This window comes from Anser anser (genome assembly GCF_964211835.1).
Source record: "Anser anser genome assembly, chromosome: 2".
Classification (NCBI taxonomy): Eukaryota; Metazoa; Chordata; class Aves; order Anseriformes; family Anatidae; genus Anser; species Anser anser.
Genome location: NC_139721.1, coordinates 146,534,499 through 146,822,856, shown reverse-complemented (window position 1 = coordinate 146,822,856; position 288,358 = coordinate 146,534,499). Strand labels below are relative to the sequence as shown.

General features: G+C 45.3%; 4 protein-coding genes and 4 long non-coding RNA genes across 31 annotated transcripts in view; 3 read left to right on the top strand and 5 right to left on the bottom strand.

Moving 5' to 3' along the window:
- SVIL (supervillin) overlaps positions 1–97,687 on the bottom strand; it is a 137,458-nt gene extending 39,771 nt beyond the window's left edge. Inside the window, exons 1-14 of one of the 11 annotated variants that reach the window (XM_083823226.1) lie at positions 97,551–97,687; positions 68,296–68,384; positions 28,248–28,314; positions 22,985–23,076; positions 17,292–17,349; positions 17,014–17,165; positions 15,928–16,609; positions 7,449–8,336; positions 6,941–7,111; positions 6,263–6,297; positions 5,079–5,140; positions 4,575–4,714; positions 3,728–3,823; positions 2,251–2,503 (exon numbers count right to left, since the gene is read on the bottom strand). In XM_083823226.1, coding sequence (XP_083679352.1) covers positions 2,251–2,503; positions 3,728–3,823; positions 4,575–4,714; positions 5,079–5,140; positions 6,263–6,297; positions 6,941–7,111; positions 7,449–8,336; positions 15,928–16,609; positions 17,014–17,165; positions 17,292–17,299 — 2,487 coding nt within the window. In that variant the 5' untranslated portion in view covers positions 17,300–17,349; positions 22,985–23,076; positions 28,248–28,314; positions 68,296–68,384; positions 97,551–97,687. Of the gene's footprint in view, positions 1–2,250; positions 2,504–3,727; positions 3,824–4,574; positions 4,715–5,078; positions 5,141–6,262; positions 6,298–6,940; positions 7,112–7,448; positions 8,337–15,927; positions 16,610–17,013; positions 17,166–17,291; positions 17,350–22,984; positions 23,077–28,247; positions 28,315–31,304; positions 31,461–60,942; positions 61,507–64,135; positions 64,272–68,295; positions 68,385–97,392; positions 97,446–97,550 lie in introns of those variants that run through there. The other 10 variants (XM_083823227.1, XM_083823229.1, XM_083823221.1 and 7 more) reach the window with 10 other exon arrangements.
- Positions 97,688–110,379: 12,692 nt separating this feature from the next.
- Positions 110,380–119,806, bottom strand: LOC310893652. Of its 2 annotated transcripts, none has more exons than XR_014579181.1 (3): positions 117,922–119,806; positions 114,423–114,685; positions 110,380–111,239 (listed from the first exon to the last, which is right to left on the bottom strand). It is a non-coding gene; the product is annotated as an uncharacterized lncRNA (long non-coding RNA). The 2 variants fall into 2 exon arrangements; XR_014579182.1 differs by lacking the exon at positions 110,380–111,239 and adding an exon at positions 112,378–113,899.
- Positions 119,807–124,621: 4,815 nt separating this feature from the next.
- LOC310894013 (uncharacterized protein) lies at positions 124,622–166,530 on the bottom strand. Of its 2 annotated transcripts, XM_083823674.1 has the most exons (6): positions 165,805–166,530; positions 144,147–144,388; positions 137,895–137,981; positions 133,472–133,512; positions 130,676–130,800; positions 124,622–127,237 (listed from the first exon to the last, which is right to left on the bottom strand). In XM_083823674.1, exons 2-6 carry the CDS (start codon positions 144,150–144,152, stop codon positions 127,191–127,193), a joined length of 306 nt encoding a protein of 101 aa, XP_083679800.1. In that variant the 5' UTR covers positions 144,153–144,388; positions 165,805–166,530; the 3' UTR covers positions 124,622–127,190. The 2 variants fall into 2 exon arrangements, 1 of the variants encoding a protein (XP_083679800.1); XR_014579490.1 differs by lacking the exon at positions 137,895–137,981.
- LOC310894014 lies at positions 162,343–168,781 on the top strand. Its single transcript, XR_014579491.1, has 2 exons — positions 162,343–162,824; positions 166,530–168,781. It is a non-coding gene; the product is annotated as an uncharacterized lncRNA (long non-coding RNA).
- A 19,052-nt stretch (positions 168,782–187,833) lies between these two features.
- Positions 187,834–196,148, top strand: LOC310894840. Of its 5 annotated transcripts, XR_014580227.1 has the most exons (6): positions 187,834–188,182; positions 188,420–188,486; positions 188,618–188,708; positions 189,508–189,587; positions 191,749–191,808; positions 192,408–196,148. It is a non-coding gene; the product is annotated as an uncharacterized lncRNA (long non-coding RNA). The 5 variants fall into 5 exon arrangements; XR_014580228.1 differs by having other exon boundaries at positions 188,420–188,708; XR_014580229.1 differs by lacking the exon at positions 188,618–188,708 and having other exon boundaries at positions 187,834–188,551.
- Positions 196,010–252,939, bottom strand: JCAD (junctional cadherin 5 associated). Of its 8 annotated transcripts, none has more exons than XM_083825431.1 (5): positions 252,768–252,939; positions 211,731–211,770; positions 211,418–211,638; positions 201,765–205,405; positions 196,010–197,855 (listed from the first exon to the last, which is right to left on the bottom strand). In XM_083825431.1, exons 1-5 carry the CDS (start codon positions 252,803–252,805, stop codon positions 197,821–197,823), a joined length of 3,975 nt encoding a protein of 1,324 aa, XP_083681557.1. In that variant the 5' UTR covers positions 252,806–252,939; the 3' UTR covers positions 196,010–197,820. The 8 variants fall into 8 exon arrangements, with proteins under 8 accessions (XP_083681557.1, XP_083681559.1, XP_083681552.1 ...); XM_083825433.1 differs by lacking the exon at positions 252,768–252,939 and adding an exon at positions 223,143–223,262 and having other exon boundaries at positions 211,449–211,638; XM_083825426.1 differs by lacking the exon at positions 252,768–252,939 and adding an exon at positions 222,130–222,158.
- On the top strand, positions 223,373–248,651 carry LOC310894839 (uncharacterized protein). Its single transcript, XM_083825435.1, has 5 exons — positions 223,373–223,836; positions 224,255–224,340; positions 232,541–232,604; positions 241,260–241,478; positions 245,439–248,651. Exons 1-4 carry the CDS (start codon positions 223,599–223,601, stop codon positions 241,460–241,462), a joined length of 591 nt encoding a protein of 196 aa, XP_083681561.1. The 5' UTR covers positions 223,373–223,598; the 3' UTR covers positions 241,463–241,478; positions 245,439–248,651.
- A 25,626-nt stretch (positions 252,940–278,565) lies between the features above and the next one.
- On the bottom strand, positions 278,566–287,279 carry LOC310894728. The gene is made up of 3 exons (XR_014580119.1): positions 286,496–287,279; positions 286,171–286,293; positions 278,566–279,369 (listed from the first exon to the last, which is right to left on the bottom strand). It is a non-coding gene; the product is annotated as an uncharacterized lncRNA (long non-coding RNA).
- Between the last annotated feature and the right edge of the window lie 1,079 nt (positions 287,280–288,358).

Below are 288,358 nucleotides of genomic sequence, written 5' to 3'. Positions count from 1 at the left end.
ACTGACATGGTACTGCACAGCACCGGGAGAAGGAATTAGTTCAGGTTCCAGATGCCGGATGACATGCCATGTGCTCAGGCTAATCAACAGGACTAATTAGCTTTGGCACAGCTCTGCTCTGATATGGTTATGCAGCTTGCAGCTCCAGAGCAAGCTCAGCACCAGGAGAACGCTCCGTGCTGTCTTACATGGGGCACACATTCCTGCCACTTTCGCCACATAAATCACCTTCACACAGGACTGTTACTCTTAACAGTTTTTCAAATATCAAACATTTGCTGTCTCTGAGAAAAGTATTTGTATCTAAGAATTACATATATATTTTTTAAGTCCAAATTTGCTTTGCCAGCCTCTACAGAGGAACAATTAACTTTCATTACTCGAACGTAATAATTTTATACAGTTTACTTAGAGACAGTTAAGATGCAAAATTTCCCTGAAATGGACAGCCTGGGTTTGTCTTCTCCAAAGGGGATAAAAGCCATGAAATAGTGACAAATATGCCTTTATACAAATCAGGAGATGTTTTTTGTTTGACTTTTTTGTTGTTTTCTTTAACTGCAGGGCTAGTGAACAGCATGCAAAAGGAATAGGCAAACTCACACCAGTAGGAGTAAGTCAACTAAAAACTTAAAAAGCACATGCAAATTCCATAAAGCACGGACAACACACTCATATATTAAACAAATCAGAAAGCTGAGCAAAGACTACTACACTAGCTCAAAGATTCCAAAGAAACATTAATAACATAGTTACCGGTTTACTCTTTTTCCATTGCATCTATTAGAATTAGAAATTTAGAGGAGATCAGCAAAGGGATTTCAGCTTCAATTACAAGATATTTACATTTGCAATTATGTATTTTGGTAATCAAACCTCTAGTTGTCTGTTTTCTTACCTTTCTTTTGTTTCTTTCTACAACAACCACAACTACATCTCAAAACTCCAAATGCACAGCTCACTATGTAAGGTCTTTTTGACAATACATTCCCACTGTACTCTTTTCAGAGGCAACTCTGGTTTCTTTTGCTAGGTTCAAAAGGATATGACAAAACATGCTTCCTCTGCATTTTCTTGCTTGAAGTGTAAGTTCATCTTGTAAAAGTCTGACAAATTAATGTGACTGTCACTGGCTTCTTTCCCATCTGCTTCAGCCCATTTCTGTTGATCACCTTCCTGGCTCCCAAACAAGTTAGTGACATGATCATTAAAGAGTTCGAACTGTGACAGAGGTTGGCATGTGCAAAATGAATGGAAATTGTACTCTGTAACGTCTGGAAATCTTGTTAAGATAAATATGCCAAATATTTACTACTACTATAAGCCTAAGTAAAGTAAGCATAAGGCACAGTTATGTATTCATGCAGATTTGCACCAATATACTTAAAGAAATCCTACCTTCCCACAATTCTATTATTATATGGAAAATGTAGAAAGATGAATGAGGCATTATAGAAAGAGTACGTAGGGCAGGAACCTTCTAACACTCAGATCAATCCAAACCCTTAGAAATATAACATGCAAAGGAGTGATCCTTCACTGTTAAAGTGATTTCTTCTAAAGCTGTAGTGCTAAGGGACTGATGTTTCTGTTGTTGCAAACATCAGATCTGAAAGATTACTGCTTGGCCATCCTGTTCTCAAGCTTCACTAAAAAGGCATTCCTTTCCAGTTCCAATTATATGAAGGATTCCAGACTGAGAAGCCCAATTCCACTGCACAGTTTAAATCACTTCATTTTGACTGTGAATTTCTGAATTTCAGAAGTATTCTGTTTTGGTGAAACAAAAGAAAAATTAAAATCAATGCCCCCTCCCAGTGGAAAACAACAGAACAATGTCGTAATACTGGAATAAATAGTGCCTTCAGGAACAGATTGAAAGATGCACATGACAAAGCTCCAAAACGAGATGCACCAGTTTTCACCCTTTTGGTCAGGAATTTACTTTTAGAAGTTGAAAAAGACACCGGAAAAGACAGAGACTGTGAAACGTACAGCGTGCACTCATCAGGAAGGTGGTATACTCTTAAATTACTTAAAAAAGGAAAACACATCAATGAGCTTGAGCATTTTGGAGGATGTTGTTTCTCAGTGTCAGAAGACTGCTTCCTGAAGCTTTTTCCTGTGAATATGTCATGACCCCACTGTGTAGCTCAGAGCAAAGAAAAGGGCAACTGTCATGGCATCTCACACTAAAGCTCTTTTTTCCAATAAAATAAACAAATGAAAAAGAGCTAAGATTGCGCTTACCTGCTCAACTTCTCCAAGAGTGACAGGCTGGGTCTGGTAACGAGCGTTCATCCTCCTGTGCCTAATATCTCCTCGACTCCTCGTGGAGATGGCCCTGGATACTGGTTGAGACAGTTTGTTAAACAAAGCCATCTTTTCTGCCAAACTTAATGTGGAAGAATCTGGTTCATCAGATTGATCTTGCCCCATCGCCTCTTTGGCTGCTCTTATCTCCTCTTTAGCTAAAATTTTTTGGTGTGCTGATGCCTGCAAGCTGAAGAAACAGAACTGGAAATGAGTTTTAAAGATGCTGTTATAAAGTTTTAGAATCTTAACCTGATAGAAGCAGAAGAACTGCGTATGAAGCACAATAGCCAATGTAATATAGCAGCCTAAGTGGTTATGCAGTGGTTCAACATTGGCATGATGGGTTCTAATTTAACAGCTGAAGATTTAAAAAAAAAAGTTAAATTTTTTCATTCGCAAATTCATTTGATTATGACATAACAATTTTTTGAAAGGAGAACTCAAGATTGAAGACAGACTTTTCAGACCAATCGCTTTATACAGAATACAGAGTTAGAGATATTTACAATGCTGCTGTAGAACAAACACTTGTCCTACAATGCAATTTATGTAAAATTCAGTTTTATTAGAAATAATTTGTGGATCATATATGATAAAAACATGTAGAAGATGGATTTAAATGCCAAGTTAGGGCTTCTTTTAGGTTACCATAAATTGTAATGCCTCTGATAATTTGAAGGAGAATAGAGTTCAGTTTTGTTTTTTGTTTAGAGTTATTGGGGGTGACTCAAGAACAAAAAATAGTTTTGCAATATACTCCATTAATTTTGAAGATTGTTTGACCAATGCTGAAGGCAGACACATTCATTCATAAAAGCTGTAACTGCATTTGTCTCTACAATAACATTTTATTCACCTCTAGCTATATTCAGCCACATTTATGGAATTAGTATTTTTTTTCTGTCGTGCTCTCTTTGCTAAAATTCTCTTGTTCAGAACGTAATAGTATTCTGCAACTTTACCTATAGGTGGTGCAATTTCTTATCTTTCCTTCAATTTTGCAAACTAGAAAAAAAATATATGTAGAGACAGACAAAGAGGATATGTACTGCTTGTGAAATCAAGCACCCAGCTTTGGTATTTTCACGTCAAGACGACATCGCTATATATAAAAGTACAAGAGCAAAGAGGGTTCTGCCAGGTTTGCTCACATGCATATTCATTTCTTTCACATATAATACACTTCTAGAATAGGTGAGTGTGGTTAGAGAGGTCCTAAAAACAGATGCTTGACCAAAAAAAGCTGCGATGTTTTATCATGCAAACGTAAATGAAGTTGACAAATGTTTTAAATATTCTTGAAACAAGTATTGACTTGACACATTGAAAAGGCATTCAAGATTTTAAAGATGCATCTGCTATTGAGGAATCTTGTGCTCCATGTAACATGCATGTTTATCCCCCCCAGTACCTGATAGGTTGTACAGTGCTCTTAACTACAGTGGGACTAGGTACTCTTGTCACTACTGTGTGGGTATTCACAGAACGTGAAGCAGGGGTAGGTTCACTTTAAAGAATTGCCAAGGAGGGAAAATTCACAGGGAGAGAGAAGAAAAAAGCATTAAGAAAAGCAATACATTAAGTGTTAACTACAGAAAAGACCAAAAACAAAACAAAACAGAAAAAAACAAACAGCAATGATTTTTAATTAACTGCTGTGAACTTTGCAAAATAACATCAAATACTTTGAAAGAACTAAAAGCCTAGAGGAGCAAACAGGTTGTCTCTTGAAGATGCTGTTACCCATAACATAAGCCATATTTTAGCAGATCATTAGATGAACATCCATTCATCTTTTTCTCCATTTTCCCCCCAAAACATATTTTTTTTTTTAGGAAAATTTTATGATGTATGACCAAAGTGCAAGAAATGTTTTCAGGAAGTACATTTGAGATTTCAGAGTTTAAAAGGCTTTTCCCAATACAAACACATTCCATAAGAAATAGTGCAGATTTCCCTCAGTGCGAAGTATCCTTTTTGTTTGAGTTACAAACCAATGCTATGATTAATCCCGTTTACCTAATCTATGGCTTCATAAACCTTCGGCCAAATTACAGTTCATGCAATTTATGCTTTACTATTCCCTCTACTTCTAATAAGGAATTTCAATATAGCTTCCCTTGTGGTTCTCAAGGAAGTTGGCCCTTAATAATAAACATTTTCCTTGCTACAAAGTTGTAAACACCACATATATGGTACTTATTCCCAGATTTAAAAGCAGGAACCAAAGTTAGAGCCAACACATGAACAAGACTTACGAAGCTGCAATGACCACTTCCTCACTGGTAATTGGTTGTGTGTGCGATCTATCCTGCAAACGCCGCAGCCTTCTCTCTACTGCTGAACTTCTTGTTGGAGGTTTAGGAATGTTCTTCATTTCGAATGATTTTTCCATTTCCTAAGTGGACATATGTCAATTAAAACCATGAAAAAAAAGTTCTAAAACACTACTTTCTTTTCAGCTTTCCTGGATGCAAAGTATTAATTTTCCTGATTGTCTACCTCTGAATTAGAAGCAGGATATAATCACACAGTAGCCATTATGGAGTTAAAATTAACTGCACGTTTCTTTAAACGTTGTTCTCAAAGATGGCTTTAAAGCAACAGGTCTGCTGTGTAGGTAGATGAGATGAAGTAAAAAAAAGTATGTGCTTGGACTTGGTTAACTGCATTACACTTCATTCTAATGAACCTAATGATCTTCAGCATCTTGAATATGCAACGTTTAGCTCTGTTTTCTATTAAGAAAATGTAATACTTACTCTAAAAAGCAGCCTCTTTGCAGCTACACTTAGTTTGGCTCGGTCATCTAATTTTTCTTCATCTACAGAAAGAAAAAAAAAAGCTGAATGTAATGAATGTAATGAATCAAGCTCATAGCTTGTAGTAAGTGAAAGTTTTTCTGACTAAATGATTTCCAAACTCCCCCAAAATAACATTTTATTAATAAAAGAAGCATTTGCAGCAAATAAATTGGCTGTACTCGCTTTTAATGAAAGATATATCATGAACCAAATTGCATGAACTTTTACTTATATTTACATGTACTGCATCAGAGAAAAATTCTGAACAGGACTTTGAGAGCAAAAGATTTTTCTTCAGGACAGTTCATGTGATTTCAGGTTAAGTAAAGAAACTTTTATTTATAATCATATATGTATTAGTCTATGACAACACATTGACTAAGAAAATACTTTAGACTGAGAGATCAACCACTGTCTTAAGCTCAACATTCATCCTGCTGAATAGGACACCTATTTTCTCTCAGTTGACCAGACAAGAGAGTCTCTCCTGGCAGCTGGTCATTCTGATTACCATCTTGTATCCCCATATTTTAAAAGTTCAACTGGTATGGTTAGGAGCTGAAATCAGCATCCTCCAGATCCAAGAGCCAGCATCTCAAAGCTGCAGAGTATCAGCTTTCAAATAGCATAAGGCATTAAAGTCTAAATTTAGCTACTCATGAGATTAGCTTCTTAATTTGTGCCAGAGTTGCCAAGAGTGACATGAAGAAAAGAGAAGCAAGATGGCAGACAATTATATAATTTAATAACCAGCATCTTGCAACATCCTTAGCTGGAAAATACTTTGCTAATGTCAGTTTCCCACTATAGTGAAAGCTTTTTAGTCACTAGTCCTAAACTACTGATTTAAATGTGTATTTTTTTCCAGCTAGCAGTCAGATAAAAGCAATTAAATTAAAAAAGCATGCCACTCCACCCTCTACTCCCCGTATATAGTTAGGAGTCCACAGATAGACTTCTGGACTTAAATTAATCTGAAATTAAGTCTGTAGCAGACACGGCCCAAGGAAAAGTGGTACTTCAAACATATTATAGGAATTGATGCTTATATTCAGGTGGACTTTGCATTATCAAACACCACTTCAGTTAAAAAAAATACATTTGTTCCCATTTCTTCCTTAGAAAATTGTATAGTGACATACCATCAGCAGTTGGTATTTCTGCACTCAAAAATGACCTAGTGAAAAATAATCAAACAGGAAGAAGTTAGCTTGAAATGAGATATCAAAAATGAGATTCAAACTCCAACTGAAGCAGCAAGACATAAAAAATTCTTAAGAATACGAAACTTGTCTGTTTTTCAAGTTTCAACAGTTTCCACTTGTAACATCCTTCAATAAAGCAGAAAGGCAAGCAATCACAGCCACACTTACATAAAGTAAAGGAAAATGATTTCCAGTTCATCTTGCAGAAGATCTAAGATTTGATGCCAGGTCTTTTAACACAAAATCTGTAGTTTTTTTAATAGTAAATGATAAAGCAGGGTAGATGGGCTCTTTATTTTATATAACTCTTTATATAAAACCAGACAAAAGCTTTTATCATTAGACAGAACCAGACAGCTGTAATACTTTATGATTCACTGTTTACCATTTTATGCAGGGGGATTTGCAGCAAATTGGTTTTTGTTGGTTTTTATTTTATAAGAAACTGCATACTCAAGTCAATTGGAATTTATCCTATAACCAATACTTGATTATTTTTAAAGAGAAATGATAACCTTGTAAAATATTTATGCTAACAAATGAACGCATTTTCTTCACAAGCTTGTTCATGCCTACCTGCACCAGAACGCTACACAGAACCACATACATGCCTACCTATCCGTCTCCTTTCGTTCTGCTGACGTTATAGGTTGAGTTTTAAATCTCTCAGAAGTCTTTCTATTTTCACCAGGAGTAAAATAGCGCCTCGGCCTTCGTGGCCCTCTTTCGCGATCACCATTGGCAGGCAAAGCGCTACCTGACGTTGACATCTCAAACCGAGATTCGCTTTTAAACCACATGATAGAAAGTGCATAGAAAAGAAAATAGAAGAGAGAAGTAAAGCATAGATGTAAGCATCTCTACAATCCACTAGAGATCACTCTGCATGCTCCTCCGGTACCATGCATGGACGTACACATCCCAGCTACCCCCATCACAACTTGGGCTAGCAAGCAGAAGCACAGAAGCGGCCTTCAGACCATCTCAGCCTCCAATACACACTGGTGAGAGCTAAGCTGTGTGCTTTAAGTGCCCAACACAACTGACAACTGATGTTGAGTGTGTGTAATTTTGCCAAGGACGTGCAAGTTTCACACGAAAATATGTCTGAAATGTCACCTACAGGTCTGTTTTCTTGTTGGCATTAGCAGTTTCCAGAAAGACATTACGGAGCTGGGCAACAGAGACTTTTGTGTCAACCATGCCAATCTCACCATTTGCTGCATTTGCTTCCGTGCTCTCCTTACTATGAAAAGATGCTAGCTTAGGAGCCACCGTATAGTCAGACATTGAGCGAGTCAGGACTTTATGCTTTGCTGTTGACACTTTCCAGATGGGACCTTTTGCCTTGGCAGGCTGCGATACGGACCCGCTCTGTATGTACATAACAGCTTCGCTCCTTTCTATGTTCTCCGGGGCCTTCAGGGGCTGCTCAGGACCCTGTCTCCTATTGCACTCTAGCTCTCTCTGAACTTCCGAGTTAACCTTCGGCTTGCTTGCTGAAGTGGAGCTCCCCATGGTGGTATCCAGTTCTCCTCCTCCAAAGAGGCCTTCGTGGCTCTTCCCTTGCTTGCGAATCTCAGATGGCAAAATCGGCCTTCTGCCTTTGGAAGCCTGCTCACCCTCCAAGGACTCCTCTTCATCAGGCTTTGCTCCATAACCGGGCGCCTCTTTCTTGTCACTCTCCGATGCAGGGGCTGCTGCTGATTTTGTTAGCAGGCTGACGCTGTCTGCCAGGAGGCGGCTGCCAACAGGGAGATTTTCTGGTTCTTCTGTTGCCATCAGCTGAGCCGTGTGAGCAATGCCAGCAGGCTGGATATAGCCATGTATTGGTTGGCGGACCGCGCTGACGGGCTGATTTATAACCCTATCAAAGGCAGACGTTTCTGTCTGAAGAGGCATGTAGTGGGCTGGCACTGGATGGGATTTTCTCTGAGGGACACTGTCTGTGACAGGTTCGGGGCTTCCACGCGCGCTTTCCTCTTTCACCAGTTTCTCTCTAACTTTTACTCTTTAAGAAAGAAAAAGGATCAAAGCTGTGAACAGCAATACCTGATCTGGGAAGGAACACAGACCGAGGGTACAGACAGCAATGTCATATTGAAATAAAAAGCAATCTATATAAAAAAGAGGGCAATATTACGATGCTACCCCTTCTTACCCCCCAGTATTAGCAGTAATATTGCTCAAAAACATTCAGGTGATTCACAGGCCCTTGAACATGCATGGCTCCTGAGAGGTAACCGAGCAAGCCCTGAAAACGGCCAGCATCTTCCCATTAGGTCACAACTGCATTTAACCAACAGCACATACCCATAGTCTCAAACAAATAAAAAAACTAGATAATCAAACTCATTTTTATGTTATTAAGGTGTTGGGTTCAGCCTGAAATTGCATATTCTATTGACAATCCTGCATTTATCAAGATTTGGAAAGGTTTCTAAACATTGGGCAGCTTACTTCATACTGAGATCCTGTTGTATACTGGAGGAGAGGACGAAAACATTGATATCTCCACCTAAACCTTCTGATGTTGTCTGAGATTTTATTTATTTTTGTGTATCAGGTAACATTTTAGATGTCTTAAATGTAGTATAACTTAGTACAATAAGTGAGGAAAAACATTGAAAGTGCAAGCCTTGAATCCCCAGGTGAAACTATGGCATGGCTGTTGTTGTTTAGAGGGCTTGCAGGGGATCAACAGATACAAAAGAAAACCAGAATCAGGCATTCTGCTTTAAAATGTCTCACTACATTCCAACATGCAAAACCTACAGGAATGTTCCCAAAGGTTACCTTACTCCAGTGTATTTTCTAGAAACACTTCTAGACTTGTGGAGCACACATGCAAAACACAGAGCCATGTTCTACCTGTAGACACTTAATGCAACTCCACTAACAAAAAAAACAAGCACGCGCGCCTGGAGGCAGCCTTTGCTTTACAGCTATACAAAATTATATACATATTATAACATATTATTAATATATTATATTATATACAAAGTTATTTTATACAAAATAGCTGCAGCTCCACTCTCTAGCAGTTTTACAGCCACACCAGGTGGTCATACAGCTTACAGGGTGAGTATTAGTAAATATCACATACACATTGCAAATGGGTATCAAGAATGATTTTAACTCTGAGCAAGGTTAGAAACCCTTTGGTCAAAAGTAATCCAGCTCAAAGTACGTACAATTCCAGGTTTGCTGCTATGGGACTTTTTGAAGTTTATATTATTAAAAAAGCACCACTTACATAAAATGAAAATTAATGTCTGAGAGGATTAATTCAGGATATCCAAATTTATCTGAAATGCTGACCTTTCTAATATTTTGGTGTTTCTTATCTCTTAGTATTGGTGCACTTACCAAGGAACCTTCTCAAGTTTACTTAAACACAGAAAGTTTATTCACTGTTAAAAAGTGATTCTGTAAACTATTATGCATGTACCAAGCATGCTCCAGAACATCCACAATGATGTTAGTAACTGGGTTATAAGAATTATTTTAACCAGGAACATGGGAAAGAGTCTTCCTGCAATGCTTCGCATGGTGGGCTAACAGCATGTGTTACCAAACTGGGAGGAAGCAGCTGCTTGTTGCTCTGATCAAGATCTTACTTTATCTTCCAATATTAAATTTTTACTTTTCTTGCACCATTGCCTTTGGAATTCAAGGATTTTATTGTAAGGAATGCTAATGCAGATTGGGTTGTGGTAGAAAAATCTGTTGGTTTGCAGAGTGCAAAACGAGATAAAATAAGGAGTTATAAAAAGTAGTGGAAGCCAGTATGATAATAGCAGTGGAAGAAGTGAGGGGTATTTGTACTCTTCCATCAAAATATCAGTTGGTTGCAAGTCACAATAAAAGCAGATGCTTCAAAAAAGTTTCAACAGCTGTTTATCCGCAAGAAATGATGCTTTCTAACTCACTGCTGTTAAGGGAAAATAAAGGGCAAATGTTAAATGACGCCAGGGTAAAGGGGAGGAAAAGGGAGGTGTTCAGTCTGATTGTTAGCCACACAGCTACATTTTATGATACCTGGAGGGCCAGCTGATAAGTGAAGGTGTGTCCCCTTCCGAATCTTTCTGAAGAAACCACTCAGGTTTTGATTTCCCTGCACTACTACAGAAAACAGAACTTCAGGTAGTTTTGGAGAAAATCTCAACATTTGCTCACTCTCATCTCCCACTCTTCCCTCCCCCGGTTTGAGCTCAAAACCCTTTCATTTTTAAACAAAGATGCAATTACGTAGTTACAGAGAACTGTTCAGGAAAATAAAAGTACAGCACATTAATCAAATTACAAGGTGACAAACTGTGAAGCAGACTATCGTGTTATTTCCACAAACAGCTAAATGGTGTTCTGAACATTAATTTGTTGTTGTTGTTGTTTTCAAAGGTAAGTGTGCCAAGTGTACGCTGTCCAGAATTTGAGAAGTGAAAGCAACTCTACAATGTCACATTTGCCATTTGCCACTGCAGGTCAGTTTGGAGGACAGATGTAAGGACAGCTCTAAAAGTTGCTCATATCACTCCTTTAACTTGTGATTTACAGTGGTAAAAACCTTTCACTACCCAGTGGGTCCAAAACACAGAAGTAACATGAATTTAATGAAATTAGAAATTTAAATGGCTCTATCACACTTCCTAAGAAATTCTCTGGAACAGCTGGAATCCCTCCCTCTTTTTATGACACCGTAACACGGCAACTTCAGCAATGCAAACCCCGTGAGCTCCGAGACCCATCAGGTAAGACGTGCTGTGTCACTGCACGACTGGGGAAACAAAAAGCTTAAGAAACAGGCAAAATAATCCCCAACCTTGACCTGGTCTTCATTTCATCCTGTTTCCTCACTGGATTTAAAGGCACAAAAGAAACAAAGGCACTGCAGACTCAACAGCCCTGCAGGAAACAGCGGTTGCGGGCTCCCTACCCACAGTGTCTCGAATGCTTTCCTCCTGCCCGCTTTAGTTCCCAGCCCTTAGCAACAGCAGGTCCTGGCGAATGCTTTTAACCTTCCAACCACAGCCTGCCCGGCCACACTCGTGTTCACAAACAAACCCCTGGAGGTGACAACAGGGCAGGCTGCTTCCCATTACATGTAGCTAACTCTGAAGGAACTCCTCACGTTACACTAGCGCCGTGTGGCATCAAAAATCCCACCAATTGTCGAATTGAGCTGAGGGTACTCTACTTCGGTTTTTATTAGCTGGTCATTTAATAAGAACGGTTGGAAAAGATCAAATCAGAGATTCTTAAGATAAATTGATTTGCAACAAATTCTCTGTTGAATCTGAGGACTCACCCACAGCTGTCACCAAATCCAAATCAAGCTCAGAACAAAGCCAACCACTGACTTTAGAAACAACTTTCATTTTCTTTCCCCAAATGTTTTTGAATTCTTCAAGGAGCTGACCAAACAGGAGGTGTTCACAGGAGCTTTACCAGGAGCTGTCCCAGTAGCTGAAATTGCTCAGTAGAAAGCAAACTTCCCATTTGCTTCTTAACGTGTACTTTGGCACATTTTATAGTGGGCAGGGCGCAAGCAGGAATTATTTGTATTTGATCATTCATCCTTTGAAGAGAGCAGTCAGAAGAATGCAAGCCATGTTTTGAATTTAATCAGCCGCTTTATTCAGCAGCAAACTGTACAAAATGTCAACTGCTACTTCCTCAGCACTTTGTCGTCTTCTCAATGACGGACAATAGGATTGATTATTGATACATAGAAAACTGAAGTCATAGGAAGACCAAAGGCATAAAGCTCCTGTGCTTACTAAGCTGCATTTATTTTCCAGTTTGAATTCAGCACACTAAAATTTAACAAAAACAAGTTTTCCATACACATAATGGGAAGCTGCTGTCAAATTGGCACCCATCTGGAAATTGAGCTTTACTGTGCTTGTGCAAATGGCCTTGTAAGAGACATTAACTTCAAACAGACCACGTGGAAACAGGCGATGACTTCTTTACCATTCGGAAACAGGAACAAGTGTTTCCGAGGGTTATCTGTAAATCTCTGAGCATCACACAGTGGATACACACTAGCACAGGAAGTTGTCAGGGCATTAAAACAAAGAATGGACTTTTGGCAACTTGGCCTTTAAAATACCACCTAACGTCTACACGTGTATCCAAACAAGAAACCAAATCCTAAATTCAAGCTTTCGGCTGCTGTAAGAGCTACACCATGTCTTTGCAGGTGCAGATGGTTTCCTTTAAAAGATATGAAAGACACTAGTTGAGGGAAACCTGTTTTACACTAATACTGACCCAAGCCTTATCTAGAAAGAATCTGATACTCTTTTGCAGCCAGCATTGTAGTAAGCTTCACTTTCTTTCTACCACTTTTGCCCCTGTCTCTCACTTGTTAGTACAGAACTTCTGCAGAGTAGCTTAAGTGAAAACCAACCACACTACAAATGGGATGGAGCTGTTCAGTTTAATCTCAGGAACTGTGCTAACAGCAGGACCCACCTGAAAATGGATTTTACCACTTTATTACCTGGAAGGGGAAAACAACTAAGTCCCCCCAAAAAGAAAAACCTTGCAGATGGGGCCTGTCTCCAGTTCTTGCCAAGCACAACTGATCCCATAGTGCTTCACACAGCACTAGATCTCACGGGGACATATAACTTCTAACAAAGGAAAAAGTATATCCCCATTAAACAGACTGCTTCCTTAGTTATTTCTCTTCAGCCCAACTTTTGCAATACCTTTTGTCATAGAAAGAGGTAATTATTGAGGTGGCAGCTTTAATAAGAAGCAGCTGGAATTAGTGAATGATGTGATAATGCTTTTGCCCTGCTCAGTCTGAATTTGTAACTGGTTTATAGAGCTGCATTAGAAAAGCACACTGGGCTAGCTCTGATTCCCTTAAGGCACAAATTTTGGTAAACTGCTTCATGAGAACAAATCCTTGCTCTTCAAAAAGCAGAACTTAAAAGTTAAAAGATCTTTTTAAAGATACCTGACTTCTCCATTCTGAAAGTTCATCTCTGAATGAGCTCATTGAGGTGGTTCTCTACAGCCAGTATGATGTTTTGCCAGGACAACTGCCACCCACCAATGCTGCTAGCAGCCTAACTTCTCTTGAGCTGGAAGAGAAAATTATCTACAACGCATTTCATTGTTCTGTGTCTCACTGGTTTCCATTTACAGAAAAGGAGACTAGGGTTGCTTTATGAAAGTAAAGAAAATGAAACTCCCTTTTACACTGCAGCAGACACATTCTCTGCTATAAAGTTTGATAGGCTACTCTCTTTGATTTCCTGAGGATAAATATTTGGTCCCTTCCTTCACCTTACAAAACAAAGAAAACAACTTATAAAACTAAGAAGGAACCAGCCAAAACACTTCCTTCCAACTGTTCAATATCCCTTCCTATCAGTAATTGGATTACTCAAGAGGTTTATCTCAAATTGACCGTCTGAACCTAAGGAACAGTATTTTGTAGTATTTGAGCTGAGGCTGCTTCAGAGACAAGTTTTTGCAGCCTGGAATAACCCAGTCAGCTCAACGAGTTTCAGTACAACTCTGTTCTCAGTTCTGTGGATGATATTGTGATGATTATTTTCCTTACTATAGTAACAGAATTGTAAGATTACAATATAAACTACATAAAATATAGTACTTCCTAAGTATGCTGGCTTTCCTCTGAGGGCTTTTTTTTTTTTCCTTCAAATAATTATATTCCTTTAAAACTTCAGTTGAATTGTGGAATTCCAGTGACATCTCATACACACATCTATCCATGCAAAAGAAGGTGAACAGATTACAAATCACCTGAATAATGAAACGATATGAAAAAAAATATTAGAAGACTCTCAACAGTGTGTCCTATTCAATAAAGTGAAATTAAAAAAAAAAAAGAAAGCGAAAGTACCTTTCAGCAGTTTACAAGCACTGTAAATAGGTGATTTGATCAATCGACCAGGTTGTTAACCTTTGACGTGGAAGATTGCTTCCTCATTCAAACTTTAAGGGAGTTAATAAGAAAAGTTGCAACCATTTAATGACTTTTAAATAAGAATCAGGTTTTATGATTTTGATGGAAAGGATAAAGAAGTCCAGTCAAGGTAGCTTGCTTCTGAACTCACTGCTTCTGTGGTTAAGAGGGAAAAAAGTCTAAACTTTTCAGCTTACGCCAGTTCATCTTAGCTTAGAAACACTTCTGTTTAGAAACCGTCAGCAGGTCTCTGCATGATGGAGATGTGTTTGCAGTGGAATTCCTACTACAATTGGTATCCTTTTTGACTGCAACACTCCAACATATCTTCTTTTTACACCTGTTATTTTTCGTATATGTGATCTAGAAATTGAAGAATCAGACTTAAAGAAAAACATAAGATTTAAAAACTCTTAGTCAAGTGTTGTTTTTCAGTTACTATAACACCTTGATAGCCTGTTTTTGCATTACCATGTGGAACCACAATGTAAAATTAATGAAAGCTTTTCTTTTCCTCTTGGAAAAATCTGGCTGCCCTATTGCTGGTTTAAATTAGTCGAATCGGAAGTAATTCAGCATACCATGAGGGAGACTATGTTTTCCTATTTCACACCATGGAATTTTAACTCCCCCTTCTGCCCCTTCACACATGTACCCTGATACAATCTGAGGGATCAACTATCACAGTTCAAAAGGGTTTTTACATTTCACAGCAGGAAAACAAGTTGTATATTCTTTCAACTAACCCAAGACACTTTTCAGTTTTTAACTCTGAGACCTGATTTATCTTGGCAGAAACTGTCATAAAGCTATTCAAATCTTCATTGACAAACAACTTGCCTTTACTTGGAAACCCTGACCAATTACAGGATACACGGGAGAAAAGTTAAAGGCTTGCTATAACAATTAATGAAAAAAAGCAGATTTAGAACCGTACCTGCTTCAATTTCTAGTTTGTATAAATATCTTAAACATCAGTTATTCCACTCTCCCAAGAGGACTTAATCTTAGCATAAATTCTGTAAGTATAAAGGTAAGTCAAGCGCATAACTGATCACAGAAATACAGATACCCACTTCCTTCTATCAGAAATTCAGTAAATCCAACCAAACCAGCCTGAGACTGTATTGCTGAGGGCTGGTGCACCTCTGCCAGGAAGAGAGGCTGAGGGAGTTGGGGTTGTTCAGCCTGGAGAAGAGAAGGCCCCGGGGAGACCTTACAGTGGCCTTCCAGTACCTAAAGGGGGCTACAGGAAAGCTGGGGAGGGACTCTGTCAGGGAGTGTAGTGATGGGACGAGGGGGAATGGCTTTAGACTAAAAGAGGGTAGATTTAGATTGGACATTAGGAAGAAATTATTTACTCAGAGGGTGGTGAGGCACTGGGACAGGTTGCCCAGAGAAGCTGTGGATGCCCCATCCCAGGCTGAATGCTTTGGAAAGCCTGGTCTAGTAGAAGTGGGGTTGGAGTTAGATATCATTAAGGTCCCTTCCAATTCAAACCATTCTATGATTCTATTAGATATTCAAAACCCAATAAATGCATTCTTCAAGGGCAATAAATATATTATCATAAATAGTATAGACACTGCTGCAGAAGGTGAATAAGTTAAACAAGCAAATTGTATAACCAAGCAAAAAAAATCATGCTTACCTTTGTCTGATGTTACTGTGCAAGGGCTGGTCATTCTGCAAATGGATTGGTGAGGCTGCCCGCTTTGGTGAAGAAAGGGACTCTATGGGGGTTTGCTTTGGTGATATTGGCACTTCGTTATAAGAGGAAGATTCTCGTCCAGAAAGGGTATGAGAGACAGAACTATCCAAGATTGCTGATGGGTCAGAAGCCTGTCTAATGGCACTATCATCATCTGCCTTTTTATCACTCTTTTCATTTGAGAGCTCTTCTTTAGCTGGGATACCATCTTTTTCACGGCTGGAGTACTCCTTGGATTCAGAAATCACACTCTTTGACTCCTTCGCCTCAGTCCTAGATGAATACAAGGAGCTAGAGTCCTTACTTTCGTCATCTTGCCTTTCACTTTTCACTCCCTTTCTTTCCAAACTGTCGGGATCTTTCCTTGCCCGTGTATATCTAGACGAGTAGTCAGAATCCAAATCAGAATCAAGAGATAATCCATATTTTTCTGCCAGCTGGCGCCGCCTCTCTGCCTTGTACCTAGCTATTCTTTCTGCTTTAGACTCTAGTTCGTGGGTATCCATGTTTCCTGTATACAAGGGCTCTGTATTTCCTCCTGTGATTTCTGCTCGGTATCTGGATGACCTGGGTTGTTTTTCTACAGAAGAATCTGAAGTTTCCTCCTCTTCATTTGATCTTCCTGTCAAAAGTACAACATATATGGGCCAATCCATCCCCAAACTCCACCGCGTACCATACCCACCCTTCACATTAAGTGGACTAAGTGCTTTCCATTTTCTTACAAATCAAAACGTACTAGTGACTGCACAGATATATTACACTTTTGCACTAGTCTCCAAAAACACATAAAAATGATTAAGTGTGTATTAGTCACAATCCTCTAAAAGCCTCACATCAAATTATTCTCGTAAAGCAATATATATAATTGACCTTTTTCAAATAAGACAACCATAGAATTAAAAGACATTAAAAAAAGTCTGATCACAGCTGTTCTATAAAACTCTTCTCTGTGTACTGAACGTATGATAGGGGTAGAAAATAAGTAATTTAGCAACAGAAGATTGACTTATATATACTACTTACCTAAGTGGTGACTGTATGGATCAGTTGCACGCATATATCTTGGTGTATCTTCTTCTAGTAAACGGTGTGTGACTGACCCTGGGCAGTTTTGTAGAAGCATAGGTTGTGTATCATTTTCAATTCCTTCTAAGCGTCTAGCTATTCTCTCTTTTCTGAAAAAGATTTGAAAAATGTGAAGTCAAATATCTTTGAAGATTTGAGGGGGGAGTTTCTAAGAGGAGGAAACAAAACAAGCTGTGTGTTTTGTTTTATGGGCCAAAGACTTTTTTCTTTTTTACCTTTTCATTTCCAAAAAATCTTGGTTGTTTGGTTCAAACAGTTTTCTTAATTCTGAAACTGAGACAACAAAAGATTATACAGTTTATAAGCCACTAAGTTTCAGAAACTCAAAGAAACTTGCTAAAATACTTCAGAATAAGAAGGAACAGTCAAAAAAGTTAAGAGGTTTCTCATCGTTTTTGTCTGGTAACAAGTATTTACCTCTTGTTTTGCTACTTTACTAAGCTTGCTGTCACAAGTGCATTAAGCACATGGGCACCGAGAAGTCCTCCAAGTACTTCAAGGCTATGCTAGAATCTGCTATGCCACCTGAGCATTTTTTGAGATCTAGTGTAAACCGGACAAGTTATATTTTGATTAGGTAACACCAAGCTTACATGCTATAGTAACTGCTTCCAAACCAGGCAGTATGGAGTTATTGCTTACCCTGTCTACACAAAGATTGGTGACCATGTTTAAAGAGAAAAATGGTGTCCCTTATTCCTTACTTTCGCCCCCCGCAAGTGGCTCACGACTGGAGAAAACCTGTGCAAACTACCATGTACTCTCATGATATTTCTGCATGGCTAATCACTTTCTACTTTGCTAGTTTTCCCATTCAGTTTTAGTTGGTCATACTTTCCCTCTCTTGACCTAAACTGTTAGGTGGTGTTATGTGCTAGTAGACAGCTGTCACAGTTCACAAAACAGTAGTGAACCAGCAGAAGGCATGATAGATGAGGTAATCCCTATATATATACATATGTGCATGGTTATCAGTGATGTTCGCAAACCACACTGGAGCAGTGAGTGCTACGTAAACAAGTGTGGTGTGATCTCTTACCACCAGGAAGAGAAACCATCCAAGCTGTCAAGGGATGCAGTGGATTGGAGTGGGGCTGGGAATGTCAGAAGTCCCCTGAATGTCATTGCCTTAGCAAAGACATGGTGCCAAAAGGTGTGCTTATGTTTGTTTGTTTTTTTAAGCCAAAAGCTAAAGCTATTTTAATGCAATGCATCTCTAGATTTCTGATCCTGTTTACCCAGGGATCAAAAATGAAAGCAAACTATAGTCGACAGCCTGATAAATCAGTCCAAGACTGCCATCAGAAACACTTGATAACTCAGGAGAGTCTAGAAGACCACACCAGTGTAAAAATAATTCTATCAGCTCTATTCCCTACTGGACTTCATAGCTCTAGCTACTTGTTAAACATTATTGAAACACCACCCTTTTAAAGGTCAGGTACAGTTTCTCTCCCTATCTTCTTAACTGTTAGAGTTTATGGGCAAATCTAAGTCAGGTTTTCAGCTGAGCTGCCACATACCCAGGCGGTTTTCTGTAGTCAATATCAGTGCTTGTACATCATAGTGCTAGATACAGACAGATGCCATTAACATTGGCTGTTATATTACCCTTATGTGCTGAAAAGCCACTAGGACTCCAGGTAAAATGCCTTTGACCAGCAAGACTGAATGGATTCTTATCATGACTACTCAGGGAAGCAAATGAGTGAAGTATTAATACAGCACCTGAGGCTACAGATGGGTGCCTACAGGGAATACAGGATACACGGGGGAAAAAATCATCTAGGGCACTCTGAAAAAATCCCAGTCTACAGTTTTACAGAACAGTCTAAAACTATCCACTTGAATTTTTCAAGCCAGGTTAGTCAAACCAATTGTCATCATGCAATGAAAAATCTAAGATGTACACATTTGATGTGACTAGAAGCACAGAGTAGCTAGACATAACACAGCTAACCCATGGGGTTACCTCTTCCATACCTAGCTTAAGCACCTGCAGCAAAGCAGATTGAAGCCTACACTGTTAACCAAGCTGACCTGCAAGTGAAGATAGTCACTGAAAGCCAACAAGCTCCAGGTAGAGATCGCTGGAGACAGATGGGGACTAGACTTGGCCAATGGAAAATTTGCATGCTGAACCAAGATTAAAGCAAAGATGAGCCCTTACACTGGGTTTTCATAGACTTTTCTCCCAATAAACGGTTCGTTCCCACTGCTGCCCTGCCTACTCAGCTGTGCTAGCAGTGGAACTGTATTCAACAAAGACTTTATCCATGTGAAACCAGCCGTCTCACGTTCACACTGAAGGAAATGATTTCTCATAAATACTTTGCTTTCACCTCTGCCAAACCTACTTCTGTTTGTCTTCTGGATATTAGAGTTTTTTTATTCCATCTGTTGCCTGTACATACATAAAATGGTTAAAACAAAACCCATAATTGTTCTGCCACTTCAGACAGGTCAAAGACCTCCATAGCTCACAGTTAATAAAAACACATTCCATCCAAATCCTGATCATTTCTCTTCCCTAGTCACCAATTTATATGGTCCTTAAAACCATCAGAGAACAGGCCTTTTACACAGTTTTAGTCGAGCTCTGAAACTGAGCTTCATGTAATCAATCTTTTTTTTTTTTTTTCCCCTCATAAAAAAGGAAATTTGCCTATAAGTCATTCTCATACAAGATATTCGGAATTTCCGAAGAGCTCCCAGCAGCATTAGTTCAACACCCTCCCACTACGTGTTAGCTGAAGTTCCAGAGATTCTACTACGGCTCTGCAGTCCTAAAAAGAGCACTGGACTCATGAAGCATCTCTCCAACACCTTCCCAAACAAGATGGGACAAAAATAGCATGGGACTACTCTAGGCTGCCTTACACTTTTTCCACACTTGAGATTCCAGACAGTAATTTCAGCTGGGTTGGCCAATATCTACAGAGCTTTTGTTGTGAAAACAGTTTCAGTAATATTTTTCATCTATACAATGAAAAAAAAAAAAGCCAAAACCCACATACAAAAAAAGAAGAAAAATGCAAGATGTCTTCTACTACTTTAGTGATTTCTTTTTGCTAAATAAAATATAGGACTTCAAATCATGAAAGCTAGTTGGAAGAGTTTCTGTCCCAAGGACTTTGGTTGGCACTTGCATGCTAAGGTGATCAGGTTTCTCTTTTTCGGTTTGCAGTTTGAATATGCTGGTGCCAGCTTCCAATCTGTTCATGAATGGTATTCCACGTTACCATCAGAAACCATAGCATCTCAAAGACATCCATGACAACGTAAAGAATAATAACACCACTACCTAAAAGGTAGCACAAAGATCTGATTCAGCAAACATGATTCTGATATAGCACACAAGAAAAGACTAAAAAGCTTAAAATAATTTGTTTCACAGTAAAAGCTCCTTATCGAAGATACTTCACGCCAACACTTCATAAGCATTATTGGTCAGTATAGTAAAGGGAAAGAGGAAGAACCACAACAGTTTAGGAACAGCCCTGGGCTTCAAGCTTTATTTCAGAATGTTGAGCGGGTTGCTGTGGTAGGATATCCTCTAATGCAGATAGTCAAGAGGCATCTTAATTTCGGTAACTGTAGACCTTCAGAGGTCTACAGTAACTGAGTAGAAGGTCTACAATTACCTTGTCAGACCAGATACTTAGCAAAAGCAGCATTGTTCCATGTCTCATCCCATAATAATAATGAAAAGTACATTTGGAGTGCACTTTATAAGAATTTTATGAAAAAAAATCTTTAAAGTGATAGTTTTCTTACTGAATTCAGAAGTCTCTCAGAATATATGTTTTTGCTGAAAGCCCTCTTTGATAATAGCAGAGCAGACGTGCTGATAAAGTTGCAAACATGTTCCAACACATGCAAATTTTATTTTTAAATACACAAGCTGTAAAACCTGAGTCAAGCTTTACAAAAGTCTCTAGCAGACGGTGGAGATATACGTTTATAAAGCTTGCACACAGGTATAGGTTTATAAAGTTTGTATAAAGGTGGTTCAAAATGTACCTGTCACAGGCATGCTTCCTCACAGGTATAAACATTCCATCACAGGTATAAACATTTTAATTTTGAGGAAAACGTAACGCACTAGTAAAGCCAACCAATCTTGTTCCTTCCTTCTCCTCTCCCCACCTGAAGAGGTGATAGTCTACAAACCAGCCTGGGGAAGCTTTTACCTTCTGTTTATGCTAGCAGAGGAATGCTAATACGCTTAATGCTTAATTGCAGGCAGTGATGTGCTAGACTCTTTGAACATTAGTTCTGTCCCTGTCAGTTGAAAATTAAATATACTCCTCTCATTTTCCAGCACATGCAAATGTGGACCAAAGTTAACCCCTAGATGGGGCAAATAGCCTAGATTTTCACAAAGTGCTTGGACTCAAGTAACATAACCATCAGCTCCCATTACTAACTTTTGTTGGGAGTCTAGTCTGATGCCTTTATCTGATGCCTTTATTACAAGAATAGCATCTTAGGAAAAGAAGAGACATCCTGAAATAGAAACTAGTTCACTGAGAAGCAACTTAGAGAGAAAAGTTTCTCAAGTGAAGGCTCTCACAATTAATTTACTGCCCATCTTGGCCAGCATGATTGTGAAGCTAAGTACACGGGGTAACGAGGGACTATTTATTCTTACTGGCTGGTGCTCTCATGTAGTCTGTACTGTATAAATGCATATAATTTTATTCCAACACTATGCCAACGAAATCTCTTTCTAAACATTTGTAATGATTACACTACAAGAGCAAGCATATTACTTAAATGTTATGTTGGAAGAAGTAAGCTGCAACAAATGACACAAAAGAGAAAGCCAGTTAGTTCTATTTCACTGGGATTAGTGCATCCAGCCCTGTATTTTGTGTGAAAAGGGTAAATACCACCAGTTTCAAAAGAACATAAACACAGTTTTAATCAAAGTTCCAACAACACAGTTTTAATCAAAGTTCTAAGATCTACAACATGCCTGAGTGAATGGAATATGCCATTTACATGGAACTCCTCCTTCAAATGCCATCCTTTATTGGTCAATAACTACTTCCAAAAAGATTGTGATTTCCTCTAAATAATTAAAGAGAATTTCAATTCTCTCCAATACCTCAACTGTATCAAAAGATAAAGATGGCAGCAATGTTTTCTTCGTAAGTTATTCAAGGTAAGATAGAAATTTGAAAACAAAAGCAACAGTTTTATTTCTTCAGTAGTTTAAGGAGAAAAAAAAATCTAATGAGAGACAGGATATTTGAGCTACTTTTCTTGCTTATAAACAATGTTATGACAGAGCTGCTATTTCTAGAATAATTGGGCTATTGTGAGATTTACTACCTACTGTAAACAAAAGTTCTTGGATGGCTCAAGTCACAAAGCTAGCCACAACCCACCTGCTGAATTGTTTAACAGAGTTAGTGGTAAGAGTGTTGGGAATACTGCTGGTCTACTTTTCTCCAAAATGGTCTCATTAACAACAAAATGTACCTTATGTAGTACATGCAAGATTAAAATTCTGTGTGTAGTCAGTTACTCATGTAAACAGTGATTCTACCAACCACTGAGGGTGACTGGAAAGAGCTACAACTACAAGCCAAATTAATGCCTTTGAATTCAGTACTAATCTACTTAGATTAATTCTCTGAAGTTTTGAATTTCAACCACTTTTTAACCTATTTAAAACTAGCTAAACAAAACTGAGCCTTATGAAGCAGGGACATAACAAAGCCTTGTAAAAGAGCATTGCGATTCATCCCATTTCATCCCCTATCATACCTCACAAGGAAAACCCATTTACAAAACAGCTGTGCTTAAGTGATTTTAACTGTGCTGTGCACTTGAATAGACTAAATTTCATATGCTGTTAAATTATCACTTGTGTTCATAACATGTCTCCCTTACCTACCTTTTGGAAGTACTGCTAAGAGATTAGCATCAATATCCTTTGTGCTGTTTGCAAGTTCTTCTTTATCTTCAAATGAGAACTCCTTCTGAAAACTGAAAGCAACATCTGGTTTACAGAACTGTGGCTGTTTCTGCTACAAATCAAACAAAGCCAAGATGTAACCAATTTACTGCAAGATATTTTAGCAGAGATACTGAAGAAAATACTTTCCATAAGAGCGAAATAAGAAACAACCCCAAGAAACTCACAAAGCCAAACCTAACATAATTTGAAACTTATTTGGAACTGACTATGACACATTTTTGCATTAAATTACTGACCAGAGACTGCTTTCAAAATGCTCTACTAGTAATTACATTTGAAATAATCTACATAGAATGATTCTCCATAAATACTAAAACATATTTCATCAGATGCAGTACTGTAAGTACACTACACCTAGAAGCCTTCTGCATGACTGCCCTGTTGTTGTTACCGCTCTGATCTCTGGATATTATTTGGCTCATAATACACTAATATGAGCAGGTCATTCAGTTTTATACCTTGTCACTTCAAAACAGAAAAAATGCCTATTTAGGTAAGATAAAAATCTCTTTAAATATGTTCATTAAACATACAAATTCAAACTCTAAAATGGAAGTATTGTAATGCTCTACAGCAGATGCTAATTGTCTACAATGACTTTTTTTTTGGAAAGAGTATTTCTCCTTGTGGGTAAACAAAATGAGATCTATTCTCCATTTATTAAAAATGGATGAAGACCTGCTGTATTCTGCCATTACGACTTCTAATCTATCCCAACCAGGCATAGAAAAAATATACTAGTCTTAAGACCTTTAGTAAATTATGTAGACAGGTATAAGATATAAAACCCCACAGTGATTCTAGGCTCTTCATTTTATCATGGAAGTGATGCACTATACAAGTTGCTGTCATTCTGACATGATAAATTACAGAGCTTTACTACTGGAAAATCCTTTCTTAGGACAGTTTTTAAATTTTTTGTTTTGAAACAGCTGAATACCCTTTCATCAAGGATATTTGGTAGAAAAGAAGAAATTGTCTTTTTTTTTTTTTTACTCATTATTCCAGATGAAAATTTCTCATTGAAAAGTCTTAAATATAATGACCAATAATATTTTACATTAACTCCAAGAAGTATTTGCTTCTTAATCATTTACAAATAATCTTCCCTTGTAAGAAGACATTGTGGAGAGAATTAAACTCTTGAAGTGTCTTTAAGGAAACTGGGCTGTGTCACATCCAGGCACCATGCCACCTGCTGCAAATTGTCTCCAATAACTGCACTTAAAGAAATTATTCCAGGTGCTGCCAAGAGAAGCAATGCTAGCCCCCACAGAAAAGCAATATCAAATAGAAGATTAATAGCGGCAATAAGCTGTCCAGTACAGAAGACTGTGCATCCATCCGGGGTGAAAACACTTTAATGGAACTTAAAAAATATATATCATGTAGTGGCCACAAGCAAATGGGTGCATGTGTCATCTGAGACTGGGCAGAGACTAAGACAATTAACTGCAAGTTTCCACGTGCCTAACCCCACACTGCAAGCACTCATGGCTTTTATCAGCCTCACAGTATGTTATTTTCTTACTGAGAACCCCAAGGTTGAGGTACGACCAGCTTCCATTTGAAACCAGTTTCTACTCCTTTTGGCTGAGGATGACTTTGAAAAATGTGAGTAAGACTGCACTACAGCCATAAATCAGAATCAAAATCTATGTTGTCAAAACATTTTTTTATTACTTAAGACTTGTCTCCAAGTGTTGAGGGACCCAACTTATAACTTTTGAATACCTGGGGTTTATTTGGCAGCATCTCCGGTTGCTTCTGTAATGCTTGTGACAACAGTGCAATACCTCAAGTTTCCATTAACACAGGACTTCTAACATTCACTCATGCAGCAAAATCCCTGTTTAAGTTAACTGTGCACTAATATCCACCACTGTGCCTGTGTCACACATGAATTTCCAAGGAAAAAAACATACAGAATCAGGACTGTTACTAGCCCATTGGTTGTAAAAAAGAATAACATTATTGGATTGCCTGTGGATCTTCAACAAAATTTCAAATATTGTAAACTAGTTTGGTTTCCCCTCACCCTTCATTCAAATTCTTCCAGGGACTCTGAAGATAGAGAGCTTTTAATCGTAGCCTAAAAATCTTTCACTGGGTTTACATGCATTTTTTCTCCTGCCAGTATAGTTGGTTACTTTACTTTTTTTTTTAACAGAAGTTTTCCACATCTACTCAGTTTCCTCAAGACAGGCTCTCCATTTGATTGATCGTTTTAAAAAATATTCTCTACTTATTCTCAATTTCAAGTCTTTTTTTTTTTTTAATATGGTGACCAGAATTGGAAAGTCTTGATTCCAGAGCTGGGTCTCACTAGTGTCTTGCAAAATCATGACTTCTAATGGAGAAAGCACTATTGTAGGACCAGCCAGACAAGTGCTGGGGTCTACAACATGTTAGCCTTTTTATAACTACACTGTACGGATTGCTCAATCCTGCATGAGAAACTAATATGCCAAGGCTTTGCTTTCATCAGTTGCAAGTGACAGAAAAATTTATCAGCCCCCAATGTACAACTGTGCACTTAGTATTATTACATTACATCCCTTTTCTATTACTCAAGGTCATCCAGTTCTTCCTGCATGTGAGCTCCCTCCTCCTTTGTACTGAGGGTGGCTTCCAACCTCTGCTCACTGGCAGATTTCGTTCAAGTTCTTTTAATAATTACAGACTTCTTAAGCTTAACCCTTGCTGGGCTACATGACATCACAGGTTACTTGCTTTTTGAAAGTCCCTTCAGTTTCCCTTATGCCCTCCTTTCTCCTTCCCCTCAGGACAGACTTTCAACAGTTATTCATTTATTTTAATGATTAGCTGTTTTCACATAGTGACCATTTTATCCACAGAATTTTTGCTTTTTCTCTTCAGAGGCATTTTTGCACACCCACTTGCTCACGCTGGCACAAGTGACATTGCTTGTTTTAAAAACTGACACATTAGAAAAAAATGTCTTCAACTGATGCATCAATTACATTGCTTTCACTTGCACAGAGAATTCAGGGACAGAGCACTGTTCTGAAGATGATACAGTCGATCCAAGCAATTGCCTATTTATAGATACATATATAAAATTAGTTCTAAAAATGAAAGTAGGTGTATTTAGGACATGTCACATATTCAAAAAGAACGTTCATTAGGAATCTAAATTGAGTCAAAATGATGTTGGAGTAATTCCAAGTAGTTTTAAAAGAAATAATTTCAGGAAATTATTCAAAAGGGTTTTTTAAATATATCCGCTCATAAGTAATTCCTCAGCAAGACTTCCCTTTTTCCCTCAAAGAGAGCTAGCTAGATATCTCCTTGTTTTATTAGTTTATTTGATAAAGGAACAGTTTCATCATCAATATAGTTGCTTGTACCAAGTCAGTCAGACTTACACTGCCAGGTATACTGTACCTTCAAACTCATCAACAGCTCTGTTTTACAAGTATCTCAACTGTATCTACTCAACTTCATTTTCCTTAATTTCTCACGTCATGTTACAAATGTAGGTGCAGATTCTGACCAGCAGCATCAGGAGCTTCTGCGCTCCACAGCTAGGCTATGAGCATTCTTTACAAAAATAATTTAAGGCATACTTGGGTTTCTCTAAATCAAAAAAACAAACAAACCAGGTTTTAGAAACATGAAAGAACGCCCTCTTCTTAAAGTCCCTGCTAAAACTGGCTACTGAAAGGGCAACTCCTCCTCCTTTGCTTGCCTGGACTATAGCCCATGAGTATGGTTCCTGAAATACAATCAACAGCATGAGGTCCCACAAGCTTGTTTCACATGGGATTTGCGTGTGGTTCGGCCTGAGGTTGCCAAGGAACTCATACTCCTCAATTTTCAGGAATTCATATGATTCCTGTTAAAACACAGACAACAGCATTTCACAACTTCAATAGTTTTTCTTTAAAAACAATATATAATTTGGCATCAGTAGATTATCTACTAGTTAACTGCTCCTGCAGGTTCCCAAGTGCAGGCTCCTTCCATACATCTGGGATTCCAGTCTGAAAACTCCATCTGCTGCAGTAGCAGCATACAGTTTCTAAATAGCTGTCCCACTAACCTAGTTACATGCCCAGAAGCAAGCAAGAGTTTGATCCAAATGCCACTAGTAACGCCGCTCTGCCATCTGGGTTAAAGCTATGGGATATAGTGAGATTTTGTGATTGAAAGACATGCATGACAATCCACTTGTGCACCTGCCAGATAGGTGCTTGGCATGCATTGTTCTTCTCTTGCTCTACCTCCAGAATTTCCTTCTCTAGATTCTTAAATAACAGATCTGCTCCATGGTTGCATCCTTCTCCCCTGGTCTTATTTTGACTTTCCCCTACCTGCCTTTTGTAAGATGATGTGTCTCCTACACCTGTTCCCTATCTTTCTCTCCAGTGCCTAAGAGACACAGCACGGCAGAGAATCAGAAACGCTGAGGAAGAAAGTGTGTGCTGATGGGGAGTCCCACCGTGAGGATGCTTGCGAATGTGAGTCTGGGTGAGCCAGCAAACGGCTGGTTTCTAGGACAAGGGGCAGTTCCCAGCTCCCTGACCTCCCCTCTGCCCTGCAGTGCATGAGTCCAGCAAGCATCAAGGTGGAAACCAGAGAACAATCGGAGTAAGGATGGGAAAAGAGAGGGAACACGACCTGTCACCTTGCTTAACTGTGAACTGTGTCACCTTACCCAGCCTCGTGGAACCATGCCCTGAGCCTGCAGGCATGAGGCAGCACTGCCCTGCATGGAAGCGGACACATCACCCCCCCCCATTCATCTCCGTGAGGTCCCCTCCCATGTGCTGACAAAGCTGTCTGCACAGCTGGAGAAGTAATTCCCCCCACCTCGACCACCTTATTTGTTAGGCAGATCGGTTTTCCAAGCTGGTTCACTAAATGTCTGTACTGTGTCCGTGCCTTTTAAGAAAAGAGGGGCACTGCAGTGGCAGGAGGCTGAGTGCAGAGCAGGACTCTTCCCTTGGCAGTACCTGTTGTAAATTTTCACACGATTATTTAGAAGGCAGCTGGTGTTTTCAATAACTGTTCAGAGCATCCACCAAAGCTTGGTCTTATGAGAGGACCAAGAATCATCTTTCCTGACAAACGAGTAAGTATAGATTCAAGCAATGACTGCAAGATACAGTTATGCAAGTGGTCATCTTCACTAGGAAGACAAACTTGACCTTACCTTAACGCTCTCTTCCTTTGGAGCAATCGTGAAGGTTTAAATCTAACCGAGTTTCCTTTGCTAAAATCTGTGAAAGAAAAAAAAACAACATAGTGGAGATGCTTTAATAAATGGGGAACTTTTAGGAAACTAGCCTCTAATTTCCAATAACAGTCTTTTTCCCCTGGCAAAGGCTGTACAAAGGCCTTGCCTCTAGTCAAAGGAGCATAGGCTGGCATGCCCAAGGTGGGGGTAAGCCAAACCTTTGCAAAAATAAGTACAGGCAGTAAAACATACGGCAGTTCCATAAAGCGGTGAAGCTTCTGCTGTCCTAATCCTAGTATTCAGTGAAGCACTGCAGCCTGAGGCTATCATTTAAACCGCTTGACTCAGTTTCCCTGCTTATAAAATGGACAGTAAATACGTTTATAAAGCACTCTGATAATGAAAAATGCAGCAAGCAGCAAGAGCCTTTTTGGCTGCAGCCTAGCAGTACTATCAAAATTGCATATTCACTGCAGAAATCAGAGATGCCCAGCTGAAGATTTGTTGCAACATTATCACACCATCCATGACAAAAATATTTCTGAAGGTTGTCCACTGTTTGCAAGCTCCCATTTATTTATTTTTTCTGAATAACCTTAGGACTTGTTTGTTATCAGAGTGGAACACATTACATATTATGCTGAGAGCAGAATCACATGAGATACAACCTGAAATTCAAGAAGGATGCAGTGTATCACAAAACCACCAGTTCCCAAACCTTGCCTGTTGCTTGCTTTGATTCAGAAATCTCCCATCTCCCTCCCCAGATTTGACTTCTACAATTTTTCAGTCAAGGGCATCATCATAGGGTCTATAAATGATGACCAGCAGCAAGGGGGACCAGTGCTCCAAGTACCAGGCGCCTCCATTCAGCAACGCTGATGCTATTAAGAGACCTTACACAACTGCTAGGCAGGAAGCAGGGCAGCCTGGTCTGTAACTGCTGCTGAAAAACACATGAAGCTACTAAAAATGTACTCCCAATGGGAAAATGGCTTTGGGTCTCCATCTGCATTAAGTCAGCTACTCTAAGACCCAAAATTAATAAACAACTGTTCGCTGACATAGTGATCACCTTATTTTTCAGTCAAAAACTTCTAAACAATTCAAAAGCAGCAACATTCCTTTTACTCTAATGCAGAATTCAGATTTAACTATTTAAAGGAAGAGTTAACTGGGCAACAACATTTTGTAATATAGTCTTGTGTTATTAAAAAAAATTAAATTTACTTTGCAAGCAAAAAGCATTTTAAAATCTAGGTAGGATGTTTATTATTTTTGCAAAAAAGGTTTTATGAAGCTTATTATAGCAAACAACATGAGCCTTAATTTAAAAAATGTATCTTTTCTCTATGCCTTTCAAAACTTTACTCCCTCCTTTGCTCTTCCACTTCTTTCCCCCTGCCACCTCACCAGGTACACAGATTAAAAAAGAAAAGGAAAAAGAAAAAAGATAATTTTAACAGCTTTTATAAAGCTCTTTATAAGAGACTAAAATATGCAAAAGGGCATTTTTTAGGCATTTGCTACAAGTCACTGAAAAATTTCAAGCGATTTTGCTAATAGCTTTCTTCAGCTTTAATAAGCAACTTTTTCCTGTTTTTGTTAACAGTTTCTCTTTCCAAGTAAATGGCGAATAAAACACACAGATTACACAGAAACATCTTGTCAGACTAAAACAGAGTATTTTAAGAAAAACAGTATGAATGGTATATAAATCACTGTGTTTTACACTAGAGCAGTAAAAAGCAAAGAGTACTCCATACTGTAAGTATCTCTAAAAATGCCAGCTTTACATTACTGTAGGAACAGTATGCAATAATTTAAAAAGCCCAGCTCAATATCAGTTTAGCTAATCAGAACCAGGCAAATTTTAAATTTATAGCCATTCTAACGGGATAACCACCCATCGTATAGTTTTTGGCACTGGAACAGCTGTCCACCATGAAAACCACAAGTAGACCACAGAGAAATTCTCCCTACCCTGGCCAAAAATAAAGAGGGGATGCGAGAGGGGAAGAAAGTAGCTTTCATTGCTCCAGGGGAAGAAGGGAGGGAGAAGGGCTGCTAAGACGGGGCAGACAAGCTGCTCTGACTTTTGCTACCCATTAAACACATTTTGCAATATTCATACACACCACATTTATAATGCCTCCAAAACCTATTAAAACTCTGTCGTATTTCATAGAGCAAGCTGCTCTCTTCCCACACACAAATAAACAGAAAATCCGACCAGAGAACTGTGTTCCACTACACAGTTTTGATATTTTATGCATTTCCTCCTGTTCTAATTAAACCCCATGTGGGAGGATTAAAGCCCAATAAAATTTACTCACTATAATATGGAAGCGTTAAAATCAAATACAAACACAGGAGAAAAAGTAAAACAATTCTACTTCAAAAGAAAATAAATAAGCCCACAAAAGGAACATCAGTTTAACAGTCTCATTTCAATGGTTAATTTAAAAAACCCTCATAGTACCTCAGACACAGAAGGAAAATGATTGCAACAGCATTTTGTCCTCTCTTTCACTGAAGAAATATAAACGTACACGTAACCCCATTAAAATAATTTTAAATACTTGTATTTAAGAGTATATTTACTAAATCAAACTTGCTCATAAGTTTAACCATTTGGTTGGTCTAGCCCCCCCCACTCCCTCCCAGGTACAAACTATCAGATAAAACCACTGTCTATATCCAGATTAATACATAGGAAATTAAAAATGCTGAATTTAAATATATACATATATATATCAGATACAACCTTCCACTGTTATTTAGTATATTTAAAGGCCCTAAATCGGTAGCAAGCTAAGCTAATTAGAAGATCCATCTAATCGGATCTTTCAAAAGTGTCCTTTAGGAAATAATGAAATAGCCTCGGTGACTAACTGAATACTGATCAGTAAAGTAGCTAATGTAGCTGTAGGAGATCCAGCCAAACAATATTTACACATACAAGCACACAAGAGAGATTAAAAGCACGCAAATGAACTACATTTTCTCCTATCTACTTTGAACTCTTCTTACCTTGCTCTTCAGAGTATTTAACATTTCCCAAATAGCTGGAGATCCAAGGATTTCTGAACATGGTTGCACAAACAAAGGATTCAGCAAAGAGAAACTACAATAGCAGCTAATTCTCCACCAGCCACAGCCCTTGGGCCTGTCTTAGCAATATCGTGTAGAGATTTTTCATAGCACAGGACTGGAGCTGTCAGGCTATCGCGTCCCAGGGAGTACAGTAAATGCATAGCAATAGGCTGCAAGCTGGAGCAGCTCAAGCCAGTAATCAGATTACAAACAGAAATTAGGCACATGAATGCTAAAACAGATTGGGCAACGGTGATTGGAAGATTTATAATATTACCACTTCAAAGATCCAGCCAAATCACACATTATATTCCTGCAAAATGAATGCAGAACCCCTAAATCCTCATATTTAAAAAAAAAAAAAAATCCTCCAAAAAGAAGAATAATTTCTTCCTATCTCTGACCAGGATAAACTGCAATGCTTGCTGAAGAAAAACAGTATCCAGGCTGCCAAAAAATGGACTCTGTTAATCATATCATTATGCTAAACGTTTGCCCAACTATTAGTTGGAACGTTTAAAATAGACAAGATTTATGGATAACATATGAGCAAAATTACTGGTGGGGGTGGGAACTTAAGAACAGACACCGCAACTCAAAATATTTTAATTTGAGACAGAAGGTGTAAAATTGCACAAATACTGTCTGTCTAGCTACCATTTTTTTTTATTAAACGGAGTCGATGGATTTTGGATCCAAGCGAGGAGTCAGATTCCTTTTGGAAAGTCTGGAAGCGGTTGCTCAAAATGGTGCAATAACCCTGGCTCGATCTTCCCCACCAAACTACCTGATCACCCACAAAGCACGTTAAATACCTAACTGCAACAGATCCGCACGCTGAACCCCAGCCAGCCAACCAAAGGCAGTGACTGCCTGCTAGCTTCCCTGCCCCAAACACACTTCTTCCCTTCAGAAGGATTTCAGCCAGCATCAGTGGAAAACTCAATGCAAAGCTGGGGGTGTTAGGACAGTGACGAGATGGTCTACAAACACAGGACTGAAGTTCTTGACTTTGCTTACCCATTTTTATGATATTTGGTATAACAGGACCCCAATCCATGCTTGGAACAGACAAAATATAAGCAATAATGCTGTGAAAGAGACTGGTGAACCACAAGTGAAAACCATAATCTCTCAGAAAACTACTGATTTTTTGTTGGCTCACCATGAAGTTGTATTTAGCCTGTCTAGGCCATCAAAACTACAGCTTTTTGCGCAAACAAGTTTTTGCAATGGATGTAAGAATATGCACTCCGTATTGTCTAATGTCACTGCTATTTTTATTTATTTTTAAATGTGAATAATCTTAGCGTGGCCTTAACAGAAGCACAAATATTGGCTGTGAGCCTTTCAACCACACAGAACTTCTTAAAGCAAGGGTAGCCCAAGACTTGGGATCTGTCACTGAAGCTCCCAGTTCCCCAGGTAGTAACTCTGATCAAAAGTATCTGAAACTACACGCTGCGTGTTGTCCTTTGCCTGTAACCTTACTGGCTCTTGCATCTAATTCTAACCACTTCACCACACTATCGCACAGGACAAGGGGCCCAAACACTTTTATGCCCTCTGCACCAGCTGTACTCAGGCCTGGAAAATATAAAAGCAGGAACAAAACATGTCATTTGTCGACACTTGTCCAAATTTGCCACTAACCTGAAAATCCACTTTATAGTCTAGACCTAAATGCTGACATGCTTAAAACACACAAACGAGACAGCGAGTGCAGAGATAACAAAGAACCTGCAGGTAACACCTACTCTGGACACTGTGGACCAGTATCTTTGCAGGTGAACCAATAAAAGATATGCCCAGGTCCAAAAAGGTCCCTTCTTTCTCAACCCTGCTCATATGAATACTTCTTGCTTGATCTGGTGAGTGGATGCATTACTACCTGTAGCATTTTTAAGCACCTGTAACTCATTTGGTACACAGTAAGGGAACTGGTTTTCATAAAGCACAGATGAATAACACTCATTTGATAAATCTCATGGCTGCGATCTTCAGAAGGGTTGGAGAAGAGCTTAGACCTGACAGCTGAGCTGGTGCGATAGCTCACGGCTGCCCAGACAGAAAGCCCTACCTGCAGGACCTCTGCTAGGCCTTCACCTGTCTGGTGAAGGAGGTACAGAAGGTAAATCACACAGAGCTGTGGAAAGACAGAAAAGCTCCTGATACTGTGCACAACCTGTGACCCCAGAGTTACTTCTGCTTCACCTCAGGACAAAGTGTATGTGCCAATACTGCTTCCAACATTAAGTCTTAAAGTCATGAGGGTCAAAGGGGTCTGCTGTTGCAGGAGAGGTCTCTGTACTGACCCTTAACCAGCTTTGGGAGGGGAGAAGATACCTTGGTAAGAACAGTAAGTCAGCAATGTCAAACAATGGTATAAAGAAAGGAAGCCTTGGATTCAGTTTTTTTGCTGCTTGTTTGGAAACAGCGGGTTTGAGAGAAAGTCTTTTCCAGAAGAGCAGAAATCCATCTCCAAGCACTTGATGAAGGAAGGACGAAGAGTATTTTCTCCTTTAAAGCGATCCAGTCTGCAGGACCCAGAAGGATGCTGAGCCAAACGACGTTATCAAGGCTGAGTTACAAATCAGTAGTAATGTTCTTGTCCTCCCTGCCATCATTAATTCTTGAGCATTTGTGGCCTCCAACATAAGCAAACAAAAAAGAGAACAACAGTTCGGCTGTTGGAAAGGGGGGCAAACCCAGCTGGAAGCTAAGTTTGCAGTCATCTGGGCAAAGAGCTAGAGGTTAAGCATGCATACATTTCCAATCTGAGACCGCTCACGAAAGACCAGCTGGCAGCTAAATGTTGTTCCGAAGCTTCCCACAGGAAGAGAAGGAAAATATCTTCCTTTTGTCTGGCAAAACTAATCATTGTAATCAAAGCTGGAGTTTAAACGGCTTGCAAAGCTGTTCCCAACTTACAGGGCTGCCAACCCCAAAGCACTGAGGAGTTATGAATCAGGTCCCACTAAGATCAAGTCTTTTTTCTTTCTAAATTTTGATCACTTAGGAATTTATATTTAGATATGTTCCTGTGTGATAAGGAGAACCAGATACTTTGTTATGACTTGCAGTTATCATAAAAACAAAAATCAAAGAAGCCCATGACAGCTGTTTGAAGGAAGTCTAAAAATAAAAAAGTAAAAAAAAAAATCAAGAACACTGAGGGGGGAAAAAACACTACAGTGATTGCAAAGAAACTTTCAGCAAATGTGCTAGTTAGGTAAACAGGACTCTGAGCAGCATGGAAAACTGAGATGATCTATATAAACAAGATGATGAAATAATATTTGCATCCACACTTCATGCGTAGAGGTCTAAAGGAGCTCATGAATTTTATTCCACTGCTCTGCTCTGCTCCTGGACAAGGAGAGAGTGCACTTGGAATAGCAATACCCTGAGAGCTGTGTTGAGATCTGAGATGCTGTGGAAGATCTCAGGAATGAGGGTTAAAAAAGAGGGCTAGACCAGCCCACTCTTTTCCATCACTCCACCTGACCTTTCCCAGACTCCAGGCCACACACCCACCCCGAGCATACCCTGCCACTTTTTAGCATGCAGACTTGGGTTTCCAAAGGTAAGTGAGGAGGTACTGGAAGAGCCTCTCCTATTTCCTCTTTCCCCCACCTTCCGGCAACTTCTGCCAAGGCAGAAGTAATTACAAGAAGTAATTTAACCCAAAGTTAAAATACATGTCAAAAGTCTAACAGAAGATTTCTTAAGTAGCATAATCACTTAACAGCAAGTTATTGTCTCAAGACATGTGCAAGCATCATTGGCATCCTTGCTTGCAAATACAGGACGTATCTGGGATTAGCAACGCCAGTCAATTTTGTCCTCTCTACCCAAAGCCCACGTACACAGGCAAGCAATATTCTCATTTCCTAAAGGGAGGCCATTTGTACAGATTTTTAAACCAAGATAAAGTTTCCTGACATGTTACCATCCCTCCAACAGGAATCAAGTTTAATCCTTTTCACTTTGCTTTTTCTCATTTTCACTGTGCAAAAGTTTTTGAAAAATGATTCTGTCAAGATGATGCCTGCTGCTTGACTACTGATTATGTTTTGGACAAGTCTGCAGGTAAACTTCAGCATTGTAGCACCTGCGTGACAATTTAAAACAGGTCACATGCACAGAGCAAAAAAGCTGATTAGTTAGAGTCATAAAGAGGACTAAATTTTTTGAGTATAACGTGACAGATGTGTTTAAAAAGAATATGGATTTTTTTGGTACTGAGCATTTACTTTTGTACTGGGAAATGGGAGAACAACAGGTATTTTCTATACAAACTAAAAAAAAACACAAACCTTTCAGTCTCTGATTACTATTTCAGGTTTAACAAAATCTCACTCAAACCATTAATTTTAGCAGTGAATTGCTCCTAAAGGGAGATGTTAGTACCTCGTAACACATTTTCAGAATAAGAAACATGAAGGTAATTTCCCCTGATATTCCCACATCTTGTATCACTGTTCATGGAACCGTACGTCAAGACTAGCAAATTTAAAGATCTTCAAGGTCTTCCTGTCTAACAGTAGGATAAGCCTACACTAGCTCCTTAAATGAAGTTGAAAGGCCACACGCTGCTTACACTTCTGTAATCAGGTAGACCAGTGAGGCACACAGCTTATCCAAATTGAGTCAGACCTGTCTGTGCGCCTGAAACTGTAAAAGAACCCTTGAGATGTGTACCATGCCAGGGGCAGGGACGGACTTAGCAAATGGCTGGAAATGAGGGATAAGGCAGGATCTTCTGTCCCAGCAGTATGGACAATTTATGTGACAAAGCAGCCCAAGGACTTTGAGGAAGAAGCGTTTTTACCTAGCCAAATAATGACTGAGAGCATTTCACATCATGGCCCACTGTAAAGGAGCTGCGGTTCAGATTGTGGAGGCATGGGGTCAGCTTCAGTGAGCACTCTGCAATGAAGTCTTGCCACAAGCAGCAGCTTCTTATTTACTAACGTGGTGGAAGCTGTTGTAATGACCAAGGGTGCAAGCTTCTGTTGGGAGAGACTGCCTGCAGGACTCCTGTCCTCCTAACAAGTCATCAGGGTTTTAGTACAGGTTTCCCCATCTTCTGACACTTCCAGTCTCTTCAGTCTCCTGAAAACCTTCCAGCAGAGTGCAACCCTCCTAGCACAAGGCTGTCTCCTTCCCTGCAGTGGCGAGTGTCCCTGGGCAGTTCAGTAACACTAAAAGCACAGCTACGCTATGGAGCTTCCTCCCGGCTGCTCTTGAACTGCATCTCTGCTCGCAAGTAAAAGCCCAATAAGGGAGCAGAGAGCAGTGCATACCACAAGAAAGAATTTATAACAAAGCTCTTTGGCTGTTCTCAATAGTCATCTAAGGAAAGCGTCAATTTTGTTTACCACAATGATGTGACATTTCACAGGCCACTTAACACTCCTGCATATTTACCTTGAAATATAACCATCATTTTTAAGCCTCAGGCAGACAGCAACCTTGCAGACACCAAACCTATGACCCCAGCTCCCATCCTGCTTATAGCATGTTGCAATACTTTCTCAGAAAATTAAATATTCAATAAAGAAAAAAAAAAGAGCATAAAATGTGCTTTGCTCTAGTGCTGACGGTCAAGGTGGGCTAGCTTCGCTACAAGCTCTGTCACTGGAAATAATGTCACAGTGAGTAAGCACACATACAAGGCTTGATTTGCATCCAGCACAGCTAAGCAAAAAATGATGAGGAAAGAAAACCTGGTTAGCAGTGATGCTGCAGTTCTGGAGCAACTTGTCTAGGGAGCAGGTTTAAATTCGTAGCAGCTAGGACCTTTTCTCTTTATTTCTTTATTGTCCTCACATGCTCTCAAGCCCCCTACAAAAACCACAAGTGTGTGCAGTGCTCGGCAGGGCACCGATCACTAATAGCGAGGTAATCACCAGTCGGATCTGAGGAGCTTTACCAGAGCTGCACAGGAAGCCCGTGCAGCACCTGGCTGTACTGTACTTGACAAGGTCTGGGGGGATTTCACTAAGGGCATAACACACAGCCTTTTTTTTTTTTTTAAAGCCTTCTTCCACATAAAAGTCAGTTTTTATGAGGTGGGTATGATGAAACCTAGTCAAGCCCTGGTCTGTGTGCAGGCAACGGGTGCCAATATTCCCCTTCTCCAGGGAACAGGACCGTTCCTTTAGCCAATAAAATACAGTCTTCCAATAAAGGGCATAAAATTGCACGAGAAGAGTGGAGAAACAGTCCTGAAGTCACACAAAAAAACCTTATTCCTCTTTGTTCAGGTGTCTCTCTAAAAGCACACAGCACAATAAAGAACGAAAACAGACTTCTTAGAAAGGGCACTGCAAAGCGCTCGGTATACGGAATAACAACGTGAATCTCAGGGTTACAGCCAAGCCTGTGAAAAAAAACACTTCAGGAAAGCGAGCTACAGCTATGAACGTTTAACACAGCAGGGTTTTTTAAGCCGCCTCTCGCACGATTCCCGGTATCTGCCACACGCAGCTCGGCCTCCTCCGGGCGCGGCGGTACTGGGTCGCATCTCCCGGGGTCTGGGCTGGATCGGATCGGGGCTGCGCGCTCCTCGCCGCCATCCAGCACGTTCTGTCCCCAGACACCACCACCGCAGCTTGCCTAATAAGGCCACACGCGAGTTGAGTGGCTGCCTTGTAGGTCACCCCGCGTTCACTCGCCGCCCCAGCCCTCCTCCGCCACCCTTGGGTGCCCAGGGCGAGGGCCGCACCTCAGCGCGGGGTGGGAGAGGAGGCCATAGCCGGCGGCGGGGGGGAGGCAGCACGGGCGGCACAAAGCCGCTGGCAGCTCGCCATGCGGCCCGTTTGAGGATCGCTGGGCCGGAGAAATAATGGGGTTTCTCGTTACGTGAACTGCTCGGAAGTAGGCCAGCAGCGTGGGTATAAACAGCCACCTTCACGGCTCCTGACAGCAGACAGGTACTTGTCGAGCACGAGAAGCAAATGAACTAGATGAAAGGAAGGAGCAGACAGGCGTTTGAACAGTGCTATTTAATTATTTAGCACTGTTGATCAGTTACAGTGAGATTTGCTGCAATTCAGACAGATGGCTTCAAAAGTAACGATCTACTCTCCCCAAAATAACTACCTGGCAAAAAATCTGCTCCTGCTGCTTGCTGCCTCGCTTGTAATTCTGACTAGCTTTTCCTTCGCACCTCTCCCAGGGTAATTTCATAGAATGGCTCGGGTCAGAAGGGACGTTAGAGATCATCTTGTTAACCATCATTAAGCATCACTTAATGCTAGATTTGGACACCATCCTATCCTCTTTCACAGCGCAGGGTCTGCAAGGAAAGCAAAGAGCCTGCTCCGAGGCTGGAGCCAGCAGGCAGAGCGCGGTCACCTCCGCCGTGCTGCTGCCAGCCCCCTCCGGGGCGCCCAGAGCTGCACGTCAGAGCAGACAGTGTACTTCAGGCCAGACAGGGCACTTCAGTCCCTGTCTGGCACTGTACAGTAAAATATCAAGGCAATTCAACTGCTGCTTGTACCTTGTTATTTCTAAAATCAGCATCCAATCTTCTAAGTGCTTTGCGGCCTTGAATGAAACAGCCCCGCTGAGTGCACTGCCCGAGGGCTGCAGGGGCTGGCTGTCCCCTTTCAGCAGAGGGCACAAAGTCTCCAGAGGACATGGGAGGCACCGATGCAACGGGATGCTGCCCGTTGTTCTGGAAACTTTTAGTCCTCAAAATTTGGAAACTCAGTACAACAGCTTTGAAGTACTGAAGAAGCACCGCCCTGTAAGGGTTTAATACCTGCCTAGGACAGCTAGTGGTAATGATGAACTTACCAAATGTTTCTCACAGCTAGAAAGATCTCCAACACACAGTGATTAAATGAAGCCATGATTATCACTCCACCAAAAGAAACCGAACTGCCACAGGTATGCCCTATTCCTGCAATGAACCCTAGGCTCATAATATTCAGAGGCAAAGTGACAGCATATATGGCCAGCTCTGTAGATACTCTGTAGATACTGCACGGTGAACAATACAGCTGCAAATCACGCTGGCAGTTTGTAAGCTTAGCCATTAGCATCTCAGGTTGAAGCTGTGCCCAGATGCACTCACAGATCCTGGCTCAGAACTGCTGATTTTCTGCTAAAAGTGCTTTCTCACCCAATAAGCTTCAATAATACAAAGAAATGGGACACATTCAAAAAAGGGTCAGAAATGATTACACACAAGTAGTCCTAAAATAAGCTAACTCGCTTTGTGTCCAATTTGCTTAGATCAGCAGCACAGTATGTTCTCATTACTATTTAATATTTATAACGAAAGCTGTATAAAACTAAATAACACAATAGAAATGAGATGGATTGGTGCATGCATGCATTAGACAGATCTGTCAGCAAAGTCTTATGAAGAAGAATAGCACCATGGACTATGCAAGTCAGTCACACTGCACAGACATCCAGGCTGGGCTGAGAGAAAACCTACCAGGCTTGCACTACTTTATAAAGGAAATGCATTTCAAAACATCAACATTTTTCTAGTCTCTCAGAATACACACTGACAAACCCAAAGTACCAGGGGGAAATCTGTCTTTCTTTTTGGTTAAAAAGGAGAATAAAGTCAGACACATCCAAAAAGCTACTCACAGGTAATTATTTGGCATCTGTTAATTTAGGGCCGTTCGTGCAACTGCACACTAGATGCTATTATACTTTTGCAGTTCTAATTTCAAATGGAGGTAAAGTAACAGTTGACATTTTTCCATTCTAACACTCCCATTTTCCCATCTCAGCTCACAGACATTAAGAATTTATTTATCTAAACTGTCCTGTTTTGGGGACAGTTCAGAAATACCGCAGTATTTTCTCCACAGTTATTAAGAAAAAAGATGAAGAAAAAAAACCAAGAATTAACATTTTTGTATCTATATACGAAATATCTTAACTGCAAAAGGATACTTGGTTGGTACAGAAGTCACCCTCACTAGGAAGCATGGTATTCTCACTGTTCACAACAAAGCAGAGCTGTTTGTCAGCTATACCTGATCAGTGCAGATCTAGGGAGTAAAGATCTTGTTGAATTCTTCAAGAAGAGGGTTGGAAGGTACTTTCAGCAAAATCTATGCACATCAAAGGTGACTCTTAAGGAACAGGCTAATGGCTCACACAAGTCCTCTGCTTTAAATCAAGGCTGAAGAGTTTGTTTTTTTCACACACTCCCCCGAGCAGGCCACTTCCTCCAGTGACCTTACAACAGCCGACTCCCACCTCAGACCTCAGTCATATGAGAGGAAATACATCTACCACAATCAACAGTTACATGCTGCAGGCACACATTTGGTCAGACGAGGGATGGGGTTTCAGTGAGATAATGGGGGAGGTTCTTCCCCCTGGTTTAAAGACAGTCCCTTCAAGCTGGAAAGCAAAGTAGCGGTGCTACTTTGGTCAACTGAAATGTAGCAAGCAGAGAAAACAGAGATCCTACAAATCTCTGAGTGGATGCAGATGTATAGGAAGCTGAGAGGTTCATTATGCTCTCTCCCAAATGCCCCCCTGAGAATGTAGAGGGTACAGCCACCAAGGCTGGTGCAACCTGGATGCCTGCGTGCTGGCAGAAAGGGGAGTGCTCTGCCACGCTGCAGCTCGTCCCACGTGGGAGCACTCGCCCCAGATTTCACCCGTCTTGGTCTTCCCAGGACGAAAATTGCCTTTCCCAGCTCCACTCCTTTTCCTCTCCTAGTTCTCATCATTGCCAATCCTTCTCTTCTGGTTCTATTCCTGCTGCCCTCTGCATACCTCCACCTTCCTCCTGCACCCCATCCTCGGGGTAATCCCACCACACTTGCGTTCTTCAGTGCTTCCCAACCTATTTCCACTTCTCCCCTGCCTCTTCTCCAGGTCCCACTGCAGACTCTCCCATCACACCCAGTCCCACTCTCGTGGCTCCCTTCACCCACTCCACCCCTGCCCCAAACCAGGCCGCCTTCTTGAGCAGGGTTTTGTTTTCCTTCTCCAGAAGGTTTCAGCACAAGACTGTCCAGTCCAGTAGTCTTGCTGCTTGATATTTACCCTTCCTTCATTAGGAGAGATCTGCACATTGTGAGAGCTGTACCAACCCAGAGCGCACAAAGCTCAACTTCAGCAGCACGCCACAGAGCACACCACCAACTAGAGGGCCATGATGTGAGCATGCTGATGGTGGTCTTGGACACTTTTCTTCTGCAGGTGAATTCCCTTCATCAGTCAACTTGTTTGTCCCATGAATAGCAGCGAAGGAACACTGTGCTGTTTGAAGAGAAGCACTGAGTGTGTGTAATGGAAAAAAGAGACATCCCTTAGAAGAAAGGCAAGACGGACAGCTTAAACAAATTAGATTTGGAAAGAATGAAGGACTCCATGGATGTCTTGATGGTCAGCAGGTAATACAGTCACAACTAGTTACAGGAAGGATTCCACATTGCTGGGTGCTGGACTAGGCCTTTGCAAGGCAGGCTGTGCCACCCAAGTTCTGAAAATATACCTACAGCAGCATTTGTCTTGAAGCGAGGAAAAACACCGCTGAGGAATAGCACATTACCACCTAAATCACAGACAGGCACAGTACAGAGCTTCTTAGCCAGCAGGCACAGTGGTACGTAGCCCTGTGCCAGGTGATGCTACAAAACCCTCCGTCACGTCTGGATGCAGTCTGCTGCTGAGCGAGATATTCAAGGCTTGGCCAAGGCAGCAAAAACACGCTTAGCTGCAGCAGGACAGAGCTCAGCGTGGGCTGCAGAACCCAGCAGGGAAATGGGGCCCACGCTGCAGCAAGACTTCTCCTCCCACCCACGCCGCCTTCTCCAAATCCAGGTCCTTGCAGTTCTGCAGAGCGACGAGAGGTGGAGAATTTGGGGGTACATGGACCTTGAGAAGCCTTGCTGTTAAAACACCTCATCATCCTTCACAGGCATCACAGCAACCGCTAAGGCTGTACCCTCAGCTCCTGATCCAAGCACCAAAGTGAGATTTTATACGAGCTTCAGCACTTTAACAGCATGTGTGGGGCAGTTGCACAAGAAATTCACTGAAACACATCTAGTTTATTGTTAGAACAATGCCCCGCTCACAGAATCTGCGGAAGGCAATCTTACGGCACAAGAATAGCCCTCCTTCCTGCAGCAGGGAGCCTCCGGGAGCCATTTGGGAACTTTATTTCAGCACACCAGCAGTACTGGCACATTTGCTATTAAATTGATATATCAGCACTCCATGCAAAGCATTTTGAAGTCCAAGCAAGATGCTTGTTTTCCTCACTGCCTTTCTACACCTGGCCTGATCTATATATGTGCTATATGTGCTGATGAAAAAACTGAGTAAAAGAAAGCAGTAGAAAATCTAGGTAATCATCAGTTTCTCCAAATAAATGATTTAACAATTTGTATCACACTTCGGCATAAACATATCTTGCTTTGACTTCAAAATCAAGTTCTCAAACAGTCAAGTAAACAGAAAAGAGCTCAGTCAAGGCTACAATTCAAGACATTTAGACTATCTTGTAAGTGTATTGCCTGCCAATGGCTTTAAGTCAAACTACAGTAGTAGTTTAAACTCCCATGGAAAGTATGCCTGCATTAAAACCCAGTACAAGAAACTTAAACATCCTGACAGCATGTGGCCATGCATGAGGTCACTATGAAAAGCTGCAGCATTTTCTTCAGGTCTTTATTTTTGTTTCCTGGGAAGTCTGAAACCATAATCAGCAGCTTATACCCGAAGTCTGTATTTCAGACAGCACAGACTGGAGCAAGTCCAGGAGTTGCATTAGCTCACAATATGCAGTAAAATAACAAAACCCTATCCAAGAAGATCTGGAGCACCAGAATGCTATTTAATAAAGGCTGACCAAAACTAGACGACCGCTCCTAGAGAGGACACTATATAGGGATTTCACTTGGAAAGCAGTTTCATTTTTATAGTCAAATTCACACTTCTCTCCCTCAAGGGAGGAAAAAAACATTCTATTAAAGACTTTGGCATATGTAAGTTCTCAGCTAGTTGATTTTTTGAGCTTTTTTGATTGCCAAGATTATCTTTATTTCTTGCAAGTCATTATGAGGAACAGTATGAGAGTGTCCACAGTTTCTGATATTTCAAGGGTCTGAGGGTATGTAAAAACCATCCACACAGAAACTGTTTTCTACAGAGGGCCCACAGAAAAAAAAAAAGATAGAGTTATGTTGTGTTTTTGTTTGTTTATTTCTTCTTTTCCACTTCTTAGATTTGTTTCAGCTACAGACTAAGAAAATTTTCTGTTAGAATAAACACAAAGCCTTTGATGGAAAGGGTCTTATTTACCCATACAATCTTCCCATTCTGTAATCAGGAAGCAAAGAGAAACAGGAGGCAGGCAGCTTGGTAAGGAAACTTGAAAAATGACTTCCAAACATAGAAAGGCAGGGAAAAGAATCGAGGAGACTAAACGATGCCAAGGTGAATCAGCAGCAGGAATGCCAGAAATCTGCATCAGTGTACACCACTGCCTGCTTTATTTAAAAAGTCAAGCAGTTGTTTCTTTGTGTTAGTGATAAATTGGTAGTCGAGGTACTTTTCTTCCTAAAGGGTGAAAGCATGGCACTGAGGGCATTTCACATTCACTACTTTGTGGCAAGTACCTTAAAAGGAACATCCAGTAACTTGAGTTGTTAAATAACGTGACAAATTTACTGCCGCCACCTCAAAATAAAGCTTACATTTTACTTCTGTTGCCTTACCTGAAGGCTTAACTTCTCCTGTTCTGAGACACACTTTTTTTTTTTCCCCTTAATAACTTACATTGCGAAGAAGATAAACAAGTACAGACTCCATACAGGATACTTCAGTTTCCAAATTTAGAGACTGTAGCAGAGCCTTGACTTCTTTTCAGTGACCCTTGCTAGGAAGCAGGGTTTAGAAAATAATATAGCAAGAACGAGACCTCAGAACGCATTTGGGGTTCCATTATGTAAAACCAGTGCATAGTTATACCCATCACAGTCTAATGGAATTGGGAATTATTATTTTTCTTCCCTGCTCCCATTTAGAATTCCTCTTATTCCAGCTTTACAGAGCATGCTGCCTACGTTTGCCACAAAGGAAAGCCACTTGGGTGATGCACGACCAGCACGCAGACAAAGCCCTTACCTTTGTTAGAACCAAGCCGCCACTCTCCAGTAAGCTCCAACTAGATGTCAGTTTTTCCTGTAACTTGTTCCATATCAGTAATTGTTTGAATGTGTAGTGCTGCTACTTCTTTTTGGTCAAATTTTAAAATGACGTATTAGTGTAAGCTTTTAATATTAGTTTCTCTGTGTGATTGTTACACAGAGGCCATACTCCAGCTATCTAATGCCTCGAGACCAGTTGCAGGGTAGCTTGGTGTTCAGTTTAGGTTTTCAGGAAATCTCCTGAGATCCATAAGCCAGGTTACAAAAGTAGACAGTGGTAGAAGGGATTTACAAGTAGTTACTAGTCTTAAAGGAATTTGAGAGCAAAACACAAAAATGCCGGCTCCAATTCTAGCCACCATGGCTGAAGTGCCACGCGAAAGGGATATTTAAGCATACCTCAGTATGGGGAGTTTCTGAAGAACTGCCTTCAAGGAAGCTGAGACACAGATGTGCCTTACCCTACAACATCAAGGATCACAGAGGATGATGTATCTGATGTATCCGATACATGTCAAGCTGTTCCCAATACATGACACTTTTTTTTTTTTTCCACTGTTGGGTCACCAGGTTGGAGGAAGCTGGCTTCCAGCAGAGCAAGACAAATGCTAGCACAACTACACCCCTTTCCTGACACACAATTTATCTAAATTAGATTAAGCCTTTCTGACCTCCTCCACCTACCCAGAGCTCGGGTTAAATGCGAGGGTTACCTCTGCAGCCCCTGCAGTACCGACAGGACACAGCTGAGCAAACAGCTCTGCCCTCTTAGCACGCAGCAGTGGGACTCAGGAAAGAGAACAGGCTGCTTTCCGGACCACTCAAATGGCATCAATCGTTTTGAACATTATAATTGCGATGCAAAGTCAGGTTTGCATGATGAAGCCAGATATCATAACTTTAAAAGCAACTGTTAACATATACAAGGGTTAACTTAGAGGGCATTTGTACAGACAGCCCATTAAAACGAACTAAGAAGTCAGAAGATAATGACTGCTCCTTTAACATGTTTAATCTGACGCTGCTTAAACTATACCATTAATCATTTTAGGGTACAGCACTACAGAAAAAAAAGTGAAAAGCTTCAGAAAGAGCACTGAATAGTTTTCCTCTGCTCTCCTCCACAGCACACAGTCTAATATACATTGACAGTGCACTGCCAGACGTGTATTGAAACAACCACCTTGATAAAACATCCTAATTCTAAGCCTAAAAAAACACGTTGTCAGCTCTATTAGAGCAAGCAAAGAATCTGTCATTTTGCAAAGCCTTGAAATTGTTTCTTAGTGTTTCAACTCTGAATTTTGTTGCTATTGAGGAAAATTATAGATTAAAAGGAACAAACAACCCACTAACATTCAGGGGTTCTGTTAGAATAGATTTGATCTGATTTTGGAAGCAAGTACTTTGGTCTTTAATAAATAAATAAATAAATAAATAAATAAACAAACAGTAGAGTTGTTTTTTTTTTTTCCATTTTGCTATTAACTTTACAACAATTGACCACTAGGTAACCTCGTACTTTAATAATGGTAGGCTAATAACAGAAACCTGTTGACAAAGAAGGCTTGAAACTACATTTGTCTGATAAAGTTCCTTTAAATAAACCAGACTCCACTTATCTAAAAATGAATCTGATCTTGCAATCTCAATTCTCAAAAACAAAACAAAACTAATAAAAATAAAACCTTCCAAAGAGACGACGAAGAACTGAACTTTCCTAACTCCCGTAGACACGAAGAAAAGCTGTGTGCTCACCAGGTAATAGGTTTATAGCCTCTCCAGACCGTAAACTCCTTCTTTCTTTCTCCAGTAAATCAATTATCTTCCCCACCCCGCTGAAGGAATACCATACCAGCAAGCTCCTCTTTGACAGTTCAACCCATATCTTATTAAATGGAGTAGTTTTTTGTAACTTCTGTTTAACCTTGAAATCTTCTGTTTCTATTTCAGACGCGACGAAGTGCTGGTGTGCCTGAAAGCTTGTCTCATTTTTTCCCCCCTATACCAGCTGGTCTAATAAATTACCTCTTCCTAACAACCTTATGTTAGCTATGCCCTTAGAACATACAGCAAAAACACTATTATGCCACTTCAACTTGGAATTAAACCCTGATTAAAAGCACTTCTGTCATAGAAAGAAAAAGAAAAAAAAAAGCCTCCCAAACTACTGCCTTGTCTTGTAAAGGTACCTGTTCAACTTCCCACTTATCATGCAGATGAGAGTTTATATACAAGGAAAAACTCACTTATTAAACACCTTTCAGGAGCAGAAACATTTTTGATCTAAACTGCTCTTTTTTTTCCTTTTCTTTTCTTTTTTTTTTTTTTTTTAATGTTTGGACATTTCGGTAAGCTTGAGGTGACTTCAGGGCTGATGGTTAGGTGCTTAAACTATTTGCTACAGAGCAGGAACATATAACCAGCTTGCACTATTTAAGTTTAAAAACAACTTCTTTTATTTAATTTGAGAAAGAGAAGAGAGCTGGGGAAGGCACAGTTTGTTGCAGATAAATCACCTCTTTTCAGTCCGTGGGTAAAGGTCCTTTTTTTTCCCCGAGGTCCGGCAGCTGGAGGCTCAGCTCCCGGTGCAGACATGCCTTTATTTGGGAACAATGCACGAGCAGGCAGGGCAGGGCTTTTTCATACACGGTGCCCAGCCACATGCAAAATAACAACTTGGCAAAACGAGGGGCAGCCCTGCACCAGCGATACAGCCATATGCTCCTCTAAACAACCCTGGACAAAAAAACAAACGCGGGATTTAGTCTGACAAAGCAATCAGACAAAACCCCTTTGTAATTGCTTATTAATCATTAAAGGGAAGAGGAGAAATCTACTCTCCGCTTTTAGGCAGAGACAAGAGCACCACAGAAATCCTATAAAGCTTCAAGTTCACCCAGCTGTAACTCCTTAGGATACTTGTTGCCTGCATCATGGTGCTATCTTCAGCACTGCGACGTATTTGCTTGAGAGCAGGGGCTGGATCCAGATTACGCAGCCACACGTAACGCACAAGCAGCACTGGCTATGAATGGGGTAGGGACAAACAGCTAACTGAAATGCTGCCAAATGACTGCGAATAAAGCTTCAAACTGGGCACCATCGATGTACCGAAATGCAGGAATCACCTCAAATGTTGGCATTAGGGCTCATGGGCTCGCTGTAATACCTACACGATGACTGCTTGGGATCACATCCCCGTCTTCCCACAGACAGGGAAGAGATACTATTTTTACACACCTCCTGACCAGCCCACTTTGACAAAAATAAACAGAACTAAGACTCGAGGCCAGCCATATTCCTTACAGTCCCATCTTCCAAGCACCTCAGAAACATAAGCAGCAGAGGAAACCAGAGAGACCCTATGAATTTTAAGTTGCTCACCTCGGATGCTCACCCTACCTCACAGGCCACATGAGATCTGTTTGCATTTCCTTTCTTCACTCTGCTTTCTCTCACATCAAGGAATGCTCTCAGCTAGGAGAGTTATCATATCTTCAGCAAGTTTTATTTTATTCAAAAAGACATGATTAAGTCCCATCCAGGCACCCTCACCCCCAATCTCCTTCATCTCAGATCTTGCCAAGGTCATATAAAAGAACCTTAAAAAAAGGCACTGAAGCAAAATAGAAATCAAAGGTATCTATTTAAAGGCACTTTCATCTTCCTCAGAAAAAGAGTATTTGTTCCAGAAGCTGAAGTTCACGTTCTGTACAGTCTTTAGCTTGGATTATCCCCTGTGCTCCTTCGGGAGCACTGGCTCAGCGTTGCTGAGGTAAGGAAAAAATGTTCACTTTCACGTTGCTATCCAGTCACTGCAGATACCTCCAGCACTTGCACCGGGTGCACCATCACCACCAAGCCGGCCGCTCACTTCCAGCCTTTCCAGACCACGCTGTTCACAGAAATACCTGGCTGCCACGGCAGACCCATAATGTCCCAAGAAATATCCCACCTGCGTCCATCCTTTGATGGACAGCAGGTTTGATTACATCAGTCGCTATGCCTGTGGATACTGCTCACCTTGGGAGGGCATCCAAAGAACCTCCTGAGCCCAACCTGCTCAGCATCTACCTAAAAATGCCAATTCCCCATCTGAAAAGTCCAAACAATTCAGACAAGAAAACCAAGTACAACGGCAACATAATAATAAGGCTGTGGGAGAAAGGAGGGGAAATAACTAATAAAAAACTCAATTTGCTAAGGAGAAACCTGGACTTCAAACAAAGTGGATTTTCTTCCCAGGGGACAGGCTAGTGATGGAGGCTCAGCATCTGGTCAGTCCTTCCTCCCTGACAAGCAGCCTCGCTGTCTCCTGCACAGATGCAATCAACACAATTTTGCCTGACTGCAAGTTACAGTCAAAAGGCTCTTGTCCAGAACAGCTGAAGTTTGTTTTCCGTCATCAAACACATCTTGCAAATATGTATTTCTTATTTTACCCAACTGATCTCCAATAGAGAGGCCACACAGCTAGTGTCTTTGGTGAGCCTAGAGCAGGAAGGGCGAGAGCAGAAGGGTCGGGGAGAGACGGAGTCTGCAGCGTGAGTCACCTCGTAACAGGGGATCCAAGGCCGAGGAATAAGCACGGAAGACTTCGTACTTAGTGATGCAAACTGTGACATTGTATACATGACAAACATATTTTCCTCCTCCTCTGAAGGCAACTGTAAAAAGGCAGCCCAACTTTACATGCAAAAGCTGACATTGCCTCTTTAGTCACCCTACAACAAGGGCTGCTGAAGGCTGAGGTAAGAAGTGATTTTCCTTTTCTCAAAATTGAAGCAAGTCTCACTGGACACTAGCGATTTCCTGCTGCCCTCCCCCAGCTTGTGAGAGCTCTTACAAGCATTATTTCTGATATGTCAAACTTCAGGGCTTCTTGCAACTTTACGGCTATACAGCATCTCTACCACTTACTCACAGCTGAAAGTTGCCTCTTTCAAAGTAAGATTTCAACTTCTTAACAAGTCAGAACTCTTTCTGAAGTCCTCCCAAACCTTCAGAATCCTACTCAGCATGTTTTGAGATTCGCAGTTGTTCTCAGACTTTTTGCTGGTATTCACGAACCGCTCCATCCATGCTTACAGCATTTGCTGTTCCTTGCTCTGGCAGAAGACAGGGGATAATCAGCTGTTTCATTTAATTCCTTGACCCAAGCAAATGACTAGTTTAGTTTGGTTTAGATTTTAGCTTTACACCACATACAAAAAAAAAAATCCAAGTATTATTTTTATTCCTCTTCCTCCTACCAGTTGTGCTGTTAAAAGGGTCCTATGTTACAGATCTTGATTCAGGAAACACAATAGCATGTTCTTTCCTAGCACCCTCTCTATTTAAGGAAGGAAATGTGTGGGTTTTTTTTTTTTGTTGTTGTTGCTTTATTTTGTTTTGTTTGTTTGTTTGTTTTTTAAAGTGGAACATTATTAGTTACATTATAAGTAACATTAATTAACATTAATTTCAGTAAGGTCCTAAAATTTAGGACTTGACTACCTTGATTCCAAATAGTTCATCATTTTTGCCCATTGTACCTCAATAGAGTCACATATGAGGGATTTGCTTTGGCAGTTCGAAAGTTTCAATCAATACCGTGGAAAATTAAGAATACAGCGACCACCAGCAAAAACTAGAGATTTTTTAAATTCGTTTCTGCCAAATGAGACCAGAACCGTGACCTCTGGAGGTCTCTCCAACCCTCAGCAATTCTAAGAGCATTATAAATTACTTCTGTCCTACAAAACAGAAACCATATTTTTCATAGCTCTTTCAAGAGGCATAGAGTCTCTTAAAAGAAAGCAACAATCATTAAAACTGATCACTACCAGGAGTGAGTACAGTTACTGTGGTATTGGTGTCCCCCATAACAAGTCTAGTGAATGACACAGATAAAACATCACATCTACCGACAACTGGCAAGTTTTGAGAGCCACCACAAGCTTCCCAACCCAGCAGGGTACTTTATGGCAAGCAAGCCAGAAATCGTGAACAACTCAGTAACAAAAATAATCACAAAAGACACAATCAGCTACTCAACTACTTGAAGCCAATTTATTTACACAGTAGCGGGATGTAAATACTTCCCCTCCTCTAACCACTAGACTTTGAGCTCAGGGAATATATCGAGAGATTCAGAGCCTACATCCAATACTGTAGCTCCCTCTGATTGCCGTATTGTGTAAAAACTATTGTGAGCGTATGCTCAGCCTAGTTAGCCAAGAACTTTACCATCTCTATAATTAACTCCACAGTCTGACATCATCACCCCCTCAAGGTTCTCTTAAAGTTTTAATAGCCTGGTTTATGAATATTCATTTGCCAGCGTTACACTTCCTGGGATTTATGAAAACCCAATGGCACGTCAGTTCCCAAATAGGTTCCATTATTCCTGCTGCTTCCTCAGCATATTTATTACAAACCAATTTTATGCTGACAGAAAGTGTATCGAGCCTGCAGTTGGTCCAGCCATCTAGGTCATTTTGGAGAGATTAATAGGCACAGCAGACATCTGAGTGCTACTTCTAAGGATGCCTATTCATCCCCCCGCCGGACAGGATGCTTCTTCACAGGCCTCGTTGGTTCTAGCCTTTACACCCTCTTTCTCCCTTATCTCCTCCCGTTTCTCTCCTCCCGCATGGCGCAGGAATTAGACGCCAGGCATGCAACAACCAGCCCTTCAAAGTCTGCCACCATGTCAGAAAGCAGTCGCGTATTACCAAAGCCCAAACCACAAGGGGTTTATGAGTTTTGTAGAGACAACTATTGCGTGCAGTCAGCTTGCTTCAGCAAATGCTGCAAGTCGGACGACACTGGCACACTGCAACAGCTATGTAAAGTTTGTGACACATTATTCCATTACCAAGAGGCATAAACACTTCTTCTGTACCGAAATATGTAATTCGCTTGACAGTCGCGTCCCCCCACATCACCCCCTGAACCGTGACAGTGCTTGAAGCCACTGGCTTGGGCATTATTGTGTTTCACACATGTGGTGACCCAACCTTCCTCAGATGTTAAAGCATCTCCTTATTTTAAAAAGGGAGCTCAATGGAAGTTCACAGTACAAGTAAATCAAAAGCTCTTATGAATTGAATCGTGCGACAAATGTTTAGAGCACAGTTTGTAAAGGCATGTGGAATTTAAGGCCACGTTAAATGTAGTAAGCCAGGTGTATTTTTACTCAATTATTCAGAAGCTTCCTCCTAATATTCATGCAAGCTGGTAAGCAAAACTAGAAAGCCAAATAGTATGTGCCACTTCTCTCATCTCTTCCCTGACCGGGCTCCTCCTTTGTCAGCAAAGCAGAAGCTCAAGAAGTCTCAGAACTACTTTTGTCATTTCCTAACAGAACGAATTTCAATAGACCTTTCTGAAGGCACCATCAAGCCTTACCGTAGAACAATTTATGCAATTATGTGATTTTCCCCTCACCATCCCCACTACAGAACAAACACGCAAAGAGTTTTGATCTGCCGTAAACAAGCATTCAAAGTTTCTGCTTTGTTTGAGTTTCTGCTCCAAATATTTAAAAAGCAAAGGAAAGATTTCAACTTCAAGGAGTCGTTTCCAGTAGTACTGTCTGGCAAATGATTACATTTAAAACAGAACCTGCAGACTATTCAAAGTTAGCAAGGGAAGAGGGGGACAGAAACACAGATAAAGGATAACTTAAGTAATAAAAAAAGGATTTAATCCCTGGAGGGTAAGGAAGGGGAAATTAGAGACCAGCAACTCAAAGGCAGTCAGGAAGAAAGGTCAGAAGTCTTGAGGGATGTAATCATGATCCTGTTTTAAAAAGGGAAAGGCTATAATTGTGACTGATACAATGGCCTATTGGCCAGTCCTTAAAGTGTGAAGTACAACAAATAAAATGCTTCACAGAGCATCACTTGAGCTTTTTCAGTCAATGCTTCCTTTAGCTCCCAGGCCACAGCTTTGGGAATTGGGATAAAACTGTAAATTCTTACCAAAACCTAGAGAAAAACTCTGGTACTACAGGCAGTCCCTGACACCAGTCAGACTACAGCAGGCACAGCATCACTGTGGTTAAACTACACTATTTTTGTTTTCCTTCTCTGGAGAAACCAGGCTATTTGGCCTCATTTTTTTCTCTCCCAGACCTCTTTGGGGAGGGGAGGGAATAATTTATGTTATGTCTTCAGAACACAAAACCCTATTGTCGATCACAAGCAGCCTGTTTGCCCCAACAGGGATAGATTCTTTGTGGTGGAGGGGGAAGGGGAACCTTTCCTTTCTAAGCAATCTCCTTGAGAAAGAGAATGCTTTTATTAAAACAACAACAGAAGGTTAAAATAAATTACTTCAAGAATCCCTGAGCTAAAAGCTAGATTTTTGCTTTTCTAAGAGCTCCAATTGGAGGGGGAAAAAAAAAAAAAGACACAAACAAATCTGTGCTGCAAAACTACACCACCACCACCCATTTATTTGTTTATTTTTATGGACTTGCAAGCTAAATCCCCAGTCTGCAACAAAACTATGTTTGGGTAGGCAGCAATCTTTAGAGCTAAACAGCTACAGCACTTGGCAGGTGGTTGTAGGAAGGACGTTTAGCTACATGGAAAAGAACAGTAGGCTCGGTAAAGCTGAATGCCCAGGTTTTTTTGGCATCCAATGCTCTCATAGGATATAGAGCCACATTGGCCAGGGTCAGGGTCCTGCGTTATGTACATATTTCCTAACTTTACAGCTCAACTGCCTTGCTAGACCACCCACAAAGAGTACAGCTTGATGCCCACGGGAACAGTACTACCAACTCCGTTGTTTTTTACTGTGCTCTACTTAACCCCAGTGAACTTACAGAATGGCTCCTCTGCCGCGGGAAGTTTCACGTCTCTGCCCAGCGTGATACCCCAGAGCATCACTTGGTGGGCAGAAGGATGCAGCTCAGCTCCATCACCATGCACGTTTAGGTTTCAGCCTACCAGTCCTGTAATGTGCAAGGGCCACTCTTAAATTTTGCTCCCCTGCTAATGGGAAGTGGTGTTCAACACAAAAACCTAGGTCTGCTGAAGCAACGCAAACGCCAGAAGACTACTTTGTAATGCAAGTAATTACCACGTGCTGCAAAAGAAGAGCAATTTGGAAGTGTTAATCAACCTGGAGCCAACTTAAACTCGAGCTACCCAGTACGTTCTGCAGTCAGGTTGCGTTTCACAGCCACTGAATAAAAGATGAATAAAGATCAAAATATCTGAGGTACTGAACATTGTCAGGGTGCACGACATATGAGTGAAGTCATGTCGAGCACCAGCCATTTACGCCTCCTAGGGTGTAATCCCATGACGCAATACCCAGATTAAATCTCAGACTATTATCCCAGCATATCAACCCTGTCTGTTCCCAGCAGAGAGGTGACCCAAAGATCCTGTTTAAACTAGTCCATTTATCCAGTCAAGACAATGAAAACAAAAGCATGGGAGAACTTATCTAATAAATTCCCTTGGTTTTCCTTGAAACCAGCTCTAGGTTTCAGTCTCAAAGCCCGGTCTCTAACCCTTGATCTGTCTCAACCCCTGCGTTCACTCCTCTCTGTGCCTCTGTCTCCCTGAAATCTTGCATAGGGACCAAGCGGCCTGCAGTGGCAGGCTGCTTGCTAAGCCAGGAAGACAAGCCAGGGCAACCAAGCCTAATAGTCCTCGCTTTATCTTATGTGTCTGCTGGGAGGAATGTGCATAGAGTCACTTTCTTTCCTGACAATTACTTCCACAGAATCGTGCTGTCATGATATTTCACTGTCTGCATACAGTCTCACATCATCATGGGCAATTGCAAGTCACTCATAAAAGTCTACTCAATTACTGGCCCTAGGTTTAACTTGGAAATACTCATCCATTTAATATTTCAGTATGAAACTAGCAATTTCTATGCTGGCTTCAATCAAGTTGTGAAGTTTCTGAGATATCAAACAGAAGTCTTTGGTATCTGCACTTCAAAACTATGTCCTAGCTTTACTTTTACACCTCTTTTTACTTAAGTCCAAAGAAACCAGCACAGGCAGCATCTACGCCTCTGTAATTCAAGACAAAAGTTTATTTAAATCTCAAATGAAAGGTGCAGAACTGGCTAATTTCAAGTAGAAGGCTGTTCAGACCTAAGTCTCCACGATGCTCTTTCAGAAGCACGGAGCAGAGGCAAGTAGATAACAGGGCAATTTGAGCACTGGGCTAGGAGAAACAGCAGTAGGCTTGGCTCAAGAATCAACACTGTGTCTTAGATTAAGAGAGAAGTTCTCTTTGGCACAAGACATAACGTGTTGTCCTATCTGCCTTACTGTGGTCTGTTTAGGCCTCTGAATTCAGCAGACTGAGGCTGAAGAGAACACAGTATAATAGTGCCTGAGCTGTACACGTTTAGTGCTGACATTTCACCCGATGTGAAAGCAATGCAAGTCACTGAGGCATCTCGCAGTTCATAGGGCCCACGGTTTTTGTCCCTGCTCCTGCCTTCCAGCCTAAGCGGTGTTCCCTACTCGCTTGTCCTTCACTCTCACTTCCACATGGAGCACCTCTTTTCTCACCCCCACGTAACTCAGCACAGGCACTGGCAGAGCCATGGTGAGCAGGGCTGGGGAACCCATAGGGCTAGAGAGAAGAGAACAAAAAGCCTTCAGACAGAAGTTCCCTGACCTGTGTGGCCAGGGGGGCAAACTGCGGCAGGTGGAGAGAATGGGTCAGGAGCAAGCTGGGGGATGACAATGGCCTGGAGGGATTCCTGAAGCAGTATTTTAAATCAGGGTTGTCACTTTCACTGTTCTCATCTGTAAGTCCAAGCCTTCAGCTGCCTAAAGCAGTCAGAAAACAACCTTGGTAAGCCTAGCCTTTAATATTTGCAAGGACATGACCCAGTAGGTGTGCTTGGGTATACCTAACATAGCCGGGCTTTTACTCATTGCTTTTACTAATGCAGCTGACAGTAGGAAAGAATGTTGCTGGCCTCACCAAATGGTGTTTGAACTGTCTAGGCATTTCTACAAGAAATGGAGAGACCTGAATTTCAAACTTCCCAGCCAGAAACCTGCACTCCTACTTCAAGTGACAGTCCTGAACAGCAGTCTACAAACACAGGAACTGCATGGCAACTCTTGAACTCCCTTGTCTCAAGCTGGGCAGCTATGACGAACACAGGAAGTCTTACTGATGATTTTGTTTTTCTGCAATTAGCAATTGCTATAAATCCTCCTAGTTAACGTTTGACACATTACTAGCTCAGAGAACAAAATGTTGGACTGAAGTGTGCTGAGCAACCTCATGTCATATTTTCTCCTTTGACTCAGCCATTACAAATCATTATATCCAGCATATACTTATATGTATATATGTATACAATGCTAATATCCCAGTACATGATTAACACTGGAAAAACCTTACGGCTTTGAGTAAGTGCCAGGACAGATCATTTTTTTTCCTGCGCCCACCTAAACGGAACGCTTACATGTTAAGAGTTGTGACTTCATCTGATGACTGATCAGCAAAGACTTCCAGCCTCTGGTCAGAAGAGAAATGACAACGGCTTGCACATATGGGAGTTTTCTAAAATTCACAACTATTCAAATTACCAGAGCTCCTCTTAGCTGAACGCTTCTCTTTCTTACCTGGCACTCAGCATGCCACACATGAGTTTATGACCAACGCTCTTCTGTTGAGCTCTGAGATACTTTGAGACAAGCAATTCTTTACTGCTGCTTCAAAGAACCTAACCTAACCCAGTGCTCCACAGATCTAGTATCTTGCTCCATGTCTGTGAGATCTTCGGCTGGACAGGTCGCTTCAAATGCACAGGGCAGGAGGTAGCGAGATGAAGACTTGGCATAGATTCCTACGTTTGATCCTCCTCTACCTTAGCTGGCACCAGCACTGTTAGCCTGCCTGGCTCTTCACTGCATCAACTTGCATCTGCTGAAAGCATCAATACATTCACATCAGTCTATTTACCCCTTTACAGACATGCCTTTTCCATACATATGTACACTTAAGGCTGCCTGATCCACACTCCCCAAAAATCTCGAGGAGATGTCGGTGATAGACTTACATATCATTTCAAAAAATTAAATTGCCTACATAAGTACATGTGGTTAGTTCAGTTAGTCATTCTTGCTCTGAAGGAAACAAGCCAAAGACCCTACTGCTTCCTAGAAACTTCAGCAAGGAAAAAAATACCAAAAGTTGTCCACACAGCAAATTTTTGCAAATAGAATACATTTCTCCTAGGAGCGTTGTCATTCACTACTGCTTCCATTACAAAATAACGGCAACCAGCTGAAGCACTATTCTAGATGATTGCTATATAAGCAAAATTGACAAAAAAAAAAGCTACTAATGGGTTTGTTCATTCTCAATACAATTGGTTAAGGATTACTGAAAGTACGATGTTCTTGAAGCTCTGCAGAGGTACAGAAACATTTTCCGTAACTGCTCAGTTCAGTTTTAAATGGCTGAGTAGCAGGACTCACCCAAGCCCAGAGACTAACGCACTAATTGTCAAAACATCAGTATCTCCACTATTTGCGCATATAAACTGACAAATGCATTTTGACAATATTGAAATTGAAACACGACCTCCAGCTATTCATGTCTGCTTGCCGAGAGGACCCTTCCTATCTCATTGTTGCAATTCAGCAATTTTCCACAGGGCTCAAGTTCCCACTGAAAACAACGTAACATTTGCATATTTCCTTACACTTTCGACTGTCCTTGTTCACTGCACAGTTTCTTCAGTTTCTTACCTGCACGCTTCAGTGGTATGCAACCTTAAAACCTTTGAAAATAAAAATAAAGAATAGCTACTTGTATTCACAAGGAATAGGAGAAAAAAGTGAAACCCAGTGGAGCTGGAACCTTGTGGCTGCAGGATTACCATTACTAACTCCTGGTTACCAATGGAGTGCCAATAGAGGACTGAGAAACTGCTTCCAGCAAGACCTCATCTTGTTTCCAGTTGGTACTTAGTGGAAGATGACATTGAAATACTGTCCTTTTGTCTCTCTCATATAAGCAGCTGGGGCAATTACCTTTATAGCAGAGTTATTCTAGCTGTCTCAGAGGCTTAGTTCCACGTCTTCTCAGAAACAGCAAGACTGAAAAAGTCACATGTAAACCACATACCACCTGAGTACATCCTAGACCATTTTGTGCAGTTGTTTTGATTGCACGCTCCTTCCTTCTTGCCCAGCAAGCTCTCAGGAGACAGTGCTAGCTTTGTTTTATGCTGGGGAATATACAGCAATTTTGACCAAATCGAACACCGATATGATGGAGGAAGAATGAAATCCTGAAGGTCTTTGCTGACTGCCAACATTTTTATGGGTATAAGCCCCGAGGAACACGCTTGGCAGCCATTAACTCCATGGAAGCATTACTCCCTTCGCACAGGGCTTCAGCACGCAAGCTCAGTTCTGTGGGGAAATTACATATCTGCCTAATGGTCTGATGTAGCCTCGTGCTTTTTTGTGTGTTTGCTGTTGTTTGTTTATAAAAGTACAGGGCCTTAGTTATTAATACACATGATGCTTTATGTCCAAGTTCATCGTGACGTTTGTTGTTTACCTGAAGAGAGACAACCGTGGAAATCCGAGTTAATTTTATCTGGTTATTTGAAGTCTGATTTTACTTTTTTTTTTAATTTTATTTTTTTAAACTCTGTAAACTGGCATCATTACAGCAAACAGGGACCATTTCATCAACTACATCCAGAGAAATCAGCAAATACTTAATGCATAATTGTTCTACCCTCTCTGCTGAAAGGCTCCCTTGAACATAACACCATGTGAGCAAGTGACATCAGAAGCATTTTTATCACCACTTACCCAATGCATTCTTATCTGCTTAAGGCAGATTCCAACTAGGACATGCTTTGCTCATTAAAAACCAGAGACCTTCCAATGCATCGGTTAACTCTAAACTGCCTAGCTGGGAAAGTAGTAAAACCAGGGAATTCATAAGGGAAGAGAACTTTGCCTACTGCTTCTCTTAAGAGCATACTATTCCCTTCCATTATGTCAAACGGAGGCTTCTGAATGGAGAAAAAGAAGCCTGTGTCTTGTGCAAGAAAACAGAGCAGGAACAGCGATGCCTCTGGAAAGTCAACAATCTCAGCCACCCTGTTCCTGCAAACTATTCCAGAGATTTTTGCCTCTTTAAAGTTGTAAGGAGATTGCCATGCACAAGAGCCAACAACTTGGAGAGAAAAAATGCACTCCAGCAGTGGCAATTTAAACTAAATGTGCTTGTGCAATTTTTAGTTATATTCATTACATGAAAGGCTTCATAGATAAGAGCCTGTCTCGTGAATCCATTCTAAGCATGGAAAATGACAATGTTGCATTTAAACAAACAAGAAAACAAATAAATTCTACACACTGTGGTGAACAGTTTGCTTAAACAAGTGTACTAAGACTATAAAAAGCTTTCAAACCACTTCATCAACAAAAATCTAAACAAGACAGAAACCTCAGCTCATAATGCATTATGACGCATGCATTATAACACACATACCCTTTCCACACAGCAAACTGGCAAAAGACACCTCCAGCCTCTGCCTGAAAATGTCTCGGTCACAAATGGCTCAACACCACCCCCTCTGACTCTGCCTTGACTCACTGTGAAGGAGAAGTGTGTAGTCTGCAATTTCATTATTCCTTACCCTCTCTGGGGCTCTACGTACAATTAAATTTATGCTGTAATCTGTTTTCTTCATATAAAAAGCAAAGATGGAATAGCCAGATTAAAACTCCTTGCCTGCTCCCCACTACCTTTATTCCATTAACACTAACAAATATAAGGAATTTGGGAAAGAAATACCAAATATAAAGCTGTAATCGTTCTGAGTAAAGCTCCTAGAGATCTGAAAATCTCCCTCACACTGAAAACTTCTGCCAAGAATGTCATTTAGCAATGCAGTCAAGACAAAACTGCATTAGAAGAGGTAGAACTAATGCTTAAATTGACTAACTAATCCCCCCGAGATACCAAGGAAGAATGTGTACCTGTTCCAAATATTTAAGCATCTGCTGCACAAAGAGAAGCTGATATTAGTACCTCTCATCAATCAAAATGTTTCCTGCATTACACCCGTTGTGCATTTCAGCCTGAAACCCAAGTTGAGGACTCCTGCTCTTGTGCAGACCCAGGGGTAGCCAACTTCTGGTATCTGATGTCTTTGTGGTCTGTTTCAAGGCCTTTAAGGCACTGACCTCTTCTAACAGGCTCACAGGAGCACAACACAGACATGCTAAAATGGTGGAGGAATTTATGTCAACTTGCTTTCAAAGTGCAAACAGCAAAGAAAAAAATCTGATCATACAAAAAAGGATGGCAAGTAAAAATACTAATTTTACTGGAAGCAATATAAAAATATTTTAAGTCAGGAGCAAATCGAAGTTCAGGTCTGTTATTCCAGACAAAAATTAACAGATAATCTGAAGGAGAATACTGATCCTGCAGGCTTCCCCCACCCCCCTGCTCGGAGGATTTGATCTCCTATAAAATCTACAAATAGAAATAAGTATTAAAATGGGTGTCTGCCAAGGCTCACTTAAGGAAGATTAAAAATATATATCTATTTTTTCAATAAACACTCCTTACACTAAAATGCAGAATAGAATAACGAACATGGAATTCCGAACAAAAATTCTAGAGCCATTTGTCAGACAAATACAGATTTGCAATCCAAAGAAAATGGATGATGGCCTTCCATTGCTAGCTCCTGAAAGGGGAATAGAGACAATGAGTAGAGCTATTTTTAAAATAGCAAAATTATTGGCAAGGACACTCTGCTTGCATTTCTGGAGATTAAAACACAACATCTGGAACACCCTTGAAGCAAGAAGCCTCTTCTTTCCCCCCCGTCCCTCACTGCGCGCCCCCCTTTTAGCAGCTGATCCTGCTGCAGAAGCGGACGGTAAAGCAGTGCCAGTGACTTTCACCTGTTGTGTCCTGGTCATGTTTAAAAATAAGAAAATGTAAAGTTGGAGGAAGCTTTCTTCAGAACACCCCAAGAGTCAAACTATAACAGAGTTCTCTCATGTAACAGTATTCACGTATGTTTATAGTACTTCTTTAACAGGAGAAAATTACTACTGAAAAATTTTGTTTTTGTGGGTGTTCTTATAGCTGCCTGTAGTGCTGTGGCTAAGGTTAACGTATTAAAACTAAAAAAGAAAAAAGAGTCACCTTACACACAAACCAACCAGCAACAGCACCTTCCATTCATAGCAGAATGAACTCATCCTCTAAGCAAAACCACAAGAATAAAAACACAAAATGCCTTAAGGAAGGCCGAATGACTGGCATGCACAGGCTGGAATAAACCCACTCACATTTCAACCTGACAGAGCCTCAAATATTCTCAAACAACTGGCTCCAACGACTGCGTGCGCGCTCTCCGAAGGACATGCTACTTACTGCTGAATCCTGCAAAAAATCCACTTGTCTGCCTTTACACAAAGGAAGAGAAATTGAAGGTACAGATGTGGCAGCAGGGGGCAAAGTCTTCTCAGAATAGTTAGTAACAACTCCTGAAGCGCTCTTTAGCCAAAATTTTCATAATTCTTGTTTTAGAGAAGTTTCTTACTTCAGCTAAGGCTCCTTCCCAAAGGACTTAACACTCACCGCTAAGAAAACAGAAAAGTGACTTCACAAAGTTACCAAATATCAACACACAAGGCTGGCAAGTGCATGTGCAGTCAAGATGATTCAGATAAGTCAGATAAATTTAGAACAGCGCTTTCCTAAAAGCATGCGTTCACCAAATGCAGCAAATATGCAGGAGCTATATTCCAAGGGCTGATTCCAGACATTAGAGCAAAAAATTTATTAGGGAAAATCTCCTTTTAAGAGTTCGCTGCGATCTGAAGTCCCCAACAACGTTACTCCTCGATCTGCCTTTAGTACTTCCATCCATCCCTGGATTTATCCACAGAAAAAGCTATAGGCTCTCCAAGCTCAGAGGACTAAGCCAAATGCAGTGTGGCAACTTCACATAGGACCAACCTTTTATGGTTGGAACAGTAGAGCTTTGATACAGCTAATCTACCATAAATAGCTCTTGAAACTCAGAAGGATCAAATCAGCTGTTTGCAACAGTCCCAGCCTGTAGCTGCTTCCAATCCAATTAGATTGTCAACTCTACCTTCCAGCTTTCCTTTTTATTCCCCCCTCCCGTCCACGACTTTTCAAGTCCTGCTCCTGCAAGAAATTAAACGCTGCACAGACAAATGCAGCCGAATAAAACGTGTTTAATAAAAACTGAAACAAATGAGTAAGTATTCTTGCAATTATCTCAAGGAGCAGAAGTTTTAAAACGGCTTGAGCATTTGATGTCTTTTTTTTTTTTTTTTTTTTTTTTAAATCAGCCCTGACTTGTAACGCAAACACGTGATTCAAAATAAGCAAACAGCTCTGAGAACAGTAAGCCCAGCTTTAAAAGGTTGGTAAAAAAACAAAGAAGATAAAACTTCATGGAGCACTATCCGTGTCCCAGATTAAGGCACTGAATTGCTTGCTTATTTTTTCTGTAACTTAGACACAATTGTGAAACACTAGAACTCACTGTTATGAATTTTTATATTACAGTGTTTCCTTTCTGGTATTTAGAACCATTTTCCCATAAAGAAACCCTAACTTCAGAATACTTAAATAACTGGGAGCGTCCAAAATGCACGTTTGCTACCAATACAAGCCAACAGATCTCCAAAAACCACCACAGGGACTACTAGAGCACAGTGACTGCCGAGAAATTAGTGCAGGGCCACTGCTGTGAAAGAGGACACCCGTTTGGATCCCGCGAAGCACAGATGAGCAGCATTATCTTTACGGTTCACTTCGCAGTGCAAAGGAACAGCACACAAGCATGTAAGCGTACATAAACAAAAGATGTATTTTTAACTACATATCATTGATGTCTCCCCATTAACTCTTTCCAAAACAAAGAGTTAAATTACTCCAGTACAGTGCAGGAACTCCAGCACTTCAAAGGGAGATGTGTCTTGGCTGTACAGCCTGAATCCATACCTCCTGGGACCAATGACACCCTGAACACTGCCAGAGCATCCTCCTATAATACTGGGCATAACATCTAGCATTTAAACATCGGTTCTTCTTGCACAAGACAGGAAGAAGAGGATTTCTAATTCCCAGTATTCAAACTGCTTCAAGAAGGGCCTGGAATTTGGCTCCTCTGGAAGCTAATCTAATGAAAAGGACAAAAAAAAAAAATCCATCATGGAAAATTCTGTATCCCTTTGTCAACTATCTGCCACCCTGCTCCTCTCTGAGCTTGTGTTAAATGTTATCACCTCAATTAAAGGACCTGGGTTTTAACTGCTGTGCAGAGTACGCAACACACACTGAACACAGGAGGAGTCGCTGGTTTCCATCTTGCCTGCAAAGACGATGGATGACGAAGTAACTTCAATTAAGTGTGGGTGGGTTAAATGAAGAGGCTTGTGTTTTGCTCTAACTGTGCATGAAGAACCCAGCTGTGTCACTTTCTGGAAGTGTCAGAAAAGTCAAAGAGTTGGAACTGGGCACAGAGGGCTGCCCTTTAGGCCCTGCTAAATGCCCAGCCAAATTAATTCAGATGCACAGGGGACAGCGAGCTTTTCATTAGCGTGGAGTAAACCGAGCATGTGACAAGTAGATTAAACAGACCTGCAAGATCTGCCTGAATAAGTTTATCACTTTGAACACTGTTTGTAGAACTCGTCACATTATGCTGCTTCTGCACAGTGGTGAAAAAAGTAGCCGAACCCATTGCTGACAAAAGTTCAGTGGAGCTCTTAGAATGCAGCAAGCATGCCTGCAAGTGCTGAAGAGAAAGAGCAGTCGTGAGCACGCTGCCAGAGCACAAGTGCTGGCGCTTCGTGCCCTATCCATAACCATTTCAAATCTTAGGTCTTTTATTACTGAGGAATTTGAAGGATGTGAGTTATGACATGGGAACACACCCCCTCTCAAGGAGCAGGACTGGGATTCCTTGTTTCTTTCATACAAACCACTCCACATCTAACTGCTCGCATCCATTCTCCCTATCACACAGGGCACTACAGTAAAGATTTCACTTTTGCAGCTAATTTAAAAAAAAAAAAAACAAAAACAACTGCATGTGCTCTTTTCACACACACTTCCTTGGCTACAAACTCACAAAACAGAACTGACTGTCATGGCAATGCAGCATTTTCTTCCTCTCCACCACAAAATTTCTCTAAGCAGAGCACAGGAAGCCACATGCAATATATTAAATCACCTCTAGCTCTTTAGAGCAAGTGTGAGATCTGGCTTGTACTGTACAAAGAGTATCACATCCCTTATCAAAAGAAAAAAAAAATGCCGTGCCCTTTTCAGGCCCCAGGTTCTGTCTCGGTGAACACAGAAGTGCACATGAACAGACACAACTTTGGTACCATGGTCTTGCTTTGCAAGATGAGTAACAGTCAAGACAAAACGCACAGTTTGAAAAGTCTGAAGTGAGCAAGCATGCATTCATTTAACATTTCAGCTTCCCAGTTTACAGATATCTTCTTCTTTTCAGCTGGGGATGGGAGGGAAGGGCAAGACTTCCCAGAAAAATCAAAGGCAGATTTAATGAGTGACTTACCAGCATCCATTGTCAGAATCATGACCCCACTTCTGCGTCCCAGGAAGCAGGAAGCCTTACCCATCCAGTGCGTGCGAATGACTCAGAAGGACAGCATGGCTTTGTTTCAGCTTATATCTTCCAGCTCATTCACCCCTCCTCCCTCTTGTGGGATAAAAGTGTTGCCTGTGCCTGACCACCCCCATTGGCTCAGTTCGGGAGCCACTCATTCAGCACACTCAAGTTGCTGTGAGAGCCTAAAATCAGCCATAGAGAAATTCTTACTGATTTTTTTTTTTAAACCCAGCCCCCTTTTTGTACTTCTGGGAGAACAAACAGTTCATTGTTTCGCTATCAGACACACGCTACAGCTGGTGGTGTTGTCACGGGGCCAAGCAATTGCCTGTGCTCGGAATCGATGAGGAGGTGGCCAGCCGGGGAGGGCTAGCATCAGCCATCCCCAACGCCAGGCACTGCCTGCCCGTGGAGGTAACGCCATGTGCCTTGTGTCAAAGCCTACGCCCTCCAGCTTCTCTTCAGCGCATCTATATACACCCCACAAACTGAGGATCTCATGGTTCGCCAGGGAGGATTTACCCTTCCATTTTATTTTTAAATAGGCAGAATGGTAAAGGGCCGCTGTCGCACACCTCAACTCCGCACGTTAAACTGCAGTGAGGAAAGTCTTCTTTTTTTTTCTTTTCTTTCGTTTAAATCTGAAGGGTTTTTTGAATGTAATAGCTAGGCTCTGCCCAAGGAATTTGGAAAGCTGCTACGATCTATTTGTGAACCACCACCCCAGTCAGATAATACAGCGTCAAAAAAAACCTCGCCACAATGCAAGTGAAACTCTATCTGATCAAGAGACATCTCAATCCTTTGTTAATTTCAATCAAACAATAAGACAGCCTAAAAAGTATGCACTTGGCAGGAGAGAAGGTAGAGGGCATTTGTTCCTTTCTGTACAATGCAATCCTCAAGAACTTCCAGTGCGACTTCGGGAGGCGAGTGCCTGTATCTCACAGGGCGAACTGCTGACAGACGTGGTATCTGTGCTTGGAGGTTCAACACACACAGTGAATGAAACGCTGGCCCTCTTCATCTTTTGATAAGAACTACCTTTTCTAAATAAAGCATGGATATATTAGGCTGCCATCTCGCCACGTTAGTCACCGCTAGATAACCTAAGATTCATAACTCCGCGATACGGCCACGAGTGTATTTTGGAAGTGTTGCTTGTGCTTGTTGAAATAAACAGAGCTTCCTCTCCTCCCATCCTCCATTTTTAGAAAAGGTATCAGTTGCAAGTCTCATACGCTAACGTTTGCAAAGGCACTAAAGAAGTTAGAATCCACAATTCAAAGAAATTAGCAGAAGCAGTATAATTACATCATCACTTCTCAGATTTCTTGACCTTCTCTTGCAGCGCATGACTTCACATCAACAGTCCTGAGTCACTGCAGTTTGAGGGAAACAAAATATTCCTAAAACCAAAAGTTTCTGACATTTTCAGTAGGACGCTGCAACAAAAACATTGGAAAGAGGCAGGGGTAATTCAGATTCTAGAAACAAAAGCAAAAGTTTTCAGCGAATGCAGATCAGGAAGCAGCTTCCTAGGTGAACAGACTGCTCCTCAAATACTTCCTACAAGGCTTTTGCTTTCAGAAGGGCTGTTAAACAAAATCAACTAGTGGTTTCATCTAAAGTTTACAACTCTCGAATTGCCAAGATGCTATTTTGTTGACCATAATCAGTAGCTAAGGGCATTTGTCACCAACCCAAGCCATGTGCAGAGATGCACATTAAATTTCTGGGAATGACACGGGGCATAGCTCACTTCCTCACCAGCAGTCATCCATTTGAAGAGGGATGCAGCAGTATGGAAGATGCTTTTGCACTCTCTACCTACCCCATACTTTTTCACTTGGCATCATCTTTATTAAAAATTCACGACAATCTGGACAAACAAACAACAACAAAAAGGATTTAAAAAATAAATAAATCAAAGTTTTGAGTATTCTACTTCAAGCTGTGCAATCCCAAAGCCCGAGAGGATCTAGGTAGAAGATAACCGAAGACCAGTCCTTACCAACAAGGTAGAAAACAAACAGCGAGAACCCCACAGCCTGCACTAGGTACCAAGCTAACCCAACACTAACACGTTCATCCTCAGGCAAACTGAGTGTGAGTAATACTCACTGTCAGAAAATGCCAGAAAACTCTCCAGTCACCAAACACACATTTCAAGAAAACACTAGCGTATACTGTACAAGAGCAAACCACTCTCAAGAGGATGATCTTCCTTGTATGCTTGGCTTTTGCAAGAAGTCCAATACTACTGCTCTGCAGCAGTAAATCACAGAAGTTCAGACAAAGTATTCTCAAATCGGAAAGAAGATTAAAAAAAACTTCTAGGTCAGTAGGAGATTGTGAGCTACAGCCCGGCATTACTGCTTAAACAGGCTACTTCTGCTCACTTTCGGAAAGCATACAGCTAATAGCAGATGTGAATATGCTCGTTCTAAACATTTCTGGAAGACACTTTACACAAATGCTTTTATTCGAGATTGTCAAGATTCAATACATTTTTTCATGACCATGCAAACCAGTTGTTTTTTTCCTTCAAATCTTGGTCAAGTTTCATTTTTCTACTTCAACTCCTTCCAACTTTTCAAGCTGCCTAGCATGTGTGAGAGGATAGTGACCACTGTCCCTACTCCTCCACTTGTTTTTAACATCTTAAAAAACCAAAAATGACAACAACAAAAAAAACACCATAGCTTTTGTTCAAATTTCCACTCTTTACGGCATGCTCTCCCAAGCCTTCAGAAGCTAGGAAAGGACCTTCTATCCCTTATTTTGCAGACACAAAATAGTGAGATCCTGATCATCTCCAAGAAATCACAACGCACAGAAACTACATAATTCTCAGAGCAAGATTAATCCCATGCACTACACAAGTAGTGGGAGTTGTCTTTATGGGAGGGACAGAACCTGATAGACACACACACACACAAAAAAATAGAAATAAAAATAAAATAAAAAAGGTCCCTTTTGTTCTTGGTTTGTGTGGGAAAATGCTTTACCACTTTCTGTGGGGAAAACAAGTGTAGTATATGTGAAAGATATGGCTGGATTAAACAGTACTTCAAGCTTTCAAATAACAGAAGGAGTTGAAATGTTCTTAAAATGATTTGTCCCAACAATGTTATACTTCCAGGGTGAGGTGAAAACAAAATGCATTGCATTTATATTCTGCATTGGTTTTGAGTTCCCCGAATAGCTGTCCTTTATAAAGGAAAGAATAGGTGCTACTGGTGAAGAAACATTTCTCTCCAGTAAGGGGGAAACAACAGCTGAAGGTGGAGGAGAAAAATTCTCTCATTGTGTCACCCCACTATTTGTTTCCAAATACAATGACAGCATGGGCCTATTTATAATTTTACCTTTCAAAAAGAATCAATTCCTCAGTGTCACAAAGCAGGAAGGACTCGAAAGCATAGCTCTGAGCATGACAAGGACACTAAATGAGGCTGGCATCAAAGTGCTCTACTGGTCACCTTCATAGAGCAGATCTTTGATGTCTAACACTATACACTCAGGTCACACAGCTGCAGCCTGCTCTGTATGGCTGGACAACGTGTACTAGACAATCTTGCTCATTACAGAAGAATCTAGAAAGTTATTTAGATCAGAGTACATGACATAGAGCCATAAGGCCACATGTGGTAAGGGCGAGATTCAAGCACCCTAAGAGGCAAGAACAAAAATAACTGAATTAAGTCTAAGTTGCAAATATATCCTCAAAAATCTGAAAAATGAAGACCGTACAGCCTAGAGGGCAGGCTATAGACCTGCAATTAATTAACATGTTACATTTCAAAGAATTGCCATTAGAATGGCTACTTATTTTAACATGCAACAACTGGAAGAGGGAGTGACAGAAGGTCTGGAAGAAGGGATCCATCCCAGTTGCCTGCTGGCTCTCAGTGCATGCTGAGGTGAAGTTTGGGGAACACCTCTTGTCACTTTCACATTGAATAACATTTCTTCTACACATACACAAGGAGGTACAGATGGATTCTGCTTTAAATGTTTTGTACAAACTCCAGAAAAAAAAAAATGACTACAAAAAATAGTTCATGGTTCAGATCTACACATATTCTTCAGCACACACTCACCTTAAATCCCAGTCATCCAGGTCTGACTCTCAAGGTGCATCTGCATTACCATGTCCAAGTGGCTCACAATCCAAAAGGCAGTCCTCCTCCTACAAGAAATAAACACAGAAAAGTATGGGTAAGAACCACAAATGCACATCCCAGGATATGAAAACAACTTTAGAAATACTAGGCAGTTGGACAAAGGGTTAACTACATGGAAGAGAGCAGTTTAGAGTATACAGCTACTTCATCCATTCATATAGACAAGATTGCCACCACAAGCAACAGCACTTTTCAGAGCCTATCTATTGATGTGCTGTAGCTACATTCACATGGAAAGAGAGGTTTTGCAAGTTTAGTAGGAACCTCAAGGAACCTGACACTTCAGTTACTAAAGTCAGAGCCTTTAACGAGACACATTCTTGAGCTACCAATTTCTTGAAAAACTGAGCTTTTACTTAACAATCTCACAGAAAATAGTCTGTATTACACCTTTCTATAAGGTCATGCAGCACTGAAGATGACAGGACCACCGCACCATCTACCAGAAGACTACTGTCTTCAAAGTCCAGTCTTAAACACCAATGGATACAACTGGAAGAGCCATAATAAACCATCTCCAGGTCTGCCTGTAACACAAACTGCTTTCCCACAGGGTGACCTAGCCCAGGTGTGGTGACTCATGTTGATGAAATGTTCAATTCAGGTTGTTTCAACCTAGATTCACTATCCTGGCACTACATTGTCCTTAAAGATGCCAACCCCTTGAACTCACAAACCCACAGTAATCAACTACTCAAGGCTTGCTACTGTATTCTCTACCACTGATGAGGCTGTTTCTTCCCACAGGGAAACAAACAGAGCTCCAATGCAGACGGAAAATAGTCCATGAAATATTATAATATTATATATTACATAATATGAATAGTCCACAAAATAGTACCTGCTGTTAAAGAGATTATTGTCTCCCCCTTGCAACAACCAGCTGCAAAAAACGTATTTTTACTCTTGCAGGGTGAGGGTTCAGCTCACCTGCGTGGTATTTTTAGGTGGCAAATATACCGCTCAGGTCTTTCACTTTCACAGCTGCTTCACTAAACTTCCTTTTTTAATCTAATAAGAGGCACCAAATGACATCATGATATCCTGAGCAACCAGAGCAACAACTGCTAAGAGCAGCCAGATCGCTGCTCTGCCTCCACTGCAGCTGCTGAACATGTCAGACGCTAAGAACAGCATCTAGAGAAGAGGTCACAGCGTAAATAATTCATTGAAAAGACAAAAAGACACACAACACGAGCTTTGCTCGAGCTTGGAAAATATCTGAGTTTAGGAGGCAAACAAAACCCCAGATGTAGACTACCTTAGAGCCTATGGGAACATTTAAGGGAGCAATTCAGCCCGCTCCGTAATGTCATGCAGCTGTTCATACATGTTAACCAACTGAGTTTTTATGGCCTACCCACATTTATCTTTGTATTTCAGATAGGAAACTGATCTAAAGTTCCTTGAATACGGTAAACCACAACCTATTGTTTGCCCATCTCCATCTTTCTGAGGAACGTTCCTCTGAGGTGAATGAATGGCAGAGGCTTGCTGTCCTCAAATAGACAAGCCAAGGGTTTGAAAAGCAATAATAGTTTCGCTCAACTACTTCAAGGGTTTCCTGGAAGTCATCGTGAGGTAGGAAGAGATGACATTTATAATGCACAGAATGTATTAAACCTAGTCTGTGCTACCACTGTTCCCCTGGTGTATTTCATTATTTCTTCTGATTTGGCAAATGCTACGTTTGTGTATTGGCACAAAACTGAGAAAATAGCACTGCAGTTTCGAAGGCCTGTATCTCTGAGGCCTGATAAAGTCTGTCCTTGCAACGGGACCTTGAATATCCAGTGTGAGTTGAACTATCTTGACAGATTTGGGGTGGGTGTTTTTATTTATTTATTATTTTTTTATATTTGCCTATGTCACTATATTCTGTGAATCCTTCTTAGCGTCTGAAGCCTTACAAGAAGTTTTGGCAAGAACAGACAATGAGGCTAGCACAAGGCCCAAGAAACAGAGCAACTAGCAGTGAACATTTGAGATTGCAATCAAAATGTGAGAGCTGGAAATTGAATTCCAACCTTTTAAAGCCTGACCTTGGCTGCGATTTTCTGCACTCTGTCCAGTTCATCTGAGAAGTGTCTGGCGGGTCACTCGAACCACGTAGCTGACAACTTCTGCATTGTGAGAGCTTAGAACAAAAGCAGGAAAAGGCACTCCAAATACTAATTTTCCCTTTCTGATAGACTCCACTTTGTTACATACTTCATGGCTCCTGGGATTCGACAGCATATTATGAAGAAAAGACAGACACCAACTCATTATTTGGATGCTGGATATTGGGACTTAGGAAGACAGGCTAGTGGGTAACTGCTTCCACTTAGCCACAAAGACACATCATTTTTGACCAAGAAAAAGAGCCAAACTTCCAGTTTTTCTAAACAAAGATTATCCCGGATGTAGATAACAACAGTATTTGCTTGGATTTATCACCCAAAAGCCAAACCAGGAAACGGTGCCACTTTGTACACAGCAGACAGAGCTATACCTGCTCTGTAAGAATGCACAGTGACCCATCGGGTTATCTATAGGGTGGCCGCATGACAGATACGACAGCTTCTCGTCTTTAAAGAGCCTCCTAGTTCTGGAGTTCATACATGCAAAATGGACTTTAAAGAGTTTTCCTGAAACAAGGTTAGAAATTTCAAGTGAGCTTCTGAAGCACAAGAATTAATTCCAACGCAGCCTTTAATACCAGGTTTAAATAATGTCTCACTGTGTCTGTACTTCATGAACAACAAAAAAATGGGCTTGGTCTGGTGGGAGGTGTCCCTGCCCATGGCAGGGCGGTTGGAACTGGGTGGGCTTTAAGGTCCCTTCCAACCCAAACCATTCCATGATTATATATATATATATATATAAATATATATATATATATATAAGCATATATACTATATATATAATATATTGTATTATATTTAGGGCTATTATATTATATATATAATAGCCCTAAATACATTTTCATTAAAAAGGTGAGAATTTTTCTAATCAATTGCTTATAATCAGGTCTGCTCCGTTCCTCAAAAGGACTTTGAAGGGCTTGTGGAGTTTATGCAGTGTGTTTTCACCAGATAAACTTTTTCTCTGCATCCCTCCAATGTCAAAAAGGACAGGAAAAGGAAAGAATTTTTAAGGGTGTTTTATTTATCGACTTGTATCACATTGTTCTGCAAAGCCTTCCTCTTCTCAGGCTCTTCAAACGCCATCCAATTAAGTCTGAGCACACAAAACTTCTTAAAGATATTTTGATAAGTCACCATTCTGCAAAGCCTTGGTACAGCTTCATTTCTCACAGAGAATAAGAAAATCCAGACTGGAAAAACCCGGCGGAGAGGCAGGGGACCCAGCAAGTTTCCCGTAAAGCAAGAAATCCTCAGAGGGAGCCCAATTAAAGCAATGCCTAACACCTCTTTCACACTGTCTGAGCTTAGGTGCCATCCTTCTTCGTGCTTCAGAAGCACGCAACAAAACATACCGGGCAGCAGCCAAGTGCAAAGGAGATTTTCAGCCTGACGGTTATGCTTTTACAGCATCCCCTTTGCTCCCCCACCACACCAAAAAGAAAGATCACAAAGATGTTCATGGGTCTGGGTCTCTCAAACACTGGAAAAATCTCTTAAGAACAGCAAAATTCAGCTCTGTCTGCACTCAGCCCCTACATTGGTCCTTGCCCATTTTTTCTTGCTCTCCAGTCATTCTGGAAGAACCCAATGCAAGAACAGGATACAGACGCTTCTGTTTGTACCCAATTCTCTTAGAAAACACACTCAAGAGCTCAAATCCACCCTACTGTTATTTCTTCCATTCTGTCCTCTCACTTAAATCACCATTTATGCACACGAAGGGATCTGCTCCAACCAGGACTCTCCTTCAGCAAGTTTCTCTTCCGTCTGACCTTACTTAACACCGTTGTACTTGACCATCTGGTTTAGTCCCCCTGGCCAATGATGTTTTCAGAAACAATCTGCTTTTGCACATTCCAGATGTTGAAAGAAATCCCTTTTCTGCATTACTGAGGAAGACCTGCTAAGGAGCCAGTCTCTGCAAGTCTTGTGGTAGAAACATGCAGGACTCTCAACTTCCCTCAGCACCCAAATGAGAAACCACTCGCCCAAAAGTTACCCATTTATCCCGTTGAGAGCTACCCAAAGCATAACAGATACAGACACAATTCTCTTACCACACCAGCAGTAGGTTTACACAAGTGCAAGTGTGACAGATGACTCCTAAAACTAGCATAGCTTCTGGAAATATATTATCCGAACCAAAAAGTCACGTTACTGCAAAGCAACATAAATGTTTGAGGTGCATGTTGGAACAATCAAGCGTCCACATTCATCCTTACCACATTAAAGCGCTATTATTGATACATGCCAAATACTTCTCAAGCAAGAAGAAATAAAAGCAGGAAGCTCAAAAAAGCCCTTTAGCCAAGAAAGTCACAAGACATGTTAATGTGAAGTTTTTTCCATAGTTGTAGGCTACAGTTTCTCTTCGAATCTGGTTTCAAATTTGATGAAATAGGATTCTGCAAGAAACTCTACACCATCTCACAAGCTGCCGTCATACACTGACCTCTAGTGTAATAAAGACTCAAAACATCAGAAGTCTCTTCAAAGCCTTACGAAACATTATCAAGTTATTTTCCCAACACTCTGAAGGACGCTTCTGTGAAATAAAACACACTTCAGTCAGACGGTGCCAGCAGGATTATTCTCAATTGTTTAAGAAAACTGTAGGACTGGTACAAAAAGCTACAAAACTTGAATTCTTTTAAGGAATGTGAGGCTCGTGCTGTGTTTACATAAAGTACTTTACAACAAAGCTGTATTTAGGTACTTTGAACACCAGCTTAATTTAACATCTAAATATTCTGGATGTACAGAATTGTTTCCTAACTAAACTTTTACAAAACTCAGTTAAAAGCATCTCAAATATAAACACTCAGCTTGGGCAAGCTCTGTACCTGAGAAACATGATTAGATCAGCCCAGGTTCTGTATCAGACTCTCAGATGGCACGTGGAAAGAGCTGTTGGCTCAGAGGTACTCACTGTAGCCAGCACTCAGGACAAGAAGTCTGCTGGAAGTAGAGGATACAAAAATCCACGTGGGTCCTCATTCACTAAGGACCAGCCAGAGCCACCCCAGGCAGACCAAGGTGAGAGAGTGGCTGGTTGGTTTTGCATGACAGCTTTTGAAAAAACATTGTTAGTTTTCAAATTGTCATCTTAAAACCTGAACAGAAACACTTCCCCCCGACAGCTTTAACAATCGAAATGTCAGCATTTCTTTATGAGCTAACTATAGTTTTATTATAAAAACTACTTAACAAAGGTGGAACCAATTTTAAGACAGCATTGCTGAACAGGACAATTAAAATGGATGCCCAAATAATTTAGGGCCTTTATGCCATTTCTGGTATAAGCCCTAAGCACCTGTCCAGAAGACTTTGCACAACAAGTCCCAGTGATATTCAGTTTAACTCAGCCTCCCGTAAAAGCAGGGTGTCATTCAGAAACAGCTTCTGAGAGAAGTGTCATTTTCAAAGTGTCCAAGCGTTCCCATTCCTGTACACACGGCCTCTGAAATTCAGGCATATACGGCTACGTTGGAACAAAAGCTTTCATATGCGCTCTAGAGGGCAAGCTCTTATACACTGAAATCTCTTTAGAACAAGACACTAAAAGCTTAGGAAATATCAAGTTCAAAAAGATTTCAGCACAGCATGAAAACAGCCATCGCAATTTCAATGTATGAAGGAAGTATTTGGAAATCATCTCCAAGACGGTTGTTTGAAACTAAGTTCAGATCAACTAGAGGAGGTCCTTCTTCTTTGTGTTTCCCTATCTGAGTCTGTGAAGGCAACCTAGAAAGTAAAGATTGATTTTTTTTAAGGCTGGTTTTTAGCTGTGAGTACAATAAATCCTTATCTGCAATGACAACACCTAAAAGAACAGTTTTGCGTTAAAAACAAACAAACAAAACACAACACAATTATTCAGTTATATGTTTAAACCTAAACATCTAAGGTTAAAAGCTACTTCTGAAATACATGTACGCAACTAGGAGGACAACTGTTGGCATCTACGACACTTGCCTTGTACACCACAGCGAGCTCCCTGCTGCCCCAGCAATGAACGCAGCACCCAAAGCAGCCCCTCTGCAGCCATCCTAGATTGGGTTTGGATGGGCTGTATCCTGCAGTCTAACCTGGCAGCCTCTCGTCAGACCTAACACCAAGTACACAAACCATAATGAAGCACTGCACCCTTCATGCAATCCACCAAACAGTCCGGAAGAAATGGGATTCCTGGCCACCGGTCCAGAACTGCAAAGGACGAATTTTACCTACAAGAACATGCTTTGCTTTTCTATGCCACAGCCCTTTTACAGCCAAACACTCATACCCCAATTATAGCATGGAGTCAAAACAGTAGGACTCAGGATTTCCAAGGATCTTGGCCACCAAGTAAGGTCATTTCGGGCTGAGTTATGTATAAGATGATATTTCAATATGAGAGATCCTGGTCTAAGCCACACACTTCGTCTCCAATTCAAGTATGCCAGCCTGGCCAGCTACTTACCTCCCATACAGCCAATGCATCGCTCAGAAAAGGAGCTGTAACAAGAAGTCACTTACGCTGAACTGCAATTTCTGCCCACCAAATGCTTTGCCAGTGACCAGGAAAGCACAGCACCGCTCCTCCCAGTCCAAAGGGGGCAATGGCTAATACACCGAGCACATCAGGCAGATCCCTGAACAAAAAGTGCATGGAGAAGTGCATAATTGAGTTCTGATGGCTTGCGCAACAGATCCTTGCCATTGTATTTGACAGAATGTGTTCTTCCAACTATTTCTGCCCTAAATTCTTGTATTTAATTCAACGCATGTGGCGATGGAATGACTTTTAGAACAGTGGTGTGCATCAGTACACAGATGTTCCACATTTGTCATGTCACATGAACCTCGTGGCTGACACCCAACCATTACAGGCTAAAAATCCTCCTACATAAAAATCCACATATGATGCATTTGTTCCTAGACAAACATCGGACAATATGTTGGGTTGCTAAAGACATTATTGGAGAAGCTGGACTTTCTTTTTTCTTTTTTTTTTTTTTTTCTGAACTGGCACAAGCATTCTTTGGTTTCCAGAAATAGAATTAAATACATATTGACACACTCTACAATATACTAATCATGTCCAGAATTATTTTATTTTTTTTATGGATAGCCATTTTTCTAAAGAAACTAAAAACACGGGAGTGAAGCAGACGACATCATAGCCAGCAGAGATCTCTACAGTCTTCACTCAAGTTTCCTAGTTTGTTCCTTCCTAAACAAACCCAAACAAAAGGACGGCACAGAAACTGATGCCACAACACACTACCCAAGCTCTGCCCTCAGATCCTTACATTCAGCACTGTGATCATCACAAGGAACACAACTCAAGCTGTGGTACCTGCTAAGACACTTGTGCATCCCGGGCTAGTGAAATATGCCATGCTAGATGTTATATCAGGCAACTGGTAAAGTGCCACGCTGCAGGTTGCGTGAGTTATCAGGCAATTGTGTGCGTGACTCAGTTTTTCCCAAACTGGCAATATAACACCACGCGCTAATTCCCGGGCTATCGAGGCAGTAGCCCTGAAACACAACGGGGCTGTAGCTGGCAGATCACTGTCTATCCAACCACCACATTTCTAAGGGAAAGTGACCTGAAGTTAACTCCGCGTTCCTCATCAAATGCACACAGCCTACATGCAGAAATCTACATGACCAGTACATTTGGATTTTGGCATACACTAGAAAGCCCCTATTAATTCATACCATACATCAGTACCTGCGAGCAAACAATACATTCAAGTCAATCTAAAGCCACTTTCTACCAGTTACTGCATGTCACAGATCAGCAGCCAGCACCCTACGACACGAGAGAGATGGTTTCAGTTTCTTGCTGGCAGAAGCTCGTGTGACCTTGGAGAACTTGGAGAAGCCCCTGGGGTCAATCCGTGGCTCTGCAGCAATCTCAGCTGGCTGCTGGCTGCCAGATCCTCCGTCCTCTCCCTGGCTGCTGAGCCTGTCCCTTCCCTGCTCCACGACTTGTTTGGCCCTGCGCTGACTCATTTCAGACCAGCAACCATAAAAATAATTCAATTCCTTCCTCACATGTTAAACACATAAATGACTCACTGCAAGGTCAGAAAAGCAGAGCTGATGCAGAGAGGAGAGTTGGTACATGGGGCACGGTACCATATTCCAGCTTCTGGTTCATCATCTGAGATTCAGAGACCTGCCCAATTTCAGAGAGGTGAGGTTGAAAAAACAGAGGTTAAAATGTAACTGTCTGGAGCAAATTTTTAGATGCCGCCCCTAGGGAAGGGAATTGTTTCACAAAATACCTATATGGGAGGAGCCTTTGGCTCCCATCACCTAGATGTCAAGGTTCTCCAAGGACTCAGAGTCAGACAACTACAGAAATAAAATAAAGTTTTCAGAGGAACCCTTGCTGTGGCAGGAGGCTCCAGGCCAAGCCTCTGTTTTGCAGGAAGCTGCAGTACAAGGGAGGTAGGAAGGAACAGGCACAGAATTGGTCTTCTCCTGTTCTGGGAAGCATTTCTTCCTCAGCCTGTTGCAAATGTCATGTATTTCCCAGTTCTTCTATTGACACAACTGTCTTAGGCAAAATAGTAAGACAGGATGTGTGGGATTAGAACAGACGCACACTAATAGTACCAAAGCAGAACCAGAAACGTCATAGCAAACGTTCAATTTATTAGCACAATTTGAACGCAGCAGACAGAATGTATTTAGCAACATATATTATCCAGCAGAGTAAGCAGTGAAAACCTGACTCAACATTTAGAGGTTATGGTAGACAGAAAATGAGAAAGGTGACCTGTTGGAAACAGCTACGTCGGTAAAGAAATTCAGCACATATCTAATAACGAGTTTCTTTATTAAGCATTCTTTCTATAACTGCAGCGCATCTCCTCATACGTGCTTTAACCAATTAAGTAGCAGCCATCAGCCCATCTGCAAAACATTAAGTAGCCTCTGGAGCCTTTAGCCTCCTTGTTTGTTTTAAGGAATCACATCACAAATCACAGAACAAACCATCGTCTTATTTATGAGCTAAGCTTTGGAAATTTTACTCACTTGGTGGACTGCATAATTATGGCAGAGACTGTCTAGTCCTGCGGGATTTGCTTAGTTCCTTGCTAACTGACTCTGCTATTAAAAAGCTTATGCTGCTTATAGTTTATTTATGGACTTTGGTTCTTATGTTTTAAGGTACTTGTCTCAAGTTAAAGCTCAAGTCTAATATCGGAGAAATCTTACAGCATACTTCATTGTAGCGAACAGCAGCCTCGTTAGTCAGTAATACAGTCACGAATGCTGTATGTGGAAGACAATAACCTGAATTTCGTGGAAACAATGCCATTACCACTCAATTTGCCTGTTTTGCATAAATCTGTTCAGAAGGTATCTTTGCTGTTAGGCAGTCTATTGAATAAACAATAAGAAAAAAAAGACACCAGATATGCAGCTTTTGTTGGAAAGGAAAGTTACGCGTGTTTATTACAACACAACAAGCTCCTGTGATAAGATTTACATTTCCAGAGCGAAGTAGTCTGTCTCTGCTGACAAATTCTGTTTTGAAAACAGAAGCAAGTACCATAAGCCAAAACACCAGCAGCACTGGAAGAGCCGCACTTGGATTACTCTGCATGTCATTTAGCTGCTAGAGGCAAGAAGCTCCCAGCCGTACAAGCGACAGAAGCACATCCTTGCTTGCCTCACATAACGCCTGGGAAAGCAGGGCTGAGATTCTCACTGCGTGTTTACCGTGATCACCACCTGGAGGCCTTATCATTCCTGGCAAGCGCTCCTCTCCTCCCACCGCACTGCTGGGTAAGGCATCTGAAGGAGAGCAGACCTCCCTGTTTCAGGCTCTTGAGAAACTGCAGCTCAGTCTGGCCCTGCACAGAGGTGTGCACGCTTGCTTTTCCCCATCTTCATGCAAATTCATAACCTACACACTTCGGGCAGATGATCAGTTCGTTAGCTAGTCAACAGTGGAGAAGTGCATTTTCTGAAACATACACAAAGGGCTACAACATACAGGGTAAATTCAACTTCTGTTTTTGCTTTATTTTAATTAAATTTTAGATGGCCTTGTTTCACTTGAAATGATAAGGATGAGGTTATTTGTAGATTGGTAACAACCTTCTGAGGAGCTGGCCACGCTGCAGCAAGGCAATTCCCTCTCAGATAGGTAACCCACTAGGCTGGATGAAGAAGGGCAAGAACCTCAACGAATGCAAAAGTTAACTACATTATCTTTGAATTTCATTCAAGTTCAAGGGAATTTTCCTACCTACAGGCTTAAAAAAAAAAAAAGGCAGGAAAAACACAATAGTGCAACACAAACAAGCAAGCTTAAAATTAGGTTTACAGCAAGCCCAGGAATCATCTGCTGTTTTCACTCTGAACTGCAAGGATGAGATTCTGTGCTGTAAAACACTCACCTCATGTACTGGCCAACTGGCAGGCCCAAGAGCTCTGAATTTATGCTATCTGAGCATAAATCAGTCAGTGCTATCCAACCTGCACTTGGGTAGCTCTGCTCAGCCAGAGCTCGGTTATAAATCAGAGCCGCGCACACTTGCGGTGTGCACTCGTACCAAGAGTTACCTCTGACACGTGTGGGTCCACAACTAACAGGGGCGGGAACCTCTTCTGGCAGAGTGCTGTGGGACAGACACAGTGGCCAGAAACATACACTGGAGTTAGAACTTCAGTCACCAGGTCAGGGGGCAAATCATAGTGCTCAAACCCTCCTTGGCACACCTACTCCTTAATCTTCAGCTTGAATTCCTTCCTTATCAATACGTACAATACCAACACCTATCAAATAGACACACCAAAATAAAAGCCAAGTGCTAGTTGCATAAACTAGTTCATCCCCAAAATCCAATTTTAAAAAAAAAAAGCGAAGCACTTTAACTGCCACATGTTGTAGGCAGTCTGAGCGTGTGATGAAGAAGTCTGAAGTCTTCACACGGCAGCCCGTGCGCAGGGTTCACTGACTGCATGTTCAAACATCCTCAGCAGCTTTGCCCAAGATACACCTGGCAAACAGAAGCTTTCTTTTACGTCCGTAAATTAGCTGCCAGTGATTCCAGTCACACAGCAGCCCATCTTGACCTCATATCCTAACAAAGGCAAACTCCTACGCCTAATGGCAATTGCCATGCACAGCTGCGTATTTGAGCAAGAACATGTTCAGCTTTCAAAAATTCCTCAAGAAAGACCTAGAACTAGAGCACGGCTGTAATTAAATAAACGCCAGTGTTAGCCAACACAAAATACAATCTTAATTTAAAGGCCCCTTCGTTATTTAATAAGCTTCTATACAACTGAAATGGGACATCAGAAGTGGCTCCATTACAGTCTCTCTTTTAGCTCCCTAAGCAGGGACATCAGTTTTTCTGGACACCTTCTGAAAGGGCTGCAAAACCGAACTACAATGTTCCTAGACTTGTTGAATAGTAACACTTACAGATATTTTATCAGCATGTAATCCAGTGACTTCTGTCAACCGGTGGAACAGATTTCCACACATGCTCATCAGATTGTCCTCCAGGATCTCAGAGTAAGTTTTTAGAAACATTCTTTCAGGCTCATTGACATTTGCATGTTTTGATTTCATAAGAGCTTTCTTTTTCTCCTTCAAAAGACAAATTTCCTTATGCTGGAGGTTACAGTGCTTACACTCTTAAGAAAAAACATAAAACCCAACTGCCCACTCATTCCCACTATAAATATATTTTCAAGATTTTGTTTCAAATCAAACTTTAGTTTGATTTGTGTACTTTCTCTTATTCTTCCAACTCATTTTGCAGCCATGTTACCTCCCTGTTGTAACCTCATTCTATGGTAGTCAAACTACCCTGAAGTTCCAGTGTTAATACCTAGTACTAAGGTCAAGAGTATCTGTTCCCCCAAGCCGGAACGCATTCCCTTTCTCCCTCCAACACAAATAAACTTTTACCAGTGTTCATACTCCACGTCTCCCTCAGCAGTTGAGCACAGGAGAAACGAGTACAGGAGAAATGCTGAAAAACAGGTGCATAATTGATTTCTAACAGGGTTTACAAACAAGATCTTGAGCAAAATTTAAACAAAATCTTGAGCAAAACTTAAGTGAGGAACTGCTCGGTTTCCATTTAATCTAGTCAGTCAAAAGGCATTTGCAGAATAATGTTTACTGCCAAATACAAAGAATTCGCCGTCTTAAGTACGTTGAGCTTACCGTATGCTGAGGAATGGCAGTTGTCAGAGCTGCTTACCACGGGACTGCAGAGGGACAGATTTGCTGCATCAGGCACAGAGAGCAGCAGGTAGCAAGGCAGCCGATGGCAGTTTCACCAGGGGAAGCCCACCTTATCACAAGCAGTGCCTACAGCTTGAACATGCTAGCACGAACAAAACAGGCAACAGAAACAGCTGTCCATTGCCAGACCTCAAGAATTAAGAGACCCAGGCAGTGCTAGCGGTAGTAATTGCACAGTTCTGACCATCAAGTTTTTCAAATTAGTCTGGAAGAGCCTTTTTTTTTTTTTTTTTTTTGACTCTCCTTGGGCCTTACCTATGGAAAACAAACCTGCGAGGCAGTATCATTCATATAACTTCTGCCAACTTCTGAACTCGGAAATTTTTGTGCTATTGGTTTCAAACAGGTAAGCAAAGGCTTTTAAATGGTTATATTCTCCTCCCAACCCACCCCCAAAAAACCTCAGTGGAATTGGACAACTGTGTATAGGTGATCCCAACAACAAGTACTGCATGAATTTATCTATTCATCTTCTCAGACAACAAGATCACCCCATCCTGCAAAAAGGGGAATTTTCTGCTTCAGCTCCAAAACCCCCTGGAGAGCTCCTGCGTTGCTGGACATTAGGCAGACAGGCAGCTGCAGGAGCTCCAGGACAAAGCAGAAGGAAAGCAAGGCGGTGTTGGGTCCAGTACTCCCAGAACATCTTGTTTAGCTGGCAGCAGGAAGGAAGATGCTATTCTGCCAGGGAACACAGCATTTCCGCGCACACCACCGCCCCGGTCTAGCACAATCATCGAGCGGAGCACAAACCAACCAAAACACCCGTGCTTACTCTTGGCCAGGAATGAAGACATTGCAAACACGGCTAAAGGAGAGGGTTTGGTGGAAGGCAAGAAAAAGCAGAGAAGTGCTAGAATGGCTGGCAACTCCAGGTGCCTGGCCAGCCAAAGTGGAAGTAGGAAGTACAGGATTGTCGTATTTGAATGAAAAGTGGAAAGGGAGGGAAGTACAAACTGTGTTTAAAGTCGCTGCTGAATAAAAGCCTTCTCACTTGAATTGGGCAGTCAGTATCAAACTTGTAGAGTAAGAACAGTAAATTCTCAGTAGACTTCCATTAAACTGTGTGACATATGATAGATCACATGGAGAACACTATAAAATCTGGAAGGTGGCTGTGATCTTCAGTTACATTCAGCTATACTGTAAGACCTGCTTTGTGCAGAAGCCTTAGCACATGCTCCTTCTGCATCTCTACCAAAAAGGAATCAAATCTAGGTTTGGCAGAGATGGACTGGCATTTCCTGCCCCAGCTAGATTAGCAATCGCTACAGCTCTGCACCAAAGCAGCATCATTCATCTGGTAAGCACAGCAAAGGCAAAATTGCTTCGTGTATCTGGACAAAACCAGGAACAGCCAAGTAATCCAAAAAGTTTTAAATGAGAATTAAAGCTGTGCAGTTCTTGAGAGAGAGGCCCGTAATACAAAAGCAGCTCTTTAGAAGTGTATCTGCTTTCAAGCAGCTCTTCTGAAGCTAGCAAGAGGCCACCTAATTCAGAAAGCATTTCTCCTCCTCTTCCCCCTCTCCCCCCTCCAAGACAATCTCTCCTGATCAGGTTAGTATGAATCATCCTGAAACGCAGACGCACATTATCCAAACGCCAGAGAATAGCTTGGCTGCTGGGAACACCTGGATCAACTGGACGCAGGCTGAGTGTCTAGTGATGAGGTCTTCATTGCAAGCTAGGGAGGAACACACGGCCAAAGAGAACTAAAAACAAACAACCGAGAACAGACTAATGACAGAAACAGACCATAAAATCCAAAATAAAAAGTTGAATGTCTTACAAAAGACAACAGTAACAAGTGGCTACAGTTTCTAGAAAGGCCAGTTTCAGAAATGGAAGGAATATGAAACATTTAGCTCTCTCAGACAAGGCAGAAGGACACAATTAATGCCATATGGTCATTAATCAGTAGGTCGTGCCCTGGCCTACTCAGATCATCTCTTGACAATGTATTCCAGGACATTTCCTTAGCGTTTAGATTTACTTCCTGAGTTTAAGCATCTTGTGATAGAATGACTAAAAACTCCACGCTAATTACTGAAATTAAATGTAAGAATTCCTTAGTGAAATTACTGAATTTATATTTAAGAAAAAAATACATTTAAAAAACTAACAAAATAACTTATTTAGGGGCACACTGGATCCACGAAGCCTACTGCACTCCTGTTCACCCAAGCGAAGACTCTCGATCTGTCAGCGACGGTGACGTTACGCCACGCCGGAGAGCAGAACTCTTACGGAGATGTGATCGTCTTCTGATCTGCAGCTCCTCAAAGCATCTCAGCTCCCTCGGCGACGCCTCAGACAGCTCTCTTCACTGAGCAATTACAGAACAAGGCTGAAGGCTTACTTATAACACCAGTGCCATAGCCGTAGTTGAAAGCCCCTCCCCCCCAAAGTCTTGGAGATGGGTAGTGCCAAACGAGAAAGAAAGAGGAATGAGGCAAAATGAAGCAAGGGCAACAGACAAGATGAAGCAAGCCTCTCAAGTGCCTAAAAACACTGGAACATCACAGTGATTCTTGGGAATCAGGTGCACCAAAAAATGCATGCTTAATCTGAACAACGATTAGAACCTGATTTATTTATTTATTTATTTTTATAACCTGAAACCACAGCACTCAACACAGAAGCTATTAGGAGGATTTAAAAAACAAAACACAGTACTCAGGTTGCCGTGAAATAATATCAGATCTTGTGCTCAAAGATCAAAGAAAGCTTGCTTTCTTCCCCTTCCATCCATTAGGATGATCTATTTAAGTAGAATGAATCAAATAGATGCTGTAATTAAATCTGGAGAAAACGGCCAGTAACATTTGCGAGCATAATCCAATCCCAAGTAAATTCTAGCAGCAGATTTCTGGATAAGGGTCTTCCACGTCACATCTCTTAAGTCAAATACATCAGTGCAGTGAGACACCAGAAACTGCACCTGAACAACGAGCACAGCTCAGCAGCGAGGGCACTCCTGTTAACAATTAACGCTGGAACATCTCTGAACAACACGGACTTTGATATGAAGATATTGCCTTTACTTTCAGCCTAAATCTCAGAGCTGAGTTATGTAATAATCCAGAATTATGCACAAATTTCCATAAGGCCACCAGATAATAATGTAAAAAAAAGAACTAATGAGAATCTTTTCAGGACAGCGCTATAACCAATTCAAAATGAAAGCTGTGATCGAGGTTTGTTTATACAAGTGATGTTCAGTGCAGTCAAGCAGTCGAGCTCTGCTCATTGCCAGATGGCTCTGAAATTGATTTTATCCACCTGTAATGCAGAACACTCTCCTGCATCTGGAGCTTAACACAACCATCAGTCTTCCCTCTGCACAGCAGCAGTGCATCTACTACCAGAATACGGAGAATTCAAGTATATATATAATTAAAAAAAAAAAATCTATTTATTCTAAAAAGAGTAAATGTTTTGCTAAGATGTGAAAAAAGATAGCGTCTTTTTTTATTTTGGTCAAAAATGCATACCTGAATTACCCTGGAGAATGTATGGGCAGCACAGCACGGCCTTCTCTACAACACTTGGGCAATGCAACACCTTCAGCAGCCAGCCCAGGCGTCCTTTGCAAACGAAGCCTCACGTTAATCTGGAGATCGTGGTCTGGAAGATGATGTCTTGGGAGACAAGACCCCTTGCCGTGCAGTAGGTGCGCACTGCCAAACAACTTACCAAGCTGCACTTGTAGTGCTGCAAGCTCAGCATACGCAAGCAATCGTTGAAACAGCTGGCAGCTTCTAGCAAGTCAGGATCACTTGGGACTTACAATCCACCCAGATGTCCCATTAAGTGTAACTCTTTTGTTTCAAATTAGTATTTTAAAAGAACAGCTTTCACCCTGTGTTTAATTGTTTCTGAGATGTTTAAAAATCCAAATTCGCGTGAGTTGTCCTAACTCCCTCATTGCCAAACACGCACTGGTGCCACCACCGGGCAGCTGCAGAAAAGGCTGGGCACCGACCGCTGCTAGGATCGTGTCCGGCCAGGTGCTTGCATTATGTAGCTCAAACAATATGCTCACCTCCTCTGTGCCAAAGCAAATCCCCATTTGCAAAACTAGGTGAAAAAGCGGGCCTTTGCTGATGGTCACAAGCCAAAGCCGGCAGGTTAGCAGCACATATTGCTCTCTAGTAAACTTTAAAGCACTTGGAGTTGAACAAAGCTGCCCAAAACCTCTGATCTTGTAGGTAGAGCAGAACTGCAGAATGAATAACTTCTAGCCAGTCTGAATCTCCTTCCTCGCCTACCATTTCCCCCCCTTAATTTACCCCACCAAGTACAGAAGAGAGAGACTGTCACCACGACTATCCTAACTCCAAAACCCAACTCCTGCTGTCTTTAAAAAATGTTCTCATAACATCTTTACAGTCTGGTGAACAAGTAAAGGATCTGCAGTTTCCCATCGAGAACAGTTCTGGTAGCCATACACAGTCACAGTCCAACAGAGCCAAACCACGCAACACGACTGCAATAGCTTCTGGCCTCTCCCAGCTGCGATCTTCCCTGATCGAAGCACAAAGCTTCCTTTAAACAAACAACTGTAAAAAGTAGTCTGCGGTGAAGGAGCCACAAAAATAGAAAAAAGGGGAAAAAAAAAAATCAGATTCCAGCATTTTAAGCATCAAATAAATACTACTTCAGAATCCGTTTGAAAGCTTGTAATTTGTCAAATCACAGCGAAGGTGTGATGGGAAAATCCACTACTGATGGGAAAATGCACTACAGTTAAATGAAAAAAAAAATGTGGAGAGCATGTGTTTTGTACATTTCCACACCCCTTGCACCACCAGCGTGAAGACCAAGGCTGATGCCTCTGGCACTGGTCCCTGTTCCCCACCAGAGCTCCCAGGGCTTCCTTGGCTCAGTAGCACAGCAAACACCGACCTGCTGCCGACACCAGAAATGGAGATGTGGCAGCTTGCAAAGGCCCAAAGACAAGAGCCAGCCCAGAAGGAGCAGCACAGGCATGCTGCCGGGAGCAGGAAGGAAGGATGGGAGCGGGAGGAGCAGAGCTGTTAGGCTCATCCCCAAAGCGGTGTTATTGCAAAGCCACACGCGCACATAAAGAGCTGGCCTCAGAACTGTGATGTGGGTTTCAAAGCTCATTAAAATCGCCTCTGAAACAAAGTTTTCAGAGTAAGGTTTCAATGGGGAAGGGAAATAATTTCTCTGGATCACTCTGTGAAGTCTGCCCCTTCCAGAAACAAGCTCTGAGGCTCCACAGAGTAACCTCCCTCTGCTGTGCAGGGAATATTCAGCAATACTAGGACCTACGATGAAAGCGTGCAAACCGAGCAGCTGCCGGGACGCAAACCACGACCGAGAGGGCCGCCAGCACCGAGGCAAGGAAGAGTCCCGAAGCCCGAGGCGGTTGGCATGCAGGCCGTGACTTCCAGAAGCAGGAGAGGGTAGCACACCAGCAGGGTGCTGCGGGGGCGCATCCCAGCGCCCCTTGTGCCTGCAGCACGAGAGAGAACACAGCGTGAGTTTATTTTGTGCACGCCCTCCCAGCACAGAAAGTTATGCCTGACCAGAGGGGAAAGTTAATTTGGTCTGGTTGTGCAAATTCTTAACGCTAAAACTCTGCCAAGGTATTGTCCAGGCAACACAAGAAATAGCTACTGGCAAGTTCCTGCTCCCCGAAATCACAGCCTTTCCAAGAGCCTTGTAACCTCTTTGTAGCTTTATTTATTTGCAGTATTTTTAGTCTGTAGAAAGAGCAACAGCTACATAGGTAGAGCATAAAGGCAAGAATTGTTCTGGCTTGGGGAAATCAGACTCTAGACACATCATGACAGATGTCCTGCCTTAAATAGCAGCAGTAACGTTCCAGTGCTTGACAGCCCAGCTAACACTCCAAAATAGTAGAAAGTATAAAACATTAATGAAGATGATGTGATAAATCAGTTTCAAACAGTAGCCTGCTCTGCAAAGCAAAAAATCATTTTTATCACCACTAGCTTAAGCAATTTGCTACACCCACATCCATTGTTCTTTCATTAAAAAGGAAAAAAAAAAAAAAAAGAATGGGCTGTGTAATTTGAGTTATACTTTTGACAGTGGAACAAAAAGCAGGGTGGAACAGAAAGGAACAAAATTAGGGTCCGGTTCTCAGGTAACAAAGAGAGGTTTAAATTAGATGAAGTCTGAAAAAACGGTCATTGGAAATCCAGAACAAGGATTAAAACAGACCAACAACAACAAAAAAAAACACGAGGAGATTGAGAAGACCAGGTCATACTTCAGGATGAGAAAAACAGCGGTGAACACCCAGAATTGATCAGTAGAAAGCATAAAGAAGAAGAGGGAAGCTCGGTATAGCTTCAGGGAACTGACCGAGCACATAATTTTTCAAGCCACCAGAATTTGAAGCTCCCAGCCGGCACTATACACACCACTCATGCAAGCCCTGGTGATATTGCACACACATGTTGGCCAAGTGTTGCCAAAGAGTGTGCACAAGCACGTGTGTGTGTGTGTGTGTGTGAGCACACGTGCGCATGCATCCATGTGCACACTGAGCCGCCCCGACCCAGAAGCCACCCAACCACAACGGGCAATTTCCAAGTACGCCAGTCTCAGAAACCCTAACAAAGCAACTCGAACACAATGCTCTATGTAAGACACGTTCACTTGCCACAACCGCCATCTGTAGAGACTTCAGGGGGTAAAAATAATTGAGCAATAAAGATGGTCTCAAGCTCGTAGGTATTTGACAGGCATCCAAGCCACAGCAACGTGCGCAGTGAACACGAGACTGCAAACATCTGAGCAAGTGATCTTGTGTTTATCAAAACAGCAGAGTTTCTTACAGCAGCTCTAGGGGCTGTACCGAGAACACCGGAACATTCTGCACAGCTTTCGTACACAAAACTAATGCCTGTTTTACAAGAGCTAGAAGTTTTCCACAATAAGAACTTGTGGTTTCCTGCGCAAGGAAGAATGCCAATTCATACCAACTTGTTCATGGAAAAAGTTTTTTTGGGGGGCTTCCTTGAGCAACCAGCTTCTGTAACACCAAGATCACTTGCTTTGTTTCAGCAGACCGGCACGATTATAAGCGCTCATGTCAGTCGTTGCATAAAGGAGACTGAATGGGGTAGCATTTGTTTGATTGGGAGGATACAGCCTTCTATTACACCGTGACAGCACACATGTATGTTGCTCCAGGAATTTCACAAGAAATCACAATTCCTGAAGACAGTATGTAAGGTGTTGCTTCTCTATATTGCATTTGGAGAGATTTTTTGGCCAGGTTGAGGTTCAGCAGAAAAGCACTCAGATGCAGAGCTCCCTTATGTCACATACACATACCTGCCTTTTGGTTTCAGCAGCTCATTCCCAGCAAGCACCTCCTGGCAGCCCAGAAAGAGCAAGTCCAACTCTGCCTTAAAGATTTCTTTTAAAAGGCTACTAGGTCAAGTTTTCAGCAGTAGGACACGTGAAACAAAATCCCAGCTTGCTAATCGGAAGGCAGATTGGGTTCCCAAACTACGGAATGGCAATTTATAACTCACCTGTAACGTTTCACCTGCCACCTCCCTGCCCACACAAATCCCTTCAAGTTATCTGTGCCTGAACTATCCCAGCAGGGCACAACGCATTGTGCATTTCAGACGTGAAGTTTATTACAGAAGTAATGTCCAGGCATCACCCTCAAACTGCAAGTTTTAAGAACGTGCAAGGCATACCTAGCAGCAGTTAGTTATGCTACAGTTAGCTTTTATTAGCACCAGCCCTAGGAAGTTGTTTATCTGGGTTCAATGCCATTTAAATTCAAAGTTAATTTTATTCACAGCAATTTTATTTCAACCTGGAAGAATTAGGCTTGCATTCCATACCAGGAATCCATATAAACAACTTTCCATACTCCAGGCTTTTGCTTGGAGTGGGAAGCCAGAACAACTTTACTGCCAACCCACAAAAACAATACAAAATAGGCAATTGCATGCGAGTTGTAAAGTCAAACAAGCACCAAATATTATGGAGACAGGATAAACAAGCGTAATTAAGAATAACCAAACCCTTTGTCTGTCAATTCTCGGCGCTCTGCTACACGACAGGAAGAGGACAGACACAACACACTCCGCATCCGAGTCTGTGCTGGGGTTCCCCCAGGTCTGGGGCACTGGGGCGAGGCGCACGGGGTGAGCAGGACTTGAGCTCGCATGCAACGCCACGGTCGGGGTGTTTACAGAGTTCTGGGGAATCTTTACTCTGTGAGCTTTGCAAGGATCAGGCTTTGTACAAACTCCTTTGAAGTACTATTTGTCACAGTACATACTTTAAGCCACAAATGACAGAATACCCTAATGTAATTTAAGCCCAAAGCCAACAGTGTAATCTAATCAGGAATACATAAATTAAGTAGCCTTCTGGAGTGAGGTGGGAGAAGCAGCAGCAGTCACTTTTTAGCATGTAACACCTCGATGCAAAAGATTACAAAGAAGGGCGCAGTCTCACAAGCGGCTCACAAACAATGCAAAGCATCTAGAACATGCAAAGCTATAACAGGAAACCCTAAAAAGATGAGAGAATTATGCCAGATCCTTACTGATAGCTATTACCTCAGGAAACATATTCTGTTTTCTTTTGGCAATTTTGTCCATTATTGCAACTTTTGCTTTAAGTAAACTTCCAAACTCTGAAATCCTCCAGTGATGGAGAAAATTGTAACTGGATCTGTGGTGCCTTACCCAGGGCTGCTCAGCTATTACGGGGCAGACCCACGAGCTGTGAGATAACAGGCACCCAAGCTCGCCACTGTGCACATCAAACCATGGTAAGAGCTGCAATAACCTGCCTGGAGAGAAACAAATTGCCGAAGTTGGAGATGACAGCTCCCAGCAAACATCAGCCCGAGGCCTGGGGAAGCAGCTCTACCTGCCACTGGTCTGTTGCTGATTTTAAGTTAATACATTCTGTATTTTTTTTTTTTTTTAGTTTCAGAGAGCAGTGGAAGAAGCAGCAAAGTGAGGCAGGCAAAGCAGCACTTACCACTAGCTGTGCAAAGGAAATTATTAACAACAGCAAAAGGAAGCAAAGGTTGAAGGGATGAACTCAAGTTACATTTTCAGAACAGCAATTTCCGGGCTGCTGGAAATGCTGCTCTCCTGTGCAGTCCACAAGGTCTCCTCCTCTGCTAAGCCTCACAGTTGCCAGCTTTCCTAGAGTTGGAAGGCATTGCATGGACAGACATGCCTTTAAACTGCCTGGGAAGCCAATTTAAATGTAGAGGAAACTTTAAAATAAATATTTTCCCCTTTAGGGGATGGAGCAAATTTAAGCCAATTTAACAACACTGGCAGAACCTTTCATTTAAAAGGAAAATAAGAGAGACAACAACATGCTTTCAGCAATGCTCTTTTTTTTTTTTTAATGTGTCTCCAGAACTTCCACCAATTTTTGCAGTTAAGAACTATTTTTGGAGGTGGGTGAGGGAGTAATGCCTTCTTTTTGCCCCATTCCTTTGAACATGTTTAGCAAGTTAGTGCCATTAAAAAAGTCTCATCACTTGGCTTCCCACCACCTTCCAAGAAAAATAAATAATTGTTTCTCTTAGAGCCTTTAATAATTTAATACCTCTTATCAATCAGATATTCTCTTCCTTCTCTGCTCAACTGAGGATAAACCCTCTTATACTTCTCAAGTTCCACTCCTCCATGTCCATTCCCTAGACTCACTCTGAAGATGTTTATGAATTAATCAAAAGCACTTTAAAAAAAAAAAAAAGACGTGTAGTGTCTTATTCTATACACGTAGTGTAAAAGTTAGTATCAATGACTTAGCTCAGCCTACCTAACTATGTAATTAATACAATAATTTTAAACTATTGGTCTGTACTTCTGCTACGATTTCAGACAAATACTGGTTTAGTATTCCAACACAGAGTGTGAAAGAGTAATTTTCCAGAAGACAAGAGCAAGCATTTCGCCAAAGACAGCCAGTGTTTTAACTTCTTTTAAGACACTAGCATTTGAATGGCAAAGTTCAAAATCTCAGCAATTTGGAAATACAAAATGGATCCTGAAATTCGTTACCTTAAACCACAAGACTCGTGGTTTTTTTGTTTGTTTTGTTTTTACAGGGCAATGCTCTATTATTAAGCCAGTCACCCTCCTATTAAACACGAATATTACTTTAATGATGTTAACATGAACACAAAAGCTATGACCATCTAGGACAGAATATGCCTGGAGAAAGAAAAAAACAGTTAGGAAGAAAAAGAAATCTATCTGCAGCCACCTCAAAATTTCCTCTCTGAATAATAGGGTTTTCAGACCAGTTAAAACAGGTAACTAAGAACCTGGGGCAGAGGCAGCTTTTTCTGCTATCCCCAGCAAGAGCGCACAAGTCACTCCCTTCCACTTCCCTTCACCATTCCACGATTCACACAGCCAGGAAAATTCAAATTTACATTCTTAAACTACAAACTGTATTCAGTATGTTTTCACTAAAATGCCTGATTTATACCTTTGTAGGGAATACTAGTTAATGAAACCATCTCTAGCTTCTGAAAAGTTAGCTTTATCGCACCTTTAACAGTCTCTTGCAGCAACCAAGGATATGCTCCTTACCCAAAGTTTCAAACTGACATTGTAGAACAGGTTAAGTGGTTAGAACAACAACTCTGGGCATTAAATGTATTATCTCCCTTCTCCAAGGGTGCTGGAACTTACTCTGTTCAAAACTTTTGGTGAAGTTCACCACATGAAGATAGCCTGCCTTTTGGCTTTTCCCTGCCTCCAGGGACATAGCCGTGGACTCACTGGTGGAGGAAAGAGCACAAACAGCTTTCCTGGATGTTTCCTATCCCTTCCACGGCAGCGGCAGCAGGCTGGGTGGAAAGATCCAGCAGGCAGGATGCAGATGAGGGTCCCTCACCCGCAGGTACCAGGCATTTCAGAGCCTGCTTCCTCCTCGCCATCCGATCCCAGCAGTGCCGCCACTGAAACAAAACTCCTTTCAAGAATAGGTAAGCAAAAGCCTTGGCTGACAACTGATCGCAAGATGCCTTGGTAAACTGAACATTGTTCAGAGAAGTGGGGAAACAAAAGAGCTGTTGACATAGCTGTAAGGGGAGCCTTTTCATACCCTGCTTCTTTTAGATTAGTTACTACCACAGACATGGGATCTACATCTCTAGGTAAATACTGCCTTATATCGTATTTGTGCCAAATCTATAGGAAAAGACTTGTAAGCAATCAGTGCACCTAGTGGCAAAGAAAACTTCTGGTGACAACCTTGGTGTAGCAAGAACAGTCTACTGCTTTAAGTCCATTAGATGTAGTAAAGGGGCTCACGGCACCTAGCACGCAAGAAGAAGTCAATTTTATCTCCACTAATACTTAACACCAGAAAAGCAAATGCAGCTACAGTTGCCTGTGCTAAGCAGCTGGCAAGCTCAGAGATGGAAAAGTTGCGGAACAGCTGGGGAATGCGAGACCCTTTTGAACAGGCTGCTATGTGATCCAAAATAATGGTACATGTTTACACACAACACAATGGCAGCAACAGCCAAATGCAGGTCTGGCGAATGCACTACAGCTGCTCCTTCCTTCAGACGAGGCACAGCCAGCAGATACAAAAGAGTTCATATTCACAAAAATATGGCTTTCATCTTAAAAAGCAGCAGCTTGGTTTCCAAAATAGACAGCTGGCCCTCCAACTGGACTAAACGGTACGGTATTCTCTATTAGAAGTTGCCCTTTAAAACAGGTCTGGATTAGGGTCATAGAGCTTTCCAAACTTCTGCTTTACCACCAACACTTACCAAAAATGCTTTATTCAGACTAACAGGCTGCCATCTAACATTTAAAAGTTTCTCCCATTACAGTATTTTCCAGCTAGTGCCAGGAAGACAGCAACATGCAAACTCTTAATACAGACACTGACTGCTAAAGTTAGCTATTCACTTGAGAGAAAGAAACGTTTGGTGTGCTAGAAAGCAATGTTTAAATAAAATAGACCATTTCACAGCTTTTTTACGCTGGTTTTGCACATTAGTGTAAAAGTAAGTTGGTACCTGAAGACAACACGTCCCCCTGCCTGCACTAGAGGGCCAGTCCTTGTTTACTGCTGGCTGTGCAATAAGAGATAACGTGTTGCAAGGAGTGCTGCCTGGTTTCACAACTGCCATCCGAGTACATGATTTTGTACGTGACCTTGCACAAAAATTGCATCACCTCAGTTCAAGTGATCTTCCCAGTTTTCAAGTCTCAGAAGCAAAGTATCAGTGGTACCATCTTTCTTGCTCAAGACAAGCCATGATTAACTGGTGCTAACAAACTGGCTGCTATTTTATACCGTAACTGTAGCACTTCTAATTACGCTAGGCACCAAAACAGTTAGCAGTGGATTGAGACATTCCATTAGGTCTTGATTAAAAACAGTACAACTCAAAGGGAAGATTTTTTGAGCAAGAGAAGGAGACAGCATCAAAAGATTTCCTCTTCGACTTCCTCTGCACATAACTATTAAGTTAAAATCCCAGTTAAGAGCTATCCAGAGTATGATAGTTAAAACTGGACCAAGACAGCTGTCATAGCAACAAAAACAGATGCAAGCACAATTTTTAACCTCCTTCCCTTTTATATAGAAAAGTGCTACTAATAGCCAACGCAGAAAGGATTTGGAAATAGGGGTTGCAAGACCCTTTTAATTGCCACTCTGTCAATGGCAAGTGTGTATCTCTGCACACTTACCCAACAAAATGCCACATCCATACACTTCAGTTTCAGACTTTCTAGTGAAATCCTTTTGTGAATTAAGCCATATTTCTAAGAATTTCCTCACATAAATAGGACCTATGTGCTCAATAAGGGAGGAAAATAGAGTAGAGCCTTGAATCACAGTTCCAGAGAAGATATTTCTGGTACCAAAATATGGTATATACCAATGTCGTGCTACAGCATGGTACTCTTCCTGGAGGTAAAGCAGTAACAGGCATGCTACCCTCACCCTAACACGTGTAGAGGTAAAAAGACAGATTTTCTCTTCCAGCTGCACTTGGTGCTAGCTGCACAGCTGCTAGTAGTGCCACGTTGTGGAAGAGGGAGTGATGTCTCCTATCTCCAAGGGACTAACATTGTTGTCAGTTATGGACAACGAGATCAAGTGCACCCTCAGCAAGTTTGCCGATGACACCAAGCTGTGTGGAGCAGTTAGCTGACACGCAGGAGGGAAGGGATGCCATCCAGAGGGACCTGGACAGGCCTGAGAGGCGGGCCTGTGTGAACCTCATGGGGTTCAACAAGGCCAAGTGCAAGGTCCTGCACCTGGGCCAGGGCAATGACAAGCATAAATATAGGCTTGGCAGAAAATTGACGAAGAGCAGCCCCAAGGAGGAGGACCTGGGGGTGTTGGTTGACGAGAAGCTCGACATGAGTGGCAATGTGTGCTCGCAGCCCAGAAAGCCAGCCGGATCCTGGGCTGCACCAAGAGCAGCATGGGCAGCAGGGTGAGGGAGGGGATTGTCCCCCCTCTGCTCTGCTCTCGTGAGACCCCATCTGGAGTGCTGCATTCAGCTCTGGGGCTGTAAGAAGGCCATGAACATATTGCAGCAAGTCCAGATGAGGGCCACAAAGATGATGAGAGGGCTGGAGCACCTCTCCTATGAAGACAGGCTCAGGGAGTTGGGGATGTTCAGCCTGGAGAAGAGAAGGCCCCAGGGAGACCTTACAGCAGCCTTCTAGTACATAAAGGGGGCCTACAGAAAAGCTGGGGAGGGACTCTGTCAGGGAAAGGTTTTAAACTGAAAGAGAGTAGATTTAGATTAGATATTAGGAAGAAATTCTTTATTGGTGCTAAGGCACTGGCACAGGTTGCCCAGAGAAGTTGCGAATTCCCCATCCCTGGAGTTGTTCCAGGCCAGGCTGGATGGGGCTTTGAGCAACCTAGTCTAGGGGGTGGCATACCTGCCCATGGCATTGGGGTCAGAACTGGATGGACTTCAAGGTCCCTTCCAACCCAAACCATTCTATGGTTCTAGGACCTCAGAATGAGCTCTAGAGCACCATCTTTTTCTTCAGTTTTGAGCCAGGTCTGCTATCCAGACTTGTCCAGCTTTGAGCCCACCCCACTACTCCAGTGTCTCTGAAGTCTTGTTCTGAAAATAAAAAAGTAAAAACGAAAGCAAGAACAGGATATTGGAATGAGTTAAGACATTCGTGAAGCTTAGCACAGTTTGGCAAACAGCTGATTTTTAACAGTTACAAGTAATGCACTGAGTCAACCAGCATGAGCAAGTGATACGTAAATGATCCGGACCATCCATAAATTGCACTGAACCTCTCCCAACTTACTCTCCACGCTTACCATTAGGGATTACTCTTTCGACCAAGACAGATCACAATCAAGAAAAAAACCACAACACCACTCCAGTCTCTAAGATTTTCTGTCAGTTAGTCTCCTGTAAACTACTTGCTGCTTTAAAAGAGAAGGTATTTATCTTAAAATTCCAGTGCTGTACTTGCCAGGTACAGACAAAATAAGTGTACTTGGAAATCATTCTTTGCTACCACTGCTCCCCTTCTTTGTAGTCAAGTCATATACCACAGTTTATTTCCACTGAAAGACTGATCGGGGTGTGCTTATGTCTATCAACAGAGGGGTGAGTTTCCATCTTTCGAAAAGTTCTCTTTAACAAGCATTTTACACATGGATGTAAATTCAGCTCTTTCACAAAGCAATTACTGTCATTATTTACTATGGAGGAACTAGGCAAACAAATCATTTAATACAACTACACAAAGGTATTATTTAAAAATTATTAGGAGGTACATCCACACCAAAGTTTACTTGCCATAACAAAGATTTCCCTACCATGTAGATCTCCTGACAGCCATGTCCCAACAGGCTCTAAATCGCTTATACACATACCAAGTATTGTTCAAAGCAGACTTGCTTTCAGCAAGATTAAATACCTGTTCAGTTTGAACTGTCCCAGTGCCAGGATAAACTACATTCGACCAGTTCAGACAGTTATCCCACCAGGCACCAGTGGCCTTCGAAACTCCCAGTACCCCAGAATCTGCTGCTTCTGGGAATTTTGCCAGGAGCTGTGGGATAGCTCTCCACTGAAGACATTACAAATTAAATATTTTAGAAGTGTGCTTGTGTTTACATGGAGCAAGGCTGCAACAGTTCAGAATATGAGTCAGCATGGTTTGCATCCACACAGAACTGAGCAGCGCGGTTAGAAAACTATACGTTTTCAATAGAAACAAAGAGTGTGAAACGATTCCCCCAGCGGAATACACTCAGGCTGCACCTAGCAGAAGCTAACAATCACGTGAAGACAGGAATTTTGTTCAGAACCTCACTGCTCGAAGGCACGCGATTTTCCTGTAGTAATTTCAAAAGTTTCTGTGCGGAACAGACGCTTCGGTCCTGCCTGCATCAGTGAGGTTAAAAATGGTATCGCGGCCAGATAAACTGACAGGCACGCACATCCACACTACGATACAGCTTTTTAACTCTTATTTGCCTCATTTAAAGTGAAAGCTGAAACACATTTCCTGTCGGGACAGTACAGAAAATAATTGAATGCATCTCGTTTCATTAATACAACAGCACCAACAAAGTCTCCAGGCAGATAAACAAAGAACTGAAACAGAGCAAACTACTCCTGTGCATCCCACGCCGTTACCTACGGCAGATGCATGGAAGGGCCAGGCCAACACCCTCTTACTGAAGCCTCAAGGGGCACAGGAGCCTCAAGAGGCACAGGAAAACAGCATGCCATACCAGGCAAGAATTTCTGGCGGCGGGAACAGCTGTCAGGGCTGCGTTGCAGGAGCTGAGCTGAACCACTGCCCCTTCCTCCCGTCTCCACAACGGGCCCCTCCGTCTCTCGGAGGCGTGGTGCACACCAGGACCGCTTCTCCGCGAACACAAGAGGAAAGCGTGGACCACGCTTCCAGGCACAGGCTGGCGGACCCCTGGGACTGCAGGTCGCACAGGGCAGCACCCAGCCTGAGGACGGCACCTCCTCAGCTGGAGGTAACGCTGAAGCGTGCTGCGTCCGGCTCCGCTGTCACAAACCCCACCGGCTTCGTGAGCCTGTCAAGGGAGGCTTCCACTCCGAAGCGGCTTTTGTTTTCATTCTGAACGCGAGAGATTGAGACAACTGCAGGCTGAGAACATTTCTCAGCACGGTATAGTTCGGTTTGCTCCTAAAGAAACACGCAATAAAAATAACCGGGCCGGCTGGGAACGCTTTCCGTACGCTACCGGACGGCTCGCAGCGGGCCGGCCGTGCCCACCCGAAGGAGAGCGCTACCCCTCGGGTCACGGGATGCTACCTGGGCTAAGAGCGGTCAGCGACGCCACCGCCAGCTGTCGAGGACCTACAAAAGCATCAAAACGAAGCGGGTAACTCGCACTTCCTACTCGCACCCAGCCTGCCAAGCGATCCACTCGAGCACGCCCGAGCTTTGCGGGGACCGCTTCCACCTCCCCCAGGAGCGCCCCAACCCCCGGCCACGTGCGGGCACTAAGCGGCACCGGTCGCACAAGAGGCGGCCAGCAAGCGGCACGGGGCGCCCGTGCCCCGCGGGAGCCTCCGCACCGCGCTGCTACCTGCCCGTCCTGCCGAGCGCAACACTTGTTCCTCCCCAAAGCACGCCCAGCGGGGTCGCGGCAGGCGGGGGGGTCCCGCTGCAGCTCGGGCACAGCCTCGGGGGGCTTCGGGGGGCAGCCCCCGGGTGCAGCCCGTCCCCGGTGCCGCCGCCACTCACCTCGCAGCCCGCGGCTCGGGGGCGGCAGCAGCCTCCGGCGTCCGCGCCTCCGTCCGGCGGGGCGGGGACCCCTCCGCAGGGGGCGGCCTTCCTCCTCCTCCCCCTCCTCCTCCTCCTCCCCTTCCTCCCCCTTCTCCTCCTCCTCCTCCCCTTCCTCCCCCTTCTCCTCCTCCTCCTCCCCCTCCCCACGCGGGACGAGGGGCGGGGCTAGGCGGAGAGGGGGCGTGGCCAGCGCGGGGTAGGACACGCCCCTCCCCGCCTTGGCCCCGCCCCCTCCCCGCCTTGGCCCCGCCCCCTCCCCTGCGCGCCCCCCGCCCGGCTCGCCCCGCTTCCGCGCGCCTCCCGGAGGCGCTGCCCCGCTCCTTAAAGGGGCCGCGCCCCTCAGAGCCCCCCCTCGTGTTCCCCTCATGTTTCGTTAACGCGCACACAGCCCCTGTGGGTGGTGCAGACGGTGTTACGGAGTGCTGCTGGGGAGTGCGGTGGGGTGAAGCCCCCCAGGAGCCCCACAGAGGGACACCTCAGAGAGCCCCGTGCCCACACTGCTGCTGGGACCCCTGTGGGGCCAGGAGCAGGGGGTGCAGAAAGTCATCGCCCCTCCTGAAGTAAATTCAGACCATTTTCCTTCCTGGCTGTGCTGGTTCAAAGTCAAGGCATTGTTACGAAGGTGCAGGAAACGTCTATGATGTTGTAGACCTTACCAAAGTAGCGCGTCAAAGGTGTTTGTCCATTCAGTACAGGGTGAGCAGAGCATCCAAGTTCTCTGAGGCTAAGCAGTCCAGAAGGTATCATCCCTAGTACCATTTTAGTGCCATCCCTAGTATCATTTTAGTATCATCCCTAGTGTCGCATTTTAGTATCGTCCTTAGTGTCATTTTAGTGTCATTCTTTTTATTTTAATCCTCTACTCGCTCTAATCTTTCAGTTTAGGCAAACATTTCCCGAAGTGTGTTACGTGGAGAATGAGTCCTGCTTCACTTGTTCTCATAAAGCAACCCAAATCGTGACCACAAAAAGAATTACCAAAAGGAGAATTGTTTGTAGGGTGTGTTAAACCTGAGAGCTCAGGCAGAGAGCACATGGGACGAGGCAGAATAGCTCATTCTCTCCTGTCAGTTGCATATGCACGAGCAGAGCTATCTTCTCCTCATCCGCACGAAGTCTGTGCAGAGAAGCAGAAGGGAAATCTCCAGGTGTGGAAACACGCTAAAGCGAGGCAAACCAAGGAAATTTCACGTCAACACCCCAAGTGTATCTCACAAGGCACGCTACAAAATATCTGCAGCACTCCAGCAGCTCCCTGCCCTTGGATGAGTTCTGAACTGAATACTGAGGGCTTAGCTCGAAACACTGCTGGGCTTTATAGCTCTGTGGCAGGGAGAATTTTCTTAATTGCAGGATAACGATGTGGTGTGGGCACATGCCTTTTGCCTAGTGGTTATGAATTATTTTGTGCAGCAGATACATGAAACCCACATCAAATAGAAAGCGTAGACATGTCATTCCAGTCTGGTTGAGGGAGAGGAGAAGGAAGGCTAGCACAGAAAGGAGGACAGACCAAAACAGTAGCAAGGCTCAAAATCCTGGACTGAAAAGTGACCTTAAAAGTATAACTTATCCTGCTGCCTTTCAACACAAGTCATGTCGTCCTATTTGAAACCATGAAAGGTCTTCACTTTCCCTAAGGATAAAAAGAGGCAGCAGCTTCTCACTAAAATCGTCAAGGTTTAGAGAAGGAATTTTGATCCTGTAAAAAATGCCCTGTAAAACAGGCCTGAGAGAATTGTCAGAGTGGGAAAAAAGAAAAAAAAAAAAAAAAAAGGAATTGAATATTAAGTTTGCTTCTGTTGTGATTGACACAACACTGTCCTTATTTATTTTCAAATATCAGAATGGTTTCTTGATGGAACTTTTACAACCAAAAACCTGCAATCCATTTACCAAGAGCTCTGTTTTTACCCCAGTTCAGATCTGATTCGTCTGGATTTAGCTTTAGGCACAGTCCCTGCCATCCTCTGCCAGAGGTTTTTCTCCTGCAGACTTAATCCATGATCCAGATACATGATTATTTAAAATTTACATTTAAAAAGGAGTAAAAGATTGATTGGAATTCCAGGGGAGGAGAGGGAGGCACAATGATATAGTGGAATCTTTTGTTCCCAGCAGAACCAGGAAAGAATTAAGTTTATTAAAGAAACGTAATTTGGGTCAGACCAAGCGTCTTAATCCATGTCAGTTTAAAAGATGATTTTCCCTACTTTTTTAATGTTAGACACAAGCATTTTTGATTTATGATGGGAGTCAAAAACATCTGTACTTTGGGGCACAAGCAAATGCTTATTTAAACAATGGGGCTGCCTGGGGGGTTGATATAGGGAAGAAATGACATTCTTCTGCAAAGAATTCAGTGTATTTCACTCCATGAAGTATCTGCTTTGTTTTGAAAAGTACCCTGCAGAAGACACAGTGACTCAATCTATTTTAAAGGAGTCAGGCAACTTTTACCTTTATGTGATTGGTATGACAACGAACAAGGTTGTCACTGATGAAATACTATTATTGTTTGCTTGCCTTTGAGTGAGCCATGTGAAAAGAATTGGTCATCTCAGTCACACTGGCAGCATATAAGCATTCACATCTTAAAAACATTTGGAACTGGTTGGTAGTCTGAAGTCTTGTCTGCACTCAGGATTAGCTCTGATTTCAGGAATTATTGTAGCTTCTGGTACAAACCCACTGTAGATAAAGCAAGCTGTGATGTGCACTGACGTCTGCGCCGTTCAATGGCTGATACAGGGCTAGTTTTAACTGCAGATGAGGTCGGTGCAAAGGAACCGGTTTCTGAACGTTTTCCTGTCCCAAATCAGCTCTCATCATGTGCTGAAGTAGTTTATTTGAAATTTTTTGGGGGGAAAAGGTGTTGAGGGCTATCAGAAGATGACATCTGTAGCATTGTTTTAAGTTCTACCCTACACTGGGTGGAGATTCCATCTGTAACCAGATGCTGTGCTCCATATGGACCGATATGATTAGAAACAGGCTTGAAAATAACATTTAGCTTTACTAGTCAACTTACCAGACTTCAGTAAGCCAGATCTGTGAATGAATGTTGTGCCCGCTGCTTCTTTTCAGTCCATAAACTCAAATCCAGGCGTCTCTACGCTTAAGGGACTTTCTTGCGAAGCTGTGGGACTGACCTCTGTAGCTCAACACAGTCGATGTGCTATGACAAAGATGTGCCTCAGTGTAGAGCCCAGCATAAACTGTTAATGTCAGCAAAGAGGCCAGAGGGGAGAGGCAGAAATATGTCTATTCCTGCAAGGTTTCCACATGTGGAGAAAGCAGAAAAAAAGTAACAATCTGCATTTCAACTGCTTTTCTAAATGAGTGCATTCAACAATGTGGCAGGCTAGTAGCTTTCTCTTCCTGCCTAAGGCTATGCCAAACTGGAGCGAGGAAGCCTAGGGTCGTTTAAAAGAAGGTGTGAAAAACTCAAGGGCAAGTGTAGAATTTTAGAAAACAGCCAAAGCCTCTGTCCACCCTCGGAAGAGCAGAATGACAGAGCTCTGGCAGCCATTGCAGCCACCACCGATTTATTTACGAGTTCCTGGAGTCAGTCCAGTGTAATTATGGGCCTGAACTCCAGATCAGATTCACTTGACATTTGAGAAAGTCTGTGGAAAAACAGTAATAATAAACTGATAATAACCGTCCGTCTCATAAGCAACAGAAAATAAAGGGAAGGGAAAGGGCAGGTGGGGAGAGGGGAGGGCAATATAATCCCGAAAAGATCTCCTGCTTGTCAGGAGATACTTTCAGTGTATAACCCCCATATATTTTCTGAAAGGAGCTACAGAGAATTTTGGAGTAAGTCCTGAATCATGTCAGTGCTATTGCAATTACTGCACTGGAAAAAATGAAAATGGTGGGTGCGAAGGAAGCTGGGATAGGTTGGGGCAGCAGTTTCTTTCGGTGGAGCAGATAGTTTGTGGCCCACGTGGCATTTATCCAAGCATGCTCATCACCTAAATTACGTTACCATGAAGCCATTGGCTTTGGAAAAAGATGTTCGAAGAAAACTATGCTGTAGCATATGATTTATTTTCAAATTCATGCACTGAATTGAAATAGACTTTTTGTTCTTTACTACAAGTCTGATTCTGCTAGTTCATATCATTGGTATAACATCGATGAAAATCAGGGTTAAAAATCTTAGTATTTAAAACATCTGCAGTCTTACATCAAGATTTATATCCCACTGTTCGATCCTTTCCATCTGAATCACCCCATATTATTTTCTATTGAATTTCTATAAGACAGCTTTAAAAAGCTAACTCGCTGGGAGTTTTCCAGAAAAAAATACTTTTCAAGTAAGATAAGTTGATTAATTCTGCTGAATGGAAAAGGCATCTTCTCTGACAAGAAAGAGGCCTGACATTTAGTTTACAGTTGTCTCGAGTATTTTATTTCAGGTGATGGAATTGAATTGCAAGTTATGAGTGAATGTTTAATGAAGCAAGAGCAGTTACGTTTGTGCTACACCTAAACGGCATATTGTGGGTTTCCCTTATGTAGGCTTTCAGGACGTATTAACTACATGTGCAGAGGTACGCAGATACATATATATAAATGGATTTTCTCAGGGGGAGCATTCCAGTGAGTCGTTCTCCTCAGACAACCAAAAGTCAAGTGCCCTGGCAATCAATACCGAGCGCAGTAACACTAGACAGTAGCTGAAGGAAAAGGAATCCTGGAGGAATGAATGGGGTTAGTGGCCCAGAACATGTCATCTTCAGGTGACCTGCTTCGCCGCACTCACCCAGCTTCTCGGGAACTTCTCACTCACAGCGTGGGGTGTGCGACTCCAACTGTGAAGGAGAAAGACTGGTGAGAAAGGAATGGCCACTGCAGAGCACATTCAGTCCTCAGGTGGCTGCTGAGTGTGCACTTCTTCAAGCTGAGTCCCTGGGAACTGCACACACTGAAGTGGGTTAGCCCAGGCTGTCCAGCCCGTACTCCCTGATCTGACAATGGTATCGGGTTTTTCTGCTCAGGAACGACGTGTGGAATTGGAGTTCTGTGTTATTTAAAGCTTTTTTTTTTATTATTTATTTAACTTTTTATTTGACATTTATTTAACACTTCAGGTTATTATTCTGCATGCTTTTATACTTTCCTCTATAAATATATGTCTCACAGGTCTTAAGGAGATGACTTAGCAGTCTGGGGCTCTGGTGTAAGGTCAACAACAAATGTGTAATATACAGGAATGGATATTTTTTTTTCCTTCTTACCTACCATACATCTGGTTTTCACCAGATCTGTCCTTTTTCTTTTATTGTTGTTGTTCTTGGTAATTTAGTTGAGGCAGAATTTGAGAATACTGACAATTGTCTGGTACAGCCTGACCAAAATAGCAACTCTGCCTGAGCTGCTGGATATCTAGAAATCCTAGACACATCACTGTGCACTGCAGATCAGCTCCACAAAGTATGCAGTACTTCCACAGAGGTAGACCTTCTGAGCATATGTTGCCCAGATGAGCTGCACAGCTCGTAGTAAACCCACTTACTGTGAGAAGTCAGATTAACTATATAATTTACGCTCTGTACATCTGATACTTTAACATGCTGGGCTCACAGTTATTTTCTATTCTGCACATGCTCATAGCCTTCCGACGGGTATTTCTTGGGCTCGGAACGACTGACTTTTTATTTACTTGTTTGCATGTCTCTCTACGGTGAGACAGGGCTGCTTGGAAATAACCAATTTTTGTTTGGGATCCATTCATAACATTCTGCAAGACTTGGTTGTAGGTGGTCAGCTCTGCTGGTATCCAAACCACTGAGCTCAGTGGAATGTTGGAGCACGGGAATTTTGGAGGCACACTGAACAAACCTTTCAGCTACCGACAGCATCTGAAGAACATCAAGAAAATGTTGAAAGGAGCCTAGGTAAATATCTGTCAGAAACTAGCTGGCATTGCCATATGGATTTCAGCACAGGCTGTGGCCTGTCTGCCACAGAGTTTTCTTCACATTATTTGGTGTAACGGTCCTCACACGGAGCTCACAGTTATTAAAATAAATAGTGCTTTTAGAATAATATTTGGGATTTTGAACTCCATTCTTCTTTGGCTTCCAGTGCCATTTAACAATCTCATGGCATAATTCCACGATGACAAGAAACATCACCTCATATTAACAATCCCAGTTTGCTGTTCATAGCAATTGCATGAGTTATTGGCATCAAATATGGGCTGTCTGTAGAGTCTAAAAGGAACTGAATGATGATCTTCCAGTTCCAGAAGTTCCACTGGCAATACTGGTCTGCACTCAAGTGCATCCCAGAGACTCCAGGAAGGTACAGATCCTCCTTGCAGAGTGATGCAGTCATTCACCAACCTATGATTGTGGCAAAATGAAGACTGTGATCTGTAATGTTAATGGCTTTGAAACACAGGTTTATGCAAGGAGCATAGGAAGAATTTCCCAGGCTTCAGCTGGCCATGTAGATGCACCATGAGTCTGTAGGCTGTTGCTGCTTTCAGGACTGACACATTTGGAAAAGAGATGGAGCAAAATCTGCACCAGTCCACTTAAATGCAGGACTCTTCCCACAAGGAAAACCCTGCAGGTTCCAGTCCTTGGTTTAAGTCCTTGCATTTTGTAATTGGGCTTACCAGGTTATCTTTTTGTCTGAAAGCACATCCGAATTCTGCTTCCACAGAGGTCTCATTCTGCACGGCTGTGTTTGTGTTCCAAGCACTGCAGCGGAGTATTCAACTTATAAGCAATGGTGCAAATAAAAACAAAATATTAAAGCAAGGTGTTTACTTGAAAACACCTACAATTAGAACTTTAAATGCTTTCAGTATGTGCAACATTTCATTGTTTGTATGGGATAGTATGAGAGCAGACTGCCACCGGGAGCCCTTTTGGCTCTCAGTTTTGCAGAACTTGTTGGTTGTAGAGAAAGGATTGCTTTGCACTACTTTAGAGTAACAATTTTATTATCTTAAATAGAAAATTCTCTGAACAAGTTGCAATCAACAGAGCAAGAGTATTTGGAAAGTTCAAATTATTTTTCTTAATCGTTTCACACGGAAAAATAGGAGGGAAAGAATCTGAAATATTAAAAGTTTAATTTTGATATTTTTAAGTGAAATGTTTTGACTTTTGATTTGGAAGTGATATGTCAATTTTATATTTGGCCTGATTGTTTTAAAAAGTTGCAAAACAGTTAAATAAATCTAAGAATGAAGCAAAACACCTTGAACAAATCACAACTGTGAAAGTTTTCAAATTTTCGGCTTATCCAGTGCAGCATACTGAGTCAGGTGTCCATGACCCATGTGGCCCCATGGGCCAGCCGTGACCACTGCTCAAAGACCCAGTAATATTCTCTGCATGAAGCTGTGTCTTGGTCTCTTCGGCTGGAGCTAGAATTCTTGAGTTCTGAAGCCAAGAGATGGAAGTGGATGGTCCCAAATGATCTGCTACCAATAAGAATTTCTCTGTAGTACTCTTGTACAACTTAAACACAGACTTCCCATGAAGACCCACAATGACAAATACTTAAATATATGTGAGAACACAACCTTTTAAAATAATCCCAAGTCTTATAGCTGCCAATATCATGCAAACATATAGTATGAATCATGTTAGCACTCTGGAAAAGCCTGAGTTTCTTGCAGTCTTTCAGTAGGATCCTGCAATTTAATAGCTCATTCATTATGTATATTCCCTCTTTCAGTGATGTGTTATCAACAGATATGAGAGAGGCTAGGGGAAAAAAAAAAAAGAAAAAAAAGAAATCAATCAAGTGTAGATATTTCTTATAAACAGTCTGCATCAAAGGATATTAGAGTGTAGAAGGCAAAACTGGAGCTTAGGGTGACTTCTGCCTGTAGGAATGAAAATATTTGCAGTCTAGCTTGCCATGTTTGTAGTCAGAAGAGCTATATGGAACCTTACATCTCATCTGTGTGAAATAAAGATCCCATTTTGGCTTGCCTAAAGCAACTTTTCAGGGAAATAGAATAAGGTTATATGAATAGGAAAGCCCTAATTTAAACAAGTAACACTCTGTACAACTCAGAGCTTTTTCAGCAAACTGAATTCAAGAAGGAACAAAAAGACTAAACAGAGATGTTTTGTCTCCTAATGAAACACCCCAACCTCTTGGCTAAATAAAACTTTCAAGGCAGGAATTTAACAGAGAGACACGTTTTATGAAGCAAATACTTGTTTACTACCAAGTAATGCAGTGAGCAGTTTGGTGACCTAGCAGTTACTCCTTCTTGCACGATTGTACTGTGAACTTTCACGTGAAAAGCATGACCAGTCTCAGTATGTTGTAAAATGGAAATGCTGTCTTTGGTATAAATTGATTTTGTTAGTGTTCTTATTTATTCGCTGTTTGTCTGCAATGTGACTCAGTGACATGAGATAGAAAACACAGCCTGTGGCAGCACCTACAACTCCCATACGCAAAAAAATGGTGGTTAGGGTGACATTTGTTTGAAAACTCAGTCTCTCAATACACAATTTGCTTGAGAACTGCTGCATACATTTCTGAAGTGATCCAGAACATTGCCACTATACTGTAAGCAGTAAAGCACAAATTGCAAAAAATAAAAAAATTTTTTAAAGGAAAAGCTTGTAAGTTCATTTGCAATGTTGACACAATTTCATACACGTTTCCCCCAGCCCCCATGATATTGTTATCACTGATTTGTGTCACACAAGAAGCAGTGGGAAAGCATAACAATCCCATCTGTGACACTGCATCAAGGAGCAATTTCCATAATACTCTGCAAAGATCAGAAATTATTTAGTGATGAAATACATTCTCCAAACCAACAGTGAAAGCACCTCAAACCAAAGACACATTCTTTTCTGACTTCTATCTTATTTACTTCTTTCATTAAGCCCCAGTTAAACATAGCAGTAAAGTACCTAGGAACTCTTCACAGTATACAGTAGTAATACTTGAAGATTTTAAGTTAAACATATGCTGAAATGATTTCCCAAATTTAGGTTTTACATATGCTGAGAAGTGAACTCAAAGTCCAGGACAAGCTATGATTGAAACAGGTTTGTGGCAAAAGATGTCAGTACTTTAAGCTGCATTTTTGCTTCTTTTTGTCAGATATTTGGAAAGTACTATAACAACAGAAAATAAAATAAAATTAAATAAAAGGAAAAGCTGTAATACAGCATAATCCAGCAACAGATATCTCTTCACTGGTAGGTTGCAAAGACTGGTTACTGAAGTTAGAGATGACCACAGGAGCACTTATGCTTGGGAAAAGCCCTGCAGCCCATCTGCATAAAGTACGAACACCATCATCTTGCTGGGACAACAGGGAAGAGCTAGAGCAGGACCAGTCACACTGGAGAAAGTTTCTCAAAGCTCCATGGGGTTAACGTCATGGAAAGGTCATGAGCAGTGAGCTGCCAAACTGCACTTTGAGACTTTTCTCCTACTGTAAAGTAATGGCTACATATGGTACAAGGCAGTGGAAAGCCAGGCTCCAAAGTTATCTTTCACTAAATGTAAAATGTTTGCATTTTAGCCACTTAAAATGTCTCAGTGCGTTCAAATAATCTGTAAACCCATGACTCTGGAGCCTGTCCAAAACCAATAAATAAAAAAAAAAAAAAGCCAGTACCTGTAACAAAGGCATCGTGAGTCAAGGAATATGAAATGTGCTGTACAGGTCTATATAATGAAATCCTGTGCTTCTCTGGTTTTTACTACCAAGCCTAATCGTCAGCTATCTTTACACCCAGGTCCAATTTCCTATATTCTTCTTAGCCACTCTCACTAATGCAAATAACCCTACCCAATCCGATGTGAGTATAATGGTGTTTTATTAAACCAGGCCATGAAAGAACCCTAAAATGTTGTATTTTACACTAGAAGCACTAAGGAAAACAGTGACTAATACCGCTTCCCTTGGATGATGCTGGCATCTGTGGATGGGTGGGGTTCATGGTGCTGCGTGTGTGCAGGTCATCAATGCAAAAACACGAGCAGGGAAAGTTCAGATGTCCAAGGAAGAACATCACTGCCACAACGAGGGTGCTTCTGCAGATTTACCAAGTTAATTTTTCCCGGTGGAAATGGTGTCAAAGAGGAGAGAAAGTGTGTAGCTGAATATCTTATGGATGGGGACAAGGACTGTAAGTTTGTTCCTCAGACATTCCTTGTTGTCTTATCTCCTGCTCCTTTATTATCACTTGATCTCAAGTGAAAATGAGTAGTTGCGAAAACTGAGGGAAGACTGAAGTTCTTCTATTCTTGTATGGCCTTTTTTATGCTGCCAAGGTGGCACAAAGGAACACACGAGTGCTGGGCAAACATTTTGTAAATAAATGTTTTCCGTTTTGAAAACGCTGATTCATCAGTGGGAAGAAGTCAAGGTGGATATTCATATTGGAAATATTCATGGTTACTTAAAAGGAAATTTGGTTAGGGCACATTGCAGAGCTTTTGGAGTGGAATGTTTCTCATTTATTACTCCTCTTTCAGAAAAGCTCTTATTTAAAAAAAAAAAAATGTGTTTTTTTCCATTATTATTTTAACAAAATGTTATATTTATATTGACATGACTTTTTTTGGAACAATTTGTTTTATGGGAATTTACAAATTCTATGATTTTTTCCCCTGTAAACTTGGATATATTTAAAAATGTCAGAACTTCTTGCAAAAGAGAATTTCCCGTTCTGACGTAGCCCTGTCTGTTGAGCCTTTAGATTGGGGTATGGTTGTTAATCTCAGTAACTACCCAATAAACCCAAACTTGCAAGGAGAAACAAACAAAATAAAAAATTAAAAACAAACAAAAGGGAGAGAGTGAGAAGAAATAATTTATGCAGATTTTTGTAATGAGCATGTCCTCAATAAGTCAAGCATACAAACAGTTGTCCCTCTAACAGAAATTATATGTGGGAGCTTTCTAGCCATAAGCTTATATCAGCCCTCTGATGTTGTACAAAGGAGGCATCAGTGGTAAGGTACAACCCATTCTTCAAGTCATTTTTTTTCAGCAAACTGGAATAAGAAGATAGATTTTGTTTAAATCTGTTGCAAAAATAATCACTCAAAATCATGGAATCTGAATGTCACCATTTGGGCCCTTTTAAAGCTGCATTACTGTGCTCAGCTCTACTATTTCAACTGCTCATTATTGGCATACTTAAATATTCATCTACAAACTTGGAAATCTCAATTTTCCTTCTGATTTGAGTGTGTGTAATTTATTCACCCAAAGTCTTCTTTTTTTTTTTTTTTAAAGTAAATTTAACAAATGGTATCTCTTTCTTTCTCTCAAATCCCTTTTCAGAAGATTAAAAGAGGGAATAACTAAAGAGGACGTAATATCTTAAGGCATTCACCTGCTTAATAAGATTGATCCTTCCTAAGAAGACTATGGATAATTCAAGCCATCTGACCGAATTACTTTTAATTTCTAAAAATGCCTGCATTGGGTTGCATATACTAACAACATGGACAAAGGGAGAAAGATGTGTAGACATCAGTAAATACAGCCAGTTAACTTCTGGTAGACTGAAGACCAGAGAAAGAATTGTTAATGATTTGGAAGAAGATTCTGTGTTACTGATACTTTTCTTGTTCTTTTTTCTTTTCTTTTCTTTTCTTTTTTCTTTTCTTTCTTTTTTTCCCTTTTTTTGTCTTCCTTTTTTTTTTTTTTTTTTAAAGTCAAAAGGAACTAAAAGAAAGTTCATGACTTTATTCCAAGAATGTGTAAATCTGGATGCACGAAGAAGTAACATGCTATCTACATAAAACATTTCAATTTGAAGGCTCCTCCTACTTGCATTTATTGGATTACAGCCAAAGAGTTGTAACTGCCAAATTTTTCTCTAACAGAAAATCCATCTGAGCAGAATTTAGTATTGGCAGAGGATATTTGGAGACATGTGTGAAAAATTAGGGACCCTTTAAGGGAAGAAGTCACCCAATTAAAAACGTGAAGAAAATAATCTATCATACATTCCCATCAAATCCCTTTTGATTTCAAGCACCAAAATAATGACTGGATCAGACCCCAGTTGAGTTTAGAGCTGGCTGAACTGTTTGTTGTGGATTTAGCATTATTTTTTGGAGAGGGAAAAATTCTGAATTAAGCTTTTTAATGTTTTTGGTTTTGCTTTTTAAGTTCTTTCTTTGTGGAATATCTTGCACAAATAACATTCAGTCCTTTGGCTGTTAGTAAAGAGCTTCCTTTGAGCATCTCAGCATATTTGTCCATGTCGTGTGTTTGTACTTTCACATACTGTTTTCCCTGACTGGATGACTTTTAAATATTAAATAGGATCATAAATCAATGAAAAAAAAATCAAACTGTCACATATTCTGTTTCAAGAGGATAATCACTTTCTTAAAATATTTGTAATCACAGGGTTTTGAGGGAAATGCTCAATAATTTGATAAATAAGGCAAGAAAATAATAATAATAATTAAAAAATCGCATTCTGCAGCCCATTAGCAACCATGTTTCCTACTTAAATAGCTTTTTGTTTTGCTTTATAAATACTGACTCCACCCTACTACAATGTATGTGGTTCTGGACCTGTAGAATGGAAACCAATGAGTTAGATTTTTTTTGGAGAAAACCAAAAAAAAGAAAAAAAAAGGAAAAATAAAAGTTTTAAAAGTTTGAAGTTCTTTTTTTTTTTCCCTGAAATAGAGCAAAATGGTTAATTTTGCAACTTTGTAATTATTAATCAAAATTACTTTCTACTTTAAAGTAACAGCCCCCATTTTATTTTATTTTTTAGAAAAATTCAAAAACATTTTTCATATTTCCAAAGGTAAATATTTAATTTTCAACATTATGAAGTGGAAACCTTTGGGTGGTGTTCATCTGACCCAGGTATAAGCATCACAGTCTTAAATGCATGTCCTTGAATAAAGCAAATTGACCTCCAGACATGCCTGTTCCTCTGCCCTGACTATAGCTATGGTAGCTATCGAGTTAGACGTAATGCGTGGCTTAGACTTGGCTACAGATAAATATTTTCCATAAAGAAACCCCTCCCAAACCTGCCTCTTTTTGGAGTAGGTTTGAAATTACTTCACATATTGAACTCTTAAATTTGTGATTACTTGTCAGTCCAAGCCTGAATTATTCCATGTATTTGGTCCAGCCCCACTTCTGAAGCATGCCCCAGAGAGAGAGAAAAATGATAGTAGAGTCTTTACTTCTCCACAGGATTTGAGTTCTATTATTTCATCTCCAGTTATATCTCTTTTATCATAGCTGCAGGGTATGTTACAGAGTTACTCTTTACTCTGCTAATCAAGAAGAATGTGTCTATTATTCTCCAGGTTTCTTTCACGGAGGCGGTCACCATTCCTGGGCGTATGCAAGCGAAATGTTCTCCTCACCAGACACATCACTGGAAGGCTGAACAAAAGCAGCACAGTGAATTGCCAGCCTTGCAGTTTCTGTGATTGATTAGATAGGGATTTATGCATCCCAGAATGAAAGACAAACATAAAGATATCCTTCGGGAGCATCTTCTGTAACTGGTGTGAGGCAGAGCTGATAAATTATTCTGATATTTGGTGGCAAGAACTTAGCGAAGGTCTTGGCTTTGCTGGAAAGCTGCTGGATCTCAGGAGCCTCAGGCATAGGCAGTCACATCATCCCAGAAACTCAAAGCCAGTGAAGACAAAATAACTTTATAATAAATATGAAACACATAGGCTGTATTCCTATATTGGCAAAACTACTTGAAATAATGAACATTATGTTAGTATTTCTTGTTCCTCATGCAAGTCGTGGTATGCCTGTCACCTTGTGTCTGGTTTGACAAGGAGCTACAATGTTTTTCATAGAAACAAAGCATAATTTAGGTTAGAAAGGGTTTCTGGAGGTCATCTGATCTAATCCTCTGCTCAGAGCAGGACTAACTCAGTATTAGATCAGGTTGCTCAGGGCTTTGGTTGAGTTTTGAGCCTCTGCAACGATGAAGTCTCCACAAGAGAGACTTGGACAACTTATCTCTGGACAAATTTTCTGGTGTTTGGCCACCCTAATAGTGAGGAATTTTTTTTCCTATTTGGAATTTCCTTCTTGCAGTTCATCTCTGTTGCCTCCTTTGCTGTTGACCTCTAAGAAAGTGTCTCCATCTTCTCTGTAACTGAATTAGAACTAGAATTGCTGCCTTAAAAAATCCCAGGCCCTTGAAGTATATTTTTATTTGTATAATTGCTGATACATTTGCTGTAACCTGATCATCCCAAAAGAGAACTGCCTGAAAAATGTAACCAGCCTTTCTGGTCTGTGGAAGGGTGGATCGCTCCATTGAGGCAGCCAAATTTAACAAGGAAAAGAACTGGATTTAGCAACCATATCAAAAGCAGACATTGTCTCAAGAGACATAAGACTCACATTCCAACCAGATACCAGCCAAGGCAGGTAGCACAAACAAGTTTCTAAAACCTTATTTAAGGGTGGTTGGAAAGTGTATTTCTTATCTCAGTTTTAAATTCAGAATCAGTAATCAGTATGCATGGAGGGTTAAAAATTACACATACATTTCTGGAGCTGTGCCAGGGGACAACAGTGTGATCAAAATTAAGGCACTGGACCTCTTTTTGTCAGAAAATATTCAGAGTTAACATAAAATATGGAACCACAGAGTGGTTTGGGTTGGAAGGGACCTTTAGAGATCATCTAGTTCCAACCTGCCTGTCGTGGGCATGGACATTTTCCCCCAGATCAGGTTGTTTAAGGCCCCATCCAACCTGACCTTGAACACTTCTAAGGATGGGGCATGACAACGGGGTGTGGAAATTATAACAAGTATTAGTGAAGGGTCACTAAGATGGTTAAGAGGCTGGAAGCCATGACTGGAATTAAAATACCAGGTTCTTCCTTGACTTTAGTAGAACGGCACCAATGCAGCCCAGCAGATTACTCTTCCCTTAACTTCACATTCCAGTCAGAGAACAACCACTGAGCCCAGTCCTACTTCCATGTTCATGGAATTTGTTTTAAATGCCATAGAGGAAACTGGTCCTGTGCTCCTGGCTTTATCCATTAGTTTCTCTTGCACGTGGAAGCTCCAGATTGAGCATCAAATGTGGAATTAAGTAAATTAATGAGCTGAAGCGAGGAGCAAGCCAGGGAATTCTCCTTCTCGGGACCCTTCACCCCCTCCCGGCAGCAGGGCGAAACTTAATCCCACTTTTGGGAGAGTCCAGGGATGAGTGCTCATTTCTGTGGGACAACTGGTGGCCTTGGCTGCCTGCTGGTTGCTGTTTTGCTCCTAGGAGGGAGAGCTGAAAGGCTTCCCCTGACCCTGCGAGCGCCGGCCATGGTCTGAGGCTGAGCCGGTGCCAATGCGCTTCCTGCAGCAAGGCTGGTGTATTTTTATCTCATCTTTGTAAGCAACACCACCACCAACTGCAACACCAGCTGCAGGGGAGAAGAGAACCCCTGCCAGGTATGGGGTTGTTTTTATGCACCGTGGGATTTGACTTGTTTGAGGTTGATTTGTCGTGTCACGGCACTGCTGCCCATTTAGCGACCAGTGGGAACGAGCCCTTTCCCTTCCAGTTAGGCCTGGTGTCACTGCTGGGGCAATGGGCACAAGGAGGATGTCACCAACCTCTTAACCAGCCTGGCTTCTGACCACATTTCCTCAACTGTGTAATTCTCTCTCCCTTGTCTAAGCAGAACCTGAGAATTTTACACATTTCTCCAGGACTCCTGGACCTATGCCCAGAAGGCAAAACCAATATATAAAATAAATGATTAAGATAAATAGTATTATAATTTACTATAATACAGCAATTACAACAACAATTATTATTCTATTTTAGACCCTAATATATCGGCAAATGCACGTAGCTAGCTTGGCTGCCAGTGTCCAGAATATTTTCATGTGTGCACTGTGCAAAGGCAGATCTTTTCTCCTGCTCTGGTGTGTGTGCAGCAAACTTAGTCGGTATCTACTACAGGGTATGCATCGTGCCGTTAAGGTGGACCTGTGCATGATGTCCATTATAACCCAAACATTTCAGATTTACACGAGCCACAAAGACAAAGCAACTATGGCTCTGGTGAGTAGTTTATTCAGGAGAAAAAATAAATAAATAAAGAGCCTCAATTCTCGTCCTGCATGATTTTGTTAGTTCCTTGCTGTTGAGCTTGTAACATTTCTGATCTTTCTTTTTCTCTTGACAGTCTTGCCACTCTGCCTGTTTTGTTTTAAAAAGGAGTTAGTGCAGAAGTTTCCAAAGGATAATTATCTGGGGAAATACTTGTGTTCTCTGGAAGCCAGCATCATGAAATACCTGTGGATTTACTTCAAAGGAGAGGAGAGTTTAAATACAGAAACACTGGCAAATTAGCTCATTTCTATTTTTTTATCTGCCCATTTTAGATTTGTAGCTACAGGCAATACTTAATGTAGGGTAAACTTTGGCTTAAGGAGGCACCATTGTTTGCTATGAGACGAGGGTCAGAAATAAGTTCTGGAAACCATTTGTCAATAAAATCCTGATAAAACTAGGAAGCTATTCGTGTGCTTTTGTGCGGTTTGACACTCAGTCTTGTAAAGCACTATTCATCATGGTGAGAGCCACCAAATAGATCTCAAAAAGGGACACTGCTAAACAGTTTCATAACTAAAATTCTGAGCTGGAGCATCAGACACTCAGCTGAGCCATATTCTGGGAAGAAGCTGGAACTGCCTCATAGCCACTTAACAAAGGCAATTGTAGCTAGGAAACCATATGGACTCATGAAAATGAACTTTGCTATGTAAAAGGGATGTACAGAGCAAAATAACAAATGATGCTTGCCACCTGTTCAGGATGAAAGGATACCTTGAAATCCTAGGAGGGTGAGAAAAGAAGCAGATGAAAAGAATACTTCACTGAAGATGGTTTGCAGTGGATTGTTGTCCCTGGAAAAGGATAGGTATGTCTTGGCCAGGCAGTGATCCTGTACACAAAGAGCAGTTGCAATGTTAGCACCATATCTGCCTTCCCTAGTACATTTAAAGCATCAGGCAGTGGAGCCAAGAGTTGGTCATGGAAGAAAAGAGCCAGCAGCACTTGTAGCTTTGGGACAGCAGGAGCTCTGGGGCCTGGAAAACAAAAAGATGGGCAGTTAATGAACTGGGTAGAAAGAAGACTTTTTTTTTTTTGTCCTCTTCTCTTCTCTTTTGGAAAGATTTGGGCTGGCTTGGCTTTTGGGTTAGAAAAAGGCCTGGCTGCTCTGCCCAGAGGTAATGTTGCAATGGTCTTCACCAAAACAATCTGTACCAGCTCTGACAGCATTCTCAAGGTTAGTCTGGCTCAAGGCTCCGTGGGAGCATCTCGGGGTAGGCAAGCTGCACAGTTCCCTGGCCATTCCTTTCCCCAGGATAGTAAAAGAGCCACAACAGGTCCCTTCTAGCAACTGTGTGAAAAAGGAAATCAGAAAGGCTGGTACCCAGCTTTTTTTTTTTTTTTTTTAAGAAAAGAACTCCTAGTAGAAGAAAGAGAAGCCATCAGTTTCCTGCTCTGTTGCTGTTGAATGAGTGAGCTCAGCTTTATCTCTTGCTCGCTTTTTGCTCTTTTCTATTCCCTCTCTCCACATCTCATTCAGGGTCCTGAGTGCACCAACAGGCCGTAATTGCCCCCGTCTTTCCTCCTATTCCAGTATTCCCCCTTGTCTCCTGTTTCAGCAATATTTTCCCCCTGACGTACCCTGAATGCAGGTTTATGTAATATAATTAAAGCAAACGAGTCAGAAAGAAATGGAGCTAACAAGCCATGCATCTCTCATCACCCCCTCCCTCGATTTGTCCCTGCTATTATATCCCACAAACATGACCATTGTTTCTCCTTTTAACTTGCAAGCCATTAAGGCCAGGAACTGCATCTTTGTATGCATTAGGGCAGCAAACCATTCAGTGGGGACCTAATTTCTGCTTGGGGCATTGCCATAATATTAATTACAATAATTGATAGTCTCAGGTGTGCTTTGGCTGCAGTTGAACCATAACAAAAAGCAAGCCTGTAGACTACAAGCACGGCAGAAGCTTACTCAGCCCTGATGTTGGAGTCTCTCCTTTTTGCCAAGGATGGAATAACAGTTCATATTTTTCTTTCCTAAATCAGCAAGGGAGATCCCCTGTAGGAAAGCATGGGGGTCCTAGCCCAAGGTTTTCCTCCCTAAGCTGGGCACAGAGCTGAGAAGTGCCACAGGGACACCTCCATACACCCCTCCTGGTACAACGGGCTGAAAGCCATCCTCCAGGAACTCCCCAACACAACCTCACACTCGATCCACCCCTAGGCAGAGCTTTTTTTTTTTTTAGGATTCTGCCATAGCATGCAAGAGCTGCCCTGGGATTTACTCTCCAGTATTTCAGCAAGTTCATACTCAGTCCAGACTGCTTCTTTAGAGAGCTTTAAACCCCAAAGGGGGGGGGTTGTGATTCCTTCATATTTGCATTATTAATCCAGGTATGGCTTGAATTTCTGCTGATTTTTAGAGCCTTGCCTCCAAGGCAATTAAGCAGTCTGGCATCAGCTTTTGGACAAACCAATCCTTTTGTCAGGACACGCACGTATATTTTGTCAGTAGCGGTGCCTGTATTGCTCTGTGAGGCAGCTATCTCGAGTCTGCACCTTGTAGACTAAGCCACGTTAGGAGGCATTTACCTTTGTACACTGGCACCGGCCGTTTGTACCCGTGCACACGGCAGCACTGCCCGAGCAGTGAGTGGCAGCTCCCTTTTTGTGTCATGACAGGGGAGCGTTTTAAGATTTGTCTAATGCTCACAATCACTGACTTCATTTGGTTTCCAGCTCCAAGACTGGGTCTGTCAAGCTGTCAAGCCGTTTTAACAAGGCAGAAAAGTATCAAGATCGAGAGCTAAGATGACAGGAATGCACAAACAGCTAGCTGGTTCATTAACTTGCAGACACTTTCTGGAAGTCTGGAAATAAGGCTGTGGACTAGCTTTGACTTCAGAAGACAAGGCTTATTCCCATCTCTCTGCCACAGCCACAGTATGTGAGCCTAGGCAAGAGGCTTCCCTTCTCTGCTTTACCTTCTGCATGAGTTTGTTCTGTAAATAACCAGGCCTTGGTTCTGAATCCCTGTAAAATTCATGTTAACTTATTTTTCAAATATTAAAACATTCACAGGGAGACTGTAAACTGGTCTGAGAAGGTTGAATGGAAATGCTTCCCCACTCTTAACACTCTAATGCGATGGGAATCTCTCCCTAAAGGACTTCCCAAGATTACATGGCAAATCAAGTCAGAAACAAGAACAGGAAGCAGAAGATTTTAGTTCCTAGACTTGTTCTCAGAAATCAGCTCCTTGTTCTCATTCTGCTGGCTATCACAGCTAAGACAGACCCGAGGAACAAGGTGGACAGAGAACCAGAGATGGGAGAAAAAAAGAGGGCCTTGCTGGCATGGGGGGCACTCAGCTCTGGCGGACCTGTTTTGGCCTTGCCTGCATCTCTTTGGAAAAATGGAAGGAGCTTTTTAGAGCTTGTGAGAGTCTTCCAATATTTAAAATGTAGTCACAAAACTGACCTAGCACGAGAAACATTTGCACCTTAATCACATCATACTTTCCCCATTTGATTAATGATCCACAGTATTTAGTTTCTGCTCTGACAGTGGTTAATACCAGATGTTTCAGAAAAATGTGCAAGCAACCGTGTAAGTATAGGCTTTAAGGTTAGCCTGCCCAAGGCACGTTTCTTCCTAAAGCCAGGTAGCTGGCTTATGGCCTGGCCCATGAAGGTTTGTTTCCCTGCAGTCATGGTTCAAACAAAAATGCAATGATACACTGATTCCATAGATTACCTAATCACGGCGCTGAATTAATTGTTATTCCAAAGTACAAGTTATTAGAAACAGAACAGGAAGGAATGTTTTGAACTGTCTTGGTTTCTAACCTATCCAGATGTACTGGAGACTTATTTTAAGTGTTCTTCAAAGGGCATTCTAAGAGTTTGAGGCTTGAAAATGGTGTCAGTTGCATCCATTTGGGGGGCCATGCATCTTTTCTCTACATGCTCCCTCCACTAAAAGAAAATGAATACTCAGAAGAAGGTTTAGGTAGTCTTCATAGTTTTCAGAGTTGGAGTTCGGTCAAGTACCTGACGGCTAATGTTTATTTGGCATTTACATATATCCCTGTAACTCAGCAGATGAGGATTGAGTGAAACTTTCACTCACAAAAATTTCCAGCTCTCTGACTTCAAGCACAGGCCAAAAACCCTGCAAAACCAGCTTTTCTTGTGACATTCTGGCATTTTTGATCCTGGTCCAAGAAGGTAATGGGAAGTATAAAAAAATAATAATAACTTACTCATTTCAGGTAGTTACAGTCTACCTCCAAAACAGTCGAAGTAGAAATGTCCTCATCAGATGACACTTGTTAAATCCTAGGGTATTTCTTCTGGATGGGGTAGTTTTCTTCAGTGAATTACTTCTGGAGTCTCTCCATGTCTTTGATAAGAGGGGAACGTTCAGGTTAAATCTGGTTTTAAATGTTTTCACTGTAGCCGTTAGCTTGTTTGCTCCTTCATAGTTTGCACCTGTCTTCAAACAGCCATCAGCCATACTCATGTGCTTTTCCTACTTACTTCTCTCAGCCAGTATATAGCTGAAGACAGAAGGAAAAACTTTTCCCCTGCTGATGTTCTCAGTCCTTCTCACAAGATCCACAACAATAATGTCCAACGTTTTGATGCTAGTATTGCTTTTAGGGGATGGTGTCTGAGGACCCCACAAAGCCAGAAATACCCACTTCTCAGTAGCATCGGTGTAACTGGGGCACTTTTGCTCTTGTGAGCATGGGTTGGCTACAGCAGGACCTATTACTTCTTCTCAGCTTTTCAAGGCATCTTCTGTGCCTTGTCACTGTGGCAAGCTCCCTTCTGCATTGTGTAAGTTCACAGTAAGTGAACTGTATGTAAGTTATTTCATAGATCACACCTCAAGACACAGTGGGTACACTATTTTGCTTTCACAAGCTAGAGCAAAGTCAAACTTAGCCAAGCTATGCTGAGTACTGATCTGAAAGGATTAACAAAGATGGCAAAGATGGTCTGTAACCACCTTTCAGCTGCTCCCATGTACAGAGGCTGCTGTTAGCCCACAGGCACAATATCATTTGAGGTATTTGAGGCTTGGTGCCGTCATAAAAGATTAAGAAGCTTACACGGTATGGTCAGATCAGGAGCAGCTTCCAATAGTGTATTTAAATTCTTTTGGGGTGGAAGTGCATCTGGAAAAGCAGCACATTACCTAGTGGTGGCAGATCTTCCACCACTAGATCATGTCTTTGTGAGAAGTATATTTTTCATCACCTACTAATTCACCAGCCAGACTGGGAGTGGAAAAGACTGCAAATTACAAGCAAGGTGATGGGAATTTTGCTCTACCTCAGATTCTGATCAACTGCCTTCAGTTCCTCCTTCATTACATATTTTGAAGTGTCAGACACCAGCTGGGAATGGGGCAGAGTCAGAAAGATACCCCTCAAAAATTAATGAGATGCTGAGCTGGGTAGGCTGATGTCCCCTGCCTAGGTAAAGCAGAGAGACCAACTCTTGCCATCGCCTAGGGATTTTTTTTAGTGTAATACAGCCTTTAGGATTTATAATTCAGGCTGCTTGGGACAATGCTGTCTCGCTCTGTGATGAACTCCCAGTGTGACAGGGTGACAGAGGGCAGTACATAACTTCATGTGCATTCGTGTTTTCCAGGCCAGTTGAACAAGTTTTCATTTGTTTCAGAAGGAATCCGTTCAAACTGTGGCAGAGCAAATCAATAATTGTGTGTTTCCTTTCCTTCTCCCACTTGGAAGCCAATCTGGATCACACCCAGTGGTGGTGCACGGGGAGGAAAGAAAGGGACCTCCAAGAAGTGAAATGACTCCCACCATCAACTGAAGTAAAACAATCCCATGTAAAGCTATGTAACCATGTAAACCATGTAAAGCTAAATACCATGTAAGGCTCCACACAACACCTATATTAATGCTGCACTTTACCCTGTAACAACCAAGTTGAGACCATCACTCACCCTGCTGCCCTCTGTTTTGGTTCTTCTCTGGGATCTTTTATCCTCCCTACCCAGACAGATCCGAGGGCTGTAGCCCCTACAGCCACCTTCTCCAAGGCCTGATCCAGATTTCAGATGTTGCTGGTTTGTTCCTGCACTTGCACCAGCACTCACTGGTGCTCGGCCCCATTAGCAGCACACCAAGGCGCCAGTTTCTAGCACCATCTAACTGTAATGAGCTGAATCCTGAAGAAATGAAGCAAACTGCTTAAGGCACAAGGTAAAACAGTGGCTGCATTTATACAAACTTAGCAGTAGCTTCCAGCTGGTAGGAGGTGAAAGGAGCTGAGGGATACATTCCCTGGGCATACAAACTCAGGGAAATGTGGGAAGTTACCGTAGGACTCTCATAACACAGCGTCTTGCTCCTGAGACTTTAAATGGACCCTAACAATAAAATAGGTGGGTCAGAAGCTTTCTTACATGAAAACATGGGTTTTAATCAACTGCACCAATAAGGCAAGCAGATCCCACTCTCAGAACTCATCTGAGCATGATTTTAGAGGATCTTGTGAACGCGGTGGTGGGCTCTGACTAACCTGATAAAATCCTCTAGGATGAAACTTAATTCATGGCCTAATTTTTTGCTTAATTTTAAACACTGAAAGTTTCACACTTTCACATATTGGCAAGTTAAAAGGAGAAGTTCACTCATCTATCTTGCACAAAAGCAGGGTACACTGCTTTTACCCATTTAACTCTTAAATGTTAGCTCTTAAAGTTTGGCATCATTGACAAAAACCTCACTTTCACAGCTGGGGAATTGAAAAAAAAAAAAGAAAGAAAAAGAAAAAGAAAAGGAAAAAGACAAAGGCAAAGACAAAGACAAAGAACAAGAAAAAGAAAAAGAACAAGAAAAAGAACAAGAACAAGAAAAAGAACAAGAACAAGAACAAGAACAAGAAAAAGAAAAAGAAAAAGAAAAAGAAAAAGAAAAAGAAAAAGAAAAAGAAAAAGAAAAAGAAAAAGAAAAAGAAAAAGAAAAAGAAAAAGAAAAAGAAAAAGAAAAAGAAAAAGAAAAAGAAAAAGAAAAAGAAAAAGAAAAGGAACAGGAAAAGGAAAAGGAAAAGGAAAAGGAAAAGGAAAAGGAAAAGGAAAAAGAAAAGGAAAGAAAGAAAGAAAAGAAAAAGAAAAAGAAAGAAAGAAAAGAAAAAAGAAAGAAAGAAAGAAAGAAAGAAAGAAAGAAAGAAAGAAAGAAAGAAAGAAAGAAAGAAAGAAAGAGAAAGAAAGAAAGAAAGAAAGAAAAAGAAAGAAAGAAAGAAAGAGAAAGAAAGAAAGAAAAAGAAAGGAAGGAAGGAAGGAAGGAAGGAAGGAAGGAAGAAAAGAAAGAAAGAAAGAAAGAAAGAGAAAGAAAGAAAGAAAGAAAGAAGAAAAAGAAAGAAAGAAAGAAAGAAAGAAAGAAAGAAAGAAAGAAAGAAAGAAAGAAAGAAAGAAAGAAAGAAAGAAAGAAAGAAAGAAAGAAAGAAAGAAAAGCAAAACTCCAGCAACTCAGAAGTTGTACCATGCCAATTCTCTCCTAAAAGTGATCTCTTTCAGGTTGGATCCTCAATCCATCTCCTTTGTCTGTTTATCCCTCAACTGTAAACCTCTTCAGCTCACATTGTTCCACTTCTAGAGCTAATTCCACGTGAGTCATAGTGCTGGAATGCCAATAAATATGGCCGTAACCACGTCCTAGTTTGTTGCTGCAGATCATTTTGGCACAAGATTAGGCCTGTTCTTATCTTTGTTTGTGCAGCTCTCCTCAAAAAGGGAACTTCAGGCTGGGCTGTGGTCTTTTGGGTGCAAAAGCAGGAGAAAGATTTCGAAACAACAGGAATTGTTCATACTCTGTTGAAAGAGCCTATGGACAGAGACAGGCTTCTGGCTTCTGAGATGGTATATGCAACCCACAAAAGTGGGGAAGTCCATGCCGTCTTCTTCCACTTTTCTGCTAAGTCAAGTGAAGTTTTACTACCCGTTAATTGTGCTAGGGTCAGAAGAGGCCTGAGTGTGACTTATATTAGTGATAGTGCTCCCAGAATCTGTTCCAGTAATGCTTGTGTAGTTAAATTTGTTGCTCATCAATTACATATGGTAATAAAAGGTGAATACTTAATAATCCTCTTTCCTTCCTTCCTTTCTTGCTTTTTCCCTCTTTCGTATTCTCTCACTTTCGAGTACATGAGTACATCTTAAAACTTTTTTTTTTTTTTAAACAAGTATTCCTCAAGAATACGCTGTCAAAAAGTCCTTCAGCTCAAGTGAAATCAGGAAGAGTCCCATGGCATCCCCTTTCCTGACAGGGCTGTCCATACAGGCTGTGTAAGGCTGTCTAATGAGATCCATGCCCCTGCGGCCTGGAATGCAGCGCAGTAACTGAGGCGTCTATTTATAAGCTAGTTCAGAGAAAACTGTGTTTATCTAATATTTAATCATTTGTATGAAGTTTTACAAATAAATCAGCATCTTGGATATTGTCCTGGTATGAAGAATTTATATCCAAAAATACAAAGCAAGAAATCACAGGCAGTGCAAAACACAGTCAAAATGAGTTCTGCACAGATCCCATGGAAAATAACTTTGGTTTCTGTTACATTATAAAAGCAGAGTTGTTTAGGGTTTGTTAGGCCTGTCTAAAAGGGGCATCGCCTCTCCCAAAAAGCCGTGAGCCTGAGCTGTGCCTCCAGCTCTGCCTGGTTGGAGAGGGCTGAAGGCACGTAGCGGGCGGCGTGCTGCAGTGTGGAGACACCTTGTTCCCCCGCTGAACACACCCAGACCCTCGCCCCAGCACAGGGGGGATCCTGATTCCCACAAATCACGGCTGCGGTTGAGCAAGGCTTCTTAATGAATGAGCCATTATCTCGAAATTGCTTCAGAGTGAGTCCCATTGGCCCGAAGCCAGGGTGCTTTCCTCTTTTCATTGAAGGGTGTTATTTCGCTTGTGAACATCCTTTCTTTTTATGGCACCAGCTTCTTGTTTCTAACTGAAGCAGCATGCAGTTCCAAGGGCAGATTTTGAACCTGGGTCCCTAAACCCACATCAGTCATCTAACAGTAAGGATGTCTAATGAGTGGTGTTCAGAAATGCTTCTCAAATGGGTCCAGGTACTCACTAGAGCTGCTTCCCGACTTTGTTTTCCAATGGCAGCTGAATGTGGGAGGTCAGCTGCAGGGCAGAGACATCCCATCAAAACAAAGGAGGGCATAGGGTTTTGTCTGTATGTTTTCTGGGAGAAGAAAATTTCTTCATCCAAGATTTCAGCATGCAGTGGTCATAGCTTCACTGCAGATTGCAAACTGTTGGATAAGAGTTAGGTAAAGTAAATAGATGGTGTCTGTATTTACAGCACACATTGAAGGTGTAGGTATTCATGCCAGGTCAAGATCCCATTAACTCTATTTAGACTGGGCTTACGCTTATGCAGTACAATGCTTATAGATTGTTTTTCAGGGCAGTGTGCTGGGCTTGTGATTGGAGATGACAGTGCTCTTTAACGTCCTGCTCAGCACAACCACACTGAGGGAATCCTATTCCCAGCTACTGGGGTGGATCATAAAAGATAAATTAAACAAGCCTTCACAAACACGCTATTTTTTTTAAGAAAGTTGTATTTTCATCTCCCTACTGTGAAAGCTAAAGAAAATGCAATGCAAAGAACACTACCTGAGGTATCTTTTGTACTGAACTTGTGGGATAAACGTTATATAAATAACAGATATAAGTAAGCATATGCATTCTCTCTATATTTTTTATATATTTATATGAATGTGCATGAATGTATGCATATATAGGTATATTGTTATGCTTAATGTGATGGTAATGGAATTTTTGTTCCACATAAAGAAAATCTTTCCATTTTGAACTTTCCCTAAAAAATCTGCCCCCAGAGTGGAACATTCCTCAGAGGGCAGCCTGTTACCAATCTTGGCTCCATTAAAAGCAACCATTCTCCGTCTCGTAATTGACAGCAAGAGCCTAAAGGGATCTACAATTCACTGACAAGAAACAATTTAATTACCGTAACTGTTGTAACTTGCAGATCAGTCAGCACAGAGCCCCAAGATAAGCTCCGTGCTGAACGTACCTGGGAGCTTCTTGACTCAGGTGCTTCGCCCAGATGAACCCTGGCAGCTTTGATCTGGAGCCAGGCTCCCTGATGCACCGACAGCACCACGCAGCCCCATAGCCCAGCACCAAGGCTGAAGTCCTGGCCCCGACGGCCCCGCAGCAGCAGCCAGGTGAAGACCAAGAGGTTTCCTCAAAGTGGAGCTCAGGACCACTTTCACTTGATCTGTTTTGCGTGTGAAATTCCTCCTGGAGCACATCACGAGTGGCTCCAGAAACGCGATCCCTTGGTATTCCACCACCTGTCGCGTGATGTATGGAGTCACTGGCATCCTGCATTCATCACGGGAGGAATATTCTCAGGCATCCAGGCTTTGATCTGCACTTGGATAATGCAGATGGTTTGAGATCAGTCTAGATGTAATGCTGAACAATTAAGAATGTAGCTTTTTGTTTTGTCCTGGAATGAGTTGCACTCCTCTCTTCTTCTTGGAGCCTCTTAGGGAAGGCACCTATGCCAGATCCAAGTTTCTTAGGGCACACAAGAGCCCTTTGCTTTGAGAACTGCTACAAATTAGCAGCTGCAGTTAAAATAAAGCATGGAGGTACTTTTCTTAACCCCATTTAAAATTGTTTGGGGGTAATTATCCAAAAGTATATTGATAAAATAAAACAAGGTCCCTTAGGATTTGCCAATTCTACAGTGATCCCATTCGGCTGCACATTGTTGTCAAGTATCTGATCAGGACATGATGTGTTTGAGGCAGAGTGGAGCTAAACTGCTTTAACTGCTCACCACAAGACTGCTTCTGTTGCTTCTGGCAGCTATAACGAGCTTTAATGGTGGTACCCACGGGCTTCTCCCACAGCTAATGAGGAGAGAGGACTCGCACTATATGTTCCGACAGCATGAGGTGGGAAGCCCAAAGGAGGGTTTTGCAGCTGTGGCGCTGCTCCTCGCTACATCCCTCAGCTTTAATTCAGCACAGGCAGTGACTGTCAGCCTCCTTCGTACTTCCGTGGCCAAGAAGGCTGGATAGAAGTTGAGTAGGGGCAGTGGTGGGGGGTAATAGGCGAAGATACAGCTGCCTTTGTTTGGCAACTTAATGAGGAACGCTGTTTCCAGCTTCCATGACTTGAATCCTGTCTCAGGACTTCACTTTAATTGGTGAAGACATGATCGGGCTCCGGATGAGGATCTGACACAGCAGTGGCAATTTGCACCGTCCCAGTGAAAGTGTTTATGGAAGAAGAGGAATCAAGGGCAGCCCAAGGCATCAGGGTAACCAGCTGGCACTCCAGGCAAGCAGGGCACTCTGCCTGGGCTGGCAAAATCCCTGGGACTCTCCTTTCATATGGGTTTGTGCGCTGCCTACTGCAATGGCCCAGTAGGCCCTGTGTGTACTCTGCAAGGGGATTTGGTTTCTGCTGCTGTTACGGGTAACAGGACAGACAAAGACATGCAGAGACAAGAAAGATTTGTGATGGATTCTCCTTGCTGTCCTGGAGGTCTTGAGCAAGGCTACAGAGGGAATGTTACTTCACTGCAAAACCTGGGCTGTCACTCACAGATCTACCCTCAAAACCTCGGAGTTCCTATTTTGCTGGAAATATGGGTGTTTAAAAATGAGCATTCTGAACAGGAATAACAACAGCTATTTTGAAAGTATCAGTAGAAGGGGGAGACAGAAGAAATCCACATGGAAAATGTCACATAGTTTTATTGAAATACAGTTTAAAAACAAACCATATTTTACACTTCCTTAAATGTTGTTATTGCTGCATTACTTTAGGGCAAGTCACTAGTGGAACATAACATAAAAATGTAACAACAGAAGTATTATCTTGTGGTCATCACAAAATCACAGGGAAAGAGGTTGCTTACACTGTCTCACATCCTATTATTTCAGGGCAACAGTGATAATAAAGTCAGGGCAGCTGCAACTGAGCATAAATTAGGGCTGTATTTTCTAGCTCGGAGTGTCTCCAGTTAGATTGTTTGCGTCCAGTTTGGCTCGCAGTTTCAGTCATAATTTCTGGTGCACACGGGGACAGAGCACGGTGCTGGTGAAAACAGAGATTCAGCTCAACACTGGAACCCTGATGGCAATCAAGCCTGCTGTGAAACTAAACAGGGAAACCACATTGCTGGGCAAACTGGGACAAGCGGGCCCCAGTCTTCAGCACATGGAAAGCCATGCTCTGAAACGGTTTGAGGACAGTGGTGTTGTCCTTTTCATTTTGGGTAGATATTGCTATGGCCACTCCTGGCTGACCCTTCTGGCCAAGAGGCCTAGGGCTTGTCGTGGGCCTTGGGCTGCAGGCCTCACACTACCAGAGCGTGCTAAGCACACCAGCGAAGACGAGGATTTGGGCCAAGAGTAGCTCTAAGATTGTGCTGTTGACACACAACCAGGACATGGACTTCAGTAACTGGTCCAGGAGAGTGAGGTTAGGGATGCCTCCCGTTCCCCTCTCTGTTTACAAGAAGTGAGTTAATGCGCACACGGCTCCATTGCACTCACTTAACTTATTTATGAGAAAATCTCCCAGATTCAGGTCTGAAGGCATCCAGAGCACTGCCAGCCTTTATGCATGGTAACAAGCAGTTTCATTCCAATCTTTGATGCACTTCCCCACTCCCTCATTATTTAAAGTGGGGTTTTACTCTAAAGAGTGACTGTATAAAATTGGCATCTGCTTCCTTTGCAGATATATTCCATGTGTGAAATCAGAATCAGCTCTACCGACTTCAATGGCAAGAATTTATTTCATGTACTCCCTTTTCGTGTTGATGGTGCAGAGGTTGAGTTGCGTGTCTCATCTCAGCCAGCAGCAGTACCACTCTTCCTTTTTGACCCTAAGCTTTTAGTGAAATGAAAGAATTGTGGCCTGTTTCCTTTAAAAGGAAAAAATGGTGATGAGGAAGGTGTTTCTTTTGATACACCGCTGTTAATTCACTAAGGGTATGCACTGGTCGCAAATCACAAGAAAGAATAGACTAAGGGAGATAATCTCTTTTCTTACATCCCTCATCCAGTCAGATATCCTTTATTTCTTGCACAACCTTTTAATGGGGTGTTTTCGTTTCAAGTGCTTCTTTCCATTTTCTCTGCTAGCTCCCCTTGGCTGCTCTGCCTCATTCTCAGACACATAAGCCTTTGTAAAAGGATAGGCAGTAAAAGCTCTCCCCCCTTCCATGCCCCACGTGTACTTTCATCTTGGGCAGTGACACATACTTGTGTTTGATGTGGAGGTTTCTGTAGGTTTAATTATATGGTTTCTTGTGGAATGTAATAGTTTCTTCAGCTATCAAGCGGTGGTCAATGTGGCTGGCCAAAGACAGTATTAAACTTCATTAATACCTGCTCGGTTGGATTCTGTGCTCATTCATCACTCTGCAATCCCACGGAAGACAAAGAAGGCCCCTGGAGCAGCGATCTGGAGTACAGCGGCATGCATCACACAGGGGTAACGCGGTGTAGTCTGGTCTGCAGCTTGTTTGGGACTGGGAAAGACATGAGTAGGGGAACCTCAGCTTGACTTTCATATCAAAAGTGAATTTTTTGAATCAGAAAATCAGGATTGCTTGAGAAAAAACTTTGCCAAAAATTTCAGAATCATGGTATTAAATAACTTGTAAGATTTCCCACACTTCTCTGGAGGAACCTAGAATGGCACAGGGCAGATTTTGTGAAATTTGAAGAAGGATGTTTTCTATTGAAAGTTTTGTTGGGGGCAGGTAGGTTTCAGGAAAATATAGTGAGGAGCTTTTGTGGGTGCTGGCTACCTGATGTGCCTCTGTGCGATGCTCACACAGCACTTGGCATTGTCCAGAGTTACAGGCTGGTCACACAAATTGCAAAATATCTACTTGGACCTTACCTGAAGCTAAACAAACAACAGAAAACATCTGTAAAATACAAGGAATTTTGTCTGTTTGAGGACTTGAAGACCTAACCATTACAAACCTGGGTTCAGCTGTGTGTCTGCATCCCTCCATGCTATAGGAGAGCATCCATGGATGGAGCCTATGTATAAGTCACGTCCTCCCCACAAACTTGGCAGTAAAACAGACGCCCTCTCCCTGAGCTGCCCTCTGCACCCCTGAGCCATTAACAGCCCCCCTACATAGTGTGGGGTTTAGAGCAGATGGGCCCTAATGCCGTCCGCACTAAGTCCTCCTCTCTCCTAGCCCCGTCTACTTTATGGCAGACTTTATTACTGCAGCTGTGTGCTGGTCTCATGGTTTCAATGATTTTTTCCATAATACCCTCAATCCCTTCCCTGCTCATTGCTCTGGGTGATTGGTTCCTTGCCCTTATATTAAATTATGGTACATTTTTTTTCTGCAGCAAACTGCATTATACTGTATTACAAGCTGGTATTTACCATCTGGCCCAGTCACACTAACAAGCCAAGCCCTGATGAATAAAAGACATTTTTCCTCAGAATTTGTACTGCCTCCAATGCCAGTATTCTCTATGGACCTAAAGCACATAATTATTTCATGGGGTATCCTGCAAATAGGTCCAAGCAGATGCCAGGACATCCTACAGACTATACATGTGGAAATGAATTTGGAGGATTTAACCTTTCTACGGCACACAGGTAACACAAACAGTCTTGCTACTTTCTTCCTGCCGTCTTATTTGCAATCTTCTTGTTGCCTGCTTGTAGTAATTAAAATCTCCTTTCACAGGTGCACTTTGCGTCCTGATCCCGATCTGCTATTTGACATTGCTTCCAGTTTGTTCAGTTTTATAAACCAATTAGCCACAGGCTTTCCTCTGGAGGGCCATTAATTGCTGACTACATCAGAACCACTGGGCCATTATGCTGGCTATATTTATTCGGGTTTATAAAAGATTCCCAGTCCCAAGCTGGAGTCGTAAGAACTATAAATGTCCCAAACCCAGGAGACCCCCCGCTCTCCCACCACCTCCTTCTGACGGTGATCTCTTTTAGCCTCACTACTTTTGTTGATCTGTGTTTGCAATTGAAATGTGTATAAAAAGATGAACTTCCAGCTCAGTCTTTGGAAACTGTGGGGGGAGGGAAGGAAGGGTTGCGATGATGCTAAGAAATGACCCCAAGAGGTCAGAAAGCATCTCATTATCCCTGGCTGAAATGAGGTTGCTGCAAACTTGGGCTTTGGGAGTCATTTAAGAAAGGGTAAAGGTGGCCGCAGGCTAGCAGGATACTGAGAAGGTCAAAGTGGAGCAGGTACCTCAGGCTTTGTCACGAATTCGCATACAAAAACCCTATGGCAAGATACCTTGTTTTAAAAGGTGACAGCTGAAACTAGCAGCCCGGGGAATATGTGTCTGGAGCTCGGCGGAGATTGCTTCTTTGTGTTAACAAATGTGCATTTTCTCCCATACATGGGAATGTGCAACCTTTGAGCCTTGCTTCGCAGCTCCTTTACCAAAAGGGATACCTCTTAATCATAACAGTACCTATGCACAGAAACATCTGTGCGAGCCCCAGACTTGGCTGCCTTCTTCTTGTCCTAATTTCTGCTCTGTTCTACACCCCTTGACTGTGCTTGCAGTGCAGATTTTTAAATTGCTTGAAGTGTTATTAAAACATGGCTTGTAAGGAAAGAAACAGCTTCCGCAGGCTTAGGAATACAGTGTCAGCAAAAGAAAACTATGTCTATCAGCAGCATAACTGTATGTGTGAAATGATTTCTTGTAAATATGTCTGTACCACAAAAGAAAGCACTTCCATTTGGTACACTTGGTATATTTCAACTTTTTTTTAGGGCTTTTGGGTTCTCATCCAGTGTTTCTACTAGCTGGCTAAAAAAGAAAGAACATACACATTTAAATATAAAAATGTGCCATTATGTATATTAATAAAATACTCAAATATATTATTATAGTTTTATAATAATATATTATAAGATTGTTACATTATGTAATGTAATTACAAAAATGTAAAAAGCATGAGCATGCTTTGAATCATTCTGCCTACTGTTCAAGAGCAAGGGCTCAGCCTTCCCTCTTATGCTCTACAGAACATGCACAAATAAAAAACAAACGGCTTTTCTGTTCATCTCAGTCTCTATACCTGAGCGTGAGTGACTTGAGGGATAAGGAAATCAGGGAGAAGAGCCTGGGCAGAACTTAGGGACATGCAGGAGAAAGGTTTTCTACAGGTTAGATGTTTTCTAGAGGCTTGGGGGACTCTTGGGGAAGTTTGCAGAGAAGCTGTGGTTTCATATCAGTTCTCTTGGTCATGCACAGTTTGGGAAATTATAGGGAGACAGAGGAAACTACCATGACAAGGAAGTGTGATAACCTCCACAGGGAACAGGAAACCAACTTTCTTGGCAGGAGAAATGTGCTCCAAAGGGCTTAGGAAGTCGATTCCTAAGGCTGTCTACTGGTGAGGGCAAGGCATGAGGTTATCAGAGCCTTATACCCTCTCACTAACTTCTTTTGGATAATCCAGATGAGAAGGGTTTAATATTTAATATCAAATTTACTTATTTTGGAGTATTTGACATTGCCTGAGAGTTTGATGTACCAGAGTGACACAGCAATATACTGAAATCACAGTGCACACAATACAACAATTGCAAGGTACAGCTGGATTGTGATACAAAGGTGATTTCCATGAGTGGTTGAACCCAGCTCAAGCCCACCGATCTCTTCATGGTTCATTTGGTTGCTTAATTTTTAGACTCTATGTTGGGCTGAGCCACAGATGCACTTCCCCCATGCTGATGTGGCTGGCTCAGGAAGATAACACTCCCTATTGATTGTTTTAGGGAAGACATTTACATAACTAGTTGACCCACTCAACTGATAGAGCTATTTATCTAAAACAAAGGCCACCCTCCGGTTCCCCTCATATTGAGATAAGTTCAGCTTCCTTTGTAACAGCTGTGGTTACTTCCTACGTGCATTTATGAGCTTCATGAGCACATCATCCTCACCTATCTTCTCTGAGCCTTCTTCCATTGGAGAGCTCCATTGCCCAACCACAGAAGTCCCCCAGGCTTCAGAGCAGGCCGTGGTTCCACGCACGGAGAGTGTAAATAAATTCATGTGTAAATCATTCCTGTTAGAAAAGAGGCAGTATCCAGTCATTCATGTTTTAGTGGCTGGATCCCCCCATCTCCAGCCAATCTTTAGTTGTTATTGACCAAACCACATAGCCCTGGCCAAGCTCTACTTCTGGTAGCAGCCACCGAAGGGGACACAACCTTGGGCACGAGCCCGGGCTGGGAGCTGCTCTGCCTGCCAAGCCAGCTCCTCTTCTGTAAACCCTGCCGTATGCGGGGTCCCTGCCCTCCAAATAATGCTGTCCGGCATTTGTTTTATGGGTGGTCATCTTTCTGGGATTTTGTAAGCCATTTTCCCAGCTAGGGACCTTACACGGCTCAGATTTATGTGTATTTAGTTTTGACGGCCTATTCACTAGCTCTGCAGGACTGCACATGCAACACAGGGCACCCAGAGCTCTTTTATCCCAGGACGGGGGAAGAACAGGGAGAGGCTGAAGATTAAATGAGTGAGACCAATACTAACAATCATTTTTTTACAGCATTCTTTTGAAAGAATACCTTTTTACAACACATTTTTCTCCTAAATGATGTGTTCAGGCAGAGGCCCAGTGTTGTAAAAAGACACGTAATTGGCACTCAGACAGGTCAGAGTTATTGCCTGCTTGGTGTAATTTTACACCTGTCACTGCCTATATATTTAAAAAGAGTGAAAAAAACTGATCTGGAGTTGTTTCCATAGCAAGCCTTTGTGAAACACGGTGCACAGAGGGAAGAGGTCTAGGGAACATTGGGTGCAGGTCAGCAAGTGGCCCCCAACTGCAAGAGCCCCAGGAGCATCTGACCATGCTTTCACATCGCCTCTTGCCATGGGAGGGGTGCCAATGGCCGGAGGCGATGCCAACACATCCCTCCTTGTGTGGGATAGGCACGTTCTAAGGGAATTTTTTTTTTTTTTTTTTTCTGGGATTTTCTGACATTACCCAGCCTGTGGCCTCAGCTGCTTTCCCTGGACTTAAAATATACAAATGTAAGAATAGAAATCCAACAGTGCTGCCAGCCAAGGCTACCCAGCCGTCAGTAGCATTTATCCAGGAGAATAACAGCATAACCCCAATCCTCCTTAACTCACTTTCTTGTGCCTGGGAACAGAAGACGGGATAGAACCAGTCAAAGACCCTGTCCCCTTCCCCATCATCAGTTTTTGGGTCAAAAGCCAGTTGCAGCTGGCTGGCTTTCTCCACCCAGAAGCAGAAGCCCCACAAGATGCTGGTTGCCCAGCCTCCAAGGCGAGAAGAGTCACATCTCTGCAGCCCGTGTGAGACCAGAAGAGCCTCAGGACGGTGGTCCTGGGGGCTGCTGGGGTGGGAGATGCTGGACAGCTGATGCAAATGTGGTCAGCATGAGTGTGGGGCCAGGGAGGCCCCTCTTGGGATGGGCAAGCCTGTGTGAGGGCTTGGTGCTCCGGGAGCTTTGTGCAGGTGTCCTGACCCGGGGGCTGGAGATGGGGGAGGCAAATCAGCTGGAAACTCAGCGCTTGAGCCCAGCTGTGCTAATCCCCTCTGTGGAAATGCTTACCCAGGTACCTCCCTGCTTCCTAATCCTCCTCCTTCATTTGACACAGACTGGGGGATTTTTATTTTTTTTCTTCTTCCTTCATTCAGTGAGCTACAGACAAAGCAGTTGTCTGCCTAGATCCAGCCACAGCAGAGGGGCTGCAGCACCAGGGCAATCAGCACAGCCTTGCAGCTCTTTGCTGAGAAGATTCATGCACCAGTGGTTGGCCAGGTTACATTATTAGGGACAAAATCAGGTTACCAACAGTTGTTAATAGTTCTGTAATGCTGGAGAAATGCTGGTCTTCCTGGATACAGAAACGACACACCTCTGAGTACAGGCTGGTCAGTCAGACCTGATCACTTTGATTTAAAGTTATGATATTTGGTAGAATAACATACTTTGGGTACTTCTTCCTGTCAATTTCTGTGAGCCATTAAACATTAATTACATTCAATTTGCATTTCCAGGTGTGTTTTTTTTTTCCTGCAATGCTGAGAGCAAGAAAACTGTCTTGTGAACTGACATTTGTATTTCTTGCATGTCCAGATGGCAAATCTCTAAGGACACTCAAAATGGCAGGGAGTAGCAGTGCTCAGCAAGCAGCATTGCATGCTTTGTCCCTCCTTAGCTTCAACTTTTTAATTTCCTGTGGCTATAAGCAACATAAAGGAAGGTCTCACTGCCCCGGGCTGGGCACCATTACCTTTGTGTTATAGTATATTCACACCTGTGATAAATATTAAAGACATAGATCTGTTTTTTCAGTTTCTATCTGTGAACCCTAGCCTAGAAAAGTAGTGAGACCTGCAAGCCCAAACCACCCAAAATCAAGAGGGGCCCTTTGAAAGGGAAGGTTTTCCAGAACAAGCTTTCTCATTGTGAAAGGCAAAAATTATTGCTCTCATGTGATTTATAGTGCAAAGGCATTCAGTCTTGTACAGCACCTGGAACTCTCAGCAATAATTCAGAAACAGAGCAGCGTGTTGTTGATGCAGGATATCTCCGCAGGATATACAGCATCAGAATGCCCACACATGCTTTACACACCGCAAAATTACCCTGGATGTGCTACTAATGTGTGTAAATATATTTGCTGTTGTTGGCATAATTCATAAGCACAAAATGAATGTGGGTACTACGGAACCCTCTGGCTGCTCCATCACTTACCCCTCGTTTTCCAGCTGTGACTTGTATCTGCTCGTATCTTCCTAGAAACAATGAATGATGAGAGATGAGAATAAGTTAATTTATGGCTTCACCATAAATTAAACCTCAGGTTACAACTATGTAATCTTTAGCATTGTAAAGAAGCTGCTAATACAGTGAGGTTGCTTACGAGACAGAAAGAAGCAGTTTGCTTCTGAGCGCCTGCGGCACTGCTCCCTGCCACGCTGGGGCTGAAGGCTCACGTTTCACCTTTGCACCTGGGCAGGACAGGGGATCCCTTGCTGTCTATCACCTGGAGAAAGCCCTCTGCTCTCGAACGAGGTTTGTCGTATCTCACCTGGTGCACGCTCAGGACAGGCACAGCAAGGCCATCAGCAACAGGGGGAAACTCCGGTAGGGCTGGGAGGTGACGGGTGTCAGAGGCACTGACCTATGGCCATTTTCCTGTACACTGCATATTAAAAAAACCCTCTGACAGAGCCCCAACCACCTTCACCCTCACTCAGATGTGTCAGCAGTTCAAGCTTGCCTTTAATCTTGACTGCTCTTCAGCTTTCTCCCTGGTCCCAGGTCAGCCCTTGGGGCGCTGCTGCCTCAGTGCCCACCCGTGGGTGCTGGGCAGCGCCTGCTCGCTGCTTTGAGAGAAGGCTGCTGCCTGCCGGCAGGGCAGAACAGCCCTGAGCCCTGCATCCCCGTGTCCCACGGTAGTTTCCTTTCCTGTTCCAAACCTGCACACTTCACCCCCCGGTCTGTGTTGCGAATGGGAACAAAAAAGGAGCTGCCCCCCAGGGAGTCAGCAGGGATGAGATGTGGGACCAAGGCTTAAGAGACCTGGAAGCGGTTCCTTCTCTGGTCCCGGTCTACTTTAGATACGTGGGCACTCGCTGGACCTACAGCCTGGATCTGGGCGCACTGCACTTCTCTGGGTCTGCCTCTTTGGCCTCCACTTGGCCACTGTGCAGACTCAGGTACCGTCAGGCGTCGGTGGGCACATACCCCTCTGCTGTCTTAAGCCACGAGAACAATCCAGAATGCCCTGCTTTTTAAAGCCTTTCTATAATGTTAAGCACATTTTACCCAGTTCTCTGACCTCATGGGAGATGCTGGATGATTTCTTATCCATTCAGGAACACCTAAGCACTGAAGCAAGCATGTCCAAGCCTTTGCTGGATGATTTCCAAAAGCGTTACGGACCTGCAGCTGCAGCAGGAAGCAGCAGGCTGCCATTCCCACCCATGACCTTGCAGTCGCTGGCCCCTCTGTGCTCACTGTTGTGCCCATTTCCACACTGCCCGTGTTTAACCTTACTTCTGGTGTGCAGCCCTTCCTGCCACCACTCCTCTTCCAGGCGAACTCGGCATGCCCTGTGCTCCCAGACGCCTCTGCTCATCCCCGAATTTTTGGTTCTTCCTTTTTCTCCTGTTTGCTGCTAAGGGAGAAAATCCGTTTCAGCCCGGGCACAGCCTCACTGTAAGTCCTGGGGTGAGGGATGATAATTACTGAGCTTTATATAGCCCTGTGAAGCTGCCCTGCACGGCAGGCACCCCTTCGTGCAGGAGGACCAGAAGGGCCACCAGGGAATAAAACGGGAGAAAGCCCCCACCATCAGGTCTGCTGGATGGATGAACCCACACGGCAGCCAGCGCAGAGTCACTGCCCCGTGGGGAACCGCAGCCACGAGATGGAAAAGGTAAGAAGATGAACCTAACACAACGCTGGTAGAGGCCTAGCAAGATTAGGGTTTATATGCTTGTTTTCCTAACAATGTCATGTATTTTCTCAGCACCATTAGTAAATAGCCCATGCTATGGCAGGAGGATTTAACACCCCAGGTCCTGCCTCCGGGAAGCAATGTGTGCCCCCTGGAGCCAGCCCAGGGCTCAGGGTGCTGGTCAGGGCACTGGGGCTGCCACAAGAGCGGGCTCTTGGGCCTGCAGGGAGAGTCCAGTGCAGCATGAAAGCCAAAACATGAAGCTGGAGGAACGTACACAAGGGAGAAATGGCAAAAGAGTAGTGCATTTCAGGACAACTCCTGACCGAGGCTCACTGAAAATGCGATCGGGACCCAGGCAATTTTGCCAGCACGGGTGGCCAGGACAAGCATTCGGTCTCATTTTTTTTTCTATCACCAAAAGAAGGCATGGAGTTCTGCACGGAATAATATTAAGGGTTGATTGATTGCAGATTAAGGGCCTGAATAAAAGCTTAATGACGTCAATGGAAAGATTCTCATAGGCTTGAGCCAGCACCAAGACACTGTTAGACTGATGCAACGAGATTTTCTTTTTTTAATGCAATTGTTATAATGTAAAAGCTTCTGTTGGACAGAAATATCTCATAGAAAGAGAATTATAAAAGAAGCCCTGAACAAAAGAACAGATTTAGCTGCCCAAGACTGGTGTTTAATCATGGATTAATGTTCATGCACTGTGATGTGCCACAACAACGTGCTTCGTTCATACTTCGCACTGTACAGTGAAAAAGCTCAGGTGCACTGGGAAAGGGTTAGCGCTGGGAACCTGGGCATGTCCCCGTGTAAACTAGAACTGTCTCACACAATAAATTATTGTATTATTAATTTTTTAAAGGCTTTTCTGTACCTCTAAGGACCTGCCTGCTGTTGGGTAGATCTTTATCAGCCTGGAGTGATCCTTTTAGCCTCCATGCTCACAGCACTGTGTCATGCTTGGCACAGACGTATAGGCGTTGTTAGCAGGAGAGACAATGGCCTTGTCCCCTCCTGCCTGTAATGTATATTACCCACGAGAAGCACACATATAAATATATCCAACGTTATATTACAGGTTATTGTCCTCTTTCTTCAAAGCTAAGGAATGTTCATGAAGTGTGTATACATCTGGTATCGGATCAGCTCAAGATTATGATAAAAAGATTATTTATAGCTCTGCGTTGACATTTGTTTATTGTGTAGATGACATCACTGTGCAGACTGTTGCTTTAACTCAACATTTCCCACTTTTATTGCATTTGTGATCCTGTATATGGCCACAAAACAAATCATTAAAGAGGATTGCGTGAAGGATAATGAGTTCCATAATACTTTTAAGTCTCACATCTACTCTTTAGCTGGATTCAAATTCTTTTGATCTGTTAAGCAAAGTTGCAAGAAACAGAAAACAACGGATGTTGAATGGCACATTTGCTTGTAATCTCAGATTTTCCAAATCCCTCTGGTGTACCTGTGTTCTCCTTTTCCTTACTAATGAATTCTGACACTGAAACAGATGTTGCCCTGTAAATTCTCTTATATTACTTTATTTCCCAGCAATGCTGCTGCTCCAGATTCATTCTGTACGAGGCAAATGCTCAAGTATGCTGACCCCTTTGTCATGTCTCTCCTCTTCCCCTCCCCTTGCAGCTTTCCAGGTCGTAGTGGACTCCATCCTGCATCATGCAACAGTGACATGGGGATGAACAGATTTTAATAGACAGCAGTCGTCCAGTTTCTATCATGGCTGCTGATCCGGCCGTCGCTGTGCTTCCCTCCACACCGATCTGTCATTGCATAAGCAAAAAGCCAGTGCACCCCCCATTTCGTTGCTGTGGCTGGAGCGTTGTTTTATATGACTTTACAGTTTTGCTTGTAAAACACCTTCTTTTGCATAGCTGCAGAAAGCAGCCTTTCTCCCAAGGGACTTGTTCTGGCCAATTTTTCTTTCTGTGTTCTGAATTTTATGGAAGAGGGAGGTTTGTTTTGTGCAAAGTAGGAAATTGTTTGCACTGACTCTGAGATGTTTATATAAGGGATTTCACTGGCCCCAGTCTTGAACTAATTGGTCAAATTAAGTTGCCTCAGACTTCATTCAAGTATGGCATTAAGAATATTTGTAATTTAAGCACAAACAGTGTGGCACAAACCATTTTATGCCTCGGTACAACAGATCCACCCGTGGAGTCAGAGGGACTAGCCTGTGGCTTGTGTGTGGCTACACAAACTGGGTTAGGCTGGGCCTCTCGTTGCTGTTGCCCATTCAAATTTCTGAGAAAAGACCCATTTGCCATATCAGAATCTTTTGATCTTTTTTCTTCTACTGCAAAACAATAATGCCTGTTCTTCTCCCCATGCTTCATTATTCTTTTCATTTTCTTTCTGCAGCTCTCTAAATTTTCAGAACTTCCTTGTTTTTATGATGTCTTGAAAACTTAGGGTAACAAAGGGAAAAGTGAAAAAATAGAGAAAATTGCTACCCTGTGGCCACCGCTTAGTTTATTGCATTTGGCAGCAAAGAAGAAACTCAAGGCTAAACTATCACAAAGCTGAAATACTAAAATATTCCATGAATTGCAAAAAATGTAAGAATGTTCACCCCAGATTTGCAAAATTAAAATATCTTTTAATTCCATTCTGATTACTTTTTATATAACTATGTTTTCTTATTGCATTCATTAAGAGTCACCATACTTCTTTGGGTCTGCATTGTCCCTCCTGGTGAGGACTGCAAGAGGAAGGTTCAGGAGAATCCCTCTGGGTCTGGCAGCTGGTTGTGACCTGGAAGGAGAGACATGGCTGTTTGTCTCTTTGCCATGGGATGGGCCTTGGTGGCCAAATCCTGTGTTTTCCCACGAAAATACGTGAATTCAGAGGGAATTCCATTACCTCTTGACCAGCTCAGAGTGAATTAGTTTTTCATCACCTCCGGCCCACTGGCCACAGTTAGGCACGCCCACCGAGGACCCACAGTGGTGGTGGCCTTCTCTTGATCCATCACTGTGGCATCACAGGGAAGCGATGACCAAAACCTTCCTGTCACTTTGGGATGTTGCACTCTGCCTCTCCTGCTGTCACAAGAGAGGCTGGCTTGAAACTGTTTTGCCACACAGATGTGCAGGCAGCCAGGGCAGCATTTTCCCTGCTCCCAAGTCCCTACACCACGTTAGGAAGGTTTTTGGCAGCACTGTGTTGTTGGTGGTGCCCACGATGCCAGCAATGTCAGCCTCCCTGGAGCACAGGGCAGGATGCGGTGCCTACCATCAGCATCTCTGTAGGTACCACAGAGGGGAGCTTTCCTCAGAGGACCTTCTGCGTTCACAGTCATCTGCCTCTAAGCACCAAAAATCCAAGCTCCAAAGTCTTAATTTTCCTAAAACCAAGGAGAGTTTTGCCTGAGTAAAGGATTGCCATAAGAATCGAACAAGCGCTTCAGGGTCTGCTGTTCTGGCATCTTCTCACTGTGCCTTGGCTGCAGCCTACATATGCTCAAGGGACACTTCCAGAGCTCAGCTTTTGCTGCATTTGGCTGCTAGCTGTTAACCTTCCAGCCCAAGATCATATATGGTTTGGCTTAGGGACACATCACGTGTAGCTTTACGTCACAGATGGCAGTTTGCCAATGTAGGTATAGTTAACAGACCAGAAAAAAACCCTAACAACAATATCTTCAATTAGCCTCAAGCTAAGTTGTGGATAGAATATTAAATAGACCACATTTTCAGAGTGTATAAAGAGAACTAAATCTGTGGCTGGGGAGTGGCTCCAGACAACCTGAGGGGAGCTTTGGAAGGCTCATTAGCTTGCGATGCTGATATCTAAACTTTGGCTTCGTTAAGCTGTTCAAGCCCCAGGAGCATTTCCTGGGCTTACACGATTTAGACTCAACCTGATCGCTCCTGTACCCACTCACATTGAGAAAGAGAGCAAATGACAATTGCTGACTTGAGGACCCTCAATGGCAGATGACACCCCGTTCTGCCCTCAGGATTAATAGGGTAGCTGTGCACATAAGATGCTCTTTGGGGATCCGGGACATTTGGGTTCATTTACAAGCTTTGCTCTGGTTTCTGTGGAGTCTGGCTTCTCTGTGTCTTGGTTTCTTGCCTGCAAAGTGGGGATAATAACAATTCCATCTCTCTGCCTTGTTTTACTGAATGTAATAACTTTAAAGAATAAAGAAACTCCTCTGGCAAAACGGGCTGTCAGATCTCAATGCCACTTAGGACTAAGAAGCACTCACAGTATACTTCAACAGGCACTATAGAGAACTCCGTATCAACCAGACACAGAAAAGCAGTGTGGAATTCAGGGCAGGGCAGGGACAGAATGGAAAATCAGGTAATAATAATCATTTATGGACATAAAAAGCCACAGAATCATAGAAAAATAAGTGGGAAGGGACCCGAACGATCCCTCAGCATTTTCCTTTTCTCCAAATTTTTTCCATTCCTTATGGATTTTTATCTAGTCTGCTTTGAGCGATGTCCAGTTCCCCACATTTCCCTGCCTTGCTTACAAAAATGGCAAGATGCAACACTCAGTGCCTGGCTAAAGTCAAGCCTCTGGCCCTCACCCACAAAGCCCGCCAGCCCATCACAGGACGAATTTTACTCAATATTTCCTACAACTTCTTCTTGACAAATCTGTGCTGAGTGCTGTTTATTTCCTTGCTATTGATTCAAAAATTTCTAGGGGATTAAAACGAACCTGGCTAGCTTATATTTCCCTGCTCTTCCTCCTTAGAGGGACACTACATTTGCTCTTTTTTTCAGGCTTACGAGACCCCTCCACTTTTCCAGAACGGCTTGGAAACCCAAGCCAATGGTTCTGTAATTGCTTCAGCCTGTGCCTTATGGACCTGAGGCTAAGACTAGTTAGACATTCCAATTTTGAAAATAGCTGAGTTCTTCTTAAGCTGTATGTTAACTACTAAAAGCCACAGTCTTGCCTCTTTTCCGCTAACATGCTGGTAACCACCTGGTTGCAGCAAAGACTGGCACAAAAACATACAAGAAACTTAAGCCTTTTTCCAGCAGCAGCATCCTTGCTGAGCTGTGAACCAGAGCTTTCCTTGGCCTTGTTATTTGTGTGACAGCATCTATCAAACAGCTTCTTCTTCCTCTAGCCTTCTCTTGGTAGCTGCTCCCTGACATGTGCCACGATCTTCTCTGTTGTCTCCTCAGGAAGGACCTTGGTGCCCAACAGGTCATGCATTCAGTCAGCCGTATCAGCTTGTCTAACAAAGCTGCTGCTTCTCTGTACAAACTCAGTCTAGAATGCTCTAGACCATCACCGCTTGCAAAGCCACCAGCGGCATGTCCCTTTCTGAGATATTCCTGTTTGGCTCCAGCCTTGCCTCTTTCTTCCAGTCTTTATGCTCCACACAACATGGTTTTCTCTTTCTTTCTGTTTCCCTCTAGTGCCCAAAGCCACTGTTTTAGCCAAGTTATTCTTTACCCTCCCATCCTCTCCTAACTGGCACATTTGTCCCTGTGGCATCACTATCACTTTTTTGAGGAAATGCCAGCCCTCCCTGGCTTCTTTTCTTTCTCCCCTCCTCTGGAATCTGTCAAGCAGTAGTTTTCTCCGTTTATTTATCCTCAGACATGCAGTCCTTGCTGACATACTATCAAAGAAGTTTGGTGCATGTCCCAAGGACATATTTTTTCATTGCTATTCCCATAAATTAAAAAGAAAATCCAGACCCCAGATTAAAAAATGTAAATCTTGCTTGTCTTCATTAGGGATTCCATATAGACTGAGGAAATTTTCAGTCTGAGTCTTAAGGATGAACAACAACAATAAAAAAAATAAATACAAAGTCAATAAATAATATAATGTAGCTTTCCAAACTTTCTGGCAAAGTTTAATAAATCCAAGTTACTTAGACACATGTTTATTGTATAACTGTTTGTAGGAACATGGTATATATCAAAAAAGTAAAATTTCCTTGCATTCCTATAGAGACATATTGTGAGGTGTGAGAAGAATGTCCCAGTCAACAACTGTTCTTTGCTTTTGAAGGCTGAAATATTTTCTCATATAAATAAAAGGACAAGCCAGTAAGTGAAGGTCATTTCAGTGGAGAAAAGTAACAGCTAATCCTGGAGTTAGATTTTTCATTGCAGACAGCATTTTACAACTTTGAAGTTTCTTTCGTTCCAGAATGAATATTGCAAATGAATCCTAATTTTGAAAAAATAAATAAATTACAAGATGGTTAAAACATCCTGTGCTAACAAAAATGAAGAGATTGACTGAAATAAGCTTTTGGGAAGAGATTATTGTTTATAATGCAAAGAAAAAGAATGATGATATCCAAATAAAAAAATGTTCAATGTTATTAAAATTATATTTCCAATTTTTTTTTCTTCTGTTGATTATTTTTTTTTATTGATGGCCAAAAGTATCCTCAAGACAGTTAACTGTAGTCAGCATTCTGCAAGAAAAATCTTTCCATTGGAAGACTTCCAGTCAGGTCTCCATTTCAGTTCTGTACAATATATAATTGATTTTTCCATCTAGTTCTAGTCTATCAGATGCGTTTAAATGTGTAGAATGCTGCCTGTTTGATGTGTGCGACATATTTTATCCATTTGAAAGAGTAATTTCTCATTTCCAGTTTTCTAAGTGGAGTTTTGCAGCTACTATCCACCATCTTGCAGAGAAAAGTCCCAAACCCTTCTAAGATTCTAAAAAAGAGCAAGAAAACCCCATATCCAGCTCCATTATTGTATACGTTAGCCAGGATCAGAGATCTGGAGCCACTGTGATGGTTTGCCATGCTAGTTCCCATGAAGATACAAACAGGAACTGAGGATTCAGAGCTAAAGCTGTTTCAAGGTAAGTTTCAGGAAAGTCCCAAACTTTCAATGGCTTATTAATGTTGACAATTCCATTCCTTGAAGTCTTGAGGATCATTACTCTCTCTTCATATCACTTCACCTTTTTGGGTAAAAAGTATGCATGATTAAAAGCATCATCAAGCTGTTAACAGCAGCATTTGTACTTTAGGAGCTTCAAGAGAACAGAACAGTGTATTTCTCACTTCCTGTTCTCTCTGGTTTGAATTTCTCTTCCCTTGCAGCAGTGCAATTGGTGTACTACATACCAGCAGTGGAAGGAAGATGGCAACATCAAAATATCAAACTTCACATGTGTACAAGTTACACTTCAGAGTGTTTCCGCTGTGTCCTTGGAGATTTTAAATGGCACAGGCTGAGCACAGGTTTTATGCTTCCCTAGTCTGAAGATGGACACAAGAAAACTGCTGAGTGATCTGCAATCTTTGTTAGAAATTTTACAAGGTTACAAAACAAACAACAAATCGTGGGTATTTTATTCCACTGCAGTTGCTGAACAGTCTATCCAAGCAGCCTGAGAATTTTTCAGGAAAAATCAGTGCCAGTTGTATAACTCTTGGCTACAAAGAGTCTCACCATACATCTGTCTGGACCAGCTCCAGGCCTGATGTGGGAAGCTGTGTGATCATCCCTTCAGTATCTTCAACACACATGCTTATCCTGCTTCTGATAGCTTCAGAATAAACAAATTATTTCATGAAAGACCGTGTGTGAATATTCCTTTGGATAATAGTTTGTTGCCAGTTACAGGGGAATGTTTGTATATTTTTTCTAACTAATAAATACCACCATGAAGGAAATCTTAAAAGAAAATGGTCCTTTGCTTGTTTGGTTACTCAGCAATTGTAGGCAAAAGGGATCCTGGGACACCCACTACAAGCTATCTGCATGGCAGTTAACTCAGTGTTTGGTTATCTCAGCAAAGCTGTTCTATAACTAAACTAAATGCCATTAAATGTGAGTTTTGCAACTGTCTCACCTGTTCATTCATCAACCGCATCATTGCAATTCTCATGTCACTCAGCTATAACAATGAATGGGAAATAAATTATTTTGTCACTGGCAGAAAGAATTATGAGAGTAGCACACCTAAAATCTGATGAGTTAGTGTGTAAATATAGAGTGGCTACTGCATGGAAGAGAAAGGGAGAAGTAAGACAGCAGAAGACTTTCCTATGCACACAACTGGCTGGAGAATTCCCAAACACACAAGCCAGTGCCACTGGCTGAAATTATGAGTGGTAGGGAAATGTTCTTACATGGCACCACCACAGACCTTGCTCTGGGAAACTAATTTCTAAGACATCATTAGTGGCAGGAACTGTGGAAACGAACCAAAACCCATAATGGTGACCCAAGATGTAGGGCATGTATAGGATGGCAAAAAACAAACAAACAAACAAACAAAAAACCCAGCATGTATGTTATGACACCTGGCCTAAATTTTTGAATTACTCACTATCTGGCTATTAAGAGGGCTAGCACTTCTTTTTAGGAAATTTGGGGTCTGAAGATGATCGGATATTGAAAGCTGATGCAAGCAGGGCCTATCTGAAAAAAATACCCAGCTCACTGTAAAACCCCTCTATTTTGAGAGGAAACTCATGCCCCCAGTTAAAAGATATTGATATCCACAAATGTTTGTGCAAGGCATGAGCTGCCTTTGATACACAGAGAAAAAACAGGGAATGCTCAACTCACCATCTACAACACACATGAGGGGAAAGTTTATCATTTATGTGTGTTAGAAACACAATTCCACAGAATTTTCATTTTACTGAGACTGGTTTTAATGGGCTTGTTCGGGAAGTCTATCAGTTGTCAGTATCTACTGAACCTCCAGTTGGAGCTTTGCTTTCTCAGCTATATCCCTCTCATCCTCTGTTGGAAATGCCCAAGACTTAAAATGATGCAGTCCCCTACACACCTTCAACTCTATGTTTGACATTGAAGAACACGGGTCAGCCAGGGTCTTCAAGCCATACATCTGAAAGGAACCTGCTCATCAAGCTTCTTCTTCTTGTCAATGCAAAACAAACAAACAAACAAACAAACGAAACAGGTAATTAGAAGACTGTACCTTCATAACCGCTGTTGCACAAAGACCATTAGAAAAATGTGCTGATGAGTCGCTTGTTGAAGAAGAACCAGATGACACTTCTGATCCTGTGCATGTACCACACAGATAGCTGCAGTCATTGTCACCGAAGCAAACGGAGAGACAGATGCACTGTGATGGTGGAAACCTGATGTTCCCAAAGCTGGTGATTCCAAATGGACTTAGAAGCAGCAATGAATAGTATATTTTTTAATGCTGCTGCACTGTAACACATAAAATGAAAACATTTATTTTGCAGTAGAAGCTCTCTTCTTTTATCCTGTGCCAATTTTTGTTCACGCTGATTTTCCAGATATGCTTGGTTTTACTTTGTTCAGCAAATCAGTGGCTTATATTATTACCCAAGGTCTGTGAAGTGACATCTTTGGGCATATTCCTGGGATTCACTTTTTTGGAAGGAAAAACTCTTTTCTTCCAGAAGTGACCCAGCTCATATCCTCCAAAACTCTTCCACGATCCCAATCAAAGCATGGCACATGGAGATGTTTGCTCCAAGTGCCCCATTAGCACTGAGATGCGAATGGTGACACAGCCAGCACGTGCCTGAGCTCAGGGGTCTCTTTCCATCCCCTCATCCAGCATCACAGGGGCACTCAGGGAGCTGAGGGAGACTGGGATTCCCCAATTTTATAACCTGTCTGGCCACAACTTCTGACAGTCGCAACACTGATAGCCTAATTTTCCAGTTTTAACAGGAGTGATGATGGCCTCCAGATCCATGAAGTCTGGATCTTTTTATCCCTTGAGCCCTTGAGCAAGCTGTGACACCACAGAATACAAATTAAGGTTATTCCTCATTCTACACCCATGTAAGGACATTCGTCATGAGGGCTCCCGTCGCAGAAACCGAGGGGATATCGGCACAGACCCTGAGAGCCAGCTGCTGCCCCCCCCCCCATGGGGGGACCTTGAGGCCCACCAGTCCCCGCCGTGCGCTCGAGCCGTGCCGTTAGCGACCAGACAGAATAAGCACTTAGGCTGTGACTGATTAAACAGGGGTTACGGAGTATCTGAGGAGGCTGCCAAAATGCCTCATGATTAATCAAAATCTTAAAAAAAAAATTCAGGGAATCTGAGTGCTGCGAAATCTCACTCTGTTTTTCATCTCCCGGGAAGGTAAACAAACGGGCCTGCTCTGCAGCAGGGCTTAACAGGCCCGGGAGACCGTGGAGCCAACAAACCTCGCAGCCTTTTCCGAAGCAGATCCCTGTCCCTTTCCTAAAAACTGTTTTTTAGCTACCATGCCCTCTCCTCAAGGCCTCCTGGAGCATCTCCCTTAGCCTGGCCCTCTGTCCTTTCTCCTCCTGGCTGTCACCCACCACCTCTGCACAACGCACAGGGGCAGAGGGACAGGACTCCTGAAAACACAGTGTTGTCTGGGCAGGGAGCAGGCCTGTCAGGCCATTAAAGTGAGGGTAGCTTGGTCAGGTCACCTTCATACTTCAGGAAGATTTACGGTTGGTGAAACCCAGCTTTTTATTCAAGGGTTCCTCCATGCTCCTTCCATTTTCTCAAGTGATGAAGCCTGAAATGTTCTTCCCCTGGGCTGCCAGCATGAAATCCCCCTGAATGCCTCCAGGCATCCCAGGAACAGGGCAGCTGCTGGTCTGCCATTTATTCCAAGAACCTACCAGGGGTCCAGCAGCCAGCACACTTCAAACACAGGAGAAGGGTGGACAGAAGATGCCCTAAATTAGGTTCCTAAGTTGTTAGGAACCCAAATGTGTTAATATTGGACAGGAGCTGGTAATACCAGTTTTAATTGTGATGGGATTATCTGAAAACCAGAGAGAGCACCATGCCTGTGGTGTCGAGGTCCTGAGCCTGGGGTTTTTCTGCACCCTGGCCATTCCTGATGGTGTTTCAGGGAGGCTGCCCTGTGCTGAGCCGTTTGCAGCGGGCTATCAGGTGTCTGCTTCATTATGCATTGACTGCAATGTGCTGATGGTGTCTGTCTGTTTTCTGCCTGCCCACTGCTGTCAGACACAGGGTGCTGGAAGCAGCTGGGAAAGCAGCGTAGATGCCAGGGGCCTGGTGGGGTCCATTCCTGCCCCCAGGCTGGGGGGATGCCCTGCACTGAAACACAGGGAGACGCCGAAAAAGCTCCGTCACACACAGGCTGTGCTCTCTGCTTATACAGACTGGATAAGTAAACACGCAGACAGAATAAAGCCTTTTAATCATTTAAATTCGCATGTCAGTACTTTGAAGTTTAAAACAAACATAGTGGGGAGGTCATTTTCTGCACGGCAACACACACGTTGGGAAAAACTTCGGGCTTCTGAGTAAATTGCATCCTTATCCAAAAGGCCAAGGGCATTGACACGGATCTGGGCCCAGAACTACAGGTGTCAGAGCTGCAGTGCCCGGCATCACAGAGACATTTTTCTCCTTGTGTCTCTTGTATGCTTGGTGTCCCACGGCACCTCCTCACAGCCACAGCTTCTGTGACCACTCTGCTTGGGGAGCATCTTTTTCCCCACAGAAACAGAAAAATGAAATATAATGAAAATATATTGTTTGCTGAAGTTTTGCTAATCTGCAGAGGGAGCCAGACAGGAAATTCGTACATGGGTCCTCGTTGACATTGCAAATAACATAAACTCCTTATTTCCTCCACAGCTGGCTGGAAGCTTGGCCTCTTCGACACAATGAGGGGAAATCTAATTTTCTGTTCGTCGTGTTGTTGGAGGTTCTCGTTTTTACAGCTGCTATTTGAATCCCCCTACTTTTTATTAAAAGGATCTTGTTTCTCCTTCCATGCTGGTTACCTCCCAGAAAAGTAAACCTTTGGAAGATCTGCCGTGCCACCCCCAGCTCTCACATCCACTGTGCTCACAGCAGGCGTTAAGCAATCCGCCCAGGGTGCACATCCCACTCCCTGCACAGCATCCCATGCGGCGGGGGCTCGAGACCTCGCACCCCAGCCTTCCTCTCCCTGCCACTTCCCAGCACAGCGGCCACCCCCAGGGACTCCTCCAAAGGATGATTGAAAGCAAAAACATTGGCAAGAGCTGGTCTGGATGCGCCTCAAATATGTGCCCCATGATAGAAATGCTTGTGGTTATCCCATGAACCATCTTCCGGACAAATGTTTTGAATTATCTGTTTCCAGGAACGAGCTCTTGGGAATGGCCCATAGAGACTTTCCCAAAAGTGTTATCCACCTAGAGCCAAGCAGTAACCCTGCAGCACAGGTAAAACCCCGTTGCTGTGCCCTGTCTTCCCTGCCTGCAGCCTCCAGAGCCCATGCCCATGTTCCCCTCGGGACGTGACAAGGTCTTGTTAACAAATTGCTTCCCACGCAGCAGAGCTTGATCCACCTCTCCAAATTATCATGCTAAGGCTCCTGTCTGCAGACTGTTAAGAGCCGCCCAAATTAATATTGAGCAAAGTCCTTAGTGTGTTATGATAATGGCATTGGTTAATAGAATTAGGGGAAATATATTCAGAATAAAGCTGCTGTGTGTACACAAAGGCAAGATTAATACACCATTGTCGAGCCAGGGCTAAGTCAATAAAGTGGAACAGATTGGGAGCCAGGACAGCAGGCAGGTAAACATTAATCTGCATGTGTGATGTGGAGCTGAGAGACCAGATGTTACTTGAAATCTGTGCATATGCATGGGGTGTAGGGGAGGGCACCACAGCCGCTGTTACCTTACACCTCCTCATGCCGAGCAGGAAGAGCTGCATTCTTTGTGATTAACCCAGCCTGAACTTTGAAATGTGACTCCCAAATATTTGCAAGAAACTTGCAACTAAGACAAAGGTTTGGGGTTTGAGAGGTCCTTTGGTTCTGCAGTGTGCAGCTAGCTTTCTGCAGGCCTCTGCACCTCCTGGGACCTCCTTTGCCTATGTTCAGAGCAAGATTGCCCTCCAAATGTATTTCCTTTGTGTGTCTTATTTCCAGGGGGAATTACTATGGAATTTTCAGAAGGGAAAAACAAGAAGTCAAAAGAAGAAGTATTAAACCCTAAAACTAAAACTCTGGGGAAGTTTTTACCTATTTCAAAGGAGAATAGCACAGCTGGTCACAAAGTAGCAAGCAATTCCAACTTCAAAAGAAGTTTTTGCCTAAATACCTGGATAATGCTTTGTTACACAGCTCATACCCACAAATGCCAGTATTTCACCACATCCTTTACACCTTTTTAATCAGCTCATCAGCAACTCAAGCTATTGTAATAGAAGGCACCCTGTTTCCAGGAATTACGTCTTCACACCTATAAATTTCTTCTGTAGAGAAAGAAGGTCTTATATTCCAAGGGCTTTAACGGAGGCACATGCCCCAGCTTTGACCAGCCATTAAAAGAATCCCCTTTCCTTCTCTCATCCCAGAGCAATCAGCAGGGTCCCCAGATGATAAGCAGAGCGAGGAGGGCCCCAGTGATTTCATTCCCCATGGGTGCAGCATGCCCACCGTGACAGCAAGCGTGGGGAAGGTCCCAGCTCCTGCAGCACACATCTCAGCCAGCGCAGCCTACTTATTTTACCCTTGTGAAAGTGCTTTAACTTAAGAATAAAATATTGTTTTACCCTCTGCCCTGCTGCTCAGTGTAACTCTAGTGTTAGCTTCCAAAACTGTAACAAACCTCCTAAACAAACAGGTTTTAAGCTCTGCTTCCAAACAAGGCTGGATAAGGAGCAAGCAAGCTGAATTAGGTGCAGTTCATTGCCCTTTCCTTGGCCTCCTGCCCCCCAGAAGTGTGTGGAGGGGCTGCCCTATAAATGTCCGTCCAAGGTGGATGCACCACAGCAGGGTGTGCTGAGAACGGCTGGCATGTGAAGGAGGTCTCCTGGAGGGACAGCTAGCTCTTTTCTGAGGAACACCGAGGGACAGGACGTAACTCCCACTTTTACAGCTCACACAGAACTGAGTAACGGGGATATTTGACTCCTCATTTGCACAGGGTGGGGAATAACGTAATCGCTTGGAGCCAGCACAAGGACTCTGATGTTTAAACCTGTGGGGTTGGAGTGAATCATTTCCCTGAGGTGGGCAAAGCGGCCCTGCTGTGGCTGTGAGCAGCTTGGGTGCTCTGGGCTGTGTCACCTGTGTGACAAAACAGGGCTGAAGAGGTTGATTTTGCAAGGTGCTAATGGTTGGTCAGTCTCTTTCCAAGGTGAGGGTGAGCTTTCCCATCGTCTCCCCTAAGAGCACAACCCTGGAGGCCAGCAGAGCAGGAGGGCAGGGAGGAGAGTGAGGTTATGGAAACTTCCCAGGGGAGGGTTATTGCAGAGACTGAGCAGGCTCTGGTATATCCAAGCACAAGTAAACGTAGCAGTGTCAGACCCAAGTGCCCTGTTTTGTCTCATGACAGCACCTTCGCAAACATCTCAAACATTTGTTTTCCTTTGTGCAGCCTCACATGCCACCACGCAGCACCAACAAATACAAGCTCCGTGCTTTTTAAGCACAGCCTTATGAGGAAATATTGTTACAAGGAGCCACGGCTCAAGCCTGGCATGAAGATAAAAGTGAACGCAGGAATAGCAGGCAGGCAGGAGTGTGAGCAGAACAGCAGCTGCAAGGAGAAGAGAGGCCAGGAACAATTGTAATGGCTCCTGGGAGCGCTATGGAGAGAATCCTTCCCATCCGAATTCCTTCAGATACCAGGAAATTCAGGAGACCTTAGGAATAACTTGCTGTGGAGTTGGTAAAAGCTGCTTTCTGACTCTCTGGACTAAGACAGCCATCAGAAACAAGCAAGTATTTTTTTTTTCTTAGGTGCAGTGACCTGTGTTACTGCTGTAGCACCATCCTCAGCAGAAGGAGCTGCCACCCTGCAGCAGGGTCTGTCCCATGAGCAGGAGCTTTTCAGAGCTCCCATGAAATGGGGACCATTAACTCTGTCTGGGCCCTTGGATATACAGATGCTCTGCTTGACGTCCACCAGGCCCAGCTTCAGAGAACAGCTGCTTAGCATACTCCAAAGTTCACATCTTTTTAAAGACATCCCCACTCATCATCCCAGACCACTGTTTCGCACATCCTGGCCTCCGGTCTCAGCCGTCTCAGCAGGCCCTTGTGCCAAGGACACCAGGCTGGCTGAGAGAAGCAGCTGATGGGGACACCATTTTGCCCCAAAGCCATGGATTTCACTGAATTCAAGGGCAAAAGGTCATCAAACTGCCTGCTGCTGAGGCACTTAGTAAAGTTTTGCCTGGTTACTTGTCACTCAAGGCCGTAGGCATGAGTTAGACAAAAGCACCTAAATCCTCAGGAAACGGAGCTGCTGCTTGCTGCCAGCAGGAAGCAGGATTCACCCCACTAACAGCAGCACCCGATTCCCTGACAATGGCAATACAGCGGCAAAGGCAGGGCAAAATTTCCCTTGGGGGAGGGGGGTGATGTTATTCTGACGTGGGGGAAAAAAGGTTCACTTCAGCCCCAAGTTAGCTCCCCAGTGTATGATCACGGAGGACATCAAAGCAAGGGAATTCTGTGTCCACATCCTGTCTCCTCAAGACTTACGAGTTTTTTTCCCACCCTTGGGTCATTCTGTGGCTCCAGTCTGAGCCCTCAGTTGTACTTCCACATCTGAAGTGCAGACAAAGAAATGGCACTGTACAGGGCTGTGTCAACAGGCAGAATGTCTTCCCTGTAAGAGAAACAGGAGACCCTGGCATGTCCAAGATTTCCTTGAGCCCCTGTTTTGCCCCAGCCTGACGCTGAGCTCTTGCTAAGACCCTGAGAGCTGCTGCCGGAGTGATAACCCCAGCCCCTCTCTGAGCCACCACTCGACAAGTCCATGCCTCCCACCCTGGGCCTGATGCTGGTATCTATCTCCATCTCCATTTGATTTGAAGAAGGCTGAACCACCCACAACATCGGTGGGACCCTCCCTCAGCTGTGGGGGACACAGGTCTCATAAAGGAGCAGGGGGGTCGTCCTGGGCCTGGCCCCTCTCCTGGAGGCCTCCCCGCGCCCCAGGCCTCGGGCGGCCGCAGACTTGGCAGCTGGCGCTAGCTGGCTCCACCACACAGATCGTTCCCTAAATATTATGTTTTTCAGGGTGTTGGTTTTAGCTGTTGTATTTGGCAGGTTTCCTTTGTTGCCTTTAGGAGCAACGACTTACTGATAGGAAGAAAAATTTGACGACATTAGCGGCTTATTCCAGCCCCCTGCTTTGTCTCCTGCACACACACATGCCACCCCTTACTGCCATGCCCAGAAATGGGGCCAGATGGTGAGGACTGGTGCTCAAGGCAGCGTATTTCTCTATCTTCCTCCCTGAATAACATTTCCAGAATTAGACTTTCTCTCTGTGTTTTATTGTTTTTGTTAACTTTTGACAATTTCTTGGTAGGAAGAGATGTGGGGAAGGTCAGGAAGTTCAGATTTTCCTGCTGGAGACTTGTACAGAGTATTTGTCGTTCTTAGCACTGCAGGCTGGCATTTCAAAACTCCCTCTTGAATGCCAAAAAAGTAGCTACTGTCTCACCAGAGGTCAGATCCAGTGTGCTGGAGATCTGTGAGGACCTCAGCGGATATAATCCCTGCTCCCTGGAAAACTTCTGAAAAAGTTGATCTTATTTCAAATTTACTTTAAATACTTCAGCCACACAAGTACCTGGTCAGGAGGAAGAGGAAGTGAGAGCTGGAGGATGGTGCAAGGAGAAGGAGAGACAAGAGTGATCTCTTTTTTTCTAACGCGGTTCTTCAGTCTGTGAATACCAGTTGTTACTGCAGCTTTGGGATTTGGGCTGAAGGTTTATAGTGAAGACATTCAAAACCCCTGCCCTATTCTGAGCAAAACATGCATAAGCGGAAATAAATACATAAATATTCAGCTGAGGCATCAGATGCTTACCAAGGCCACCCAGTGAGTTGGCTTTTATTTTAGACCATCTTTCTGTTCTGTATTTGTGCATGTCTTTCACCACGGGGTGCTTGGCTCCAAGGGGGACCAGGACCTACCACTGCTGCACCAACGAGGGTGTGAGGCCTCCCGTGCTCCATGCACTGAGCCTCACTGTGTGCATCTCACTGAGTCTCATCCAGAAACTGCCGGGAAGCTCTGCAGGGTGGGATATTTTGGGGAGGAAACCTGGCAGGGCTGATTTCTGAACACACTGAAGGGCTTCATCTTACTTAGCGTTAGCTGCTGGAAGGTCACTGCTTAGTGACTGGTCCTGCCAAAGTATTCCTGTTCCCATTAGAGCAAGTGCAGAAGAAGGGGCACCTCTGAAGGTGACTCCCCTTCTGTCTTCTCTTGGGAGGGGCAAATGACCTCCCTGAGTCCTCTCTCCTTGTTTCCCAGCAGAGGGAACCTGGATCATTTACCTTGGATCTTCATGACCTGGGGCCTCCCAGGAGGTGGGATGAAGCCTGCTCAGAGAGGCTGTGTGGGTTTTGGTACAGTTTGCCAAGGGCAGGGAGAGCAGTGCCTAATTCTCGTCTCTCAGCTTGTTCTACAGACCTTGGCTTGGCTTTTGGGAGCTCCCAATGTAGCCAAAACCAATGTCACCTCTGGAGCTGAGCCACAGAGATAACCAGCTTCCCTTTTAATGCTGCAGCTGCCTCCTAAACACCAGCTGAGGATCCAGTTGAGAGGAGGACATGTTGTACTATGTGCAATATATACAAGTTACAGGATAATTTCTGTGTCCAGGAACCCACAGTCTAAATTAAGACAGGACTGCAGTGAGAGGTCTCACAAGAACTGGCAACAGGGAGGAAGGAGGATGGGAGATAGGAACCTTGCTACAATCTTATCCTTCTTTTAGCGCTCTGCCTTTTTGTTTAAGGCAAGCGTTCCTGTTTTCTAGAATGATCTCCCAGCACATCCCACTTCTCTCCTGTTTGTATCTGTCAATATCTGGTGCTTATATTGCATCTCTAGATACATAATGCATCAAATTCACATATGGTATTAATAAGCAGTGGGTATCTGCACAGAATGGTCGCAAAGAGCATCTGACTGATTGCATTACAGGACGCCTGGAACTGGGCTCACTTTCCCAGATGAACATACACAGGACATATCCAAGACCATTTTTTTTTCTCCATTCCTTCTCATCACATATTTTCGGGACTCAAAGTCTGGACAAGCAGAACATCACGATGTCAACCAAGGGAAGATGTAAATCTCCTTAAGTAATTTTTAATGAAAAAGAATATTGAGTTACTCTGAGTGCCATAGTTTCTGGGTGGCTGGTTTTAACTTTAGCAATCCATACTTAAAGGGAAATTTTACAGTCTTAATATATTCCAGATGTTCTCCTAGTCCCAGATGAAAGCTCTGTCGTCGTTTACTGTTAATATTTTTGTCAGCAGTAGAATTTTATTGTAATACCCCATCTTATTTGTAGTCACTATTAGTCATGAGAGAAACTTCCTCCAAAAGCGATCCTTGGGTCACTCGTTGAGTGTCCTGTCTCACTCCATTTAATTAAAAACCATTAACTGATTGTTGTGTCCAAGACTTGTCTGTATAAGGCACATATAAAATGACTTTTTACCTGATGAAAACCATTTGCTTCTAACAGCTAGACTAAAAAAATAAAGTTATATTCTACGGTAACAATAGTTGGCTTTGTAACAGCTCTCCGGTGGAATGAAAACAAGAGATTTGCTTTGAAAATAAGCCTCCATGAACTTGGATCGACAACAAGGGACATGAAGGTTTACTGCAAAAACAAGAAATGCATTTCACGCTGTTAAGCTTTGATCAGATGCTAGTTTCTCACAAGGAGAATAGTATTTAAACGTGGCAATTTTGATCCTTTGTAGTGACCGACAGTCTAATTACAGAGGGAAGGGAGCTGGGGGAACAAAACGGAGTAAATTATCAAAGCACCAGTCCTCTGGATGGACCTCTGAGGACCTTTCTTATCCAATGAAGACCAGCTAGAATCAAAAAATTGGCACGTCACGATGATGTCCGCATGATATTCAGTCAGCAAGCAAGTTGGAAGCTGCTATGTTATTTTTTCCTCACTGCCATCTCTGAAGCTCAACCTGGATTTTGAAAGAAAACTGTCTTAATTGTTTTTGCTCTTGCCTCATTACTTTCTCCACAGGGCTCTGGAGCTGCTGTCGGCAGCTGAGAGGAGGCTTGGGGACACACACGCTCCCAATGCTTTGGCCAGCTCTTGGGCCAGCTCTTCACCGCCAGCAGCAGGGTTCTGCTCTCTGGGAGAAAAAATAAAATAAAAGGCTTCTCTGGCTACAACAATGGTAGAGACTAGGTTTGCTGCATCCCGAGGTGTTGCACAGGGACTTGGAAGTGGTGAGGCATGTCTTTTAGTCCTGACCTATATTATCAATATGAGCGTACTAGGCCATGAACCACACCAACAGTGACCCTCTGACGTGAGATGTTCTCATGTTGGATCCTGGGAGTGAAATGTTTTATAACATGATGAGAGCCTGAGCAACTATGCTGAAGCAACAGAAGTGTGATGTCCACTGCTGTCTACTCAAGCAAGTCCTGACCAAAGGGGTCTAACTGGGCTGCAAATCCGATATTTGCTCTGCCCTCTGTGTCTTCTGCCTCCAGTTTTGGTGCTGGGACACCCATGCTACTGTGAAGCCCCGGGAATACAGATAGAAACATAACACTAGGAGACAGGATCTATTCCAAAGTCCTTGTTTGCATCATCTGGATGAATATGAGCAAATGTAGATTGGGATTTGTAGGGAAGTGAAGGTATGTAATAAAAGCCCCAGGCCTCTTGTCTTTGGGTGTCTAATCTTCCTGTGCACTCTATTGGCACCTCAGAGTGTAATCAAAGCTTTTTTTAACCTTTTCAAAAGTCTCCTTTTAAGTTTACAAACATGCTTAGAGCAAGACTTAGAGCGTAAGCTAAAACGTTATTAGAGAGAGAAGTATTATCCAGAGGCAGCATTCTGATTACAGCAATAATGAGATAAAAGTTTCTCAGGTTTCCTCTGTCCTGCAGCTGCAGCTGTGGTCATGTCTTTGGGAAGCAGCTAACAGAAAGTGCTCTCCCTTCAGCTGAGCTCTTCACTGTATGAAGCTATTCACAAGAATATAATGGAGTCACGACAAAGGAAAGGAAGAGGGGGATATTTTGCAGCTATAGAGTGTGTGTAATGAGCCTTCGTATCATGGAGGCTCGAAGAGGTCATGGCTCATCTGAATGTCGTTGAGACGCTAATGTGCTGTGAATTCGGAAAATTCTGAATTTCCTTTTGTACAGCAGTGCTGTACGCTGCTAGTAGTTTCAAGTGAACCACATCTAATTACGGATAGTAAAACTATACCTGCTGGTGGTAGGCTACTGGGTGAATTTTAGAAAGACTTTAATTGGAAGGGAATAAGCCCTAGTAAGGGGATTGGGCCTAATGCATGCCCTCCTTTTAGTTTGGCACCACCACTATCATCCAGGTGTTTTCATCCCATGTGAGCATATAATCTCCTGCAATGCCTGCACTGGGAGACGAATGACAGCTAACACAGAATAGACACAGCAGCAACTTCTGGAAGCAGCCTGCACACTTTTCTGGTGTCTGTGGTTAAGATGGTCATTGGAAAACATCTCTGTCTACATGGAAATTGCAGATCAATGTTTACTACTGACTTAAAAGCCACCAGACTACTGAAGCATCCTCTGATGCTGAACAGATGACACCACCACTGGATATTATACATTGCATTGTCTTTGAACCCTTTATGGCTTTAATCTCTCTGATATTTTTGCAGAGAGGAACCTTCTAGCTAGTTGAAACCTGTTATGACAAAATTCCTTTTGTTTGTTACTTTCTACAGACCCTGAGTCTGTAAGCCATAGACCAATAACTACCAATATTTACTTGGCACTGCAGTTGGCACACGTTATGATTTGCACTGCATTGGGGGTGAGCCAGGAGAAATGTCAGACTTTACTGGATGAAGGTTGACTAACTGGCTGAATTACACATGGCCTGCTGGTTAACATCATCTTGTGGTATATTCATGAGCTGCTACTGAGCAACCCCATGCACTGGCTTTCTTTTGCCGTTCTTCCACTTTCTTTTCATTCTGGCCTTTTTTCTTCAGTCGTTCACAGGATCTCTTTTCCTCAGCTGTGGCCTTTATTTTCTCTTATGCTTTCCTTTTCCACCCCCATCCATAACCTCATCTCCCCACAGCCTCCCCACACCTTTGTTGCCTCTCTGCCCCTTTCAGCCCACCAGAAGATCCCTCTTGCCCCCCGCTCTCCTCTCCCTGCTCTGCAACCCACCGCTTCTGGGCCTCCCTCGGGCCCCTCACCTCCTACCTGTGTTCCCCAGGCACAGATCAGGGGGAGCTGTGGCTGTCAGCAAGAAAATACCTGCTACCAGTAGCTGCCAGGGAGGTTCATATTTGGCAATGGAGTGGTTGATACCACGGCTTGTATACTTGGTCGGTTGTAAGACACAAATGTGAACAATTCTTTTTTTACAGGGGCTGTCAGAGGCACTGTATTTCCCTTAGAGACAATGCATTTTCCTCTTATGTATGCATTGCTACTGCCCTTCAATACATAATTCAGGTCTTCTTATTCAAGATGGTAGTTAGAGACAGTTCTAGTACATCACTTTTTTTTCTAATCAATTTATAAAATTATCTGTATGTAGAGACCTGCCTTCTTGGACAAGGAAAATATTCTTTCCACTCCTTCATATGACGAAGGAAAGGACATGATAAACGTAATGCATTTCAACAAATTATAGAGTATGACTCTGAAAACAGAGCTAATACCACTCCCTGGTACAATTATCCTTAACCATGCACAATCTGCTTGGTAATTCACTTCCAAGTTTTTACCAACATTTTTTTTCAATGAAAGTGGCTGAATCGATTAATGAAATGTTGTTTGTTGAAATCAAAATGTAAAGCCAGCTATTTGAAAGCTAGTATATGCCTGGAATTATATTGTTTTTTATCTTTTTGTGTTGCCATTATACTTTTAAAATACAAAATAAAGACAAAAACAAGTAATGTGCAGACAATTTTTGGTGTATATTGCTTCTACATGTTGTGTGAAGCCTGACAGTCTACAGTCATCTCTTCAAGAAGCTCTCCTGTAATACCTGCAGTAACTCCAATGACAATTTTTACTACTCTTACCTATCCATAAATTCTGAACTCATTTTCAACAGGGCAAATTCCTTTTGTCTACCTTCTAGGGCATGCACCTTGACAGGTCAAAGATGTTATCGGAACAGATGCTATCATGACAACAATTTACATGAGAGGTAACCTGAATAACCCAAAGTGCTTAGACCCAGCTGTAGGCCATGCCGGCTCTGTTCCTCTGCACTGCCTGTGTGATGGGCACCACAGCTCCCAAGAAAATATGGAGTAAAAATCATCTTGGTACACCAAAATGTCCATGTTTCACACGGGGACAAGATAACTCACTGTACAGTCACTGAACCTTTGCAAGAAAACCTGCTATCAAGTACAGGAGGCAAGCGTCTGCTATTTAAGTACCCAGCCAGAAAATTTCTCCCATGCATACCATTCTTCTACCTGGCTTCCTTCACTGCAAGCAAAGTCTGCAATATTATCGTGTTTTTACTGGCAAAGCCTCAAGCCCCAGTTATTCTCATTTCAGGTGTGAACTCTGTAAAGTCTGACAGTGATGAAAAATTGAGGGCCCTGTTTTGTTTTTGCTTTGCTCTACAGTTAAGATTTGTTAAAATGCTGGGTTGATCCCCATCGAACTCTAACAAAAAAAAAATCCAACTTAAACAGCAGCTGGGAGGCCTGATGTCACCCTAGGAAGTCCAGCGAACTTTTCCTTCCCCTTCATGACCCAGGAATAAAATAAGAGAAGTTCTGCAGCATAAATATCAGGTATCCCCTTGAACCAATAATCACAAGCTAATCTGCCAATAGACAATCCGAACGGAGTGGATAACTACTGGGAATGCAATGGGGTCTTTTCCCCAGAGGAGACGCTGGTCTGGGTCTCTCCCCTCTGTGCGGCCGCCGGGTTTTATGGAACAGGAAGGAAGAGCCTCTCTGGGACCCTTATCCTGCTCCAACCTGGCTGAACCAGCCAACAAGCTGAAAAGATGTGGTCTGTGGGAAAGGAAGGCAGTCTGACAGAGAGAGTGCAGCCATGTGAGCCTCACTTCCTTCCGTAAGCAGACTTGGTACGAAGAGTACAGGCCTTTTTTATTTATTTTATTTTATTTTATTTTATTTTATTTTATTTTATTTTATTTTATTTTATTTTATTTTATTTTATTTTATTTTATTTTATTTTCTCCCCAGAGATATTTAATTTGCAGCTGCTAGCAACCTTTAGAGGAACTTCTGTCTAGGACTCCTCTTACTTTGCAGTTTAGGCACTCGAAGTGTAGTTTGCATTTCACATCCAGGCACCTGAGCTGGTGTGGGCACCCCCGTTCATGCAGAGCAGTCAACCAACAACCCAGAAATTTCAGGAGTGGTCACTCTAGGTGGACTCTGTGGCGTTTCTCTCCTTTTTTCTTACTCCTAAACATATATTTAATTTCTGTGCCAACCACAAACAAGAAGTGGAGTTTCCACACAAGCCCTTTGGTGCAACGAAAGCAGCCCCCCGAGTTCACCGCGTGCAGCACGTTCTCCCTCCCAGCAAGGCTTTGGAAGAGCAGCACCTTTTCATAAAACAAGCTATTGTTGTCTGTGTTTGACTGCAAGATTAATGACGAATCAGCTTGTTACGAATGCCTCTCTTCATCCCTTCCTTTTCCCTGACTGGTGTCTTGCTTTCAGGACAGATGGTGTGACTTCCTTTGCAGCTCTAGTTCCCACTGGGCACTTCTTGTCCTGCCGCTGGGGAGCACTCCCAGGTAGGGCAGCTCGTAAACAAATCTGTCCTTACAATTGCTCAACGACATGAGCTGCCTATAAGCAGTCCAGCAATGTTGGATAAGGAGCCAGTCCAAGCTGGAGACCCTTGAGCATGAACTGAATGCAGTGAATAAAGACGGATGGGTGATTGGTTTTGCTGCTTTTGTAAAGCAAGCTTCAAATTAAAATAAATACATTAAATGTGAACTTAGCTATGATCCAAAACAAAATCCATGTAGAGCAGAGGTAAGAAGTGCCAGATACACAAGACAAGCAGTCAGCTACTTAAACAGAGTGCATAAATCAATAAGTGATTGTCATTTGAGGATTAAAATATGTAATATAATGGAATCAGATGCATTACAGGAGTTCCTGCTTCAGTCTTTCATTGTTCCAAATTCATTGTTCTGAAAGACTATTGCAAAATCTCTTTTCCTGAAAGCACAGATGAGTGTAACTTGCAATACATTTCAGAAAACAGCATATGCAGTTCCTCACACTTGAGTCATTAGGATCGTGTTAAAAAAAATCTATGTACTGCAGAGCAAGGATTTTTTTCTTTTACAGTATGGAACCCTGTTAAAAGACAAACATTACTTCCCCCAGAAGGTCGTGGGAACAGTTTCCCATAGAGCTCTGCCCAGGAGTTTCTAGTTAAATGGCAGCCATTTTATTAAAATGTCTGTTTTCTGTCAAGGAAACTTAGCACATCTTTAACTGTCAGAAATGGCTGTACAAACATGTGCTATAGGCAAACACAGAGTCCACGTACAATTACTAATAGCACTCTCTAACTTCCCCGATAACAAGAAGCTTATCAAGCCCTCGAGTTACCACTGTCACCATTAGGGAGCCCTGCGCTCAGCCACGACTGACCACGCAGAGGTACTGCAGCAGTATTACCTCCCGTCCTCACCTCGGGGTTAGCCTGTGGTACACGCCTTTGAGTTTGTTATTCATGTCTCATTTTTAACAGCGACTGTTAAAGCAGGAATGTCTTTACTTAATTGCAAAAGCTGGTTGAAGAAAAAGCCCGGAGGCAGACCTTGTGGCTTCCCTTCCCATATCAGCAGAAAGCCATTTCTTCATCCTGGCAAGTCACCCAGCTGCTCCGCTCTTCCTGCGCTGAACCTAAGGCACACCATCGCCATATCTCAGCACGCCCCAGTCCCGGCTTCCCCGCTGGGATTCATTTCTCCCATGCTTGCTTTCCTTTACTCTCTCTTCCAGTGTATACAATGATTTGAATTTTCTAACACACACATGTCGTTATACATTTCAGAGGAGGTAACATCAAAGAAACACAGCCCATACTGAGGGCAGAAGGTGATGAGGTATTTCCTGTGGAAGTTCATGCTCCGGTCTTGGAGCTGCGAAATATTATTGTTCGGAGGAGCTGAATCTTCAGTAACCTTAGGAGTTTATGTAAGCTTATATTATGTGTGGTGTTCTTTAACCAATGTTTGGTAGGCAGTATGAGTTATTTGGCCAGGATTTTTACGGCAACCCAGTAATAGGGGAGAGGAACACAAACTGTAAATTTATGGTATCCAAAAGTCTCTGAAGTTCCCACTTAAAAAGCCAGCGTTGTGCGGTGTGGCACGGTCATCCTTTGACACACGCTGCCCCGAGGCACTCTGCTTGAACCCACCTTCTGCAGCTTTTGTTGTCGAGCCAAACACCGTTTTCCTTCGACTTTGTACAGCACCCAATTTAATATAGCCTACATACCAGTTAAGATGCTGATAAAGTATAAATATTTACTGCTGTTACTGGGTTTGAGAGACAGCTACTAAGTTAGCAGCTACGGGTAGCTGGAACTGGAAAAAGATGTCCCATGGCAGCTGAGAGGTCCAAGAGGTGGCAGAAGAGATGGCAGGAAAGATGCTGGGCTTCAGCAGAGGTCTGGAGAGAAAGAGGTCCAGCCGGGTACTGCCCAAGTACAGGACGAAGCCATTTGTGAGGACAGGTACACAGGTATCCAGGCCTGGATGCAGACAGCTTGGAGCACAGACCAGGCAGGGCACGGGAAGCTGCCATATAGCATGACAAGTGGGGCTGGTCACCGGTACATCTGGGATATTTCCGTGAAGCTTATTTTTACTGTCGTGGACTGAGAAACCACTGCTCTGGGTGGTGCTCACAGTCCAGCACCTCCTGTGCAAGAACCCAGGGCCACAGAGGAGCAAAGCCTGAAGCCGACTTCAGGGACAAGATGCCGCAAGGGAAGATTTCCTCAGGCGTGAGGGGATAGGTTCTGCCCTACTGCATGAAAGTTTAGATCCTTCCCATTGCTCTTTCAGTTTTACTGGGTGTAGTGCTAGAATGGAAATGGCTATTGCTTGTTTTCAAACCATCATTTAATCCTCACATTTGAAAATCTTTTCAGAATAACACCGCATTTCAACTAATTACTGCATGAAAAAATATATTCCAAAGTACAGAAATTATCGAGGATACGATTTGTTATTTTTTAGTGTCAGGAGTTTCTACTTTTCCACTGGTTTCCTGTCTCAAAATTGAATTGTTTAGATGAAGAAGAAATTACTTCAGGATTAGCATCTAATGATTGAGACAGGACCTAGACCTATTTCTGCAGAGGTTCCTGATGACTTTACATGCCACACTTCCTTTTTATTATTTAACACATTTTCCTTTTTCTAGAGAGATACTCACATTTTATACCAATTTTGTATTCTCATGGAGATACTTTCCTGATGCTCTGCATGGCAATTTTTGATTATTGTGATGATCCATGAAGATTTTCAGCTGAAGTTACTGTTTTTGTTTCATTTGGCACCTACATTTGGGAAAGGGCCAAGGGAGGAAGTGACAAATCCATCAGCTTAAGACGGGAAACCCTGTGGTTTCAGAGCTGCTCATATCTCATTAGAAGTTGCTTTTCCCTTTGGCTATTTCTTACTAACATCCTTTCACGGGATAGCTTCTCCACTCACATCATTAAAATATACCATCAAAATGTTTACTCATCAAAAAGTGACTGGACTAAGTCTAGTCTTGCCCTCTATGTACACTACCGGGTTTGCAGAGCACAAAAGACAGCAGTTCTTAATGGGACATGGGGGCATGGTCATATATTAAACATAACATATAATAACAGCTTTAGAAAAAGAACGGCTCGTTTGTCTAATTGCTATCCTATTTAGATATTATTTTGCCTGGAAGACACTAAGTCAATCTACAAGTACAACCTTTTATGTGTATGCTCTTATTTCTGTAGCATCTTTCCTCCTTTGCCCCAGGCACAGAGGAAACAAGCTGCAGTCCCTCGCTCAGGCTCCTTCCCTGTGAATAACACCGCACATTTCAGTATCAAAGAAAGGGGGGTTTTCAGTCTGCTTCTCTCAGGGTCTCAAGATGCTTGTTACAGTAGAAAAGCAAACGAGAATAAATGCATTGATTAAGTTGTGCTTAGCACAAGCCCTGGATAGTGATTCAGAATAATAATGAAAACATTGCAAAACAATACAAATACCAGTAGGATTAAAAAGCCTAGCTCTAAAGCAAACAAGTCGGAGCGCACAGGAGTGGTGTATCTAATAGCTGCCCCAAGTTGCACAACATCCAACATCTCCTATCTGAGGCTCTCACCCTCCCTCAGAACAGCCTCCAGCAAGCAGAAGGCATTTCAGCCCCAAATCACGTCCCAGGAGGGCTTGGTGTCTCCACGTATGTCCTCAGACTCCTCCTGTTGCATTGCAACACTATCAGGAGAGCCGCGAGGGTGTGGATGGACCTCAGCAATGTTTGGAGCGGGGCTGCTTGAAAGAAGTGAAGGATTAGGGGAAGGCTGCAGTGAACCGAAGCCCAGCAGTCACACCGTGGTGCTCGCGCAGTAAGTAACCGTGCTAACAACCTCGCTCACCTTTCAGCACTTGCCCCTTTTAAACAATTCTGTAGTGCCTGCTGCCCTTCCTCCTAACAACGTATCACCCTGGGTGCTGACATTTAACCTGTTTGTCAACAGATCCATTTGCATCTCATTTCGCTGGCGCCCCGCGCACGAGGCCGGCAGCGAAGAGCATTTCAGCACGCGTGATGAAAGATGTCATTGCTGGTGCCCTTTAGCACTGCCTGCGCAGCCGTGAAGTACAGCTGCCATCAGCAACAGGGACTTGAGCGCAGTGCCTACCTTCACCCAGCGAGGTCAAAAATTTATGGTTCTGACCTTTTCTCTCTCGTCTGATGTTGGAGTGGGCCCGGGTCATGTTCGCAAGAAATAAGAGAAAATCAAACAGGGCTGATGCAGGCTCAGCGTGAAGTGATGCAGAGAACGAATTCCTCCTCTCCCCAATAAAAACGGCTTCAACGACTTTAATAACGAGGGCCATAAAGTTCCACAAACTTTACAGAAAAGGTTGTGAGGGTGTTAAATGTTTCAAAGGGGCACAAGAGAGAACGCAATTACTCCAAAAAGACCTACATTTAATATGTAGTTTCTCAGATGTATTTCTCAAGATCTCACATACATGTTTCAAAGGCAAAGTGCCTCTTGTCAGCTGTATAAATCCTCCAAGTTTTCTGGACATTTTCCCTTGCCACTAATATCCCAGTGCTCTTTTTGGAGATACCAAGGATGCAGAGTAATTTTTCACGCGGTGCAACTGATGACTGCAGACACCAGAAACCACTGACGATGTCTGGTTCTCCGAGTCTTAGAAAAATGGAGGCTTTGCAAAGAGATAAGGGAGGATTCCCTGGCTGCCCTGACTCCCTGCAGAGCCCTGCCGCAGCCGTGCTCCCTCCCTCACCCCACTCTTACTGGTCCAGAAAAGGCAGGAGCCACCACGAGGTGGGGATGGCTTGAACAAGTCAGTCTGCTTGTCTCGGTTAGTCCAACTTAGTCGGGGAGCACTTAAATAAATCAGCTGTTAAATAGGTAAGGTGAGTGTGGCAGAGGGAGGGGAAAAGCAGTTGAGTGTGGTAACCTTTTCTCCTGCATGTATGGCCAGCAGTGTGACCACGCTGGCGTTAGGCTAAACCGGACTGATGGCTATGCTGAGAAGCCTGGGAATGTTAACGGACCCTTATCCTTATCCCTGATCCTTATTTTTAAGGCCAGCCCGAGCTAAACTGTTTGGCTGAGTCACTGTTAAGCAGCAGAGCCCTCCGACGTGCCCAGATCTGCCGCGTGGTCTCGGGCACCCTCCCCTCGCCCCGTCACCAGCAGCTGACACACAAGGAGCAGGATCGGGGCTCTCATGGCCACAGGCTGGGGGAAGGGGTGCTTTGGGGACTGTTGGCTCCTCTTTAAGTATGACAGATAGGAGTTGCAAAGTTCAGCCAAGACCAAGCCTGCTAGCGTTTAGGACAGGGGATTAGCTCAAACCATTGTGGACATGTCAGCTCAGCGAAAAACCATTTTCCAAACAAGTTGCTTCATGGTCTTGCTATATGGAATGTATCTAAACTGCTTGTTTGTTTTGTTTTGTTTTGAATATATACAACCAACCTTCTTTCCTTCCTTCCTTCCTTCCTTCCTTCCTTCCTTCCTTCCTTCCTTCCTTCCTTCCTTCCTTCCTTCCTTCCTTCCTTCCTTCCTTCCTTCCTTCCTTCCTTCCTTTCCTTCCTTCCTTCCTTTCCTTCCTTCCCTCCCTCCTTCCTTCCTTCCTTCCTTCCTTCCTTCCTTCCTTCCTTCCTTCCTTCCTTCCTTCCTTCCTTCCTTCCTTCCCTCCTTCCAAGAAGCCCGTGCTGTCTCCCGCTGCGTAAACGCACGCATAACAACTATGCAGAGATTCAAGCATTGCCTGCGATGGAGTTGTCCAGCTGGCATATCGCACTTAATCTTAGTACAGCTTTGGTTATTTTCTTGCTATTTTCAACAGGAGTGAGACATCACTTTGGAAAGGAAAGATTTAGAGCAATTTTGGACACTCGTATATAATGTGCTGATACGAAAGATCTGTAGATGTCTTTTCGTGAGGCTGTTTTTCACTTTGTACCTGTAAGTGCTCCCCCTGGCTGCAGTACCACGTTATATTATCACAGCCAAGCAAACGTAGCCTTCCTTGAAGATAATCTTTTCCAAACTTTCTGCTAGAATACATAACTTCATCAATTCCCCAAGATTTGCACTCGAGTTTGGGACTTTTGCCAGAAAATTTACTGTCTGCTTGCATTCAGACTGTCTGTTCAGTGCGCACACACGCTGTCCTCTGCCGTCATGGACTTCAGCAAGAGCTGTTGCTTAACAGCATCTTTGGAAATATCCAGTCATACATAAGCTATGAAATAGATTTGTTATTGTTATGGGGATATTTTTAACGCGTTTGAGCACTGAGCAATTAACACAAACATATTTTGATCCCTATTAGCTAAATCCCTTGGTATCTAGCATGCTTCCCCTCTGGCTTTTGCAGTCTAGCAGGAGAGAGCATTTGCACCAGCACACCCGGGGCTAGGGAGCAGGGACGGACGGGCTGTGTGTTGCATAACCTCCCTTGCCACTTGTCACTGCTGCAGTGACCTTCCTCTTCTGCGAAACTTCGTGTCCAGATTTCCGCCCCAATACCACAGGAAGCTGCAGTTACCAACTAAAAGAAATGCAAAGGGGGGAAGAAAAAGAAAAAAGAAAAAAAAGCGAGTGAGCAGTTAAGTGGAGATTATCATGGGTAACAAGACAAGTAGGAATATCTGTTATTCCATTTAGACGATTCCAACGCTGGTCCTAACCCCAGGAAGGCCACTATGCGGGAGTATTATTTCCACTAATGTTCCCTGTCTAACTTAATGGATTGTAAGTACCCCAGCTGCTCCTTATATAGGTACTTTAAAGTCACTTTGTAAAGCCACAGACAGACGTGCTAAGCACCTACCTCTGGCCATCTGCTCATCGTTGCTGCGGCTCGTGACTTGTCTTGGCCACTGCCGTGCTCCATTGTGTCCGTGCTCAGCCCTTCCCTTCTTCTCCAGGACGCGGAGGCACGGAAAGTCCCCTGACTGTAGGGTGTCTCTAGCCATGTGGACATTTCCTGAGGACCAGCAGAGCAGTGGGCTGGTTTTGTTACTACAGGTGGCCAACGCTTTCCCGGGCAGCCTGATGCCTCCGGGGAATGCTGTGTTTTTAATGCCACTCAGCTTTCATGGTGTTGGCTTTATATGGAGTGAGTCGCCTCCTAGGAACTCCAAGAAACCAAAATCTTTCAAGTTTTGGCGCTCCTGAAGGGCTGTTGGAGGCAGCCTCGTGCTGCTGAGCCCAGGGTGCCCCCAGCAGTGATGCCTGGGGCACTGCCTGAGGCTTCATCCAGCACGGGAGCTGTTCCCAGCAGTGGCACAGGTACACGAGATACACAAGTCCTCTAAGATAGCACCATGGAATATACTTTTTTTTTTTCTTCATTGTTTAATTTTCTAAGTGGATATGAGCATTTCAAAACTTACTCCCACTGTAGCTGCAGAGTGTTAGTACAAGATCACGACACCACGCTCAGAGATGCTATCCTTAATGCACAAGTTACCCCATCACATATTTTATGCCTTATTTTTTGCTCTGCTTTTTTGCTTAGCAATTAAAAAGTGCCCTTTGTTTGTGTCTTGACAGAATTACTGCAGTAAGATGCTCTACCAAAAAAGGCAAGAAAACTTCTTTCATGTCAGTCAAGAGTTTTTATTTTTTGGTGATGACAAACTCAGAAAAGAGGAGTATTTGAGACGTGGGGAGTCTGGAGTTTGGTTAAACAGCAACGAAACAAAACCTACAAGTGACAACTTGCTCGGGTAACAAAGATTGCCTCAAAAGCAGGAAATGTTACACAGCAAACCTCCCTTTGTTTGCATTTCCATGTGCTTGCTAAAGTGCCGCTTCTCTACTCAAAACCACCCTGCGCCCGTCTTCCTCCTGTGCCCTCCACAGCGGGGCATCAACAACTGACTTGTCCCCACTGACTCTTCAGACCTGATCTGCCAGGCATTTTTGCCGCCGGTTTCTGCCCCTTGCTGTGTGGTTATTGAAGGAGAGGGGGGAGCAGTGGCACGCAGAGGCTCCCCCAGCCTCGCCCCCCCAGCAGCCTGTTTTCTCATCGCCGCATGACTAATGTAACCGCAGGCACTTCGGGTGCATGGGAACAGTTCCAGACGGTACTCAGAGGGCAGCAGCAACCTTCCTGCTGAGGAGGGTCTTAGGACATTTTTGCCTTTTTTTTTTTTATGTTTTCTTTCAGGAGAGAGTTTGCTGGCGCTGGCTGGGCAGCAAGAGAGACCCCAAATTCCTCACCATGGGAAAATGACTGTTGAAAATGACTGAATCCTCGACATACCCTGAATTTCGTGCCAGTGCAGGCTGCATGCACCGTGCACTGTTGGGCTCACACGGTTAGGAAGAGTCATTTTAACTCCTGCGTGTGCTGACACTGCTTTTTTGGGTCCTGGTCCAGTCAGGCTGGAGCCTGCCAGCCCCAGCGCGGGGTTAACCAGCTCCCTGCTGGGGCTCTCATTAGGAGCAGCCGAGGCACTGCTGTTCCTGTGTGTCTCTCTATACATCTGTTTCTGTGTTGCAGAGGAGCCTTGCCAAGAACACCCCAATTTACTTAGCTCTCACGTCTGATCCGATTTGAAGTCTCTCGGCCCCTCACCCTTGGGGCTGGCCAGATCACTGGAGCAGGAGTCACAAGATTTCTTAAAAACAACAAGAAAAAAAAGCTGATTAGACAAAACTGTTGAAAATCTCCAGGAATTAATTTGCAGACAAGATGCGGTTGCTTCCCAGAATGGCATCTTTCCAGCTGCAGTGTCCCTACCACTCCAGTCAGCGATGGGACAGATTAGGCACTGGATTTCTGCCAGCTGATACACTGGAGCTTTTTGATTTATGAGAAATGTTGCAATTTGGTAGGGCTTGGCCATTCCTCTGAACTTTGGATGAGCGTATTGCCCGATTTTGGCAAGTTTGCACCTTGGTAAAGAGTCGTGTGCTGTTCAAAATCCACACGACCGCAGCAATGACACCTTTTATTTATAAATGTCACCCACACGTAGTTGGTCTGGTGAATGGAGAAGGCAACTGTATTTCAGCATGAGAAGGGAGAGCTGGGCTAAACCTGGGGGGTGGGAGAGAGGAGGTTGAGGATGTTTTGCATTTCTCAGTTTCAGTGCTGCAGGACTCCAAAATTCTATTGTGACCACAAAAATTGAATAGCTAATTAATTATTAGCGTTGCTCAGATGAGTTGGAAATAAAGGAGCATGCGGCTGTCTTCAAGGCTGACACTTCAGCTATGCAGCTCGGTGTCGTGTCGGAGGTCCCTCGCTCTGCTTCGCCACGAACTCGCTGTACGTGTTGCCAACCCAGCAGGAATCCAGTTCTGCAAAAAACTCAGAAGGATGCCACGAGTAGCAGCCCAAGGCTGATGTCTGCGAGTCAGGACCATCACGAGCTGTTCCACAAAACAGATGTCAGCGAGCCTTACAGGAAAGGCTTCACAGAAAAAGAGTTGAAACAAGCTTCTAGCTGTGATTCTATGGAAGCAACGGTGTATGGCTAAAATCCCAATTATTGGCAGCTAAAAAGCACAGGCTAAAACCAGCTCCTTATACTTTTGAAATATGGGGGAATTCAAACAGAACTCTTCAGGCCTAAATCCTGCAGACTGCAATTTCTGCTCCGCAAAGTCCAGCCCACAACAGGAAGAAAGGAGAAAATTTCCCGAGAGCAAGGAGAAAATTTCATGTGACTGGCTTTCCATTTTTTTCAGAACAGCTTACAGAAATTACAGTCCTTTCCCTTGGCTCGGTTTATAACTGGATCCCTGGGATAAAAATACATATTTAAGACCAAACTGTGCTTCTTGCAGCAGAAGAGATTGTTTTGTTTGACTTGTTTCCTGCAGAGGTCAGTGAAGGGTGGTTATTTTTTCACAAATCCAAGTGGGTATCAAGTGATGGTTAAAATAGGAGAACGCCCCAGCAGCTACGTTCTCTCTGCATAGGTGCAAATCTCCACTTCAGCTGAACTCGTTTCAGAGCTGTATCGACCTGAGTGCAGGTCAGCAGCTGGTGGGGAGGGCACAAAGAGGGGCAGAGCAGGAGAGGAGAAGGGACTTGCCCGACCCTGGCCCTGCTGCTGGACCCCTGGAGCCCAGGGGCACGTCGGGCTGCACAAGGCACAAATTGATTTAGGTTAGAAAACCCGGGATGCAGTTCCTGGAGGGCCTAAAAATAGCTCTGTCAGCATGGAAAAGCAATCTGGATTTGGCTGTGCACAATTAGCAAAGCTGCTCGCACCTCGAGCGCCAGGGCATGGCGTGGGACAGGCAGCAGCTTGCTGCGGCCAGGGGAAGGGAAAGGCAGAGGGGGGACCTGCAGGTAGAGGGAGGGGGCTTTGAGCAGGCGGGCTTCTGTCACAGCCAGAAACAATACCCCTGTGGCAAAAGAAAAAAGAAAAAAGAAAAAAGAAAAAAGAAAAAAGAAAAAAGAAAAAAGAAAGAAAGAAAGAAAGAAAGAAAGAAAGAAAGAAAGAAAGAAAGAAAAAGAAAGAAAGAAAGAAAGAAAGAAAGAAAGAAAGAAAGAAAGAAAGAAAGAAAGAAAGAAAGAAAGAAAGAGAAAGAAAAAGAAAGAGAAAGAGAAAGAGAAAGAAAGAGAAAGAAAGAAAGTTAGTTTTCTGTACAGAAAGCAAACAGTAATTACATGTTTATAGAGCTCTGGTTCTCCAAAAACTCGCTCTGAAGCACGATGTGGAGGAAATCTGGTTTTTACTTCTGCAAGCAGCCTTGGCCAAATGTCTTCTCTTCCCTCCCCCTTCACTACCTCGCTAGAAATTCCCTTCGCTGCTCAAACACAAACAAGGTTGTTGCCATAGGAGTCTTCTTGAGCTGGTTAAAAAGTGATTCAAGAGGATCACCCGGTGGCTGAGCGGGCTTGTGCTGGGAGCAGCACAGCAGAAAGCAGGGCTGCTCCGGGGGCTGGGGTGCAGGGAGAGCCCAGAGCCCCTGCCGCAGCTCGCCAGTCGCTGGCTTTGCTCGGAAAGTGAGGCTGAACGGGAAATTATTGTGCTGTGTGACATGGAGAACAGTGCTAGGCAGCGTTAGGAAGATCGTGCTGATGAAATGTTAGTGTTCCACTTTCATGGTTAAACCTTTGGGCTTGTTTTCTTGGCATAACTCTCGTTTTACGCAGCTATTTAGGTTTTAGTGCTCTCCCCCTGCCAAGGGCAGGATCCCCTCCTCTTGCACTAACGCATGAACTCCGTGTCTCCATGGCAGCCCCGGGGGCCTGAGGAAGGGAAGGTGAGTCCTGGCACACACCGGCTCTGCTGGGGACCACCTCCGTGCCTCTCACTGCCGACCCCACGCCGGAGCCGCTGGCCAGGCTCCTGGGCACACACACATGTGTGGCTTCGGGGACATGCAGCGAGGAGCAGGAGGTGGCAGGAGGAAGGGGCAGCGATCTGGCAGGGTCTCACCTCCGTCATCCTTCAGGAACGGTCTGCAGCCAACTGCTGGCACGGCAGTGGGCTCTGTCACCCAGAGACCGCAGTACAAAATAATTCATCCATTTCCAAGACTAAAATAAAATATACACCGCTCGGCTCCCTGTAAACATTAACAACCTCCCTCACAGCCCTTTTGATGAGCCTCCCCTAGCTACCACAGGGCTGGAGCTGGGATTTGGTGCTGCCATTGGAGATACACCTCTTCCAGGAGTATTCACCCGAGTTAAGGGTCCTTTGTGCCTTGGAGAACTTGGAGCTCTCTCACACAGCTGGGGACAGAGGCTGCCAAGGTCCAGCAGAGCCACAGAAGCAAGCCAGCCCCTGGCTGCTGCGTGGGGTGGCCCAGACGTCTGCCACCACGGTGAGCATGTGGCTGCTGCAGGCACCCTGGGGCTCCAGCCTAGGGCTGCCCATGGCCACAAGCTCGCTGCTGCGCTCCCAAATGTCCCTCTGCCCACAGAGAGGCAAGGGGTGGGAAGCAGCATCCTGCCTTTGATGGTAAGTGAAGGGTGGAAAAAGAAATGAGGAGGAAGGAGAGAAGGCAGGGAGAAAGAGACGGGTCTGTTGGGGTGTGAGAAGACTCCCCGAGAAGGCAGGAGGACAGCCACATCCTCGCCAGCTCCCCGAGGTGCTGGCAACTTGCTGCCGAGCTCCAGCTGCAGGGCCTGTGGTCTGACCCCGCCGAGGCAGAGCAGGCTGCTGGGTCACCCTCTGAGGAACAGGATGAACCCGATCTCCTGATCAGCTGCTGGTTAATTAGCAGTAGCCTGCTGTGCCCTGGGTGAGACGGAGGTCCTGCAGGAAACGCAGCATCCGGCCGTGCCACCAGAGGCTGTCACCGTGCAGGATGTGACAGAAGGAGGCACAGGAGGGTGGCATGGCCTCGCACACAGGCCTTTCCTAGCTCAGCGCATTCACTTGGTAGCTTAAATAGTTAGTAAGACATATTTTTTACATCTTACTTTATATGTTATGCGTTTTGCTATGTTTGTGCTACGTGCCATGTTTACATTTTATTATGTGCTATTTTATATTCTAAAACACAGCCTGAAGTTTATCAAAAACCACTGGCACGGGCCTGAAGCTGAAAAGCGAGACAGGGCGCGTGGTACGGTGGGGGGCACACGCAGGTCTCATTAGCAGGGGGGCTTTAACGAAACAATCTCCCTCTGCTGAGGCTTACTGGGACTCCAAAGACAGCATCTGAGAGACGTGTCTGACATCTTTAGAGTGTTAAGGCTGGGGATTTTTCACATATTTTTTTAGAGCTAAACATGTAGGACACACACAATACTTTTTTCCACTCTAGTTAGCATTTTCATTGGCATAACTGTACCTGCCCCTGATCCTTCTAAGAGACATAGTAATTGCACAAGCTATTCAGACCACAGAGGAAAACAGATATGCAAAGGCAGTAATAATTATTCAGGATTTTAAGCAGCTTCCATTTACCCAGTGAATTTACCCAGTACTGATCTAAAAGCTTCAAGCAGCCTTTGATGTGAAATTTAACTTTTGACAGAGAGAGGAAGAGGGGGAGAGGGGAAAGAAACAGCTCTCTGTGGACCGCACAGGCTGGAGATGGGTACAAGCCTCACGCTGTTTGATCAGCTGCGTGTCCTGGTTTGAACAGAAGAAGGGAGATGAAATATCCGCTTGAAAGTTGTACCCACTTGGTATTTAATCTGCGATATTGATGTGCTAAACTGCCTGCATACGCAATAAATCGAGGAGTGAGGAGCAGAAGATAACTGCCAGGGCCTACAGAGAGCGGCTTGCTTCATTTATTGCCCATGGAAATGAGTCCGTTTTGAAAACAGAAGTGGCATTTTCCTCTTACAGCAGAATTAAGTGCCTTACTACAGCAGGGTGATCAGGGCAAGAGGCTCACCGACCGCTTGGGTTAGAAGTGCCCCCATGATCTGTGAACCTAACCCGGTGAAAGCCAGCCTGACCAGAAGTGGCCACTCAAATCTCTTTGAAGGACACGAATAACGCAGGGATGCCAGGAGTCCTCAGCTGCTATTTACCTGGGAAACGATGTGTCTGCAAGGGAAAATAAAGGAGTCTTGACAAGCTGCCCCTGCCAAATGTGAAGGGCTTTGCTCTCTCCCGTGAGCTGCGGCAGTAGGCCTGAGGAGGAGGAACACCTTTCCCGGCCTGCTGGGCTGCAGCTGGGTTGGCAAACCGAGCCCTGCCTCTCTTAAAACAGGCCAGAAGCGCCTTCAGAGCTCAAGAGGTGAAAAGCAAGAGGTACCTGCTCCATCACCCGCAGCAGCACTTCTGCACGAGCAGCTTTCGAGCAGTTAAACAAAAAAGCAAGTGTGGACTAGCGCAATGTTGGACACATGGTGGTGCCTTTGCCTGTCACTACCATCTCTCGTGCTCCAGGCAAAGCCGGCGGCCTGGTTTTCAGGTGGGGCTCTGCAAATGCTGAAGAGAGCAGCGCAGAAGACACAGCCTTGCTGGGCAGCACTGCCTTTCCCAGGGGCAGGCCAGAAGCCGTGTGCTGAATTTGCACAGGCTCATGACGGAGGCTTTCGGTCAGGCTCGCTCTGAACTTTTCTTGACCTGCCTGCAGCTTTGTTTCAGTTTGTTTTGCTTCGTTTAGCTGCGACAGCAATTTCTCTAACAGGCCACGTGCACAAAGCTCTTTTGTTTTACTTCTGTGTTATCTTTGCATGGCACAACCTTAGCTTTACACAGACAGAAGAAACAAGCAGTTACTCCATGCAGACAGAGACATGTATGGCTTCTAGAGAATGATCAATGGCAACACCTCAATACTTCCAGAAAAATGCTCCTGAGCCCCTGGCTTGCTGCAGCACCCCAGCACCAAGCCCATCCACCTGTGGGTGCAGAGGAGCAGAGGACGGGGGTAGAAACCAAGAGAGGGACAGAAACCAAGTGGGTGTGAAATAAGTTTAACTGCCCTGTTATTCTTTCATTTTCTGTAAAGTTTAGATCTAGTGATCAAAATTGCCTGAATTAACGGAATGTGACAAAGAAGCCGCATGTGGGAAGAAGTCTACTGGCCCGCTGAGGTTTGCTCTGGGCTGCCACCATCGCCACGACTGAGCTGTGGGCACGGCTGAGATCTGCGCAGCACAACACGTGGCTGGGCGAGGGACGGCTGCCCCCAGCAGCAGCCACCGGGACATCGCCGCCTCTCCCAGGAGAAGGAACAGATCCCACCACGGAGAGGAGGACCCTGTGATGGATGAACTGCAACGTGCATTATTTACGTTGAAATGCTAAAGATCAGGCTGGAAAATGCTGTAGCCAAATTGATTTGGAAGGGCCAAGCTGGATTCATGAGAAGGAGGCGAGCAGGGGACGGTATGTGTGTAATTTGTAACCCAACCCAGGCTGCCGCGATATGGAGACACCAGCTGTCATACCCTTAGCGGATGCATAGAAAACACTGAACATGATTAAACAGGGATATTTGGATAAAGGGATGCTTAAGTTTGTTTTTCACAGGACCTTTGCTGATAGTGTTTTCTTTACGGACCTTCCCCTGCCAAAGAGCCGCCCAAACTTAGCAGGCTGCAATTTCTTTCCCATTTTCCCTGGGAAAAAAAGAAAAGCACTGTAATGCAGTGGGGCTAATCGTACTAGCAGGGATCGAGTCTTTTGCCCAGCCAAGGGAGCTGCACTGGTTACCTGCCACGGGTACGTCTATTTTTTTATTTTATTTTACTTTCACAGATGGGGAAAAGGAATTTGCAGCTGCTAGGTTAAAACACCTGGGCAGTACCAAGGGCGAAACAAATGTCTTTGGAGGCTGAGGGAGCCAGCAACCAATGCGTTATCATGTGGACTGCATCACATAGAGCACTGACTACCACTTCTACAGTCGCAGCTTTTATCTACTCCAGGAGCTGCAATGTGCTTTGAAGACCTAGTTTTTGGATGGACGTATCTGAACGCTGGATCCAAATCAGCCCGTCCAGCTCAGCGGAACGAAACGTGGATGTCATCACCTTCCGGATCAATAGAAGTACAGGTCCCTGGCAGGGCTCCAGATGGGCCAACATTTTCAAAGGTCACAGCCAATTTTGCAATACCAGGTTTTTAGTCTAATGCTCTGACCTATGCCACCTGCTTTACAGACTCGCAGTAAAGCTGGTCTTTGCTACAAAGACATAACTTTCTAAACAGATGGATCCCATACAGGCGAGCCTGCTGCTAGAATTAATAGTCTACTAATCATGTTAGCTTTTACTTTTCAGCATATGCTGATGCCATATTTCTGCAGCCAAGTTATCTGTAACATGATGGATAGTTTTGCCTGCTTCTAATTTTCAAGTAGTAGTGGGAAAAATTTAGATTTAATCAGAAGAACTCGACATTATTCTATGGTTTTGTTCTCGGTATTGCTTTCATGATTCAAAGACATTCCCAAAGCCCTGCTTTGAAAGTCTTAATAGAGATGGGGGAGGGTACACCCCAAATTTCCTGCTTCCATCATTATGAGTGAGACTTAGTGGAGCAGCGAGCCAGTTTCCTATTGCTCACTGCAGTGCCAGGGCCAGGGTTACTCACACAGACGAAGCCCAGCAGCATCTGTCTGCAAGCCAGCTGCCACCCTTGCACTGGGGTGATGGGGCAGGAGAGAGGCTGCTGCTGGGGAACGGCCCTCCTTGAGCCCTTCTGGAAAGCAGCCTAGCCACAGGAGCATCGTATTGCACTTCCGAAGCAGCTGGCAGAGGGAAGAGCAGGCACAGGGGATGGAGGAGCCTGGAGGGTGCAGCAACAGTCCTTGCTCCAGTCAGAGAGCGTGCTGTCAAAGAAAAACACCGGGGAATGGTTTGCTGCCATGCATTGCCTTTCCCATCCTGGAAAGATAAGTCACAGATCAGGGTGAGCTCATTATGTCCCATGTTCGTTGATCTAAGAATGAGCTAAGACTGATTTTATTTGGCTGGAAAGGGCTGAATGGCAGCTAATATTAAACACCTCTCATGTGAGGCAGGGACTTTGGTACTGAAAGAATTATAATGACTTAACGTGAACACTAATAGAGTGTTCATGAATAATACACCTTAAATTATTACCCAGATATTAACTGGCTGGAGTTCCAGCCTTAGCCCATATTTCTCTGGTGCTCTTTTACCTCGTCACTAATTTAGGGAATTAGAGGCACTAGAAATACTTGCTTTGGGGAAAACGGATAGACTAATAGGATAATCCTTGTCCCATTCAGACACAGTTTCTTCTGTAAAAGAGGGTAACAGATAAAGCAAAGTCCATGACTGAAGTCTGTAAAACGAAGTCCACACTGAGTCTGTGGCCTCGTCACACAAGCAGACGATCTCAGGCCATGCAGTGCCCACAGGAGCTCGCCAGAAGCTTGGGAGCCGTTCTCCTGCCAGGCTGCAAGTGCCTCCCGCAGGTCGTCGTTCCTCTCGTGTGCTGCCAACGTGGTCAGTGTGTGAGTAACTGCACGGTGCGTGATGGGGCAGACAGCAAATTCGGCCCATCTCCTTTCGATTGCCAGAGCAGAGATGGTGATTCATCTGGAAAGCATCCCGCTGGCCAGAATTTTCCAAGCAATGGACGGAGGAGGAAGATAACATCGTAATGTATGGGCTTGCGAAGCGATGCTTACCCTGGACTTGTCTCCCCGCTCCCCAGCTGGCTGCTCAGAGAGCGCCTCCATTTCCAGCACCCATCCCACGCTGCGTGTTTGGACTGCACCTCACGCATGGCAGCTTCTTCCATCCATGAAACCACACCTGTAGCAAGTGCATGAGTAACACGGGGCATGGCTCTGCACACACCGCTCTGAATGGAGCGGAGGTGTGGATTCACAGCGCTGCTGACGGCAGCTTCTCAGGGGCAGCCTCTTGTCCTGGAGCAAATTTGCCTTTAGGGCTAGGCAACTTTTCACTCACCACGGGCTGCAGATGGGACCTGGCTGTGGCAGACACGAGGTGATGTAAGTGCACATCGCCCCAGTCACTTGTTTGTATAGCTGTACCCTCAGAAGTCAGAGTCCCGACCAGAGCGGAGCTTGAAAAGCGCCCCGCTGCTGGCCAAACAATGCTTTCAAAGGACTTTCAAACACTGTCTCATGTGGGATTTGTAAATTGTTTTGCTCTATGAATCTCTGCAGCACTCGAGCCCATTTCAGCCTGGGCCCAAAGCGTGGTTTATAGTTAGGAACACCATGCAGCTGTAATACAATAACAAAGCAGTTCATCTGACTAAAACTGGCCGCGGTCCTAGGGGCTTTTCTCTTGCTTTCTCAGTCACACCCTTCCTTTAAATTCACTCCAGGGTCATGCAGCTGACCTGAAGTCAAAACCAGCAAAATTATTTTTGAGCCCAGACCATTTAGGGTTGGATATATAGATAACGAGTAAGCATAAATACTGTCTCATTTTGGACTCATGAGCAATGCCAAAACCTCACTGATGCGTCTCCATCTGTTTTGTAGAAACTGAGCAACTGGGAGAAACATTCATCCTCAAATTCCCAAGCACCAGAAGGCCATGCAGCATGCACACCCCCACACCTCTCCTCTGCCTTATCCCAGACACCGTGTGCCGGCACACAGCGGTCACCAGTCCCCATCTGGGAAACCCACAGAGCCAAGCAACTCCGTGCAGGACTGCACTCTGATTTGGGGCTGGGGAAGGGTGAATTAGAATGGTTATTTTCAGCAGAAAGGGGGTTACAGTAAGGGAACACTTAGAAATGGATCTCCGCAGTAACCCAGTTTGAAATCTTGAATTTCAAAGGGGAAGGAGATGGAACGACGCATAAAAACCTCAACAGTTTTCCTCTCTGCTCAGTGACCTCTCTTTAGTGAGCTAGGTCCCTGGTTTTGTCATCAATCCAGACATCATGTCACCTCGCAGTCTACCTTGCAGTACACAAGGTAGATGGACATAGATGAGTGCCCATCTTCAGTCAGAGCACAGTGAAGAAGTCCACAGGACGAGGTGTGTCCAGGACAAGCATTCCAGTAAGGGAAACTTATTGTTTTAATATTGCTGTCCTCCATTTCTCCGTCACTAAAGGGATCTTCCACCACTAAATCAACATGACTCAGCCTGCTGCAGGAACAGACAAAAAACCAGGACAAACACAGGCTTTCTAAAAACGAAATGGAGCCAAAGATGTCCTCTGAAATACCAAATTTTACAACAGCACCATGCTACTCCAAGAGGCCAACAAATGAGGCGGGTAGCAGGAGAAGCTTGCAATTTGTGTCAATATGGCAAGTCTGGGTGAAAATCATCCCAGTAGCCATATCAAGGGGGTGACCAGCCCCAAAGACTGCCTCAGAGCAGGCAATCAGGTTCCTTCAGCCCAGCATCTTTATCATCAAACTGGCCACACAGGAGGGTAGGAAGGTGTGAGGACAAGCATTTGCTTTGTGCTTTGCCCCTTTCTCTGTGCCCAAGACCACAAGGATAAGACCGTCACCTATCTCAGTGTCCACTGGCAATTTCTTACCACCAGAGAAGGGAAAATCGGCCTCCTCAACACCCTGTCATATAGTTGGCCCAAATATAGGGCCCAAGAGAGGACAGAAATAGCATTTGCAGCCTTTCCCCACTGCCTGGCTGTGTGGGAGTCGCTTGGTGTGTCCCTATCCACAAGCAGCCTGCTCAGCTCCCGCAGGTACCTGGAAGTGCTTTATCTATTTCTCATAATGGGGAAGGAGAGCAATCTCTGATAGTATGTAATGCATACAAAAAAAAAAAAAAGGTAAAAATATGATTCAGAGGGTTTACAACTTAATTAAACATTTTAATTCTTTATACACACTGTAAAACTGAAAATCCAGGGTAGGTCCATTTGAAAACAAAGCAAAACAAATAAATGTGAACTGTTTCACATTGGGCTATGCGTATATTTATGTCGAAGACTGAACAAATAAATTAGTGGTTTCTTTTCTGATAATGTAAATACTCCCGAGAACACTGCAGATCCCAGCGAAGTCATCTGGACGGGGATGTAATGCGCTGCAGATGTGAAAGTGCTCGAAGGGAAGGAGGGAGCGTCCAAGCCTTTCCTGAAACTCTCCTAGCACCCTCATGACAGGGATCTGCCTCACTGTTGTTGTTGGCATGGCTCGTTCAGCAGCCGTCACAGCCCAGCTTCATAATTGAAGCTACAGGCCCAATTCATTAAAAGAAGATTTACTGGTGGTAAGAGGGTTTTGTTATAGATCTTGTTTTCATAAATGGGGCTCTACAGTGCATTATGCATGTGATTTACAGCAGAAGGAAAAAACTCTGAGTTATGGGAAGAAGTGTATGTGAGCAAGGTTCATGGAGTGTGAATAGTTTAGTATGGAAATGAGATACAGATCTGGGGGAAAAGGAAGGCCATGTCCTCCCATCTGCTGGTGTCCCAGGACATCTGCCAGCCAGATGTGACTCTGCTGGGGCTGTTAAGGTGCTGTGTCCACCAGCTACTGCTGCCATCCTGTGTGCTCCAGCAGCTCCAGGGGAAGGTGGAAGGCAGCAGTAGGGCCCCAGCTCCCACAGCTCATTGCCTCCAAAACAGAGCCTGTCCTGTCTGGGAGAACTGCTCGGCTAAGTGCTGAGAGCCCCGGTGACGTTTTTGTACAGAGTGACTTTCCAGCTACACCTGGAAGTGGTTACCAGAGGAAGCAGCAGCTATAGTGACTATGGAAAGCCATGGTAGACATATTGGTATGGCATAATAAATTATACTTAGCTAATAAAAACCTGGCTAATTTGGTTAGTGGACTCTTGAGCATGTCACATCTCATCCCAAACTGGAAACCTAAAAAACATGCCCCCAAACTGCCCCACACCCCATCCTTTCCACTGACTACAAAGGAAGCCAGGGCAATAAAGATGAAATCCCTCCACAGGTCCTGATTCAAGCTGAATTGCAGTGTTCAAATCCCGGTTGCCCACGAGGCAGAATACGAACAGCATTGGTACTTACAGTGTGATCTGGAAGGAAGGGGCAATACAATGGCTGGGAAATCCAGAGGACAGACCAAAATCCCTTCAGTCCCATTTCCTGTATTTTAAACAGCTTATGCTTATTAGCCTTTAAGTCTAAAGTGCAACAGAAATGACTAAAATACCCTGTTTCTTTATTGAACCCTTTATGTTCCTGTTATGAAAATAGCAGCTAAATTATTTTATTTAAAAAAAAAAATATTTCTAATTTTTATGTGTTTTATCTCTCAAAACCTATGGCAATCTTGTACTTGACAAACTTAATGAGCAACACACGACTTAGTACCTGCCCTTTCAGAACTGCTCAAAATCCACTACACCCAGGGCTTAAGGGACTTATAGTAGTCAACAGGGGAAATTGTGTATTTTGATTTACGATACTATATTATTGTTATTTTGCTCTTGCAATATTTGATATGCTGTAGCGACACACAGTTCTTCCAGAGGTGTCCTATACACAACCAAAGCAGTTTCCCTCTCCAGATCTTGCACATACAAAACACTTTCTGGAAACATTCATTCACATCTTTACAATTGATTCACTTAACTACAGGAGTATCATAAAGGCCAAGAAGTCTGTAGGTACTTTAATAAAAAGAAAGTGTGAGGTGAAGCATTTACTGCCATTAATTTAAGCTGTTCCTCCAGCAATCAGGAGCTAGTTTCCAGAGGCCATGCAGGTGTTCAAATGCACATTAGATTTCACAGCGTCTATTTTTTGTGCCGAGCATCTTTTAAGTGACAATTGGAAATGTCCACAGAAAAGGGCAATTTTGGACTTGTACAATGGGAATGATCCTGCACAAAACTTGCGGCTAAGTTTAACTTGCTCAATGGGAGAATGAGGAGCAAAAACCTCCTTATGAGTCAGGAATTCGGTCAGCACGCTCAGCGTCCAAATACTGAATACTAGTTACAGACTGCTCCCAAATTTCTTTTGATCAGGAAGTTATCTACTGAGTAATTCTGATTAAGCAAAAATGTTCAAAATGGTCATAACCTACTTGTGGCCAATTCACACACACACACACACACACACACAAAAGTAATAATCAAATACAAGAAGTTTATTCTGTTCTATTCACGTGCCAACACTGAGATACATGCATCCAAGCCACACACACCCACTGGCAAGCTACCAGCAATAGGACACCAGGAAAAGCAGCCTTAATGCTTCAAACCCATTTTAGGGCCATCTCTGTTCAAAGTTTTTATAAATGATCTGGACACAGGACTTGAAGGCATACCAAGGAAGTTTGCAGATGATGCTAAATTAGGAGGAGCTGTTGACTCCCTTGAGGGTAGAGAGGCCTTGCAAAGAGATTAGAGGGCTGGGTGATCTCCAACCTCATGAAATTTAATGAGAGTTAGTGCCGGATTCTGCATCTGGGACAGGGCAACCCCGGCTGTACACAGACTGGGGGCGAGAGGCTGGAGAGCAGCCCCGCGGAAAGGGGCCTGGGGGCTCTGGGGGAGGCCGGCTGGCCACGAGCCAGCGGTGTGCCCTGGCAGCCAGGAGGGCCAGCCGTGCCCTGGGGTGCGCCAGGGAGGGCATAAAGCTGTCAGAGAGCCTCCGAGGGAGGGCTGCCAAGGTGGTGAGGGGTCTGGAGGGGAAGGCGTACGAGGAGCGGCTGAGGGCCCTGGGTTTGCTCAGCCCAGAGCAGAGCAGGCTGAGGGGAGGCCTCATGGCGGCCTGCAGCTCCCTCACGAGGGGAGCGGAGGGGCAGGCGCTGAGCTCTGCTCTCTGGGGACAGCGACAGGACCCGAGGGGACAGCATGGAGCTGGGACAGGGGAGGGTCAGGCTGGGTGCTAGGGAAAGGTTCTGCACCCAGAGATGGTCGGGCACTGGGACAGGCTCCCCAGGGCAGTGGTCACGGCACCAAGCCTGCCGGAGTTCAAGAAGTGTTTGGGCAACTCTCAGACATCGGGTCTGGTTTTGGGGTGATCCTGTGTGGAGCCAGGAGTTGGACTCGATCTTTGTGGGTCCCTTCCATCTCAGGATATTCCAGGACTCTATGATGAAACCCATGGTTTTCATTTGCAAACCTCTGAAGAACATGCAGTGGAGGGGAAGGTCCTGCTTTTCAAATGCAAGCTGGCTGACAGCAAGCAGTTAACTTGGACAATCCCCTCCCCCAGAGATGTTCCAGGGATCCACAGATGATGGCTGAGGAAACCACCGTTTTAGATCAATCATCTCTGACAACCCAATTTCAGGGCTGGGTGTTTCAACTGTAAAGTTAGAAAGAGATTAGGAAGCCTGGATAATAATTGGCTTTCCAGCCTGTCAGAGCCATATTATCTCACATAAAACCTCTATTAAAAGAACAACACAAAGGCTGCCAAGTCAAGTATTCAAAAGTTGGGCAATACCAGAAATAAGGTCATTATGCTCTGTTGTAGCACTTTGAATGACAGAGCCATGTTATCCTTCTGTTGCAGTCGTCACTGTAGCATCTGTACTCCACAGAAAACAATTATTATTTTCAAGCCAGTCTGTGAGATTAGCATATCTGTGAGTGAACATCCCATCCTACACTCACCCATATAAATCAGGACAGCCAAAGCCTGCTAGGAAATCAGTTCGAAGTGTGTTGCACCCAATGCTTCAGTATTCGCAAGCATGGCACCTCATCTGCCAAAAGCACTGCTTCTGCTGGCTTTAAGTGGTGCTGCCACAGTTTCTAAAGACTATTTCAATGGTGTTCCCTGCATGGCACAGGGACAGAGGGACGAGGAGAATCCAGCTTTCCGGGGTGGTACTGTCTTTACTATGCATGTTCTTCCCTGCTGCAGTGTGTGTACCCTTTCTGTTTGTGCTCCGAGAGGATGAACTCTTGGAGATGCTAAAACTGTATTTTGTAAATGTGCCTTGAGGACTGCTCTGGTGTTTTGCAGGCTGTTGTTCTGGCTGATACTCTGCACTATGTCCACTTCTTCTGCTACACTGTAAGCCTTCTCCTGAGAGTGAAAGAAGTGGCACCTCTGCTCCCCTCAGCATCGCAAGGGCTCTCAAATATTTCAGGACATGAGGAAAAGAAGCATTTTTCATCCTGAGTTTGGATCCTGGAAGTAGCTCAACTTATTGAATTTTTTTCCCAAGAATAAAGCCCAAGATGGATACCTGACGTGGGAAATCTCCTGCCCAAACATGTTTAAAAGTTTAGTGAAATTACAAACAAGGAAACAAGGAAGACTAGGGTTTATAAGCAGAGCTACTAGACCTCTCCAAAGTAACACTTGATATAAGATATATAAAAAAGTTTCTCCACATAAGGTTCAAAACTATTAAGCCAAGGACATTTTTTTTTTTTTTTTTTTTTATGAAGGCCTACATTTTCCTGTAGACATTCACTGAGATTAGACTGACACCAAGAGTTGCTCTGAACTAAATCCACAGCCAAAAACTGATAGTCTCTTGGTTTATGTGAGTATCCAGTCTGCTCAGATTTCTCTTCTACACTAACAATGTGTGGGACTAATTCATGGACTATAATTTTCACTTATTAAACCAAGGTGACAACAAATATTCCCACAAATCAGCTTCTTTCTACATATGGCTACTTCAAAAATGTTGGTGTTCATTTCCAGGCCGCCCTGTTTGAAAGAAAAAGGACAAGTGTTATCTTGATGTTGACTCCTTCTCTGAGAGCATTGCCTCTCCTTACCTGCTTTTCTCTTCTGAAGGGCTAAAATGGAGGAACCTAAGACAGTGACTTGTAAAAGGTTCTGATTAAGATACCTAGTGTTAGGTAGATACACTTTCATATTTATCATCCCAAATACTGTTTCAGGTTCTCTGCTTTATGTTTGTCTCTGTTCTTTTGGATTTAATTTTCACTGATATAAGTTTTCTCTAAAGCCTCTTGCATTGCAGAAGAGATGAGCTCACTGAAGCCGTTTATGTAGCTCTTTAAAATAATACTGGCTTACACATTAAAAGACAGACACTGCTGGGCTGAAGGGCATTAGGCTTTTGATCTCAAAAAAGAAGAACCTGGGTTTGAAGAATATTCATTTTATGCAAATAAATCTGCACAGAAAATCTGTGTAAGAGAAATCCGTGCCCTTCAGACACTGGGGAAAGCATCTAGCCTGGCCCATACAGAAAGCAGCCTGCAGGTGCTGGGAGCCAGCCAAAGGGCAAGATTTGCAGCTGCTGGACATAAACCTGGCCTTTGCCATGGGAGGGCAGGAAGACGTTTTTGAGGAAGCAGGGCTCTTCTAACTGTCCCTGGAGAGATGTCCACCCCCTCCCACCTCCAGTGCTGGAAGGGCACTGTCTGGTTCTTTGCATCTAGCAAATACAGACATCTATCAGGCTGGGTGTTCTGTTTCTTTCGTTTCTTGTGGAATAAGATTTGATTTGAGAAATGTTTGTTCAGAGGTGGTGACTGGCAGGCATTTCCCTGGAGGGCAGCCTGCGCTCTTACTTTGGTCAGCTCAGAAAAAAGTCAGATAAATGCTTCTGGGGAGCTGCAGAGTAGAGTCTTATCGAATACTCATTTTGAAACAAGAAGAGTTTCTATTTGTGGGAAGTGAAACCTTCTTCTGTTCATTTCTCAGGTTTTGGTCCTACAGTTATGACTACATTTTCTCCCTCTTCAGTGCCTTTAAATGAATACCCTGCTTTATCATACGCGGTAGGCAGTATTAGGTGAGGGGAGAAAGAGAGACAAGGGAGAGTAATTGGTATTTGATTTCTATGTACGCAGGCAGATCTGAAGTGCTTGGCATTCATCTCCCTCCCATAGTCTGTGATGCCAAAGGGATCAGTATAGGTAAAAAATGTTGTGTTGTGTGACTTGAAAGAGGCTGGCAATTCCAAAGACTGTCTAATGAGCTGTGGCTGGCACAGCACAGGTAACGTGAAGGCAAAAATACACTCATAGAGCGGTAGTGCTAGTACCACCTTTTCCTGCCTTCAGTTCTCAAAATGCTTCTCAGAAGGAAGTGGGTGAACCACACCCATTTTATAACACAAAGCGGTGTCCAGCAGTGTTTGTCCTTTAATGTGTAAGCCAGTATTATTTTAAAGATCTACATAAAAAAGCACACAAAGCCCATTGCCAAGTTCACTGAACATATTTACATCAGAATAAAGGGTGAAAAATTATCTTCATGCTCTCTTGAAATGTTCTTCATTCCTCCTCCCAGCTCATCTAGTGACATGTTTCAATACAAATGTACACTGCCCAAAACAGAGGTTCACTGAGTTCAAAGGCTGGAGAAAACCTACACTAAGCCTGGGATTTAGATGGATTTCAAGGCAAAATGGGGTTATTTCAGCAACATCTCTTTCATATTTTGAGAAAAATGTATCAGTGATGGGTGAGGTTACAGAGCAGCTGGGTGATTAATTGTTTAGTTCAGTGGGTGTTCCCAGCCATCCTGGGACCCGGCTCCCCATGAGAGAAATGCCAAGACACAGCTTTCCTCCTCCAGCATCAAGCTAACTTCCCTAATCCCTTCTCAGCTATTCTTTAGCCATTTCATCACAATCAATAATGAAAAACAAAGCCAACCTCCATAGACTTCCTTTTTACTCACTGCCTTAAAGCTATTTTCCACACAAGCATGGAATTTCCAGTTTGCCTATGCTGTGTCTGAAACCACAGAACTGGGATCGGACAATTCTGCTGGGGTATCAAAGGCAAATGGGATCGTGGGTCACATATTTGGGCCTGGGGTATTGGATGCCTGGCTTGGAAAGAGCTATGGAGCTCTGGCTGCTAGGGTTTGGAAAGTGGCAAGAAGCTGTGGTTAATTCAGTTTTGAGAACAGCTTCCTACTGCTTTGACTCCATGAGAACCATCACTGGAATAAAACCCAGGTTCTCTGAAATATACATTAAAAATTAGACGAAGTGTCCAGCAGCCTGAAGTACACGTGGCAGAGTAGCTCGTTCCCCAGCTCAGCTATGGTTTAAGATGAGCTGTTGTTACACCATCTTTCTGTTGTCAGTGGGCGACGGACATAGTGGGGGAGTAAAAAGAGGCACTCCCTGATCGCATTTCGAACACTTGTGTCCTGAATTGTAGCCCAGCCTGAGAAGTGCCAGAACTGTACTTTGTGGAAGATACTGGAAAGGTGTCGTTGGTGGAAAATACTGGAATTGCCTTGTCTAAATCACAGACAGGAAGGAAAAGTACTAACAGTCAATTGTCTTGAAGTCCTATAAACACTGATCCTAAGCGAAGAGCCCCCAGAGCTGTCCAGGGTCATCGCAGGCTGTGACCCAGGAACCCCCCCTGAGCTGGGATGCCTCTCAGGGATGACTTCTTGAGATTCAAAGATCATCCGCTGACTAACACCAGTGCCTACAGGGTGAGTAATTCACCAAGGGGAAATCCTTAGGCACACAACTAACTTGAGAACCCCCCGGGACCATGCAGTAAGTTTTGTGTGAACCTTGCCATTGTCAAATCTTTAATTAAGTCACTGTTTTAATCACAACTAATTTTTGTTAAATTGCTATATGGTATCAATAAATCTTAAGAGCTGCTAGACATCGCATAAATCCAATTTGTGTCACTTTATTAAATTGGTTGATGATTAGGTGTTGTTAAAAATCACACAATCTGATCTTGTGATTTACTATAAAAGTATTAATAAATCCTAATTGCTGCTAAGTTTGAGTTTGTCTAAATTAATATTTGTGACAGTACACAAACCCAAACTCATAATCTGGGCATGTATCAGGCAGAGCAGAGTCTGGCTATCATGCATTGTCTTTTTTTTTTTTTTTTTTGAGGTTCTGGGTTATGTCTCAGTCTCCCCTGCTAAAAGTATCAATTTTCTATAACTAATTTTATATGTGGTAAGAGCAGGAGAAATTTTGTCTGTATATGCCCTCAGTTGGAGTAAACTGATTATTGTCTCAGCTTACTGGCATGCCCATTTAGAAAGAGGAAGGAATTAAAAATGGAGGGCTCTGGCCAGAGTTTAAGATGTAAAAGAGAACAAGCCAGGCATGAAAATGGGGGCACGGAGGAAGGGTGGCTACAGGAGGAAAGCGGGATGCTCTGAGGGGATTTACGGAAGTCAAATGTTGATGATATTTTTTTGGTCAAAATGGAACTAGGGGTGTTGTGTTGTGTCTAAAGCAGATGTTGGTGAGACACAGATGTTTTAAAAGGTTAGTGGTAGCCTGTGGTGACACTGCTGGGTAATTTCACATACATTTTGTCAATCACTGGCTAGTCCTGTGACTCTCTGAGTAGTTCCGGGTCCCCACACCTTTGGGGAAGTTGCTGAAGTAGAATCTACCTGTCTTAGTGATGCTACAAGGTGGACTGACAACCTGTGAAGAGAAATGCTGACCTAGGTGCTGCAACTGTTACCTACACAAGCCTGAAGGTAGTTGCTGAGGTCCAGTACATGTGCCTGTCCTCAGGTAAGTCACAGTGCAAGTAGTTTCAGGACTGAGGTACGTTGATACATGCCTCATAGGTAAATCCAAGGAAACGGGAGCTCCAGTAGAAAACCTTTCGATTTTTTTGTCTCTTTGTGGGTCTGTCAAGCAACGTTTCTAACAAACAGCATGCCACAGCACCAGCTACAGCGCAGAAAGCCCCGCATTTAACCCACCTGGCAGCGGGAGTACTTCCCCACTCCTCACCCCGATCTGCCTCTGCTCCCTGCCCCGACCCCAGCTGTGGAGGACGTGCAGCCCACCAGCCCCCAGCCAACCCCAACCTGTCCCCGCACCTTCCTGCTAAACCCCACCGCCGTCTCACCAGCTCCCCCCTTTCCCCCCACACCGCCCCAAGGCCAGGACCCGCGGCGGTGGCGAGGCCGAGCCCAGCTCCCCCCGGCCCGGCCCGGCCTCGCCCCGCAGATGGCGCTGCTGCCTCGGCCCCCGCCGGCCGCCGGGGGGCCGGGAGAGCCGCGGGCTCCGCCGGCCGCTTCGTGCTGGGGGAAGCTGTGGGTGGCCGCAGCTTTTTGCGAGGCGTGAATTCGCCTGATTTACCCCTCCGTGAAAAAGCCCCGTTAGCCTGACGGGACACTGGGGATCGTGTCCTCCTGAGGAGGCAGTGCAGGCTGGGGCAGCCTCTTTCAGCTTGTCTAGTTTTCCCATATGTAAACAACACCATGAAAACAAACAAACAAACAAAAAACAACACAGTAATGTATATATATATACATTTACACGGGGTCTTTCTTGAGAAAAACAACCAGCCAACCATGGTGGCAAGTCTTTACCCAGCACGGAGACCTGCGCCCCGTGGCAGAAGCACCAGGGCTCTGCCACACAAAATGGTGCCTGCCCCAGCAGCGGCGCGGCACCGCCCTTGCACCCACATGGGAAACCCTGGTGTGTCCTCACAGATTTTGCCGTGGGGTTGGGGCACACATGAGGAAGGGTCAGGGCTGTCTAGAAGCCCTGTGCAGGGTGCTGACGGCTGCCAGCTCTAGGAGTTTGCAGAGGCATAGGGGCCATGGTCTCTGGGGGGATTTGTGAGGAAGGGGCTGCAGTGGCTTGCCAGCTCAGTTTGGCCTCTCTGTGTGGGAAGAGAAATGAAAGAAAAAGAAAAGTGAGCTCTGAGTCGTGCCGAAGGGGTGCTCTGGGCTGGCTACAGAGAAGAAGAGAAGGATGGGGCCAGCTCCCTGACAGGCTGCTGAGGCCTGTGAGCGGTGATCACACCATGTTGTGTAAAAACAGAGTGGGCACAAAAAGGAGGGACAGGTGCTTGACAGAGGTGATCAGAAGTTAAATTCACAGCTGTGGGTTTGTTTCTCCTGCTGTCTGCACCCCCAGGCAGCAAGGAAGAGACTTCCAGGAGGACACTGGGGAATCTACCACAGGTTTGCACTGCACAGGACAGTCAGACCTGGGGGCTCTGTGAGGTTGTTACTAGCCACCTGTAAGGGGGAAGGCAGGCAAAAAAAACCACACCAGGTAGGGTCACGGCCTGGCAGGAGATCGGAGGTCAGCTGCAGCCCTTTTAAACACACAATACTTCTGAATACTTCTGAAAGGGGCTTGTGCTTTTTTTACTGTTCTGTCTGCATGTGATTGAGCTTTTTTGTTTCCCTTCTCAGATCAAGCTCTTTGCTTCACTGCTCTGCTGCTATGATGAACTCCCTCAACTATTTATATGGTTCAAAAGTACGGATGCTGCCTAAAAAACTCCTAAGGCAGAGTTTTAGGAAATTGGTCAGAAGTCTTAGAAAGTGAGTCATTGGGATGGGCTGACCTTTGTGTTTTTTTTTTCAAGCTGCCTACTGTGTGTTTGTCAGATAGGGATTGAACCGAGAAAGGGTCCCGGAGTTCAAACAGCTTCTCTGCTGCAGCGAGGTGGAGCATGGCACGGGATGCAGCTTATCATAGGTAACAGCTGTGTGCATCAGGGGGCTCAGCTCCCCTCTCCCATGCCTCTTGCTTGGCTCCTTCCCTCTCCAGTACTCACTGACCGGAGGGGGGCTTGGGTGGGATGCGATTTTTGGACCCATTAACAGCTCTTCAGCCAGCTAAGGGCAGTGTCCCACGGTATATCCTGCTGATTCAGCAGGAGAGGGCAGTTCCTGTCTCAAGGGGAAGGAGAATAAAAGAAGGAAATAAATCTCCTTTACCGTTGGAGGCCAGAGTTATACCTTGCAACCTGTCTGGGAGAAACGTGAACCCATATCACAAAACTCTGCTGCCTCGCTGGTGTAGTTAAAGCAGTATAATTTCTCAGCAGTTGTCAAAATTGTATGGATATAAATGCAGTCACCAAGCAGTGAACTGTAACCTCAGCTGGATACATTGCTTTGCAGGACTGTGCACGCCAGGCTTTGGTGGCTGTATGAAAGGTGGGAACTGGGGAAAACCTGGGGACATAAAATGAAAAATGAGTTTTGTGGGAAGGAAAAAAAAAAAAGAATTTCAAAGGGAATTTCAGAGGCTTTGAAATGTACCCGTAATTGTTTCATTTTTCTCTCTACCCCCAAATCCTCTTTTCCAAAACTGTTATCAGAAACTTTGTCCGGGGGTTATTAAAACACCACAGCCAATAAGCATTTGATAATAAACATACAAAATATGCAGGAATAAAAGGCATGATGTTCAGCGTGAACATCCTTTTATTACAGGAGCTGACAACACTCGTGATATTTATTTATTTATTTTTATTATTATTTTTTTTCAGGGGAACAAGAGATAATTTTTATATGAGGAGTGTTTCTGTTAAACCTATGATGCAGGATTGACGTGACTCACCTCCCTGTAGTAAGTGTCATTCTTGTGGTGCAGGGGAAAGGGCCCTGTATTTTTGATGTGGTATTCTTCAGGGTACCTTTGGTTGGAGTCACTGATTTGCGTGAGAGCTGCTTAGGGTAAGGAGCGTGTTGCAAGAACATGGAGATGTGTCTGCACTGACAGGGAGAAGGAACTGAAAGGTAATACAGAAGGAAAAAGCTTTGTGGGTGCTTCTCAGCCTTGAGTACTCGAAAGGGGGCTGGGAAGGGAAGGAAATAAGAAAAGCAGCATATCACAAAGTGAAGAGAGCGGTGACATTTTACAGCAGCCGAAGATCTCCACAATGTTTGTACTCCTTTCATGTGGTGTTATCAGAGTTCTTTGCAAGGGTTTATTATCATGTTCTCCCAGACAGAAAGCAGACAGCCATCCTGTGACCCACATCCTGAGTTTTACAGCCCTCCTTGTCCTGTGCCATCTGGGGTATTTATAGCGTGACCCACCGCTGGGAGAGCAGAGGACTTCCTTTATACTCTAAATGCTGGGCTGCAATAATAATGAGAAACTAGGACAAATGACAAGCCTTCCTGCCCACAAAATGTCGTAACCCTGCCACTTCAAATGACACGAGCTGGCTAGGTCACCGTGCTGTTTGTTCAGTGGGTTTCAGATTGCTGGTTGTTCCTGCAGCTGTAGTGAAACTGAGGCTAAAGGCTGTACCTAGGGCAGCAGCGTCTAAATGCTCTGCAGGCTAAATAGAGTAGCAAAGGGGTAAGAGAAGCTACAGCTCACCAGTTAGGGCAACAAGTGTCCACCCAATCCTTCCCAAAGTTTGGCTGTTAAATCAATGATAAAGAAAGTTACGGCTAGCTCTTTAAATACTGTGCTGCAGAGCTCAGATGAAGTATAGCTCCTCAAAGGGATCTAAGCTGTTTTTTGTTGTTGTTTGGGTTTTTGTTGTTGTTGTAGTTTGTTTTTTCTCCTTTTTTTTTTTTTTTTTGGCAAACATTTGCCTTGATCTTGCTTATCTGTGCAAGAAATATTCTTATTTCTAGGGGTAAAGTAAGGGAGTTGGCTTCATATCAGCCCCCTTCCTTTCTGCATCTTTTCCCCGAGGTGTGACACTCCTGCATGACGAGTGCAAGGGGATTTCCAGGGGCTGTTTTTTTTTTTTGCACCTGACAAGATTCAAAGCAGAACATGGAGAGAGTATACAGCTTTAACTGAATTTGGGCATGCATACCACCATTACCCTGCAAAGGTCAAACATGCTCTAGGGCTGTAAGAGTTCAGTGAGAGAGATAAAGAAGATGAGGTGTGTGTTGTGTAAGATAAGAGCAAGGGGTTTTATTTAATTAGCAAAGGGTCAGGGCTCTGTGGACAAGGGTGAGTGACCTGGTGGCTCCCAAACTGGTGCTGGAGAGGAGGCGCAAAGCCCTTCAGCAGGCTTCTGGTTGCCTTAGCAAAAAAGTTTCTGAGTGAGGGCTTAGCAGCATCCACTCTCATCCACTGATTTGCAGGGTTGTTGTGAGCGCCTACAGATTTGCTCGGAGGGAGCATGAGCTCTGTTGGCCAGCCCCTGTCCCTGCGTGGTGGCAGACAGCAGGGCATCTGCCAGCCTGAAGCATGTCAGGAGAGCTGGCTGGCTGGCATCCAGGGCTGGAAGCAACAGACGGCTCCCTGCCAGCGTGGGACAACGTCAGCCTTGATACTGCTGCTCTCCTCTTTGCAGGGAGAGTGGGTGCTGGTGGGTGGGGGCAAGCACAGAAAGGTCTCTGCTCTCGTACCTTTAGCAAAATGGACAATTCTGTTATGTGTATTGCTGCTTCTGGAAAAAAATGTCTTAAACTGTATGTATGCAGTGATGTAGGGACCAACAATAAGATGAAGAATAGGAACATCACCAACAAAAAAATAACAGCAACTGGATAGAACTGAGTGCCTGCCCTTTCCTACCTGCAGGAAAAAAAAATTAAGAAAAAAAAATTGATTTCTAGAGTAAAAATGGGTGGAAGCTGGGATTATGCCAGACCAGAAGTTTTAATATTTAAAGAAGGTAGGAAGAAGGTAGGGAAGGGGGAGGTACAGTGAGTTCAGAGTGTCTGGATGATGGAAAGAAAAGGAGAGTAAAACTGCCACAATGATTTCTGTGTGCAGCTTCACCAGCCCTGTCTTGTCTCTTGTTCTATAGGTAGATTTGTGACAGGTGAGCAGCACCAGGATGAATCCAGTGTTTCTCCACAGCATATGTGTGAGTATGACAGTAAGGTCTAACCTGTTTGTGAGCCCATGACAAAAGACAGACCTGCACATTCTAACCATGAGCAGCCTACGCTTTTGCGTGAAAAAGATAGTTGGTGGTTTTTAATATTAAAATGATAGCTTAGCTCTCTTGAAGTCTTATCGGCACAGATACAGAGCATGCCATTCTTTACTGCAGCACAGCCAAAGTAAACTACCCCAGTGCCATATCAAGTTGTGCAAAGGGAGTGGAAAATGCTCTGATGTGGAGTGGGAAATGCTGTGACACGGTAGGTTTACCCAGTGCAAATGGCTGGTTGCCAGTAAAGGAGGAACGGACTCTGACACGGAGGCAGAACATACCCTAAAGGTAGCAAACAAAGAACACAATTTGGAAATATGTGACCTAGGGTTTATGAAGATCTGAGTAAGTGTGGATGTGGAAAGTAATTTTTTTGAAGGCAAATATGTGAAAGGTAATGAGAATTTCTGTACCTGCTGGTGTAACAAGCCAGCCACAATGTCAGGTTTTAGTATAGTGAAGCAGCAGGCCCCTGGAGAATACCTGCAGCCTTTTATCACTTCACCAATACATTTATCTTTCTCAAGGCAATGCAAACATCAGAGCACATGCTCGGTTTTGTTCTGTAACAACGCCAGCATCACAGAGGAGCGTAACCATGCAAAATCTTTATTTGGAGAATGTCTCCTGTGGGACAGCAGCACCCCTCCAGTTTACATGTAAGCACAGAAGCACGGTATTTGCATTGTGCAGAAAAAAATACAAAGAAAATTCTTAAAATGCATTCATCTTCTGACATAATATAAATACTATTGAAATTGCTTGCCTCCATTTTCTCTTTATCCCTCCAGCTCTCTGCCCTTGGGCTACCTAGAGCAGAAAGCTGTGGAAATGAGCTCGTATTAGTTTTGGAGATAGGCCACAGTATCTAGAAAGTCAGTATGGAGAATTATCTGCAATGTGTAAGGAAAAAGACAGGAGGATACTCTGCCTGTTTTCCTTACAGGTTAGGAATAGCTTTTGGAATGGTTCTGATTATTTTCTCTGCCAGTCCAGATCTAGAAGGAAGGCTGAGATTGCTGCTGTTCGTGGTGGAAAGTTCCTCCTTCATTTTATAATCTGTATGTTATTGTGGTTTCTCTTGGCTGGGAAATTTCGTTTTTATTTCTAATCTCAGCCATGTGTCAGTCAATTCTGACTTCACCCCTCTCCCTGCTGAGCAGCTCTGCAAGCCATATTGCAAACATATTTTTCAGCATGGGTGGGAGGTAGCATTGTGGTTTGGGGCTTTGCTATTGATATCAGGATTTCCCTTTTTCTTTGTTTCAAACATTTTTTCCTTTAAAAATAGAGTTGATGGTAAACAGCTTTCGTTTAGTTCCCAGGGGGAGGTGGAGCGAACACTTTTTCATGCAAGTTTGAATGAAAACATGAAGTCACAATTTCCCAACTTTTCTAATGGATTCAATGATATAATCATCGTCTCATGAAATTTCCAGCTCCATTCTTTACTGGGACTGTGCAGAAGGATAGAAGTTTAAACTCCATGGTCAACACCTGTAAGTAAATCTCACTCCAGTAAATTAGGACTGCAGCATCATGGCTTATTGCCAGGGGAATGAAATTAGGGGGGTGTTCGATCCTTAACCAAGAAAATATCAGTGTCCTGCAAAAGGACAGCTTTACAGAAAACATTCAAAAGGCCAACAATTAAAAAGGCTCACTTATTTCATCTGATGGCTCCTGTCAAGTAAAGATGTGCTTCTCAGATATACTTGCCTCAATCAGATTGTGAGCTTGGACAAAATGCCTACCTTGCAATTGCAAGAACTTCTGCCATTTAAAATGCAAGAACATCTCACTTTTACTTTTCTCCCAATCACTTTTCTTCTGAAAAGGGGCAGTGAAGGAAATATCAACATTTTAACCAACCCAGAAAATCCACTTTATAAAACTAACATTCAGTTGGCTGTCCGTGTGCTAAAGGCAACAGAGTATTGACCCAAGATACTAATATTGATTTATGATACTAAACAGAAATATTTCACTAAATTCAAATATTTATATAAATAAGCTTTATGGGACTGGTTATTTTCAAAGGGTGCATGCTTGACAGATTAATTTTATTACTTGACCACTTTAAGCACATATTGTCCTTTATTTATTTTTTCTTTCCCAGCAGTTGTTGGCTGTTTCAGCGTATAGAATATCTGCTCCCACCATCCTTTCATTTTTACATGTTCCATCAGGAGCAGAGTCGAGGAAACTCGATGGGTTTGATGCAGTATGCAGTTGTTTGCAGTAAAGACTAATCTGTGGTATGAAACACAACAGTCTTTCTTATGCCTAAGGAAAGCTTTGTTGAGTTAGTAGCTGAGAAGCGATGCTTGTTCAGGCCTACTGCTGGGCATTTCAACTACCAATGATGGTGAGTCATGCAAAGGGATTTCCCTCCTTTGCCTCTCTCATCCCACCCTATCTGGCTGTGATGACAGTGGGATTTCGGAGACAGGAGCATTTCTCAGAGCACACTTCTGTCTAGTTCAAAAATGAATGTAGCAAGGACTAGGGTGGGATCAGAGAATAGTGGCTCTTCCTGCAGGCAAACTCCTAACTCGTGCTCAGGGGAACCACACGAGGGAGCACTTTCACCTTCAAAAAATGACATTCCCATCAGGGAGTCCCCGAGTACCTTCTCGCTTCGCACCTCTCCGCTGCAAAGCCAAAGGGACTTGCTTTTCTCGGTCAGCACCTGCGAGCAATGCTGGAGCCTGGTGCCTTCTTTCTCAGACAGAAGATGAGAGCCTCAGGCTGCGGGCTCACCGTGTACCTTCCTGGCACCAGAGCTGGTACCGTAGCACAGCCAACAAGTGCTGATATCTCACTAACCCCGTAATGGGCTACTTCAACAGGGTAAATAGCAGGAGATGGCAGGTCCTATTTAGCTATCCATCCCCAGAAGAGTCTCCCCATGAAATATTTTAAATATACTAACCTGTGCTCTGTTTTTTTTTCTTTTTTTCTGGGAATGCTTGTGAAACCAGTATCATCCCATCTGACCGCCTGTCATCCAGCCCCACCATCCCCAGCTGCAGCAGCACAAGCTGGATACCCAACTCCTAACAACGTGCTTTTTGAGGAACTAGCTCTGCTCTTCCTCCTGGAAATAAACACACACACAGAGTTCTTCACTGCTGCTCTGCAGTCACACCGCTGTGCTGCAGGAGACCCTAGGAACAGGCTCCACATCCTCCTCCTCCTCCTCGGCATCCACTCAGCCCTGAGCTCCTGCCCTTGCCATTGCCAGTGACAGCTGTTGCCATGACAGCTTTATTGAAACAGGCACTGAAAGTCACCATTAACTATCTTTTAACTACATCCGGAGCAGAAGGAGCTTTCTGATGACTATTTGCAACTGGCAAAAGGCTTCTGGAAAGGTGTTCATCTATGGTATCATCCCCCAGGCCCATTCAGATAGGTGATATGGCACAGGTGCCATAGAAACACTAAGCCATAGTCACTCCTGCGTCATAGTAGGAAATAGCTAGTGTGGTTAGACTAACACACCATGTTTAAAGCAGTACTAACTCTAGTCTTTCATCCATTGGTTAGTCACGTTACTGCAAAATAAAGCTTATTAATGTTTTAGGTTTTAATTTCTTATTGTTGGCCAGTAAAACCAATTCTTCCTATTGCTTTCTTTTTTCTTTTTTTTAAGGTCTTGGCTGTTTACATGTTTTGGAAAAGTAATTACTTGACATGAGTGATGAAACAGACACTGAAGAATCAATTAACCCCTCCCCATCAGAAGGAAAAAAAAATGCACAAAAACCTCATGTTCCACACAGACATGAACTGAAGGTAGCAGGACCAGTGATACGTGACAATTGACAGTTCTCCAGAAACCCATGGTAAATTAAATCCTCCAAGTTATTGCCAGGCATCTCAGCTTTGCTAGTAAGTGGGATGGTAAGAACTGAAGCAATTCTTTTTAGGAAGTAGCTCTTTATGGACAGAATTAGCAGGAAACATGTTTTGCAGCCTTTTACCAGCCCCCAGATGTGCTAGATGGAGACAGATGATTATTTTAAAACAAAGGTGAGTATAATAAGGATGGTAGGAACAGTTTGTCAACAAGCATTGCTAGACAGCATGCACAAGAGTTAATAAAATAAATTATACACCACAGTTTCTTTTCAAACAAGCTTTAAATAGTCCATATGTAACAGAATCGTGTTACAGACAAGAAATTCTTTCTGCCAAAACACAGGATGAGTGTTCTTTCCAAATTACAGACTTAGGAAAAAATATTTCAAGAAATCAGATTTTAGAAAATAAAATTATGCTACAAAACCAAAAACAAAAAAAGGATAGTAGAATAGACCAGTGACGTACATGAACAAGTCATCTGAAGAATGTTAGCGAACAGGTACTTACAAAAAATGCACAGGAGTGGACATAAAGGCTTTAAAGACACAGATCCTATGCAGGCTAATTCAGTATCAAAGAGCAGAATGCATAGGCTTTATTATAAACTCTGTAGGTCATGCATTCGTGTGTGCAGATAAAATACACTTAAAGCCATGTATTTAAATGCCTCAAAGAAGACATCTAAACTCCTCCCCAGAACCATCAGTTAGCTGCAGGGGAGAACTGAACCTGGGTTTATTTACTTTCATACACTGGCCCAATCCAAAACCACAATGTGCAAAAAGAAGTTAAGTGAAAGAAAGAAACCAGGTATTTCATCTGAGCTGCTCAAGGGCACCGGGACGAAGATCCAAACCCATTTTTTTTTGGTAATCACAGTCACTGGAATGTTATGGCAGCAACACCAGCCCAGACGGTTCTCAGCTGCGCTTCAGAAAGTTGCTCCAAGAAGAGCGATCCAAGGGTTGAGTGGGGAAAAAAACAGAAATTAACCCTGTAGTACATACATACATACATAGATGGCTCTTTTCCGAACGAAATAAGGGAGCACTACTGGATATGTGGCAATACGGTGTGTGCATTAAGATACACAGGTGAAATCTGCTTGGGTCACCTTCACTCAGACGGATAAGTCTTCTTAAAATATAATAATAATAATAATAATACTTCTTTATACTTGCCACTTGTTAGCAATTGTTTACATCGTAGAAAAATAGATAGTATTCTGTAACAAGAAATATAGTTACTTTGTTAAAATGGGCTATTTTAAACCAGCTACTATTCTTTCATATAAAGAATTTCTAAACAGCAAAACAAAAATAGGTAATACTGAGTGCAAAACAGCCAGTGGTATACTTTGCATTGGTCTGAAACACTAGTTGCCAGCTACTATAATTACACGTTCTGTACATTGTACTACAAAAGTCTTCATCTTTTAGAAGCTTTGGGGTTTTTGCTTTTCTTCTCTCTAGGTGGCAAGTAAGTATTTAATCCGAGTAAATTCAAACTCTGGAAGTCAGAAATAATTTCACAATCAGCCTTCGCTACCATTGTTTCACATTCCTTCCCCCACTTTGCGCAGCAGCACTTTCTACTTATGGCCAAAAATCCCTTAAGTTAAACAAAGTTTAGACTATAGAGACTTAGAAGTTTAGCTTATAAATTCACATTCTTTTCAAAATCATTTCACTAATCTCCCACGTTTACATTTACACCAAAGAGAAAGCGCAAAAGCCTCACTTTATGCACTTCATCATCCCTGCTGAAGACTGAAATGCTGTTCAGATAAAAACGCTTTGCCAACTGTAGGCATTAAGTCTTAATGCTACAAAGCCAGATGGTCCCAATGCAGAAGTCAGACTTTTCTGCGGTCTCCGCAACAGTTTCAGATACAAATAGCTAATTCCTAGTGGCGGTGGTAAAGGCATTATCAGTACACCATAAACACCACGAATGGAGGCAATTTCCAAGCATCAAAGAACAAAAACAAACAAAAAGCACCCAGCAAAAAAAAAAATCAGTGAAACATTCTTAGTAGAGCAGGAATCTCTATTCTCCTCTCCGTTCATCTCACACCTTTTCAACTTTGGTGGGGTCATATGTGTCTGAAAAAGACAAGAAAACACCATCAATAAGGTACTGTGAAACTTATTTAACACTGATAGATGCAGCAAGCCATGGAAATACATCATCTTTTTCCTGATTTTTATATAAAAAAGGAAGCTAAAACTGGGCTGATAGCCCTAAAGATCCATACTACATTCCTGACCCAAATTCTGTACTTACACTGGTGTAACCTGCGAGCAACTCAGATCAAATGCATCAAGATAAAACTTGGGAAGCCTTGGGTAGGTAGGAGCAAGCTCATTGACTGCTAAATGATTGCATCTGTTTTTTGGATGCTTTGAGAGGGAAAGACATAAGATTTGCCCCCCTTGTATTGAACACTGAGGACAGGGAAATGCTGCAAGCTTCCTAGCAGGGTGTTGAATCTGGTAGAAGTGATACAGCTCAGTTATCGGGGTCTTTTCATTTGATTGTAGGTCCCCAGCCCAAGATTCATTCAGTGGCATACCAGAAAGCCCTGCTGTTACATCCCTGCGGTCAGACCGACCTGCTTCAGTCTGCACAACCGCAGCTCACGGTTTGAACGTTACTCACTGAAGTGAGAACTGGCTTACTAACACTGCTCTTCATTTTTAGCCTACCTCTTGTCAGGTCACAGGACAGACCTCACTTTGCATTTCTTCTCTGAATCCCCAAGGACGCTCTTCTATCAGACTTTTTTATTGGGTTTATCCAGACGATGGCCGTGCACTGAGCAGACATGAGCCCTCTCCTGCATCCTTGTGATTTTGGAGAGGATAGCAACCAAGGGGCTTCTCCTTGCGAGATGTGCCTGCCCTGCAGACGTCTGACTTACCCTAGGTGCAGCCATGGAGCGGAGGAAGCAGGGCTACCTGCGGAGGAGTCTCGATGCACACAGGGTCTGGACAAACTGGAGCTGCCACCCGCTGCGTTTATGTAATCGGGTGTCTGTGCTAACCTTGAAAGTCCCTCCCGCAGGCCGTGCTCCCATAGCACTTGCATTTAAACAGTTGAGCGTGAAAAGAGTTGCACACATTAATATCACACTTCAGGAGTAAAACATTCACCCCGGAGACTCTTATGTTGATGTGAGTGAATGTCTTCATTCAAACAGGCATAAAAATCCTCAGAGGGAGATTTCTACTTCTATGTGCAAGTGTCCATCTGCAGCATCCAGACCCATACCAAGGGGCGACTGGCTAAGAAGGAACTTCTGGGTATTGTTTTTCTTGCCTACTCTCCTCAAATTGCTAGGCCAGCTAAGACAGGAGCCTGTGCCAGCAGTACCTATGTTTTCCAAACTGCTTATCACTATTCAGCCTCTTCTGGTATTTCCAGACTTCAAGGACAGACACCACATGAATGGAAAAAAACTCAAGGGGAAAATAGTGTACGAGAGCTAGTGCCCTCCAGGACAATGCTGCATCTTTCTGAGCTTAAAGCACTGATGGTGTGAGAAGATGTCTCCAAAGCAGCGATACTTTTTCAGTTGCAAATGTTTTTTCCCACCTAACCCACAAGAACATACACAAATTCTCAACTACTCTGCATGAGGTTGACCTAAGAATAAAAATGGATTCACATTTCAGAAATCTGATTTTCCTAAGGCCTCCACGGCCTGATTTTCACGCACATTCACACTGTGAGAGCTCACCACAACTTGGAGGTGCTCCCTGTTTGGGGGAGAAGAAACCAGGCCACAAGACGTGGAATTTCTGCAGGGCCCAGTTTATTCCCTGATAGCTTACCCAGATCTTCAGCATCTAAACCAAGGACACAAAAGGCCCAGACTGCCAGGAAGACTCTTGGCTGCCTCAGACTGTATCTGAGGGGCAAATATTGGAATTCCTGCACTGATGCACAAACATTTATTCGACATTTGGTTAAGCAAACTTGAAATACTCTCTACAGAAACGAAGCCAGATGATTAGACTCACAGAAGCAGTCTTCAAACAGCAAAGGAGAAAAGACATCCAGTGCATTTGGGAACATTTGGAGATGTTTTTCTAAGGCACAGTAAGATCAGCTTCTTGCACTGAGTTTCAGGAGAGCTCTTACACCAAGATGACTGTTCAGCTGCCCGGCTGCATTATACATGTGAAAGCCTGCTTCTTCTAAGGCCTGTAGCCTCTAAGGTGGGCCCAGCCTGCAATTATAAGACTAACATCACCCTATCTCACTCCAAACTCCTTGAAAGCAACGAATACAATGCTTTTCCAGGCTTAGTTCCCATTTTGGCTGTCACTGGTACCAGCAAGCTAGCTTGGAAGATGGAGCAGGAGTTAACAGACAAGACAAACATCAGGCCCTTCTACACAGAAATCTTCAGTCCTGCCTCACTGAGGTAAGACGAGTATCTCGTGGCTCTCAGGAAACCAGGGTCTCTGTGGATGGGATGGCTTCCCACCCCACGTGGTATCCTGCAGCACGGGGTGGGTGCAGCAGGTAGGGCCCATCCACGCTGGCCAGAGGCAGGGAAGGCTGTTGCAGCTGCAACAGAGGGAACTGCCGCATTGGGAACACACTGCAGCATACAAGCCTGGCATTGTCAGCAAGGAGGATAAAATTAGACCTAATTTACTGCAGAATAACTCCGAGTACAAGGCTGCAGTAAAACACACACAATCTGTTTTGATACATCCCTGAAGTCATGTCACCACAACAGTTATTTTCTTCACTCCGGCAGAAACCCCAAGGGAGGAAGGCACAGGAGAGGCGTGTGGGGCGTACTCGACCTGATGGGTACGAGGAAGCTGAATTAACCCACTTGGAAAATTGGGTCTAGAGAATACAGTTCAGAGCAGAAGGAGATGCAGAGCTGTGGGATAAAGAGAAAGACACAGGAAAAGGCTGCAAGACTGCAGGAGTCAATGCTCAGAACTCATAAAAACATTTTTTTTTTTTTTTGGCAGAAAGAAAGAAATACTTCCACTTTGAAGTACGCTCAGTTTAGTTTCAGTCCCTCTGTACTGGAAAACTGTGAACAGATTTACATCGATGGGGTTTAATGAACAACCTGTGCAAATTTCAAGGCAGAATGTCAGCTGTTGCAGACAGGATGGAAAAAGGGAGGAGGAGATTAATAGTAATTGAACAACTTTTGCACCATACATTTGCTCACTCCAATTCATTTCGTGTAGCAGACAGGTGGCCTGGGACATTTATCCCTTTATGCAGACCTATGGCAACGAGTGATTTTCAGTTGCTCAATGCGATGCCATATGAAAACTGTTTTGGAGAGAGAACAGCTCATGTTGCTTTGGGGATGCATATGGACTACACAAGTTTATGTGCTCTTGAGAGATGAGGAACACCAAAAAAAAAAAAAAAAAGGTGTTCACTGAAAAAGACAACTTTCCATTTGACCTGGGAGTAACAGTTATTCTCAACATATGATCTGGAAAATATTCATGAGAGAGAGAGAATTTTCCAGGCCCCTTAATGTAGCCTTTTCCCAGAGGCTTCACGGAAGAACATCAGATTTTTATTTTTAGTTTCTCTTGAACTCTGATATAGTATGTGTCTACTTAAGTATCAGAGAGGGAAAAAATGCGTATTCAAGGAGAGGCTACGACTAAATCACCACGTGTTCCCAAGCACTGGCACAAGAGTGACTGTCTTTGAACTCTGCTGTTTGAAGCTGGCAGTTCCCTGAAACAATTAGACAGAGAGCAGACCGCAGGGAACGCTCCAGTCTCTGTGAATGAGTTTCAGTGTCACAAGTTAGCTTTACAGTAACTTGTCCTAAAATAGGATCCCTCGTTACCTCTTCCACAAGGAGAGCACAGGGGGTGACAACCAGATGGGGATAGTACCACCTACAGCCTGTTACTATTTGAGCGTCATTACGTGGGCATAGGCAAAGTGATGGTGCCCGTTACATAAGGAAACAGTACCCACTTGGATCTCCAAGAATAGGGTCTTACCTAAAGAAAAATCTCTGTCCATCTTCTTCTTGTCCATTCCAGCTAAATATCCGTTTTCGCTGAGGGAGATAACACGCTTGGACACAGCTCCTGAGTTTGCCACTTTGCTTCCTCTCTCCTCTTGTGCCCTCGACAGCTTCTCCTCGTCCACCTCCTCTCCCGAGTCTGCACTTTTAATGCTCAGACGTCTCATCCGGGACACGGAGTCAACTTCTTTCATGCGCACCAAGCGGTCCATGGCAGTCCGGCTCGGGGGAGACGTGAGCTTGCCTTGGAGCGTCTCAATCACCTTTGAGGTACTTCTCACTCTCTTTTCTGAATGCTGATACACGGCTGATTTGGGCACCGAGTTTAGGTCTTCACCTTGGCTGGGACTCGCAGGTTGTTCAAACGCTTGCTCCTTTACCAACGTTTTAGTGCTGCCTTCACGGTGAGTGGCCTGGCATTCATCAAGGTATAACGATCGGTTCCTCTCTCCAACAAAGAGAGCGCTCTCTGTCCAGCCACACTTACGCCTGCCTTCGTAAGAATCATCTTTTTTTCCTTCTTTGCCACTTACTGTGCTCTCCGTTGATGACTCGAGGTTCTGGGCACCATTTGCGGGGCTCGCACCTGGATGGGGCCCAACGTGGTCATCTGGAAGCAGAGACTCCACTGCTATCTCTATGCCTAAAATTCTTGCAGCTCTTGCCTGCAAGGACTCATTCACAGGGATTTCCACTGCATTTGCATTTGAAGAGTGATCAGAATTGTTAGCACCAGGTCCTGGGGCTACATCAAGTCCCACAGACCTCAAATCTGGCTCAGAGCGCCCGTGGTTCCTCTTAGTTAAGGACAAGCGTACCACTGAGCCTCTCTCTAATACTGGATCATTTTGAGGAGCTGCCCCTTTGCTGAGCTTAACAAAGTCTAAGTAATTTTGGTCTTCGCTCATCTCCTGTAAAACAGGATTATTGAAAGGATTACCATGATAGGAACTGCTTGGGCTGCTGGACAAGAATCTCTTGATAGGTCCCGCGCGAACGGGCTGTTTGTTTGCTCTGTTCTTGGCTTCCTCTGCCCTCATTTCTGTTATCAGGCTTCCATCTGCTGGCCTGACTCCTTCACTGCTCCCTCCTGGCTGCGAAGAGCGTTGAGAGCCAACGCAGCCGGGCTCGCCACCATGCTCGGTCCCCACGCTCCAACTTTCAGACTTACTTTTAACTCTTCCTGACTTAAACACAGGCACCTCTGGCACAACCGTTTCCAACCTCCCACCACGTTTTGGCTCCTGGTTCTCATTTCTGGACGCCCTTCTCTGCGGAAGGGCATGTGCCTGCGGAGAAGCACTTTCCAAGTCTTCTTCACTGCTCGTGCTCTCCTCCTGCCCTTGCAGCTCCTTGTTAAAACTCTCTAGCTCGCTTATTGCATCCCAGGGACGGCGACTTACGGGCTTCAGAAGGAACTGCCCAAACAGCTCTTTACTGTTGCAGGGAGTGCCCGCTTCTCCCTTAACCACATCGCCCCTGGGAAGAAGGCCGTTTTCCCTCTCCTGGGCAGGCACGGGCTGGCTCTGGTGGCCCTTTGGCGAGGAGGCCTGCAGGACGGAGGTGGCAGTCCTGGAAAACGCGCTGTTGCTGGACTGGCTGAGGTACGTCTGACCCTTCATGCCGTAAGCGCTCTGCCTGCAGCCTCTCTCGTCAGAAGGCGACCCTGTCTGTTTTGACCCCGTCGTGGATGCTGTACATCCGAGTTGCTTTGGAGACAGCAGTTTGGTACTATTGGGCTGCCCAGGCTTTGTACCATGGCAAATCTGTGGGCTCTTAGGTTCTTCGGCAAAACTGGTCTGTGTCTGCTGGTCTTTGTACTGATCACCTGGCCAGGAGCCAGAGTATTTGAGCTCTCTGTGTTTTGCAGGCTGAATAAATCTGAGGTCATTCATTTGTTTGAACTCTTCTGGTCTCCACAGCTCTTGTTTTTGTAACTCATTTTTATTGGTCATGCTTCCTGTAAGCGCTTGTAACTCCAAGTCCGTTGAAGACATACTTAAGAGACTTTGTTCTTGCAAAGCCCCATTGTTATCAAACCCATTCTTATCAGGGCTCTGGGTTATGTTGTTGTTCCTATCTGTATCTGGCAGATTTGATTCTGATTTAACTGGGATGGAGACCAAACAAAATATAGTTTCATTCATTTTTTTCTTTGAACTCTTTTTGCTCTGCATCCCAGTTCCAGGTTCAAACTTTTTCACTTTTGTAACGGTCTCACAGGTGCTGTCCATATGTGAATTTCTTAGAGAAAGTTTGCCTTTTGTGTACTCTGTGCTGGCTTCGTTACGGGGGCTGTGATTAGTTGTGCTACAACTGTCTCTTTGGTCCAGCAAGGCACAATTTTCCTGATCTCGGATGGATGGTGCCAACCATCTGCCGCTGTGAGTGGAGCTGTCAGAATTTCTTTCTCCCTTTACAGAACCAGGTGAGGGTGATGCATCCAAAAAGGCACTGTTGTACTGCACTTCGAGGTCTCTCTCTTGCAAAGTACCAGAACTGGGACTACGTGCATTTTCACTGTATTTCGTGTTGTCCTGCAGACCTTCGGGTGGTGCAATTTTAATGTGCCGTATCCGAGGATCGTCAAAGGGAATATACTGAACAGAACGCAGGTAGTCAGCGGGGCGTCTCGGATGGCTCTGCTTCCTGTGAGGAAGATGGTTGTCTTTGCAGGGGTCGGCCCCCGTTTCAACACTATTCGCAGGCGGTCGTTGGCAGGCGACAACCCGCTCCGCAGCGTCCTGCTGGCTGCTGCTGGCATGCGTGGCATTGGTAGGCACTTCACTGGGGGAATGTGGAGTCACGGCTTGGTGGGAGGGGGATTTGTAAGACGGGGGAGGTACATAGACCGGGGGCTCCAAACCAGAGTCTTGAACGCAAGCATCTTGCCTTGGCTCGTGTGCTTTGGCTAAGTAGGGAACGGGTTCGTCCTTCTGGTAGTGGTCCTGAAAGCCACCGGTTTCGGCAGGTGCCCTGCTCTGTCGCTGCAGTTCATAGGATGGAGGCATCAGAGGTCTCCCATACTTGGGTTTCACCAGGGGCAGGAAATGGCCCCCCGTTTCGTGGTGTTTGGCCGATTCCACAGCCGGCCTGCTTGGGGGATAGGAGGGGGCCTTACTTACGCTGAGGGAGTTGTTGCTGTTGGTCAGGGAGGGCATTTCCACACATCTCATGCTCTCCGGCGACAGGACTCTGGGCAAGGACTGCGATTTCCCCTTGTTGTGGGCACTCAGCACGTCATCTCGCAGGGTCAGCGAATACAGCTCTTGGAGCAGTTTCTCCCTGTCACTGTCCGACATTTGCCTTCCTACCTTTTTTGGCTGGTTCCAGCTTTCCACCCTCAAACTTTGCCATGTGCAGTCGCCGGGCGCCTCGCAGTTCTCTGGCAGGCCGCCTCTCCTGACGTACTCCGCGCCGAGCCCTGCCTTCAGCTGAGCGTCCTTGGGGTGCCGGCGCACCCCGTGGGCTGCCGCCAGCCCCTGCATTTCCGCGCCTCCTTTCTGGGAGTAGCCCAGCAGCACGCTGAAGTCTTGTCCTCGCCGCCGCCAGTAGGCCAGATCCTTGTCAGCCTTGGGCTGCGAAGACCACGCTAGTTGAGGCCTGTCATAAGCCCTGAAAAAGAAAGGCAGTGTCACAGGCAATTTCCACGGCTGCCCCTTCTTTCCCTCATGGGTTATCCCGTTAGGAGGTCGAACGCTGAGTTATGCCAATGGGGTTTCCGTAACCACTCGCAACCACAACACTTCATGATTTTAGTGAGAGGATTTAAGTCAGTTGTTAGCATGGGCAAAGGAATGGCGAAGGAACTGATGCTCTGCTGGCACGTTGTTAGCTGTGCAAAGCTGTTAGAAAGAGACATGAATGCACACAGTTACACGCTCTGCAAACATGTACAGCCCCCCTCAATTGGCAGACAGAAATAATTACCTTTAATTTATTTCTGCCCTCTGTTACACCAAAGTCCATAAACTTTAAAGGGACTACTGGGAGAGGCGAGTTTAATAGGAATCTAAAACTAAAAAGTAGAGGATAGGGGGAACAGGTAGAGGGCTATTTCTTAAGATATATTCTGTAAGAAGCGTGATTTGCATCCTAGTACAAGAACTGAAATTAAACATGTCATTTCCTTCATTGATTCTTGTTCATCTTTCTGAGGGAACAAATCTCTTTGAAGGGCTTTGGACGAAATGATACATGCCACAACAATGGCCATGTATTAGCACAGCTCTGAGTAAGGTGGAAGCAGTATTTAAACCCAAAAACACACCAAAAGAAGTATAACATTAAAAAAAAAAAAAAAAAGAGGGATGAACTTCAACAATCCATAACTGAAATATGAAACACATCACACATTTTATTGCAGATTAGAAATTCAGAACACAGGTTTACATGAACAGAACAGTTCCTGCATGTGTTCTGAACAGACCATAAACTATTTTGTATATTACTGCTGAACAAAATTGGTATCCTTTCATATAAATAATTAATCTTCTACTTGAACCATGTTCTGCTATTCCTGTACCTAAGGTGTCCAACAGTGTAACTGCTATTGCACTACGTAGCTGCCACCAGCATACGACTAGGACGAAAAATCAAAATTGACATAAATAGGACAAGGATGTAGATAGAACCCAAGAATTTTTTCCTCTTCCCTCGACCTCAAGGTATATAAACAGTATCATCTAGCTCATTTTTCTACTAAAAGCGAGATCTACTACCCTATTTGAGTAGTAGTTTGTGAAAAGATAATATAATTTAAAATTCAGAATGAGAATTACATCATCCAGATCCACAGTAATGTCCTTTTACATATATTAACTTCATCCTCTGACTACAGAAGTTTAAAACTAAGCTGGGATAAGGAGCATCTTGTTCACATTAACTCGACTGAGTTAAGACTTAACAGCTGAGCAAAGTGTTTTGCTTCTGAAGCACAAAGCGCAGTTCAGTTGCTGAACCCCACGAAGTAATAAATGTCTTAATTAATCAATGAGATATAACAGGACACCTCCTATACTGGAAAGTTGATCGCAATAACAACAAACATTTCTATGCATTTCAGCATGTAAAAACATGCAACTGAACAAAAGCTGCCTTCTTCTGAGATTATCACGAGGGGACAGGCAGATTGCTCTTTCTGTTCTGTCAGATCTGCTAGGAACACAAAATACCTGGTGTGATTTCACCATTCATCATTAAAGGGACTATAAAAAAATCCCAGAAAGTAGAGAGTCATAGATTCTGAGATCAGAAGAGACTGTTACAATTATTTGGCTTGACATCCTGTTCAGTGCAGGCCAACGGAATTCCCTGAAACGGTTTCTGCTTCAGTGGTAGCAGGTCTTCTAGAAAAGCATCTAAAATCTTGATCTTTAAATTTCCGGAGATGGTGAATCTATCACAACTCTTGCAAAGGTTAATTCAGCATTAAAAACAAACAAACAAGAAACAAAACAAAATGAAACATTAAATATAAAGTGAAAGCAAATTCTTATCAACCTAAATATGAAAACCCTGGGGGAAGGCGGTATGGTGGACAATAATGCTGCGATTTGCAACAACTGCAGCTAACACTACAGGAATGAAGTGGGCTGCCTGTTTAAAGGATTTAATAGGAAATTGGGAATAGGGAAGGAAGCATTACTCAACTCTTTCCTAGGAAACCACTAAAAGAACAGTTTGGGTTAGTTTGCTTTTTTAAAGACAAACAAAACCCAAGATCAGATATTCATTAAAGCAAATTTGCTCTAAGTCAGGACAGCTTCAGTTACAGAAAGGATGTTCCTCCGTTTATTAAAGCTAGTTGAAAGATTAAATTTGTTTTTAAAGATGAAAAGATTAATAGCTAGGCTCCGTAATAAATTTCTGAGCATGACACAAACCACCATGTGACCACCACTGCAACATGAGTGCAGAAAAGACATTTAAAAGGTGGTATTTAGGGCATTTTACACCTGATCTTTTCTATGGTATATTCATTCATGAGGCAGAGAACCTCTTTCTCTCTGGTGCCTGATCCAAGAGCTGGAGATGATTACACACAGCCTGCTGCTTCCTGGGCCCCGTAAGCTTCTGGAGAGGATAGCACTGCACTGCGCAGGGCAAGGAGATGCTCCACAGCCTCCTGATGGACCTCCAGCCTAGCACAGCCTGAGGACTCCTCTGCTCCTGAGGGTGGAGAGGATCTATGGCACTGCTGGGTGATCTAATGAAGCGGTGGAAAGGGGAAGCATCCCAAAGTCGCCTCAAGTTCAAAACGCTTCACTGCAGCCGCAGCAGTGCTACACGTCTGGATGGAGAATGCCAGTCGTGCTGTGGTCTTTGCATCCAGGACATCATCAACGAAGAGATCTCACGGTACCTCTTACCAGCAGCTAATCTCCGACCGTGCTGCTCCCAGTGCACAGGTCTGCCTTGCTCCGGGCTGCAACCGCGCTGGTGCGTGAAGAAACGTGCTTCTGGACACAGCGGCTTGCGGGAGCTTCACAGCTGGCTCTCAGGTGGCAGCCAGGGACAGAGGGGTCCCATGGGACCAAGAGGAAGCTTTAAACGTTGTGAGCTTTTTCTAAAAGGCCTGCTTCTAACAGATACCATGACTGCTGTCATAAAGTGCTTTGAACTGAATCTATATAAAATTAATCTAATAAATCATTTTAAAAGCATCAGCTATTGCTAGCTCTCTATGAATCTTAGGCCTTGGCAAGAAAGGAGGCCATCAGTCCACCCTGTGCTGGCTGCACGACCGCATCTCACCCAGCTGGTGCTCTCACAGCAGCAGGTCGGAGCTGCCCAGATGCCAGAGCAGGACCCACCAGAAGTAAAGGAGCATGGCACAGGCTATGAAGTCAAAACCCTGCAGGATGAGGCCGTTGTAGGGCCATCTAGCAACAGCATGGCAGTTTCTCTCCCTGTTTTTGGCTCCTAGTGGGTAAACAGAAGGCATTAGGCACCCAGCTGCTCAGGGTGCAGGAGATATACGCACCAGGGCAGACTTTGTGCCCAGCAGCGAGGCACTGTAAAGAACTTATTTCCAGGATTTGGCAGCAAGGGGTAAAAAAATCAGAGCTCTGTTCTGGACACTGGCAACTTCTGTTCTATTTTGGGAGCCTATCCTCACATACTCTCATCCACATTATAACACCAGTACAGTTGTCTAATTTTTGCAGCAGGTGATCTCATTAATGATGCTATCTACTTATCTCTAAATTCGCTAGCTACCAACATAGTTCCTCCCACACAAATAACGAAGCGAAGTGCATCTCCTCCACGCTCAGATGAGGAGCAGGAGTTCTGCGAACCTTCTCGTCTCTACCCATAGGGGCAGCTTCCTCATTTTCTTTGCCTCGCAGCCTCTTCCAAACCTTTCCCTCGTGGCCTCCTGATGCTCGGCTAAGCAAGAACAGCGGGGACAGTACTCCCACCACCTGCTCCCCCATAACCTGCCTGAAGAACAACAGGGTGGAGCAGAGCACATCAGCGGAAGAGCAGAACAATCCCAATGTTCTGCTGACAATAGCATCATCTCCTGACCTCACGAACAAGGTGGACAACATCACTTACTTCTGGGGTGTTTGGAGGCTCAGCAGCTCATCTACACCCAGCACTCTGAGCGTGAGTTGGTTATTCCCTGGGTAAGGGAATCCGTGCCCTGAGCTGCCGTGGAGCAGGTGAAGGTCAGAGAAGGCAGCTGGGAGACGTGCTGCCGCTTTTGGCCCTCTCCTGCCGCTGTGCCACCCTCTGCCACGCTGGGAAGGCAAAATCAGGAGGTGGTTGCGGGGAGCCCGCCAAGCCCAAAGAGCAGTGTCTGTATGTCTGAGTCCCTTCTGTTTCAAAACCCTTCTTGCACACCCAGGGATGGCAAGAAAGGGACGGCTGCTACAAAGGTTCCCCCTCGTTCGTAGCTGTGAGAGCCTTGTAAGAGCTCCCCGTAGGCTCACTGGCAGTTAGAGTTTGCTGTAACAATAAGATTTCTATTTTTGTTGAAGTGTGACAAAGTCATCTCCAGGGCCACGTTCCCCATTTTATGCGGAAAAATAAAGCAGCTTTTTTAAACCAGGATATAACATTTAACCATGCTACAGACTGATGGGTTCCACCCCTTGCTTTCTGAGGGGTTACAAGGAGACACGCAACCTACCAGAGAGCTCCGTTTTTGTATTTAGCCGTCCCTGGCAGTCGCAGTCACCTCTGCCACACCTCTGACGAGGGTCAGAGGAGCGAGCCCCCACTGTGGCAGCCTCACCTGGGGCAGAGGGAGGCAGGAAGGCAGCCAACATCCCCTGGCACTGAAGCATGTTCTACCTTACCTGGTGTGGGAGCAGCAAGCGCTGTGGTCGCTGCCAGCCTTGCACAGCCGTATCTCCCTCACACCAGTTTTTCTCCACATTGTGAACTCTGCTCCAAGACCAAGTGCCACCTTCCTCGACATCCCCTCTTTCCCTGACTCAAAGCCGCTTTCCCTTTCGTTCTTTTTAATTCTTTCCTCGCTTTATTGCCGTCCAGCTCCCAGCACACCACGGAGGATCCTCCTTACTACCTGTAAACCCGTGTCCTTTCCTGCCTGCTGCAGAGGGGACGGTTGCACCCGGGGGCCTTCCCCAGCCGGGACGTGCAGCTCCCAGCGCTCCCATCCTTCCTGCCCTTACTCCGGCAGGCAGCTAGGAGCCATCCCTGCTCCAGGCAAGCAACCTTGCAAGGGGAAGGGAGATGAAGGGGACGAGCAGACAGGCCCGGCAGCCAGGGGACACATGCCTTTGCCGCATGCTACTGAAGGTCTCTGTAGAAGGACGGGATCCCAAGGCTGGAGCGTTGCGTCCCGCTTTCAGTTTCAAGCCTGTTCTGCAAGAGGAAGGGGCTTTTCCTCACGAACCACCACCGTCACAGCTGGGCTGGCTTCCAGTCCTGCTCTCGCCCCTTTCCTTTGTTCATAGGGAGCACTCAAATAGCCACGAAACAATGCCCGAGCCGCGCTGTATACACACAGCTCTTCCTGCCCGGCCTGCCCCAGCCCCGGCGTGCACGTACTCCGCGGTGAGCAACCCGCGGTTGTGCAAGCACGTTTTATGGAGTGACGACAAGAGCTTCCACTGGCTTTGAGCTGCTTTAAAAAGAAACACACAGGCACCTTCGCGTGTTTACTCCGCGAGAGCAGCCTTAGGAAAACCAGAAAGCGCCCTGTGCGTGGAGGAACAGCCGCCGAGAGCTGCACGCGGCTGAACCCACCACAAAAACCAGGGCTTGTATGTGGCAGAAGCAGCTGGGCTCGTTTTTTTTAAAACTACTCACTTACAAAAGGAAGAGCTTTTGCCTCTCTTTTTATTTTTATTGCGCTTGGACTGAGCTTTCCTGAGCCCCCCAGCAAGGCCTTTCTGTGACAGACCATATGAGTAAATGGTATTTCCCCTCAGCTGGCCACTTCCCACCACCCCAATATCCTCAGAGGCCTCCCCGAGCAGGAGGCGAGCAGATGTGCCACTGCTTCGTGTGGACCTGCGGCGCGTGGAAATGGTCACTAGCAGGAAAGGATCACAGGAAGATGGTGTCACGGGTTAGGGACATGCTCAGTTATCCACCCAGAACCCAAAGGAAGAGAAAGCAAAGCCATGGCATGATGCTGAAACTTACCCCCCTTCTGAAGTATGAAAAGTGGACAAACCCTGAAGGTCATGGTGGTAACCAGGACCCGCGCGCCTCCCTTGGCTCCCATGGCTGCTCTCGGTGCTGCTCGAGTTGGTTTTCACCAAAGGCTTCTTGCCGTAAGCTCTCAAGTCTGCTTCGAACCCATTCAGCGGTCTCTGAGCAGACCTGTTCCCCGCGGTTTCACGCCGGTATCCATCGTATCTGTTCTGGTATGAAGCAGGGGGGTTTTTAGACAATTTGTATCCATGAGAAATCAGGAGGTCCTCGACACTGAACATATTGTGCTGGTTTCACTCACAGCTGCGCCATCAGAAAGCTCTTTCCAGCAGGACCCATCACTGGAAAAAAAAAATCAAACAAACAGAAGACTGCTTTAAACACGGGAAGGCCTCCTTCATCAGCTGGTGGGCTGCTGAAGCGAAGGGTTTCATCCCTCGGCCTCAGCCTTCCACCCTTACAATAAAGCACATCAGCTGAAGTGCAGGCAGATGCTGCTGGGTCCCGTGCTGACCTTCCCCTACAACGCCCCTACACGTGCTCAGCCACGGAGCAGATGCCGTGCTGCTGACTCAGTCCATCCCGCTGACGAATTCAGCGCTGATTGCAGCTTTCAGATTTCGCCCAAATCCTTGCAGCAGAGGTAAACCCACCGTTTGAACCAGGCGTCTGCTTAAAAAACAGCTTTCCTCTCGTGTGCTCTGTATTCTGGGAGGAGGGGACGGGTTACAAGGCAACCTGCCTCTCCCAGCAGCTCTGCATATTCCAATTAAGAAAAAATGTTCACATGAAGGACAATGTATGCATGAGAACAAAAATTCATTATGCAACCACATGAGAAACCCAGATAATGTCATGCAATACCTTAGTTAAACAGTCTTTTTTACAGATTATTTTCTTTTTGGCCTAGGTTGACCTGCTGGAAACCAGTAATTCTCAACTAGAATAACACGAAGCCTAAGGTCTCAAGCATGCTCTATTTTTACAGCACGCTTTCCCTGTGAAAAACGACTGAAATCAACCTGAGATGCCTGTGTCTGTCGTGTCTCGATGATTCCCAACACACAGGACAGTCCAGATTTTTCTCTCCAGTGACTGTCCTCAATTCTTCACCGACTCCAGCGGAGCTTCAGCAAACTGAATTAGCTGGCTGGAAACAATCTCTATTGTCTGTGCCCCCCTCGCAGCTTGTTATGGCAATTACAGAATACCCGTTCTTCCCTAGTTTTAAAATGGCTGGAAGGCAATCATCTCTTCTGTAGGTTGGGCACAGCAAGGAACTGACCTGGAGATACTCCTCTGTGCCTGAACTGCGTTACCAGAAAAAAGAAAGGTGCATAAATGAGAAGTGAAACGCAGAAATAGACTTGTTACGTAAAACATAAACCACTCAAGATGATTTTTGCTGCATAAGGACTTCATCTGACATGCCCGGTGAGTGGTGCGTGTCCTTCATAGCAGCACGTCTACCTGAGGGACAGGAGCCCTGCGTTAGCAGCCGCTCAAAAGGAGATCGTCTCTGCAAACATCAGGAAAAGCAAGTCTATTTTACACACAGGGCTCTAATGCTCCTCTTGGGCACGAGGTAAGGGAGAACCCTCTTCACTGCTGTTAACAATAATTTACTTTGGATGGAGCAACTACCGAGATGGCTGCTGCGCATTTAGTGGTGCTAAACCTCTCAGGCTACCTACCCACAGAAGCTGACGGGTTGCCTCAGTACCTAAACCAGTTTCTGTGGCGTAGTGCTCCACATACTGCAGCCACCTCGCAGCTCTCCAGCTTTATCCCCATCCACTTTTTGCTCACGCCCTGTCTGCTGGATGCCCTGCAGCCGCTGGGGCCAGCCCAGTGCGTGGCTCCAGGCACATAGGGAGCCCCTGCACTGCCCTGGCCCCAGGGCAGCCCACGGTGTAGAAAAGCAGTTTTTTAAGGCAGAAAAACATGCACGTTGTAAATGCAGAGCCACGATTTCGCTGGTAACCTGCAAGGCTGCAAAAGTGGCTTTGCAGCCTGAGAGCCTGCTTAGCATTTAAACCGGTTTGTCTCTGGAGCTTAATGAATCTCTTCCCTTTCCACGCAAGTAACACTACACACCCTTTAAAAACAGAGAAATAAAGCTCTGTGCCGAAAATATTTTAGGAGTCTCCCTTGCTAGGACAGGACTCCAAATTCCCAGTGAGGGCTCTGAGTACCCGAGCCAGCAACCAGGCAGAAAGCAGGGAGGAGCAGGACCCTTCCCTGCTGGAGGCAAGGGAAGGCTTTGTGGTTTATTTTTGAGTGCTGACCTAAAAAGCTGATTTTCCATCCGCCCCCCCGCCCTGGACCGTGCAAGGAGCCAGGTAGGAGCAGAGCAAGGGGAACAGCTGGCTGCTAGAGCTGTTCAGCCTCTAACAAGAGAAAGATCCAATGTGACTACCAGAGACGGCAGAAAGCCCATCGGAGCGCTCGCAGGTGCAAGGAAGAAATGCGCTTTTCCTGCTATTATTGTCAGGCTGGAGCACGGCTTAACCCCCTCTCTGCCTCCTGCTGCAGCCACGGGGCCATCGGGGAGGCAAAGGCAAGGGGACAAGGAACCCCCAGCCGTGGGGCTCGCTCTGGTCCCCTTTTTGGTGAGGAGCAGCTGGGAGGAGCAAAGCCCGCAGGACATCAACCATGTCAGCACCCGACGCCTGCAGGGACACCAGCCAGCTTTCCAAAACTGGTCGCAGCGCTGGGACGCTCTTCCCACCCTCCCTTAGATAAATAAATCTAAAAAACTAAAATCAAAGGGATCAGACTGGCGGGAGTAGCAAAACCATGGCTGCGGTGCCGTCCTGTAAATAATCTGTGAGACTGGGCCAAAGAGTAAAGGCTGTGCAGAGCTTCTAATTTGAGGCAAGATCAACAACGCTGCAAAACAGTTTGTTTTTCCAGCGCTCATTTGTTTTGTTTGCCAATGACATCAGTGCTTTTCTGATAGGGTTTGCTTCCTGAGGATGCCTGCTATCTTGCCAGGGTTTCCGACTTGTCCCCGTCAGCCGGTACAGCTCCGCATTAAGCTGAAAACAGGGGCCAAGCTTTTCTCTGGAAACTTCTCCACGGCGCTGTCAGATGGAGAGGAGCGAGCGCGGGCTGAGCTGCGGAAATCTGCGTGGCCCCCACGTGCACGAACACAATGGGGCCAATGGGGACCCGCAGCCCCGGGAGCTGGATACAATAGGAGAAAGGCCGTCGGAGCACCTTGTCGCAGGGACGGTCTGTCCGAGAGCACGGATCCCATTACTGCTCTGCAGAAAAGCCCCAAAGTCTCCTGAAAGTCCCTGAAGAAATCTGGTGCTAGCGTTTCCTCTGCGCTGCTCTCACAGCCCGCTCCTGGTCGGGGAATCAAACTGATTTCTGCTGGTGTTCTGCCTCTCTCTGCAGGTTTGCTGAGTGGCAGGGGTTCCCCAGCCCTATTTTTGGGGGTGCCACCACCACCACTGCTGGCAGTGATGGCCCAGTGTCAACACCTGCAGCAGTGGCAACTGCAGCTCTTACCCCTGGGCTCCAAAAGGGCTCGTGTGCCACTAGGTCCTCTGTACGGCATTCAGGGCAGGCTCCCGGCGTGCTCCTTCGCTTGGTGCTGATCCTGGGGGAGCACCCACGCAGCTCAGCGGGATGCCAGGAGTGACAGGGAACTGGCACCGAGCTGGCTGCCCTCTGTTACACCTCTCCCTCCCTCTGTTACTTAAAGTGGAAGGTGGCAACCCTCAAACTGTTCAAACACGACCCAAGTGGAAGTCCTTCTTGCACACAACTCCCCCTGCCCACCTCTGCGTAACTATTTATAACATTTTGCAAGCAGTTCTGTACAACTTGACAGAAAGGGAAGTAACAAAGGAGCATTATTCACATTGCAAAACGAAGCACGCAACCATCACGTATCGCCAGAAGCGAGGCACCCAGCACGGACGGACGACTTGCTGCAGTCTGTGATTACGTGCCTTCAGGCTACTGAAGTCTGCGGGACTCCTGCCTCTCGTGATGCAGGGGGCAGGTGATGCTAGTCGTCACAGGCTTTATCTACAGCAGCTATCCAGACACCGCTCTGAAGACGGAGTTACTAACAGGCACCTGAATTACAAAGCGTATTATCTAGACGGGTCACACGTTAAGCTAGCTTATCTTCACTCACTTCTGTGAGAGCGCGCAGTGACATTATTCTCATTTTATATCAGACACGTGCCAGACAGAAGTATTTATGCAGACAGACTAAAGTGAAAACAGCCCTCTCTGTTCTAGGAGCCTAGTCTGAAGTGTCTGCAACCAGATTTTTCTGAAGCACAGTGTTAGAACTGAACAAGGTTATGTTGAAAGCAACTGCTGCAAGAGCCCAGGGGTCTGCAAGTCGTGCCATGAGTGGCAAGCCAAGTGCCCACACAATGAAGACATGGGGTGACCCAAGAAGCTAGTTGCAGTCATTTGCCTAATTCCATCCCTCTGTCCACCTAATCCAGTACCAACACTTTCGTACAGGCAGCCTGCATCTCCCTCCCACCCCATTAGTTTCTTACCTCTCTGCACACCGGCGCCTTCATTCCCAGTTCCTTGGGAAACCGAGGAAAAGTTTCCCTGGGCAAAGCTGGGGCTACGCAGGCACACTCTGCTCACACATCCATGGGAGCAACGAGGGCACCAGCACTGCCCCTGCACAAAAGCTGTGAGATGCTGATGGATGCGAAGAAAAAACCTTGGGAAAACGGAGCGGCTGGAATCAGAGACAGGTCTGCCGGGAACACACGCTGACGTCTCCGAGCCTTGTAACCATAGATCCTGTTCCTGAGCATGATGGCACCGCAGCTCTCAACCAAGAGGCTGGAAGGTTTCTTTTCTTTCCCTTTTTTAATGTGGGCAAAACAACATTCCTCCTCTCCTTCCTCCTCTCCCTAGTTTTTCTTGGAAATGGTTGAATTGGTTTGGCTGACGCTATTAGAATACATTTAGCCTGCGAGAGACACACAACCTGAAAGTCTCAGATCAAGCGATAAAAGCCTGACAGACTATAGCAATGGAGAACAGGTTCTTGTAGTTGAAGTTACAATACTAGATGGTACTACTAGCTCAGACTAAATATAACCCTGAGCTACATCCCAGGAGAATATCCAAGTCTTTGTCCATTGTAATCTCTCCTGTTTTCTCACTCTGTTTTTGCATGTGTGCATACGAGACAGCTTATCAAAACCACACACGCTCAGTGAGACGTTTACCTTGATTGTTTCACCCTTTTGGAGGCGGATGGGGCTGCAAAGGGCAGGCTGCTCTGCAGCCGTACCTGGCGTGCCGAGCCCCTGCCCTCCGCCCAGAACCACGGGTGCTGCACCACGTTCGCTTGGTGGCAGACACACGTTCAGATGGTGAAGAAGAAATTCATGCCATTAAAAAGTCTGAAACAGTAAGGTTCACTACGATCGGGTATTGGATAGTTGATGCAAAGCTAGGCCAGGACACAGAGCAAAGAGGTTAGGGGACATTAGTGTAAGTCGGATGCATTCAGCTGAGCGGGCCCTAATTAAGCGTAGGCGCGGAGTAAGGAGGGAGCAGGGATGTAGCCAGAGCAGCCTCCAAGCCATTAGCAAATACCTCCTAGAAACTCTCAGAGGATGGGCGAAGGGCAAACATTATCTAACTTCAAACAAAACGGGGAAAGAGACAGATCTGAGGTATCACAGACCAAACAGCCTGGCTGCGGTATCAACTCAGATTATTCAACCCACTTGTAAATCCTTCTGGTAGGTGTTGATTTATCACGGAGCAGGAGGGAGAGGGGACGAGTGTGCGGCCCCGCAGGAGCAGCGCAATTTCCAGCTCCCTGCAACCCTGCAGCTGCATCTACTCCCACATGATAAAGTCACAAGAAAACAGAAAACACAGACTTGTCAAGAGCAAATTAAGTCTAATCAATGTAATTTTCTTCTTCGACAGAGTCGGTAGCGTAGCGACTAGGGGGAAAATACAGAAGTTGCACATTGGAAGGAGGAAAACTTTTGATGGATGTATGTGACAGTTTTATATGCAAAACAGGTGAATACGATTTATGTATAATATATTATCGTAGGTGGATATACAAATGTTCCAAATCTGCACTCAAGGAATAGTGAGTAAATTAAATGTCAACCTGAAAAGACACACAAGGGCTCTGCCGGGGGTTTTGCTCTATTCAGTATTTCCATTAATAACTTGTAAATTAGAATAAAGATTACAATTACAAATCAGTAGGGAGTGCTACGAGCATTTTCAGGGATTACAATTAGAATAAAATCTTAATAAATTAGAGAACCAATCTGAAGCAAATGACTGAGATTCAATACAGGCAGGTGCAAAGCACCACGCTGAAGAAGGAAGATGCGTCAGTACAAAATGGAGCGGTACAGCAGAAGGGTCTCGGGGCCTGGAGCCACACAGAGAAAAGGCATCAAGAATAGTGCAGGACTTGGCACCCAGAGGTGAGCACGTTTGGAGATACCCCAGGAGGAGCATCTCATGTCAGGCTGTCCTGCTCCTTCCGCGCCCAGCCCTGCACCCAGTTTTGGGCCCTGCCTCCAGCTGCTCCCTGCCAGCCGCTCGCAGGAGCGACAAAAGGTTTATGGAGTGTGACCCCTCGAGACAAGGCTGCAAGAAGCGGCCTTGTTTAGCCGGAGGAAAAGGGAGGAGGGATTGGGGTGAGAGAATGAGACATGATAACAAGTTTCAGATATGTCAGGCTGCTAGCAGGCAGCGATAATCTTGTCCTGCTCCCTGCTGATGTAGGAACCTGAAGTGATTGTCTCAGCAGGCAGCACGGGAGGGCTTAGGTTAGACATTAGGAGAGACGGTCTAACCACGAGGATAGTCAAACATTGCTTACCCTGGGAAGCTACAAATCTCCGACAATGGTTTTCAGGAACAGGCTAAATGGACATCTATCAGGAACAGTGGAAACAAAGCAGATCCTGAGCTAGACACAAGGGATTTGGGACAGAAACTTAACAGTTTGACATTCCTCCACCTCCCCCCAGCCCCAAAGGTATTGCTTTGTTGAAATGCCCCATACCTGTAATTTTGAATATTTGACCAGACGATGTATTACTTGTTTCCCACTTGATTCCTCAGCTGCAGTTTGTTGGCCTCCATTCTCTCCTAGGGGCCTACACTCACACGAACAACGCCACTCCACCAGGAGCCACATGCAGGTGAGGAGGACCAGCACGCGGCTCTTTGGGAGGTAAAGTCCCAAAACGAGCACAAGGCACAAGAAACACCACACGCTGAAGGAGCCTGCGCACAGAAGAGGCAGCAGATGACCCGAGCGGAGGCACCATGACGGGTCCCAACCAGAGGACTGGGATCAGATCTGGACACACAGCAGGCTGAGCTTCAAGGCAGTTCCCACTACAGCCAACACCACACCAAGGGTTTCAAAGCCACTCGTGCTAAATGCATAATCAGCTCTGCTGACCACACGTGAAGACGTGACAGAGTCATTGCTGGCGGCTCCACATGCCTTCCCAGGTGTGTGCCTCTCATTCGTCTCACAGAAATGAAAAAGAAATCTGTGAATTTTGTGTTTAATCCTCATTACCTATGGGCAGGAGGGTTCAAATTTTTTTTCTGTAATACAGAGGTTCACAGAAAGGGAAAATTATAGCTCAAGTCCTCACTGCAGTCTTTGAGGAAGAAGTCCTCACTGAAATCACCAAGGAGCTGAGCCAGAGAATAAATGAATGATCCGACGTGGCTCCAATAAAATTAGGAAGTGGGGAGGAGGAGAGGAGTGAGTGTTAAAGAAGGAGTTTATCTATCTGTAAGAAGGTAGTTATTCCTGTCTTTTATCTCGCTGGCACAGATGCATCAGCAAACCCACCGGGGCATGAGAGAGAGCACCGAGCGCCTCCTCCGCTGGGGGAGGCCGTAACGAGTGACTGCTGCTCTCCCCCTCTGCTGGGTTTCAGGTCAGGTTTCAAGGCTTGCCTTCTCGGATTTGCCAAGAAAAAATGGCACAGAGCTAGATTTATTTTTTTTAAGTGCTGTGGGTGTTCGAGTATTGGGTTCACATAATGATGAAATACGTGTCTGATGGTGCGTGGCTGGGAGGTTGTATCTGAAATAGTGTTGATTTTTAACTTTGCTGTAGCCTAACCCGGCGCTGACTGAGCATTCATTTGCTGAGGCTCCGGAGCATCCGAAGAGAAATAAAGGCATAAACGGGGAGAGGAAACGTCCAGGCATGCACAGACACCACTGCGCGCGTTAGCTGGTTTTCAAAATGTCAACGGCTCGCTCCCACCGACGACAGAGCAGCACATTGCTGCACTGAAATCCGTCCAGATTTTCTTCAGAGAAGGAGCAATTGTTAAAGAGCGCTCGCTGCTACTCCGCACGGCAGATATAACGAGTTCTTAGACCAATTGGCAGCATATGGTATATTTCCCCAAATGACAGCTTTTGTTTGTCGCAAGAAGGGAACAAAATAGTACATTTATTAAACAAAGCGTAATTAGCTAACTCTTTCCCTCCCCAAAAGGAGCTATAGAGAATATTGTTTAGAACCCAGACGAATGTTTCCATGCTGTTATGACTCTTCTGTATGGAGAGATCCATCGGGGTTGTGGTGGAACAAAGCAAATGCAATCACATTTGTTGTTCACATTTTAAAATCAGGATGCTAAGGGCTAATCATCTCACCTCAAATACCTGTGGGCAAAGTGCTAATAAGCAACACCCACACTAAGACTGCATGAGTGAGCTTTTTTTTTTTTGTAATTGTTTTTTTAACAGAAACACTCTCATTTGTATAAACAAAACAAAACAAAAGGATGTCAATAATAACTATTAAATATTTAAAAGTACAAATTTCTAATAAGGGATCCATCACCAGGCTGAATTTCTTTGAGGTGACGGTGACATGACTTATAGAGCCTGGGCTTCGTGATCAAAAGGATTACGCACATTAGCATCCTACTAATCACAGCAGGACGGGCCGGCCCATCAGGCCAGGGCTCACGGAGGAGCGATCCGTAAACAAACACTTTCTCCCGCTCACAAATGCGGCTGGGAGCGGAGGCCCTCCGAGCTTGGCATGGTCTTCTCCTCTTTCAAAGAGATAAGGATTGTGTCTGCTGGGGTAAATAAATTCTCAGCGTAGCCTTACACGCCTGTTTGTTTACTCATTTTCAGACATTACCATCCTCTCCTGTGCTGTTATCCCTTTTATATTACCCTTGTATGTATAATCAAGTGCCCTCTCTTCTGGATTGACCCTCTGCTTCTTCCTGTATTATAGACGTCTTTGATCTTCCTTTCTTGCGTCTGTGTGTCCTGCCTTGTAGTCTCAGCAGGATTTCCCCCCGACCCCTTGCACTACCAGAAAATAAAAGCCAAAGTAGCACTTGAGAGCATTAGTGTAGAAAAAAGTAAGACAGGCACCTCTCCTGCGCACCAGTAGGGTACGTACAGAGGGGTGAAAGGCGGCACAGCTCCTGAGCACAGAGGAGCCCCAAGGACCAAAAAGGCCAGCAGCAAGCAGCATGATGGCAGAAGAGGCACTATCCTAAAGTTTCAGAAATGGCTGGTAAATTTTCCCTTCCCTTGCCCCACCATTTGAGATGGTCCAAGTTATGGCTGACGACTTCTATTAATATCCCAACTGCAATACACTTGGGCGACAGAGTCTGCTGCCCGTTTCTGTTCTCTGCAAGCACTGCCAATACCAAAAAAACTGCGGGTTATCTCTGCGTAGATGTGAAAAGATGCCATCAGTTCACAGAGAGACCTTAACGACCACATCAAGACCACTGGAAGGCTGACCAGCCCCTTCCTTTGTCGCTGGAACCGGTGAGTAAGCTTCCCCAGCAAGCCCCAGTCCACTGGCTCTTAAAACAAAGCACAATAACAAGGTTGCAGAAAGTGAGATAACCCTTTCCACTCAAGCGGTGAAAAACAACATCTGTTAAAAAACAAATAAACTGGTGTAATGGCTTCAGCGAGAGACCCAGAGGATTTTAGAGATGCAGCTCTTGTTTGGGTCGACACATTGTGAAAAGCAAATTACAAGAGAACAATTGTTTCATACCAAGCTCTCCCACCCCTGAACTCCCTCAAGGTTAATTAGGATGGCCTTTGGCCAAATTAATTAGAAGATCTGGACAGGACTTTGCTCTGCACTCGTAACTAGTTCCAAGGTGACCGAGAAGTTCAGAAATGCATCACCTCCCAAATAAAGTCTGCTTGGCAAAAACCAAGCTCACATGTGCCATGTCATTTCTCTGGCAATCAGGAGCAACACTTAAAAGTAACCTTTTCCTAACCGGGCGGCTAAGGGCAGAAGATTTTCTGCATCCTTCCCACTGAACAATATGCCCTTGTTTATTTTCTGTGTGCTTTTTAGGTCACAAGAGGCCAGTGAAATTATGCATCGAAAGAACAATATACCACTGTAACATGCCACTTGACACACACAGCCAGGCAGGCTCTGCACGGTCAGTATTTTCCAAGAGCTGGCGAACACACGCTGCAGCAAGGAGAAAGCATGAACACCACCACCAGAAGGGGGGATGCAGAAATGGGGCCCAACCTTTGAAACAACAGCCTGAGCTGGCATTTTGCAGCACGCTGTGCCCGGTGGGACACCCTAGGGAGCATCCTGCCTCCAGGGGTAGGAGCCGCCCGGGGCAGCAACCTGCCTTGGTCCCCTCCCTACTCACGCTGCCCTCGGCATCCTCGGCAAAGGGGATCGCTGGCAGGACCACACTTTTTCCTCCACGGACCTTGGCGCACGGTAGAACTGCAAGAACATGACAGGGTAGGGCAGGTCTAGCCTCGGCGATTAGAAACTGGAAGCGCTGGGACAAACTGAGGCTCTCGCAGCGGCTGCATCCCTTAACTGCACAGCCCTTCTCTGTCATCAACCCGATCGTTTTCGGTCTGAAGCTGGAAGGTTGCTGTTTTCCACGTGCCTGCTCCCCACGAGCAGCAACAGCCTCCCTGGGCAGAACTAGAACTTTTAAAGCAATGAAAAGAAAACGCTCCCGCTCACGGGAAGAAGCACAGCTGAACGCTTTTCGGCAGGACACAGTTCTCATTGTCACCGGCCAAGATTTAACGTCTTGCCCGTGTGGATCAGCCTGAGCGCTCGGTTAGATCCTATTTTCACTTAAAGACACGGGCTGGGGTAACTCAACATGCAGGGTCCACGGCACAAAAAAAGCTATTATTCTCAACTCTTGACGAAACAGGAAAAAAAAAAATAAATCTTTAATAGATGCAGGAGTCCGCTGGCACAGACCCGGGGGCCGAGCGAGGCCGTAATTTGTAATTGGGAGCCAATTACCAAGTGACATAACGGCGCAGATCCCCTCTGTAACAGCAAGCGCTTTGAAACAACGAGGAAAAGGGAAACAAACCACCAGACCCCCCCCGACTGCCAGGCAGACACGGCAGTGAGCACAGACCCCCACGGGGGAGCCTGCTGGTGCTTCCCACCCCGCTGCCACCCCCTGCTGCCACCCAGCACCCCGGGGACCCCCGCGGGCTGCTGCAGCCGCGGCACCCCCCGAGCTCCCCGGGGGACTGGGGGGCTGCCGGCGGACCCCCCCCCCCCCTCACCGAGGGGTCCCAGCAGGTGCAGGGCGGGGGTGCGGCGACCCCACCGCCTCCTCCAGCTCGTCCCCGAGCCCCCCCGGCCCGCTCCGCTGCCCCGGGCCCGGCCGGCACTCACCGCTCCGCCGGCGGCCCTCGCTCGGGTGGCGGCGGGGCCGCCGCGCTCCGCGGCAGCCGGGAGGCGCCGAGCCTGCGGGGCCCGCCACCCGCGGCGGGGCGGGACGGGGCGGGACGGGCCGGGACGGGCCGGGATGGGATGGGACGGACTGGGACGGACTGGGATGGGACGGGAGGAGCGGGGCGGAGCGGCCGCGGGAGGCCCCCGGGGCTCGCCCGCCCCCCCAGGGCGTCTGGGGCTCGCTTGGAGGCTCCCGTCCTGCCCCCTCTGTTCGGGTATAATTCAAGGAAAATGGGGGCTTGGACAAGCTGAGCTAGCGGGTGGCAACCCTGCCCGGGGCAGTGAGGTGATCTTTGAGGTCCCTACCACGTTTAACCTTACAGGCTTGGGGCAGAGCGGCTGGAAAGCTGTGCAGAGGAAAGGGATCTGGGGGTGCTGGTCGATGCTCGCCTGAACATGAGCCGGCAGTGTGCCCAGGTGGCCAAGAAGGCCAACGGCATCCTGGCTTGTGTCAGGAATAGCGCAGCCAGCAGGACTGGGGAGGTGATCGTCCCCCTGTACTTGGCTCTGGTGAGGCCGCACCTCGAGTGCTGTGTTCAGCTTTGGGCCTCTCACTACAAGAAGGACATCGAGGCCCTGGAGCGTGTCCAGAGAAGGGCTGCGAAGCTGCTGAAGGGCCTGGGACACAAGTCCTGTGAGGAACTGCTGAGGGAACTGGGGTTGTTTAATCTGGGGAAGAGAAGACTCAGGGGAGACCACATTGCTCTCTACAACTGCCTGAAAGGAAGGTGTGGGGGGCTGGGGGTCGGCCTCTTCTCGCAGATAACTAGTGATAGGACTAGAGGGAATGGCCTCAAGTTGCACCAGGGGAGGTTCAGGTTGGAAATGAGGAGACATTTCTTCTCAGAAAGAGCAGTCAGGCATTGGAATAGGTTGCCCAGGGAAGTGGTGGTGTCACCGTCCCTGGGGTTGTTTAAGGAAAGGTTGGACGTGGTGCTTAGGGACATGGCTTAGCGGGTGATATTGGTGGCAGGGGTGTGGTTGGACCAGATGATCTTGGAGGCCTTTTCCAACCTTATTGATTTGACGGTTCTGTGATTCTATGATCGCAGCCCGCCATCACAAGCCTGCTCACTGGGCGCTTCGCTGCGAAGCTGAGTTGGGGACACGTCCAACGGCGGTGCAACACTCCAGGAAGGTAACGCAGAAGGGCCTGACCCTTGAGCCCTGCTGGGAGCACGCTCCCATGTGGGGCTGATGATGGAAAATATCAACTTTACCTGCATGGGGATGATCTGCAGAAAGAGTCCAGCAGAGGGAGAGGGACCAGAGTGCATCCTTCCTCAGCTGCCGCATCTGCTGGCCTGGGCAGACCACGTGCCCAAAGGGCTTGTCCTTGCCACGGTTTTCACTGCAACATTTGGGAGTGTTTTTGAAGCATTATTGGTTGCCTGCTTCCCCACCTCTCCACTCCCCGTCATTTATTCAGCCTCAAGAAACAGGTGAATCATTTGAAAATCTACTTCAGTTTAATGACGCTCTGGAAAGGGCATGTTTGTGAATCATTTACTTCAGCAATTGCTTGGGCCCACCAACTGCTCGCCATGTCTTAATTGACTTTTACCCTAGGCCATCAAAGCACTTTACACGTGTTCACAAACAGAGCCCTATTCAATACGTGCCCTGGCTAAGAGTGGGAAAGCAAGGGCTGGAAGTTGAGTGATGACTCCAAGAGCTGGGCAGGAGAGCCCAGAACCAGGTGCAGGTTCCTGGTGCCCTGCTTTCGATGTAATCATCATTGCCCTGCTTTTCTTCAGGCATCTCCTTTTACCTTCCAGCAGCGAGGCTTTGCTTGCAGCCTCTGGCACGTGAAGCGTCCCCCACGGGCAGCACCACTGGTGGCAGGGGGACGTCCAGCAGGACCCCGTGCAGCACCTCACACCCCAGCCCCGCAGGGTACCTGTGCAGCTCCCGCAGCTTTGCTGGTCAGGTAGCCCTGTATTTTGCCCACAGCAAAGCCTTGCGGCTGACAGTAAATGAGCAGAAAGATTGGGTTTTGTCAGAGCACAGCTTCTTGTGGGCGTGATGGTAGCACAGGTTTCCGTCAAAGAGGCCTTGCTGGCACTAGTTAAGGTTTATTATTTAAATATCTTGACTCTGACAGGCAAATTGGGAGGTGTTTTTTTAATACCTGTCTCGACTGTCTTGTATGAAAAAATAAATAAAAATCCAGGATGATTTCCTCATCTGCATGGCTGCACCTCGGGGCTGTTTGCTTGGCTGTAGGAGATGGTCCTGTTGACATCCCTCCTTCCCAAGCCCAAACCTCCCTGTTGGGGGTTAGGACACAGAGCAAGGCCAGGAGCTGCTGCGGCACTGGGAGATGGTGGGGGGGCACCAGCTGGAGCAGCCCCTCCAGAGGAGGAAGCCTGTGTCATGTTCTGAACAATGTCAACGTGAAGGGAAGGGTCAGGTCCTTGCCCTCGGGAGTTCACTGCCTGCAGAGAGCGCGATAAAAGCACACAAGGCAGCACACCCCAAAGCCGGGTACTGGTTGCATTTCTGTGTTTGGGGATATTTTTGTTACACCTCTTCTGAGGGTACATGGTGGGCTGCAAAGGGAGGTGCAGCCCTTGAATGAAGGCATTTCTGCAAATTTGTTAGGAGTCCTGCACTCTCCGAAGGTTTCCTTAAAGTCAAAAGGCCTTGAAATGAGAAACAGCTTTCCTCCTAAAACAAAGAGAACAGCCACCTGTGCTTCTGGCTCTCCTGTTACAGAGAAAAGCCTGAAAACACGACCTGGACGTAGCTCTGCGGTCTGACACCAGAAAGCAAATCACATCGTTTTCAAGATGATCTGGGCATTCTCTCAGGCTGGACTCACAATTAGCGATTGTGAACAGCTGCAGCCCCAAATCCCACGCAAGGGGGGCTGAGCAGAGGACTGGTGTACGGCACGAAGACACGGGACTGCGGCTGGGAAGCTCTGAGCGCTGCGCTGGGCTCTGCCCCTCCACAGCAGTGTGGCTTTTGGGGACTTTTTTTCGCCCCTCCTGCATCTTGCCCTCAGCCTGCTAGCGAGCAGACTCTTGGGGCAGATGGAGCTTCTGGTTTTGCCCCAGCTCAGTGCCCAGATCGGTGGGGTCATGGTCTCACACAGGTGGAGAAGGGCAAGGATGCTTGGAGAAAGGCAAAGATGAGGAAAAGCAGAGGAGGAAAGCAATTCTGCCTTTTTTTTTTTTTTTTGTGTGTGTGTGATCGCAGTAAATGTGCATGGCCAGTGGAGCATTGCCCCCCTGCAAAGCCCACGGTCCTGCGGAGATGTCCCTCTCCTGGCTCTTTCTAGAGAAGGGGACCACAGTTTGACCATCTTCTGTTTGGCACTCCCAACCTAAAACAGCTGTAAGAACTAAATGTGGCTGCGAGAGAAACATACGAATGGGGTCTGCAGAAGAGAAAAGAGCCCTGAAGCATCTGGCACAGGGCTCGGCCACTGAGGGCTCCTGAGGTGGGCGAAAATCAGTGACACAATGAGACCGGAGAGGACAGAGCCATTATTGGCACTTTGGGTGCTCCGCATGGCTCGCAGCGGGCAAGAAGGGCGAAGAAACCACGAGTCAAAAGCCATTTGCAAGCATGCACAGCAAAGCAAAGCTGTGGCCTCGAGTTTGAGTTAGTGGCCGTTATAGGGAGAAATCATGGAAAGCAGGAACGCACAAACACGGGAGAGGCAGGCCAGATGGGGGAAATGCAGACGAGTTAATGCGCAGGGAGGGGAAAAGGAAAAACACGGCGCATGCTGCACACCGGCCAGCTCCTCAGCCCCAGCACTGCTGCTGGCCGTTGCTGTGTGATGAGTGAATGGGAAGTTCTGGCCTGCCCGGTGCAAGTTACTGCTGCTTTATGCCTTTATAATTCGCTCTGGCCTGAAAGCCTCCCTCACCAGGACTCTTCTGTGTTTTGTCTCCCATCATCAGCACTGCTGCTCAGGGCCAGAGCTGTCCTGCCATCCCTACCTAGCTTGGTGCAAGCTTTCAGCCTTGTATCTTTAGGTGATCTTGTGTCAGTGTTTTTTACCTTGAGGTCAACCAGATTCCATCAAATTTTGGTGTGCTTTTAAGTGACTGGGTACATTAATTATTCCCTGAAATGCAGTAACAGCACTTGTCTTAGATCCAGTTGCTGGGGATGTATTTAGGAACACACGCTGAAATCACCACATACCTGAAGTTTACCATAACTAACTAGCCACAGATGTGCTATTAAAACCGTGCTTATGTTTTCCTCTTGTCCGTCCTATATGGCATGTTACGGCCATGATATATGAAACTTTCTTAGAACAGATGCTATTCATAAACAAAACAGATATTACACTTTTGCAAGAAAACATGTCACATTACTCCTCCCGCCAGTAATCACCTGTTTATAGAATTGGCACCTCTTCAGTTTGGAACAGAGGAGCTTCAGATATTTTATAGCTACATCAAGGGAAACACTAAGCATTGCCATGGAGAGGAGATGTTTTGGTTTGTCCTCCGTACTTCTTTAGCTGTATTTTGACCTGATATTTGGGGATTCAATTTCTTAACTACTTTACCGCTTCCTAAGTGCCCCAGAGAAGCGGACGGGATGGGTGTGTATGGAACACAGGGAAATAGTTCATGATACCGGGTGGTGACTGCTCTGCGAGGACGATGTAATACACACCAGCTGGTTTGTGCACAAGGTGTCGGACCAGAGGCTGCGATAACTCGTCAGCAGACGGACAGAGCGTGGGGACAGCAGGGAGGTCTCACAACTGGCTCTGGCTTTGAGGGGGGGTGCAGTGGGAGAAGTGTCTTTGCCTTGGTCAGTCTTTGCTGTCTGAGCTGTGGCTGTGTAACTCAGGCAATTGCTGGCTCTTGGACACTGTTTTTTTCGGAAATAGGTACGAGGCAGTCACCGACACACCGCTACATAGGCTGCCAGAGAGTAGTGGGTCAGTGCACTGATTGTATTTTCCTTTAGATATAAGGACTAAGTGAGCATCTGTATCACACCTGAATGTATGATGGAGGGACAAAAAAAATGGATAAAAAACTAGAAATAAAAGAGTAGTTAACCCGGAGGAACCGTACACACACACTGTGTGTGAAGACACCTGAACATTGAGGAGGCTGCTGAAGAGGTTAAGAGGTGTGGCACGCAAATTACCCTTCAAATTTTAGCTGTTTTACATTTGGGAAAATTAGGTAGTGTTTTTAAAACTTTTGAAGTGCTAAGTATTGTTAAAATAATCCTTGCAGCTCTTTCATTCAAGGAGTTGGCTCAGGGTGCTCAGGAAATATTAATGAGTTTCTCATCACAACACCCCGGAGAGGTGGGAAGTTCTAACAGGAATTGCTCCCATCACCCAGACAGGGAACAGAACTGTTAGGCCTAATTTTTCAGAAGAGTTTTCTGGCTAAAATATTTGTACAGTCGTTCAGCTGGAAAGCTCTCAAGAAGGACTGGGAGCTCCAGCAGGCCTCCCGGGAAGGTGTTGGGACTGGGAATGGAGAAGGGGCAGGAGAAGGCAGGGGTGGATAGAAGGGGAATATTTGGGTGATAGCAAAGAGTATTGGTGCTGGATCTGGCCTACTTTTCCTAGTTTAGAATTTGGATGCCCACTGCCCTACAGAAGGCTGATCTGCATTAGGTCAATGGAAGTAATAGGGATTTGATGCCTTAAGTACAAGGGTATACAAACAGTACACTAGAGACATTACTGCATCTCTGCTGATGTCCACAAGCCTAGGTATGAAGGCCAAGGGCTGTGATGGCCACATCATCGTTTCTGCTAATGATCCACGTGTCACTCATTAGGGAGTGAAGTCTTGCAGACGATGGCAAGTGAGGTCGTGGCTGAGAACAGACATTTGAGGTGTATACAACGGAGAAGCGGTCTTTTTCCAAGCACAGGTGAGGTTCTAGCTTTATTTCTCTAGTCAGAAAGCAGGGGTTAGCAAGGGCTGTGATCCCACTAACACCACTGTGGAAAAATCTCATGAAAGCATACTTCAAATAAGGTAAAAGAAGAAGGGACTCTGGTTGGATCTCATATATTACCACAAGATCTTGATGATCTAAATGCCCACTTCACTGTCATTTGGAGTGCTTGGCTGCTCCCAGCCAACACTCAGCAGCCCCTGGTGTCACACCTGATATCCAGTGCTGGTCTGGTCAAGCAGTTGGGCGCACCCTGTCCTCTCGCAGAGTTTTGCACCACAGCACTGTCAAACTGTGACTGCAGATTCACTGTGGGGAGGTCAGGTAGTGACCTACTGGCATCACGGTGAAGGCTGAGAGCAAATTCAGGTTGCCCACAGGCATCGGCTGAAGATCCTTTGCCTTTTTCATGAAGCTAATTACAAAGCTACTTTGAAAAAAAAAAGCCACTTCATCTTCAGAACAGCTGCAAACATGTTCTTAGCAGCACAAATAATTTAACTCACGAGCACACAGTGTGTGTGCTGAGCAGCTCTTTATCTGGGAGAGCGGAGGCCGAAGTAGTGGGGCACCTGATGGAAGGGACACACACGAGGTGGGGTGATAAAAGCCTGCAAAGTAATGTAGAAACAGGACAGGTAGTTTGGGAATGTCTCCTCCCTTTGCTGAACATACCCATATAAACAGTTAGCTGGAAGATGGCAAACCCGGTACTGGTGTAGGGATTTGTACTTATTTCTGCTGCATGCAGTTAGGCTGTGGCAATCACTGCTCTAAGATACAACTGAAGCCCTGGGGTTCATGAGGAGCAAATGAAAAACATATACAGGCAACAAAAGAACCCATGGTTGCAGCAGTAAATATCAAGCAGTAGAGTCTGGAGGGGTTGCGCTCTGCAGTAAGCCCTTCCCCAAGGACCACAGGTTCACACTGGGGAACGGGGGAACATCACGGAAATAGTGCTTTTTAATACCAAACCACAGCACACAATAAAACGGCTCTTGTTATAAATGCTCTGCGGCAGAGTTCCTATTAGTTCCATAAGGATTTAAATAATAGCTATTTAACTTCAGCTCACCAATTCCAGCCTTCAGCTGTGGCAGCATTAAATTTTAAATCGTTTATTTCAAAGGGCAACACTGTCCTTTCTGAAATACTGCCTCCCTGCCATGCATCTACATGAGCTCATTTTATGAGATATCAAGGGCAGAAAACATTTTATTATTTTATTTATTTTATTTTATTTTATTTTATTTTATTTTATTTTATTTTATTTTATTTTATTTTATTTTATTTTATTTTATTTTATTTTATTTTATTTTATTTTATTATTTTTCTGTAGAAGAAGCTCGGCGTGGTGGCAGGGGCGGGAGCATGAGGCAGGGCTGCCCGTAATGGGACTACTCACAGAGTTCAACAAGAGTTTGCAAGACCCCTTCATGCCAGGCCGTTCCCACAAAAAGCCTCACCCAAAAAGCTGAAATTACAGTCTGTTAAAGAGAAAAAATGTGAGAATGGCTTGTAATTTTGGAACCAGAAGAGCTATGTTTATCTCCCAAAGAACAGCCCCCTGAAGGCACGAGTGTCGCTCGGGGTTGAAGAGCCACCAGAAAGGCCGCGGAGGGACGGGTTTTGGACACAGAGCACAAGGAATCTGTCTCCCTGGGGCAGGCCGCTCCGGTTATCTAGCTGATATACACCAGGATGGTGTGGCTTTCTGTATCCAAACACATCTTGACACGGGAGATTACACAGATCCCCGGGCTCTGGAGGGCGGCCAGGGCAGCGCTGCCGCCCCACGCAGCTCTCCGTGAGGGGAGCAGGCAGGGGCACCGCAGAGGTTTGTTATCAGGAGCAGGGACCTGTCATGCTGATGTGCCGGCGGGGTCAAGGGATTAGGGCTCAAATCCATTCTTAATAGAAAAATCTTTTCAAAGTGCCTGCCTTGAAGCTGTGAAATCACCTCAGGAGCGTGCTGTTATCTGTGGGGGCAGCACAGGCCCACCTCTGCGTCAAGCGTGGGTCCAAAATAGAAAAATATAGCTGCATAAAGCATCCCCGTGGCACAGAGGCATGCTCGACAAGCTGCTTTCCTTCCCCCTCACTCCCACCGGTGTACAGGTTTAGATGTGAGTGGGGTCTTTAGACCCACAGTAATAAACTTGCCTTGTGCTTGTATAGTTTGTTCTTGCAGCTCTTACTCACTCTTGCATTGTTTTTTCAGGAGAGTTTGCACTTACTCAAATACTGCTCTCATCCCCCCTTCCTAACCGGTGTCCACTTGCAGTGCTTCTGGAGGGACTGGAGAGGAGACACTTCTTCGAGGAAAGTCCTCATGCCCAGAACCTTCTGAGCAACATCACGGAAACACAATTTTGCTTGATAACCTGTTAAATTACAACAACTGTGCAAAGGATCACAGCACCAACAGAACATACGCCTGCACCATGAAGGGTTGCAGGTGTGTAGGGGGTGTATTTTAGCACGGAAGTCTTTGAAGTCTATTAATTTCTTAAGCAGTCTTGTGGAAGCTGATACGGATATTACAAATAAGTCTTGTTTGGAAGGTGGGGAAGTCCAAGCTCTCATGCTAAATGCTTTTCTTGCTAAGCCGAACTCCTCCATTTCCCTCCGTCTGTCCAACACCAGAGGGAAAATGGAACCAAGCACCAAAATAATAAAAAACTTTAATTGGGCAAAGCCTCATTCAGATTAATCAATAGGCATCCGTGTGCATTTTACTAGGTTGTTTCGGCTTGAGACTGCCTCCTGTACAACTTATGCAGCCTGTCTGAATCACCAGAGGGCTTTTAGACTCATCAGTGGAAATTACACCTATTCTTACGCTGTATTTTCTCTATTTCGGATCAGAAACAACCACCACGGAAGCCTTAATTTATCACATCCTGTCTTCCACGGGCTCAAGCTTCAGCCCCTATATTTTGGCAGGTCGCAGCGCAGCACAGAAGTGTCCCGCACCCTCTCATCAGGAGGCAGGCCGTGCAAAGGCTGGGGAGCTGTGGTCCATTTATACCACACACCCTTTAATCACACTGCCGGCCTGTCCGAACCCGGTCGTCCCCACGGACAAGTCCCCACTCTGGGGGGTCCCATGTCCCCCTTCCCAGACAGCGGGGACCTCACAAGACCCCACTTCACCTCTGAAGTATTAAAAAGACCTGAATCTGGAAGGAGACCCTTCGTTCAGACTGTTTTTGAGAGCCTTGTTTGTCCGCAGCAGGCTCTGGGAGAAAAGCAGCCAGTCAGCCTCTGAACGAACTGTCTGAAACGAGACTAAACACTGCCAGGCACATGCAGCTATAGCCGGGCAGACAGCATCGGGCAAAGCTGAATTGCATCCACTACAAGGAGAAAATTGAAATGGAAATGAGTCGTCTTACTTCTGCTCTGTCTTTTGTTGTGCCCTGCAGGCAGCGCGCACCTGTGACCGTGTGTCCTCCAAAGTCAACGTACACGTGTCCCAGGTGACAGAAGGTAAGCTTTGCCATTTATTTCCCCTCTTTACCAGAAGATTCTCTGTTCTCTTTCTACTTAATGTGAACTCTGTGGTCATGAGCAGCACCACAAACCCTGTAAGCATTTGACACGCCTCAGGAGGGAGGCGTAAGAGCGAGTCCCAGAGCTCAGCTCCTTACAAGCGACCTCTCTATATTTAAGGGAGGAGGCAAACAATCACTACAGAAACAATGCTACTTTACACTGCTGTCCTCCTCGACCTGCCGGGAGCCATCTTCCTCCCCGACAGGGTCAGAGGCACGGGTGGTGGGAGCTGCTCACCAATTTCAACACAAAGCCAGCGGGAGCTTTCTGGAGCGCCCCGGGCCGATGGTGTTGCAGCGAAGGCAGTGAGGAAAGCACTGCTGAGGGGTGTTTCCTTGTAGAAGCGGTGAAGGAAACGGCTTGGGGCAATGACACCGTAACTCAGTGCAGCTGTTTCTGCACCGATCATTTGTTCGCAACCTAGGATGCGTTAGAAGAGCAGCTTGAAGTGTTTGTGTTGCTGCTTATCCCCTGACCGGGCTGTTGTTAAAGCTAAAGCAACGCTCACTCAATGAAGTGTTTGGGATGAGGTCCAAAAAAGCACTTAGGTGCCTAAATCCAAGACAGCAATTCACAGCTGCCTAAGGACTTAGGTTCTCCCTTTCGTACACCCCTTCCCAGAACTCCTTTAAAAACCTGGACTTCTGCAAGGGGGTGGCTGTAGGTGCTGCCATCTTAGCAGGGCTTGGCCACCACAGCCTGCCTCCTGCCTCTCCGCTCTCCAGCCCCCCAGGGGAAGATGGCCACCTTCAGGGGCTCTCTGATGCTCTGTGGCTGTGCCCTGGGCTCTGAGTCCAAGCTGCTTTTGCTCAAACCTTGGCTGGTGTTGCTCTTCCCTGTCGGTATCCAAACCAACCTCCAACTCCCTGTACCTCCAACTCCCTGTGCGGGATCCAAATAGAAGTCCTTCTTACGTTGCCCTCTGCTGAGGGCTTGGTAGGAGAAGTTGGACTCTGCAGCCCAGTGTGCATGGAAGCTGGATGGGTCATGGGATGCCAGGCTCAAAGCCACTTGTACCACAACCCATCAATAAAGCTACACAAGAACAGCTTAAAGTCAGTCCTAACAAGGTATAAAATTCCCCCATTAACCAACTCTTACACTACGTTGCAGAGTATGCCTGTCCATGTGCCTCTTTCCTCAAGACAGAGCTCAAAATAGTAACAGAAATCTGGTTATTGAAGCCCAGTGACTGACAGGGAGCACAAGAGACCGTAGCTGCTATTCTGCTACGGTTTATTCATTCTGCTCACAAAAAGTCAATTACCTTTCAGGAAACTCTTTGGAGAAATGGAGAGCCGAGGTGCTTGTGCTGGGAACTCATTAGCTGGGATGGCAGCACGCCGTCCTGCAGCCCGAATATCTGTTTGGGTGATCTGACAGAAACCTCTCAGCCTCGTTCATGTCTTTTGCTGCGAGATCATTAAGCTTTGCCAGGTTTCTCCTCTCATCTGATAAGGCAGTTAGGGTCTGTGTAACAGACACTTGCGCATTTCAGATCTGTCTCAGGTAGGGCTCTACATGCAGAAGCTGTTTTTCTCATTAAGCCCTTCAGTTAACGCAGTTTACTTAAACCCACGTTGGACTGTAAAAGGCATAATCGATATAACACATTCACTCCTGATGATGTAAGGGAGGGGCTGTAACAACCTAGCAGACGAGCTGATCTGATAGCTCGTAAATTTGGGATGGCAAGCAAGGTTTATCATGTTAAACCGGATACTGTCAGCACGCTTGAGTCCTGCAAAAATGCTCTAATTCTTCATAAAGCTATGACTGAGACATAAAAAGAAAATGGGAGATCTGAGCTTCTGCTCCAGTCCTTGCTCCTCTTGCTACTGTCAGGACAGCCCAATGCGGTGGCTGAAACGATGAAACGATGTTTCTGAAACGATTTCAAAGATCAGAATTGATGTCTTCTCTGCTTCCAGTGCCCTCAGCAGGAGCGCTGCACAGCAGCAGAAGGGTGAAGATGAGGAAAACGGGTTGTCTGTAGGTCTGTCCATGCACGTGTATCTAGCTGGGCCCAGTACTCCAGTCACACTGCAGTCCATATTTCAAAGGGACCATCATTCCTTCTCAAATTACTGCTGCTGGCAGAGCGGCGGAGCTGGCAAGTGAGCTTTCAGGAATGTCTTTATCCTTTGCAATCCATATGAACTAGGTCCAAGTAGTAATATTCTTGGAGAACCAGATACACGGATTTTGCAAAGGTTGGGAACAGAAAAGCACACATTAATAAAACAGTCACAGCTCTCTTGGTTTTGTTCTGATTGTAATAATTGTAAGCAGAAGTTTCCTTTTATCTAGTTCAAAGTCTCTGTTGCTTCAAGCCTAAAGCTGTTGGCAGCAGCTGAATAAGAGGGCTATGATCGATGGACAGGAGTTTCTGATCCAGAAAGTGCCGTCTGTCTACTTTGGTAAGTTTAGCAGGAGCATGAAGAGGAAAGATTGTCTGAAGGCTTATTCCCCCATCCACTGTTAGCATGACTGCAGCTCAGAGTAGCTTACCAAAGGCGTCTAGACTTAAAAAAAAAATATCAGTTCTCCTGGACATGTATCCATAACTGTATATAATGGCAAAACCCAGTATCACATCAACTGCTGTATCTGTTATTCTGATAATGCTGGCTTATTTTAACAAAGTACCTTCAATAGGGACCAAAAAAAAGGACCTATTCTAAAAATACTGGGAACCAGATACAAGAATGCTGCTGCTTATAAGTGTCTTTTTTATCCTTAGCGGAACAAAACTGGTGCCTTCTAATGGTACAAGCCTACTTAGGAGAGGTTTTGCTGATAGTCGATAAATTTTCCCTGCACATCTTCAAAAGGCAAGGCTCAATAGCTGCCATTAAGAATCAAAGTCTTGGTGCTCCAGAGGGCGAGGCACCCAACATTTCACCTCATCTGCAATTTCACAGGTTTACCATTTACACTATGTTGTCTCTTATGAAGGAAATCCCGGTGGAATTAACCAATATTAGATTTCAGGTGCAGCAGGAAAATGTGCAGTGAAGCACATTTGTGCTAGAGACAGACTTTTGTGCCTGGGTACACTGCAGTGGATATTGCTGAAAAGGGCAGCTTTTCTGCAAAGTTCTGTTAGATCCCCTCAGCAGGAAACAATTATCTGTAATACCAATTTCCTGCAGAATTTCACAAATCCTTCCCTACAGGGATTTCACCTTTCATTGTTTCCCCTGTACAGTACAGAAAATCTAACTGCGGTGGTAGAAAATCAGATCTAAGCCGTATTTTTCAGCCTCTGTCAGCCGAAGGGAACAATCTCACCTTGGTCGGGAAGAAGATGGACAAACAAGGTGATGGCTGGTGACTGGAGTCCCAAGACGACCTCTGCAAGTCCCTTCCCACCTTGCCTGTTTTGTGATGCTGTGATTCTGTGGCTGCCTGCACCCAAAAAGAGAGAGGTGGAGGGCAGGGTGGCAGGGTCCATGGCAGACCCATTCACTTCACCCGTTCTCTTTTCATTCAGATGTGGCAGCGCAGGGTTACCAGGCAGGATTACAGCCATGGCAACCATGAATCACGTTTTTGGTGTGTTTCCTGCGTTTTTTGTCTTTGTCCCTGACCCCTTTTCCAAACCAAGATATCTTGGACACGTGCATGGACACAACCGTGACTGTGCAGTCTTGCAGAAACAACCTGAGGCATTGGAAAGAAACTCTGGGATTGGTGTTTGTTTGTGCAAACCCTGAAATTGCAGCACACTACCCATGGCCCAGAGAAAAGAGAGCTTGCGGGATGCTCCTGGGGACAGGGCATAACACCTGAGTGGGGACTTCTCTCCTGGAGCAGTTTGGCATATTTGGAGCTACCATACACCAAGGTTTCCTCACAGAATCCTCCTTTTTCCACCTCTCCAGGCATTTCTATAGGGACAAATCCCAAAGACTTTGGCTATGTGTGTAGGGTTTCTGCACGGGCAGTGGTGCAGGCAGCACACCCCGGGGACACCAGCCACCCTCACTTACAAGACGGTATGATGGCATGGCCAGCATTTCCAGCGTGGGTAGGTGCACCAAGATGTCTGCACGTGTGGGACAGGACCCAGGCACCTGGCTGCAGGTACGATGGCCCTGGGAATGCATTTTGGTGTCACCAGCACCTGGCAGCCCAGTTCCAGCAGGACCTGGCCTTCTGGGTGACAGTTGTGAAGAGCCAGTGGGATGTGCTAGCTGCATTTTCTGCCACCAAAGCCTGACCCATTCTGTCTGTTCACCTGCCCGTGATAACGTGTGGATCTGACAGCCAGTTTCACCCCGTTCTGACAGAGGAGACATCTCGAGGCCATGAAGTCCCCACAGGTTTGGGACATGCACTGAGCTGGGGTCCTCAGCACCAGCCACTGCTCGCCCAGGTGAGCCCTCCCAGGAGGAGCCGTAGGACGGCATGAAGGGCCAGACCCTGCAGCAAACTAGGCTCCTATGTGCACAGAGCAGCTCCTTCTCTGTTTGTCCACCTTCATCCCGAGCTATTTATTAACTCCAGCCCAGATGACCTGGCATTCAGGTAAGCCGGATCCAATTTTCTGGCTGAGGGAGCCCTCAGATCTTTACCGCTCCCAACCAGATTTCATCACAGAAAGCACATTGCCCTCCTCTCTGATCTTCAGTGCCAATAGCAGCAAGTACCGAGTGTGTGCAGCTGCTGGCAAAAAGGAAACTTAAACCCCTGCTAAGACCTAGCTGAAAAAAGGGAGGAGAAGGAGCACTGGAATAGCTGCTGGACACAGCGCCAGGCCTGGGGTCGCACCCAGCGTCCCCATCGGGTGCCCCAGTGTGCTGGCAGGAGACACCCGGGCAGCTGCAGATGGACAGAAAAAAGAAAAAACAAAACAAACAAAAAAACCCAAACAAACAAAAGCCACAAAACAAATAGAAAGAGCCCTCTGTGATTTATTTTTTTTTTGAGTTGTGATGAAATGGAAAAAATCAAATTTCTCAGGATATTTTGCTCTTCAGAAATTAGAAACTTAAACTGCAGGTGTCATTTTTTAAATCATTTGGAAAATACTTGCTTAAAAGCAGAGTTTTCCTGCAACAAGTGACTTTTAAAAAGCCATGACAAAATCTGTTGTTTTAGGAAGAACATCTTTAAGTCACAAAAGTCTGAGTAGCCCTGCTCCCTGCTGTGGGTGCTTGAAGCACACCCAGAGCACGTCCACGTCCACACGGAGCTGCAATCTGCTCTTCTCTGGGGTCTTGGCTACTGGCCTGGAAGCTGTGGGACAGCTGCCTCGTTTCCTCCTCGGCAGAAAGTGGTACAAATCATGATACTACCATCCGAGCAGTGCGAGCAACGCTGTGAAGGCACACAGACCCACAGCACTGAGCTCTAAAGCTCTGGAGCATTTCTGCAGTGCTGTTAATATCCTTTGATGTTCCTCCCAAGCCGTCCATTTGTATTCATGATCTTTTCACTTGCTGGAGTTCTCTAGCAACCTTCAATCCCCCCAAAAATTCATTTCCCACTTGAGATCTCAGAAGAAGAGGGTAAAAATGTAATTTACGCGATAATCAAGGTCTCCTTCAAGGAAAGCATAGGATAAATTGGCTGCAACGCAGAAGGAGTGAGAATATCCATCAAAAGTTTGTTTGCTTAATTCCAAAGTCCGGGTGATTGCAACAAGTCTGGTTTGTAAAAACTAAGAGAACAACAACCAGAGGAAAATGGTTTGTTACAGCGAGGTCCAGAAACCTTTCTGAGGTGGTCGCAGATGGCAAATTGCAGGCTGTCCCCACTGCCCAGGGAAGGCAGGAGGTGAAGCACACCTGATGTTCAGCCCCGATATTCAGTTCTTAATTTTAAGCCAGACATTTTTGCTTCAGTCGTGACATAGCCATAATCTCCCATGACATGCCACAGCATTTACAAAGATCGAGAGCGGTCCAAGGGCAAATAGTGACCTCCCTGACCAGGAGCACTATTTCTGAGAGTAATGGGGGAAGCAGGAGGCGCGGGACCCTGGCACTACCCAGCAGCGCATGCTCAAGGAGTACGTAATTAAATTGCATTTTGCGGTCTTTCTGCCTTCTGACTGACAGCTCAGGCCTACCCGTGCTCCTCTCATTCATCATAAGGGCAGCTTATCTGACCGCAGTGCCAATAAAAATAAATCATCCGCTGGCCTCGTGTTCTGTGCGGATGAAAACAGAGCCATCAGTGGGCCGCGTACTTCCACGCTAACTTTACGCCTACAGCATTTTTTTCAAATCAGATCGCAGGACTTTGAAGAGACTTCTGTGTGCTGGAGAGGAACTGGGGGCTGAGGCTCAGTATGTGCAAATGAGGAGGTTACAATGCTTCCATTGTGAAGTCTAGATAATGGTTTTTCAAATTAGGTTCGCAAGTATGAGTTTAATGTTCTCGTTGAGTAGAATGGTGCACAATGGACCACCCACAATTGGGGAGAGCGCTACGAGTTTGTCCCTCTGTAGGCGGGCATCACTTAGTTTTCCATCCCCGCTCTGTCAATGTATCTTTAGCCTGGCTTTAGTCATTCATGCTAGATGAGCTGCACGCGTATCTGGATCACACAGTTTTCCATGGGGGCTTTGTGCACACTTAAACGATGACTTTGACTGATGATTCAACAATGAGCTGAGGGAGCTCAAAGCCTGGAGAACTGAGACCTGTGCCAATGACCCCAAATCCAGCTCCGGCACTTGCCACTCACTCGGTGTATGAGTAAATCAGGAGTCGTTCTTCTAAGGCTGGAGATGTACACCACCTTAAAGAAGGAATGAGGAACATCCCTCATCTGTCAAGGGGGAGCCAGGTAGCAGGTTAAGTTTTTCTGTCACATTCTGGGAGTCTCAGCTGCTTTGAAGTAGTTTTGTCGTTGCTCCTATTATTACTCCCGTAGTTTCATTTTTTTAGAAGTGTGTAAGCTGTCAGACAGGACACAGCTTGTGAAGGAATCCCTCCCACTCAGATCAAATCTGAGGTAAAATTAGATAAATTGAAGCCACTGTGCGAACAGACCCTGGCGGTGTTTCTATCTGGAACATGTGTCCTCTCCACTTCCCCTAGCGCCGGTGGGGGAGATGCTGGGGCAGGTTGCTACTGATGTCAGCACAAGCTGGTGGTACCAGGCGTGTCTCGGCAGCAGGGGAGTGTTGGTGCCGGCATCCTTGCACGGCATATGTATGTGATGAGCTAATAGACATCTGGCACCAAGCGGCTACTGGGACTCTGTAAATCCCTTCTTTTGTAAGTTTCGTGCGGAAAAGCTACCTCCAGCACTGTATGTGACTGTATAGTCTGGAGTAATAAATTAAAGATGGTGTTGGTGCTTATAAAGCGCCGAGCTGTGCAATGCTGTTTTCAGACCCCCAGCTCAGCACTTGTGCCTGGACAACCCCAAGGATGCCGGTGCCTGCAGGGTGACTTGAGAAGATCTCAGGTGGCCGTGGACTTGTTTGTAAGTCCCTGAGCTTTGCTTTTCCCCCTCGCATCCCATCAGTTTGGCTGGGCCAAGCGGCTCAGCAGCAGCTGGATGGATGCATCCCACCTGAGCCCCCCCAAGCCTTCACACATGGGCACCTGCGCTCACAGTCCCCAGCACCCCACATTGCCCCCTGGTCCCTGTCAGTGCTCGCTGCCCGGGGCACGGGAAGCCTGGGGTCACCCCTCCCCGAACCCGAACAAGCACAGATGCCACATTTCCCACTTCTGGGAGCGGGGCACGCCCCTGGGCAAGGCGGGACGGCTGTTGAGGTCTCTGCAGCAGGCACACGTTGCACATTGCATCCAATTACTGTTTAGGGTAAACACCCTGAAAGCCCCTGCTGTTAACTCGAGGCTAACATATAGTTAATCTTATTCCAAAGCAAGGAAATTACAAATTCCATTAACGTGCCCTGTTGTTGAGAAACACGAGCGTAAACAATTCATTAGGGAGAGCTGTGATTAGGGTGAGCCTGCTGCAGAGCACACAGCACGTTCAGCTCCGTGATGAGGCATTTCCAGCTCCAAATCCCTCGGGATGGGTACGGGACCAAATTCAACTCTCAGTCGCACTGTCCTATGGCTAAAGCGACTTCAGTTTGCTTGGCTTTTTGTGGCTTTTCGTGGTAAGCTGGTGGGATATTTGAGCTCCAGCACCAAGAGCAGGAACGATTCCTGCGCGTGGTATCCTGTAAATATCTGTGTGAGTAGCCAGGTCCGAGTGAAAAAAGAAATCAAACAGAGGGATGTGGAAAAATCTCTTTATGCCTATAAAAGGATCACTTCAAAACCACAGGATTTTGTATAGGAACCTTTTTCCTTAAATAGTAGGAACAGTCACTGGTTGCATTCCAGCAGAGTAAGAAATGGGGGTTAGCGGAGAGCCGCGGCGTCCCACGGCAGCTTCCCCCCCTCGGCCTCCCCCTCTTCCTCCCCCTGCCGCCCGTGTGCCTTGTGCTAGCCCCAGAGACTGTGTGTGTTGGACGTGAAAATATATTTATCCACACAAATGTAGGCAAACCCATATACGTATGTTTTAGGGTTAAAGAGGAGCAGCCCAGCGGGATTTCCCTGTGTTCCCCCAGAAACACCTTTTTCTGTCGCATTTTCCCACAGATACGAACACAGCTCGGCAGTGCATTTTGCTGTCTCCTACCACGGAGGGGGGAATAAAACCCAAAGCTCTTCTGCGGTTCCCGCAGGAGGGCGGTGGGCCAAATCCTGCCATGCAAAGCCCTGTTGACATCACGGGGATTAGGCGGGCTGCTAATTGGGACTGCGGGATTTGTGTAAATCTCCTCCCTTGGACGCGATGCTGAGTCCCCCCGAGGTCTGGTGAGCGTGGGGTGAACGCAGGGGGACGGGGTCCGAGGTCCCCATGGGGGACAGCAGCTGTGGGGTGCCGGGGGCTTCGGGGCACCCCTTGGCAGCAGGGTGGGATGGGGAAAGGAGACGACAGGTTTCCATCTGCCGGCTGGGGAAGGGCTCGGCTGAGCCTGAAATCTTTCGGGGGGGCTTCAGAGAACCCCCCTTTTTTGGGGGGGGGGTTTGTGGGGGTTTCAGAACCAGAGTCATGTTCTCTGTAAGAGCTTTATCGGAGGAGTCTCTTGCTGGGGTCAGTACTCTGGAAGTGTCACGCAGAAGGGCCCCCAGGCTGTCCTCAGTCCATCCCCGCACCCTGTGCCTAGGGCACTGCCTGCAGACATGTGGAGAGCCTGCCCCTGAAAGCCTCCGACAGAACCTCCACAGCCTCCTGAGACGAAGTCTTTCAGAGTTTTTCTGCTCTTACTGTTCGGAACATTTCTTAAATCTGTCTTGAATCTGTATTAAATCTTTCTTAACTCCCTCCTGGCCAGACGAAGTACACACCCCTACAGAAATTTTAGCACATGGCTGCTACCTACAGCACTGACAGAGGACAATTTGTTTGCTTTCCTTTTGCTCACTCTTTTATGATAAATGTTATTTCACTACTCAGCCACCTCTTCTCCAATCCACACCACCTTCTTCAGCCTACCTGCCCGCCTATACCTGTACACACATTTTTTGAGGAACAGCATCCCTATCCGTAAGAAAATCTCTCAGTGAAGTCCCACACTAACAGAGGGAGCTGAACAGAGGGGAGGGAGATGCCTCACATGTTGCATTTCTATTTACGTGTTGCAACAATGGAGTTTTTTTTATTATTTTTATTTTCCCCCTAACGGTATGACACGGTAGGTGTACACTCAGCCTGTGCAGGTGCAGGCCCTCCAAGCCAAGCTGCGTCCCAGGACAGGGGCAGTGCCAGCTCTGGGCAGAGGAATGCCATCGTCCCTCCCAAACGGCACCGTACGTCTCTTCAGTCCAATGGAGGCCGGTAGCAGGGGCTCTGCTGTGGCAGGGCAAGGCTCACAAGGGGCTGGAAGCACGGGATAGGAGCAAGGGGCCTCCCTTTGGGTGCCTGCAATTCATTTCTGTTACCATCAAAAACACAAGCAACCCCGCAGTGGTACAGCAGGCCACCTCCCGATGTCCAGGTTTCCACTTCGTGGAGCTTCTGGAGGTCCTACCCTCTGCAGAGGGCGCAGACCTTGTGCTGCACATCCACAGGTCTCTAGTAAAGTGGTTAGTGCTATTAGCAAAGGATAAAAAGTACTTTTGGAGCAGTTGCTCAGCCTCCTTTCCAGAAAGCAGCACAGCATACAGCTGGAGACACGCTGCTGGAGCAAGCACACTCGATGTACTGGTCGAGCAAACACCTCCTGAACATTTTTTAATGTGACCTGGCAGCGGACCAGGATAAATGGCATGTTCTTTTTCCAGTGCTTTGGCCCAAAGTGTGTATTTCAGAGGCTTAAAAGAACAGTCAGTCAATTAAATGTGATAAACGAGGCCATTTGTCACCAGCATTTTAGCTTCTCTTTTAAAGTATAAAAGGAGATAATGAGCAGGGCTTGAAGAAATCCTTTGTGGTGTTGGGAGCCAAGGGCACATGATATATAGGACGGATTTTCTGCCTCTCCCATCATGCGAATGAGATCTGACAATACTCCCCCTCATGACACAGAAATCAGAGACGATGTTAAGAGAAAAAAAAAATCACTAATGGATGAAAAAACAGTGACATGTACCAGTGAAGATAAGAAAAGAAAAGCACTTAGTTAAGGGCAAATCTACCCCCATTTGCATTCTTTAAGTTCCCATTTTAGAGACTGGTCAAGAGGAACACAGAGACAGCTACAGAGCACCTTTTGCTTACAAAAAAAGCCTCAGGTAGCACAGATAACAGCGCTACAGCTACTTAGAGGCCAGCAGGGTATGTGACCAGGAGCAGGCAGTGGTTGACGGAAGAAATCATCACCTTTTCCTTTTTTTCCTGTTCCTTTCCTTGCCTTGCCTTGCCTTGCCTTGCCTTGCCTTGCCTTGCCTTGCCTTGCCTTCCCTTCCCTTCCCTTCCCTTCCCTTCCCTTCCCTTCCCTTCCCTTCCCTCCCTTTCCCTTCCCTTTCCCTTCCCTTTCCCTTCCCTTTCCCTTCCCTTTCCATTCCCTTTCCCTTCCCTTTCCCTTCCCCACACAGCACACACACATGTTCCTCTATGCTGGTGGCACTCAGGTGGTTTCCAAATACATGTGGGTTTGTATCCACGGCTGGAAGCTAGAGCTGGAGCTGGATCCAAAGCTGGAGCATTTCCAGCTCTCTTTTAAAAAATAACACCTTTATTTCTGGCAGATCCCCTGCATGTTTCACTCTGTGCTGTCCTTTTCAACCAAGGTTATCTAGGAATTAGAAAACTTTTACTACAGCAGGCGAAACCTCTCCATGCTTGCAGGACACGAACGTATCACCTGGACTGACTGCATTTCACACAGGGGTGTGCACCACCAGGTCGATATTGCTTCTGCATCCTTTTCCCCTCTGCATCTACCCGCTTGTGAGGAATTACTCTTACTTTACCTGTTTTCCTATACCAGCCACCACTGAGGATATCGAGGTTGGAGAGGCAGTCAGTGTGGTGGTGCACAAACCGGAGCAGACATTTGAGGGGATGAGAACTGCCGACAGTCTCCACAAGCTATCTTTTATTTATGCCCGTGCTGCGCTGTCTTGGCAGCATTTGGTTTAGTCCTGGGATGAAAACCCTGCCTTCTTGTAAACACAGGCAGCCTCACACATGCCTCTGACACTAAATAAGTAATACACACCGTGCACGGAAACACACTTTTAGGAAAACTTCCCCTCGGCACCAGCATAATCAGGAGGTACGGAAGAGATATCTTGATCTCTCAAGAGAGAAAGAATCAAAATCTTTCTAAAGGAATTGGATGGAAGTAGGTCCCGGTCAAAAACCTAAGGAGCAAACACCAAACATGCAGCTTGGCCGATGGCTCAGCATCAGGTTAACCTCGAGTCAATGAGTTACGAAGTTTTCAGCCCATCCTGAACTTCGTGCATGGCCTTCGGTGGGTTCTGGGGGAGGACTGTCCCCCTCAGCCACCCTGTGACACAGCATCAGCAGTCCTCACAGCACCTGCCCTTCGTCCTCACACCTTTCCCTTCCTCACACCCATGGGACTACCCGCAAGGTGGCTTTGTGGAGGCCCTGCCACCATCCGTCGTCACCAACCAGTGTGACAGACCAGATACGGTGGTCCCTAGACATGGCCTGAGGAGAGGACTGCCCGTCCCTTCTGCTGCAGGCGTTTGCTGGCCTCCACCTCATCTGTCTGGCTAAGCGAGGAGGGCATGGAGAAGAACGGGAACCCTCTGGCTCCCCAAAATGCCAACTTACAAAGTCAGAAAGATAGTTTCTTTGTAAGTACTTGCCATGGTTTCCTCCCCTTGTTAGCTCCACAGAAAGTTGAGCATCTTTAAAACTGCATCAGCCTCCCTCAGGGGGTTGTTTTCAGATCCCTTCTCAACCCGATTTGGAGCAGGGACGTCAAAGCGAGGCAGTTCTGGTCCCCTGTTAACCTGGGTCCATCTGGAGCTGGTCTGGGCAGTCGGGGCTGGTGACGATGTTCACAGTCTCTTGAAATATTTACTTATCTGACTGACGAGAGAGTTATTCAGTAAGTTATGACGCCTGCAGCTCTGTGTAAACAGTTTACAGCGCCGTGATTGATGCTGGGCACTGTTTGGAGAGCGGCAGGGCCGGTTGTATACACTGGGCTTTGGTTTGGAAAGTTCAGCCCCGGGACTGGGCAGTATTATACCTCATAAATAACAACAGTTAATCATTCGGGCTCACGCTGCTTTCAGCACTCATAAAGCCACACGAGCATGGCCGAACTAAAACAACATTAATTTGTGCAGCCCTTGGCCATGCAAGAGTCGGGGACCTCGCAGAGGTGCCCAGCAGGGTGGTCACAGTGCCCAGCTCCGCTCTTGCCTCTGCCCCCCATGCCTGCGATCTCCGTAACCCTCCAGCACCACCGTGACCAACCTTCCTTTCATTTTTCGGTGTCCTGCTTGAGATCTCCAGGGCTTCCCGGAGGTGATGGGATTTCTACTCCAATCTGCTTCCTCAAAGACCTTGCGCTGGGTGAGTACCTCCCATTACGGGTGTGCAGGGTGAAGCAGGACTGAGAGCACCCCGTTCTTTGGTGCAAGGGGTGTTCCCAGCTCCACAGGAGTGCAATTGCTGCCACTCGTGGGTGCACGCAGCCCAGCGGGTGAGCCAGAGCTATTGCAGATAGCTACAGCTCCCACGAGACGCCAGAGCACAAAAAGGAGGTCACAGACTAATGTCAGACCAAGAGGAAATCAGAGGTTTTGGTTCAGTTCAAGCTGGAAACGAGTCGTTTCAGCTCTGAACCATCGTCATGACTTGTCTCCAGAATTAAGCGGCCTGTACATTTCTGAAACAATATTTTCAAGGCCACGTAGATGCCTCAGATTACCTGTAATGTGACTTCCTGACCTGGTCGTGTACAAAGACAAGGGCATGACTGCCAGGAGGTCCCATGAAATGGAAAGCAGGGCAGCAATGTGCAATGCAGGAGCTATGTGAGAGCTACCACTGGAAGGAGAGGAAGAAAAAGCCCTTTCGTGCTATCATGCGGCTGCTCAGATTGACTAGTATAGGCAAGAATTTTTTTTAAAAAGATGTAAGGACTTTATTCTGGAAATACTCTTTCAGACACATTCGCAGTCAAAGGTCTATGCCAGATGCTGTGAATAAATTCGGGAGGAAATTAAAGGAGGGAATTGACCCTGACGCCAACACGAGGTGACTGGGTAGATGTGAGCAAGGGCTGGATAAAAGCCCTTCGTACCCACTTGGGGAAAAATGTACTTCATCTTAACAGAGCAAAGTAATGAAGTATTGATTTGAATTTATTAAACCGCGATACTACGTCCATGTTGCTGAGGATGGCCTTGTGCGGTGGAGAGGAAAGTACAAGGAGGTCTTTCCAGTTCAGACTGAAAAAAAGGAAAAGGATGTCTGAGGCAGACTTTCCACGTACTGCATCCACCATGGGAGGAAAGTAATACTCAGTGCCATCCTGATGTTCAAATCTGTTTCTGCAATCATCCTCAGCCACCAGGAAAGACTAATTGATCCCCCAGCTTCACCAATAGCGCTCACTCTCTAACAGGACGTGTCTTTTTATTTAGCCTGTTGAAATTGACGCTCAGTACGAGGAGGATCTCGATCAAAACGCAGCCTGCCTCTTCCTCCCCAGGGACCTGCTGGAGGAGCACTGCACTTAGAAAAGCAAGTGGAGGTGCCAGGGGGACCGGAGGGACTGCGGGCTAACGGCACTGCTCTTGGTCTCCATGGAAATGTGCCTTGATGTAATTAATGATAAAGAACCGGGATGAGAATAAAAATGATTCAGAGAGGCTGTGGTACTTCTCCTCTGCATAGCTCCCCCGACTAAACCCACAGAGAGCCCAGAATGGGAAGCCGAGGCTCAATTATAGCCGAGGAACAGCATAACGAATTACCTCCTTTGCACTTGCTTATGTGGGTGAGTAATCCAATTCCTACCCAAACGTACACTGGCTGTGCAGATTTTGCCAGTATATGAATCATCGAGATGCTGGAGTACTGTGGAATTAGAAACACAGAAGAAGGACTGTAGTTCTCCACCACGTAGATACTGATTATTTCAGGCAAACTTTTTAACAGATAACGTGAAAATTACCTAATACTTTGCTGAATGTGCACCATTAGCTAAAATTAAATAGAAGCAAAGTGAATCCCCTATTTTTATGTATAATATTAAAATCTTTGTATGGTGAGTAGTGGGTCCTTCTCAGGTTTGAGGCCTCCAGCTGAATAGCCCAGAATGTTTTATGTGTCTTGAAGGTCTGTTGCTCAGAAAATGCCCAGAACCACAGGATCTGAAGTTATAATTTAAATGTTATTGAAAGGTTCATTTTCCATGGCTAGCAAATCTGAAATTTAAAGAAAGAAAAAAAAAGAAAAAAAAAAAGAAAATGCAGAACACTTTTCTGCAAAACTCCGCCCCAAACCAAAAGCCCTGCTCACCTCAGCTCCTGGCGTTGGGTCAGGCAGCCCACCTTCATGTCCCCAGGCATCCCAACTTCGTGTCCCCAAGGTCCCCAGGTGCAGGTGGGGTTGCACTTCTGGGGACACCACCTACAAGCCCAGGTCCCTGCACCCACCTGGGCACATCAGGCGTTTAATCCACAGCTGCTAACGACCGCCTGCATTTTTTATCCACGTTTTATATGAAAACAATGAACTGGCTGTAGATGCTGGCACTTTCAGCCTCAGCTGCCGTGCGTGTGCAATGGTAGGAAGAGAGGCTTTCAAAGCAGTTTTCCTGCCTATTCCTGGAAGTTATGGGGTTGATGTGTTCCTGGGACAGAAACAATGTGTGCTGAAACCCTGCCCTGCGGCTCTGGGAGCCCTTGGCAGGGTTTGAGGTTGGGGTCTGTGAGCCCCAAGGAGTAGGTACCAGCTTTCTGAGCAGGAGGCGGTGCTGCCCTCGGTGCGGCTGTGAGGTGGGGAAGCAGATCAAGGAAATTTTAAAATTAAAAAAAAAAATCTGGGGTCTTTTACAAAAGGCAATCTTGTACAGCAATCTATAAAGAGCTCAAGGGATGTTATAGTTTAAGTAAATATTTAAGGGAGATTCCTCTGAATTTAAACACAGCGAGCTGTAGCATGTGGAAAGCAGCGATGTTTGATTACATACGTGAAAGAGGCCAAATGCAAGACATTGTGAACAAAGGCAGCAGCGGCGAGGAAAGCAATCGTTTTTGGTTCTATTTCTCCACAATAGGTTATCAACAACCCCGTTTCTGCCTGGTGCTGGGTGCAGCAGGGGTACAAGTCCTTGCAGTCACAGCAGTGGACGCGTTGCCTTCTGCGAGCCCTTCGGGCATTTTGCCTGATGACACGGCTGGGTAAGTCCAGGTAAGAGCAGAGCTTAGCACTGCAGGAGCACGTCCCCGAGGACAACAGGACAAAGGTGGTTGTGGATGGCCAGGTGTGACCCATCGGGCAGGCGTTGGCAGGTCTTCAGCAGAGACACAAACACAGCCTTGGTGGTGGAGGCTGCAAATTGCAACACGGGTTCACCTTAAAATGCTGCTCAGTTTGGTTAGGCTCAGGGATGGAAACATGGAGGATATTTTATCTGTGGCTACAGAGCTGGAGTCACCATGTGCGGTGAGCTGAGCACAGCCAAGACTCAGCGCTGCTGTCAGAGGTTTGATGCAAGGAGGCGCCTCCTGCCCTGCAGGTGGAAAACGCCGAGGGCACAAACAAACAACCGGCAGTAGGAGGAAAGAAGAGAAAACGAGAGAAATTCACCGCTGAGGGACAAGGCATCTAAATGAAAGTGAAGACATGCTAAAAGGGTGTAAGCAGTTAAAAAAATGCCCTCAGAGAGCTTGAAGTTATTAGGAACTTGTGTATGTCATGGTTTCATACAGACAGTTAGGCTATGGGATTCACAAGGGTATTGTGAATGATAGAAAAGGACTTAGGGGAATCTATGGCACTTAGTTTAGGCTGGGAGACCTGAATTTACATCTGGGTAGGGGTTTCCCAAATAGTCTTTGCCAGTGCAAGAGGCTGAAATGCTCATCTTCCTCACCTTATGCTAGTTTCTTTTGAAAAAGGTAAATCCTTTCCTTATCCTTGCACCCGAAGACGTGGCACAGCCCCCATACAGAGTCGGGTATGATTTGCACAGGGCCGGGATGAGCCTGACTCTCTGCAGCCATGGGATCTGGGGTCCTCAAAGGTGCGATACGACCACCTTCAGAAACCCAAGACCTGGTGTGGCTCCAGACAGAAGACCCGGCCCGCGCAACCTGCAGGCTCCGGGAGTCTGCAGAGCGGATCAAAGCAGATCGTTTGGAAAATAGCATTAATTCCTGAGACAGAACAGTTCATAACTCATGATTACTTGGAAACATATGAGAAATAGGAATTACACAAAAGCCTCGCTTTGTCCATTGAGGAGCTGCAGAATGAATTTCATGAACTTTAATTTCCAGCAAAGAGCGTGTCCCAAGGCGCGAGGCTGTGGCTGTTGAGCTGGTCCCGTCCCACAGACTGCTTTAATTCAACCAAACCTGTAGGAAGAGCACGAGGGGATAAAGCCAGCTGCCAGCCGTGAGTAGAGCTGGGGTAGGAGCGGGGTCTGGGTTTGGAGCAGGTCACAAGCGATGAAGGTTTTGGGTTCACACCTGAACTCCATTTCAGTTCTCCTGCAAAAAAACTTGCTTAAAACTCTTTGTTGTGACATCTGCGACAAAGCGAGCACTGCCTGCCACGGCAGCCGGTGTAGTCTCGTGGCTTCTTGGTGCTCCCTCATCTCTCAGCAGTGGTCTGTAGGCAGCTCTGGTCTCTGCTTATGCTGCCAGCTCCCGAGGAGCTGTGGCTGCTCCTCCGGTCTTTGACCAAACCCACACCGCCTTGCACATTGGAGTCCTTATGTGAGCACGGGGCTCCAAGGAGCTGATGGAGATGATGAAGCACCACTGCCTGCCTTTGTGAAAGGAGAGGCTGTACGGGGTGCTCCATGGCTCATAGCCCTAAAAGAAGTGAAAGGAGCCACCACTTCCTGCAGCTCCAGCGGGAAGGGAAGCGAGCAGACTGCCGCTCTCTACCTTTCGCTGTGGGAATCATGTCAAGTGGCAAAATGGAAACCCTGACATTTCACCATCTGTCTGAAAGTGCTGCACACGCATTACACACAGAAATAGGCCGCAAGAATAACTTTAAGACTGAAAAACCCACGAGGAAAGAGCCTGCAGAACTAGGGCTCCCTTTTGCCATGTGTTATAGCACTTGTTCACTAGATGATCACACAGCATTTTGCTAGAGGTCCCAGCTTTATCCCATGGGGCGGGGTGGACAGTCTTCACTGATTAAGACGTTGTACGGTATTTTGTTTTTTCCTTAGTGCTGTGTGGTCCTAGGCTTTAACTGCCACCCAAGTCCTCCTCTGTGTACAGAGGACTGATTTTCCCAACAGCGGCACATCTCCCACGGGCTCTGGGTGCTTCACAAGCATTTCTGAGCTCTGGTACCTGCCAGGGTTGAGTGATGCTTCAGCCCCTCGTCCCTGCAGAGCTGTGGGCAGGCAGCAGGAGCAGCAGGAGCTTGGCAGCACCGCTGGGTGCCCGGGAGCATCGGGGTCAGCGCCGGGAGCTGCTGGGACAGTGGGCTGGGCTCGCTCACGCGGGAAGAAATCTCAGCAGATTTTGACTACTGAGCACTAGCATGTCCTTAATAAGTTGCTATTTTTTCCCTCCAAAGTCTATCACGAGGCCAAATTGGAAGAGATTTACAAAGTAAAAAAAAAAAAAAAATTAAAACAACCCACAGTCCTGACAGAAAGCTCAGCTTCTGCCAAATTTCAGATCTCTGCTCCAAAGCGCAGAGGGATAAGAACTATCCAAAGAAAGGATCACCAGGTCCCCCCTCCTGTTTCTTCCTTTCCGCTTTTTCCAGTTGCACAACAACACCTTTTCCCCCTATGCTCATTCTTGGAAATAGCTGGACAGCTTTGGCTGAAATTTTCCAGAAAAGAACTTAGCCTGAGGCAGACAAACAAGTTGGAAAAATTCAGTCTAAATGCTTCGAGTCTGGCAAAGTTATAAGGGACCGTGAATGCGGTCTTATAGCGAGGCGTGTACGAGAAATCTTAATCACAGGAGTTACATGCAATCCCACCCCTGACACATCCAGCCTTAGAAAAGCTGGTGACGCTGTTCCATTCAGGTGTGTCTTATCACGATTCAGATTTGTCACTAGGAAAAAAAGCTTTAATGCAGTCATCCCACTGAGCCTTCCCACTCCCCTTCCTACTCGAACAGCTCTTCCCATCTGACAACTGGTCGTACAAAAAAACCACGCTTCCCTCACCTCCAGCATTTGCATGAGAGCTTCTGACTCTTGGATGGGGGCAGCTGATGCTAAAATGGGACTGCTCTCTGAACTAACATGCTCAAAATTAATAAAAGAAATAAAGCAACACACTCCTCTGGCAGATTCCCATGCATATTTTCCATGAAAGTTCATTTTTCCACATGAACAAATTGTGAGTATGCGGGGGATTTTCACTGAATCTTGATATGGAGCTTAGGATTCTTGGCACCGCTCTGGGAAGTTGCAATGACATCAGCTTGACTTTCTATATGGAAATTTTATAGTTGCTGCCTGACCACATTTCTTTGTTCTGTGCATATTCTCTCTCCTCCGAGCTGCCTCTCCGCCACGGCGTGCTGTACACAATGTGCTATCGTGAAAAACTCTGCGTTTGTGTTCCTTGCAGCCTCGCTTCCCCCTCCCTACGCCAGGCACCCAGATGATAAAACCACATTTCCTCCTCCAGGACAAAGCAGCGGCGTTGGCTGGAGGGACGAGGTTACCTCTGCCAGGCAGGAGCTTCCCCACAGCACGGCAGCTCAGCGCTGCGAGGGACCTGGCACGCAGAGCATCCTCCTCCTCCTCCTCCTCCCTCCAGAGCAGCAGAGGAGTTGGGTGCGTGCTGCCAGGCTGGCAGGGCTTTGGGACAGCGGGGACCAGGGGAGGGCAGCTGTGGCAGGCAGGAGGTGCGCCCTGAAGCGCTGTGAGAAAGCATCTTGCCTCGCTCAAGGCGATGCTTTCCTACATCCCCTGGGACACGGAAAGCAGTAAGAGCAAATAAAGGCAGTCAATTATCCAGCACGCCGCATCCCAACACTTCTGAGCACCCCGCGCTGCCGTTGCCACAAGAGCCTCAGCGCATCCCCTGCTCCCAGACCCGCTGCCACCTCCGGCACCGCGCTGCCTCCTGCGTGGAGCCCCCTGAGAGGGGCTGCACCTGGGGGTCAGCAACACGCCTGCCGTGCTGCAGGCTGGCCGGACCACAGCGGTGCCCGGTTCTGCTATTTGCTGCCTTTCCCACACGTTCAGCCTCTCTACCGTGCGGCGGGGAATTGCTGCTGCTAGCCTCGCCGTGCCAGACTATCATTTCATCGTTGCTCTGCTGTACGGGAGCAGCCTCCAGAGCAGATTAACAGTTAAAGATTGTGAAGCCATTTCCCAAACGCTTCTCGCTGTAGAAGCAGCAACATTTTTACAGTCACATTTGCGTTTTTACAGTCACATTTACAGGCTCCTTTATGTACACATGCAGACGCAGACAGAACGCAGAAGATCTTTACCTTGCTCGCACGCAGGAGAGCCCCTGCCTTCCTCGCATGGATCAGAAGTAGGATGGGAAACAAAACCGGGAGAGACCCTTCAACAGCTTCATCTGCGGAGAGTTGTCTAAATCCCGAGCCTGCTCCCACTAGCAGCTCTAAGTTTGTGCTCTCAATAGAGGCTGTGTTATTTTAACCACAGGATTTCTGGTCGTGGGGGAGGAGAGATGGATTAGGTACGTTTGCAATCTAATGCTTCACATCTACCTCGGCTGAAACGGACTACTTTAAGCCTGATGTAAATAAGCGCTGCTAAGATATAAATTTCAAGAGCCCACTCACCAATTATGCTTAAACTAACATGCTAAATAACTGTGGAAAATTCCAGAGGAATAAGATAACATACTTTTGTGTTCTTTCCTAAATAAAAGGCATGTGTGGAATTTCATGCTAGATACTGAGACAAGTGAGAGGCAGCAGATGAACTGTGCAGACCAACCTCTGTAAGGTGCTGTGCCTCGTAAAACTATATTCCCAGCACCTGTTAGCATGGAGTTCATCAGACATCAGCACAAACGGGTTTTCGTGTTTTGTCAAAAGTACAACTTTGGGGGATTTTAATATAGTCCTTCGAACAACATCAACAAAAAAACAAACAAATAAAGCTGTTTAAGGTAAAAAGGCAACATCTGAAAAGGCCACCACGTCTGTAGCTGTACGAGAACACAGGTATTAGCACGCTGAAGAAGTGCCATCCCCAGCAGGGCTGCAAGCCTGATAGCCTCCCTGCAGCTCACATATTACTACGGAAATTGTCAAACACAGGCAAAATACTGTGCCCAGGAAACTGGTTGGGTGGTTTTGATTTTTTTTTTATTTAATCCAGCTCAAAACCTGCCTTCATTTCCTGTTGTATGACACTTTGGTGCCGCAGCTGCTGTCACTGCACGGCACAGCCACAGTCCAGGCTCCCAGGTTCACCTCCCAGCTGATGGCTTAGGAAAACAGATCTAGTAACTGCCAGAGAGGTATGTTTGGTAAATAAAGCACATCCTTAAAGTTCAGGCTGAACTGAGGAAGCAGAACAATTTGGATGCAAAATGCTAGAGAGGAAAGGAGGACAAGTTCCAATTTGTCTTTGACAACAGAAGCTTCGTGAGCCAGAGTTTAATTCCATTTTAAATAAAACCTGGCTCTATAAATAACATTATCTTACCCTTACATAATGCTTTTCATCCCAAAGCGTTCCCAAGTGCTTTGCAGACGTAATCAGCCCATCTGAAAACCGCAGGCGGGCATCCCGCTCCGGCGTGGGGGGGAGCTGGAAGCTGTCCTGCACCTCTCAGCCAGCGCCCTGCACCCGGGGTGCTGCCTCCTGTGGGTCACCACTGGCCTCAGGAGAGCCCACCCTGATTTACGGGCCCAGCATCTTCAATGACCAGCGTGGGCGAGAGTGGGTTTGTCTGTCAGGAAGGATTGGGGCACCTGCTTGGTTCTCCCGCTGTAGGACGAGTGCCACCTCTGGGGACACCGCGCTGCTTCCCGGAGCTCAGGCTCAGCTCCCTGAGGTCCCCACAATGCCTGGCCCAACCCGGCTCTGGGAGCTTCTTGTTTTGGCCCTGGGAGCAGGGAGGTGACTAGGATCTCTCTTCAGCATCACTGTGACTGCCATCAGATCATCCCTGCTGGCCACTTCCAGCTACAGGTCGCACCTTGTCCTCGCATGTGACCCCACGAGGACAGCAGACACAAGCACTGCTCCTGGGGCAGGGCCAAGTGTTACAGCCCTCCTGGGGAAGCACCAGTGCCTCCCAGTTTGCAGAGGTACTGGTACGTCACACCAGGCCGGTCAGAGCAGGTGTGCCAGCCACCAGGCCACGTATGTCAGCAAGGACACAGGAAGTCGCTGGAGGGCCCTGAGGAAAGAAAATGACACTTCCCATTTTGTTGTGCTTAGTGCTCTACTTGGAAAGAGGAGTTTTGCTTGCACAAAGGAAGTTTCTGTGCTGCAGAGGAATATATTTTCCATTTTTGCTTAGCTGGCGAGATAGGAAACAGTGGGAGGAAGAGAGGCCAACAGAAGTTGCTCTGCAGGTTGACCTGAAAAGAGCCCATTTTTCCACAGAAACTCAAAAAAAAAAAAAAGTGTGGGAGGGAAAAAAGCAAAAATAATTTTGAATCTAGTTAAAGCATTTGATCTTAACATGTGGTTTCATTTTCTAGTTTATCTCTTACGTCAGACTGTACTTAATTTACAAAGAAACAGCGCATTAAAAACAAACAAAAAGAAAATGAAGACTTTCATTTCCAAAATGTCAAGGCAAGAAATGTCACCTTTCCAAACTGATGCTGGGTTTTAGCGGTGGGATGGGTTCAGTATCAGTTTCCTTTTGCCTCCCAATTAAGTCAACAAATTGGACCCGGATTTGACCATTTTGTTCAAGTCTATGTATTTTTGGAAAAAAAAAAAAAAAAAGGGGTTCTGTCTGAAACCTGTGCCAGATTTCGGCCCTGACACAGCGTTTGGAAGTCAAACACCTGCCCATCAATGAAGCTCGGTGTTTTATTTTCCCCGCACGCCTGAAGGCGGGTCGGGCCTGCTTCTCCTGCTGCAGAGCAGGCCACAAGCATGCCCGCTGCCTCCAAAGCCAAGTCGGCTCCACATAGTTTCCTAGAGCTGCTTCATCCAACCCTAACAGCATGGATCTTAGCAGGAATGGCTGTTCCCCAGGTGTAAATGCCAACAAACTATTCCCAATCCGTGAGAGGAACCTCCCCTGCACACCGCTGGGTATTTCTGCACCGTGGCCCCACCAGGCTGAGGCCTGCAGGCAGTGGGCCTCACCTGGCATCTCCTAAAGTTTCTGTTTCTTTTGAGTTAGGAAGCCGCTTCTAGAAGTGATGTTGCCAATCCACCCAGCCAAAAAAAAAATCTTCAGTTAAGATCACACAAAACTGTAAGATTGATTCTAGAAAACACAAGCTTTTGGGAAAAAAGCCCACTGGGAATGGTAGCAGGACACATTTTCACACTTCTGCTCTGTAGTTTTGACATCTGGTGCTTGCTTCTGTTGCAAAATAAAGCAAACGTTTTCTCTAATCAAAGCACGGAGGAGCTGAGGCCCTGAACCAGCCCCTCCCAGAAGCAAGTACCAAAAGACATAGAATTGTGATGGTTGCTAAAAAAAGGGATTTAAAAAAAAAATCAAAAAGTGAATTTAAGCTGCTAACTCTTGAATTATTTTCATTCTTGAGCGTGACGCTTTTTTCTGTTCTAAAATTATGTCAATCACAACCTGACAGTGAATTAAAAAGAAACCAGCGATGTGACAAACAGAACAAGCTCGCAGTAAGTGCAGGTTAACCCAGCGGATTACACTGAGGTATTTCCCACTAAATGACGTCTGTGAAGCTCAGCTGCAAGCCCAGGGTAAGGCAGGCAGGTGTGTGATTTGGGGGACCGAGGTCCTCGCACAGGAGGGGCGCTGGCAGCTGCTGACCCCCCGTGGGCATGGCTTCCCCTCTCCAAAAGCAGCAGGTCTCACCCTGCACCTCCCAGCATATGGCAGTAGGGACCTGGCCCCCAGCTTGGGGTTAGGGGGGGTCACTGGTTTGGTGTCCTGGGCAAAGGGTTAAACGTGTGAGCCACCAGGGACCAGATGTGAGCTCCTGAGCCATGCCAGGGACCTATGGGGATTCCAGAGGAGGTGGCGAGCTGTGCCCAGCACTTGGTAAGGAAAGCTGCAGTCACCTTCAGGCCTGGGGAGCCCCACAGTTGTCTCAGGAATGGTCCTGTGGCGGTGCCCAGGGCTGCCTTGGCATAAGGCTCACTCAGAGTAGGGTGGGAAATTTTATTGCTTAGTAAATTATTTTGGCTAAATTAACAAATTTACAGGAAATAAAGACAACAAACTTACTCTTCTCCCTGGATGCTTAGAGGTGTATGGTGCTTCTCACTTGGGTGTATCCCTAGCTCTCCTCCCTTTCACACCACAAGCAGAATGCCTACATTTGGTGGTGCTCCAAATCTTCCCAGTGCAGGTATGGGCTTCAGTTCAGGAGTTTCCTTTGCAAAAGAATACCCTGCTTGCAAAGATGATGAAGCCTAAATCATCCAGCTTCTGGTGGGCTCCTAGTATCTCCCCACATGCCTAGGAGGCGCTGGGAAGCATGCTTTCCCCAGCATGCCTAGAAGGCCAAATACTTTTTAAATGACTTACTAGGCAGGTGCCATAGAACAGCTCACCTCCTGGCAGGGTGAAGCATTTCTGGGAGAAAATCTGGGACCCACATGGGTGAGGGCAGCATTACAAGAGCACAGTAAGGTCAGTTTCTGGGGTGGGAGGATTTCAGTCAATAATGATTGGAAAATTCCTGTCTGGCTAGAAGTATATTATTACAATATTAGAAAGGCGTATTATGATCTGACTATGCCTTATTTAAGCTTTCTTTAAAAAAAGCTCTTCTGTCTATCTGTCCCTATTCTACAACCCATCACCCAGCCATTTATAGTTCGCTGGTGAGTATGGCAGGTGGCAGGCAAAGATGTGATGAAATAACCCACATGGATTTCGGAAGGAAGAACATGCGTTTCCTGTAAGTAGCTTTAGGATGAGATAGCTGAAAACCAGGCTGCACAGACAGCTGAACTTCAGGGGGCGCAGCTCTGAAGACACTCCCAGAGAAGAGCCAGCTTTGCTCAGCAATAGAGAGATGCCAGCAGCAGCGCCCAGCCAGTGGACCTTCCACTCAGGAAAGGTTATCCTCATCCCCAGTCCCTTCCGACAGGCAAATGAGATTGCTACTGCTGCAGGCATGCTCGTTTAGAGGTGCCTTCTGAGGCCCATGGAAGGACCAGGAAGGACCAAGCCAAACTACAGCCGCTCAAGGCCTCTCGTGCTCTTTTCTGAACTCCTTAACTGCATAGACAAGGGCTGTAGGTGCTGCTACAGCAGCGATGCCTTGTCCAGCTGCAAGGTGACAGGCTGAAGCCCTTGGCTGAGAGAGGCACATTTGATGAGACAGGAGTGAACAGCAGAGGCCCTTGTTCAGCTGGAGGTTTCAGGGCACGCTCTGGAAAAAATGAAGGAACAGTGGGCTGAGGGAAAAGGATTTCGGAGTGGGAACCTCTGAGGTCCTGGAAATAGAGGCTGATGAGGAAAACAGAGTTAGCAGAGCTCTGTTAGCAGAGCTGAGAAAATTATAGTCAGGCAGAGCGTGAGGGTTGTCAGGAGGTAGTAACAGCATGTCTTCTTTCCTCTCACACCTCTGATGGCAGGAACACAGGGACCTCTTGCACCAAGGACCATGAAATGAGCTGTGCTGGTGGAAGGTGCCATCAGCTTGTTACACTTTTTTCCTCCACATGAAAGCAAATTGAGAGTCGCACAGTGAGGGAGACTCTCCCTGTGAGGCACAGGCAAGGAGGAAGGACCATGCCGAAATACAGCAGCAGGTTTTCCTTGCCGCAGCCGAGAGCCAGCCCCTGGCAGGGACCCGGCGGCTGCTCCCTGGGGAAAAGGAGTAGCTGATGATGATGACAGCAAGGGCACGTCTGACACAGGACGTGCCCAAACCTGGCCATTCAGCTCCTGTGCTGTAATTGCTGCAGTTTTCTTTTCCAGCTTGCTTGAACAAACGTGGCTCGTCCACCCTAAGAGCCGGGGTCAGTGGCAGGGACCGGCCTTGGCCTGGGTGCCTCGAGCCCCCATGGCTGGTCCCTCAGTGCCCGCTGGGCCCTCCTGGCACACTCCACGCGTGGCCCTGCCCTGCCCTGTGGCTTTTGGCTCAACCAGTTCACGGTTCTTGATGCTTTCAGCAAGGAGGAGGCCTCCAGGCAGGTGAGAAGTTTAGGATTAGTCTCTTTTTAACACATCCAGAATTGTAGCTTGCATCTCTAAGAAGGCCTCCCTTAACATGCCTGGCCTTTAGCCTGTAATTATTTCTTCACCATTAGCCAAATGGTTGCCCAGGCTGCAGCATGAAGTCCTGTCTGAAGGAAACGCTGAGCTGAAGACTCTAGTGAATAACAAGGTAAGTTGTGAAAAAGTGGAAGGCCTAGCACCACACCGACACTTTCCCCTCGCACTGCTTGCGGAGCAGCGTTTGAGCTGCATCTTTGTTTTTTGCAACAAATTTTTCTGGCAGATGACACTATGAGGCTCGGTGAAGGATGCTTCAACAACCCGCTGATGGCATTCCCCGAGCCAGCACGTTGTGCATGGCAGAGCTAAATGCTGCTGAGCCCCAGGCCCTGAGCTTTGCTGAGGGTGGCCAGGGCGAGGTGGGGCTGCCCCAGCCTCCCCACAGCCAGGCCAGGCCTGGGGACACGGCCCTGCGGAGGGGCCAGGTCCTTCCCTGCAGCTCCCCAGGGAACGCAGAAATGCTGCTGGGGAATCACACCATCTGCCACGAGCAATTCTGGGTGAAGCAAGGCAGCAAAGCCAAGGCCAGGCCCTGTGCTTCCCAGACGAGCCAGAGGCCTGAACAATGTCCTCTGACTCGGAGACCAGGACTGGATCCCCCAGACACATTGCAGGCTCCCTGTATCACTTTGGCAAGTCACTCTGTGATGGATTTTCATACACTTGGCACCAAAGCCGAGTTGCTACAATAACTATATAAGGCCAGATCCCCAGAAGAGCTCATTTCCCCTTGTCCAGAGTTCTCTGGAAGAATTTGCCCATTACTTTACTGATTAGAGGGGAGCTCAGCTCTTCTGAGAACTGCTCTCACTTGGCAGCACCGGCTTCTTAGGAAACTTTACGCCCACACCTCTCTGCCTCTATCCCCGTCTGTATGTTGAAAGAAACCATCTTTCCTCAGCATCCTTACCCTGGCTTTGCTACACCAACCATGAGATCCCTGTGGTGAGACTCCCTTGTATTTAGGGGTCCCTCTGGCACAGCGGGGCATGGAGCTTTGACACTGCTTCTGCTACACAAATGCACACCACTATTAAAAATAATCAGAATTAAAGAAGCAAACTGCACAGAGAAATGGACACTAAAAAGGGAAATGAAATATCATGTGAGATTCCCCTTTAACTCACTTTAATCTGTTTTCCCTTGTAAGAAGCTGGGTGTTTCGGACCTATTTCTGCTTCATTCACTTGGAGGATTAGAGGGCAGTTTTTCTGGGAAATGCACCGTAAACCCTCTTCAGGTCTTTAATGATGAAGATGAGTAAGGATGCCCTGTGTAGAGTGAACATCAGCAGGAGCAGAACACCAGGAAGTATAATGAAACAGACCTTAAGGTCGGAGTAAGTTGAACTTTCCTCAATTTTATGGCCACATTAACTCTGCCTGATTTTTTTCTGAAACTGGTATTTAGCATATGACTTCCCAGATGCTGGAACTGCTCCTTAGAGCCACAGAAACTCACTCACAAGCAAGGCTGTAAAGGGAGTTGCACTCAAATTATACAGTGTCCCTAGGAGATCAAAACTCATTCAAAACTACCTGCTGCTATTCCAGAGAAAACAAGCCTCACACTGTCGATGTGGGTCACTCGCTGTGTGGAGAAAAACAAGGCTATTTTTGGCAAAGTTCTGATAATCAGACTCAGATTTGCACTGAGACCGAAGAGCTTACTGCAACGTTTCCCACCAAAAAATCACAATGAAGCATGACAAAATTAAGAAAAATAACACAGAGGCTGGCAGATGAGCTCCTGGCTCCATCCTTCAGGGATACAACCTATAGGGCTGGCGGGGTGATATTTTTGAAATACTGAGCACCTTGTAGGAAGTGGTAAATGCCAGCAGCTTCTTCTGAAGCCAGAGCACGGGGCACCATATAGGCCAGGGCACGAGGGGTGAGGGTCAGCCCTGTCTCGTGGCCTGCCTTTTCCACCTCCCCACAGCAAGGCAGGATGCTCACAGCAGGCCACAAGTCTTTCTCTGGGCACTGGTCAGTACAGCACAGGGAAAATATCCCTCCAGATCTGCAAATGCATCTAAATTTTGTATCATAATACAGCCCAGAGCTGCACTCCGGTGTTTGCCCCATCACTGCCACTGCAATGCAAGTTTTCATGCTTAATTACCATTCACGGTGCAGTCAGGGATGTCTCCTGGGACAGCGATGATGATGCAGTGAAATTTCCCACAGAATGAAAGGGTTTATGGATACAGGAGTGGGAGCATTTCCCTGAGCAAAAACTGAGTGCAAATATTCTTCTGTTCTTAAAGTAGCAAGAGGTCTGGGTCTCTTCCCTTATCACCCCCTTTGCAATACATCTCACGTCTTTGCAAAAAAAGCAGCATCAGATTATGTTGGGCTCTACCCAGGGAGCAGCTGGGATAAGGAGTCCTTCATTTTTTGCTAATCTCTCCCAGTCTGAGACAGCAGCAGTTTGAAGCTCACACCCTCTGGGAACCATTTGGCAGCTCAAATTAAATGAATCCACCCGGGCTCTGGGAGATGTGACAGTGGAGTCAGCAGCAGCCCTGCCCAGCATCACCATGGAGCAAAAAGCAATAAAGCCGTGTCCACTGCCACGTGAGGACAAGTGAGACACCTCGGGTGGCCGTGGGGAGGACAGCAAGGTTGCGCACAGCAGAAATTAGGGCCCAAGTAGCATTTCCTGCTACTAGTCGGGTTTGTGTCCTTAACCTCATTAGGATTTTTATTTTCCTTTTGCACCCTAATTTGCAGGAGATATGGTTGTTCTTGTTAGTAATGCTCAGAAGCCGAGCAGTTAATCAGTTCATTGGCAAAGCAATTCAACAGTGGCTATTCCAGTTCATCAGTGTGTGTCGATAGTCCAGGATGGACAGAAAGCCTATAAAATGTTTTTTTTTTTTTTTTTTTCAAGGTCAAGAATTCTTATTTGAGGCAGGGAAAAAAAGAAAAAAGAAAGAAAGAAGAAGAAGAAGAAAAAAAAAAAGCACCTTCCATCCTGGGAAAACTCTGGAGATATGTAAATGATCAGGAAAGCTCTGCTGCGAGGGAGCGGAGGTGCTGCCTGCTCTGCCAGGAGTCCGGGCTGCCCTCGGACGGCTGCTTGGAGGAAAACGCAGCCTCCTGGTGCAAAACCAATGGTTTTTAGCTCCCCCAGCTGCTGCAACCTGTCAAAATCAGCACACTCCTGTGAACATTCCCATTTTGATGAACCGGCATTTTCAAATGGGAAACCAAACCAATCCAAAGAACAACAAAAAGGCCATTCAGCTGGAAATCCCCCAACCTGCCCAAGCCCTCGTGATGCCCGGTGCCAGCCCACGTTGTGCCGCACGGGTCGGCGAGGTTGCCACAGGGAGGTGAATCCATGTGGCCCCTACACAGCGAACTGGAGCCGTGTCCATGAACAAAGGTAAAAATCTGTGCCCTAGCAAACACCAGCAGTGCATAAACACGGCTGTATCGAACCTCCATCAGCTGCTGGGGTGATGATGATGGTGGGTTGGTAACTCCAAGGCCCATGGCAGTCAAGGTGCCTGGGAATGAACCCGTTCCTTCTCCTCCCGTTCAGACCTGACTGCTAAGCAAAAAGGCAGAGAAAAAACTGCATGGATTAGGCACTCAGAGCCCCATCTACTCTTTAGTGCCCCTTCAGAAAGGCAGCGTAGCATTATCTGTGCCAATCTGAAGATAAAAATAAATTCTGGATTTCTGAAACCAAAGACCAGAGAACATTTTGTTTATGTTCATTTCCTGCATACTTGCAGATATGAGGCGGATCATTAACACAGCTTTCCTGTTATGCCACACAAACATGATTTTCAGGCTTTTTGAGTGTAATACTTCATTTTTTTTCCATTTTACAGATAAAGAAAGAGACGCACGGGAGGTTGAATCACTCACTTTAATACCCACTGTGGGTCGTAGTCAGGCCGATGCCTTAGAGAATAGCTCCTGACTTGAGCTTAATTCACCTGACTCTGCTACCCCAAGGAAAGGGCCTGAGCTTCCCAGCAGAATAATTTCGTTCACAGCAGCATTCAGGCCATTCGTCTGGTGGGGGGCTTCCCACCATCCCTCCAGTGACCCCGCTCTTTTTACAGCCTTATTCCTCCATCTCCTGCAGCCTGGTGCTGTCACAATGCCCTGCTCCCACCAGCAGCCCCCTGAGGCGCTGAGAAAACTGCCGTGGGGCTGCTACATCTTCAGGAAGCAAACTGGATCAGAGTGCAAATTCTATAAACGAAGGATAACTCCCACCCCCTGCAAAAATGTGCCTCCTGTGCCAAGAGACAGCACTGCGATGCTCGGGGAACCCTGTGTTCACACCTCCCTAGCAGGCTCTGGCTTTGCTGTAAGGTTCCTGGAATAATGCGGTTATGTGAAAACGCCTGTGTTTATTTAAAGAAAACGTTAGTAGCTCTCTCGTCTGGGGAGAAAAGCTTGAAAATATGATACTGACGGAATCAAAATCCAAAAGTTAAAAAGCTGCTTGGAGATTTCTTTTAGCTCGCAATCCCGGCTTGCCTCCCCCTCGCTGCTGGAGGCGGGGGGCATGGCGCAGGGGGGTGGAGAAGCATGGGCTGCCCGCACATACAGCGATGCTGCTCCCATCTCAGTGTCCTGCGGAGATGTCAGCTGAATACCTGTCCTCACCTGTGAAAGGACGGGCTGATGCAGGAGCACGTATTCTGTAACTATCCTTCTTTTCCCATTTCAACCAGACTAAAACAGCTTGCCCTTTTGTTTTCTGCTGGGACATTACCTTCTGCGTGCCCCACCAGCGGTTGTTGCAGAGGAGGGTGGCAAAGGCGGTGCGAGCGATGTCTCTATGGACGTGGTGCTCCACAGCTGAGCTTCCGCAGCTTCAGCAGCTCTGGTGAGTTGCCGATCAGCCAGCAAGAAGCACCTCGATGTAGAGAACGAACCCCTACATCGATCCTTTCACAGAGGTTTTTTTTTGCACGAGGTTCCCTTGCGTGAAGCCCAGCCCTCGCTCCAGCCCTGCAGGGGCAGGATTAGCTGACCCGCAGGGCATGCTGCAAGGCACGTTCGCTGCCAGGGCTTTTTCTGCCCTGGAGATAACGGAGGCTTGATGAGAAGGTGATCTGCAGCGTGTCTGGTGATGGGATGTGCTAATCAGCAGCACTAATTAGTTGCTGTGGGAGTGCTTGACGCTGTGGATGGAGGCAGCTGCTCCCATGCAGAGGGGTGCTGAGCCTCTCCATGGCCAGGCAGCCTGAATCCAGCCCCAAAATCACAGACCCTGAGCATCTTCTGCTGCTCCCAGAGCCCAGCTGGGGTGGGAAAGGCTGGAGAAAGTCCCTGAAAGCCAGAATTGGGAAGTGCCGTGTCCCCCTTCAGCCTCCATTCACTAACGGTGCTGAACCTCCAACCTCTGAGCACCTCCTGAATGCTTATGAAGCTGGCAGTCATCCCAGCAGCCACGTTAGTAGCTGATGAACAAGAAGGAACAGGGGACCCTGGAGGCATCCCCTCCTGCACGTTCTGAGCCCCTAGGGGTGTATTTGGGGCTGTGGGGTGGCTGTTCCCATTCGGACAGGCTGCTGTCCAAAGCAATAGCTTTGCAAAATACACCTCCTTTTACCAATGCCAGTTTTTTAAACTACCTCTACATTTCAAAAATGTTGGAAAATATCGATATAATGAAAATATTGTATTTGAAAGATTATAACAACCACCGTGAGGACCAGGTAGATACTTTTGGCCTGGCTGCTAGATTTACCTGTGCTGAAGATCCGTAGCATGACTGAGGTTTTATAGGCAAGGTACCCATGCTGTAAGGGCGAAGGGACATATCACCACCCTACAAAGCTCTTACTTGCTCATACCGGAGGGCTGACAGCAAAGCAAGAAAGGTTTTCTTTCCTCTTTCCTTCTTTCTCCTCCTAATTTAAACAGGAGGAAGCCGTCTTAAAATGATTTCACTTCAGTGTGAGCCTGGAAATTGTTTAAATGACTGCGGTGAGGGGAAAGAACAAAATAACAGAGAAAGGATACCAGGGGGAAATGGTGCAGATAGCGAGCTGAAGGGAAGGCAACGCTTTCATTTTGCTCCTGGCGTGACTGCCAAATTACACGTGTGTGCTGTCGGTAGGGCTTTTAGAAAGAGAAAAGCTCCGCCCAGCCAGGTGGTGTTGGAAGGAGGACTGGTGGGACGTGTCCGTGGGAGCAGGGTCTCCTGCTCCTCATTAGCTGAAGGACAGCAGCGGGCTGCCTCTGCCCTTTGTGCTCCTTCAGCTGGACGTGCCCCAGCTCTGCCGGGGTCTAAGTCCCCATGGGAAGTGAGCAGGCACCTGGCCCCATCCTTTCCTCACCAACTACATATTTCAATGAAGACAACTGTTGTGTCCTTGATGAACCTGAGGTCTAACCCTAAGGCTTAGGGCCCACCCTCTGGCTGGCCATCTGGACCTCTGGAGAAGACCTCGGGGGCCCCCAGAAAGTGCTGGGGACCTTTCAGACCCCTGGTGTGCAAGGAGTCCTCGTGTTTTTCGGGAGGTGATTGGAGGGATCATCTGAGAAGCATTCAGAAGATGTCAGATGGCAAAATCAACCTTAATCACCACCAGTACTTTCAGTATGTCTTCTTGAACCTACCAGTTCAGAGCTGCTCTCTGCAAAGGTTTGGTCAGTCGGGGGCACCGAATGCTGTGAGAGAGCTGAAAGAAGAGTTATTTCGGTGATTTCCTTCAGGCACTGGAAGATCCTGAAATAGACAAGCCCAAAGAGCTCGTCTTTTCTTTTGAACAAACATTTTTGGGGCACAAAACGGGGGTGTGTGGGGAGTGCTGGGGGTGGTGCCGGCCGGGCTGGGCAGGCTGGCTGCAGGGCTGGTGCCCAGCTGGAGTCCCCCTGTGAGAGCAGGGGCTGCAGGGACCCGAGCAGGGGCTGCAGGGACCCGAGCAGGGGCTGCAGGTTCACCCATGCAATGGTTCACCCATGGCACGGGGCCTCGTGGTGCCAGCTGGGAGCTGGGAGATCTGCTGGGATAAGGACTGAGGGCTCCAGGGCCTGTTCTGGCCAGGGAGGTTCATAATGGCCGTCAAGTGTACTGATGTGGAGGAGAAAAAGCCACTTACCTGAAGCCATTACAAAAATTGAAAACAATTTAGCCCTAATTCCTAGATTTCACTTCGCTCTCTGCAGGGAAGGTGGAGAAAAATACTCTGTGTGCTCTCAGTTTTCTGTGTAAATGGGCAGGTTTCCTTGCAAGAAGCCTTTGACCTGCTAATAGCTAACGCAGAAACACTCCTCTTTCTCTCAGCTTTTTAAAGCTGGTCTTCATCTCTTCTTTTCAGTTAGGTATGCAAGGGGAATTGAGGAATATCCTGCTACAAAATGGTTGCTTAAACCTGTTATATTTCAAGACACTGCGCCCCTTGCCTGAAGGAGACTTTGCAAAAAAATTTAGGATCTGGCAAAGAGATATGCAGGAGATCCTTCATTGATAGACAGGATGCAAATATTACTCCACTGGAGTGAGTTTGAAGTCTTTTTTTTTTTCCCTCTATAAAATAATAATTCAGCTAATCAAATCTGAGAAAAACGGGAAATCTAAGTTGGGAAGAAATCCAAATATACCTATACAGTTAAGTGAATCCCTCCAGAGTAGCAGGCGTCCCAGAGGTCTTGCCATCCTTACAGAAACTCGACAAACCCCATAACGCCCATGCCAGGGAGGGTGACACGGAGCGCTACCGAAGTGGTGTGCCAGGTGCCGGACAAGCCTTTACCAAGGGTCTCTTCTTGCACTGCACGACTGGACGGGGCAGAGCAGCTCTCATGCAGCTGCAGTGGGCTTATGGCTCGGGATGAACGAAAGCACTGAGCAGAGAGGTGCTGTGAGACGTGCACCTGGGGATACCCAAGGAATCCATGTAAAAGAGCCAGGGACAGAATGAAGGGGATACGGAAAGAAAATGGATCCTGAAATAAAAAGCAGGGAGGAAAAAAAATCAATGCTACTTCACACAAGGGGCCATGGAATAAAACTATAATGTGGTTGCTTGTGTTTGGGTAGCAATACAGAGCACACACATGGAAAGAAGAGAGAGAAAAAGAAGCAAAGTTCATCTCAGACTAGGAACTGTGTCCCTTGGAGGGCCTTTGAACTGTCCTGAGAGCTGGGCTAGCTCTGTATGCTGCCGTGTGTGATAGCCCGGTAGCTTCCCTGGAGAAAATCCTTTTCCAGGAGGTCATTGGCAATGCAGCCTTGAACTGAAGTGTGTGAACTCTGGCCCAGGAGAGGTTTCCTCCAGTTTCTGGAAGGGCTGCAATGGGAAAGGCTGTGAGGCTGTCACGGACACTCAGGAAACCCCACCAGGGGACCTGGCATTTCCAGCCTTGGACCAAGGATTGGAAAAATGAGGTTTTATTCCCAGATCTGCCAGTAAACTGACGTGTGGCCCTGGGGAAGGCAATCCACCCATCTCTGTTTCACCTTTGCTTTTATGTAATATGGGAATAATCTGTGTTGTGCTTTTGGCTTTACTAATGAAAAGAACAGATAAGAGCTTGGTATTAATAATTATTATCATTATTAAATAGGCAGTTAATTAGACAACAGCTCAGATCTTAAGAGCGTTAAATCAAAGATACTGACTTGCTTTGCCTGCTGCCTGTGAGCTGGGGACCACCACCCCGATCTGGTCATGGCAGGCATGGGGTCCCATGGGGAGCATGCCCCTGCCGGTCACTGGAGGGAGGAAAACAGGGGCTGGTGTGCAGGGAACAGCCACAAGCCCTAATCAAGGTTCAGTGCCTAACGAGCTCTACCCATTGCACTGGCTGCAGGGACAAAGTAACGATGTGCTCTCGCACTCACCCCGCTGATGGGATTTCTAGATAATCCTCTTAGCAGGCCATGAAAACGCTTCTCACAAATCAGCGTGACTGTCACATAGAGGCTACCTTATCTACAGTCAACTTATTTTGTGAAGGACTCATGAGGATGGTCACAAAGAGAAGTAATATAACCGACCTGGTGGTGCTCTGTTTGGATTCTGTTCTCTCCCCGGTTATTTGAGGTGTAACATCTTTATACGAACCCACATCAAGCCCTAATGGCTAACTTTGAGAAAGACATGCATAACTGACATAACAATGCAGTTTACTTGGCAGAAGTCATCCTTCTTTTGTTTTGCTTTGTATTTCAGGAACAGTTGTAATTACACACACCAGGAAATGACTGGAGGACTAAAGGTTCAAACCTAGGAGCTCCGTGCTACGAGAAGACAACCAGAGGAATGCATTTCCCCAGCCCCATGTTTTACTGCTTTGCTGTGCTGATGGAGCTTTTCTGTGCAGGGGAAGGAGCAGTGCAGCTTTGGAAACATTCGCTACCTTTAAGAGTTTTGCCCACTAGGTTGTTGGATTTCCATCGAGCTTTAGCTCAACAGAGATGTTTTTAAACCAAAACAACCCTCTTTTGCAGGGCTCAGCGGTGAAGAATACATAGAAAAATTAGCAACAAATAATTGCAGACAATTGTGTTTTGTTTTCCTCTTCGGGGAATTCACTACCACTGATGATTTGCATACAAACAAAAGCTAAGACAGCTGAGGGAAAGGCAGTGTGGGATGATAAAGGTAATTAGTAAAACTAATGGGGAGAAGTTCAGCTGAAGCACAGGTGTCTGTTAAAACCAGACAAGAAAGAAAAAAATGATAATAATCAGCAGTTGTATGACAAGGACCTTCTGTTATATTTATGTGTATATCCCACTCTACTTTTGAAGCAATGCAGGTTTGCAAGCAGACTTTGGTCCCCACCTTCTCATCCCCACCTCTCACCAGGATTGTTCCACACCAACCCAAGGAGCTAAAATAAGCTCAGCTCGAACCCTGTGGCTGTACTTCAAATCTTATGTATTTAAATGGGAACACCTAACAGCCTTCAGAGGCAGGTTTTCTGAATGTTGAGGGGAATGGCAGTGGTGGAGGCTAGGGCTGGAGGTGAGAGGGCTGGAGGTGACGGGATGTGGGGGAACAGGGCTGGTGGGGACAGGAGGGGGGGATCAGGGCTGGCTTTCCAGGGCTCGAAGGCAGGTGGCTCCGATTCGGATCTGTGCTGCTCGCTCTGAAGCACCTGATGCCACCTGGAGCACTTCAGCATCACCTATCCCTCTGTGTGATCTTTCCAAATATGCAAACCATCCACTTGCTGAGCTTTTATCTCTTTTTTTCCTCTCACTCTGCCTGTTGCTTGCCCACCCTGCAGCAGTGGCAATTCCTTCACCACCTGTATGCACAGAGGCTGGGATAAGGTGTAGCCAGGCACCCCGGCTGGGAAAGAAGAGGAAACCTTTTCTTCCTCTTCTTGGCTGCCCGGGGAACACTAGGCACACTGGGGACAGAGCAGAGACCCATCCATGGCCCTGCTGCAAGCAAGGACTGCTCCGAATTTGCAGAAGCAGCAAAATGTCCCAAGAGCTGACGAGGGGCAGGAGAACGGGATCCTCTTGTTTTGGTCAGCTTGATGGCTACTTGTCCACAGTGCCCTAGAGAAAGGCCTGGGAGGGAACAAGAGTTTTCTGTTGAGCTGAAAGCATACACAAAGGATGTCCAGGAAAAAGCCTCTCCAAAAGGAAAACCTGGAATAGAACGGAGAAGGGAAGTGGCCGGAGTCTGGGGGAAGCAGGGGAGGAGGCACCGGCACAGCCAGCCGTTCACGTAGCTGTCCCCAGCGGCAGGGAGCAGTGTCGGTGTCCCTGCAGCTGCAGACACCCACATCTGCCATGGGGAGAGGAGGAAGCCAGATGTGCACAGCCCCGCGGGCAGGAAGGCAGCGTCTTCCTGCAGAAACCCTCCGTCAACAGCTCGCCTCTGCCTGGGGCTCTCCCAGCAGCTTTTCCTTTAGTGGCTGCTCTCTGAGAGCTGTGGAAACCCAGTTCTGGCCTTGAGTCAGCACAGTCTCCCTTTGGGTTTCACTTCTGAGGGCCGTCACGGTGTGTTGGACGAGGCATCTGGGCGGCCAAGCAGCAGCGATGCAGCCTGGCAAGGGGGGACGAGCCCTGGGAGCAGGTTGTGCTTCTCCAGGTGGTGGCTTTTGGCCAATGTGGAGCTCAAATGGACCCTGGAGCTCTCCACGGACACAGACAAGGCAGTAAAAATAACCCCTGAAAGAATGAACCGTGTCCTGAACATTGTTTTAACATTTAGGTAGCCCTAATCCGCAGCTGGAAAGGGCAAGGTATTATTGTCAGGGCTTTCCATATGTTTGCAGGAAAAACAAGGGAAGGGTTTGGGAAGCTGTAAAGTCCGAGGAAGGACGATGGGTGTAACTGGAAGGAGATATGACTCCGCTTGGTAAAGTAGTTTTGAGAATCTCGGTGTGTTTTTGCAGTTTGTGAGAGATGAGCGAAGAGGGCTGGGATCGCCGACTGCTCGGGTGGGTCTCATCTGACCAAACGCAGATATATTTAGACTCCCTTTAAAGTCAATGAGAAGGAATAAGTGCTCTGGGAGTGCAATCCTCTTGCTGCAGCAGAGCTCTAAACCAGGTTACAGAGACGGTACCCTCAAAGCACCTGATTCTTTGGCCGAGTGTAGAGCCTGTGACCTGCTCGGCTGGAGACATCCACACTGTGGTTATCCAAAGGAGGGCAACGTGACTCCTACCACATGCGATGATAAACAGAATAAAGAGGTGACCGGGGAGCTTGTCAGCCTGGAGCACAAGTGTGGCCAAATCTGGAGCTGGATGCTGACGGAGAGGGATTTTAGATCAAAAGGAAGATGCTTTAGGAGCTGAGGTTAACTAAACATGAGAATGGTTTAGCATAGTCTGAGGTGGATTTTCAAAACGCAGAAATTTTCCTATAATGCATTTTTAAGCAGAAATACTCCAGTTCAAAGGCAAACTAATTCAGGGAAACTCCGGCCCAAACTGCATGTGAAGTCAGAGTAAGTGTTTACAACAGCCTCTTCCAACTCAGCTTTCTGTGAATCTAACTGGCAAACCGAGGACAGGTTTCACCAGCTTTAGCACATTTTTTTCAGGTTTGCAAGTTGTCGCACCGCAGTGACGGGAAGTAGATCTGATAGGCATTAGTCATGCTGAGCTCACCACGTCTCAGTTTCCAGTCCCCGCCACTCCTTCAGCGGGGCTGGTAGCGAGAAAGAGATATTTCTTTGCTTGGGTGTTCAAGGCTGCATCAGGAAAGCAATTATTTTCAAAGGGAAGCAACTGAAGTCATTCAGAGGTTTGCTCCGCAGAACAAAATGGGATGCAACTGAACTTGGGATGTCGTGGAAATCCTGGGCAGTGCACATCTTCTGGGCTGAGCCAACACCTTATTTTCCCCATGTAGGCAGTTACTGTTCACTCGTACGCGGGAATGGCACAGAGCTGGGCTGGGAAAAGGCTGAGATCAGCTTCACAGAAGGTCAGTCAAGCATCTTTTCCAGGCTGAGCACTACAGGTACATAGCTTAGAAAGGACTGAATTGAAAAAGGTGCCTTAGCCAGGGCAGCGAGGAAGTCCACGCTTCCCAGCGCCTGCCCTCGCCTGTTGGGCAGCTGGCCGAGAAGGCAGGGGTCCTGCACCGCACGCGTGCCGCTGCCACATCGCGTTAGTTAAGCCCTCCCAGAGAGGTTTAAGGAGCCAAACTGCAGGCTCTCTTATGAGTTGTCTTCATGTCACAGTTTTCTGGCTTAAAAGCAGAGAAAGAGAAGGGTTTGTGGCAGCAGGGACATCCCTGTGCTTTAACCCTTCATTTTAACACACTGCGCATAAAGGATTTTGTCGTGATTTTTTTCCTTTCTTCTGCCTTTTGAATTTAGTTTTATTTTTTGGTTTAAAGGGGGAGACATTTCACAAATCCTCTTTTTTAATTTGTGTGATTGTGTGTATATAAGCATATCTATGGCATGAACTCTTCTTTGTGAATAAACTCTGTGGAGCAGGAGCGGTGGTTTTCTTCCAGTGGATCACAGGAGGGGCTGCTCGAAGTCCTTTGGGAAGACTCCAAGGCTTCATCCTAGACACACAGATACTACAGGAGTGTGATATAGTGGGTAATTCACTCAGGGACCAGCTGAGAACATGCAAGCCACCAGGTCTGAGTGCTACATATCCCTTCCTCTCGTCCACTGTCACATTTTTCCTGCCCCTCTCCTCTCGGCTGCCCAAGTCTCCTGAGCCTCGTGTCACCTCCTCCCAGGCATCTCCATGACTCCCCCACTGACATCCTCCGCACAGCCCAGCTCCCCCCTGCCCTGACCCGGGCTCTGCCTAATCCCCTGCTTGCCAGTTCTTTAGCCGTGCCTGTTGGCGTTGTCATTCTGAGTCACCAGAGCTGGATGTTTAAAAGATCTATTTAATCTTTAAGTCTCTTCCCTTTTTCATATGTAAAGATCTAATCCCTTCTGAGAGGGCATACTAAATATTTAATGTTATACTACACTTGATCTTCACCAAAAGCCTCGAAGAAGGTATTTGTGAAATCCTGGGGTTAGTTAATGGTTGTCTTTTCTTTTTTTTTCCTTAAGAAACAGTAAGTCAGTATGAGGAGGAAATGAATCAAGGGAAGCACTGTGGTGTCTGAGGAATGGAAAATATCCTGCAGGGCTTCTTCAGCACACGTGAGGTGTGTTGCTGTTGCCCAGCCCCTTGCGGGCTCCGTGTTGCAGTGCCTGGCACAACACCAGCACCCAGCAGGGTGAGGGTCCCCAGCCGTGGGTGACCATGGGATGTCAAAGCCAACTCAAAAACAAGCAAATGAGAAGCACCGGAGTTCAGGCTCAGTCTGGAAAGGAGAGTGCAGATCTAGACCAGGTGGGAATAACACTTCTGGGCGATGGGATGCAATCTCCCCCACCTGCTATCTGCTGAGAAAGTGAGTTTAATGCTAACCTCAGCCCAGTTTCTTATCGCACCAGCGCTGGGGCGTTCACTCCCTCGCAGAGAGATAGCAGGTCCTGGTGCTGCTCCTCCTTCTCCTGGGTCCAGAGGGACTGCCGTCGCTGGCGTGGGGCTGCTGCCGCTCCCTCTGCAGCTCCAAACCTCACCCGAACTGGTGCAAAGGAGCCTGGAAACCCTCCCCAGGACAGATAGCGAGGGTGGGGTGGCAAAAAGGCACCCGCAGCCCCTGAGCTATCACACGCATTGGTAAGAGCCCCACCACCAACCTGTGGGAGGCAGCTCCACCGTTCTGAAGTGCAGCAGGAGAAGAAATAGCAGTTCATGGACACGCGCTTGGAGAAGCAGCCAGACTAAAGAAATCCCGAGGAGCTTACATAAAAAGCAAGATGTCAACATCATTTCCTATGTAAATACCATAGGTCTCATTCCAGTCTCACTCAGTAAATCAGGAGTAACTGCTTGGAAATTAATATTTCCATGAAAGCAAACCAGTCTGAAAGGGAACATAGGCCCTTCTGCTTTTAACCCTACGTGCTGTCTTTGTTGGATTCCTTTTGGCAACTCAGCAGAGGCAAGAGCCAGGGGACCATGATGGGAGCTGCACCCAGACACGTTGGAACCAGCATGCAGCCCGCAGCCCAGGCATGACAGAAATCCCGTGCTTTTCCTTGGCCTCACCTTTCTGATTTTTCCAGGAGCCTGCTTCTCTGTGGACCGCAGCCCTGAGCCGTGCAGCAGGATTACTTTCTGGAATATTTTGCTGCATGCTGCGCGCCGAGTGAACAGGAGCATAAAAATGCTTTCTAACTGCTAATGAGAAACACAGCAATCCCTGTAGTCAATGAACCACGGAGGTCAGCGATGAGGAAGATCCGTAAAAGTAGGTCAGTTGGACCATCCCTGTGCCAGTGCCAGAAAACCTTTAAGGGTTGTCTTTAAAGCAGGCGTGCATGTTTCAAAATGCACGGATGTTGTAGGGCACCTGAGTGCCCCCCCGAGCATCCTGGCCCTATGTCCTGCAGTCCTGCCAGGGTCTTGCAGCAACTTTGGTAGCAGTCAGGAATTTGGAAGGCCCTGGCTGAATCCTCTATTTTGCTGCAAATATTTCATTTGACCTTGGCAAGTCATGTTTTTTTTTCACTCTTTTCTGTAAAAGGGAGCTCATGTGAGAAATACTTTAAGCGCTGCAAGTTGCTCCAGTGTTACAGTAAAAATACCAGAAGTACCTGAGTAGTTACGCTACCTGCCCTACTGACCCAGGCAGTAGATGCAGACCCGCACAAAGACAGAGCTTTGCATGTGGCAGGCCTGGGATACAACCTCTTGGATTCTCATATCTTTTGGTCTTTACCTCATGTCAACCACTGGTAAGGCTCATCTTTAGAAAACATTTACAGGGGTGTGCTGGGGGGTCGGGGACACAAGGGGCAAGACTCTTTCAAGGGTTCTCCCACTGTTTCAAGCAGCAGGGAAAGAAAGATTGGGAGCAAAATGAATGTTTTCCAGCTCACCAGCTACTTCCCCTCCAGCCCTGGGTTTCTTAGAGTTTCCAGGAAAAATATAGTAAATTTGGAAGGAAAAAGATTCCTTAATTCTCCTGCTCTTGTGACACCCAGTATCCCTACTGAAGGAGAGTGGGAAGATGTCCAGCGAGGGTCAGCTGGAACTGTGTGGCTCCAAAATTTAGAAAGGTGCTGCTGGGGCCCCACACCAGCCTGTCCCAACCACAACAACCTTAACAGGCTTTAGGGAATTAAATTAAAAAGCACTGAGAGACGCAGGTGTTGCAGAGCCCAGCCAGCTGCGAGCAGGCACTTCCAGCCCTCCTCATCTCCTGATCTGATGAGCTGCAGCCAGGACCAAAACCTGATTTCCAGATTTTGTCTTGATTTGTAGGAAATGAGATCCCAGATGCTCCAATAAATGACAAGGGAAGGAAAGGCCTGCGTACATCATCCTTGTGCCGCTGCGCTGTGTCACCAGCCCCAGAGCCAGCAGCTTCCTTGCAACTGTCTGTTAGAGGCAGAATGGGCATCTCCGGGGAATAATGAAGTCATTCAGACGAGCGGCCTGCCTTTTCCTATTTACAGGGTGGCCACCTTCTCCTCAGACCTAAAACCATTATTAGCCTCAGCCCCAGCCCGTGAGATGCTGAGGGAGAGGCTGAGCCCACCCGTGTCCCTCCAGAGGGCTTTGGCCTGGACCTGCCCCCTGCAGCGCTACCGGATCAGCGCATCTGGGGTCGAGACCCGAAGACCAGTCACAGCGGTTTGTTGGCAGGCTGCATTTCTGAGCTTTCCTTCTGACCTCCCTTCCTTTCCCTTCCTTCCCACCTTCCGCCATGTCTCCATCTACTGGAAAACCTCAGAGTGGCGGTGCCCGGGATGGTGTTACCTGGTTGCAGGCTGGCAGATGCTTCTGCTGGTGGAAGTTGTGTGTTCCTCCTCTCCCCGTGCTCCCAAGGGACTCCACCATCTGCTCCCTCCACCATGCAGGTCCCCACACATACTGCTGGTGCTAACAAGAAACATCAGGGGCACTCTAGCAAAAATGATGATTATCCCCTGCAGTTGGGTGATGATTTTATACCTTCCCAGTGGGAAACGTGTCACTGGTTACTGAAGAGAAAACCTAACAAGCAGCAGAAATAACATCAGCCGAGCCAATGTCCTCAGCCGATAATGCGGGAGAAATGCTAGGTTTCCTCCTTTGACTGGGGGCAAGGCTGGAGTGCAAGGAGCATCCCTGAGGATTAGTCTGCCCAGCACAGCATGGAGCTGGAAAACATTATGACTCCATAAAATAAAAGGAATTGCTAGACCCAAGCTTGCTGATGTTTTCCACTCCTGCAGTGGCAGAAATGTTAGTCCTGTATAAGTCTGGTGCTCAGGGGAATAAAACGCAAAAAGCCCAAAACAAACAAATGAAAAGAAACCTGGTGGAAATGGATACAAGCTGAGTTGTTTCTTTAAGATTTTTACCACTTGCCCATCACATATGTTGAAATACCTGCCCTGCCTGTATTTTAGATACTTTTAGTGCTCATCTGCTAGCAGCTCATTTGCACCACAGCCAAGCCAGCTTGCCCGGCCAGGTGTGCACAGCCGTTTCTCAGGGCCATGTGGTGCCCAGATGGCCTGCACTGCCTCACAGTGCTGGGGCAGCTCCGCCAGCCCTGCTCTCCATCACGGAGCCGTGACCAGCAGCGCTCGGCACCCCCTTAACAAATGGGCTCTGCTCCGTGCCCCCTGCTGCCACAGAACCGCAGGGTGGCTGAGGCTGGCAGGGAGCTGTGGGCCCAGCAGGCCCAACCCCTGCTCACGCAGGGCCACCCAGAGCAGGGAGCCCAGGGCCATGTCCAGGGGGCTCCTGAAGGTCTCTGAGGAGGAGGCTCCACCGCCTCTCTGGCTAGGTCACCTGCACAGTACAGAATTGCTCCCTGATGTTCAGAAGGAACCTCCCGTGTTTCATTTTGGGCCAGCTGTGTCTTGTCCTGGCACTGGGCACCACTGGAAAGTGCCTGGCTATGTCCTCGTTGTACCCTCCCTTCGGGTACGTACAGACATTGATAAGGTCCCCCCGAACCTTCACTTCTGTAGGCTGAACGGTCACAGCTCTCTCAGCCTTTCACATAAGAGAGGTTCTCCAGTCCCTACATCATCCTCATGGCCCTTCGTTGGGCTGCCTCCAGTCCACCCACATCTCTCTTGTGCTGCTGAGCCCAGCCCAGGCCAGAGCACTCACACACAGCTTCACTGGTGGCATGGAGGAGAAGGATCTCCTCCCTCCACCTGCTGGCAGTGGTCTGCTAAAGCGGCCCAGGAGGCTGCGGGCCTTCTGTGCCACAAGGGCACACTGCTGGCCCATGTTCACCTTGGTGTCCATCAGGAGCTGTGCTCAGTGACGGCAAAGCACAGGGCTGCCATCACTGAGCTCAGCTGTTGTGGTGTTAAAGGTTGGATCACTTCAGGATGCTTCAGTTAACAAAGGAAAAGGAGCTGGAGGAGCTCCTTCCCAGCTGCGAGTGAGCGTGGGAGGAAGCGTGGCGGGTGACTCACACAATGCCAGCCCAACAATCGGAGGAACTCGGGAGAGGAAGCGACTAAAATAGCCCTGTGGGCAGCCCTGGAGAGCCGGCCTCAAATAAATAACCAGGACACAAAAGCTGATTTGCACATGGTGAGGGGGAGCGAGCACAGAAGGGCCCCAAAGAGGATGGTGGGGGTACGGCTGCCGTCCCCTGTGGTGAAGACCCCCGTGATGGTGAGCCCAAGCCCCCTCTGGCTGGAATATTTCTGAGGCCAGCATGGGATTCTGGGGTTTGCCCACCATGAGAAGCAGAGACGTGGGGTGAGCACAGGCCCAGGCTCTTTCCCTTTTGGAAAAGTGTGTCCACAGCTAGTCGTGTCAGCCTGACTGCACTGGGAGGAAAGCATGCCTGGGGAGCAAGGCACTTGGCACCACCTGCGAGGCAGAGCTGCCACGCCACCATGCCCAAGTACCAGCACCCATCTGCCATCGCACATCTCATCCGTGGCCCAAGAGCTGCCCCTGCAACCTGCACGGGACTTGGCAGAGTCTGTATGAAAGCAGTGCCTCCAGTGAGCAATCCCCCTTAAAAACCAGCAAACAGGAACGTCACCGTGTCAGCCTTCGAGAACAAGGTTCTTCCCTTTGGCTATTGCTGAAATGGATTTGTTTCTTCATCACAGATATTGCCTATATAAAATATATGGTTTATTAGCTTTGATCTCCCCACATGCAGCACTTGAAGCTGATTCCAAGTTTCATACAGTTAAATACTACCACATGCTTCCAGGGCTGGATACAGCCTTTTCTATAAACTAGCGTAAATCAGAGTAAGAATTTGAACTGCTTCTTGCCAAAACAGAGGGTGTGCCTCTTGCCTGAGCTAAGCTCTGTTCTTCTTCTCTTCTCTGCTCACAGTTAACCTGCAGTTTTGCAACCTGGGCTTGCACAATATCCATTACAACCTGTACAGGAACACCGCAGCCCTCCAGTGGCTCTGGGAAATGCAGAAAAAAAGTAACAGCCAAGTTCACCAGCAGGCATGGAAGTCCTTGTGATCCTGGTTAATCTCTTAGCATCCTGGTTGCATTTGTTTGCCAAAACTGTGGAAACTCGGGGAAAAATATGAAGAGGGAGAAAAAAAATCCATCTGTAGGATATACAAGGCAGCAGTACAGCTCAGGGAGCTCAGGCACTTGTCCTGATCTCACCATCCATGGGGCCATTTCAAGCACAGGAATGTCATTCATCACCACAACAGCCCAGTTTGGTCCCGGAGCAGCAAATGTCCGTGTCTTTGTGGGAACTGAGCCTTTCAGTGCCTCTGGAAGGGGCTGAAGGAAAAGGCCGGACCCTGCTGGAAGGAGCAGGTCTGCTAGAAGTCGCATGGTCTCCTGTGCTTCGGGTGAAGTCCTCCTGCTTTGGAAAGTTTAGCACAGGAGACCACGCTTTCCTGGGGCAAGGACAAGACACAAATCCATTGGAAATAAGGCTTCAGTAGCTCCCGTGTCCACCAAAGGGCTTGTTCTCGGATGAGTCGATTTCACCCCCAGCAGCCTCCAAGGGCAGTGGGAGCTCAGCCCTGTGCAGGGTGGTGCTCCTCAGGCTGCTCAGCATGCGGTCCCCTTGCCCTGCCATGCTGAAGAGGAGTAGCAGGACTTCCTGAGATTTCCCCATACCCTGTCCCAGTTTGGGGCTGGATGCACCAGTTCAATCCAACGAGAAGCACGTTCCCTGCAGTCCCCTCCTGCACAGCAGCAGGGAGCACTGGAGGAGCTCATCCCCGCCCAGGACCGACAAAAGAAACACAACAAAACCCACAAGCTTCCGAAAAGAGGAGGACATGGATTGGTTTGTTGGCAGTCCACGCTGCTCGTGCACACTGAGAGCTATTCAGAGCAATCTGAAAAAATCCACTTGATTAAAAATTACAGAAACAATTAAGCACTTACTACTGTTTACTTTTGAAATGGGAACAATTGATCCTTCTTCCTTCTGACTGCCACCTCTGACCCTAATTCCTCACTCTGCGAACAGCCAAGCACAGTTCAGATGGGGGAAACAGTAAGAGAGGTTAAGATTCTGGGCTTCAGCTAGAAATATAAATCAGCTTTGAAACAGTCACATTTTTCACCTAATTAAAGGAAGACGTCTATACAAATCAGGCCATAGCCACTTTTTGGTTATAACAGACATATGCCAGACTTCTGAATGTTGGAAATTATCTTTTTGTGTGTGTGGTGGTGGTGGTGTGTTTTTATTTTTTCATGGCACTGGGATTGTGTAGCTGGTAGTGTTTGAAGAGAAGCTTAGAGCATGGGAAAGAAAAGGCAAACACTTTGGAAAGGGCAGAGGCAACATCGAGGCACTGCCATGAAGATGACCACGGCATGGCCAGGCCCAGCACCTCGTGGTGCTGCATGAGGAGCGGAGGACATCGCGTGGAACCCCAGGCCGTAAATGAAAAGAAAAGCAACATGAGGAAGAACCACGCGACTGCACGGTGCCCCTCCAGGTATTTATTTTCATGGCTTTATTTGTCCTTTGCCACACTGGTGTTGATGCACCTCACAGCACCAGACTGCCGGCGGTCTCCTGGTGCTGGCAGCCTCCACAACCATCCCTCACGAGCTGCCGTGCAGGTCCTACCGTCATTTCTCTCGGAGGGGAGAGGAGGCCAGCCACGTCAGCACAACCAGCCCCGGTCCCCAGGCACGCTGGGGGCCCCGGCTGCCTCCGGCGTGGAGCCGCCGAGCCCTGGGGCTGCACAGCTGCTGGCCACGGCTGGCAGCTGCCCCGATTCTGTGAAATGGGGAAGAAAAGTAACTATTTGTTCTGTTTGAGCATACATTAAACAGATGCAGCTTTCCCCCTTTGGTCTACTGCTTCTTAACCCACCCCTTTTCACTGATATGGTTAATGTGACGGACCGAAAAAGCAGTTACATTGGCACGGCTACTGTGAGTGGGTAGTAGGCATGACCACAGTCCCTGCTGGCAGAAAAATTACAGCATCAAGCTTCCACCTTGTGAAAAAGACCAAGAGACAGCCCAGAGTGGCCTTTTGGATAAAAAAGCGTGCATGAGACGGAAATGAGAGGCTGGCGATGGGAGAGAAATAATACATTTTCTTTTTCCAATCTTACGAAATGAAGTTATAATGTAAATGTTTCAGGACTATAGCAACGGGAGGGGAAGTGCGTCGGGGTATAAAACATATGAAACATCTCATGGAAAAGAATAGCTGAGAAATGCCATGCAATAACAAAACTTCAGCTTCACATCTGTTCTTAAACACGTAAACCGTTTAAAAATCCACTGGGCAGTTCCTGCGGCCAAGTCTGGATGTGCTGGGCCTTATATTAACACTGTGCTCTCTGCAACCAGCTACTGAAGCCTCAAAGCAAAGCGTGCTGCCCTTCGCCGTGGTTTTCCTGTGTCCTGTTGCTGCTCGGTGTCCCCTATGGCACTGATGTTAGATGAGAAGCTATTTCACTAAATGCTCTCCCCTGCTAAAGAGAGAGAGCATCCTTCTGCAAACACAGCGCCTTTGCAGACTGGTGTCTTTGAAGAGAGGAAAATGCCACATAGTTCTTTAAAAACCTGGAATACAACCACCTTCCCGCTGGCCGTGTCAGTGCGGCTGCCAGCAACGAGGCCGGGGCTTTGTAAACCAAACCAAAGCCATCGGGAGCCACTTTTATGCTGTCAGCCTTGACAGCACCCGCAGCAACAACCCCAGCCCAAACACGGCCACGCTGACAGCACCGCTTGGACACGCTGGTTTTCCTTGCATGCCTGGTTCCCCGCCAGCCCTCCTGCGGCCGGCATGCGGCCGTGCCCCCGCCATCCCCACTGAAACAACTGAGGCGTGCACGGGCTCTTTGATTTCAGAACTGCTTGCAGGCTTCTTAGTTTTTTTCGCGTTTCTGAACGATGTGCGAGGATTTCCCACTGGGCACTGCAGGAGTGATGTACGGTGATGTTTACGACCGTGACCGGTGCTGTACAGTTAGGTAAGAGAAGGGATTGCGTGGGTAGAAGATTTGCGAGGGCAATGCAAGTCACCACGTGGCGGTTTGGCTGTGGCGGCACTTACAGAGTGACACGGGTCTGAATGGTGAATGCATCACAGAGCAAACCCAGCCCCTCCTGGTGCAACCCCACACCCCACACAGACCTTTCCTCCGCCTCCCCAGAGCAAAGCCCCGTATCTGTCACGTCCTGGAGGAAACCTCCCAAGGACCGTGCTGCAAGAAGCTGCACTTAGTGCCGCGCTCTGCGCTCCCATCTCCGACAGCCACCACGGAACAGGACAGCAGCGGTGCAGCTGTCAGCGCTCATCAGCATCCCCGCGCTGAGGAGAGCGCTGGAGTTTGCTTTAGTCATCTCTACCCATCGCGTGTGGCCGCAGAAAGTCAGCCGCGATCAACCTCAGCGCACAGGCGGCTGCCGCCGTGCTCCTCCACCACCACGGCAGGGGCAGAGCAGAGGTCCCGTGGGATCCGGCCCGTTTGCCTCTGGGATGCAGCACTGCAGAGCAGCGTTCCTGCCACGGAGCACGGACACTTACATCTCCTGTCTGTTCTTCTTCTCCATCAGTTTCCTCCACAGCGGTTTTTATGCTGCCCCACCGGGCCGTCCCCGTAGTGGGGCTGGCCTTGGAGATCTCTCCTGCACCTTCTTACTTAAGGTGTTAGACGGTTTGTGGGGTGAGCAGCTTGAGATGTGACCCAAAACAGAATGCAGCCTGAACTAAGTATTTTAATAGCCCAAATTTACTGTTTCACTTTCCTCTCTTCCCCCTGGAAAAGCTTGCAGAATGAATAGGGATTAACCCACTGGGTTCTGTTGATATTACTCGTTGGTCATATGCGGATTAATAGAGAATGACACCACCCAATTCATATTCTGATACAGGGGAGAACAAAAATACCCTATGGGACACCTCCCATTTTCTGGTCAAATCTACAAGTAGGACCCTCTCTCTTTCCAAGTTAAACCTGCATTCTCCAGAGCATGGTATTTAATTTCATTCTGTCAAGAAGAATCACAAATTGTCAGGGGCATGGGCTTGAAAACGGAGACCTGCTTTTCTGCCTGTTTGGAGGATTTAGTGTGGCCATCGTGCCATCTGCATCCCTTGCCTTATACACCTTCATTATGCCAAATGAGGCCAAATTTGCCAAATTTTTCCTCCTTATTTATGTCCTGGAGCAGTGGGTAATGTTTTCTTGGACAGAAAATCTTCCCAGCTAGCAGTGTCCAAAATCCAGCTGTCCCACCGTGGCTGAAACTAGGGAAGGATGCAGTCTCACTGAAAGAGCTGGGAAGGGAAAAAGTGCCAGCGTGGGGCAGAGGGGTGGATTTTGGCACCCAGATGGAAGATGGGGAGCGGTCTGGTTCCCAGAGTGATGTGGGTACATGCAGAGAGGTGTGGGGAGGGGGGGCCTTGTGCCTCTCATCATCAGCTGGGGTCTCTGCGGATGGATGGGCAGGCGGAGGCCGAAACAATATTTCTGAAAAACCTGCCGTGGTTTTTAATGCAGGGAGTCTTCTTCTGCTTGAGGAGGCAAACATAAAAGGCAGAGGAACATTTTGGAAAAGCTGTCATTTCAGAGCACGCCTGCTCTGCTGAAGCATGAGGCTGGAGTGCTGGGGGGCGGCGGTGCCCGGGTACCGCACACACAGCCCTAAAATCGGCACAGCATCTGCCCCCCAGAGTGCCGCTGTTACTTCAGCTGTTCAGTATTTACAGCACCGGTAGCACGTCGTGCAGCTGAAAGCTGCTCTCGTCTTCCATTAGCACATTTTAACATCATTAATCTTTCAGGGAAATCCTGCGCTATTGCAAGTCACACACCGGGTAGCAGATTAAATTTGGGTGTTTAAGCAGCACCATTTCACCTTTCCACCACCACAATGTGGCTATGGTACCCCTTTCTGGGGATCCGACAACATCATCAGTGGCTTGAGCACTGGGGTTGGGAAGAGGTTAATGGAAAACCTTCACCAGAGCTCTCCTCCTCTGGAAAATGAAGCTGAATTTTCAAGGATACACCACAGAGGTGTAAATGTGCAAGCCCCATGCGCCTTGGAGAGCGAAGCACAAACCCACGGCCATGCCGCAAAGCCAGCTCTTCCCAAAGGCTCTGAGGAGGAGGATTTAGAAATAAGGTGCTGGAGGTGGGAGGAAAAGGAAGAGAAGGAAGGTAGAGATATATGGGTTATGATTACATGGAATCATTGCTGTTGATATCATATTTTCTGGAGAATACTGTAGAACAGAATGAAATGTATATATATATATGTTCATATATGTATATGTACTGTGAGCACTGCAGAGAATTAACAGAAATTTGCATCCTTGCTATAGGATACTATAGATTCTCCTGAGACCTCGGGAAAGTCTGGAGCAAGGAAGACTTACAGACTTACACTCAGTGGAGGAGGGTCAGGTTAGGGCGCATTTAAACAATTGTACATACACAAGTCCATGGGACCTCATGAGATACACCCACGAGTGTTGAAGCCAGCCACTATCATTGTAAGGCCACTCTTGATTATTTTTGAAAGGTCAAAGCAATCAGGAGACAATCCTGAAGACTGGAAGAAAGAAAATGGTCCTCCTTCAGGAAATGCAAAAACAAAGATTTGGGGAACTACAGGCCAGTCAGCCTTACCCCAGTCCCTGGGAAGGTGAGGGAGCAACCGATCCGTTTCCAGACACACGAAGGACAAGAAGGTGCCTGCATGTAGTCAGCAAGGAGTTATGAAGGGGAAATCACACCTGACCAACCTGATAGCCCTCCACAATGAGATGTCTGGCTTGGTAGATGAGGCTCAGAGGGATGTGATCAGCAGCAAGAGGACAGCATAAGGATGCTGGTGTATGCCTGGGGTCAATACTGGGGCCAATACTGTTGAACTGCTTCATTAGTGGCCTGGACAATGGGGCAGAGAGCACCCTCAGCAAGGCTGCAGATGAGACAAAACCGGGAGGCGGTGATGGAGCTGGAGCTGACGCACCAGAGGGTTGTGCGGCCTTTCAGGGGGACCTCAGAAAGGTGGAGAAACGGGCTGATGGGAACCTCGTGACATTCATGGAACAACCCCAGGCACCGGTACATGCAGGTGGCCACCCAGCTGGAAAGCTCTGCAGAAAAGGACCTGAGAGACCTGATAGACACCAAGGTGAACATGGGCCAGCAGTGTGCCCTTGTGGCACGGAAGGCCCGCAGCCTCCTGGGCTGCTTTAGCAGGGTGCTGCCAGCAGGTGGAGGGAGGAGATCCTTCCCCTCGGCATGGCTGAGGCCATCTGTGAAGTACTAAATCCAGTTTGGGCTCTTCAGTGCCAGAAGGATAGGGACATACTGCAGCAAATCCAGCGAAGGGACGTGAAGATGATTAAGGGACTGGAGCATCTCTTAAACAGGGGGAAGCTGAGAGATCTGGGGCTGTTCAGCCTGGAGAAGAGAAGGCTCAGAGGAGATCTCGCCAATGTGTATAAATACCTGACAGACGGGTTTAAAGGACACAGAGCCAGGCTCTTTAGAGTGGTGGCCAGTGACAGGACAAGAGGCAATGGGCACCAACCAAAATGCAAGAAATTCCATTTAAGCACAAGAAACAAAAATTCTGTGAGGGTGGTTAAACAGGAGAGCAGGCTGACCAGGGAGGTTGTGCAGGTTTCATCTCCACACATCCAAAGCCAGCTGGACACGGGCCTGGCCAACCTGCTCTAGCTGCCCCTGCTAGATGACTAGATGACCTCCAGAGTTCCTGCCAGCCTCAACCATTCTGTGATTTCATGTTACCCAGCTTCAAATTGATGTGATTTTTATTTCTCCGTTTTATTGGTACAAGGACTTTTTTAGTGAATGATGGAAGAGCTTTCTGTTGGTAAGGATGAAATGGTTCTACCACGTGTACTTAACAGGGCTTGGAAAAATTACCCTCAAATAATGAAAATTTTATAGGAAAATGCCACGGAATAAATGGTATTATTTTTCTGGTTCATGTTTACATGCATATGAACAAACCTTCTGGAAAGAATCTATTTCAATTTCAATTTTAGAGAAACCAGTGGAGAGAAAGTTTTCCCAGGTTGCTTGGAACTTCAGCAAAGCCCTTTCTAACCAATAGCCCCATGCTCAGCCTCAGGAGGAAATGGCAGGCAGGCTGGCTCAGAGCTTTTCAGGGAGTGCTTTGGTGCCTTTGACATGTGCTTCTCCAGCAGCAGCTATTCCATGTTAAAATTATATATATTTTTTGCACAGGAGCCTGCAGCCTCACGCCGAGAGAAAGACGCTGAGCCGAGGCAGGGAGGGCTGATGTCGGGAGGTCTGTGGCAGGCAGAACAGATGCATACTTTCATGCTGAGAGAAATCACCTCCCTGTATGAGCTGCCTCTGGTATCCCTCCCACCACTACTGGTGGCAGCCGCCTTCCTGGAAAGTGAGTCCACCGCACGCAAGAAGTAATTTATCTTCTCCTTTTAGGAGATGTTTTTGCTGGCAGAGCCAGGCACCTCCTTTGCTCTTCAAGGTTTTCCAAGCACTGTGGTGGATTGTTTCTAAACACACTCCAATAAAACCCACCAACTCACTTGTTGCTTGGCTGGGAGCTCACGGGCGGGTGGATGTGCTCGGCTTCATCGGCTGCTTGACCCTCAGCTGGTGCACGTGGCCGTACCCCGACCAGGGCAACCTGCACCCTGTGGCACCACCTGCACCCTGTGGCACCACCTGCACCCTGTGGCACCACATGCAACTTCAACAGCAACGAGGAGGCTCGGCTGGGGTGCAGCTAAGCAGTAATCTTCTTTGACAGGGAACGGCAGCTTGAAGTTCAGCCTTCTGTGCTGCGCTGAAGTCATCCAAAATTATGATCTACAGCATCTCCCCACCCACCAGGTTGCTACTCTTGGGAGCAGACCACCCAATCTGTCTTTCTCAGCATATCGCAAGCTCCTGCAAGACCACGTCCACGTGCTGTCTGGATGCACTAACAGGACAGAGAGTTTTCCAACCCACTGACTTTGCCATCGTCAAGGACTGCTTATGTTTAAATTCATGCAAATAACTTTTTTTTTACTATTATTGCTGGAAGTAAACTCAAAATTTCTGAGGCAGAACTGCAGAACTGAGCTGGCAAGGAGCTATGGAGCAGGAAGGCAGCAAGCAGTGTGTGGAAGATGGGAGGCGTTTCTTTGCCATCTTCTGGCTTTTCAGGATCAGTCTTCTCCCAGAACGCGCAGAAAAAGGATAGCGTCTCTCTAGGGCATGGACTTAATACCAGGAAAGCATAAGTGATGCAGCAATCCAACACTGAGTAAGCCGGCAGGTACCAGAGAAGGGAAATAGAAAGCAGGAATTATTTACTTTGGTCAAGAACCTTCCCAGTGCTTTTCGTAGCACAAGGGAGAGAGAAGAGTTTGGTCCAGAGGTGAGCAGGAGGAGATGGCACACGGCCTGGGCTGGGCTCCTGTGTCTTTTATCATCATGCACAGCACAAAGCATGAGGCAGGGAAGCTGAGGGGGCCACAATCTGTTTCAAAATCCAGGTGTTTGCAGCAGGCTGATCCCCAGCCCCTGTCCCTCACCGTGCCCGTCTTCAGGTGCAGGGTGCTGTGACATGGGGTACAATACAGAGCCATTCTCACATCGCCCGCCTGTGCTCGCTGGGGTTGAAAAACAAAAGAAATCTCTTCAAGCTGTGTAAATGCCTTAAAAGGAAGAAAACAGAATTAGCCGTTTTCGTGCTGTCAGCGTGGGGAGGGATTTTTTCCCTCCAGTGCTATACCAAGAGAAAACGTGCTTTGCGTCACATTCCCAGCAGGGCTCCAGCAGCACAGAAACACTTCTGCAGACTTTGCAGAGATGTAAATGTGGGGATCGGGCCCTTTTCATGGTCATGGATTTACTCACCTCCCTGGGCCAGAGTAAAACTTCCTAAAACTTCCTGACGGAGCCGTCCTGAAATCCCCCAACCCGATCTCCTCACGAGGAGCAGTGTCTCTGAGTAGCGAACCCTAACTGGCAGAGGGAGGCAGCTCTGAAGCCACATCAGATGAGGACAGAGCTTTCCACATCTCCTCCCCTGCGGTTCTAAAAGAGAAAGCTGCGAGGGCTGAGCCGCGGCACCCGAAGGCACCCGGCTGAGGCGGGGGAAACCCCCTGAGGGAGCGCGCCTCGCCCAGGCCACCCCGCCAGCAGCTCCCTGCGTCACGGGGCCTGCGTGGGCACGGGCGCCATGACACGGGGGGCGGGCGCCTCAGGGATAAACCCACGTCAGGCTTTTCCCGATTAAAACGCGAAGTTATTAGAAACTGGGCTGATGGTTCCCGCTGACAGGCTGCGAGCGCTTGTAAAAGCGACAGGAAACCTTGTAGCTTCCTGGGCTCCTTCAGCTGGTGCTGTGAACTGAGGCCTGCGTGGCAGCAGGGTGGCCAGGGCTTGTGCAGGAGCGGGGGGCTTCACCCTGGGCCCCTCTGCCACAGAGGAAAAAAAAAAAAAGAGAGAGAGATTGAGTTTGCCTCCTGTCAGCGAGGAGACTCTGAATAAAGGCTTTCAGTTGACTTACAGGACCATTGGCACAGTGGGTCTGTGGTTGTAGCTTAGCAGCTCTGAGCTTGTTCCTGCTTCAGCACCTGACCCCCAGGGATGCAAAATGCCACACTCACCCCTCAGTTATAACACAGACTTCTGCAAATTTCAGTACATTTTGCCTGTTACATACAGGATCTTGACTCTGGAAACAATACCAGTAGGGCAGGCTGTTATATCACGAAAACAAGCTTTCACACAGATGCATATAAACCGCTCTGGGATTGTGCTAAAGGAATAAAAAAAACTTCCATGAACAGGCAAGAATTCCAGTTTTGAACTTCATGGGATTTTGGCCACCTTGTCACCTTGTCAGCAGCATCGTTAGTGCCAATGGAAAACAACAAAGTGGAACCCATTTCTTTTAATTTTAATAGGAAACAGACTGAACACAACACATTTTAAAAGAAAACAGAATAAACTCAATGAGTTACTTTTAAAAGCAGCTTTATTAAATTAGCGTATTAAATAAATACACTTACAAATAGCTTAATACAGCAGTAATCGTTACATCATTCGAATCTAAGTATGATCTTTAAACATGACAGTCAGTGTGGTAAAGGCTTATCAAAAGGTCTTACTTCATCCTATCTGCTACTCCTTACTCAGATTTTACTCACTGATTTTAATTACTCACTGATTGTAATCAGTGTTACAGATAATAAAACAGGAAGATTAGAGTGCATCTATTTTACTATTTTTTCCCATTTCTTTCAGCTACAAACAGTAGTGGCAGTGTTAAACAAGGTTATAATATCTTGTTTCATTAAAAACATCACCATTATTTGAACATTTGAAATACTCAGCTACATTTTTGTCACGGCACCAAGTGAGCTATTTCTTGGATCAGTTTTCCAGTTCCAGACGAGTTCCCATTCTCCCAGATATACACTAGCTCATTTACAGAAACAAAGAGCGGTCCGGAACGGACGACTGACTCACCAGACCTCCTGGCCGTTCATCACAGCGTGATGCTTCAACAGAAGACATGCCCTGTGTCTTCTTCCCAGCACAAAGCTCTGTGTCATTGATACTGACAGTGATTTGTCAAAGATGCCTAAAAGATTTGGGGCTCAGCGTTGGAGCCCTTTGAAAATTCACGTTGTATTTACATACAGATGCTTCCCTGGGCCTGAGCTTGGTGTTCTGCTCTAACTGTGTTTGCATGCCTTTCATGGAAGTGTA

Coding starts and splice junctions, on each gene's coding strand:
- LOC310894013 (XM_083823674.1), bottom strand. Junction 133,513..137,894: donor GACAATGCAGACCCAAAGAA/GTATGGTGACTC, acceptor CATTGTTTCTAG/GAAGATACGAGCAGATACAA. Junction 127,238..130,675: donor AGAAGGCTCAGAGAAGATAG/GTGAGGATGATG, acceptor TGTCTTTCCCAG/TCCCAAACAAGCTGCAGACC.
- JCAD (XM_083825428.1), bottom strand. CDS start 211,710: ATGTTCAGTGTCGAGGACCTCCTGATTTCTCATGGATACAAATTGTCT. Junction 205,406..211,417: donor TTTCATACTTCAGAAGGGGG/GTAAGTTTCAGC, acceptor TTTCTTTTTCAG/GGCTTATGACAGGCCTCAAC.
- LOC310894839 (XM_083825435.1), top strand. CDS start 223,599: ATGAGCCGGCAGTGTGCCCAGGTGGCCAAGAAGGCCAACGGCATCCTG. Junction 223,837..224,254: donor GGGCCTGGGACACAAGTCCT/GTGAGGAACTGC, acceptor CTATGATCGCAG/CCCGCCATCACAAGCCTGCT. Junction 232,605..241,259: donor CGTGTCCCAGGTGACAGAAG/GTAAGCTTTGCC, acceptor ATTTTCCCACAG/ATACGAACACAGCTCGGCAG.